Genomic DNA, 288,358 nt, shown 5'->3' with positions numbered 1-288,358 from the left:
ATCTATCTATCTATCTATCTATCTATCTATCTATCTATCTATCTATCTATCTATCTATCTATCTATCTATCTATCTATCTATCTATCTATCTAGTCGCCTTTGTCTTCGTGCTCTCATTGTCGTTTCGTTAACTTGGTATGTATGAAAATTGGCATAGTATGACGAGAGTGTTTGACGAACATAAATGATAGGTCATGACATGAATATCATGACATGCGTGTCACATAGGTCATGAAACAGCCGCCTACGTCTTGGGGCTCTGATGGTCGTTTCGTTAACGTGATATGTACCACAATTTGCATAGTATGACAAAAGCGTATGAAGAAAAATTATAGGTCATGATATGCGTGTCACGATGTCAGAAACAGCCGCCTATGTCTTGGTATGTACCGAAATTGGCATAATATGAGGACAGCGTGTGACGAACCTAAATGATAGGTCATGAGATGAATGTCATGACATGCGTGTCGTGTAGATCATGAAACAGCCGCCTACGTCTTGGTGCTCTCAGGGTCGCTTCCTTAAGTTGGTAGGCTCCCCGCACACTGCTTCGCATAACATCGGTTCCCACAGGTTGTGGGATCTGCCGGCTTTTTCTTCCTTTTTTCCTGTAACAGCTTCGCTAACGTGAACTCTGACACCCTATATATCAGCTTACTTCCACATGCGTTACAGCGGCGTGATTGTGACTAGAATTCGACGTTTCTAATATACGTGTCTCACAGAAATACTTAATGGCGCGTTTTCAAGTATTCACCCATAAGAGGTGCTGTCGCTGACCCCCACTGTTTGTTTTCGACGTCGGGCTACAGGTGCAGAAAAAATAAACGTACTGAGCAGAATGTTTCTGGCGTTTTATGACGAAGTAAGCGACAGGGCGGCTCAACATCAGCAGTGTACTTCTATTTTGAAAACTGAAAGGCTGGAACTTCAGAAATAAGAACAACACGCTGATCCAACGCGTTGTTTAACACACCCAAGTCGACTCAGTGGACGTCGAAAAGCAAAGCTCGGAGTTTGGGAGCAATCGACGTTGCTCTACCAGCTATAAACAGCATCCTGTGATAACAACCGGTACAGTTCGCAGCAGTGTCCAACGAATAAGCAGGAATGGACGTCCGTCGCATGCGCCCCAGGCGCACTATCTCCACTGATGGTCCTGGGAACAATGAGGCCACCTCGAGTTCTATTCCGGAGCGCATGCAGAAAAAGCAGAACGAGAAAACGACAAGAAGCGAGTAGCCGACTCGGGTTGGCGTACAGGTAAAGAAAAGGGTAAGGCGAAGAAAAAAGAAAGAAGGGCAGAGTTCCGAGGAAGGCGAAGAACAAGAGGAAAGTTCGTGCGTGCCTCGTCCCAGGAAACCGCAAAAGACTCGATCGCCGCCGCACCGCGATGTCTCACGCCATTTGGTCCGCGCGCGTATATTCAGGCACGAAGCAGAGCACTGCGCCGTCTTTGCGTAATTGCGGCAAGACGGCCGGCCTGCCAACCCACAGGTCGCCCAATGCGGCGGGGCCTCCTCTGCTGCTGGCTTGGCGTTCGCTATACGGCGACACATACAGCCACATGCAGCCGCCGATGAAACTTGGGGGCACGCTATGGGTCCCTGTTGCGGCGTTGACTGGCCAGCGCATGTACTGCATGTGCGGGGCCCAACCGTTTCGTGCGAGAACGCACGCGTGTGTGTACGCGTACGCGAACACATCCTCGTTCGCCCATTACGGCGTTCTTGGCGAGCTGATTACCTCTGCTCCCAGCGTAGGTCACAAGTTTCTCGGTAAAGGAAGACGTATTGGCCCCTGCGTGGGACGTCGGTTGCATTCACGTTATATTACCTATATTCTCGCCCTTTTGCTAGGCCAGCTAAAGCACGGCTGCTGGCAGGCAAGGATTAATGATTCTTAATCAACATGCAATCGTGATATCCTGATCTGATAGGTAATGGTATTCTACTTACAGGGCATGGTATCAGTGAAATTTGTTTTCTTTTTCATACTTGCAGCGTTAACAACGTGTAGTGGTCGCGAGTGTAGCGCACGCATGCTCTTCGTGACTTTTCTAGGAAATAGTGCTGATTTTGCGAATGGTAGCTTGACGTGAACAGAGATGGCGTGCGAAGTCAACAAACTCGAACCACTCTGACTAGCGTGCCCCAACCTTCGGTGCTTGGTGGCCGTCGGTAACAGAACGAGATTAGGTAAGTTGACCGATTTCGCTTGCCAGCGACAGTCCTAATGGCCATTATCTCGAAGGTTGTAATCGACTTATAATCATTTGTTTATCTGCAAAAGGAGCACGAAGCCATAGATGCGGAAGCTGGGTTAGCGGAAAGGCTGGTAATCCAGCGGCATGCATTAGGTCGAGATGGCTGCGGTCGCAAGCTGTGTTATGCACACTAAACTTGCAAAACTCTTGGAAATGCTCATAGTCTGTAAGCAGCACATTTACCGTGCTGCTCTGAGCTGCTTACTGATGCCACCTTGAGAGCGCGACAGGGTTATCTTAAAGAGCAAAAGAACGATGGCAGACATTTCAAAGGGAGACAACGTCCATACTCACCAAAGTGTGAAGTCGGATAAAATCGGCAACAGTGTACGTACAACGTTTTATAGATTAAAATATATATGCTCACGCACACGGAACCGCACACGTACACAGTCCGTTAATATGCAAGCACTTCATGTTTGCTTTACGCTTCCTCGCTCACGCAAGCTCATAGCCCCTTGCATTTTCACGCATACAGTCCACCGACGAAAGCACGCACATTAAACACGCTAACTGGCGCATATGTGTACATATTAGGTACACGTACCTGTGGAAACATCTGTGTTGGACATACACATTACTATACTGGAGCAAAGTGATAAAACTGGCGTACATACCATGTATAACCGAGGAGGAATACGTGCTGCAAGGAATGTGAATATGAACGCACAGAATAGGCCCGTAAACTTTTCACCATAGCGAATTTGTTCGCTGCAACGAACAGGAATTCGGTTCGGGTATCGCATAGTAGGAAAGGCGGAAACAAAACGTAGGGGAGAGGCGGGAGGAATGGGATAGTTATTACGTTCGAATTTATTGTTTAGTTGTTTTTTTTTTTTTGTCACATAGAATCATAGTTGAACTGCTTTAAGTTTACCGTAGACATTCGGCTACAATAACACGAACACTTTCTCTTCGTGGACGTTCTCGAAGCTTTGTAATGTAAATAATATGAAAACAGTGAAATGTGTCCCATTCTGCTGGGAAGAGTGAAACGTCACGTCGGAGGAATGGCACAGATGACATATGACACTAAAATTTGTCCATTCTATCTTATACGTGAGCAGGTCAACACTGAAAACAAACAAGCATTTTCGGTGTTAATTTTCCTTGCCACTCGTCACAGCTATATCTACGCCATCACTGTTCTTGGCCTTGCCCTTAAAAATTATTACTAAGTTTTTCTTGAAAAATTGTAGAAGTACAATCGCGCAATATAAAGACCAAAGCATGTAACTCTGTTAGGGAGCAGCGGGCCAGACGTCCCACTCCTCCCGCCATCTTGCCGCCCCATTCCTCCTTAATGCACAGGTCAGAGAGAACTCACTTGTTACGTGGAATAGCCGTTGATCAAGCTTAAGAGAACAATGGCAAGAATACTCCAGGGATCTACGTTTTGAAGATTTTTGTTCATTCGAAAATATGGCCTTGCTCTTTTTGCTTCAGTGCGGTAACAACAAAATTGCTATAGTTACTTCGCGTATAGTCGAAATGGCAAATTTTCCTTCACCCGCACTTCGCCACGACAAAGCCGCGACAAATTACTGCGGAAGCTACAGATGTATGTACGGTGGCGATATCTGTCATGGGCTTCCTCAACTGCGTAGGTCAAATGGTGCTAAAGATATTCGGACTGTCCCATTCCATCCGACCATCCCACTCCTTCATCCTCTCCCCTACATACAGAGAACTTGAATGCCTCTACCAGGTAAATTAGCGGCCACTACGCCACCGCCAAAGCGTGCACATTACGTACTTAGTTCAGGAAAGGAGACGCTTAGTGTAAATGGCACCGCAATGCATGTCTCATTGCTTTCCAATGCTTTAATATTTCTCAATGCTTTGCTCGATGAGCTTTCTTGTGTCAGTTTATTGCAACGGGAGACACAAATAGGTAGGTGGCTTTCTTTTCCCATATGACATCGCCCGTGCGCAAGTCAGTGGCTTAACCAGAAGTTTTTTTTTTTTTTTTCGGAAGGGGGTTGGAGGGGAGCACATTTTTGATGTGCCAAGACCTGGATAAGCCCTTGGTACGAGCGCACAAACTAAATAGCAGGCCAAATAATTAGTCTTGAGGAATCTGTAGTATATTTCCGCAGCATTAACGCAGTACACTCTAAGAAGAATTCCGGGGAAAACGGGAGTAACTGCGCAGTTAGTCCCAAAAAGGGCGCTTTCGTCCATCAAGGGAGTAACTGCATGGATGCGCGTGCCGTGTGCAAATTTTTGAGAGTAAGTGTTTAGTCCCTGGTCGGAAAGAGAGCAACGGGAGGACGAACGGCAACAGTTACTCCCCATGCGCTCCGCTGTTTTCGTCCGTGTCGTGCAGTGATGCGGCAAAAACTATTTTCTATAAATCGTGAATAGTTCGAAGTTCGTGCACTGTCTACTGAACTACATGCAAAGCAGCACTTTGCCTCTTTGTGAGAAAATTGCGTGAAATTTAAAGTTGGTATGTGAAGAGCCATGCCCTTCGTGCGCACCCCATAAGTGAACGATACACATTACACGCGCAAGTCATTGATAGACTGCCATATTTTGCTGGTCAATAGTACCTAAGTTCCTTCCGTTCCAAGAAGATTACGAACTCAACTGAAGCGATGTGTAGCTCAAACGGCACACACTAAGCGACAGAGCAATTGTCCGTCTCTGTCGTCTTCGGTGCCCCGTTTGAGCTCGCTACACGTTTACATCGTGTAGTGCCTCAGTTTAAAGCACCCTAAGAATACTCGGGCAGATTTCTTTTCGCACTGGCTTATGGTTGCAAGTACACTCAACGTTACACTCTCCCCGCACAGCATACGCAAAATGCCAAGTCGCTTTTACATTGCTGCACCTGCGTTCAAATGCTTAACATGTCTCAATTTCCTACACCGTCAACCAATCTGCCGTGGTACAGTGGTTAGAGTAGCTGACATGGGAGCGCGAGGACGTGAGTTCGAATGCTACTTTCGGGCACCCTTTTTTTTTCTTTTTTTTCAGCTCAGTGATCTTTTTTATTATCGTCTAAATGCCTAATTTCATTAATTCCACGTTTGCGGAGCATCGGAAATAATGACCGTTACTCCCTTGAGGAGCATCGGAAAAGAGCAACTGTTAGTCCTCGGAGGAGTAACGGCATGGGGAGTAACAGTTCATCCCCTTGCACTTACCCCCTAAAGGGAGGAATGGTTGTGGCAGATCAGTTGCTCCCCTAAAGGAGTAACTTCAATACCCCATTTCCTCCTTTTCTTCTTAGAGTGTAGCATTATTTTTTGTCCTCCCATTTTGATTTAGTCGCATTTACCCATGCTGTGCTACTATAATAATATTCAAGAGAAAATTATTTACGAGAGGGATTTGGTCTTACGGAGCAGTCATAATGCCATGAGAAATCAAGAACAGAAGGTGAGTAATGTTCACGTAGCAGCACTTCGATTGCCGTGTAACATTCAGCGCAGTCATGCAAGCCTCCGCAAATTAAAGCCAGACTTTGTCATGACCTGATGATGCCTGCAACTTATCAAAATGTTCAGGTGGCTCCAACAGCGATATACGCAAGGTAAGAGTGGGCCACATACCTCTTGTTGCCTCCAAATAGTGTACGAAACTACCGACACTGCATGCGATACGTAACCCAACTTTCAAAGGATCGTTGTGTAAAGACTTCTTGCTGTGCCCCTGGTCGGGCCTAAATCCATCCATGCTTTGGTTGCGTTGTTAATTAGCACATCGACATTCAGCTTTATATAGCTAGGCCCTGCGGGTATGGATTGGAGTATACGTACATGCCCTACTGCCTTCCTTGTTGTTCCATGGTTCATATGTATATGGGACATTGGCCTGATCATCTTTCCGTCCTTTTGCGTTGCGTAAATAACGAATTTGGAACTTGGGGATAGCCAGCTCTAACGTAGCCTACCTTTCCATGTTTCTACACTCAAATAAAAAAATTTGACAGTCGCTTTAGCATACGCTAAAGAGGATGAAGGCGAAAGCCAGTGGACTCACGAGACATTCATTAAATTACTTGACATTCTCATTCGAATGCGTTGTTACTTCCTATTATTTTCTCTAACCGAAGGTCGTGGGTTCGAGCGCCTTATTTAACTCTGCCTTAATTCGCTACGCTTTAATTAACACCGAAGGTCGGGGGTTCGACTCCCACCAACGGTCGTGGGTGACACAATCAATTTTGGTGCCATAGCGCTGGGCGGTTAATTTTTTGACAACGTCGGACATGGGACTTGAGAACGCCGGACATGGCTCATGGGATTTTTCTACCCATGAGCCACTTAAAGCTTTCGCCTTTAAAAAATAAAAAACCTCCCATAACCACTCTTTCTTCTCCCCACAGTAGTAAAGCGCAGTAAAGATGTCCTCACATTTACGCGGAGTAGCTCGCTAGGCGTGCTGCCAAACAGACCTCTATAGAGCGACTTCTCCAGTTTTCATTAAAGAGCCTCTCCTTTTGTTTTTCTTTTTCCCATGTTAATTTTCTATCTATCTCTCAGGCCAGGGGACAAGCACCGCAGCGAGCATAGCACCTGCTGTCACGTCTCACCTCAGTCCCGCGTTCAGCTGGCTTTTGATGAAAAGAGTACGGGCTGACCGGAGTAGATTCAGAAAGAAAGGAAAGCATCGTGGACTGAAGGTGTTTCAGAGCCGCTTACAGCGTGAGTGACCGGATGTGCCATGTGCGCCCACACCAATCAGTACCGTATGCGCTCCAACACCTTTAAAGCTGGCGGAACGCTCTACACGTGTAACCGGCGCCTGTATCAGCTTTTGGAGGGCAGGCAAATCTCTGCCGCCAGCAGCAGCAGCAGAGGAAGTGCCGGGGCCTTGCCACATGCCTCCGCCCCGCGTTTTCCCAGACGCGTACCGTTGGGAAGAACGAAAGCAAACGAGTTTTGTCATTACGGGCTCCGTCCCGGGCCCCTTTTCTTCGGACTGTCCGGCGCCGCTGATCCCGAAACACGCCGCCGCCATCACCGGTGCTGTTGAACCATACAACACGAGGGCAGTGACGGACCAACGGCCGCGTAAAGCGAACACGTAATTGTATATACGCCACAGGTATGCGTACACGCTCGGAAAAACAAAACGAAACAAAGAACACGCCTCCACGCCTTCGCTTTGCCGTCGTCGACCCCTTGTTCGAAAGCATTCAGCGCGGCTATTTCTTCTCGCCTATTCGGTGCCGATAGCGCCACGGTATGGGAGCAAGGAGACAAGTGCTCCGTTGCTCGCCTGTGGCGACCTCGGACGGTGGTGCCCGGCCGCCAAATCACAGGCCACAAAAGCGGTATCAATCATCGCCGTCCCCCCTGTGTCGTTGCAAGCGCCTTGTGCGCATCGCGGGAGTAGGAATGTCGACCGGCCGGGACTCGTTCGAAAGTGTCATTGTTGGATGGTTCACTGCGCCCGATTAGGTAATCAGCTGGAAATAACCACTTATTTCCACGACCCTTGCATCGTATCTTTTACTTGTATTTCAGCCGCTCTTCTTTCTTGGATTCCTTAGGAGGGGGGGGGGGGGGGGGGATTACGGTGTTTCGAACGCTTACGTCTCAGGCTTCCTGGGAACGCCTTTAGTCGATTTATCGCCTGTTCGGGTCATTGAAATCAGAGGCAGCTATAAGAGCAGTCGTCCAATAGCAAGTTAAATCACCGTCTACGCGCCTGTTTCTCACTGCTACATAAAATGTTGGCGAAGCTAGATGTGGGTAAGCCGCAGCAGCGTGATTGACGGCGCCGCGCATTTCAATGCCCGCTATATGGAGTACCTCACATAACGCAGAACTAGCTTTAAAAAAAGGTTATCCTGACCTGCGTATGAAACAGACTGTATGTCGTTAGCAACCTCCTGAAGAAGTCAAGACTCTGTAAGTTCTTATTATTTAATTAAGTGATTATTCAACTAATTTTGATTATTAGCTTACGCCCATAAATGTCAACACAGTGTTTGTAGAGCACATCTGAAAACATCACTCTTAACTGTTTGGGGCGTGCTACCTCTTCGGTAGCTCTTTTTTCCACATTGAAAAGAAAGCCTCAGTTATAGGACCAAGCGGCGGGCCGCGGACTTTTTAAAAGTATCGCGGGATTTAGCGCAGTCAAAAGAGATGCGCTAACTGTGAAACAGCTGCAAGTGGTGCCATGAAATGCGCGCTACATACCATGTATTGATATTGTGGCCATAAATGTTATAATTAAAAGGTTCGTTAATGATGACTGCTAATCACTCAATTATTTAGAACAGGATATATACTGGAGGCTTCTTCAGGAGGTTACTAACAACCTGCGGTTAGTTGCACGCACATCGAAGACATCGTTTCCTTCATCTTTATTTCTTTCTTTATTCTTTTTTTTTTTTGCGATAGCAATAAATATTGTTTAAGTGCCCGTACAATTATTCAAAAACTTGAGGCGCGTTGGCACCATTACTATCGTCGGGCTGATCAAGGAGGTTTAAGCCTCCTCGGTGCTGACCTGGTATCAAAGGCGCATGCATATGCTGCCCGAGCGTTGACTTGCAGAAGGTATCCAGAGGCACGCATAGCGTTTGACTGCAGAAGCGGCGAATAAGGCGCCTTTTAACGGCGAAGCCAAATGGACGCCCCAATCACGCTCCATTCAATCGGCTCTGTGGAAACCAGAGCAGCGCTCTGACTTTCACTGCTGCAGGATGAGCGTTGGACGCGTGCCCATTAAATAAGAGAGAATTTTGCGGCTTTAAACGCGAAAACCACGATCTGATTACGGAGCACACTCAGTGGGGGGATTCCAGATTAATGTCGACTATAGGGAGCCTACTCATTTTGACTGCCAGGGATTCTTTAGCATGCTCCTACAAATATAAGTACATGAACGTTTTTTTTTTCTTGCATTTCATCCCCATCGAAATGCAGCCGCGCCACAAGCGGGATTGAACCCGCGACCTCGAGCTCAGCATCGCAACAAAGCCCGACGCCTTTCCGTCAGTCCCATCTCGTGCAGCATCGAGGTGCGGCTCCTGTTAACGTCGCCGCCAGCGTTCATCATCGCTCCAGCGTTGTGACAAGACTGGCACATATATCTGTATGTGCCGTAAGCCAGTGTTCTTCCTGAGCAGCAGCAGTTGTCTATAGTGCTGCCTCACGCTATGTAATTGATAAAACACTGTGCGAGGAGCTATCGCTGTATGCGCTAAACCTTGCTATCGCTGTCAATGTTCCGCCTTCGGCCAGAACTGTCAGTTCCTTAAACCGAAGCTTTCATAGATACACTGCCAGGCTTACTAAGTGACCGTCAGGCGCACCTAGAGTACAGCACACAGGGCACACAACGCACGAAAACACATATGCAAAAAAAAAAAGGGGGGGGGGGGGGCAGCAGATTTGTGCGACCTTGCAGAATTACAAGCCAATATCCAGCGAAGCTGTTTCTTTCGAGCAGTGGCAATAAAAATTTCAGAAGCCTGTAATTAGACCGCATACACTTTAAAACGCCGTCCGCACATGTTTGGCTTGTTTGAAACACTGCCCGCATGTAACGCTTTCGAGCACTTACTGAGGAATTGCTTTACAAAAGCCGTTATTCGTCCACACACATTCGCCGGTGCATTTGCCGTAATCTTCCTCCAATTTCCGCTAAATTTTATCTCGAAGGAATGCATAGTTCGCCCGGGCTAGCAAACTAAAGACTTTACGTTGCTCGTAAAACACACTTATAACGCATTGGACCGTTTTCATACGTAATCTACTGCTGAGTCCTTATTTAGTCCACACACTTTGAACTTCGCCAGCAGATTACCCATAACTATAGCCCTTAATTTTTCACAATTATACACTAGGTACTTTGTCTGGTTCACTGAGGACACCGGGGAAACGTAATATGAAACTCGTATAACGCATAAAAATAGAAAAAGAACGAGAGTTCAGACATTATTTGTAACCAATGGCCAGTAACGTGAAATTTCTGCCACACATTACACTTAATATCTCCTGAATTCCTACCAAATGTACACTTGGTATAACGCGTAGAGTTCTGTCGAGACGAAACACGGCTGACAACGGGCGTATGAGAATTTGCTTAAGAATTTTCTTTTTTCAAATGATGTCTGAACCACACGCATTTACCTTCGCACGCAGATTTGCCGTATAGTGTTTCCACATTTTTGCCAAGTCTAATTTCGGTTGCATTTGTAGCTATCCAAATTCTTAACGATCCGGAGCGCTTGAATGCGTAATTTAATACAAAAACCTAAGTTAACTCAACCATTTTGAACTTTGCCTATACGTATACCCATAACGTGCCCTTTACTTTTTTTTACTTTTCCTTGGCATAACGTTGAGTTCCCTAGGTACACTGTGAAACATAGCGTAAAATGACCACATAACGCAACAGCCGCTGCGCTCGAGCAATGCCGTAAGCGAGCAAACAAACACCTAGTAGTTCCGACTGGTCTGAAAATGCCTTATACAGCTTGGCTTTCTTTGATGTATAAGTCGTGAGACTGGTATTTTCGTTGCTAGAAATTGAGACGCGAATCGTAACTGGTTCCTCTGGAACCTTACCTCACCGCCGACACTGCTGCCCCTCTTCGATCGACGGTGCCCAAGCCGGTCAATCGGATATGCTGCCACAAGGTGAAAGTCCATTTCCTGCACGTGACGCACCAAATCTTTATATTTAACGTTCGTCTGATGACTTCGCAGCATGTTCTCGCTTGTGGATGGTACAACATTTCAAGAAGACTATGACACGTCAATGGTCAAGTGCCGGAACGGTGACGGTGTGTCGACAACCGTTCCGCATTCGCTCCTTCCAGCGGGCATTGTCATTATAGGACAGAGTTAAGAAACGTTTATTTCAGGGGTCCTGCCCGCCGCTATTCCCTATGCGGGTGTATCGAAAATATAGCAAATATTGAGTCCCTATTCAGTACAGGCACAATGACTTGGTGGAAGTGCAGCGAAAACGGTGACAGGGCGCGTGACCTACGCGGCAATGATTCTACGCTCCATCGACAGGCTTCGGACCAATGACGAAAGACTTGGCGACGCCCATAATGGTCACGAAAGCGGTTCGCTTCTCAGGAATAATGTCGTCGCTTCGGAGCTGCTATAAATACGTCCCTAAAAAGAAAACCCTGTTCGTATACCAATTAGCCGAGCAGAGACAATTGCCCGAGGCTAGGAGAGAGTAGACACCCAGAAGCCCTCATTTCTTCTTTTACAGTTCTATCTTCGACAGTGTCTAAGAAATGATGTCATCGCCCTGGAGCGTTCGCCCTAACATCACAATAGAATGTTTGTAGAAGTCAGGCTGTTTGGGGCCAGACGCCGCGGGCTAACAGTGAGAATACACAAAAGTCCTATTTTGTTCTGTGTGTGTGTGTGTTTTTTTTTTTTTTTCAGTGCACTCCTCATACCAGTGCAAGAGTTTTCCCACACGTCTGTCGCGCCACTGCTGAAGCGTCAGATTGGTACAGTGGCGCCAGGCGAGGGCAGCGGCACGCCGTAGCATCCATCTACCGCGGTTGTCGGTGCTCAGCCGTCCATGGGAAACGAGCGAAGCGACCCGCGAACTACTCCTCTTCTTCGTGCCGAGCCTTGTCTGTCACTCCCACAGATCGCACGGAAAATAACGCTCAAGCGGGGTGGCTGAGAGGCGGGGGGGGGGGGGGGGGGGTGAGGTTTGAGGCCTGAACAGACAGGGGAGGGAGAGAGAGAGAGAGAGACGGCGCTGCAGTTGCGACAGTGTTCTCAGCCGGCCCTGCACAAGCAATCTGGTGACCAGAAAAATGTGCTCTTGCGGTACAGCGGATGAGAAAAGAAGAACAAACAATAGAGTAAACGTGAAAGAGAATGGCCTCTTTTTTTCCCCCGATTTAAAGGACGCGAGCAGCTGAAGAAATGGACAAAAGGCAGAAAAAGCAAACGATAATAAGGCATCAGTTTGCGTCGCTTCTGTACCGTATCTTTGGTGTGCCGTTCTGTTATTGCAGGAGTTCAAGTACTATTCTTTGTTTCTTTCTTTTGAAATATCAGACACTCTTTTTTTTCTTTCTAATATTTTTCCTTATGCTTGTTTACGGCTCGATTTTAGGCATTACTGCATGGTGTACTTTCCGATTACCTGGTTACTGAGCAAAGGAAGACAAGGTTTGTGCATTAGGCTGAGCGTCTTCCGCGGCGGTCACCATCTCCTTTACTATATATACGATTTTGTTCTGCCCCGTTCATTGAGATATTTATTGATCGACTCCTGTGGTTTCACGTCCGGAAGCAACATTGAAGCTACGAGGGACGCCCTATTAGTGCGCGGCTCCGAAATAAGTTCTAGCAACGGCGGTTTTAAACGCGCAAAAAAAACTAAGTACATACCAATTTTTGCATTTTGCCTTCACTGAAATGCGGTTGACGCGGCCGGTAATCAAACCCGCGACCTCGTGTTCCGCAGCATAACGTTATAGCCGCTCAGCCACCATAGTGCAGACATTGGTTGTTTAATTAAATCGTTTAATTTCAACAGTCACTGACTATCGGTCGCAGTGCAAAATCAGCCTCTGAGAGCCGGACGTCCTGACGATATTATTATTATTATTATTATTATTATTATTATTATTATTATTATTATTATTATTATTATGACGTCATCTGTTCGCAAATTTCCTTGGCAGGGCAGGCAGGGTCATGAAGGAGAGAAGAGCGTGTAAAAAAGAACCAAGTGATTTCACATTCATCTACGGTCTCCAGCAATGCTGCAGATAATCCCACGCAGTCGACAGTCTAGACATTTTCATATGACAGCAATATGCGGGTCCGGGCCCCTCGCTGTCGAAGCGCGTTGGCTGCCCGCGCTGCTAGGTGACTTAAGCAGAACGTCGCCTCTAGGAACGCGGCTTTGCGCTCGCTGCAGCTTCCCAATTTTGGTTTCGCGCACTCTGACAGCAGAAATTCGTCATGCCACAGTTTTGCGGGTAAAAGCATATGTCCAGATCCAAAAGTTGATATGGCTTGTACGGAGAGCTCGCTTCAATTTCCAAATTACGATGAGCCCGCTGAAACTAAGCTATACAAGACAGTTATTCCATTTTTGTTAATTAGCGACTAATTACTCTATCACTCGTGACTCTGTGGTCGCCACCACTGACCGCATATCTCCGAAGAAAACTTCCTTGAAAACGGCTATATTGAAATATTACTTGGTCTTCGTAGAAATACCCGGTACACAGAGCACTTTGACGCGGATGCCAGGCGTGCATATAACATTGCAAAGTGCGCCTGCGTGTGTTGGTTTTCCCCACTTAAGTGAAGGAGTTTTGTGATCGTTGGGATGGTTGTTGATGCGGTTGACTGGAAATTTTCCAGAAAAAGAAACGCACATCTAGAAAGCAATCGCTTGATGTCCAAGCAGGCTGCTCACCAAGCGTCAGCAGGGTAGCGCGCTCTCGATGTTCGCGCAGCAGATCGAGTTCAAGAAACTTAAACTCCGCGCACTGACAATCACCTGACGGTTCCGCACCAGTCAGGGTGGTAGCGCAATCTTCTTTTTGCAACAGGCGTAAAATAAATGACAAATTACCGTGCTATGTTTTGTTACAGAGACACGCAGAGACGGCGTCTGCAGAATAAGAAGCAAACTGTACAGCAGCTCCTAATAATCCCCGTTTAACTGGTCAAAATAAAAAAAAAAAACATTTATACAGGGGAGAGTGCATTGTAAGGTGTCTGCGTGGCTCTCAAAAGACAGTGTCCGAAAGCCGAGGGAGGGAAGGGAAAGGGGCTTATGCGTGTCACGTCGTGCGACCTTGAATTCGCCGCCGCAGTCACAAACGCGTTACTAATGGGCTGATCTGCTTTCCTTCTTTTGACAGCCGCGGTGATTTACGGCCACGACGACGACGCTTTCGTTACGCATCGTACGGACTCGGAGCTTCAGGGACACTTAGCAAAACTGGCTTAATATTTCTCCGTAAATGCAAGTCGCTCAAGTTCACAACACATTGTGCCCACACTGGGCAAAGCGCGCCGATAATACAAAGAGCTTGGGCGGACAGCAGCTGTGCGGGGGAGATCGCTCGAGTTGCGTCTCTTTTACTAATGACACAGGGAAGGTGCCATTACGGCTGCAAGATGGGAGCGAACCCTTTTAAGCGACCGGTAGGTGCAGTCTGCCACAAGTCCATATATATGGCGGTCCTTAATTGTGGAACAGCGTTGGAACGCGGTTCTCCCTTGACGCACGCTCGCCGTCAGTCAAGATTAAGCCGCCGCTGCCCGAGCCAAATGAAGGAAGCGGCCGCCCGTGTGCAACGAACGGCGCATTCACGCGCAGTTCCATCTACGCGTCTGCCACGAGGAGACGGACTGTGCTAACATACGGATGAGCTTCAGCTCGAGCCTTCCTTCACGTGTGTCAGAGTTGGTTGAGGCCATGGACATTAGCGCGATGGAAGGTATGGGACCGTACCCTGCCTCCACAATTTTCAGCAATGCAGTGCGAATGCTGCGACTGAGCCTGACAACAATGAGGATAAACTGCGACACAAACAAGGACTCTGCGTCCATTCGCTGTATATAAGAAGTTGAACTAATTTGTCAACTACCGTATGCACTCCTTTGATTCGGTTCCTTCGGTCCACCTGTAGCATTGAGTCAACTTTACTTAGCTTAGCCACTTGGTTGAGCGCCGTGTTTATACAGAAACAGCTACTGTTCTCTTAACGGCCTATGGATAGCGTCTCCTGCAATTTTTGGTGTTGCGACGAGAGCACCGAACACGTCGTCTATACTACTGTCCTTATTTTATTGAGCAAATATAGTCTCAGCGTGCCCTTTATATTGGACTTCGCACTCGACAGTCATCCGCACAGGAAGCCACTGTGAGGTCATCCTGTTGCACTTTCTAATTGCGACTAGGCTGTGAGACTGCCTTTGAAAGCACAGTATGTGCCCGCGCATCACCTATCACTTTTCTTTTTGTTTTGCTTTTCTGCAAGTATAATATAGCAAACCAGGCGCCACCTGGTTAACCACCATGCGTTAGTTTTCAGGCTTCTCTCGAACTTCACGTCTTGTGCGACTACAAAGTCATATCTCTGGTCAGATTCACGAAGCTTTTATATCAAAGAACTGTAACATGAAGGAGGGATCATGTCATTTTTTTTATCATGTCAGAGTCCCTTTCTATCGCCTGTCACGTGACTGAAACGTCACGCATTTTCGAACCGGTGCGTCGACGTAGACGGAATCGAATCAGTATAGTCGTAGATATTACTCCGCTGCCGCAAAACAAGCGAGCTATGACGTGGCGCCCTTGACAGGCGAAAGTTTGAGAACCACTCCACCAAAGCACCTAGAACCAGAGGTCTACGGGCCAACGTTGTAACCTTACAGGGTTAGTTGAATATATGTTCTGTCGATGCGGGCCGCGGTCCCACAGAGCGTGTAACCCCGTTCCCATGGCAGTGGCGAGGCGCCGGCAGGCGAATTTATGCCGCACGGGGCGTTGGCCACCGCGCTGTCCGGCCCATTCACGCTTCGTGAATTGACCGCCGGTCGGCCGGTAGGCGACGCGTTGTGTTGTGCATATGGTTATTGTGTCCGCTGCGAACGCACAAACAAACCCGACTGGGAGTGCTTTTCTGCCGCGCTCCACGCACTCCGGGAGAAGCTGCCGAGAAGGGGGCCGCGCGCGCCCGAACTCGCGCTGGCGCAGCGCGCTCATTGCTCGCGTAGCTCGGAAGCGGAAGCTCGCGATCTGCGCGAACGACGACACGCTCTAGTTGGAAGGTTGACGCCATCAGACATTGCGATACTATGCACACACACTGTTCCAGTGGTCCGTTTGGCCCGTACTGGTGTTCCTATTGGCGTGTCGCTCGACACCTCCGCGCGGCGCCTGGGTAACGTGGTCATTTACAGAGCGCGGCCGGCAGCGACATGCGCCACTGATAATGATTACCAGAGCTCGATTTTTTCTTCGCTTATTCCTATATTTTGTCGAGACTCCCCCCCCCCCCCCTTCCCTTCCGACGTATTTCGCGACAGCGCACTCTTATTGTCCGCTCGAACCACAATGAAGTATACACTACTATGTTTTCTGGGTTGCACGTCTCACTATGGCTTGAAATATAACTGTCGCAATACGTAGCCTAACTTAGGGGCCACCCTCAATCTTAATTCCCATAAAAAATGTGGTCATGATAATATAACAATTCTCTTCCAATGCCATTCCTTTCCGTGCGCGTCAGCAGTGGTCCGACCGGCCCATGTTATCATCGAGGTCGCCACATCGGCCCGCCATGAACGATGAGTGATATATCAAAGGAAATTGAGATACTAGCCCTAAACAATTTAGTTGGAGTCTCTACAGAACGTCATCAATACATAATACATGTCATAACAGAGTGGTGTGTGTATGTATATATATATATATATATATATATATACATATACATATATTGTAGCGATGAATTGTCTGTGCCTGACATCAATCGAGTACCAGGCCAACATTTGCCCACTCAAGCAAAGAAAAGCGTATGGAGAAACAATGCCTGCCGAAGTTCACTCTATATATAGGCAAAAGGATATGCGAAGTATGCACGTGCACTTATAACAACGGCGCCGACCATACAACATCACACGGGCAACAAGGTCCACACACACGCACTAACGCACAGGCGCTTATGCGGGAAATGAACTAAAGTCGTAAAACGGCGACTGCCGGGGCTATCATGTTTTAGCGGATCGCAGCCGCTCGTAAACGTGTGCATATATACGCGCCCGCCATGCCTTTACTTTTTGAGGGCCTCCTTTCGGCCGAGTTTGTCTTCACATTTGCTCTCGTTATGCGAACGCCCTTGTAAGTTCACCTGGACGATTATTGTTTTACGACTCTCGAAGGAGTGGAAAGGGACAGCGGAGGGAGTGCAGTGGAAAGGACGCTTGCGCATATTACAGAGGCGAGGCATGAGGAGCCCTATATAGAGAGCTTTGTGCCGTTCTGAAGGAGCCCTCAGACTCCTCGCGTACAGTTTTTATAGCGGTCATCGTAAACAAAGAATCAGAGGTACGTTCCAGGTCATGGTTGGTTTATACGTTTCGACCCTGTATATCAGGATACGTGGCATCGAGCGTGGAAAGCAACAACAACAACAACAAAAAAAAAAAAACAAGTGAAGGCCAGTAAGCTCATCTTTTGACGCTCCCATAGTGTGAAGACCTAAAATTTGATCGCTGAATTCCATGGGTCTATACGCGTACATTTCTTCTTTTCCTGAAGCGCTGCGTTCTTAAATACCTCGCGGCTGTTGAATATCATAAGGCTGTTGTAGCACTCCAAGTTTCAACGAGCGTAAAGAACGCACATAAAAATCGGCAGATTTGCGCGTCTCCGAGCGTATAGTTGTTGAGCTCATTTACTGAGACGGCAGTTTAAGCTAGCACAGCTGACACCACCATCTCCCATAGCTCAAGAACGACCGAATTCTTCTCCCCGACGAACACTACGCCGTTTTCGTCCTATACAAAATTATTTGTCGTTGTCTTCAAAAGACAAACGCAAACGCCGCCACAGTCAGGGCCTGCGTTGTGCACACAGCCCAGCACAAGTTTGCCCATCATTCACATTGCGCAGTACACAGAGGACCCCAGCTATTGTGCGATTTATCGCATTATAGCGTCGCGAACGGCACGCTATTCTCGTTTTCTATAGTGAGGGGTGCCGAATGTAAGAATTGCGAATGTTGACGCACGACCTGTGCGGATGAGTACTTTGCTGGATACTTGTCACGCTTCCTGGAAGTGCACGAAATGCGGTCATGTGCACCAGGCTGGATACCCTATAGAATGGAAGTATATCGCTCCTCCTGCCTAAATTTTACTCTCAGTCTAACAGGGTTGACGGTTATAGTACGGCACGTGAATTAAGCTTGCCTGTTACTGTGTATGAATGTATTCTGTATATAGTAGCACATGCACGGCAGGCAATAAAGAAAAATAGGCCGGTGGTTAGCTCGTCCAGCTCCCAATTGCACGTTGCCGCAGGAGGAAAAAGCTCGATCCCCAGTTGTGTTGGTCGGCAAAGTTATGGTGCACATGAGCTTGAAGTTGAGAATGAAGAACTGGCTTGACGACGACAACTTAGCAACAACGACGAGCGTGACGGAAAGGAGGGACGAAGACAGTAATCTATAGCTTCGAGCTCTTAACTGCTGTTCGTCGTAGTATGAAAAGAAAAAAAAGCAAGCGATATCGAGGGGTAAAAGCAGATCAAGAACCTTGCATCATTCAGGTAGACGGCAAATATATAGTGTGAAGCCTGAAGGCAGATGTTTCTTCACATTGACATAAGACGGCTTTAACATTGCGCTCTCGTAGAAGGCCAGAAGTTTATCATCAACTATCTTGCCATTTGCAAAAGCTCTGTGCGTCCTGGCCGTCGGCAGTTCGCCCTGTGCTGCAGAGTACAAACAAAAGCATCACCTCCGATTCATCTTCCCTCATGAGCATTGCTTCTCCTCTATTATGATTCTTACAGACATCAAAATGTGCAAATGACATAGAGTTATAGCATGGCGAATGTGAAAACATTTATTATGGGTAAAAGAAGGTCTTCACTAATCTACAAAGCTACAAAATAAGCCTTTTGGGGACTCTCCTGCCCACATATATTCGAACCCTGCATGCTCCCTCTGCACGTAGCAGGGACGACGACACACTCCGTACCAGCGTGTGTCATCGTCCTTTCTGTCATTGTCCGTGCTTTCTCCTGGGAACCTGTCGTGCTATGTGGAACCAACGAGTTCAAGCAAAGACTATTCCCTCATCACAGTTCCCTCAGAGCCCTGTTCCCTACGTCAGGTGCGGGATGGTTCGTTACCCTACATACCAAGCCTAACTGTGAATTTGCCGAACGCGTGAGATGTCTTGAACATCATCATGATACAGGGAAACGTTTTGTTCATAATGACCCTCAATCGCAGCCTTAATAAGACCGTACATTGTAGAACTATTTTATCACACGCATATACGTCGTCATAAAACTTCAATCGTCTCTACTAAGAAAAAAAAAAGGAGGGGAGGGGGGAAACACTTCCTTGCGTTGTCTTCAATGCTGTTGGCTTGCAACGAATTGACATTATAGTATACGTGCCGTTGGTCATGAACACTCGGCATTCAATAGAGTACTTCAATGATTCACGGTATTTTCTGTGTGTGATGTTTGTTGTCACACGCAATGTGTCACGTTTGTTGTGGCCTGTTCCTTTACCTAAAAGAGCGAATGGTGCACTTTTTTTATTTTCATCGTATTATCGCTCGAACGTCACTGTGTCGCAAGCATACCTTCCTATATTTATGTTCCTGGGGAGAAAACTAAAAAGGAAACATCGTCTGCCATACTCCAGCTTGTTAAACATTTCTTCCTGTTCTCTCTCTCTCTTCTAAAGACCTGCCTTTTGTTGCTTTGAATTCAGAACTGAGTGGCATTAGAGGCCAACCCTTTCTCACGACGATGCTGTGAGAAGTACAAAAAGAAAGTTAAAAGGAACGTAACATGTTGCCTGCATGTCAACTTATATGACAAAATAAATAAGCGCAAATCATATCGAAGCTCTCGGTACAAGGCTACCGCAGCTCGCGTACGAATATCGCTGTCAAGAACGAAGAAAGAAAGGCGAGGAAGATGCATCGCCGAACGCTGCCTTCCGCGACCGCGGGAGCCGCTCGACAACGCGGCGGTGGTCCGCAGCCGCCTCCTCAATTTGTCCCTCATCCGCAACACGGCCGCGTCGCTTCTCCACTTCAATGGATCGGCAGCGCCCTTTTCGCGGGCGTGACGCTCCAAAAAGGCCTGGGCGTCGGGAGGGCCGAACAATGAGACGCGTATAAGATTGGAAAAGAGCAGCTCGAAGCTGCTGCTGCCCGTCCGGAAAGCGACAAGCCAGAAGGAGAAGAAGGAACAGTAATAAGGCCTACAGAACAGGGGGTCCCTGCCTGCGTGGCAGCGAATGAAAACACCATTAGAGCGAGGTGATTCCCGGTCGCAATTGAAAGAGCTACAGGCGGATAGGAAGGACCCCACGGGCGATCCTCCGCCGGCCGCCCCACGGTGTCCCACGGTGCTCGAATAGCATATACAAAGCCCGCAAGTTGGTGATGGTGGCGGCGGCAGAACCGGCGGCAAGGGAGCTTCCGAAGACGCATAACTTCGGACGAGACGGACGGACGGGCCGTCCAGACGCCTCAGAGGAGAGAAGTGGCCCGCCACTGGCACGGACCTGTTCCGCAAAAGTATTTTCTCAGGTACATATACCTATAGGCGCGCGCGCGCGTAGACGCGTCTGGGGTATATGTTCGACGACGTAAGAATGCGCTCGAGTCGATCCTTGTAAGTATACACACGTACGTACACGTATAAGCATGTACACGTTCCCGTGGCTTGCCTTGGAAGAGGCGAGAGTAGGTATACATATATACGCAAGGATGCTCTCCACACGGCACATGCGTGGACGGAGGGTCATGAAAACGGCACGGTTCAGCGCGAAGATCCCAAGCTGGGTCCCACCGGGGTAGTTAGCGCTCCAGCAGCCGTGTGCGCTCAACTTCACACGGTTATAGGACTTGCCTTTCCTTCGTGATTCCGAAGGCGTAAGCTGCACAGGGAGAAGCTCGCCTTTCTATATGTAATGTATATCACAGGAATAGCTTTTGTTGTACTTACAGCGAGGACGCTATTTCTGTTTCTGACGGTTATATTTAAGGATTGTAAGAATTCATTTTTCTTCAGTTTCGCCGATTCGCGCTCTTTTAACCAACGCTGTAGATGTTGTTGGATGAAGCCGCTGTATATCCGTAGGAGGGAGAAAGAGGCATTTCTTAATGGGTGCCGGAGAAGTTTGCTTGACTCTGTAGGCCTAGCATGCTATATACTCCAGACGGTATTGTTCACGCATGAAAAATAACCCACTCACATAGAGTACATACGTACCACAACTTGCACAAGTATAACAAACACAAGCTTGATAAAAACGACGTACAGCGCGAAGGACAAAGACTGCGAAATACGACATACACTGCGCAGTGTGTCGTCTCCCGCAGTCGTTGTCCTTCGCGCTGTACGTCGTTTTTATCATGCCAACTAGCCCAAGCAACCACCCTATTAAAACACAAGCACGCGCGCTAACAATAAACTTCAGTGTCTGGTTCAGGCAAAAAGGGAGACTATAATGGCACCTTCACTGGTGCTGGTTCACGGGATGCTCCGGCCGTTCTGGTACTCTAGGTAATAAATGGACGTATTTGAAAAATAAGTAACATTCTGCGGTTGGCACTCGCACCTTCTATGAACAGACCATTGCGAAGCAGAAGTCAACTGCACAACAGCTGAACCTGTTCACCTTAACGGAAAGTCTTTCATAGAAAAGCAAGGGAGCGCACGGGTTCACGAATGCACGGGTTTACCTCAACACCTCATAGGTATTCGTCCGTACGCATTCAACCTACATATTGTTCCATTGTACCCTGTTCCACCCACTGCCAAACTCAAACCTATGATATGCAGAGATTAAGCAGGTTAAATCTAATTTGGATGTATCGTACTACGAACAATGCACTGACATTATCAAGCACTCCGATTTTGCAGACAAGTTATTAAAAAATTTTTCTTCGAGGAAGCCCGAGTCATAATAAAATGTTTCATATGGCTGACATTTCATCGGCGTCATTGCCTTTACGAAGGATATCAGTGAACTGCACGCTGACCGTGGGCTCACGAAGCTGAAAGTAGCTGCGGCTTTCAATGAGTTTTCACCGAAATCCGCCTCAGTTCCCGTCCATATTGCAACTTGTCCACTGTAACGGCAAGCTCATCGTGTATTTGGTTTCCTGTGCATGCGCGTTACTGCTGCCTAACCTTCGCGTTTTCCTTGCAGTATAATCAACTTGTAACGACGTGCACAAGGCTAAACCATCATATGCTTATAATTTCGCGTATTTGGACTGAACTCAAATCTGCAACGAAGGACGAACATTCCTGGGTCCGCATAAGTAGGACACTGCGTGTCCGCATTCATGGTATATGAGGCAGAGTCAAAGCAACTTGCCCATAAAGGCGACAGTCGTATAGCTTCAAATGAGTGAATGGGCGTACCTAAATAGTGTCGCGGGTATAAAACTATTTACAAACTGTATTTACAAGGCACATACAAACAGCAGCCGAGAATCCCAAGAGGCTGTTGCCGCTTCGTCGTCTTCACCATCGACGACATTGTCCTCTTTTCCACCGTAACACGACCTTCGGCAGGAAAAGCACCGTCCCGGTGCTTCTGACGGGGCCGTCGGTAAGGGCATAGTAAGACTTAATCCGAAAGACGTGTACGACGTCAGGCGATGTGCAACCGGGTGGCATGACGGAGGTCTCGGGGATTATCTCGTAAATGACATTGGTCACTTGACGTAGAATACGGTGAGGGCCTTTGTAGCACGGAAGGAGTTTCTCGGAGAGCCCCACTCGGCGGCAAGGGACAATAAAGTTTTTATGATGATGATGATGACCAAAGTAGCACGAGAGAGCCTGGTGAAAAATGTGTGTCACGATGGCGGCGATTGTAAGCGTGCCGTTGAGATTCCGGCGATGCCAACAGACGAGTACGGGCAATTAAGCTGGCGCGCATGGTCAGCGTGGGCGATGGCGTCGCTGGCATACTCGGCCCTCGAATCCTGTGTCAAGGAGAGTGAAGCGTCCAATGGTAATACAGGGTCACGACCGAAGAGCAAGTAAAAGGGGGAATACCCAGCAGTATCGTGGCGTGGTAAATTATAGCCGAACATGACGTAGGGCAGCGCCACATCCCAGTCCTTGCGGTCAGGTGAAACGTATTTCGATAGCATGCCAGTAATAGTCCGATTAAGTCCCTCAGTAAGGCTGTTGGCCTGGGGATGATAGGAGGTGGCCAGCTTGTGCTTGGTAGAACATGAGCGTAGGATATCGGCGATGACTTGGGAGAGCAAAGTGCGGCCGCGGTCAGTGAGGAGCTGTCGTGGGGCGCCATGTACTAAAATGATATCCCGGAAATGACGTCGGAAATCTGCGATCGCCCCGAATCTCGCTTCTGCGGAGACTGAAGAGCTGTGCAGCCTATTACTTTCCTACAAGGATATACTCGATCTGAACAACCGTCCCTTAGGCCAGACGTCACTTCTCAGAGGTCGTATACATGCAGGCGATAATCCACCCATCCATCGGAGACCCTACCGAGTTTCAGCTTCGGAGCGTCACGTCCTCAAAACGGAAGTATACTTCCGTAGACAAGATGCTAGCTAAAGACGTCATAGAGCCATCTTCAAGTCCCTGGGCATCCTCTGTAGTGCTGGTCAAAAAGAAGGACGGCTCATGGAGATTCTGCGTCGACTACCCCGCACCTCCACCAAAATGTCACGGGTATAAAACTTTACAAGATGTATTTACAAGGCATATATAAACAGCAGCCGAGAATCTCGAGAGGCTGTTGCCACTTCGTCGTCTTCACCATCGACGACCTTGCCCTCTTTGTCACCGTAACAATATTTCAGCGTTGAAGAAACCGTACCGTTGAAACTGAGGCAAGGCATAAGATATAAACGTTCACACAACAGCACCGCTATTGTGTGATATGAGCCAAACCCGGAAGCGCTTGGCTCTTAAGTGCGAGCTGAATGACAGCATATATAGTGTCTTCGCATCTAATCTTTTATCTCTCCCTTTCTCTCTTTTCTTTTTCTTTCTTTCTGAGGGGGGGGGGGGAGAGAACAAGACTGGAATTGTTCATCATAATGTGGAATGCATTAGGGCATTCAACGCAGATATTCCAGTCTATTTCGTCATCATTAGCTTATCGTAATTTCACTGCGGTATTTTCTCCGAGACCCAACTGAACATCAAAATAGTTGTTTCAAAACGAGCTTCATCGCCATACCCGATAAGCTGCGGTAGTCGACTCGTTAGGCGCTGCTCGTTTCTGCATGGAATTAATCCGCACGCTTCATGGGGGTGTACGACACCGCCACTGCGCAAAAGTTTATATTACTGAAGTAACTTATCGTTATCAGCGATAGTACCGTTTTATGCGGTACTGCTACAAGTGGATTGCACTTTGCAGCGTACACCTCGCACGCATGCCGTGTCCTGCGGTGGGTCCAAGGGAAGCTGCAATGACGACGGCGCGTGATATGACGCGTCAGGAATGAGAGCATCGCAGCAGTGGCGTCGTCGGAGCTCTATAAATTGACAGTGGCAGAAAAGTGGGAGCGAAAAAAAAAAAAGAAAAAACAAAGCGGGAAGCCTAAACCCCCACTCCTGCGGGTCTGGCCAGGCAGCTATTGTTGCGTTTGCGCGATCCATCACGAGTGCGCTTGACAACGCGCCTCAGTTCGTGGTTTGGCCGCAGACCCCGCGCGGACCTCGCCGCCACCGGTCTTGGATGGCCACCGTGGACGAGCGATGCAGGGCCCCATCATAGTCTACTTCTATACGTACACTCCGTTCAACTAATTGCGTGCAGAAGTGAGGGAGGCTGTGGCAGGTGCTATATAAAGACCGATTCGGAAATTGCAAAAGAAAGTAGAGAGAAGAAAGTTTTAGAAACAGGCAGTGCTTATGCGAGAGTTTGAATAGTTATAACGTTCTCTGGAAAGCAGCGCTTCATATTAGGGCGGAACTCCGGAGGGCAAAGTGGCACTAACAATCACACCACACACAGTGCAGACACGCGAATGCTGGTCGCAGAGGTGAAGACGAATGCGCACGAAACCCTCTCCGTGCAATTTGTCGCTTCGTCTGGTCGCCTGGGCCCCACGCTTTTCGAAGCTCATCTTGCGCTGAAGCTTCGCAAACTTCGTCAGCATGGCTTAACTCGAGGTACGGGACTGATTGCTTTCGCGCGAGCACAGGCGTGCCTCCCCGCGTGGCCTTTAGGTTTCACAACGCTGCACGTAACTGCGGTAAATGCATAGTATGTATAGTTGGCTGTGGCAGTTTATATGCATACGAACTTCGGCCTGCCCGTATCGTCTCGTCCTCCCGACTATCAGTGGAGGTATGATGTACACCGGGAAGTTTGGTTAAGTATAGAGACACGGTGCCTACAGCCAGAGGCGCATAGAAACGCTGGTTATTCGTTCCTATTCCTGGCATTGCCCCCACACCCAAGTTTCTTTTGAACGTCGAGTGCGTTGGATGAGCGTTAGAGGGCCCATCGAAAGCTGTACGTCTGGGCAATAATGCATGGGCGGTCATTTTTTTTCGGGAGCACCTGATATGCAGACCAGAGACTGCGTGTGATTAGCGAATCATCTTGTGCGTTACAGCGATAAGAGCAGTTAAGGGCTGTTTATAGTCCGACGTAACGCACGCGCGCGCGCGCGCTACGTCACGTCGGCGAAAACGACCCCTCCATAGTCGGGCGCACCGGCGCAGCCAACGTAACCGGCGGCTTCCGACGCGCCCCAACGGGCCCGGCGCCGATATGGCTCCGGAGCCATTCGCGCGTTGAAGTCGGCGGAACTCTGGCACCACAATGCATTGCGCGCGAAGAAAAAGGCGCCAACACAACTCCGCAGACGGCTTTTGCGGACGGCGCGCGACTTGGCGAACCTTCTGCGCATGCTCCGAAGATAGCAGCCTACGGCGCGCGCGTTGAAGTATAGAGGGGATGGCATCTCGGCTGGCGCAGCGCAACCGACGTAGCGTGACTGACCGCGAACGACGCTCGCCCGCGCGCCAATAACGTCGGACTATAAACGTGCCTTTACAGACCATGCAGCGCATACCGCGTGCAAGTGAAGAGCCACGCACCACGCTCGACAACTTGACACTCGCCCGTTACCGGAACACGCGTTGCGGAGGTCAGTATAGACATGAATGCATACAAGCTTATGGATGCCTTATTCATTTCTTGACGACCGCGGGCTCGCATGATAACATGACAGCCATACGTGCCGGGATTCCCTTTGATTCAGCGTGCGCATTGCGGTACGTCTTTCTTTATCTCTCAATTGTATCTATCGTTATTGTCTCCAGTCCCACATTTTCTAGACACTTCTTGCGCCATCAGAGCAGAAAACACACCTCATTATTCCTAAGCAGATCGGGAAAACATGGAGTGCCAGTAGTTTCCCTAAGTGTGTGCAATAATTCTAAATATCATTTTATTTTTCTTATGTGCGCTTTAAGCACTATAGAAGACGCCGAACTATGGACGTCTGATATCATCAACGAATGCGCCTATTGCCTCTTCAGTGGAGGAGGAGGAGGAACTTTATTACTGCAGAAACCATTGCGCGGTTTATTCCTGGGTGGTTCTCTCTGACAGGGCTCCACTGGCGATCGCGGCTCGCCGGGCCTGGTCGAGGGTCGCCAGTTGGCTTCCCAGGTTCATTTCGGAGAGTCTCGCCTCCCAAGACCACAGTGTGTGTGTTGTGACTCGTGGCGAAATTGCGTCGCCCGGACGGTCGGTACATTCGTGTGTTATGTGCGCGAGTGTCGCTGTGTGGTTGCTACACCAGGGACATGTCCGGGACGTATAACTGTCCGGGGAGATTGCGTGTAGACGAGACAAGTGTAGGTATGTGTTAGTTTGCAGGCGGCGCCAGTCCCTTGCCTGGAGTTTATTGAGAGCTTTGTGGAGGGGGGAGCGTATTGCGTTCTTCCGAGACATTGGTCCTGTATTATTTGTTGACCTGTCGTTAATAACTCGTAGGTCACTCGTCGGTCTGTCGGGGGCTGAAGAACGGTGTGGTCTGCCGCTCGGCTAGTGAGACCTCGAGCTGCGCAGTCCGCCTCTTCGTTTCCCCGCAGGCCTTCGTGCCCTGGGCACCAGACGATACCGTGGGTCCATTCCAGTGAGCGATCCAGGATTTGAATGGCTTGTATAGGGAGTGTTCCATTCATGTATAAACGACACGCCGCTTGTGAGTCCGTAAGGACGCGGGCGGACCTTCCCTTGCTCTCGGCGTCGCGAAGTGCGAGAGCGATCGCTGCTGCTTCTGCTGCTGCGCTGCATGTGGCGCGGATGGAGGCAGAGGCTACCAGGTTCCCCTGATTGACAACGGCGAGTGTGCATTTGGGCCCGCAACGTGGCGACGAGAGACCCAGATACATACTACACGGATGCTAGCCCGTATCCCTCTTCAGTGGACGGCCCCTAATTCCTCCTGGAAATTCGGGAACGGAGTGACTGTGTTGGTTGTTCTCGTGGCAGGGCGCAGGAGAAGTTGCAACCAAAGCATTCGGGAAACCATTTGAAGAGAAGCGCGATAAATGACAGAACTACTTCTACCGAACAGACAACAAAGCAGCAGCAAACGAAAAAGATTTCCATTCGGCGCCTAAGTGACGTCCGAGACAAGGATGTGGACGCAAGAACTCAAAGAAGTGAGAGGGCAAAGCCGAGAGGGCATAACGATGATTTCTTGACTGAAATTTAACTAATGACACCTCGTTATCAGTCTTAAGAGGAAGCTTTAGCTCGGGACCAACTCCGATGCGGCCTATTCAAATACATGTAAAAACGGAAAAACGTTTTTCTGAGGTAACCCCTGGACCGATTTTAATGAAATTTGTTGCATTTGAGAGCGCAAATTAAATTCTAGTGACTGTTGGTGGCGGAATTTCTATTTAGGTCCTGAATTTTGTTATGAAGATTTTCAAAAATTCGAAAGTTGTAAAAATATAGAAGCACGAAGTTTACAGATTCATAGCTCTGCATAAAAAACAGATATCTCGGCTCTGTAAATGGGATCCATTAGATCATTGAAAACGGCCAAATTCGATACGTCATTTTATATCTTATGTGAATTTGTTACGTTGGTTACAAGGGTTCTGCAAAAGCTATATTTCCATATTACAAAATTTTTTTAGATTCATGTGTAACATATCAATTTTGTCCGCTTTAGATGTACTATTAGGTGCAGTTCACGGAATCATATTATCAATGTTCGTTGCTGAGTTACGGAGTTGTAAACTTGATAGTTTCGGTTTTTGAAAATTTTCGATTTTCGCCAATTTTTAATAAAAAATCGACGACCTAAATCAAAAATCCGAAACCAACAGTCACTAGATTTTAAATTTTTCTTTTAAATGCAACAAACCTTGTCAAATTTGGTGCAGTGGTTGCCGAGAAAAACGAATTCTCTTTTTACATGTATTTAGATAGAAGCACCCGAGCTAAAGCTTCCTCTTAAAGGGACCCTGAAACGATTTTGACGATTTTCTACAAACGAACTGAGTCGTTAGAGTAGGCCCTTCTGATCAATAATTGACACATCTAAGTGCTCCGCGTAAAGCGTGTAATTTATTATAAGGTTTTAAAAATGCACATCGCTGCCGATCGGAGCACGCTGCTCGGCGGAATTTTAAGCCGCCCCTACCCATATGACGAAAATCACCCATATGACGTCAGTGGGACGAGCTATCCGATTGGCTGACCAGGGCGCGTGATCAATAATTTTTCCAACTTTACGGTAAGCAAATGATCTTCGTAATAGTTGGAATGTTAGTTCATTTGTTTTTATAAACAGAAAGTAACATAAAGAGAATGCACAAGAACGATTTTTCAATACAATTAAGCGCTTCCGCAACACATCAAGTGTCGTCTGCTTGTGCTACAACGTACTCCATTTTGACGAGAGCTCCGCGGTCAGAGTCGGTCTCAGTCTTTTCGCGAGCACTATGATTCGACTTTGTTGCTTTGTGGACTGCAAACATAGCGACTGGCAATATGTCAAGCTGCGACATCGTGTCCCTCTGCAGGGCAGCGTACGAGCGAACTGGCTGCTGCGCATCGGACTGCCGCTATCCGATCGGCGCCAGGGTTTGCGCGTTTGTGGCCGTCACTTTACACCGTAAGATTACTAACGCAATAGCGTTTCGGGAGTCCGGTATTAGGGCAAATGCAAGCGCAAGGGGACAGGGTCTGGCCGCTTGACTGTGCTGTAACGGGATGAGCCATGGGATGAGCAGAATCGCAAATGCGAATGGTCTGCACGGTGCAGCCACCTGGTGGCACAGAGCTCAACCATACACAGTAGCAGTAACGAAGTGTATTCTTCTTTGGCTGCTGGTGTGTATTTTTCGCAGGAGTGTAATCATCAACACTTTGTTTTTATAAATGTTTAAAATGTTTTACACTTGGTTAGAGCAATATTAGCGCTTTGTTTGGCTGGTTAAGCGCTGCGCCAACAAGTGGCTGGACCGTGCAGACCGATCAGGCCGCACGTACGTCTACGCTAATGTTCCTTCATCAGCTTGAGTTTATGCCTCCAGTCATTTGCCGAAATGACCAGCTTGCCTGTGGTTACCGGAATACCAGACACGTTCGGCGCTACGACAGAATGCTCGCAACGCACGCTGCTTCGATAGCTCTTGCTTGGGATCGACGGCCAAGCGGCTAGCGGAGAGGTTTCACGCGGGCGGGGGCGGGCTCCAAAACAACCGGAAGTGGACGATGTGACATCGCATCGTGACGCGAAACCAGTGAAGGCGGAGCTTAGCCCCGATCGCTCGGCGAACGAGTTGAGGAGGAAAAGCATGACTAGGGAGGAGGGTAACTTCTAATCGCTTGTAGTTCCATTAATACGTAACGCTTTACTTAAATTGTGGTGTGAATGTTCTACTTAAGCTGTACCCTACGCGTCTACAAAATTTGTCCGAACCGTTTCAGGGGCCCTTTAACGGTTCGTCTCTCTTAGCGCGAAGAATCAAGTTGCGGCAAATGTGAACATGTAAAAAAAGCCCCACTGTACATGTAAGCACAGGAGATCACGCCATTTGCTCAAGCAGGACTTGTTTGGCGGCAATGTGTCTGGCCGGATAAATGCACGTTGCCCGAAGACGCGAAGTGAAGTACCGACACAAGAAGTATAGAGAGTTTAATGACGTTTTATTGCTACTGTGGTCGGCGCATCCCTTCCCGTCGTAGGACAACATGGTCGGCTCAGGTGAGCAAACTGCGTGCAGGTGGAGGAGGAGAAAAAGGAAGGAAGAAAAGGTAGGTATCATAAGTCAACCAGACGCTCGTCCGGTTTGCTACCCTACACACGAGAAGTAATATAAGGTAAGAAAAGAAAGAAGCGGGAGGGAAGAAGGTATATCGGTGTGAATACGTACGGATGTCCATAACTTCACGCCCATAATTGGTCACAAGTATGTAAATTGCAAACCGTGTGAGCATATGCCATGTCTCTCATGTAACTTGTGCCAAAATTTAAAAAATATGCAAGCTTCGCGTAGCTGGACAAAACCAGGGTAATGTGGTTTGTGGTCCCTTGCAGCAAGCCAACCTTTGTTTTTGTATTGTGCTGCGTGCAATGCAAAAAGTGCCGCGCGGTCTTTTTTTTGTGTGTGTGTGTTTCGCCGGTTTTATTTTTTTTTTTTTGCTTCGAAAAAAAAAAAAAAAGCTTTTATGTAGCATGTATTGAGCAACAGAAAGCTGGATAGGCAATTTTTTCAGAATGGTCTACAATTTTCTCATTGGCACTTTTGCACTGAATATAATATTTGAGAAGTCAATTAGATAACAGTAACTAATTACGTAATTAGGCGAACTACAAAAACATATGCTCTGACTTGCTCCAAGCGACGGCAAACAACATTACCTTGGTTCTGTCCAGCTACGTGGCGCTTGCCTATATTTTCTTAATTTTGGCACACGTCCCATGGGGACACATCGTGCGTTTGAACCCGTGTTAGAGAAAACCACCGACAATCTCAAATGGTCTGCAGCTCATAGTATTGCAATGGAATAGTCGCCAACGTTCGTAGCCACGACCAATACCTCTTCATATTAATTGGTGCAAAGTCAGTCATTTTCCTTTTCTGTCTGGGTGACACTTCCTTACAAGCTAGACAGGGCCACGCAGGAAATATGCGCCGCAAAAAAATACTGTGCGCAACCTTAAACAAAAACAGTACATATTTACGCGGCAGCAGGTATTTCTACACCATTTTCGGAAATGAAGATCCTTGGACCATGGCCATACGCATGGATGGCACAGAAAACCACGAAAGCGCTATTGCAGTACTTCAAGTAGACAGGTCTTGGCGACCGCTCGTAGACTCGGTGCGCACCTCCAAATGTGCACGAAACTGTGCTCTCGCTCCTCTCTCTCTCCTTTCATCTCTATATTTCCTTCCCCAGTGCAGGGTAGCAAACCGGACTTACGTCTTGTTAACCTCCCTGCCTTCCTCCCTCCCTATCTCTTTGTCCCTCCTCTCTCTCTCTCTCTCTATTTACAGTATCGTTGTCATCTTTCACTGCAATACTATAAATGAACAGGACAAACTCGTAGTCTGCTAGACGAATCCTGCCTGACAGTGTAAATTGCCTACGCCAAAATATCGACCCCCTTTGCCCCTCTCTACGCCCCCCCCTTTTAGATAGATAGATAGATAGATAGATAGATAGATAGATAGATAGATAGATAGATAGATAGATAGATAGATAGATAGATAGATAGATAGATAGATAGATAGATAGATAGATAGATAGATAGATAGTACTTTTCCAATAGAAAAAGACTGACGAACCGACATGGTTCTGGCCCCAGAAAGGCCTGACCCATTAGCAGTATGACCTGTACACGTTTTACGAAACATTCTCCCAGTTATTCCTACCCACCATTCCAGTTCTTCATCATGCACTCTTCTTGTTCCTATTCTTCCCGACTCAGAAACGCCTGTCGTGTTTCCTCCTTTTTTCTTCTTTTTTTTTTCCCTCCTCTTCACATATTTTTTCCTTTTTTTTTCAGCATTTCCCGCTGCCGGACGTGGGACTGACTAGACGAATCGCCCAAGTAGTGTTTTTTTCCGCACGGGGGCGCCCTCTTAACACCAGCAACAGCACTAGGTGGCGCAAGGTTCTGCCCTCCTGCTGCTAATGCGGCCGAGTCCGCGACTAAAGACCTCGCACCCCGAAGCACCCCCCACCCCCCGCCCGCTCTCTTTCAGTTCGCGTTTGCTTTTCGCGTTCCTTTTTTCGTTTTCGCTTTCCAAACCCACGAACTCTCACGCCGTCTTATCCCGCTCGCCTCCTCGCGAGCCATCTTTCTCTCTTAGCACCGGTCTCTTTCAAATGCTACCTGCGGCCCGCCAGCGATCTATTTGACTTCGCGGCGCGGTCGAAGTTAAACTACTTGTACATGAGCCGCGTAGCCTCCAACGCGCGGCGCGACCCTGCGGTGGCGCCAAAACGAGACTTTCTGCGGCTTCAAGCTGCGCGAGGCATCTGCCTTCTGTCTTTCTTTTTTCTTGCTTACGAAGCTTTCGAGATAGTCGACTCATTGATAGGAGCGAGGCATAGCAGCAGGAAGCCGACCCTAATTTGTCTTATGTCTAAAGAGACGATTAAGACACTTCCATACAGGGTGGCTATTTCGCAATCTCGAGATATCTTCGCCTCCTCCAAGACTTGTCTACCGTTGGTCATTTACTTTTTTTTTTCTTTAAGGAAGCGCTGGCTGGCGGACGGGGGAGGTGGGAGAGGGACGGGGATTGTGTCATACTAATCTCTCGATGACACTGTCCAATAGCACACGCGTGCATAACCTGTCCGTAACACCAGAGGCACGTGCAGTCGGAAGTCGTATTAAATGCTAGGTATCAGGGAAACACGTACGAGCTCGAGCGAGTCATGGAATGAAGGAGTGAGCAAGCGAGTGCTCACTCGCTTGCTCGTGAGTGAGTGAGTGAGTGAGTGAGTGAGTGAGTGAGTGAGTGAGTGAGTGAGTGAGTGAGTGAGTGAGTGAGTGAGTGAGTGAGTGAGTGAGTGAGTGAGTGAGTGAGTGAGTGAGCGAGCGAGCGATTCTTTCTCGCTTTGTCTGACTGTATACTGTACCATGTACACTCACGCACTCTTACGTGGCAAAACAGACAAATCTGTTGCATCTGCTGCATGCCAACGCACCCTGCTCATTGTTTCCCAAATTACCTAGCTCGATCTGAATAAAGTAAATCGCGCGAGACTGTCTGCATGATTTCGTAAGCCTGAGTGTGCTTGTGTGAGTCCGGTTTTACTGAATCTCAGTCCGAGGAGTTCAGCGGGGTCCGATTTCTGGTGAGTGAGTCCGAGTTAGCATGCGTGAGTACGGCTTATTTTTCCAGCCTGCGAGCGTACGCTGTTAAAGAGTATTTATCTGTGCCAGAAGAGGGCCTGCCAAGCAAAGAAACTTGCGTAATAAAGTGTTTTTGACACAAAGAGCCTGTCATCATCCTCATCAACAGCAGCAGCAGCAGCAGCCTGGCTACGCCCACTGCAGGGCAAAGGCCTCTCCCATACTTCTCCAACTACCCCGGTCATCTGCTAATCGTGACCATGTTGTCCCTGCAAACTTCTTAATCTCATCCATCCACCTAACTTTCTGCCGCCCCTTGCTACGATTCCCTTCTCTTTGAATCCAGTCCGTAAACCTTAATGACCATCGGTTATCTTCCCTCCTCATTACATGCCCTGCCCATGGCCATTTCTTTTCCTTGATTTCAACTAAGATGTCATTAACTCGCGCTTGTTCCCTCACCCAATCTGCTCTATTCTTGTCCCTTAACGTTACACCCATCATTCTTTCCATAGCTCGTTGCGTCGTCCTCAACTTATGTAGAACCTTTCTCGTAAGCCTCCAGGTTTCTGCCGCGTAGGTGAGCACTGGTAAGACACACCTAAGGTAAGTACTGGTAAGCTGTGTCTTACCAGTGTCTTACCAGAACCTGTATGCGTCAACAAATAGCTGAATATATATTACAGAGTAGTCAGTCAAGGGATAAATAATACACGAATTATAAAGAGACGACAGAGGCAACGCAAGATTGCAACATTGTTTCGTATAGCAATGTGGCTGACCGTAACAGCTACTACACTGTTGAAGGCATGAAAAAACACAGCGACACAAACACACATATACTTTGACAGAAGCCCGACACGTTGCGGCGAGAGCGATGATTCATCGAACACGAGACAACGTGACCGTCCAAATCCGTGCAGTAAAGTAAAAAACAACCTCATTCGCGCCCGCAGTCTCTATATAGGACGAACTCCCGGGCCCGCGATCATGAGGAGCACGTTGCGCTGATTCACGTACACTCGCAATCAAGGAAGACAGTACAAAGGAAAGACGCACGAGCCGCACGTTTCAGCCACTGTGCGCAATCACACACTTATAGCGGCTATACAGTATACGTGCGGCGAATGCGTAAAGGCGCGTCATGCAACTTTTCGATGGCAATTTCAGTCGGCTCATATGGCGTGTTTATTAAGACGGCATGCCCGCGAAAAGCCGACGTTGCAATTTAGCAAAGAACGCAGAATACACACTGGCCACGAGCGAAAATCGGAATAAAATAGGTAGACGCTTTTCTGCCTGTTCTTTTCCACAGCCACAGCGAGGCATATGCATGCGAAGGAGCACGGCTGTGGCTGTGGCGTCGGCGGCGGCCGTTTTTTGGGAAGCGGCACGTGATAGGGCTGGCGTGACTGGCCGCAATTCCACGACGCGTGCGCGACTCGCTCATCCCGGGGTTTTAAAAGGGGGCGAAGTGAAAAGAAAATATATATATATATATTCACGGGACACGGCGGGGCAAGAACCAACACCGAGAGAAACTTTTAACAAATACGGAGAATGCACGAAACGTTCGGCAAGAAAAGTGTGCGCACGTCTGTAGCTAAAAGAAAAAGAAAAGAGAGGGTTGGGCTCGCGGCAGCGGACGGGAGGTCGACCGTGAGCCAAATTTCACAGCGTTGTTCCGCGAGATGAATAAATGGGTTATGGAAGGAGAGATCCACATAAACGGCGAAACGTTTTTTTCGCCCCTTGTTCGAGGCGGGGATTAGATGTCCCTCTCAATTTGTCATGTGCACCGCGGATGAGTTGGTGTACATAAGTACGGCCAAGACACGGTGGTAAAACAGGCTGTTTGAACAGGTTGCTGTGTAACAAAAGCAGGTATAACCTACAAAACAAGAAACTGAGGAATGTAAATTTCTTTTATACAAGGGTGCCGGAATGACGGCCTTATAATGAGCACGCATCAGCGGTCCCGATTAGTCGTTAGTTCGGTTTTCAAATATAAATTAATGGTGAAATGCACGTGTGCAGGGATGAAATGGCATCAATTATACCAAGAATATATTGAAAGAGCCTTCGCTCTATACACAGGAAGAAATAAAAGTTAAGAAAACCACTGTTTAAATTTTTCATGCTACGGTGCGAAAGCTTGAAAGAGTAAGATCTAAGTATATATCGGACCGGTCACGCGTCGGACTGTTTAATGTGTCCCTGCCCAGTCGATGCTAAGGTCCGAGTCGGTATACGGTCTACATAAACCTCTACTTGCCTGAACGAGGCACGCCCACAGAAAGTCAACACATATACAGCACTGCCCGTTCGGGACAGTTCCAGAACTTTAGCTTGGACCAGTGTACACAGAAACGCCCTTATTATACGTGAGTGCTTGCATTCCTCCTGTATCGCTTTCTCGTTGTCTGCGCTTGCTAGGATGTCACATAAAAGGGCGCGGTCGCAAACCGATAGTGCACGTCTGCGGCTCCGTTTACCACTTAGGCCTCGTTAATGTCTACTACTCGTGTGCCACGAGCATTTTAATCTTACCGTGAAACAAACAAACGTACACGTATAAATACACAGCCAGCGGTTGAGGGGCGTGCCTGTCGCATACTGCACGGTAGCGCATACAAGCATACCTAGGTGCGGAGGACCACTTACGAGCTTCTCGATAAAGGCAAAGAGCACATTCGTGCAGGACATAAATCAAACAAGTGCCGGCCACTTGTGTCGCTTGTCAAGAGAATGCAGGAAGAGGATTTCTCTTACGCCCATGTCGGGCGTTTTTCGCTGAAAAATGAAGTACGGCACAGGAGCGACGAGTGAGCCAAGTGGCCTTTGCCGAAGTGTGTCTGCACTCCGGCATCCACGGAAGCTCTTCAAAACTGATAATGCGCTCTCGATACGATTTCGTTTTCTTTCTTTCTTTCTTTCCTTCTTTCTTTCTTTCTTTCTTTCTTTCTTTTTTCTCTCTGTTCCTTTCGCTCTTTCTCTTTCTTTCTTTTCTTGCATGCGTCTACTATGGAGGGCACTCTCCGGTTGCTTTTTTTACACGGCCATCTCTGGTTCGATCAAAGGGCAACTCCGGTGTTCTTTTTTAAAACCATATTAGGATATCATTATTTTCAAATGGCACTGACAGTCCTGTCACCCGTAGGATTGTTCAGTTTGCTTAGGAATTCATCAATAACTTTAAATAACCAATAAACGAGATACCGAAACCGAAACGGGTAGCTGCTTCGTGCGACGTCACGATGAGTCGGTGACGTCAGATCCTACACAACCATAAGTTAAACACTCAGAACACGTGCTGAACACGCGATACACGTGGCGCTAACGCCAAAGAAACGAAGCTGATGATGTCTCCTGACAACACAGGTAGCTTTACAGATTTCCCGATGATTTCAGCGATTTCAGTGACAATTTCAACGACAGTGGCGGTGCAGTCTTAGACATCACAAACACAGGGTGGCCAGTAAAAAGTGATGAGTCGGGAAAACGCAACCAATCTTTAAAATTCATTTTTAGGAAAACTAAATGACTTACGGCCATATTGTCTGTCACAGATAATCAGAGTGCGAAAGAGAAAGTATGTTCAAAGTTTTATTAAGATCAGCGAACATCGAAAAATCGCCGGAGTTGCCCTTTAATGTATCGATACGTAGGAGCAGAATGTGACAGGACCGTTTTCTGTGTCTACGGATGCTTCCGATAAACAAAGAGGATAACGTTAACTGATGAGCGATTTGTTGACATTACTTCTCCCTATACATCCCCGCACCACCGCCCCCCCCCCCTTTTCTACATTTAGAATCGAGCTTAGAATCGTATCACAGTAAATAACAAATTTGGGGAAAAAAACTACGAAGAATCCTGCGATACGCACCACGGCTTCCTGCCTGCAAGACTACTATATTTGTTGATATACGTATAGGCCGTAATTTACACTCAGCCGCGGTGATGTTTGGGACCATTATTGGCAAACGTTCCTACACAACTGATAACAAGTATGCTCATCTTGTGCGTACTAACGATCCGTCTGAACCTCGATCGTCAGAATTCGCAACTGTCACCTACGTCAATGCACTTCTGTAAAGTGAGCCTTCTATAGATCGTATACACTTTATTGCGGCATAACAAATTCGCAGCAAGTCCTGCACCTACGCAATCTTACTTAAATATATATGCATGTGACGCCATACATGAATGCGCATGACTAGGTGCCGTGTGATTCGACACGAGCTACGTCCCTATGCAGGTTCAAAACTCTGTTCGTCGGAAAGCCTCCTCAACACATAGGGTCGATGGAAGAGCAAAATGAATGCTACCGCATGTCACAATAGGCGCTCTTGACATTCAAGAAGCAATACGTACAGTTCTGTACACATCTTTAGTGGCACGTACACTTCAACACATCGCTATCCAGTACACTTTGCCGCATTGTTACTCAGATTGCATGGAACACGACTCTGTAGGAACAACACACAAACACAGTCCGGCCAAATATCGTCAGGTGTTTGCCGCCTGATACACGAGCAAGCCACGGGACTGACAGTATAAGGAGTGAAAGCGCTCGAGGAAGGAAGATAGCGTTTGCCCCTCCAATGAAAGGGCTGTGAAAATGCTTCATATAGGGAGAGGCCGCAGTGATGACCCCGTGGGCGCGCAGGTCATCTTCTCAGACCTCCCGCAGACCTATTTAGCCTCGCTGCGAACGCTCTTTCGGCCCCTCTAAGGATGCTCAGGATCAGACAAGGGTTCCCGCAAAGGCACAAAGCGAAAGACGAAGACCGACGGAGGACCGAGAAGGGGGGGGGGGAGGGGGGGGAGCAGCAGTCGACCAAAAAGGATAACCTCCACACGCTCTTGGTCCGGTGTGTGTATGTATACGTATGTGGTATGTGTATACCACAGCAGAGAGCTGAGCGGCAGGGAACAACAGCGGTAGCAGCTACCGTTTGCCCGCAGAAGAGGCGGCGGCTGTATTCAACAGCGACACGCGCCCGCACTTTAGACGCTTCTCTCCCCGTGCCGCTAATGGGTTCTCACTTTCTTCTGCCTCGCATGCTGTTTCTTTCTTTGTTTTCTTTCTTCAGCCATCCTCCTTTCTTGGTCCCCTGTTTTCGCTCCTTTTTGTCAGTGTTAGTTCCCGCATAGGTGTGCACTGGGAGCTAGTGCATGTACACGTTCAGTCCGGTTAAGCCGGACCTGCGCGAGACGCTTAAAACACCCCATTTGTTCTCGGACGAGGAGTGAAACGGAACTTCTCCACCGGTGCTTCACGGTTCTCCTGCACGCAAGGGGCTCGCGTCGGATAACCCTGACCGCCCGGCGGTTCACTCTTATTCCATTCTTGCCGTTCTCTTTTCCAATCTCCGTGATTACTTTTGACACCACCGCTGAACCCCCCACGCCCCCCTTCCCCAATAACCCCAGTTTCTGCGTGTGTCTGTGTCTGTGCGTGATCGGTAATAAAACTGCGGTAACTCATCTGAAAACCAATCGTACACAACGCGAATGGCTCTTGTCTTTTCTGCTTAGCACTATTGTCTGCCCATTATTTTCTTTTCCTTCTGTACAATTTTTTCTTTCTTTCTCCGTTTTGTTCATTCGCTCCTTACTTTTTGCGTCCTCCTAACTGGATCGTACCTAAGGGCTACTATAGCACCTTCCCCTGCGGCCCACCTCCATGTTTCTTTTCACGAAGTCAAAGGTGCTTTAGAAAAGCCGTTTAACGCCAGTCTGGGGTGCTTATGAGAGAGGCAGCGCCGCAATGCCGCCTTTCTTCTTCTCATCGTTTTTACAACCTATTTTGTTGCAAATTTTTATTTGCACGCGAATACTGCACGAAAATGAAGGTCCGCTCTGTTAGCTACTTCCGCTTCTATCTGACCAAATGTTCTGGAATGCATTTTTCTCCATTTGTAGCCTCCGGCAATCGCCTTTTCACAGCTATCTCTCCTTCTTTACCGCGCATTGTTTATCAGCACTCTTTTTTTTTAGGCCAATGAACGCGATAGACTTACTCATTGGATTCGTATATCGCAGTTTGATGTCGTCAGTCTTCGAGATAAAACTGCTCGCTTCCGCCACTGTTTTTCAAGCAGACCTTGAAACAAATTCTTTCGGCGTTTTTTGGCAGCTTGATTGAAGTTTTCCAACTTGGCCACTTGGCTTTCATCCTCAAATTAACTTATTGCCGAGAAATGTTCGTGTCTCTTACGTTAATTATGTTACACTGTCGGCGTTGGCTTCGCCCAACTCAAGGCTGAAAGAGAAGAATGAACAAGCAATGAATGAATGAATGGTCTTAAAGTGGGGGAATGTACCTCAGATAAAAAGCTTAAAAGATAGGGGGAAAGAAAGAAGTCAAAAAGGAGAAGCAGCATCAGCACTGCTATCGCCATTTCCAACGTGTTCAGAACAAAACACATTGCAGTAGTTTTATAATGCGTTCTCCAAATGGGTATATACTGTGTACATCCGGTGCACGTAGAACAAAGCTTCATCAATAGCGCGCTCGACACTTTTTTTTTTTTTTTTTGGAAGTGCGAAGATTGTGACATTTTCCTGAAAACGTGCGCCGTCACATCAAAACAACCACCTTGCATTTCAAGTGTCATCGCCGCCGGACATCTTTGTGAAATGCAACCGGATGACAGCGTGCAGCCCGTGGAGATCTTTAAGCGTTCAGTTTTCATAACTTCTTCATCGCGTTCGCCATTCCTGTCCGAAGCTCACGCACATATGCGCCCCGGCTGCAATCTTTTACGCACGCAGAGCTAGCTGAGGCAATACCTTCGTATCTCGGAATTGTATGCATCTTGTATCTCCGGTTATTAACAGTCGCGCTGCGACATGCTGATGCAATTTTCCTTGAAAAGGATCGTATACGTCTTGTGTCCGCTGCCTATACAAACCGTGACGTGTATTAGTGACGGTGTATTATCAATGACGTGTATTAATGGTCTTTACTAAGCCATCCGGTGTGCAAAACAGGTTGTACGCTATTTCCGCATTTCTCCGAAACGCAGAAGAAGTCGACACTGAAATGCGGGACAACAGCGCCTTGTTTCGAATATATTGCTCGCGCTTCCTTCAAGCCTATTGCCTTTTCTAGCACGAAAAAAAAAGTGACAATAAAAGAAAGAATAAGACCTCTGGCGTATTGCATTCACTGCCGTACGCCTCTCCCACATTTTATGATTAATGTATGTGCATCGTGGTCCTGACTAAGCAGCAATGATTAGTGTCGTTCATACGCTCGGCATACGTGGAAGTTCTTGCGCTTCTTGTAACTATACCATATAACACAACAACAGTTTCAAGAAAACGACGCAAAAATTTTTTTCTTTGTATGAAACTCTTCATCTTGTATTTCCAACCTAACTTCCACAGTCAGAATGATGACTTGTGGGAAATGAATTTCTCCAAATGGAAGGAGTCAGCCATGCGCAGCCATGCACAGTGTAACGTGGTGCATGCATGACACCAAATTTTCGCAGGACCAATCATGCGTGTTTATATATACTGCAGATGGGTCGCTGATGATGTATGGATTTTATTGGCGCAAGGGCCCCATATGGGCAAAGAGCTCCAAGCCAAAGATAATAAATAAAGTGCCGATGGCAGAACATGACAAATGTAAGGGTTGTGAATCAGTATGTGAATGGTATATATAACTCGGCCGTAGAGAGGCCAAAAATTAGGCGCTGTAAAGTGCGTCAAATATACAGGTATTAAAGTAATGACAATGACTAGTGGTGTACGCTATGAACATAAAAGTTCTATTACCATGGGAATATATACTGAACGAGTGAGTAACATTAGCACTCGTACCTCACCAATGAACCCTTGAACGCAAGGGGTGGGAGGCATGTGCTTACGAAAATTCTATCGCAGCAGCAGCCTCTATAGTGAGAGGATGCGCTACGTATACATTGGTCCGATAACATGCAATGTGCCAACAACTCGTAAAAACAGTAAGACTAACTTCTTGTCAAATAGTGGTTCAATGGAGAAAAAACATGGTGGGGTGGAGGGGCATGTGTTGTCATGTATGGCGAGGAAAAGTACTTATTTCGTTGAGCTTCTATGTCTCGACACTCTAACAAGACGTGAACAACCATTGGCGTCTTACCACATTTGTCGCAGACAGGAGGATCCTCACCGGTTAATAGGTAGGTGTGAATTCCATATGTATGCCCTATCCTAAGGCAACAAAAAATTCCCAGACTGTCGTATCTTTATTATTGATGGCCAGTTCCCTGTGTGTGGCTTGATAGCGTGAAGTTTATTAAGCATTTCAGTGCCCACGTACGTTGCCAATGGCCCCTCAATTTCTTGCGTATTAAGGGCCTTAAATCTACAACAGGTACAGCTAATGAAGAATTACTTAGTCTTGTAGTCACTGTTCTGACTATGTGGTCGGCAAGCATATTAACCTAGATGCCTCGATGTCCAAATACCCAGAAAAATGCGATATGTTGTTGAGATGCGTACAAAGCTCAGATGATTGAATAAAGTTCAGTGAAGAGAGGATTTTTATTCTTACATAGAGAAATCAAGGCTTTGGCGACGTTCAATGAATCTGCAAATATTATTCCTTTCTCTAGTTTTGTTTCCTTGATGTGTCGTACAGCCGACAATAGTGCGTAGGCCTCCACCAAGATGCTCGTTTCCGGGTGCAAACAGTCTGATTCTGAGAAGGATGGACCGACTGCGGCATAAGGAACGCCAGTATGCGACTTTGAAGCATCTGTGTAGAATTCTGGGCACCAGTACTTTTACTGACGTTCTAGGAAGTGCGTCTTTATGCGTATTTCTGGGGCATCCTTTGTAACTTCCAGAAAAGACGTGCTGCAATCTATAAGCTGCCACAGCCACGGTAGTAATAGCTTGGGTGGAGCCATTAGCGGGCTTTAAAAAAGTGGGACAGCCATTGCTTCACTGAGGCTCCTCCCACGCTGCGTGAAAGGTTCTCTCACCGTTCGACGATTGTGGAAAAGTGTGGAACAAGTCGTATTGTTTACGGTTTTGTTACATGGATGTTCAGAGTGAGAGTATGCTTTCAGGAAATACATGAAACTGGACAACGATCTTTGCAGGTGGAGTGACCACTTACTGGACTCTACATATACAGACTTTGTACCGGACTAGTTCTGAAGGCTTTTGTGGCCAGGCGTATTCCAAAATGATCAAGAGGATCAAGCATTTTTAGGACACTCGGTGTAGCAGACTGATACACCACAGTCTCGACGCGATCGTACAATACTCTTGTACAATACTCTTGTACAATAAGCATCTTCTGTCAGCGCCCCAGTTGGTGTGGGAGAGAATTTTCAGTATCTCGGTTGTTTTCAGGCACTTGGCCTTGAGGTATCTGATGGGGGGGAGGAAATTTAGTTTTGAATCAAGCATCACACCTAGGAATTTATGTTCTTTGTTCACAGGAATGTGCTGTCCTTGCAGTTCGATAATGGGGTCAGGGTGCATCCCTCTCTTTCTTGAAAAAACTGCACCGGATCTTTCACGTGGATTGAGCTTAAACCCATTTTCTTGTGCCCATTTCGATACTTTCGTTAGCCCAAGCTGGACTTGCCTCTCGGAGACTGCAAGGCTACCAGATTTAAAACCTATCTGTACATAGTCTACGTAAACAGAATTTTAAAAAATGGATATAGGTAGTGAATAACGGTGCGTGTTCTCCTTCACAATGAAAAGCGTACAAGTGAGGACGCCTCCCGGGTACTCCAGTTCTCGGTGCAAATGAACGAGAAAGTGTGTTGCCAATTTTTACGCAGAAAGTACGTTTCGAGCGGTAACTCTCAATAACGTTCAGCATGTTTCCCTGATGCCCATTCGTGACAGGTCTCGGATGATTCCATAGCGCCACGTGGTGCATTAGGCCTCTTCCATGTCAAGAACAATGGATAAGAAGAACCGCTTATGGACAAGAGCATCACTCCATAGGTCCCAACACACACACGAGGTGGTCAGTTGTTGATCGGCCTTTTCTAAATCCGCACTGATACGGATAAAGCATCTTGTTTGGTTCAAGGTGATGTAGAAGGCGAGGATTTATCATTTTTTCAAACAACTTGCACAGGCAACTTGTTAGCGATATCGGAACATAGGTCGTTACTGAGGCGGGATTTCTGTCCTGTTTTAACACAGGGTTGACAATAGCTTCGTTCCACGAGGATGGAAGATGCCCAGGTGGCCAGGGAGTATGGAAGAATGCGAGTAGTGTTATTTGTTTGTCTTTGCGAAGGTGTTTAATCATCTCGTACATAACTCTGTCGGAACCGGAGAAGAATTCTGACGTGCGTTTAAGGAAGCTTTCAGCTCATCAAGGCAGAAAGGCTGGTTGAAATGTTCGTTTGGGCTATATTTACGGTTGAGTGGCTTCCGTTCCTCCATTTCTTTGTATTTCAGGAAAGTGAAGGAATAGTGCACAGAGCTAGAAACGCACTCAAAGTGCTCGCCAAGAGCGTCGGCTTGGTCCTTCAGACTGTTTCCTTGTTCGTTTACCAAGGGCTACGGATGATGGATTTGCTGCCCCTTCAGCCTTCTCAGTCCGTCCTATACTTTCACCTCCTGTGTTTACGAATTAATACCGGAATGAAACCTCTCCCAGCTTGCCCTTCTTGCTTGAATTCCCTGTGATTTGATATGTTTGAATGCAATAACGTTTTCCGCATTCGGATATCGACAAAGGATACCCCATGCTTTGTTTTGTTTCTTTCGCGCCTGCCTACAGCCATCGTTCAATCAGGGGGCTCGTCTTTTGCATGGATTCCTATTTGTCTGCGGGATGCATTTTTCTGCTGTGTCTTCTATAAAACTGGTAAAACACGCTGCGTCGTCCATGCTAAATTCACTGATAAAATCTTGTTATATATAAATTGATTCTTTAAAATGACCCCGTCGGCAGATGATAGTATGAAGGGCATTCGTATTGTTGTATCAGGTTTAGAGCTACAGGGAAGTGGTCACTTCCAAAGGGATGTTTTATTACACTCCATTCTAAATACAGAAAGATGGCCGCAGAGCCAATTGCTAAATATATTGAAGAGTACGAATTATGTTGGACACTGTAATATGTGGGCTCTCTTTCATGAAAGAGGCATGCACCAGAGGATACAAAATGTTTTCTATTAGCCTGCCTCTCGTGTCGCAACAGGAGTCTCCCCAAGGATTGTGATGAGCACTATAATCTCCGGTGATAATGTATGGCTCCGGGAGCTGTTGGATGAGGCTGTAGAATTCTGTTTCGCAAAGCTGGTAACAAGGCGGTATGTAAATGCAACAGATTGTTATTAAGTTGTCAAAGATAATCGCTCGCACAGACGCCGCTTCGATGGGTGTCTGGAGAGAAAGATTTCGGCATGCAACATACTTATCTACTCGTACAACTATTGATACACCTCCGGGTGAGGCAACTGCGTCGCGACGGTCTTTCCAGAAGATAGTATACTGTCTTAGAATATTTGTTTGTGTAGGTTTTAAATGTGTTTTCTCAACACGAAGCACTTTTTGGTTATACTTATGGAGTAGTTCTGAGATTGTGGAGAAGTCCTCTAACATTCCACTGCAGCATCTGTGTATTCATTCTGATAGTTTGTGTGATGCAGTGTGTTCAAGAACAGAAAATTAGGTCATGGAGCCCTTTCCGGGAGCCATGACGCGGGGTTTGTCTTTTTTGGAGCGGTCGATGGATTCGTGCCGCTCCTTGGGCGCTGGTGGCGCCGTTTGACAGGGAGTCGTGTCCATCGTCTCTTGCGGGGCGCTGGACACCCGCTCTTGTGAGCGGCTTCGATTACAAGAGGGCCCCTTCTCAAGAGACGAGGTCCCTGAGGCCACCAGCCCGGAAGTCGACGGCCCCTTCTTCTGGGACGGCGGAGCAATGCTGGCTGCAGCCACCAAGGGGACGGATGGCGTCGCCGCCGGCTCACTGTGTGTGGACCGGACAGCCGCCGCAAGCCGTTGTAGCGCTGCCCCATGGCGCGCCACATCGGCAAAGCTGCTCTTAGGGAGGCATGATACCAGCCTACGTGCCTCCTGGAAAGATATATTTTCTTTGACTTTGATTGTGACAATTCCTTTTTCTTTTTTCCAAGAAGGGCAGGACCGCGGGTATGCGGCATGCTCCTCCTCACAGTTGACACAATGTGGAGTGTTCTGGCACATTTCAGAGGAATTTTCATTGTCACTACACTTGGCACAAGTCAGCCGGCCTCGACAGCTCTGTGAACTGTGGCCGAGCCTTTGGCACTTGAAGCATCTGAGAGGATTGGGCACGTACGGCCTAACACGAAGTTTGATATACCCAGCCTCGATGGACTCGGGCAGGACACTTGTGCCAAAGATGAGTATCAAGTTCTTGGTCTGAATTTCTTTGCCATTCCACCTCATCTTAATTCCTTTAACATTTATGACATTCTGTTCACTGAAGCCCTCCAAGAGTTCAGCCTCAGTCAGCTCCAGCAAATCATCGTCCGAGACAAGGACGCGTGTGGTGTTCATAGTACGGTGCGGGTTACTGTTACTTGGGCCTCCCCAAATGACACTAGTTTCGGCAGTTTCTCACATTGCTTCTGATCGCGGTGCTCCAAGAGATCACCGCTTACCATCCTCAATGCCATATAACCTGAACCAAAAGCTTCAGTCAAAGACTTCGAAACAAGTAATGGTGAAACTGTTCGCGCTGGTTTGTCTGCCTTTTCAGACTGAATAATGTGTAATCGAGAGAAGTTCTGGATTAGGCGTCCGAAAAACTGGAAGACGTCTTCGGTGCGCCCTCGTTTCTGAGCGGGATCAGGGAGTTTAGGGAAAACGTCCCCTATAAGCACAAATGGGGTTTTCGGCAACGATGCCAACTACCCACCATGGAGCCCAACAGAGGGACGTGACAGAAGTTCCTACAAGGAAATACCTGCCGACGCCAGCCGTACGTCGCTGCTATAACCAAATACAGCATAACCAAGACTGGCTAGCCACACAAGGTTAACCTTTGCCGCCGGGAAACTCGGAAGTGAGAAGGAAACAGAAGACAGGAAAAATTAAAACTGAGAAACAAAGACGAAGATTGAAGAGGGCGACAGGAAAAGGCAACGGCCAATTTCCTCTAGGCGGGTTAATCTGGAGGTGCCGTCTATGCAAAGCAGAGACTGAATGCGTGTGTTGCCTCCACCGGAGGGCCTTAGAGTTCCAAACACCCAGCATCGGCTCAACTCCCAGGATCCCCCTTTCCTCAAACACGGCTAAGCCGCGCACGGTTACACGCGGGAGGGTGCAACCCTCGTGTACTCGGGTACGGGGTGGCGCAACACACCAGACGCCTGCTGACGCAGACGCCCCTGCGGGGGCAGATGGGTCACGAAGATCGTAGATTAATACATTCGGCAAGTTGGTCAAATTTAGGTCTGCGCATATCGCTTAATTAAACTTGGTCTGTTCATAACAATAACATCACGAAATCTGTCAATCGTGTCCTTGGACTTTCACGGCGTAAGGTATTTTTTTTATCACCCCAATTACCTAAAACTTCTCGCCTATAAACAACATCCCGGTGCGACTTAACCGTGAATATGCATTTTCTCTCTTCGATCCTCCCTAAACCAACTTAAACAACGTTGTCGAATCAATCCAGACCAGGAAATTGCGAAATTTAAGTCGACCAGCAGCGTATATAGTCATGTCTGCTTAGCAGAAATCCTAAGACTATAGTGTCCCTTTCTAGATATCGGTCCCTAAAATCTGCTGAAAAAATGCGCTGGCGTTAAGGTTAAGATCATAATAAACAGCTTGACTTATACATAACGCGGTTTTTGAATTAAGACTCTTGGCTGGAAGGCGTATGCGTTTCGTAACGCAGTTTAAGGTAGAATATCTCGAATGTAGTGCTATAGTTTTACAAGTTCAAACTTGACAAGTGAGCGGTTGCAAATTCACATTTGCAACTATAGCAGAATTGCAACTTGCGCAACTATTAATAAGCTCATACAAATATAAGTTGAAAATAAAAGAAAAGTTCACATAAAAAGGCGGCGCAACGCTGTCACAGGGAATTTTTTAAAGATAATGTTTGTTCACGCTATCTTAAAATAAAAAGGAATCTGGTAGTATAACCAGGAATAACATGCATAATTGATTTTATGCTCAATTTAATATCTTACGTGGAGCGGTCACACGAGTGCCTGCAGAAAGCAAGTACTGCCTGCTTCTTGATGGGGCAATACATACATGACCGTAGCAAGTCTGCGCTGGTACGTTCACGGTGTCTGCTTAAAATTAAATTATGAGGTTTTACGTGCCAAAACCACTTTCTGATTATGAGGCACGCCGTAGTGGGGGACTCCGGAAATTTGGACCACCTGGGGTTCTTTAACTTGCATCTAAATCTAAGTACACGGGTGTCTTCACCCCCATCGAAATGCGGCCGCCGTGGCCGGGATTCGATCCCGCGACCTCGTGCTCAGCAGCCCAATATCCACTGAGCAACCACGGCGGGTCACGGTGTCTGGTGCTGGAGTCCCTGTATAACTCTTCTATGCGAAGCTCTCGCACCATATATTGCTCACAGTATTCGGTAACCTACAGTACGATTCAATATGTCCACTGAAAGCTTAAAGGGCAAAGAAAGTGAAGGTCAAAGTTCCGGATTTTATTTATTTTTTTATTTTTTTTCGCGGGAACGTTAACACCTATATGTCATTATGACGTCCAGTATTCGAAGGTTTTCATCGCTTTTTTTGTTTTATTTGGGTCGTGACTACTCGGTAAAAACTTCTGAAATTCGATTAGTTTAGTACTCGGGCTCCTTTAGCATAGAATGTGGTCCACCTTCTTCGGAAAACTCAGTCGGTGGTGTACGGCATGGCACCTGGAAAATAACGTAGCAAAAACAAAGCTAATCACATTTGCTAAGCTGACTAATACTCCTCTAAACGCTTACACAACAAACAGCACAGTTATGGAGCAAGTGCAGCGTTTCAAATACATCCGCGTCTATTTACAGATCTAACTTCGCATACATACACAGAATACCTAACAAATAATACATTCAAGAAATTAGGACTACTTAAACGCTTCTTGCATCCTGCGAACTCAGAAATGGAGCTTCACGCTTACACCTCATCAGGTCTTTGTTAGAAGATGCATCAATAATATTGCATCGAAGTACTCTTGCATTACACAACCGCATAAAGTCAGTACAGAATAAAGCAGTAAGGTTTATACTTTCTTCATATTCGCCCTGTCTGATCGTCAAAAGGCAGCAACAACATTTCTGACCTTATCACTCGATGGCAATATTCGCGTTTAACATTCTTTCATTATTTATATTACGGCGAGATATTCGCATCTATATAGGGGTGTGCTTATAGTGATTTTTGATACCGGATCGAATATGAATCAAACAGTGCCAGAAGCGAATCGAATCAAACATTGAATAGTTTTAGAGTAATGAACAGCCGTTACTACAATTAAAATAAATCGATGTTTACATCGTAGTATTCTTAAGGTTAGCATGTTTCTGTCATTACATAGTACGTTACGAAGCGCTATTTATTAAAGGGAAAGAGAGAAGTCATAAGGGAAAGGCAGGGAGGTTAACCAGGCTGAGCCCGGTAGGCTACTCCTGCACTGGGGAAGAGGGAAAGGGGACTGAAAGAGGAGAAGAGAGAAAGAAGTTCACAGTTCCCACTGTTACACACGTAAACGTTCATCACTGAGCCAGTCACAGGGGGCCATACAGGCTTGTGCATTTCAAGAAGCGTACCAGCGCCGTTGTGGCCTTGCATATAGCAGACGTACGAGGCCTTGGGCTGAAGATCTCCTCTGTGAAGGGCTTGTAGTCTAAATGTCCCAAAGCTGTACGACGGACACTCCTCTCCTCTTCGTAGGTGAGGCGGTCACACAGGAGAAGTTTGGTCGTTTCTTCGACACCACATGTGTTGCAACTGGGACTGGTCGCCATTCCGATTAGGAATGAGAAGGCATTTGTGAAAGAAACTACTCGCAAACGACAGAGTAACGTTTCTTCCCTTCGGTTAAAACCAGGTAAAAGTTGTAATCTCATATGGGGGTCCACGGAATGTAGGTGCCGGTTGGTGAACTCCGGTGTGTTCCATTTCCTTAGAGTAAAAATATGGGCAAGACTGACGAGGTGCCGCGCTGTATCCGTTCTCGACAATGGTATCGAGGCACTTCCACATTCACTATGTGCCTCACGAGCTGCTTTGTCGGCACTTTCATTGCCAGTAATGTTGCAGTGCCCAGGTAGCTACTAAAATACAATGTCGTGTCCTCTGTCCACCGCTTGATGGTAGCGTAATCGTATCTATGCTACCAATTGTTCATGTGGGCTGCGGCGCAGAGCATAGTGATTGCAGAGCTGCCTTTGAGTCACAGAATATAGCCCAGTGAATTGGCGACTGTTGCTGCACATATATAGCACTGCGCTACTAAAATCACAAATGGAGCATTAGGAGCGAACAATTAGGTCCTTCGCTTGCGCAGGATTCTTCAGAGAGTGCGAATGGTCGCTGTATAGCCTATAAAGTTTGGCTACCTAAGCAATGTAGCCTTCTCCACTAGGCAAGTTCTCTTGTTTTATGTCTGCGCTGTGCCCGCGGATGTGAAAACTTACCATACTTTGCTCAAACTTTAGGTATAATTGGGCACAGTTGACGTTTTGAAATAATCCAAAAGTATCTGAAAAATATTCGCATTTACGAATAGTTACTATTCGATTCGGTCTTCGAATCGAATAGGCTAGCTATTCCGTTCGTTATACGAAAGTTTCGAATATTCGCATATCCATATTCGCAACCAATCGCATTAAGTCAATGCATCAGATTTCGTCCAGGCGCGATCCTGAACATAAAGTGGAAGCCATATTTGCTCGACATTAAAATATAGGGGTGTTCGAATAGTGATTTCTTCGATCGAACCGAATATGAATCGAATAGTGCCAGGAGCGAATCGAATCGAACCGAATAGTTTTCGAATAATGAACAGCCGTTGCCACAATTACAAAAAATCGATGTTCACATTCTAGTATTCTTGTGGTTAGCAAGTTGCTGTCATCACATAGTACGTAACGCAGCGTTGTTTATTAAAAGCACCAATGTAGCATTAGGAGCAAACAAGTAGTTTCTTCGCATGCGCAAAACGTCTTCAGAAAGTGCGAATTATCGCTGTGTGTATATATATATAGCCTGCAATGTATGGCTACATAAGCGACATAGCCTGGAGGGGGGGGGGGGGGGTGTAGTTAGCCTGCAAGTTTCCACTTAGTGGACATATTTATGTCGTCTGCTGCTGTTCTGACTGCATGGGCTTGAGTACGCGTCACGCCAATCAGCATTTCAGCAGCAAACGAAATGGACATGTCCACACACTTACAGGATACCCCTCCTACTGTACTATACGCAAGTCCTCATGCTTTAAGTTTGTTTATTTCGGACAATCATGTACAGATTTTCTGTGGACGCTGGCGCAAAGACAAATAAATGCCTGACAAAGCGCCAGCTACCCATCAGCACCAACACTCAGCGACAATAATACAAAAAAAAAGAACAGTCAAAAAACAGCAATTCATAGTTTAAGAAACTTAACGAAGCAAGGATACGCAATATGGATACGCAATACCATGCCCGCGAGGGTGAAAATTTACCGTACACTTGCTCCAGTTTTATGTGTAATTCGATTCGAAGACCGAAACGAATATAGACACAATTCGATTCGTTATTCGAATGTTCCGAATATTCGCAGAACCCTATAAATATCCATGCTAATCCTTATTACAGTCCATAAACGAATGGAACGCATTACCAGAAAATATCGTCACTTACATGGAAACGGCTATTTTTCAAAGCAAACTGTTGTAACATATCTTCTCCATTGATAACAGCTTTGTTCTCATTTTTTATGCTTTTCTTGGGGTGGTATAACCTTTATTTTATTTGCTGCTGTTTTACTTGTGCACATTTGATTGTGTCGCTTGACTTTCATATTGTAGTACTGTACATAACATTTCCAAGATTCGTAACAGTGTTTTCTTATTATATGTTCTTGTTATTTATGCGCCTTTAGAATAGCATCATATGTTCTGTCGTTGCACCTATACACCTATATATATTCTGAATATATCGTTATATTTCTTCATACAAGTGTATTCGTCTTACGGAATTAAAATCTTTTCTTTCTTTTGTTCAGTTGTTTCCATGAATGAAATTAATTTTGTATTGAGCCCCCGTTCCCCCCTTTGTAATGCCCTCTAAGGACTTTAGGGTGCCTAGAAATAAATAAATCAATAAATAAATAAGCAGACCTGAGAAGACGTCGACAAAATCTGTGACGTCACGATATGGTCTACGGGGTCTAATGGTCTGGTGTGTGAACTTCAACGTGGCGATGCAAGACGACTTTCTGTTTGGCGTGTTTTTGGTTTTACCAATATTTCCCTCAAGGTAACTGGTTTTCTTGGCATTCTACAAAGTAATTTCCTAATAGAGCCTATAAAAAATATTTTTCTTTAACGTTCCCTTAACTTTCGCAGCCAACACCATCGCTTAATCTTGTCATCATATGTTATTATTACATTAAAAAAAAAACATTTACAAACTTGAAAGACAAAGAAATTAAGGAGAAGCCGGCAACCCGCATTATCTATACTCTCTCACTGTAACTCATTCGAGGAGCGTGTCAGGCTGACAAAGTTTGCAGCGTTTGAGCTGAATTTACCTCTGACCGCATGTAATTCAGCCGAGCAATATTTTTTCTAAATCTATTTCCTTTATGCCATACAATTAGATCATTGAGATCCAAAGAACATGTTGGAATATATTTCAAACAGAGCTTTGGTGGAGCGATTAATTAAATGTTATGCTAATAAAAAATGCGATTCGGTGAGATTCGTTTTTATCACACAACGTGTAACCTCCAACAATATTTGTTTATGCACCGCACAGGCCACCGTTTTAATCCCATTCAATCACTATATTTCGTTTTGATGATAAGCTTTTAATAATAAATTCATTATTTTATGGGATTAGTTTACGTTTCGATCACCAGTGCCAGTGGTGCACTGTCGTCGCTTTGTTGGTGGCGACACTCCGTGGCTAAGACGCGAAACATGTCGTCGCCTTGATATGGTCCAAATTCCTGACCGAATTCGAGTTAATTACCAGAGCCTGTACACACAAAGCAGATGTTTGCGTGATCGATTCGTACGTAAGACAGCGAACTATACAGGAAATGAAAGCTGAAAGTTCGCGTATAAAACGAACAACGAATGTTATTTGTAGCACGAGTACACACCATGGAGACATGTTTCAGCAGACAAGTTTTGTGTAGCGAACACACGTTCAAAATATGCATGGCAGTCTATGGGACCCTATTATATCTAGGATGCATAAAATGTGCGCATAAAGTTCGTCGCAGCTCTGCAATTTGGGTGCATATCACTCTCCCACGTTAAAACACGAGTGGCGACTGGTGAAAGTTGTTGCGCAGACTAAATATGCTTCCCGCATGCTATATTGAAGAACCCCCGCTGTTCCTCAAGTATTTGTGAAGGTCTCTGACAAAATTTTTCTTCATAAACACTGCAGAAATGCAATGATAGGCATCCATATACAAATCCGTTTCCTCACCATGCATGTGTGTTAATTTACTTTTTGGTAACACTGCAAAGAAGCAACAACTATACAGCATTACTTTTATTGTTCGGCAACGAGGGGACAGAATGTTCAGCTCATTGCTGTAAATAAAACTACGGCGACGCCACGAATAAAGTAAGAAGCTATTCATGTAAAACTCACAGTCCGTATTGTCGATCTGACTGCCTGAAAACTCGTGCACTAACGCAAGGTGTAACGAATCGTTGTACAAACGTCTGAAAAACCCAGAACATAGCAAGGTGCATCGGTTTATTAGTTTGCTGGTCTCCCAGTACTCATAAAAGCAATATTTTCGGGCTCTGGAAAGCACTAAAAGTGCTATATAATATTAAGCAACAATGTACTGATAATATTGGAGCAAGAAATTTCTACAGACATGTTGACATTTGCCACACGGGTTAACGTCTACACTCGCTACGCAAGCACTACTTCATTTAGACATGGGGGCCCTTCGAAGTGCTGTTGAAGTACAGGGCCAGTATTATTACACTAGAATACTATTACGCTAGGCCATTTATTAAATACACTAGAACTATTCGTAAGGGCGGACGGCAGCTAATCGCGATGTTAAATGTATCATTAGCCAAGCCAGTGGGAAGCAGGAGTTACGAACAAAAAGCTTTGTTAATTCTGATCCAGATCACCATTACATCAATGTAACGGGGAGCTTCTCGTGGCATGTTATATCATTTCTTTATCTGCAATCGTCATGATGGATTTAAAAGCTCAGACATTGGTTTCAAGGTATTCTTAGTGGATGATATTCAATGCAAGGTTGCTCGGTTACTAACTGCTGCTAACGGGAAGAAACAGTAAAAGAAGTTGCGGCATTACTTATCGAGTCCGAGTGCGCTCTAGCGCAGGCACAGCGGCTGGGAGCCGACGACCGAGAAACCGCGGACCGCAGGGCGGCGGTGGGTTTTGTTTGCGTTTCTCTCTCATAGATGGCGCCACTCGCCAGCGAGTCCTCCCCGCGCTGATTGGCCCGCGCCGGCGCGCCTCCTTCCTCTAGGGGCGCCAGACGAGGCGGGGCCTGTGGAAGCGCTCCCCCTCGGAAGCGAGGCCGGTCGCCATCAATCAGAGTCGGCGCCCCTGCGTTGCGTGCGAAAAGGGGCGAAAAGACGCAAAGAAGCAACCACCCACCGTCATGACAGGCGGCCGCCGCCCGTGGGTCCTGTCGCGTACGCCAGCCAACGCCGCCATGCCGCCGTTCATCAGCTAGCGACGCCAAAGGAAGCTGTGTCCCGCCGGTCGCGCGTTTGCCGAGCCGTCCGTATTCTGCACCGCGAAGAAACCGCGTCCGCCTGTGTTCGTCGATCTGCCGTCGGTCGGGCTGCGGTGGGCCGCCGCGGACGACATGGGACCGCCACCGTGCTGACCCACCGGAGGAGAGGCGCCGGTTCGATCATCGCCACCGTCTGCCGCCAAAGATCGAGGGTTCGACGACGTTCGTCCCGAGGCAGCGGCAAGAGCTGTGAACCACCGTTTTCTTGTTCGTTTGGTTTGGTTTGTTTTCCGTTTTTGCGTGCCTCTTCTGTGACGATACGCGCGCGCGACGCGCGCTCGGACGGAGGACATCATGAGCCACCTCAGTGCGATGTACGCTACCAAACGGCGCCGCCGGAATTCCAAGAGGTAAGCCGTTATTCGCCGTTTTTCTCAACATGAAGGCACACGCCTCCTGTGCATGTCACGTGACAATCCATAGACACGTGATTTCGGGTCCGTGATGCGGACACGTGGTTTCGGGGGCACCTGCGGAACACTTGTATTTGTTGGGCACAGCTGGCAAACATATCGCAAAGTAATGTGTAAGAGAAACAGCCACAGCAGGGAAGCCATCGTTGATATTATGTAGCATATGTGCCAGAGCTATACACCGCATGCAAGCGCTCGCTTTACATACGAATCGAATACGCAGTGTTCTTTGAACGGGTTCCTCGAAGTGACACACTCGGTTGTGTAACTGCATGTGCAGAACTCACTCGCAAAACTCTTTCCACTTGCTACGTCAAAGTGACGTCGTTCTGCCACTGATTGTCGCACGACATGCATCGCGTGCGGAACGAAAAAGAAAAGAAAAAGTGCGAAGACGAGAAAGTGTGACGTGACCGACGCATGCTTGCGTGCATGGATCGCAGAGACCCGATCATTGAGCCCCACGTCACACCCTTGGCAGGGAGCGTGCAAGGCGGCGTATGCGCGGCGTGCCCTGCGCCCGTCGCGTGAACCACGGAAGCGGGTGAACCCATACATGAATTGCAATGTGTAGAGTTTGCAAGAACTGAACGGTATACGCGGGGGGTAAGAAATTACGTTCATTCACGTAAAGGACGAGGTGTTGGAAACGCGAGTATAGCGGGTGTGTGTGTGGGTCGAGGTGGAAGGGTAGGGGGAAGGGAGTGCATACCTTTCCAGTCGCGCGGAATCACGCGACCCCTGGCTCCCGTGCGCGAGCTTTACGTGACGAGACATCGCGTGTGCGGAGGCAGCTACAAAATCGGCGTGCGTGCCACGACGCGCTTACACGATGTCGAGAGAGAGTGAAAAAAAGAAAGAAACAAATTGCCAGAATATAGACGTATGCTACAAATATTATACGTGAAGTCGCGTGTTTATAGAAATGCGAGCACTTCGGGGCTTCCGCGGCCCTTTCGGATCATTTAAATGGATCTTCCGTTAACTTCTTGCATGTGTCTTTCTCACTTCTCAACGGTTTTCTTTAATATAGATTTCATTTTTGTACACACTTATGCACATAATATGATCACGCACGTGAGTTATAAATGTTTGATGATGAGACCATGACTTATCGGATGTTTACCGAGTGCCTAATTACACTTTTTCTTTTATATATCACTGTTCTGCCCGCAAGCGAATTCTCTCCGTTGGAATAGAACTTGAGAGAACTACGGATTTATTTAGAACTACTATTCGATATAGGACACTGCCAACACCATGCATGGCCAGACATGGTCATTTAACCTTTCACCCGAACATGTGGAACGTAGGGTGCATATATGTATATGTACCAAGTCAGCAGATCGAGTCCTTAAAGACGAATAACAAACAGAAAAACAAGATTGGTTGCCTCATCAATCAGTACAACACGTAATGACGAACAGCACTTAGAACTGGTACTATATTACACTATCTATAATTTGAAATGAATTGCGCACCTCCTACTTTCTTTCTACAATTCGTTTGCCGCAATAATCAAATCATAAATTTCACTCTTGTTGCGTACAGTCGCCTTTATATTTTTTTTCTTAGGCACATACGCACCTTTAAACAAATAATGTGTTAACATCGTGATTGTCTGCAGCGTCTCTCACCATGACATACGCTGTAATGCCTTATAGGACCCGTGCAGTAAACGGAATAACTGCTCATGGAACATAATACTGGGAGGCATATATACATGGATAAAGTGTACAAGCATGTACACAAAGCGGATGGAGATGACTGAGTATGATACAGCACAACAAAACAGAATCCCACAATTCATTACACCTATAGTTTCAACCTATATTTTCCAGCCACTGTAATTTGTCTTCTGAAGCATCACGGTTACGGTGCTTCACTATAGAATTGTCCTGGATAAAGCAGCCCAACTTGAGCTCTCAAACATCTATATACTTAACATTTCCTGTCGAATGTGTACATATAATCTACAGTATACCATGACAAGGATAGAAAAAGATCTCGTGAGAGATTGATTTGGATGTAATCGGTGATGCTGGTAACTATCGTGCCGCCCAATTCTCCCCCAACAAACAATAAGTTCTTCAATCAATAAAGGATGATGATACACGAGGTGATATGAAAAAAACGTTCAGGCAATAAGGCACTATGTTCAAAAGTGCTTGACGTCGATATAAATATAAAATTAAACAACGGCATAAAAACGGCATGCTCTACAGTTTCTGCGACTAAACACATGTAAATCATTCCAGTCAACCAAATAGTACGAAGTAAATCTTAAAGAACACATGCACAATGACATGCTAGGTGTTAATACATAGATACAATGTCAGTTTTTTTTTATTTTATTAAAGGAAATTATGAAAGCTCTTAGAGCATGTTGCCGCGTTGCTCCGTGGCCCGAGCAAATTTTCCACACTGAAAGCATCATGGTCAAAGCAGTTCGCTGCTGACTTCAACGCAAATCTTTCCTGCACAAATTGATAGAACAGCTTATGAGAACGTGTTCTAAGTTCTCCCATGAACATATCAGTGAACGACGTGTATGCGATAATGTAAGCTACCTGTGCACGCCACTTCCAATTATACCGATCGGAGTCTATATATACGGGCCGAATTCACAAAGCTTTCCGTTCGTAAGCTCTATTTGCAATTGGCTGGTGGCCTTAGCTATATATAATATGCCCGGCGTCAGTATTGGCTAGAATGTGCCCCTACGAAAGTTTCCGTCGTAAGAGCTGTTTGTTGCTACAAATATGTGCAAGTTCACAAAAATACGCGGTACGTTCTTTTCTGCGAGCACCGTCCCCGTGCACCGATCATCGGTTCAGACGGAAGTGAAGGCACTTTTGTGCTTTCTGAGAACGTCTGGTTTGCACGAGTGGCTTTGACTCTGTGCACGTCTCTATACACACACACACTCTCTCTCTCCCTTCTCTCTCGTCCGCTTCTCCCTTCCCCTGCGTAGGGTAGCCAATCAGACTCTATATAGACTGGTTAACATCCCTGTCTTCCTCTCTCTCTCTCTCTCTCTGCGAGCACCTTTCACGTCGAGTCTAGTGAGAGGGTGCACTTCCATCTTATAGGTTCACGTAAACGAGATACTTGAGCCCAAGCTAATACCGAATTCTATACCACCTTCCTATATATAAATCGTACATAAATGTACAATTCCTTCAATAAGACACAGATGAACTAAACCGCTAGAACCGCGCATGGTGCGATGGTATAGCTTTTCTTAGATCTGCTCGCGAAAGCGGATATTTGATCACATTTGCACTCAGACATGTGTGCCTAATACTGGAATCCAAGCTGATTGTTTGATAAGAGCTTTTCGGTGACGCGACTAATGCTGTCGAACGTTGAGTGAGGCTCTCAAACATCGGCGCTGAAAGTTAATTGTTTCTTGCGAAGTAGGTTTCACGCATGATAGTCATCGGCGAAAGCTGTCTTCAGCGAAAAATTTCAGCCGGAAGCATGTAATGGCGCAACTGCATTTGAATACGCAATGTGTCTTCAACTGACTACAAAACGGGTATATCACTATACCATAGCGTTAACTATTAAACAATTAAAGTATAGTGTGTCTCTAAGTGACAAGTGTGCGCGATAAATTAGCGCATTCGTGTTTGTGTGCATTCATTAAATTAACAGATAATAAATATTGCTTTATGCCTTAGTGTGGCCAATTTAGCTGCGCGGACTCATCACATTTGCCTGTTCAGCTGCACAACACAAGGGCCGTGGTTAGTGATGCCTTCCGCTGGATTTTATGTCACTCTCCATCTTATATATCATTCACCGTTCAAGGTAGGTTGATTCCAAGATAACGCAGGTGGAGCTTCGCCCTGACCTGGCTGACGAAGCGCGAAAAGGAATATAGCATTCAAAAAGAGAGCGCTACAATATTGCGTTCATGTTTTGTAAACATATGGTAACATCTCAACGTGCTTGTTTATTGATGTTCCCACACAATGTTCCCTATTAAGGAGTGTTATGAGCATGGTAGCTGAATAGACGTATAACGTAGGGTGCAAACACGAAAAAAAAAATTTTTTTAAAGTGCCCTATAAGCATTCTTATAACAGCGTAAAATGCTTAATGCGATACCCAAGGGGAAAGTTACACGAGCCACGCGGCGACGTCGTGTGTATGTATAGTTTATCCATGCAAGCTATTTTTTTACATATATAGATAGTGGCGCATGCACTGATCATCTCTGAAAATAACCGCTCACGTTGTGACAGTGGTATAATGACGTCGTGCTGCTGAGATCGCGGACGCGGGTTCGACTTCCTTTTACTGTGAGAGCAGAATGCAAGAACGCTCGTTTCAAGGGTGCCCGTTAATGAACCACGAGGGTAACAAGTGAACTTGAGCACTCCACAACGGCCAGTATCATCGTCGAGACGTTGCTTTCATATGTCAATTCGCCAATCGCTTACATGCATGAACCAGGTAAAGAGGAGGTCAAGTCTGTGGCGGGCTGAACTTTGCCTGTAGGATTCGTATATGTTTACTGCTAACCGGTCGAGTTGAACGAGCGCCACGTCGGACTTCATCAGCCCGCCCGCACAGGGTTGCTTGACTCAGACCAACTCGCTTGGCAAGCAGGGGGACCGCGGAAGTGACCGCGGAAGTGTATGCTCGACGGTTCACAGTCACCTCTGTTTCCTCGCACCGACGCAGGCTGCCGGTATGGAATCGCGGCCTGCTTGAAGCTATACAGCTCATGCAAAGTCTGTCGCGTCGAACTGTCTTAGCCCAAGCATCTCAGACTCGGAACGCACATGTTGGAAACGTGTAAACTGCCATACAAATACGCACGAATCTTTCTTCAGTCAGTTTTTGTCTTTGCATACGGGCCACTGTGGGAACGAGAATCTGCCCGTATAATGGGAGTGAGATATATGGACAAACTGCACATACGCACTTACGCTATAAATGCTGCGTCTTGCATGCGCATGTACTATCTCTACGCATGTACCACTTGTTCTAACGTCCCTTCAGGGAAATTTTTTCTTCAACGCACGATTATAACGTCACCGCGGCGTAAGTAAGCCCATATATTTGCGTTTCACTTCAATGAGACTTGAGTGAACAAGCCCTTCGAGGTATATCTACAGGTGACGTTTGACTGTGTGCTGCTTTGAACCATATTATTCGGCAGAAAAATTACAAAGGCTGCATTTTTTCTTCATCGAAGATAACGTTTACCGTTATTGCGTTAATTCCGCTCGCAAGACAGAGAAACAAAAAAAGGAAGGAAGGACAGGGAGGTTAGCCAGTATGAGTACCGGCTAGCAACCCTGTGCTGGGGCAAGGGGTACAGAGAATAAAATGTGATAGAAGAAATAAATAAAAATAAAGTGAGATAAATTCTCGCAATAACGCGATCCTACGCGCTACGACTTTCAATGCCTGTCGCACAATTCACAAGCCCTTCAGAACTTGAGCAGATCACTTAAGGCATTGAGTGCCGAAAACCGCCTGAACCAGTTTCCTGGAACTTCTTCCTCTGTCAAGGGGCGACCGTCCGGCTTGAATGCGAAATACTTCTATGCCCCATTACTCGAAAATTCGGCGTCGTAGTCGGCGGCGTGACCGAACAATGGTACCAAAAATGGCCGACAGCAAAGACTAAAACCACATAAAGAAATACTCGAATTGACGTCAAATTTATCATGGGAGGTTCCCGTAAAGAAAGTAAATTAACAAAGAAAGTAAATAAAGTAATGTTAAGTAATAGGTAATAATTGAGAAAGTAAATAAAGTAATGTAAAGAAAATTAGGGAAATCTTGGTCTGGGTGGGAAGAGAAGCCGGGCCTCCGGGGTGTGAGACGAGCACGCTTCCCAGGCGCCACGTTGGCTCCACGGTTCTGGTTGACTAAATGTGTGCCTATTGTGCGTCATTGAGCACGTCACGTCGCAGCCATCTGGCTGGTGTGGCCTAGTGCGTGCGCCGTTGGGCACGCGACGGTCCAGCGAATGGGTAGGTGGTGGCGCCACGTCATGGTTGTATAGAACGGGTGTATAAAATTTGATGTCCAATTCAATGACGTGGAGCGGTCCTTCGAGTATTTTAACTCGTCGCGGGCAAGCGAGCGCGTTGAGACGCTTGGCGCGTTTTCATAACGCAGGCGAGAGCTTGCGCGGACATGGAACGCGAAGTCAAAAAAAAAAAAAAAGTCTGACTAAGCGACTATAATGATTTCGCATTCCCTCACATAAGCAGTCTTGAGTGTCTGTGCAGAATTTTTTTCGAGCACGGTCACGAGCACTTTTATTGCCACAACCTTACTCGCACAACTCAATGCGGAAAACAAACACGTTATCATGCAGTTGTGCGTGCTTTTTATGTTAATGCGTTTCGCTAAAAAAAAATACAACAACAAAAAACGTGTAGTTGTGAGTCAGCGATAGCGTGTGTGTCTTTCTTCGTCATTCGTTTCCGCAATAGGTCGTCCAATATGAATTTCGACCGCAAGCTATATAGACCAAGTTTCCGTGCTATATCCGCATACGTCCACTCACAGTTGTGAAGGCATTGCTCTAGGCAGCCTGGCATTGTAGAAAACTGACGCTGGCGCGGATAGGGAGAACCACGAGCCTTGTGTCGTCGCTATATAGGTCGTCTAGGGCTCCATGTTAGCTGACGACGGAGTGGGCACGAAGCGGTCTGTGACTGCCACAGCTCTTCGAACAGTAAACACCGCACAGAGGCGTTCGTTAACTTAATTCATGTGTAAGTTCGTGCTCTCTACGTTCGTTGATGTTTCCTCGTTGCATATACTTGTAAAATTAAATCGTCATTTCAATTCATGAGGATGCGTTTGGTAGAACCCTGAAACTTTGCTGATTCTAACCAGTATTTTAATGAATAGGGAGACGCTACCGCTTAGTGTCACGTACGAAAAGAAAGATGTCACATTAACAGCATTACACGTGGTAACATTTATATCTTAGTTTGAGTGTATTACGATGCATGTAATGTGTTCACGGTCGAAACACTTGTTAAGCATATTTTTCTCATAAATCCGATGTAATATTTGTTGTCACATAATTTCCACCTAAACTGTGTGCATTACAGCGAGAAGAGGCACACAAATATGTATAGCCGACAAAAAGAAACTATGTACACGGCAGACAGAAAGAAATTAAGAAGCAAAAGTTCATAGACGGACATGCAGTATATAGCACCATTACGCAAGTAGCGATAACCACAACGAGCGATGGCACACATATACGTACACATATATGTGCTGAGGTTTAGTCGACACATTAACGATGTAAATGAAAGACGGGAGAAAGCGATTTCTTTTTCGCTTGCGATGGCCCATGTCACGCGCGAAAAAGCACTCAGATGGCTTTTTTTTTTCTGTTTATTTTTTCTTTAACTGCATAAGCTGAGAGGACAGCGGAGCAGTGGACAGCTATTGGATGTTGCGACTGACTACCTCATGATGATCGGTCACCTGGAGGAAATGCATAGTACAATTGTAAAATGATTAAATAATTGGTGCGTTCCGCTGGCAATTTATTATCATCAATAATATATGCGCAGCGTACGTTTGTTGAAGCGCCCTCTGTATTGTAACTTGCAGATCAAGCATAATTGCCTGCATTGCTTTCAGCACTCCTCCCGTACAAGTACGTGCAGCAGACGCAAGCTGTTTTTACCGGTACGTGTAACGCAAGTGTGTGAAAGCCAGTCTTCCAAGAACTAACCACCATTACTCACAGTATGCCACGATTGGCAACGTACACGTCATCGGGTTGATTTCGTAAGGAAACATCAGAATGTTTTAACAGACGTTATACGTTCACCTCCCTTACAGTACTCCTCTGGTCGTTTTGATATCTGCTGATATCCGTCGCAGGAATCCCAAAGTGCTTTGCGAATTTACAAAGAAAGGAAGCAAGAAATCGGAGTGCACTAAGTGCAAGATTGGATTACAAAAATACAAAGAATCGAATCACATATTGTGTCCTGCGGTTTGTAACATATCCCAGGCCATTCCTGAGAGACATTGTTCGACAAAAACCGGGAACTTCGCTAACTGTATACAGGAGTGACATGCTTGGAGATTAGCATAATGTATGATTAATGAGCTGACACGCATGCGCAAGCAATAAGGCTTTTCGCACTTCAATGACATTTGCTTTTTGGCTGATTACTCAAGCGTGTGACGAATCATGGTGATACACTTTAGCTAAACACACAAGCGGAAAGTACACGTCGAACTGGGTCAAACTCAACTGGTTTGTTGCATTTTGTATCCGTATAGAAATGCCCCAGTTTCCCAATATCGTTAGGCATGTTACATTTATACACAACAAGAATACAAACAAAACGAAAGCAGGCTGAAAGGCTGCTCTCATGTATACGGTCACAACGCGTGTTCATTTGAAGCGAAGAGAGGACAGAGAAAAAGAAGCGCCTATACTCCGAAGAGGAAACCTGTTGTTCCACAGCTCGTCTCTTCGCGAACCAGGGAGAGACATTGAGGACGACTGTCGAGGCCGATGTCTGCCAGATAGTCTCAAATTGCTCGGTGGGCGTCATCCCGCGCGACGCGAGACTCCGCAACGTGTCATTTAACGCGGCGCTCGCGGCTATATAGTGTCCACCGAAACTACTCTGTCAGCACGTTACAGGAGCCCCCTCCTTGATGGGCATTGTGACAAGTGTACAGCCTCCCTTCGTTGTGCACGTGCCACGTGTCTGTAGAGCAGAAGCACTTGTATTCCTGTCGCATTCTGCCGTGTAAAGCATGCATGTGTTCGGCTAATGATGGTCGTTGTCTCCGTGTTATCCGTTCATAAGTTTGCGTCTTTTAGTGCGAATCATTAGTACAGCATTGCTCACCGGTTTCTTTTTTCTTTCTTTTTTTTTTTTGCGAGGCCGGCGTCTGGCCTGGAAGCCTTAATTGCAGAATAATAAGAAACATAATTACGCGTTCGATGGTGGGATTGGAACCAGGATAACCCTTTAGAGCAGCAGCAGCCCGATGCATTACCTATTATAGCCACAGACGCAGGCATAGCATGAGGGAACAAGAACCTTATACACGTCCTTCTCCCGTATAGGCAGAAGGCTACGCTTCGAAACGCTTGGCGTGCGTATCGCGTCGCATAGCAACAATTTAGAAGTGAGAGCCTTCCACCCCAGGCAGGTAACGCTTAGAGGTACTACATAACATTTCACCACCTTCAGCATCAGCACAGGTTGGTGGAAGAAATGACGCGCCCGGCATTGCGTGTTGTGTGCCACAATATACTGTAGGCGTACGACAGAAGCGAGGCACACAGCAATGCGCCAAAGTTTGCTCACAATTCCACGCGTCTTGTTTCTCACGCGTACGCTAAACTGTCAGGTGCAGGTGCGTAAAGATGCACTAAACGGCAAAGCTTCGAAGCTCGGTGTCAACAATAATCGGAGCAGCCCGAGGCCGAGTTGAGACGAATGCGTGAAATTTGGCGACAAAGGATATCGACACTAACAAATGAGCAACGGGCTCTTGTGTCGCCATTAGACAATGCTTCGATTAACGTTGATTACACCACGTGGTGTGAGACCTCCGTAAAATCACCCCCCCCCCCAATTCCCTTCTTTCTTTCTTTTTTGCGTGATTAGTGATATGACACACAAATAGCTTCATACAAGACGACCCGAACCAGTCCCCCCAAAATTATGGGGTTTTACGTGCCGAAACCACTATCTGATTATGAGGTACGCCGTAGTGGCGGACTCCAGAAATTTGGACCACCTGGGGTTCTTTAACGTGCACCTAAATCTAAGTACATGGGTGTTTTCGCATTTCGCCCCCATCTAAATGCGGTCGCCGTGGCCAGGATTCAATCCCGCCACCTCGTGCTTAGCAGCCCAACACCATAGCCACTAAGCAACCACGGCGGGTGCGAACCAGCCCAAACACGAAGTGTATGTTGCAAGGAAAACACAAGATAAGCGCTTATTATTATTATTATTATTATTATTATTATTATTATTATTATTATTATTATTATTATTATTATTATTCAAACTTGATTTGAAAACATATATACACTCGACAGGAAAGAGAAAGCGAGGAGCGAACTGGCAACTGCCACTGGAAGAGGCACAACGCCTGCGTATGCTCTTCAAAAAAGAGGAGACAGAAACATAAAAATAGAAGGCAGGAAGAAGGGGAGGGAAGGGGAAAGAAAGAGCAAGACGACAAATTTCAAAGAATTAAACACAGCACACACAGTATAGGGCCGGTCCCCCCACTGCAAGTCACGCCACTAAAGAATGTCGAAATAGAAGAAATAGTGTTTGAGGTGCCGTCACTCGACAACAGAAATAGGCTGCAAACGTGAACCTAAGCAAAGCGCATGCCTCGAATGCACGTATAACACACATGTATCCTTAGCTCTTGTCGCTCGATCCCGTGTTCTTATGTAGAGTTCTAGAGCTGAATAATTCTGTGTATCCGCAGTTTAGGAATCCAGATCACGGAAGACATTGCGCACTTTCTTATCCCTGGCAGCGTTGGCACAGGTTTTCATGACATTTGCTTATTACGAATCAAAAGAAATGTTTCGCAGCATCGGTGATTTTGAAACCAAGTCACGAAACGAAGCCGCACATTTCATCGTTAGTATCGAGGAGCACCGCCCAGCAAACCAGACGTGATCGGCTGACAAGCTATTCTGGAAAATTTCGCTCAGTATACGTACGCTAAAACGAGGAACGCCAGGCGAATAATCACGCATTACCTGTTCTACTCATATTACATTTAATGAATTTCCAATGCTAATCGACTTTTTTTTTAATTTAATTTTATCTACAAGGACAATTGCGCGAACATGTTACCGCCATCGTAACAGGCGGGTGCCTTTAAAAAAAAATAAAGAGATAATCTGAGCTAGTATATATTAGGGCGTGTGCACTGTTGGCGTACAAGAAAGTTTAGTTCGCAAGACACGTATTCGTAAGCGTAGAATATGATCGGCCTCCCTTTCACGCAGATGCCTTTGTACCACCGATTGCCATATTTAATCCTGCCAGCATCGCTTCTACCATCGGCGCCCGTCTTTCAGGACTCGTTAAGCCGGCGAGCCGCTCCTTATCTATAAAGAACGGGCATGCCTGTCAGTACAACTCGGCCTTCCTCAGTCGGAGAACTTGCCGAGATGGTCATATGCTCGCGGTAACGCGCATCGTAATGGAAAAGCGTCTTTTCCGTGGCCGACACAGGAGAGTACGTATAGTTAGTGCGGGAAAAAAAAATAGAGAGTAAGAAGTAGAAAAACATGAAAGGTTTTGCTCGCAAGACACGTATTTATAAGCAGAATGTACGATCGTTCCATCCTTTCGCGTTCCCGTCCAGATACCCGTGCAGTACACCGATTGCCATACTTAATCCCGCAGCATCGTTTCCACATGTGGGGGGCTCATCTTTCTACTCTCGTTAAGAAGAGGGCGATCCCCCTTGTCCCCTCCCCCCCTCTCGACTCCCCCCGCCCTTTCCACCCTATATCTCCAGCATGAGGCTGTCAAGATGACGCGAAGTCTCCACCGATTGGTGGAGACTATGGTGCGTATAGCGTACACAGAAGCGTACATCACACATGTATGTGGCCGCGCGCGCGCGTGTCGTAATGGAAGAGCGAACCAAGAGCGGCGGCGGGAACCGCGAACGTCGCCGTCCCTAGGCATGGGGGCGTCGTCGTCGATATCTCGCTAATCCAGCGGCGTCGGCGTCGACGGCTTGGTCGATGCCTTCTCAATAAAAGCGAGGGTGAGGGCGAGTGGTGAGACAAGGAGAAAGGTTGAGGGGGCCAACGGGAAGAGAGGCTAGCTATACACTGTGTGCAGCTACAGGAGGAGGCGACCGCGTGGTCGTCGTGCCTTCTTCGCGCGGAGGTGCGCGTCGAAGGATGCGCGATGCGGGGAACAGCGGCGCATGGCGGTGGCTTCACCGGGAGTGGAAGTGAGAGAATTCAAGGTGCAGTTCGGGAACGTAAAAAGAAAAGCTGAGCAATTGACTGAGCTATGGCCCCAGCAAAGTTGCGTGAGGCGCTTTCTTTTTTTTCGTAGTTGTATGCTGTTGATAATACTCTTTTTTTGACAGCCTAAGCTTTCACGTCGAACTTCAGTTATTGTCGCCTAGAAAAAAATTGCCGCGTGGAAGCCGCACTGCTCTTCATGCGACTCGTATATTTAGAAGAGAATCAACTTGTACTTCGGCCCGGGCGATTCAAGATCAGGCTTTCTGCGCGTTGCTTCTCAGATCAGCTTCTTCATGTTGGACTGTGCGCGATTAACGAAGTGGGCGACTTGAACACTCGATCTGGTCCTGCCAACGCTCCTGTTTTGGAAAGGAGGGGCACCGTCATGTACAGACTGAATTTCTTCACTCGCGCCCGAACCGCTTAGTTTTCCCGGAGGGATATCGGATGGCGAACGAAGAGGTGTCGCGCATTTTGCTTACATTTCTGCAAGAGCTCACCTCGTCTGAGTTGATGTGTACACTTTCGGGGACACATCTTTTTAAAACGGAAATAGACGCTCAGGCGGAGCAATTTCCGGCGCAATCTGCGAGGCGCAACCCCGCCTGACCGCTAACATCTTATTTCACAACAAAGGCGGCTTGAAGTTTGGCATTCTTGCTTCAAATTGTGGAACTCCCTTGGTCGAAATACATACGTGCCGATGTGTAATCGAAGTGCCTCCCGTCAGTGCACGAATAACCTCCTTGAAACGGCATCCTGCGCTTATGAGCCAAAGCAGCAAACCTCGCCGGAGAAGAAGGATCGAAGTGCGCACAGGAAAAGCGAAACGAAATAACGAAAAAAAAAAAAGATTGGCGGGGAGCGCCACAGATTAGCTCTGCGGCCGTCGTAGGAAACGAAAGAGAACAAAGAAAGAAAGAAAGAAAGAAAGAAAGAAAGTCATAGAGAGAGAAGTGCGAGCGCCGAGACCGAGATGAAAGAGGGGCTTTGAATGCGCGGCGCCTGTACTTTCGGGGGATACCCAGTTGTGTGATAAACGCGTCGAACGCACCGGTGTGCGACGTATTCGCGGCTTACGTTTGTACATAGCCTGGCGCTCGGCATTTCTCGGATTAAGAGCCATTTGTTAGGAGGCGTCGCTCGCTCCTTCCTACGTAATGTTCGGCCTATCTCCCTTCTCCCGCCTTGCTCCTCTATAGCGACGTGTGTATATATATAACCATAGTTTTCGGACTGCCGTGTGAGCACTTGTGTACAGACAGCGCGTACACGCATTCCGTCTGTGGACATAAATACGCGAGAAAGCAGGCGCCTTTCTTGTCTGGCACTCCAAACACAGTATTATTTTTTTAAGGACATTTATATTCGCGGCATCATTCTGGCGCCATCATGGCGCGCCAGCGCCCGAGTGCACTATATAGAAGCGGGAGCCTGCGCACACGCGCTTTGTGTAGAGCGTGAGTTTGGGTGCCTCCGCATCAGCGTCAACTCGCACCCCTTAGCAAAAGCCTGTAGTATACTGATCTCGGGGCGTGATTAGTACACGCACTCGAGCGTAGACTGATGACGCTCCGGCACTTGAAATGCTGCCGTAATCAGTTTCGGTTTCGTTCTATTCTTTCCATTAGTGTGTGTCATTTGCAGACTTCCAAAACGCAGGTGAAGTTACAGCATTCCTGTCTATACAGACAGCTCTTCGTCAGCAGACTCTCACTGTATCTCTTTCTTTTTTTTTTTCATTTAGTGCGATAGAGCTGCCTAGTGCGTACGCTGGTAAGAACTTAATACCGAATATGGGGTAAGCATGTACAATATCGTATACACGTCTCACAACAACCAGCATGAGCGAATGGGTGACAATCGCACGAATGAACAAAAAAGAAACAGAAAAAAAAATATCGAGAACAAAAACGAAGGCTCAGAAAGAAAAGAGAAGTATTGATATGGACGTGGGACCATATTCACTATAATTTCTTACGCCAGACTTGTTCGTAAGAAAACAGCTCTTCCCAATCCTGAAGCTCGGCGTATTATGAGCGAAGGATACCGGCCAATGACAAAGAACGGTTATGAACGAAAAGCTTTGCGAGTTCCAGCGGTGGTGCAGAGAGAATAGGAGACAAGCGTTCAGCTTTACATAGACATCTCGTAGCGTCTTACTGGCCATTAGATGACGCCAGCACGACAGGCGCTCCAGCGCTCGATGCATTTGTGATGTTAATCGGGCACTCCGGAGAAAGCCAGTCATCGACTCCCAGTATATTTTGACTAAACAGTAAACTTGTTACTACAAATTGTCGCTGTCTCGGTGCAGAGTCCCGATTCACAAGCTTCATCCGCCATCACGCACTGTATACGTGATTTTATCAAATAGTAAGCATAATCGAAAAGGCAAACTGTCATATTATGTATAACTATAAAGTGGTTGTGATACAACGAATTAAAAGGGCAATAATAAAAACGTAACTAAGCCGAAATGACCAAAAGTCTGAGGACACGAACGTTGGCATGAAGGAACATAGAGAAATGAAAGTTGATCATGTCCGAATTCTACTGCCGTATATGTTGAACAGCGAGGAGAGCTGCATGTGGCTTTCTCAAGCACGTGATCACTTTCTTTCCTTAGCTTACCCGTTCAGCTCTCTGTCGCCCTTGTCATTCTCGCCCGCTTAGGGAACTGGATGCCACTAGCTTAATTCACTCTGCTTCTATACGCATTAATCTCTCTCTTCCAATTAACCACATGGTGTCAAAGAATGGTGCCCGTACGCGAGATGCCAGCGTGGTGTGTACGAGTCCAAAGGGATCAATAAACATAGAAAGAAAATCACCGGATGCGGCACGGGCTATACATATTACTATACGACGATGCTCGGGCGCAAAAATTATCATATTAAATAGCACCGGCCGACTTGCCCGAACTTCGTGTCGTCATGGGGGAAACCGGACCAGCGGAGCATGCCTCACAAATCAAGGTTACCACTAACAACCTGTTCCTCGGTTGCTTAAACGGGGCACTCAATCTTTCACAACTATCACTGTAGCGAAAACAACAAGAAATGAAGTTGGGACGGCATCTGGAAGGCCGTGCATACGATACTCGAGGCAACACACGCCCATTTCACTCGCCAAGGCGCGAAAGGTGAGATGTGGGTCGACGGTGGGGGAAAGGGAGGAGCAGTGAGGGAGGGACAACACGCGCTAATGACGACATCACATCGCGTAATTAAGAGGTGTAATTGCACAGCGCTCGCGCATGTGCCTGTGCGAATGCATGTGTGTGCGTCTATGCGTGCATTGCAGCGAAGCGTGCACGGGTGGGTGTGTGCACGATGCAAAACGACCACGCGCGCCTGCTTGTGCGATAATGAGCCGGGCTTTTAGGGAGCGCACCTGCTTAGATAGGGGTCGCTGTGCGCGCGGTTCGGGAGAGGGTGAACATGTACGCGCTGAAAGTTGTGACTGCTTCAGTTAATTTACTGTTGTAGCCATTCACTCAATTCTCTTCCGTGGTGTAATACACTGACGAATTTCGACTTTCTGTCCTTGTAACGTTCTTTCTGTTGTTGGGCTGCCCTCTGTCTGTTCTTTGATCATTCCCACCTCCGGAAGTGTGTGGTGGCACTTGTCCCCTTTGTATGAGCATAGGAAATGTTTGCAGCTTTTTTACAGCCGGTATTCTGCGGATATATGTCAGATCGGGAGGCGCTGAGAGTTATTTATATTTTCCTAATATCATAAATTAGTGGCGGGAAACTAAAGAAGAAGGGCGTGATTCGGTGCCGCCCTTGAAATTTCATTTCGTGTCTCCTGGTCTTCAGCGTATTATATAATGCGCGCTATACCAATTCTACAATCAAGCCAGAACTTTTCTCGCGGAACTAATTTCGGAATGGTAAAGGTAATTTATATACACTGTAAGTTTTCGTCAGTTCACCTCATGCATTATGCATTACGAGGGAGGGCAAAACACAAATCAAGGTGGCCGGGACATACGCTGCACGTACATAGCATTGAGTTAAGGTCTTTGATGACATCTTTGCAGCGTGCTAAATTATAATATGGGGGGCAAAAAGACAGAGAGAGAATTATATTGCTCGCGCTCACTTGCAACCACATCCTACAGTATAAAAATAAATAGTACAAAGATTGTTTTTCGTAGAATCAAAGATGCATACGCAGACAACTTCCATTTTAAATACAGCAGTAGGTAAAGTGATCGCCTCGCCGACGTGCGGGACCAATTTTAGAGCCGCGAAACGTTCGTGTAGACGCAGTCGGTGTAACACAAACGTGCTGACGTCACGTTACAGGAACCAGTAATGAGAAAGCGCTGTGACACTAACATCCGAGCACTCTTAATATTGTCGCACTCACAGCACCAACCGAAACTAATGTGGTTACGATTAGCATAACAGAGTGCAAAATATTCTTGTCTGAATACGTTTGGCTGCCTACCTAAGTTGATATGACTTCTTTTTTTCTTTATTACCAAAACTAAGAACACCAGAGCGGTTGGTTCTCTTGGCGAGTGGCGAGTGAATTTAAAGACGCGCATCTCCTGGGCAGGATGTACAGGGAAATCGACCGAATTCAAACTTCAGTTTTAAACCTAATTTAGAAACTCCGGCATTCGTTGGCCAGCACAGGATCTGGTTTTGTGATGAGACCATCAAACGCTGAAAGAACCAGTCAACGCAGAAAACTGATCCGAAATGAATAGAATAACTAATTTACACCAGGCCGGACAAAAAAACAAAACAAATTGCAACTCCTCGTCTATTCGTCTATACGTGCCTTTTCGTGCATATGCGCTGCAAAATAATTTGCAGGGAAAACCTTGGATTCAGTCGGCATTTCGTGTTGACGAGGGTACACAGGGTGTACTATCTTGTCGCCAAGAATTAACGCGTATGCACAAGGATTAAAGTCAATGAAACATATCTCCGCATGCATGCGCTACCTTTTTCAGCCGACCACCTAATTTCCGCCTATGTTTGGAGTCAGAGGTGCCATCTCGTCGTGATCAGATATTTCTAATACTCGATGCGTAGCTATAGTTATCGCTCTATATGTTAAGCGACCATGAATCGTTACTCCTCGCTTTTGAAGGACATTGGTATATGCGTAAGAAAGAACGTCCAAATTCGTTGCTCCGTCGACACTCCAAGAAAATTACGCAAAAGAACAAGGTATGCTATTGTAGGTAAACCGTTTCTTAATCGTTCGTTGATGCAGACAGCAGCGACTCTGACTATAATTGCCCACGGAATTTGGCGAGTAACCAATTACAGAAGCGCAACCGCGCATATGCCAGTCCGCGTTGGCGTGTTGCTTTAAAACAGATGGAGGGCCCTAATCGCTCGCAAACACTATAGAATATATATAACAACCGCAGAGCGACATTTAACTCACCAAGCTCACGCGCTCATCTAGGGTTACACTGAACCAGGACTGCACGGCGAGGACACAATTTCGCAGCCCGCTGCTCACGAGGATCAAAGACTGGCGACAATGGACGCGCGACGCTGAGTGACGAGCAGTCGCACGAGGACGGTGCACGCGCGCCGCGGTCCCTTCAATTTTCAATGTGCATCCTTAGGACGGGACACAATGCTATCGGGGCGCCTGCGTGGTTAGCATTAGATTAGGCCATTACGTGTAGTCAGCGAGTGCCTGGATTCGAACCCGAAAGCCAGAGGTCACGCTCAAGGTTTCGTCGGCCACGACGTACGTCGCAATCTAAGTCTGCGGTCGCGCGAGTATGGGAAGGCGCAGACTGCATGTGCGGCGTTAAAATAGTTATCTGTGTGCGTTTCGTTCCGATTCCCGGGGTCGCGCGCGATGTGCCTGAGGCAGTAGTCGTGCATCGCTTTTCGTGAACGCTTGGTATATACACGCGTTGGCGACGTTCTGTCGCCCGTTTTGATTACCGTTATTAAAATTAAAGTTATTCCGTGGAATACTGTTGCTCCCATATAGGCGCCTCTTGAAATCAAACAAGAAACTCGCCTGTGATTAACGTCCCTGCCTTTGCTCTCTCTCTCTCTCTCTCTCTCTTTTTTTTTTTTTTCATGACACTTTTTTGTCACTGTTCATGTGCTTATTCTTGGCGACGTGACACAAGGGGTATACAATCCTCAAATGTACTTGGGTATTTGTCGTACTTTTAGGTGCATGCATGCACCCGGCCCTCCTGACCATTTTTCTCTCGACAAACATCCTGAATTCGCACTCGTCACATCGCTGCCTCGACATCTCACAGTGCGCATCGCTCTGAATTGCTGTTTGCATCGCCTCTGTAGCTTGCGAATAGTGTAGTGCATGAACATAGACATTGCATGACAATAAAGTTACGACCTGCGCTATGCATAATCATTGCATGAGGTATAATATGTTGCATGGGATGACATTGAAGAGAACTGCCGACATGACATTTAGTTGTACAGGGTGTCCCAGCTAACGTTAGCCAAGCTGCTGAACAAAAAAAAAAAAAAAAGAATTAATAAACACGGTGCGAGATAATATGCCAAGACCAACGTTGTACACAGTAGATTTTATAACTGTATTTTGCACCGTCTTTCTTAAATCTTTCTTTTTTTCGTTCAACAGCTTGGCTAACGTTAGCTGGGACACACGGTATATGATTACATTAACGGCTTCTTTCCGGCTTCTTGAAAGTTTCGCTTAACGTTTATTCGAACATGTGCGTTTGGTCTGCGTTTTTTATTTTATTTTTATTATTATTTTTTCGTTTCATTTTTTTCCATACGTTTCGTCCGCTTGAGTACTTTTCCATTGTTTATAGCAATACGCGTTCGCGGTTCTATAGTTGAAATCTGTTGCGAAACCCGACGTGGAGAGAGAAAAAAAGAACGTCGCCAAAGCGCGAGCATCGCGAAATCCGAGAAAAAGCATCACATACGCGCACAAGCGCGGCCGTCGCGACCTCACATACATCATCTGTCTCCTTCTTTTTCCTCGTCATTTTCTGTCATTACTTGGTAACCCTTGCGCGCTCGCTTTTCTTTCTTCCTCGTCCTAACTCTTGCCAGAACCTTCGCCAACTTTCACCGCACTCTAATCGCCGCCACCGTCCACGTATAACTATATACACATACGGCGTGGTACTCACTCTCTCTCTCTCACACACACACACACACTGCTGCACTCTCCAACAACAAGAAGAAAGATCGGACTCGTGCACTCTCGTACACGGCTGCCCAGGAGCGTTTACGCTTGGCACGGTCTCCAAGAACGGATGCGCGTATAGGCCATATACGCAAGGCGAACACTCGGCTGCGCGTATAATGACACGGTCGCCGAGACGTCTCTCCACGCATCGGAAAGCACGGGCGTTATTAATGGGAATTAATAGCTGACCACCGACGCCAGAGGGGGGCGTTGCGGTGGGCGCGCCAGCATGGCCGCTCGCCCGTACGTCCCCCAAATCCTGAGCGCGGCACCACTAAGATTGCCCTTTGTTCGCTGAGTGGCCACGCTGTGTCGGTACTCTCTCCGGTATACAGGCACTCGCCGCGCTGTCGCGCATATGGCTGCGTAGTGCGTAATGCGTATGAACGAAACCGCAAGGAACAATCTCACGCTTCGCGTATAGGGATGCGCTCCGTGGCTTCTTTATTTTCTTTGTATGGCTTTAATTACACCTGACCGCGTACGCATTGTTTGTTTCCCGGCGGTGTTGAAAAGTGTATACGTGTAGGACTCTGCGAGGTTCTCGGGGCGGTTCGCGCATGCGCGCATGCGTCGTGCGATACCTGCTCGTGAGATGCGCGTGTTTACCGCCGGCTTCTTTGTGTCCCTTGGCCTAGCTATGCAGCCGGTACATAATTGAATATACGCAATTACAACGACGGCAAAGAGGCCGTTTCGTTGAGCGAGTGTGGCATTAGAAGAAATGACTCAGAGCAAATAGACCCGCGTTGAATCAAAGAAGAAAAGAAAAATATGATAGGGGACGTTTAGACAGAACAGACCAAGTATACTATACACAATATGCTAGGCCCTGAAACAATCTGTGCCCCGCAGGACAAGAGTTTCTTTCCTGCGACGAAGCTTCGCGTGATGACGAGTCTCGTGCGCTTCGCGTAGTTGGAATCTCCTCCCTATAAAACAATTACTGTGGACGGTAAAGCGCGCAGCACATCGTCGAAATGACGGCTTATTAGAGATGGCGAGGGGCGGGTCTGTGCGGACAAGTGGAGAGGGGGAAGGATGGTGAGAGGAACGAGTATAATGAGGCTGCGGTACCTCCGAAACGTGTATACGGTCAGCTCGCGCGCGAGGAGGGAAAAAAATTAATGCGTCCCCGTGTAGCCACATCGTTAGAGGCAGGCCGCCAGTCGCGCCATTTAATATCGCGTCACGAACGCGACCCGTCTCTGTCGCAGCCTCGCATGTGTACGCACCGCTGCGCTCTTCACGGAGGCGTAATTCAATGAGTGACCGCTACCGGCATTATATGCTGCAATGTAGGAGAGCGCCCTCTTTTCAGAACAACCAATTTCGCGTCGAATTCCAGGATCATCGCCTGAGAACGATCGCTCGCTCGTTTTGAGAGTATACAGCGACGGTATAGAACGAAATGTTAAAACGAACAAGAAACAACAATGAGATACGTCAGCCTATATATGAGCACTCGGCATGAACTGAACGACAAAAGTCTTCATTACCTGTGTGTGTGGGTGCATACTGTGAATGTCTCTCCTTCTCCCTTTCATTACCCTTGGCCACTTCCCCGCTGCAGGGTAGCAAACCGGACGCAGCCTCGTTCACCTCCCTGCCTTTCCCTCATCACTTCGCTCTGTCTATCTCTCTCAAAAATATGCAGTAAATACACATCGCACCGGTCAGCAAAGGAATAAACGGCATGGTTCCGAATCGCGTCCTCAAACTCAGGTTGCCAGTAGTATTCAAAGTTGGGTGAGTTCGGCGAATGTGCATCCTTACGTGTGAAACTTGGAGCTTCAATTCATGAAATAAGGAAAAAAGGACAGAAGAGCGCTCTCCTACATTCAATTCACAACTTCCGTTTAGGCATGGCGTGCAGTTCTCTTTTTTTTTTTTTTTTTTTTTGGGGGGGGGGGAGGGATATTGTCTCTGTCGAGCCGAAATGAAAATGAAAGCGTATACTGGACCGTACAGCGTGCCCTTTCCAGCACGCCCGAACTTTTTTCACTGCAACGCGCCACGATTCGTTATATATCGGCGAAGTGTCCAGCTCGAAAGAGAAAATCTGGCGCTCCATCGCACCAACGAGGAATGAATGAATGAATGAATGAATGAATGAATGAATGAATGAATGAATGAATGAATGAATGAACTATAATTTTATATGCATGCTGCGCACATATACCGTGTTACTGATTTCTAGCAGAACGCTAATATGGACTGTATTGTTGGCTGAGCGGGTAAGCGGAAAATTAACAGCGCCTTAGAACAAAATATACACGTATACTACAAACGATGAAAGCAGAGTGCTGCATGATTATATACAGCAATCGTAATGCTTATGCGTGGCGAAAATCGACATATACGGAAGCATCGCCAAGTACAAATCGCACTTAGCCCACCGTGGTGGCGTAGGGGCTTTGGCGTTGGCCTGCTATGCCCGAGGTCGCGGGGATCAAATCCCGGTCATGGCGGCCACATTTCGATGGGGGCGAAATCCAAAAACGACCGTGTAACATGAATAGGGTGAAGGTTTAGTAATCCCAGGCGGTCGAAATTAATCCGGAGTTGCCCACTACGGTATACCCATATCTCGGTTTGGGAACGTGAAACCCCAGCATAAATAGAAATCGTGCTCAACTTTATTTTAGAGCAACGATAAGTAACGTTCACTGACACCGGAATCACCACAATGGTTGATAGCAAAGGTTCCAAAACTTTGCGCGTTCGCTTTTTCCGGTTATATGTGTTCTTTTGGGCATACCCGTTCGTATACACAACATCACGTTGTGTATTCCGCGCACCGGAATTCCCAGCACAATAACTTTATCAAGCTACTCACCCTCGCTTTATGAATTCACGTTGTAAGGCATAGAGAGTGGTATAAGTCCACGCGCAGCGTTTCTCTTGTACAGCTGCAATGAAAATGAAGTCACCTTCGCTTGCGGATTCTCCGTCCGCTTTGACATCCAAACCGGAAGCCCACATTCGCACAGAAAGGCTCGTGAAAAGTTGAGTGAATGCAGGCTCAAGCGCTCGCGTGCACAGCTACAAACGGGCGGCTCACGCGACATCTTGGCAAAAAGTACGCGAGCTTCGCGGTAGTATCATAGGACGCCGTTTCAACTAAGCGCACCACGATGTGTGCGGGAAGGAGAGGCAGTGTTACACTCCAACTCTCCATTAATCTCGGTCTCATTTTTTGTACAGATAGACTAGCAGTGGCCAACAAAGGAGGACCTCTTCAATAGGCATCGTAGAGGCAAGTGTGGATAGAACCTCCGTTGAAAAAGGAAATGAATTGAACGAAATTAGTAGTCGGTAGGCAGAGAGAGAGAGAGAGAGAGAGGAAAGAAAAGCAAGAAAGGAGATGACGATTCCTACGCATGCGCTCGCGTCTTCGTCATCCACTTGTGCATTTGGATGTTGCTTAAGGCAAGAAAAAAGAAAGCAAAGGGAAAACGAGGATAGATAGAGAGCGAGGGAAGAGATTATAAAAGATAGACAAGCTAATGTTCGTGGTGCCCTCATACGCTGCGTCTTAGTGCAGTCCGTGCTCTGGCGTACGCTGCTGAGCTGAACCTTACAGTGAGCCCAGACCAAGCGATTAGAGATGCATAGGCAATCATCTGGCGGGTTCCATGTGCGCCGCGCGGCAAGGAGAAGGGGAGAGAGAAAGAGAGAGAGAGAGAGAGAGAGTGGTAGTGATGGTGTCCATGTGCGTGCGTTCGGTACGACTGTGGTGCAATTACGTCGTGCCGCAAGTAGTAATTGTGTGACGATGACCAAAACTTCGAGCTCGTCGTGGGGGCAAGACTGTCCTCTACGAGCTGCTGCTGACATCTGCTTGTTTGTTTGTCTGTTTGTATCTGTGGGTGCACGTGCACGGTGGTGTCGCAGCAAAGGAAAGCTGGCACGGGACGTAACTCCCTGCATTTTTTCTTTTTTCTTTTGGGGGAGCTCTTCGCTCTGGCTGTACCGTCCACTCGAGCTGACCGGTGACTCGATATTAAGAGCGCGCCACAGGGCTCTCAGCAACAGAAAAAGAAGGGGGGGGGGGGGGGGGGGGAGTGATGTTGAAAATGAAGGCGAAAAATCAAGACGAAACAAAAGTTAGAGTAGAAAAACGCTGCGTTGCGGTTCCTATGTCGCCTTCGAGTTAACTAGGAAGCCGTTAGCAGGGCTAATTAAAGCGTGTGTGCCACATAGGAAAAAGCAATTACAACAAATAAGCGCCATTCCGGGGTTATCTTCTAGTTGGAGATAGTAATAATAGGTTAGGGTGTTTTCTTCTAATAAAATGCGAAGTGCTGCTGGCGGTAAAAGAAGATTCCAGTAGTGGAAGCATTCCGGTGATGTTTGGACCACACGCGGAGTTACAGGCTGACAGCACGTAAATTGCGGATTATTAGCGCCCAGATGTTCTGGCATTCGGCAGCGATCGAAATGTGGCATGCGGAGTGGAAGTCAGGGTTCTACGCGCGCTCGCGGGATAACGTTTTAGACACATGCCTATAATTAAATACGCAAAAAAAAAAGTCTGTCCTTGGTACGCGGATTGATTTTTTGCAGCACTGCGTTTCTAAGTGTATATAATGGGTACCTTACTGGATTTGACTACTCGTAACTCGTTAAAAGATTGTTGACCCGAATGCTCAAATACTCAGACACGTCCTACGCGAGTTTGAAATAAGTTGAACTTTGCCTTTTAGCCGTTATAGGGTAAACGAAACTTGTCTATACAGAGACTGGCGCTCCAGAAACTATGCCCAAGTAAAGAAAGCATGTGTCTAGTGTTATTCGCAGTCATGTTGGTGTACAATCCGTAATTAAGTGCGCCAATGATAGCCGTTTACTGCACCCGTTCTTCGTGCATTTTTCATACACGGTCGACAGTGATAAATCGCACGCAGGATATAGATTTGTCACAACGTCATCGCTCTGAAAATAATTTCTCTGCAAACATTTGCAAATTACTTTCTCTCCTTATAGGCTCGTTCATTTGTCTATGATAAAGCTTATTATTCCGCATATAAACATAACTGGTTCGAAATCAAGTATAACTATTGTTTATGGTATTTTGTCGACTTTCTCTACATGGGCTGCTTCTGTTCAGTTGCCTTCGAATTTTTTTCGGGAGGCGACTCAGCATATACTGTAATGGAATGCGAAGATATCTACACAGGCGGGCTCATATAGGGAAAGCCATCTTCCTAGAAAACTGGCGTTCAAAGCTTATGGGTACGTTCACTTGACTGCGGTAGAGATAAGCAAGATGCCATTTGAGCTTTGGTGGAATGAAAGCAGGCAACATAAGAAGACATATATATATATATATATATATATATATATATATATATATATATATATATATATATATATATATATATATATAGTGCTCATGCGTGGCAAGATGTGTACATGATTTAAAATCGTCCCTGCTATTAAACAGTTGAAAATAGCGCTAGTGTTCGTCTCTTCTTCCTGAATGAGCCTTTTTTTTTTCCTCTCTCTTTTTTTCGCTAGTTCCCGTCAACTACACTGAATGTCTGGATATACGGGGTCATCCCTTTTACGTTTTTACGGAAGTTCTAAAAGATTGCCGGTGGCAGATTATCGGAAGAGGCGGACATTACTAGCACCAGAAATTGAAAGAGACATTAACGAAAATTCAGTAATTAACTTCGTAAGTAATTACTTTACGGCAAATATTGCAATTTAAGAATTGTGGCCGGCGAGTTTTCAAGCCGTACCCTGCTGAATTTAATTTCCAGGATGACACCAGTTTCGAAACATTTTTTTGCCAAAGTGTGGGACACAATAAATGTACATTCCGGTTAGTTTAAAAAGTAAGTGGAACAACAGTGCATTTTTTACGGCGAGTTTGATGGCGTGTATCTCCAAGCTGGTGTCCTTCTGGAAATTCGTTCTAAATGAATACGCCTTGCGAACTCGCCCGCTACAATTCGCAAATTGTCATGCGTGCGATAAAGTAATTAATTAAGAAGCGAATTAGTGATTTTTTTTTTAGTTGGTTGAATGCGCGCTTTGATTTCCCGTGCAAGTAATGTCCACGTCTCTGAACAACCCACCTCAAGGACTAGAATTACGTTATAAGCAGCAGGCGATCTTTTAAAAACTCCCTAGAACTTAAAAATGATCATCCCGTATAGCTTCTTCTATAGGCTGTCGCTCGAGCCCTGTCGTGAGTCGCAGTATACTGCAGGCTCCTACGCAGCTTCCGAAACGCCAGAAAACGCATGAAACGGCACACGCTCACACACGATGCCCCTTTCCTTTTCGAGTGTTTATTATATACGCAGTTGTCGTCGCCTGGGGGGGTGGGGGGGGGGGGTGGACGCGATTCGGCGACGCAATTGCGCGACGTATTTGCGGCTTGCGCGAGGACCATTCGGAGAAATTGGTGGCACGTAATGAGCCGAAAGCGGTCGAAGCGAAGCTGCGGGAAAGCCGAGCGCGCGAGCTATTACGAGACCGCGGCGATGGCTTGAGTGTCGCTCGGTGTAGTACATGCGAAGACACCCGGCCTGCGCGGGCATTGACTGCGCTGTTGCGCCATGTGCGCGACAGCAAGAGTGTGGAAAACCACTGGTGTATGATGCAAGGCACGTTCAGATGTGGCTGAGCGTGTTGCTATGGAGCTAGAGAGAGAAAGAGAGAGAAAGAGCAGCGATGAGAGAGAGAAAGAGACAGAGAGAGATACGTTGTGAGGTCAACCGGAAAATCTTCCGGTTCACTACCCTATACAAAACGCTACAAGAAGGAGATAAATAGAAAGATGTAAGACATGAAATGGTCCTTGATACATATGACCTCCGGTATATATGGTGGCATGCGTCGTCCAATCTCGGAGGTCATGCTTTAAACACATGCGCGCACTGCGAGGAGCTGTGGAGCTATTTGTGTTGAATATTACGTAGTCCGGGTATGATGTGAAGCGCGCTGGTGCGTAATAGCTGTTTCTCAGCTGTATGTAGTATTTACTATTCACATATTGTGCCCTCGTTCTCTTAACACGTTTTATCGCTGTCTCAGTGACATCGTACGACGCTATAACTGCGACGGAAGTTGCGAGTAAATTAGTCTCCTTTCGTGGCCGGCATCTGAAGCTAGTAGATGAGACTCGACTGATGACTCCAGCGGTATCATTTGGAGCCACTAGAGACCTGTTGTTTTGTTACGCTGCATCCGTATTTTGCTTTCTGTGCTATCCCTGATGGAGCATGTATGGTATACAGGAGCAATTAGTGTATCGGGAAAGCGTCATAACAAAAGCCGCGCGCGTGCGTACTTTTGCAAGTTGTGAGGCTATAGGCGTTGCAGAGCCTCATGCTCTTCCTGGAACAATTCCATGTGCGCTCGCCGGCATTGTCACTGTGACAATACGTGCGCGAGTGCGTGTATCTGCAGGCAGCATGCACAGGCGCTGACTCAGCATGGTGGAAGTCAGCGGAGAGGCTCGTTTCCAGTCGGCAACGCCATTCAAGCCCGAAATGCCTAGCCAATTTGGGACGGTTAGCGATCATTAGGCGGGCAACCAAATTCAAACCTCGAACATGACCTCCAGGCCTGGGCACGCCGTCACCGCGTGCCGCGAAGAGCTCTCAGGGACGGATCGCTCGCGGGCTCTGTGTGTAACAGCGCCGGTTCCCATGTATACGTGGTGCGCACAGCTCGAAGCACTTTGGCGACCCCCGCGAGCCGGCCTGGGCTCACAAGTCCTTCCGCCGGCGCGGCATGCATCAATCATTGACGGTGCTCGCGCGGTATGGTCGTGAAGACACCATTACGGACTATCCTCCGCCGAATCGCAGGCGGCTGGTATATATATCTACACGGCTTACAGGTGGCGAACACGCCTAATGATTCGCGGCCGGTCCAGAATTCTCGGCGACCGCCGGCCACTTTGGCCGCATGCGACGTGCGTTAAAGGTCATTCGCTGCCCCACCCGCGCGGAAACTTTGGCGGCGCGGATGATCGAGGAGCGGACACACCAAAGACGAGAAGTGCAAGACAACAGCTTCGGGAAATGAGAAGAAGGTTAAGCGGTCGGCTGCAGCCCGTCACCGCGCCCTATAAGAACGCGCTCCACATTGACGTATACATACAAAGGCCCCCCCAAAAAAAGAAAGAGTTCGGAGAAGACAAGGGAGCATATCCCTTTGCTGGAATGTTTCGTAATAGGGCTCTGCGGGCTGTACAGGTGGTGATGGGCAAGCAAAATTCGCAGCTATTTCGCGGAAAGTCGAAACCACGTATTCCAGGTTCACGGACGTGTAAGGGTATCGACGAGGAGAATGGACCGTAAATAATGAAAGATAGGGCATACGGTCACATTAGGGATGCTAACCAGGCCTAACTCAGTTTTGCTGCTGCATATATGCGCTAAGGAGGGAAGAATATCAATGATGAACTGATGAGCGGACAGCTAGTCATGTTTAGTTAGTTCAGGCACACGTGATCACACACTGTGACTCAGACCCGTTGGCCTCAACTGTCAATAGAGCGCAGTCTCCTGCTTCTATGTGATTACGTGATATAAGATCAATCCCGATGAAACATGAAGGTTCTCAAATGGACGCCGCTTGAGTAATTTATGCAAGGACACGATAGAAGGTCAGGCTGACAAGCACTTTCAGTAGAAGATGCTAACGAGTGTAAAACGTCGTTATTTATTCAAAAACGACGCATAAGTTGGTGATTGCTGAACGGATTCATTTAAATGACTGACTACAGCTATGTTAAAAGAGATGCCGTTCAATCGACTTCATATAGAGCGAGGTGTGCGACCGGGCTAGTCGGTGATCCATGACAATGTGCACGGTGCCACAGCGACAAAGGACGGAAAGGCATGACGAAGACAAGGGCTGTAACATTGCTCGTCTATGGGAATACCCCATCTATTCCAGAACTTTTAACCAAACCTGTCGTTTATATATTCTCATTACAGAACAGCAGCCACTATACATAGCGGAAATCAAAAGAGCAATATACACACCAGTGCCGAGCCACAATTTCTTGAAGCACGCGTTCCTGCACCAATGCTTCTAACGAACCAAAAAGCGCTTTCCTTTGAGAAGCTTTAACAGCTCTTTGGGCACTAGCCGTGCACGTGAACAACAAAATCTTGTGCTTTGACAATAATCTGAAAGTCCTTTCGTGTAGTTTCTTTGACCAATATGGCGCTCCTTGACGATGTACTCATTGAAGAAGTTCGGTGCAATTACTGGTAGGTGATCAAGCTTTGAAGTCCTGACAAACGTATATCACAGTTACAGCCATCCACATGCATGGTGGGACTTGAACGCAATAGACACTGCGTATGCAAATTAGACCGAAAAGCAGGAGCCGCATCTTACAGATCACCCACTTTCGATTATATCGGCTTCGGTGCACGCTCACTGGCTGATCTATAGCGGAAGTGGATGTGACGAAAGGAACGGTACACCTCCAACTAGCCTTATTTGCACGTCACATAGTTTTCGAGTATATACATTGACCGGATGTCCGTCCATGCAGCGCGGCGTCGTGGTTGACGTTGCACGTCACACAAAGGTGAAGGTATCGCCGGAAGTGACCGAGAGACAATATACGGCTTCTGTATTGTCCCTTTCCCGGGAGCTCATATTGCACATCGCTCACTCTCCCATGGCAGCGCAAGCACATGCGTCCTTTATTTCGTTCCATGCCGTCATCCCGCCGTTCGCTCCCAAGCTGGCTCGTGTGTGCTCAAACGCGAGTGCATGCGCGCACCACGCATGATGTCTTTCGGGACTGTATATATTGCAGCAGGGTCCTTCCACTCGCTCACACGCTCGTATACGGGAGAAACGCAGACAGAAAGACGAGACAAGGAGAGAGAGAGAACCAGTGCTTTCACTCGCGAAGCCTCCTTTCCACCCCATCATCTCCGCCATGATCGAGGAAGCGTGTAATGTATTCGATATCGCCTTTGTTCCCAGCAGAGCGCTCAGCTATACAGCCCTGCTCCGTATAGCCAGCGCCTGGCGGGTCACCCACGGAGTGAGCTAGCCCTGCCTGGTTTCGCGCTCCATACCTACAGCTATAGTCGCACTCAGGCTTTCTGCCGGGAACCGGCAGAAAGAGAAAGACCGGCCAATCGCGCTGCAGCAGTCCCTCGGAATCATCACTGCCGCGGGAATAACATAACGAGAGAGCTGGACAGGGCCGGCTGAGGCGCTCCCTTCGCGTCTGTCCGTCCGTATATGCTCATAGGCCTGACTGTCCGTCTGTCTCTCTCCCTTACACATCCGATTGCAGCGCTCCCCCCCCTCCCCCCTCCCCGGTCCTTCTATGCCTATCTGCATCCTTCTGGCTTAAAGCACGGCCGAAAGGCGACGCCGTGGCTGCAGCGGTACATACCCACGCACCTCCGCGCGGGGCCGAGGCTTCAGCCAAAGTAAGCAGGTAGAAAACAATGCAATCCATCAATCGCCGTCACGACTCCGCGTAGAGAGCGAGGGAAAGACTGCTGCGGGCGCCCTCACAGGCCTGCGTATATGTAGGCTGGAAAAGGAACCAAGAGAGAAGAGCCAAGAATCAGGGTGCGCGTAAGAATCGCCGAGATAACTGCGGCGGCCAGTTATGGCAGGGAAAGGAAAGAATCGGTCCACGTGTAGGTTTGGGGTTCTGTACCTTTTTCTTGTTTTCTTGCAGTTCGGCGGCGTCCGCTTTGCCTGTTTGTGTACGCGTGTGAGTCCGCATCTCAAGCCAGCGAGAGAAGACGATGAGGTCAGGCAAAAAGAAGGGCATTCCTAATTGCCCCGCCACCCGCTGCCATCTCTCGGTTCGTCTGCGGCCCTTTTTCTCTCTCTTCCGTCTGCACAGAGCCGCGCCGGTCGCCATCGATTATTCGTCTCGCCTCAGTTTTCTTCTCCTTCATGCCGGTGCCGCTCCGTCGTGTCTATCTCACTCGGTCTGGCGTGGGCTTCGCGATATCGCGCCGACTGCAAGCCGCCTGGATGAACGCGAAGCAGCGCAACCTATTATCCTCCCTGTTTCACTTTGTTTCCTCCACGTGTAATACACATGCGCGCGCAAAGTGTGACGTTCGGTTCTCGCACATTCTTCAAGAAAAAGCAAAAAAAAAAAGAGAGAGACAGCAGGCACATCAGCGATTTATTCGCCTCTGAACTTATGAGCTGCATGTGACAGCAGCAGGCTGTCACGGCGGATTATGTCGTGCTACGGAGAGCAACTGTACTTCTCGTGCGAGGCGCACGTCATCGTCTTCGGCCACTGTACAGCGCAGCCTGCAGCGCTATCCGAAATGCATGCACAGACGCGCCACTACTCGCAGATTCGGCATGATGCACAGAAACATCACGCAATAATTGCAAAGTGCCGGTGCTGCGCAATAACTCAGTGGCGAGCACACCCGTTTGCCAACCGCACAATGCCGCAAGGGTCAGGAGCTCTAAACCCCATGTGGTGAGAGCGAGAGTGAGGATATATATACTAGCTGGACGATGGAGACGGCACCGGCATGATTACGACATAATGAAAAGTACGAGCTAATACAAAAAAAAAAAAACAGAGCTTTGAGCTTTCATGTGCTGTTACAGCATAATGAGAAATTAGAGGAGCTGCAGCAGGTGCAACCAGGGCGGTAAATGACAGTGCGACGCGCGTGCTGTTACCGCCTGCAAAAACGTCTATAGTATATACAGTAAACGTCCATGGCCTGACGACTTCGCGGCTGGCCATAATGATGATGCACAGCTACCACTCTCGTTCTCTTTTTATCCCCCTTAACCCTTCCCCCCGTGCAAGGTAGCCAACCGGAACTACCTCTGGTTAACCTCCCTGCCTTTCTCTGCATTCTTTTCTCTCTATATAGAGTTGCGCCATAAATCTGACAGCCTGTCACTTGTATAAGCCTCTGCGGAAGAGTGTGAGCAGGACGAGAGTGCGATGATGTCCGTGACGTCATGCCCATATACCTAGCTAAAAATACAAGGATATAATTACGGATCGTTTACTTTAGCTCTCGTATTAGAACTGCCGCTATCTCTCTATACGAGAACAAGATCCCGTAAACGGTGTACTTTAGCTTCGACACCGTATATATATATATATATATATATATATATATATATATATATATATATATATATATATATATATATATATATATATATATAATGATATGCGCACGCACACACACCATAGTGCCATGAACGCTCCGATACTGCACTGGAACCACACGTATTCCTGTCTTTTGTAATTCTAGTACCGCGCTCGACCTTCTCTCGGTGAAAAGCGACTTGGCAATCGGACGCGCGCTCGGAGCTCCGCGTCTGTTTTAAGCTGCGCGATGAATCCAGCCACACAGCCAACCGTGCTTCGTTCAATATTGAAAAGAAAACAGAGTCCGGCTTGTTGCCGATGGCTTATAACACATCTTCCGTATAGTATACCGCTTATATACAGCTTACATAATATATATACAGAGTGCGTCGCGTAGAGTGGAGTTGCAGTCGATAAGAGTATATATACGAGCATACAATCCTGGCTACGAGTGCTGAAATCGCGGTTATGCTTGTATCGCTTTTTTCCTCGCATATTCAGCAGCGACCATGTGTAACCAATTTTCGACATATTTCCCGCATCCGGGCACACGCGTCCGTTGGCGCGTCCCCTACAGGCTGCGCGATGACTACGCTGTAATCACGACTGACATCGTGCATGCGTTCCGTGGGGTTGCTCGGTAAATATACGGCACAGCGTTAAATGCATCGCAGTTGTCGGATGGCGCACGGAATGAATCCGCCTACACATGCGCATGTGAAGTGACGGCAAAGGATACGTCGGAAAGACGATCCCACGAGGCTGCCACTTCACTGAGCGCTGCGTGGAAAAATGAGGAACCGCTCACTTTGTCGCCACATGCGCGCGCGACTCGAGTACGTCGCCTTGTTTGAGTCCCCTGCTTTCAGGATGACTGTATGCTAGGCAGCAAGAGCGTTGGTGTGGGGAAATTAATTTAAACCGCGCCTCAGTAATGCGTCTTCCTTCTATTTCACGCCGGCCGAAAATGAGAAAAAAAAAAAATGAAGGTCGCATTTAGAAGTCACGACTGACGTTGTGTAGGCATCATGATCATGCTTATATGTTGACCATGCGCGGTGCATCTGCCGTGCATCCCCAGCTAACGTTAGCCAAGTTGTCAAAAGTTAAAAAAGAAGGGAAAGGAAAATGCATGGTTCAAGATGCAATTATAAAAAAGATATGGTATTGGTTTGTCACAACTCTGGCGACCGAACAACGTAGGTCTCATAACCGTATCTTACAACATATCTTTCTTTTTTTCGTTTCTTAATTTAACAGCTGCGCTAACGTTAATTGTGACGCTATATACATATATACATATACATATATATATACATATATACATATACATATATATATATACATATACATATATATATATACATATATACATATATATATATACATATATACATATACATATATATATATACGGTGAGCGCCATCACAAGAAACCCAGCAGTGCGCGCGAGCAAAAAAAATCAAGACCACAGCAGTAGCAGCAGCACCCGGAAAGTCGGGATAAGAGGCAAATAATTCTTCGCTTTAAAATCGGGAGAAGAGTGTATACAGCTTAGGGAAAAAAGGTTTGCTCGTATACAGGCAGACACGGATCTGTACGCCTTAAACGTATACAGCGCGGCGTGGCGAAAGACGGGAATGGCGGGCGCACAAGCTCATTTTTGTCCTCGTGGAATCACGCGCAGTTAGTTCAGTCAAACCTTATAGTAAACCCCTAATGTGTCTCTGATTCTCCTTCGCCCCATTTCGGCACGGTTCACTGTAGCAACCCCTCCAGGCTGATGAGCAAGTCGCGCCGAAAGAACAACGCCGAGAAAAAAAACGAGGAAGGAGCTCTTAGTGATACAAATGCGAAGGGACAGGCAGCGTCGCGGTTGCAATAGCACGCGCTTGCACCGTATTCACCCGTGTAAGAGCTGCACATTTTTTTCTGGTTTATTGACAGTGTGCGGCTCGAGCGCGAGTCAGCAATATATTACTGCCCGCTAGAACAGCAGGCAGTCATATATTTGTGTGTGATAACCCAATGCAATGCAATGAAATGCAATGGTCGCAACGATGCAATGATGCACGGAATAACATGCAAACACTGTCTGCAAACAACAGACACTTATTTCATGATTCAGAACCACTGATCGAGTTCTGTTTCCTGCTTCGTCGCCTCTGTTCTCTATTTCGCTGCCGCTTTCACCGGAGCCAACTACCTCATCGGCCCGCTGCCAAAGATGGCCGTCCTCAGAGTCGTCTATGCTGTTAGATATTCCAGCAACTTTAACAAAACTTTGAGCAACAGTATCAACTGATACTGAAGGCCACGCGTTCAAATTCGAATCCTTGGAGAAACTTCTTTCTGTTCTTTTTCTTCCCAAAGTCTTAATTTCAAGGGGAAAGGGGGTTGGTGAGGTCGTCGGATCTCGGCCGAGTGCGGGTCTTACGTGAGTAAACGCGGTACGAAGCGCGGGGCAGCCAGCTCACACAGCGCGATCGCGGGGAGTCGTTGTTCGGAGCCAATCCGCGCGGCGTCTCTTCGCCGTCACCTCGGGGGAAGCGGCATTCTCAGCAGCGCGCGCTGTTGTGGTGCCAGTCCTACATAGCCGGGACGTGTAATTAAAGGCATCGCTTCGGCCTGCCTAAGAGCACGACGACTGCCAGCGCCGACGAGAAGAATCACCGCCGCTGCCGCTGGAATCGAGCGCCGCTGTGTGCAGCTCCGCGATCTCCGCGCGGAAACCGAGCCAGCGCAAACACGAAGTGCCCGAGGACAGCGAGCGCCGTTTTTTTTTTCTTCTTTTTTTCTTTTTTATTTATTTATTTCCGTTATTTGATGTCCGCGTCTATATGGAGACGTCCTGTGTGAACGCGAGTGGAGAAGTGTGCCGGCGACGTGGCAGGAAAACGTGGGTTCACCGGGAGCCGAGAGCGCTTCCGAGACGACTTGGCAAGACTGTGGTATAGAAGGCACAAAGAGGGATGCAGCTTGAAAAAAAAAAAAAAAAAGAAAGAACGTCAATGTGGGCTGTCCGAGCTGGTGCAAGTGCTGCGAATGTACTCGTTTCACGCCAAGCGCACAAACTGACTGCCGAGTTTATAGATCCGAGTATATATATATATATATATATATTAGTCCGAGCTAACGTTAGCCCAGCAGTTCAAAGAATGAATTAAAAAAATTGCAAGATGCAATTTTAAGTCCTATGGTATCTGGTCATCAGACGTCTGGTGACCGAACACCGTAAGTCTTATAATTGCATCTTGCACTGTTTATTTTCTTATATTATTTTTTTTATTTGTTTTTCTTTTTCGAGAGCAAATTTGGGAGATGGTGCGGTCCGGTAGGAATCGCGAGCGAAGACGCGAGAAGCGGCGACAAGATCTGAGAAAGTGACAACAGCGTGACAAAGCGAGCGCGCTTAATCTCTTAGTTTTATTCACATATGCGTAGTCGCGTTAAGTTGCGAGTTCTGCATGAAGTGCACCGGGAGCGGTAGTGGACTGAACCGGGAGCTGGGTTCCTGTATTCAGTGAAGTGGTTAAACATACAGCACTGACGACCTCAGATGACGTTGCGGTTTTCCCCGCACGTATATTAAGCACAAACAGCCTGAAAAGTGCGTACCATTTCCCACTATACAGGTACCGCCATATTGTCCTAGAGCGGCAGCAAAACACAAGAGCATCAGTCCTTAGTGCGATTAACCGCCTTTGACATCGCGTTCAGCTCTCTATGAGAAACGCTGCATGGTATACATTTGTTTTGCGAACCAGGTGTCAGATTCACGAACCTTTCTTGTTAAGTACTCCTTGCCATTGACTGGCCGGCATTGCAAATATCATGTCCGACATCACGACTGGCTGTAGCATACGCGCTAACGAACAACTTTAACGGAATAAATTTTCTTGCGAATGCGAAACCCGAAATGCGCAAGGTCACAAAAGGTAGTGCATTTTCGGCGCCGAAAACCTAGCACTATATTGCGCACATTTAGATAAAGGAGCCAGTTAAATTTGGAGATAGAAGCAGCTATACTCGCAGGCCTGAAGTACAAACCCTAAAGGGTCGCCTTTAAGCATATCCCGTAGACTTGAGTTTAATCTCACACGTTCCACATTCCCCATACATGCACTATAGGGCACAAAATGCATGCACTGTCATGTGCAGCGCATCTCCTTAGATATTTCTTATTTCTCTTTTGAAAGTCGCTGCCTTAGCCCGCACCATGAAGAAGTATCGTCTTAAAAGCTGAAAGCAGCTGTCATGGTTTCCCAAATGGGAACGTTATATGCGCGGCCACAAACAAAGTGCGGGCTTCAAGAAGTCGGGCGAGACCGCGATCGGCTCCAGTGCCGCTCACAGCGATTCCACTACGGAGAAAGGGAAATGGCAAATAGGTAAAATCCGCGGCTTCTTTTTTTTTTTTTTTTTTTCGTTCTCTCCGGCGCGATTATGAAGAAGGAGGGAGGAACCCTGAAGGACAATGCGGAGATCGATAGACGGCCTTCCGGGAATCTCAATCTTCCCTGCGCCGCAAGAGCGCTTTTCTCGGGCGGACTCGGGCGCCTCGGGCCCGCGGTTTTGTTTCTCAATCAGATTGGTTCGAAAGCGCGCGAGTCGGCGGGAAGGCCTATATACCTCGATTCGAGGACGAGCAACAATGTGTGTCAGAGTGAAAAGAAAAAAAAAAAAAGGAGAAAGACCTCATTCTTCCTTTAAGCGTAATTACTGGTGTTTCGTTACCGCGCTTCCGGGTCGCGCACTGAGCCAATTTCGTGTCTTCCTCGTGTTCAAAAAGGCATAGCGTTTTGTTGCACCAGAACGCCATTGGAAACTTGGCGAATAGCTTTAGTGTGTGCCGGTATATATAGGTGCGCGTCCGTTGTTGCATGTTCTGTTTGCGCGATCACTGTGCGTATCATATTTCTCACCTGCCACCCGGAGTATATACGCCATCAAACATCTACACGTCTTCTGAATAAAGTCAGCATATCACTATCTATCTCTCTGAAATTGCACTGCCACCACTCTCATTTGTTTACTAAACCTATATCTGCAGTGACGTCCGATTTACTGGCGCCACTTGACGCTCCCCTCGCCAAATAAGAGACGAAATGTGTCGAAATCAAGCGTAAAGTAAACCGGAGTAAGCCGCGTGCGACCACCGGTATGCGAGGACACCAGCGCATCACTGGTGCCAGTAAAGAATGCACCAAAACATGTGGAAGATGAGCTCAGACAAATCCCAGATCGTAGTACACCCGTTACCGAAGAACATATCTGTTTCTATGAGTTAACTGGTACTCATTTTTAGGCGTATCGAAGCTGCGCGTCCGGGTTGGAGTATATGTTGAAGATGGTTTATTGTTCCAAAACTCTTGGTTGGTATCTTTCTTACTTTTTTTATTATAAACAACGCGATTACGAAACAACGCGCTGGCGACGAGCTGAGCGCGTGGTCCACAGACGTGCTGCAGCAAGTGTTTTTTTTTCTTTTTCTTGCAAAGTGCATTCCGACCAAACGTGCAGCGCGAAACACCGACAGGATGGAACACCAAACCTCGTTGTGCAGCGAGGCTCCGACGCAAGGAAACAAGCCCTTTGGAAACTTGCCGCACGACCGGGACCTCCCCGTTAAAAGGAAACCACCCTCGACTCAGCAATGAAAACTCGATTCAGGCCACATTAAGGGTGAATAAACACAAACAAACAAGGAAGAAGCAAAGGACCAGGAGGAAATCAAGGGAGGAGTTCCCTAATAAGCAAACTATACCACGCTTGCAGCGATCACGCCGCAACCCGAGACAGACAGCTAGGCGTGCACTCCGCGTGCATGCATATGCCGTGCTGACCAAATTGCAGTGCGCACGTACAAATGTGCACGGGCGTGCGCGCGCATAGTTCCTAGATAAGTGCGTTGCCTTACTACGTGCCTAGTCGACACCGTGCGCCACCAGGCGGCCGCCAGGCACCTGGCACCGGGCAAAACCGCGCGTGGCGCCTCTAGCGGATTCGCCGGCCACTTCACCTCAGCGCTCGTTCTCTTGCATTTCCGCGGCGAGCCTTGGAGGCGGTCGGGGCGCCGCGGCTAATTAGGACCGCGCCGCAGGAGCAGCGAGCAGGCGCACGCTTTCACGTACGCACAGACACACGCACAAAGAGAGAAACACTTGCTTTCGGGCGAAGCGGAGACGACCGAGCACGCCGCAACTCGGACTGTGCGGGCGTCCAGAAATGGCAAGCCTTTTCCACCACCCACCCGGCTTTCTTTCTTTTTCTTCTTCTCCGCTGCTAATGAAGATGAATGCGTCCGCGATGACTCTGGGACTGGTCTTCACCGTCGCCGCCGCTGTGGCCGCCATGCGCAGGTCTTGTTTGAGTTGAAGTCCGCTTGCCACCCTCCTTTCCAGTTCACCCTTTCCTTTCTTGCACGCCTGTCCCTCTTCCATCTATCCGTCGGCCGCAAGAATGCTGCAGCTTGGCTGCGTTTCCAAGCGCCCCTAGCGACAAACACACACGCACACACACACACACACACACACAAAATGAAAAATAATGAGGGCTGCGCAGCGTCGCTGTAAACAAAGGACGAGGAAGCCGAATCGCAATAATCGTCGCGCAGAGCTCGCGGCTGAATGCAACGTAGGCGGAAGTAAGCAGTTTTATAGGAGTGCGAGTCAAATGTGCCACAATGACGGCGAAGGAGAGAAGAGTTGACGCCGCACTGTTTTATTGTGTTATACAGTTTGCGTGTTTGTGGCTCAAACAACGGGTGTTCGAACGAAGCGGTTCGAACTATGCGTCAGTCGCTTCGAGCGCGGCCTTTGAGTGTGGTCGTGGTTCCTGATAGACCTCGTTTCGCGATCGGTCTCGTGTGACTGCGAGTAGTGGCTGCTCACCTCGACACATGGTGCGTATAGGAACGGGAGTAGCGCCGATCAGTCAAGTAAAGTGACGTATACATCGATCTCTCACCATCCCGGTTATTTCTCGAACAAGCGAAAATTTCAGATTGAACAAAGTCTGTCATAAGAAAGATAGAGTGAGAGAGAAAGGATGCAAGAGTGATAGGGAGATTAACACAGGCAGTTCTGGTTGGCTACTCTGCATATGAGGGAGAAGAGAATATAAAGAGAACGAGAGAGGAGCCCACACGAAGTAGGCAGCGTGCGTGCAATCCAGCGGTATGTGCTCGCGGACCACTTCTATGGCAGTGAAGAGGAAGCTACAGGGGCGGAGCTTCCGCACACTTGTTACTGTGCCAAGTAGCGCGGCAGAGCTCGACAGCCATGAAGGAATGAAATAAACCGCGGTCAACCAAACTTTCCCTTCCTACGTGTTGACAGTGCTTCCAGTTTCTTGGAGCCGGCACCGAATCAGCGCAACTTGTACTTGCGACAGTTTCGTATTTTGCCAAAGGCATAAGAGAATAAAGTGAAAGGTCAAACTTAACACTGCGTGCAGTACATTATGATTATATATTTTATTGCAAGTGCCGTACAGTGAACAGGATCTTTATGTAAGCTATTCTCCAGCTTAAACTACAGCGAAGGAGTAATAACGGCGTGGAACAGACGCGTACCGAGAAACCGACGGGACAGGCGTGTTTCACGGATCGCGTCTGTTGCATATTTTATGTATGTATGTATGTATGTATGTATGTATGTATGTATGTATGTATGTATGTATGTATGTATGTATGTATGTATGTATGTATGTATGTATGTATGTATGTATGTATGTATGTATGTATGTATGTATGTATGTATGTATGTATGTATGTATGTATGTATGTATGTATGTATCTTTAGTTTTACAAAGGGTTAAGATTTCTCATACAGGGAAAATCATTACATTGTTAGATATCCAAGAAAACAGGGGAATCACGATTAAATTTCATCCATGTAAGACCAGTCCGCATGCACATATATTCGATAAATACTGTGCGCCTCTACTCACGCAGAGCATTCAAGAGAAGCAAGAAAACAGTAAATTATTGCAAACTTGCGAGCAGCGAAATTCTATACGACTAGGCAATTACACTGCAGGAACAAGGATATAACCGAGTTGCGTTCTTCAAATTTACTTTGTTACTTCCGCAAATAATATATATAGGGACGACATGTGGCGGGGGCAAACAGAATGAATTCTAGGCCTTCCAAGCCCGCCGGCACGCTGCTACAGGGGCTCGCTCCCGCGCACGAATTGCCCCCGCTCGTGAACGCCAATTCAATCTTGTTCGCGTTATAATTAAAGAGCTCGTCCGGACAATATTTTCTCTCCGGCTCTGCTTTCTTTTCTCCTGTTGCTTTTTTTGTGTATCTGTGTGTGCTTCGTTCATTCCCGGCAAGGCAAATGAAGGCACAGAAGATATATCGTTCTCACCAAGCTATCTCATATATCACATTAAGTTTATTTTGCGTTTCGTGTCCGCGTGTGTTCTTTTTTTTTTCTTATACTTACCAATGTTAGCCTCGATTTGGAATACCTAATGGTCGCTCCACGCTTCACCAACTACGTTTATTTCTTCATTTCTGTGTGTTCGCACGGCTTTTCCTGTTGTACACCGCGTACCGGTGCAGCCGAGATTTGACAGATTCATTCGTCTCGAGATTGTTGTCGAAAATCTGCGCGAAAAGCTTTTGTTCTCCCTCTTTTGTTTTATTTTATTTTGTGGTTATTGCTCGGTTTCTAGTTCGTCGCTTCTCCTTCGCTGTGCTTTTTCTGTCGCTCGTTTTTTGCCCCCTCTACGCCACCCTTTCCCTATCCACCACCCTCCCTCACCGTTTTCTTACTTTCCTTCTTTTCTTGAGCGGTTTTTCGAGACCAATGAGAGCTCAGTTATTGAAGTTGGAGCGGATTCCGCAGAAATTGTCCTTCTATTCGTCGCTGGAAGCATAACGTTGTTCCTGTGATAAATGAACCCACGCGGTATAATTAGTTTCGCTGCAATGATTTTATGAAATTAAGTGCGAGAGCTTGAAATCACGTGCAGCCGCGGGTAATGGTTGTGTACTATATAAGCAATTCACGGAGATTCGTTCCTGCGACAGCAAGCAGCGCTTCTATGTATTGGGCGAACCGTACCAGAGAAACCAGAGAGCCGCTTCTCCGGCCCAAACTCTCAATTTTTCCTCTCATTAAATATTCTTCTATACATGAGCACTCCTCTCCAATAGGGACGGCGGTTGGGAAATGCAGTTATTTCAGTGACGAATATCCTCAAGTATGTTATAATCCTCACTGCTGCTTACAAGAACACGACCGATGCCCATTACTACGCGAGAAATAGCTCGCGCTTCGAGTACGGTTGCATTTACGTGAAGCTTGTGTTCGGTGGGACAATTTTTTTTTAGTTTCTCTTTACAAAATTATTGCTTTTACGGTCCTACCAATTCGTTTAATTTTAATTTAGTTTGGATTTAAGTGCGTTTTCTTAATGTGGTCATAAGACAAAAAAAAAGCAATCCTTAGCATGGCTGCTTGAGTTTTTCTAGTAGGGTATAGAATTAGCGCTTATCTGAATATCAAGGTGCTTCGGCCTTATTATTGGAGATGAAGAGAGGTTAGGTTTGTCAGAAATGCTGGCTCTTAACCCCTTAACTACCCCTAACGAGTTGACTCGTCGTGAACTTACCGCAGTTTCTCGCACCTATGTATATGTTCAGTTTCTTGTATATTTGAGGAGTGAATAAAACGCAATAACTATTCCTATTTTTCTTCAACAAGGCCAGCAAAAATGCATTAGGTATTCCTTATATCATATACTTCAGGAAAAAAAACGGGTCTCAAAATATATGCAGGTCTGGAAAGAATTCCGCACATTTAAGCTTTCTTTTTTTCCTCGACATTTGTCGCGGCGCTCGAAACTGGAAGCGTTGGCAATAAGATACGTCGCCGGCCCTTCAACAACAACGAATTGCTGAATACTTGCCGAATAATTGCTGAACGGCGGGAGGTGAAACGAATGCATCCCAGCAATGTAAGATCGTTTGCATAACGACTACTCTCCGGCGTCACACTTAAGATCAGCGACCGGCGCTATAAGCGGTTGGCGTATGTATAGAGCCGGCGTTCCGAACAGCAAGGCAGTGCGCGTGACTCCACCATGCAGAACTCGCAAGGCGCCACCCGCGGACAGCGCGTAGTACTACGCTTCTTGTCAAGTGAACGGCCGGTGCGTGCGCATCGCGCGTAATGCCAGTGATCGCGCGGCTTCGGAGCAAAGAAAGAAAAAAAAAGTAGAGACGGGCCCGGCTAAGCGGAATTTCGTGACAGAGCCACGGACCTTCCTGTCCGCCAGGCACGCCTTCACGCGCGCATTGACGCCGCCACCGCCGCCGCACAAGCCTCCTCCTGGACAACGAGGCGACGCGTTCGCAAACGCTCCCGGGACGCCACTGGGTTGCCACTGGGCTGGACCGCATTTGTCCGCTATACAAGAGTTGTCATTACGCGGGCACACTTCGTATACGCATGTATCTGCGGAGCCGCAAAGTGTCGAACGCCCGACGTGCGACCGCCCCGTTTGGGCACGTGAGCTCGCGCCCTACATGTAAGCTCACTGCCGCCTGCTACGACGCGCTCTTCCGGCGCGCTTTGCCGCGTGCTCGGTGCCGCTGTGGTGAACGCCACGTAGCCGCGGTCATGCTTAGCCCCGAATGCTCCTGAAGTGCAACTTCTTGTCGCTTGCAGATGGATGGACATACAGCTTCGCTGTGACAGCGCCTTGGAAGTGCATAGCTTGCTTGGTCTATGTTCTGTATAGAGACATCGACGCTTCGCTTACTTTCCGATGCCTGCATCTATACTATAGAGCGAGGAATGGGGACAGTTGGTGCATGTTCACGTTTGTGCGTTAAATATATCGGCACTACCTTGGGCGATGTCAGTGTGGAGCCAACGTAAATAATAATAATAATAATAATAATAATAATAATAATAATAATAATAATAATAATAATAATGAAGAAGAAGAAGAAGAAGAAACCGGCTTTGGTTGCTCAGTGACTATGGTGTTGGGCTGCTGAGCACGAGGTCGCGGGATCGAATCCCGACCACGGCCGCCGCATTTCGATGGGGGCGAAATGCGAAAACACCCGTGTACTTGGATTTAGGTGCACGTTAAAGAACCACAGGTGGTCGAAATTTCCGGAGTCCTCCACTACGGTGTGCCTCATAATCAGAAAGTGGTTTTGGCACGTAAAACCCCATAATTTAATTTAATAGGAATAAGAAGAAAGACTCGGACGTACACAAGTGATTTTTCGAATCGCTGGCTTTCCTTGGTAGCCCACTGTTGATAGGGCTTCAAATCTCCATTTTCCTGTGACTCCTTTTAATTATTATTATTATTTTAGTTCGCCCGTTCTCTAGTGTAACATACGTAATGTGCAAAACTGAATCAACTAAACGCTTCTTTTGCTTTTTGATTAGGTCTGAAGTAGGCTCCCTTTTTGAGGGTCAACTAACTCTCAAGCGTGAAGGGAGGTTTTCCTTATTGCACGCATTCCAGACAATACAAAAAGAAATCGCCTATTTCGGCTCGGACACAGAAAGGCGCGCGTGAATCGTAGTCACGAAGTGTCACATTGTGTACCCCACGTACAGACGTGTGAATGGTTAATAGGCGTATCCTCCAAACGCTGTGAAAGATGTGAAAGAGAGGCAGTGGTGTCGCTCGCACATTACCTCGAGCAAAGAGAGAGAGAGAGAGAGAGGAAAGGGGAAAGGCAGGGAGGTTAACCAGAGGTAAAGCTCCGGTTTGCTACCCTACGCTGAGGAAAGAGTGGAGGGAAAGGTAAAGTGATAAAGTAGAGATAAAGAAAGAAATGAGCACAGACATACTATCACAGTGGGTCACTGTCGCCGCACAGCACAGTAGCACTTGCAGCACTATGAACATCTGTTCATGCTACAGCCGCTTGTCCAATTCTGTAGCCCTTAAATACTGCAACACTGCTCTCGTCGCCCTCTGCTGCGATTTTCTGCAACTTCGAGCAAGGTTGCAGAAAAAGGTTACGGCAGACTTCGCACCACTAAAAGACTCGATTGTTATCTTCGCTCATCAGAAGTCAATCGCATGTCTCAAGTTTGCATGTGAACGTGCGTGAAATAATGTAGTCTCACGCGAAGTTTAAAAGTATGGACAGTTCGAAAGCATTGCGCCGATCTTTAACCCTATACATACATGTTTCAGCTTCGGAGCCATGCGTGATGACCGAAACCGCGTTGCAAAACAGAGCCGTCGAGAAAGTTTCGTATAACATTTATTCAAACTTAATGGCCATGCTTTCAACAGAGCTTTTTTCATCGTATACTTCGCCGTGGTGTGTTTGTTCGTCGTTACGCTAAAGTTTGAGTTGTTATAGCAATTAGCGAGAAATGCTGCCATTTACACGCCACAAAGTTTGATAGCGAAACATCACGCACCGGATTTTTGTATAAAAGTTGCAAAACATGTTCGATTTTTTTTTTTTCGTGCGCAGTGAATCCGCATGGAAAGGTCACGCTGCCTCACTACTAATTGCCCTCGAGAATTAACTTCGCAAATAAAAGCAATAGTACAGAAAGCCAGGCGTAAGTACGTCGGAGTACATAAACAACCAGAAACGTAAATGTTAATTCTAAAGCATAAGTTTCATCATATTCAAACGAGGATCCGTTAACGTTACACAACACGCAAGTAAGAACCAACTTAGCATAGGCCCAAAGTCTGCGCCGCTACTAACAGAAGCGAAAAAAAGAGAAAAAAAAAAGAAATAAAAGAAAGTTTGAAAGAAACACCGACAGACGTTCAAGCCATGACCTTTCATGGAGCTTAGCGTGTCGAAATCAAATCTCCTCGCTCCTATAAAACAGGTATGCACCTTAATTGCCCTCTCTCAAAATCTTGCCCTAATTATTCTCGAATTATTATCGTATACGCCCCGCCCCATTAGAGCACATACATCGCCACGCCAGGCACAAGGCAGCGATCACATCGCGCGTGTGCGCTTCCATCTACATCTTGCCTTCGTAATTCGGTGCAGTGTAGTCGTGTACAATCGTAAGCGGTCTCAGTCAGCCCTGTATACGAAAAAAGAAGGCACACATCATTTGCGTATCAGAGAGTGTACAGAACCTATCGTATTTAAAAAAAAGATCTCTGATGTTTTAATTGTGGTTACAATGTCTGTTTAACATAATGAGAAAAAAAAAGAAAAACAACAGACACGTAAAATGTGAGAAATAAAGATGGTTCAGAGAGAATGGGTAAAGAAAAAGAACTGCATGCGTTTAAAATGCAGTGATGAGAAACCCGGCTAAAATTTCAGAAAACGCAGTTTCACAAGTCTGTCATTTGTTTAATACTAAACAGAATATCATTGGCCAAGTATTGTACCAATTTATTTCACAAATTTGGCTTCTTTCACCATTACCACAAGCGCGCCATTGTCTGCCGCATTTTATAATTTCATATTCCTTTTTTTTAATATCGACCATGGGCCAAGCGCGACGGAAAGAAAACAGTAGAACCGGCAGCAAGGTGTTGTCACAAAATACGAACATCCAGATCTCCGTCCTCCCCCTTCTTTCTATAATTATTACGATTGCCGTCACACGCAGAATAATTTATATATATTTTATTGCACGAAAAAAAAAAAAAACAGTACCGAAAGCTTCTGATATCCTCGAAGTTCCCTCCCTACTGCACGGAACTAGCGATTCCCACTGCACGTCCACGCCTCGCGTGTGTACACAGACACTCGGAACGAAACGTCGTGACATTAACAATTAGGAGCGATAACAGCACAGTATATAGACGCCCGCCCTCCTTCGGCACGCACGTCTCGATCACGGCAGCAACGTCGCTCTGCACGCTTTTCTCGCTGCACAGCCCAGGCGTATACAAGAAGACATCGCGGAAACGGCGTTCGGGAAAAAAGGCGAGCGAACGAGCCAACGGAGCGGCGAATTAATATTCCCAATGGCGGCCGATTCGAAGCAGCATGCAGCGCGTACATAACTTATTATACACCGTCGCTCGCTATAATGATTGCGCGCAGTTCGCCGCTCTTCGTAATGATTTGCGAGCAGGGTTAATTGATAAGCGTTCCCACAAGCGTCTCGTGCCGAACTTGATTAAGCCGTTCCGAGGAGACCCGAGAGAGGAGGAAAAGGAAAAGAGGTATACTATACCGTTCGGAAATGATATAGATGTAGATCTGTAAACATGGCGACAGGGGAGCGCCACCGGCGATCGTGCGACATATGTGCATGCATAACGAGGTCTCCGCGGCTAAGGGGTATAGAGAAACACTACAGTCGGACGCAGAAGCTGTGGTGTGAGATAAGGAGCCCCGAAGCGAGGTGACCGTGGTCGATGTAAACGAATCCGTTGCGGCAGAAGCCATGAAACCATTAGCTCGAAGTGCGGGCGATGTATGTATATATATATATATATATATATATATATATATATATATATATATATATATATATATATATATATATATATATATATATATATATATATATAACTGTCGATGCGCGAGCTTGCCTTCGAGCGTGTTCGCGTTCGCGAATCCGGCCGGATCATTTTTGAACCTCGTGTAACGTTCAAACAACCTGTTCTGTTGCGATGTCATCTGTTCAAGGTGCTGTACGTATATACATACAGGCGAGAAGAGCATCGATCACTGAGGTGGCGGGTGCGCGAGGAGCTTTTGTTTCGGCACCCGTGTTGTTCCAGCGCGGCTTCTTAGCGCGGCGTTAAGCGCTGTACAAACACAGGAATGCTGCGGAAAGCGTGGAGGAGAAAATGGATGCAGACAGATGTACTGCTCACGCGCACGACGTGTGTCGATATGCACCCGCCGATACATTCCGTTGGAAGCGGCGTATTTGTTTCTCTGACGTCTGCGAACCATGGGCGCGGGAAAGGGTGACAGAACTGCCAGGAATGAACGAGCGACGGACCGAGCGAGCTAGTCAGCGTGCGAACGTAATGTGTATTCTAAAAGAATGGCTGAGTGATGGGCCTAAATCTAGGAGCTGCAACTTCGCCTGTACGAGAGATGCTGTATACTAGTCGTCCATATTTCCTTATAATAATCCATTTTTTCTCTGTATAATTTTTATGGAATCTATATGGATTCCTTGTAAATTCACTGTAATGTTCATAATAATCATATGAGAAACATTATATTATTGGGCAGCATACGGAAAGCTTCAATAATGTCTGCCTCCTCATACCTTCCCCTTAGACCTTTCTCTCTCCTCTCTTTGAAAGATTGCTACCATAGTCAGGAACTCAACACGTAAGCTGAGTAGCAGAATTACACGGCCCTTCGTAACTATTCCCCAGCCGTTCAGCCAAAGAGATGCAATCGGCTGACGTCATGACTCCGTCATTTGAGCAAGATAAACAAAGGATATATAAAATGAGAACTTCGGAACCATATTCTGCGTCATTCGAAATAAATACATGATGGTGTAACTGGGATCCCAGAAATCGGAATGACGAAAAGAAAAGCAAAAAAAAAAAAACGGAGATATAACGATGGAGAACATGCATGTTGATCAAACCCTGAGCTGCAATGCCAGCTTTTGTCACACTTATATCTTTACGGTGGATTAATACGCAGAACGCCTCAATTCGTAAAACGAGATTGCCCATCTCGTTGGTACACACACTAACAGTGCGAAATGATCAAAGATACATAAACGCATACGCCAACATGGTCAACGCCGACCTTTTTGTGCATGTATCTGCGATGTTTCTGCTTCGTTTCGTGTTATTTTAGTACATCACCCATCGAAACAGCATCAAAAGCTGCTCGCTACAGTACCGCGATATGGTTGTATAGCTTCTCGCTGCTTCATGCGAGCTCACATTCAAGACACTCGAACCGCGGGATGCTGGCGGCAGACTCTCACGCTCTGGCGAGTAAAAAGAGCGCGCAATAACAACCCGTAATGGCCAAAGGGGGTCGACGCGAAATATGCACATGAACGACCAAAAATAGCTTGTCATCGGCCTTTCCCCCCAATTTGGTGGTTGGCCGCACACATTTTTTCTGCGTTCATGAGTTCTTCGTTTCCCCGCTCAATCTCCATTTAATTACCACCCTGCGATGCTGCAAGACAAGCGCGGGAAAACACGACCGGCTTGCGCGCTGTCGAACCTTCATAAGGAACACGTTGGCTCGTGAAAATCGTGCAGTGGCGTGACAGCTGTACAGAGCTCGTGCATGTCAGCCAATCGGAAAAGCGAGCTCGTATGCCAGTGTGATTGAATTCTCAGTGTCTTGCATCCGTGCGGCGCAACGTCATCAGCTCGCAAGAAGGGCAAGGCACCCCCACCCCTCACCACACACACACCAGCCTACTTCCCCCCCCCCCCCCCCATTACGCCGTAGTAAAGTCAGCACTTCGACAAACGCTTTAATAGAGGGCTATATTACTTTGGCAGCATGCAGAGAATATGCCCTCACAGTGCAGATTGAAGCCCGACACTGCATGAACTCCGTGGTGCCCGACACTCTTGAAGAAAAGCTGTTAATTCTGCTTCTTATAATGTAAATGCGACTCACGACCTAATTCTCTTATTGTCCACCTATAGTTCTCTTATTGTTTGAGAGCTTGAACCAAACATTAGGAACGGGGAAATGGTCGCAGGTGAAATGGTTGGCAACAATGGCTTTTCGCTACGGTTAAAGTTCACCGAAGTAATTTATTAATTAATTGAACGAGTATACGTGACAGAGTATTCTGATGACGTTCAACGCTCAGTCCGTTATTGTTTTGTTATTTTAGTGAATGAAAAGAGTGCATTTTGTCTCCCATATAGTTGTTCCGCGCACGTACCGCGGAGCAGCGCTCATGCCGATCTAGTAAGCCTTCCTTAAAAATTCGTCGCACCACCGTTTCACGAGACCGAAAGATATAGTGTGAAAGCACGGTCAATATTTTTGCGACGGACAGCGCGCCTATGTGGTTTAGGTGTCACAGCGCTGCACCCAATTAGCGAGATAGAGAGAGAGAAAGAAAGGGAAGGGTGGCGAAGGGACAGATAAAAACCTGCAGCGCTCGCGGCCTCGGTTGCGAAACGCGGAAAGACGTTGTAATTGTGCCTCTCGAGCTCCTCGACGGTCGCCCGAAGGCGTCTACAACAATTTGCATTGAGAGGGATACGTCGCAGCGGCAGTGACATCTGTCTACTGTAAAAAGAACGCGAACAAGAAATCAACAAGGACGAGCCCACATTATATATATATATATATATATATATATATTACGATAGAATTATACGTAAGAGCATGCAGAGCATGTATCTCGACAAATGCGCTGTAACAGTTCCATTGTATACATGTATATGTATACTTTCGACGAAGGAAGGACTGTTTCCTTATCCGCGGCACAATTTATGTCTCGGAACGTCAAACTTGCAGCGACATACAAAAGAAAACAAAATATATTGTAAGCTTAGCTACTTCCTTATTTCAAAAACCAATGTACATATAACCCGCGAGCTCCTACCAATAGTCTCATATGATCAGCTGGGATCCCGTACAAAAACCCACAAGCAAGGCCACAAAGGCGCTGCTGCGTTTCTGGAAATGCACCAGCCTGTGTGACCGCCTGTGTGTAACAGTGCAAAGTGCGAACTTCTCTCTTCCTTCTCTTTCAGTCATCTTACCCCATCCTCCATTGCGGGGTAGCCTACCGAGCTCAGCCTGGTTAACCTCCCTGCCTTTCCCTTATGACTCTCTCTCTCTCTCTCTCTCTCTCTCTCTCTCTCTCTCTCTCTCTCTCTCTCTCTCTCTCTCTCTCTCTCTCTCTCTCTCTCTCTCTCTCTCTCACACACACACACACACACACACACACACACACACACACACACACACACACACACACACACACACACACACACAAGCGTTATTCGACGTAGTCATAAGGTATGGTGGGAAGCGGAGGTTACATGATGTATAGGTCCCTTTATTCTCTTTGAGGGTTTGCCCCATAAACAGCGCTTGCTTTGACATGTATGCGGACGCAACGCGCCCTGTAAATAAAATACGCGCAATTCCGCGTATACGTTCACGACTCGCACGTACATATGTGCAGAGTGCAGCGTACTATATACACACAGCGATAACTCTCGCTCAGAACTCGTTCTTGTCACTCTATGACTCGACAGAGGCTGTCGGACAAAACAGGGCGTGTCTCTGCCTCTTGAATAGAGCGAGGATTAGCGAAAGCGCGCATTGAAACGACTGAGGAGCAGGACGAGGTGGGGGGAGCAGCCCGGAGTGCATGGCGTCGCCGGACAAAAGAGATGCGCATACTGCGAGCTGGAGGAACGATGATTGCGTTGCTTCTATCTCTCTGTCTTTCTTTTTTTGTTCTTGTTTATTTGGCCTCTCAATGTGTGTATATACGTATAGATTCGCGGCATGGGAGCATCGCTTGCTAATCCGTCCGCCTCGAGCAGATTATCCCGATCCGCGCGGACCGTTCGCGGCGTCCCCCTTCGCTATCGATACCGCGGCGCGCGTGTAATCTGTCCGGACAGGCAATCGAAGTCCATCAGAGCGAAGGCGAAAACGCGAAGTTGCGTGATCGCGCGAGAAAGCACATGCGCGCGCTCCCGGTCGGCGTGTGTGGTCTTCCCGCGGTCGGTGGCATGAGTGCATCGTGTCGCATAGAGAAAAAAAAAAAGGTTTGGTATGGAGGAATTAGGGAAGGGGGGGGGGCAGGAACGGGTGGGGGGGTCACGCAGATGAACGCGCCCCCCTCAGTGACAAGAAGGCCCAGCGCCTAACACATGGCACGCCACGTGACAGCTTGGCGACGAGGCACCACGCGATGATTGGCTCGTTGCGACTGCGCGCCCAGCGCCTCCATGTGAACGCACGTCACTCTTGCGTGATGAAGTGATGAGACTCAGGACGACGCGCGGTGAAAGCTTGCCTAAGTCGGTATACGTCGGTTAACAAGATTCTCGGTTCGAGTCTTTCTTTCTTTCTTTTTTTCTTTCTTTCTTTCTTTCTTTCTCTCTCTCTCTCCTGCTCCTGTGACATCGCTTATAGTACGCGAAACAAAATGGAATGCGCTTCGGAAATAAAACGCGCGAAATACGCGCTCTTCCTTTCCGCTGACATGGGTTCACACAGCGTTCACCAGGTTGGGGAAGCTGATTATGCATACAGTTTAGCTTGACGGGATAAAAAGTGTAGAAAGGAAGGAAGAAAGCACAAGTGTATGCACAAGGATGAAGAGACAGACCGAAACGGTTTCTTTGTTCAGCGCTATAATGCTTCTAGTTCCTGTGCGCACTAAACTTATGTGGTCTGTGTGCGCGAACGCATATTGTTGCGTTCTGAGATTTTCATACTGTATTTGCCCCTTTAACGTCATAATCCAGTATTGTAGTACGCACGCTCACTTGTAGCTAGCGTCTGCAGGCCACGTACTATATATAGCGTGCGGTAACAGCTATACGTCTTTATCCCTCCGGGTTTTTACTGGTCAACGTCTTTTTTTACGCCTTACCATGGGGAGCTTTAGGTACTGTGCACCCAAACGATTTTCGGTACCCAGAGGGACTTTTGAGCACGCAAAGCGCCATGCTCTGCTTGCATTCTCTTCCAAACCCGTCAGTTCGCGTCCCCAAACTTTAGGTTCGCAATATCGAAAATCCTTCGTTACTTCAGCTGGTGAATAGTTGAGAAGTCTAAGGGGGCTCCGTGCAATATTCGCGTGCCACTTAACATCTTGCATCAATCCTGCGCTGATATACTATACGGGGTGATAATTTTAAGCTTAACGGGATATTTAAAATTCGTCCGTTGCAGATAGCATATATATACGAAAGCGAATCAAAGTCTTTGTCCCTATTTTATTTTATAGCAAAATTACGGCTGTAAGTTCGAAGTCAACATATCCATTCCCAACGGTGAACCTTTCTTGGACCGGTCCGGCCTTATCTGCCGGTAGCTCCGCGGCAAGGCGCTTGTGTCAGTTGTTGAAGTTGATGTTTGTGCTTCACACGTCCACGGCGTACGAGCAACGAAGTGTGATTCGTTTTCTATAGAGCAAAGGGCGAACGCCCATTGAAATCCACAGGGAAATACAGCCCACGTATGGGGAAAGGTGTCTCGCTTTGAGAAGTGTGAGGTGATGGTGTTGTGAGTTCGCAAAAGACCGTGAAGGCTTGCATGACAATGAGCGTTCGGGGAGGCCGCGTGCATCGCTGAATGACGACAGGGACATCTCAAATTTAGTGCTGCGATGGGACAAATATCTGAAGCGGTGTGGGTACTATGTGGAAAAATAGTGTGGTTCGTACGCATACTTGTAAATACCAGTATGTACCATATTGTGGCTAATGAAAATGTAGGGGAAAAGACTTTCTGATTCGCCCTCGTGTAATTCTTGTCCCTGAGCTGGATTATTCGAACAGGCGGACTTTAATAGCACGAGAAATCAAAATAAATATTCAAGTAATTAAAATCAAATTCAATAATTAACTTACCAATGAATTACTTTACGGCACATATTGCAATTTACGAATGGTAGCCAGTTAGCTTGCAATGCTTATCCACTTGAAATGAATTTCCAGAATGACGGCAGTTTGAATATATGCGCCATAAAACTCACCGTAAAAATGCACTGTTCTGCCATTTACATTTTTGACGAGACGCTCTTTTAAGCATTGAAACCCAAAAGTAACTGGAACGCCCATGTATTTCGTCCCACACTTTCAGAATTAATATCTCGAAACTGGTGTCATTCTACAAATTCATATCAAGTGGAAAGGTCTTGAAAGCTCACCGGCCACAATTTGTAAAGTGCGACTTGCGCTAATGTAAATAATTAGGAAGTTACTAAATGTCTGTTAATCAGGATAATGTGTGTTTCGATTTCACCTGCTAGTAAAGTCCGCCGCTTCGAATAGCCCATCTCAAGAATGAGCGGTATCTAGCACAGGCGATTTTTAAAACCTTCAGCAAACTTAGAAATGATCACCCCATATGTGTTATAGTGGCGACGAAAACTTGGCATATATGTTCACAAAGAAAGTCTTTACTTTATAAAACTGTTCGTAAGCCGATGTCATTCGATCACGGTGTTCGACATATAAACTAAGGCAGCTGCACGGCTAAGATACTAACGAAAGTTAAGTCTAGTGAATTGGGCCCCATATCTGGTGCGCTAACGATACACGAGCAAGAAAGACAAACATTTAGGAAGACCACTACACTGCACATAACGACCGTCATTCGCTGGATCGACTTGCGCAAATGTATGAAACGCGAAACAAGCATTCTGCCCGTACCGACGTGACGAAAAACGCCATGTTAATTAATGTGCGCCGGAACTTAAGTTCGTGAGAAACATTGTCCCTGAAATGGACAAAACGATATCGATCTGTGAATGATGATGTGGATGAACTGCACGCATGTGCCGTGCACCTCAGTCATGGTTCAGAGATTCTATATGCATGCACTCTGATACTGCAATTCGGTGGCTGCAGATGTGGTTCACCACACCTTGTTTTGTGTTTACTGATAAAAATAATGTTTTCCGGCAGTTGTTAATGGAGAATCCACAATGGCACACAGACACCTTTCGTCATCTTTATATACAGCACGTGTAAAACTCATACTGCACATTTTGCAGAGAAGCTATAGCGTGATTATATATATATATATATATATATATATATATATATATATATATATATATATGTATGTGTGTGTGTGTGTGTGTGTGTGTGTGTGTGTGTGTGTGTGTGTGTGTGTGTGTGTGTGTGTGCGTGCGCGCCTTTGTATCAACAATAAAAGTGTGAGAATCGCACTTAAGTGTGCCATATATCCCACGTTGTATAGGTATATTACCCGTGTATGTATCGGAAGTGCCTAATGGCTCTTGATCAGATAACTTCGCATATTTAATTATGCCATCCGCAGTTGGCCATAGACGCGGCGATCGTCTCCTCACATACCAATCAATACCACGAGTGGCGGACGCAAGAACGCCACCGACTAACATAAAGTTGTTGCGTAAGGAGTTTTCGGAATACGAGTATACTCGGCCCGTACTTGCAAAGCTTCCAGAGCCGAATTTTCGTTTTCGTTCTAAGTGCTCTTTGGCCAGCTGCTTCGCTAATAATATTTCCAGCATCAAGGTTGGCTTGAATTTTCATACGAACAGTTATTGCGTAAGAGCGTAAGAATTGTTATTGCGTAAGAAGGCAAGTGCCTCCCACTATTGATTGATTTCATTCACGATAAACCGGGCTTGCTTGCTTGCTTTTTTTTTTTTTTTTGCGAAGAATGACGACCGCCGAGGGGATTGTGTGGTTATGCTAATCGCTATGATGAGCATTGAGCGCCTAAACGTCTGCCATCGAGGCACTGTCCTCACGCGTAAGAGAAATTTTGTGACTATGGACCCTGTTTTACTGTGTATACTTGAAAGAATAAATATATTTAGATTAGGGGGACGGAAGCAGGTTGCGTACCCAAGGACCCAATGACTGCTTGTGTTTCGCTGAGACCCAAGCTGGCTTGCGGGTGTATACGCAAGTGGATCTCAAGCATCTGGCATGCCCTAATCTAGAGCTCTCGTAAGAGAGGGCGAGAAGCGGCCACAGTAGTTTCGCACCACTGTTCCGATCGTTTCTCATAATTTGCGAGCACTGACGACCTCATTAGGCCTCGCTTCACTCCGCCTTCGTCTGCTTTCTCTCTCTCCCGAGGCATGCTCAACGGAAGCCAGCATAGAAATACACCGGGCCGTCCCTTATACACGCCATCGCAGCGCATGCGGCCCACCCTCGGCGCTGCGCCTCGCGTTTTGTTGGCGCTAGGGTGCCTCGATGTCAGCGCCTCCTAGTTGACGCAACGTGTCACCGCGGGTTGGGCGCGACGCACAATTGGGTCGGGGTCGTCCGGCCTCGGGCTGCTTCATCAACGACGACAAGGGTTTCACGCGGGGTGGGGAGAACGTGCATTCGTGGGAGGGGCGGATGCAAGCGGGCTGGGTTGGGGATATGTACGGCGCATGCGCGAAATGACGCGCGCGCGTGTCCGAATTGATTGCGTCGCTGGGAGGCGGTTATGCAACGGCGTATATTCTTTCGCAACGCCCGCAGTCTCGGCGCGTGTTAGGCTTAGCGATTTATTAACGCTTCGCTACGTGGCGTACGTTGGCCAATGTGAGCTCGTGAATGAACGACCGCTGCTAGTTGCGACAACAGCGCGGTCGTTCAAGCGACAACCCGCTTGAGAGAGAAACATTAGATTAGAACACAGCGAGACCAACCAGGATAAGTGTCCAGTTGCACACAGTGTATACTGGAGGAAGGAGTAATAGTAAAAGAGAGAGAGAGAGAGAGAGTGAGAGAGAGACCAAAGAAGAGAGACGGATGTGTGAAAAAGCGATAGTTCACGCACACTCGCTGAAGCGCCTGGCAACGCTCACAGACTGTCACGCAGTTCCACACAGCAGTGCTTTTAAACCCGCTCGGGCTGACGTCGGCTGGGACTGGGTCCACGTTCTGTAGCACGTTGGGCGAAGTTTACAAACGCATCACTGTGCGCCTTCAAAAAGAAAACGTGAAGTTTCAGGGAAGCCAGCTTTTCGAATTTGGTATTCTCATAAGAAAGTGAGCTAAGGTCCTATAACCGACATCCTTATATATATGTATACGGTCATGTCGCCATCAAATTGGCAAAATTTAAATTTAACGGAAATTTCCACGGTCCTCTCGAGCGCCATGAGGCAGGTGTTTAGGTGCATGTATATACATGTGCCGTCATGCTATTTCACAAATTGTCAAGTCATGGCATCGTTCAAGTCAAATCAAGTCAAGTCAGATGACATCGTTCTATCAACTTATACTTTATTCTGCCATCCTCCTCATGTTTTTGATCTTCCGTCCACGCCAGCCACTGTACATATACGGAGCATTACAACACAGTATACTGCTGGTTAACTTCTGAGGTGTCAGCTTTGGCGAATTCGTTTGCATAAGTAGACTTCGTCGAATGCTTTGATGTTATACGTGCAGTAAATTTGAGCGTGTTCGAGCGTATTTGTGCCCAAAATGTGACCAACATGCGACCCTGCGATCTACCAACGAGGGTTATAGCAGGGAACAGTGGACGGAAGAAACAACATGGTTCGGCAATCACGGTCTGGGGAACCCGCAGATATTCGAAGAAGAAAGAAAGAACAGGAATATATAATTAAGAAATCTCTTCGTACACGACGATGGCGCCCCGAAGCTCCTAGACATGGGCAACCGCTACGCCTTGCCACGCATATACACAGCTACATAGACAAAAAGGAACGCCAGCGCCGGTTTCGGGAATCATTAGCCAAACAGAAACGACCGTCGTCAAAGCCGAGCGCGGGACATAGATATTTAATGAGCCTGCTCTCCAGTGCCTCTCTCTCTTTCTCTCCCGAGTCTTTTTTTTTTTTTTTTCTTATACTTCACTCTTCGCAACGGCTGCGCGGTAACGAACGCCGCGATGATAGCTAGCCCGCATGGCCACCGCCAGAGGGCGCCCAGTTCAGATTTTTCCTTGCTCGTTTTCGGTTTTGATGACCACGGTGAAAAGAGCACGCCCTTTTGCTGATAAAACGAGGGTAATGAGCGTCGTCGCCCGATCCCTCGCTAGAGATAAGCGCGACCCCTGGCAAGAAGGAAAAGCTTAGAGCGGGCGATAAACCGCGAGCCAGAACCGTGGGCTCTTCTTGCTTGGCTCAGGCCGCGATAGCAGAGCGCAGGGTGACGCAAGGCGGCTGGCGCGTCGCGCCTCGGAAAACGCGTGTGCTCGCCACCTGGCGTTCGTGCACCGCGCGTGCGTGTGTGCTGCGCGCGTATGCTCACTGATGTATACGTAATATACGCGTATAAACCGTCGCGGCAGAGCTGCCGTGCGGCGGAGGTTATCGGAGATCGCGTGGCGGGTCTTGTACGCACTCGTTGACAAATGATGCTCGGGGCTCCGAGTGCGCGCTTGAGGGACGCTGGCGCGCCCGCGCGGGACACGGTGGAAATCGCGGGAATCTTCATCTGTCGCGTTATTGTGTCCGTCTTCGCCGTTGTCGGCACCGGTGTGCCCGATATGTAATTACAGTAGAGAGGCCGCGTTGGCCGCTCGCCAGGGTGTGCGCTGCACTACGTTGACAGATAATACAGCTTGGGAGAGCATCTGAGTGAAGTGCGCAAACGCATAACCAACAAAACAAACTAAAAGGTAACGTGTAATTGTTTCGCCGGAATAGCCGCAGACCTGACGGATGGGGCAACTGTTAGTCTCTCTGCACCGTGTACTACATACACGAGTGTCCGAGAGGTGAATTTCATTTGTGTTGAAATCGTTCATTCTTACGAGTCTCCTGTTGATGAGAACCAGGACGCAAGCTCGATTCCCAGCCATGCATCGCGGCCGCTTCTGATGACGGCATAATACAAAACACACTCGTGTACGAAGATAAATGTGGGCGTTAAGGAACGCCAGGTGGTTAATATTAGTCCGGAGCACCTGTTATGGCGTCTCTTGTGGCCGACTGTGTTACTTTAGGACGTAAAACCGCATATATTATTCCTGTTTCTGACCACTCGCCATTCAAAATACATGTAACTTCCTTAGCTACGACTACACATTTGCACTCGACGACCACTATGGCTTCGTGCTTGTTCTAGATGTACTATGCACACGTCTCTATAAAATAATGCAAGAACACTGTGTACGGATTGAAGGCAGACAAAAAGAGAAGAAAGCATGTCGTTTTACCGTCTCTAATTTGACAGTGTAACAAAGCTTCAAACGGCGGCCCTGACACGTGGCGAACGTAGTTCGTTTCGAAGCGCGCAAAAGAATGTTTGTCCCGTGTGATTCCGTAGACGCGTCAAAGCGCACACGAATCCTATCGCGTCATCTCCCGTAGCGCCCGCTTTTGTGAAATCCCGGCCAAAGTGCCAGGAGTTGGCAAGACGGCACGTCGTGGAGGGCAGCGAAGACCGGATTCTGTGCGAATGGGACAAAGAAAACTAGAGGTAAAAAAAGAAGGGGAGGGTAGTGGTGATGCCTTTGCCAGCGGGACGGACGGACAGGCCCCTGAAAGATGGCCCTCGTAATGACACGGTTGACGCTAATCACTCTGCTATGCAAAAAGGTGCGCAGAAGCCGACAGCAATCGCTGTTCTCCTCTCATGGTACTATAACGCGGGAAGGTCAGACGCCCGATACGCACTCGTTCGAACAGCAGTCGTTTCCACGCTCGGAGCTATACTAAGCACATACCAGGAACTCGGTTTGGAGCGTTTTTCTACGACGTCTCTGCGCGCTCCAGGCAACGAAAAAGGAAAGAAAGAACAGACGTGCTTGTTTTTTCTCCGCTTCTTGAGTGAGGACAGAAATGAAATGTATAAATGTTACTTTCATTTGGTACACCAACCTGGCCCTTGCGCCATAAAACACCACACATCATCATCATCATCATTTGGTACACTCTAAAAATGTTTGCGCCCTTTGAGGCTTATCTTGCCGCACAACAATAATTGTAATACATCTTGCGCGCCTTTCCTTTCTTTAACGCTGCGCGCCCGGCATTTCCTAGTCACGAACGCCGTGAGCGTTATCAGCGTAACATATCATATTCTTGACAGGAAAGAAGCAAGCGCAGAGTTTTTAAGAAAGGAAACGCAAGCAAGACAGATGACGATTATTGTTGTGAGACAAAGATACAACCCAAAAGGTGCTAACTTCTTGTAGTGTACTTCAGTGCCACGTGATACTGTTTCTCCTTTTCTTGGAGTAATACGTTCAGTTACACCGATCTGTATTAGAGTCACCGCTTTGCATGCGTCCTCTTGCCAACCAGGAGCGACTCGATTTCCCCCCACTCTCCCTCTCTCTGCAGTCGTGAGGCCGTCACATCGCCGCGATTAGGCGAGTTGAATGTTTGATACTGGGATGGCTGGAAGGACAATATTTACGCATGTTCACAGATAGGGCGATGACCCCTATTATTCGTTTGTGCTTTGTGTAGGCTGGGGCTGTTGGTCATTCATAGGACACGACATGGTATTTGGAGGCACAGTTTACCATGCTTGAGGCACTGGCTTTTTGACATATACAAGAACAGATTTCTAGAGCCTAATTTGGTGTCACTTATCATGCGAGACAAAACAACTTACTATCTTCTTCTCCAGCGTTTCTTCGGAAACATTCGACCCGTCAGTCCGCTTCAACTATGTAGTTTTACCACGTTGGCTGGAAAATTTTTCCCACATCCGCTTCTAAGGGCTTCCGTATCATGTCCCATGCGACAGGTATCCTCTCTAATGTGTTCATTCCTCTTGTACAACATCGACACATGCTGCTGACACCATCGATACGGGCACGGACACAAGACGCCCGACTAAACGTTCGTCGATTGCTTAAAATGTTGCGGAAAACGATGTGGTGAAATACATCGGTGTGATATAGAGTACCGCAACCGTTCTATAGTTTGCTTTGCAAGGGCACACGGCACACCAGTGTGACACGTTTCTTATAAAATGTCGAGTGAAAAAGGCTTACGCCAGTGTTAGCTGACCATGGTATAAATATTTGCAGCTGAATCATAAAAATAAAAAAAAAAACAGATGTAGCCGGAAGCAACGAGAACAGACATTAAAAAAAACAGAAACCAGCGTTAAAGGACTACTCACGCCTTTCTGCATATATCCTTGACGTGCTCATGCTGCTTTAAAAAATATAATAGAAATAAAACCAGCGAATTACGGAAGTCTGGGCGGCCTCAAAGCGTACGTCTAAACAGCTTCTCCAAACCATTGATGTTCCGCACAAAAGATACGTAAAGAAGCTGAAACGTAAGAACCGTGAGAAGGAAAGAGCAAGACAGAGAAGGCGTGAATTGAGAGGCGGAGTACGTCGGTGGCCACGGGGTGTGCTTCCTCCTAAGAGCCGGCTGGCGTGCGCTTTCTCGCGGCGAAGCTGCCTCTCGCGAGACGAAAGCGAAGAGGCGGCTCTCGAGCAGGCAGCGTGGCCTGCAAGCGCGCACTTTAGCGCGGTCCTCTTACCGCGGGAAGGCCGGAACGCGCGCGAAAAGCGAGACGCTGCTCTTTCTTCCTCTGGCGCGCGGTTCTGTGCGCGTATTATAAATGCTATCCCGGGCCAAACTAAGTGCGAAGGAAGAAGACCCCTTATACGCGGCGGTACGTGAAGGTGGTTCGCGCGCCAGGCGGCTGTGCACGGCGGTTATCTCCCACCTCGTGTGCGCCGAGCTGCTGCTGCAGCTTACCACGACACACAGGTTCGAGTGAGAAAAATAGCAAGAAAAGGAAAGGAAATAAATGTAGGAAACGACGAAGAAAGGCGGAACGGAACCTCGGCACCCAGTCAACCGAATTAGCGCCGCGGGGCCGGGTAATGTTCGCAGCGCGCCCAGCGGTCAACGCGCAAACGAGATGTTCGCCAGGCACGCCATCTTGATTGAATGCGCCGGCCGCGCGCGCGGGTAGGGGCGGCACGTCGTAAGCGTAATGGCATAGCAAGCGGGAGGAGGGATGGAGCGCGAGTACGGAATGAGGAAAGGGTTCGGCCGCTGAAGGGGAAGCCAGGCGGCAATGCAAGGGCTGCAGCGGCGAAGTTGTTGAAGAAGAGGAGGATCGTTTTCCACACGCTGGCTGGCGGAACCGCGTAATGAGTTGGCGGCACTACCGCAACGCCATGCCGCTCCGTAACGCGACGCCGTACGGCGGTTGCTTGGTGCCGCGAACGGACTTCGTTTCGTCTTCGCCACTAGCGGTCTTTCTTCTCCCGTTTTTGCCACCGCTACTTCATCATCCTCATCCTCCCCATTCCCCCAAGGAACTTCGCGATTCCGATCGTTATGCTCGTTAGTTTTGCTTTTGAGGTCAGATGTCTGCCCCTCTCTCCTTTTCTCGGTTTTCTTGTTCTTTCATCATTCTCTGGCTGAGCTGAGTGTTCATTTGCATAGACAGCTGCTCCTTCATCTGCCGTTCATTTTAGCCGAGCTTTCGAGGTGACCTAGGGACATGCTCTCAACGCCGGCTTTGATTGCGGTTCGTTGTTCGTGTTATGCGGGTTTTTGTTTTCGTTCCTCCACCTGAGATCGGACTTGGCTCGCTCACCGCTTGAAACGCTGCAGTAAAGAGGCGTACGTAGCCAACGAACATGGATATCAAGTTTTATGGCGGATTGTAAACGTGGCGGTGCGGTGCACGCACGTTCGTGTCGATTCACTCGAGGGGGCGTTCGTACGTATAACGGCTGAGTGCATCGTCGCCGCGGTGTATGAGTCCGCGTTAAATTTCCGCTAGGGAACGCACTTTTTCCTTATTTGAAGAACGCTTAGCACGAGGTAACGAGCAGAGGTGTTTCAGAAGCCTCTCATTGCATCGTATAGCGTGATTTGAAGGTGAACCAAGTGACGAAACAAGAGAAGAGAATTTGCCGAATCACCGCGGTGCTCGTTAAAATTATGCGTTCCGCGGGTTTACGTGTCAAACCCACGAACTGGTTATGAGGCACGCCGTAGTGACTACGACCACCTGGGGGTTCCTCAACGTGCAGGCCTAGTCTAAGTACATGAGTCCTTTTGCATTTCGCCCCCATCGAAATGCGACCTCCGAGGCCGGGATCGAACCCGCGACCCTCGAACTAAGCAGCGCAACGCCAAACACTGTGGTATGGCACCAAGCTATACCACTGTGGGTGGAGTTCTCGTATATGCTTTCAGTTTCGCAACGCTAACCATAGGAGCCCTAAGCCGTACGCAACTGATACCTGCGTTTTCATTATATGAAACACTACGAAGACACCTTGCTGAGTATGGCAACTGTAAAATCGGACACAATATGGGCTGGTGTATACAGTAAATGGGAATAATAAATAAACAAATTTCTGTCAGTTCTGAAGCCCATGCACCAACACGAGCAAAATATAGTGATTGTAGCACTTTCATTAGGTGCCGCAAGTTCAATCAAGCGCGATTGTCAAAGACTTCTTTTTATCGGTGTGTTCCATTCGGTGGCCATTCATTTGTTTTATTTCTGCCGCAGGAAGAAATATTTTTTTTTTTCTCTTTGCATTCTACACAAACCTGTAATCATTGTATCGTCATTCGTTCAGCAAGAGACGTCTTAGATGCTTTATAACGGGCATTGCTTTTGTTACGGAGAAACGGAATGTCGCCTTGTTCTGTAAGCCGACGATCACATTGTCCTTTAGCTCACATGTCCGCATGCTCAAATAATGGAACACCTGAACGAACTCTCGCGCAAGGCAAGCGCTACTGCAAGGCAACGCTAGTTCGACTGCTTTCCACGTAAGGCAAGGCCCGTGTTTCTGCTATTGCGCAAATGTGTGCTCATCGACATGCAGTATCGCACGCTGAACAAACCATGATACCGGCTGTGTATTCCAGACATCACATGCCTGTATGGCCGCCTGTGGCTGACTCAGTGATGAACGCTTGTAGTGCAAACTGTGAACTTCTTTCAACCTCTTCCTATTTCATCCGCCTTTTCCCTTCCCCAGTCCAAGGTAGCCTAGCGAGTTCAGCCTGGTTAACATCCCTGCCTTTCCCTTATGACTTCTCTCTCTCGGTCTTTACGCCGAACGCCCCCACTCTTTCCCCTCTTCTCCCTCACGCATTCACTTGTTCTGGTCAGCGTCCTGTCCAGCCGTAAAGCCAACCGTTACGATTTCTTGCAAAATGGAAGAAAAAAAGAAGGAAGGAAGGAAGGAAAGAAGGAAGGAAGGAAGGAAGGAAGGAAGGAAGGAAGGAAGGAAGTGGAAAATCTGAATATGTTCTTTGAATGCGGGACATTTCTTGAAATAGTACAATAGTTACAATAGTACATTTCTCTGATTGCCAGCATAGAAACGCTAAGCTGCCGTGTCGTTAACATGACTGTCATCATCACTGCACTGCCAGCCACTGAACAAAAACGAAATAAGCGAGGGGGCAGGGGCGGATAAGAATAAGGCCCTTTCAAGTAATACGTATACATGTCATGTTTTGAGGCCTGTAAGGATTGAGAGGTCAATCCCACCGTTCGTAACCAGTTGTCAAGATTGGAGTCGGCCATGAATTAGATGGTAGCTGGCCCATCATCATCATCATCATCATCATCATCATCATCATCATCATCATCATCATCATCATCAGCCTGGTTATGCCCACTGCAGGGCAAAGGCCTCTCCCATACTTCTCCAACTACCCCGGTCGTCCCATGCTGTCGTCCAACTTATCCACGCTGAGGACGTTGTTAAAAGGAAGGACTGCTTCTCATCGAGAACGAGGAATATGGGTTTATTTAGAGTATCTACATAAGGACGTTGCAGTTCATCAGTCTAGCATGACTGCGAGAGAGAGTACACTGAGCAGCCGCACAACAGCGGTTTATAAACACTCGGTCCTCCCTCGATCCCTAGGTGAGGGAAACGTTCGACCAGCCATCGTAAACGAGCCGCCTCTCTGCGGGAGGGACACACACACACACTTCCGCACAGGTTCACGGTCCCCACCGACGTCAGACGGTCTTCACAGAACTCGGGGCTTACGTCAGGAAAGGCGCATCTTATTCCCCGAGCTGACCCGCGCAGCGCGGCCGCCGGTTCTCCATTGTCTTGCGTCTTGAAAGGCGCGTGGGACTTTGCCGCCAAATACGTTCCCTCGGCAACTCCCCCGCTCGCGGCAGACCAGGTCGGCGCGGTGGCGTGTTCAGTCATAAAGCCTGGTTCGTCGAACTCATCTCGGCAATCCCGCGACGCAGAGTGGCGGACGTGGCGCATTGTCCTTGGTACACAGTAGATTTAGTGACGCCGTTTGGCTAGAGGATGACGGTGACTCTCCAAGAAAAGTTGACGCCGCTGTCGCAACTGGCTGGCAAAACTTGCCCCTCAGTGGGCCGTTCTTAACAGGCCACAATGGTTAGTATGCGCTTGGCATTCACGTTCGTCACCAGCGCTTTGACGGCCTTTGTACATCATGCGCTGATGTCTTCGCTTCCCCTGTTGGCCTCCCACCGCGCCCGACGGCGAAAGCGCATCGAGCGGAATTGTGGCGTCTCTTACCAAACCTGCTCAAAAAGCACTCGCCGTTGCTGAATCATTGACGATATATTTGCAATGGCCCGCGTTACCTTCAGTTTATACGTATGCGTCCATATGCACTGACAGGCATATGTACTACATACGCGAATTCGTGCAGTTGGCGCTATCGATTGCGAAAGAAACTTAGCCTCCATTAAGTTTCTTTAAGGGCGTTCGCGTATACAGCCGAGCTCACGGGAACCTCAATTAAGGAGCACTTCGCCGCTCCCCTGCACATCGCTTCTCAGCAGTGAGATCGCGGCGTCGATATATCGACGACTTGTGCCGTCATTGGAAAAGAGAGCGCTTTCGTTGAGTGCAAATCGACATTTTTACTTTGCGGTCGCGGGAACAGTCGTGACTCACTCGGTGGCCGGTCCTATACGCACTCGCACGACCTTATGAAGTGTGTAAGCTTCTATACTGGCAAGTCGTACCGTACATACAATACATGGTAAGAGCGTAGCAATTACAGGATATACCCTAGTTAAAAAAGAAATTACGGGTTTTAATGCAATACAACAACTCAAGGAGATATGAGAGGCGCCCTATGTGATGGTCTCCGGATTTATTTCGATCGCCTGGGGTTCTTTAACGTGCCCTCGAAGCTCAACACACGAGGGTTCTTGGATTCAGTCCCAATCAGAATGCGGCCGCCATGGTCGGGAATCGAGCCGGCATCCTCGTGGTCAACACACTGCAGCTACTCAGCTGTCGCGGCGGGTGCATACCTTACATCTCAGTTCAGTTTCCACTTTCTCTGCTCGCACAACGTGTCTTCGTATATATATATATATATATATATATATATATATATATATATATATATATATGTGTGTGTGTGTGTGTGTGTGTGTGTGTGTGTGTGTGTGTGTGTGTGTGTGTGTGAGAGAGAGAGAGCGTGCGTGCTGCTCCATCGTCAATGGCAGAGACCAACTTGTTACAAATAAATGGGCACACGTATGTAGTTGCTACGGCCACAGCTAACAAATGTAGCGAGCATTCGAAATGTCTCCGATAAGTCCCTCTGCAACTTGCGCGCAGGATCTGAAATGCACGGCGACGTTTTTCATTTTGTCAGGGACGAATTTAACGCCCGCAGTTCCGTCGAACATTCGTATATAACGGAACGCGTGGGTACGGGAAAGACCTGCGTTGAAGAGCTGTCTGCGTACGTTATAAGCGCCGTCCCTTTTTAGCCCTCTCGGCAAAGCGTATATATATAGCGACAGCATTGAACGGTAATTACGCAAATCCTCTTGTAGCACATTCTTTCGGTTGTATACTGCACAAGAGAATACACGTGTAGGACACCATATACAAGCAATATTTCTTACATTGTTACAAATTTAGCACATTAAGCTTGCTATCCTTTTTTTATTATTGACAAGATAGATTCATGTTTCGGAAACTAACAGCGCAGAACAGACAAGGACGAAGGAAACGAAGACCACGACACTGACATAGACTCACAACTGAAGTTTATTTTGAGGAAAGACACATTTATATACACAGGCCAACATGTCAACAACTAAGCGATTGTGAATGCGCATCAGAAGCCATCCTGGTGACTTGTCATCAGGATGGCGCCTAGCGATTGTGCATGCGATTGCGCATAGCGATTGTGCATGAGCATTGGGAGCCATCTTGATGACTTGTCACCAGGATGGCTCCTAATACGCATGCACAATCGCTCAGTTGTTCACATGTTGGCCTGTGCATATAAATGCGACTTTCCTCAAAATAAGCTTCAGTTGTGAGTCAGCGCCAGTGTCGTGTTCTTCGTTTCCTTCGTCCTTGTCGGTTTTGAGCTGTTAATTTACGGAACAATGAATCACCACCAACTCGCCCAAGTTTCTCTTCTATGACAAGATAGGGCCCAAGGTTTGCGAAGTTGCAAAGCCAGATGCAGATATCGTTGCCTTTTCCTTATTTTGTGCGCAAGGAGGCACATTATTAAGTAATACTTGTATCCTACGGAAGTGTTTAGTTAACGCGCCTCTGTTAAATCGTGGTGTTTCAAAACCAAATCTTATTTTTGTTCATTCAATATTTTTTGCACAATTCACTGCATAAGCGCAATTTCCAGTAGTGCAGGTGTACGAATGTTCATAACCTAACTGAAATAATAGCCGACCGGTACCGGTATGCGAAGAGACAGAGAGAGAGAGAGAGAGAGAGAGAGAGAGAGAGAGGAAAGGGGAAAGGCAGGGAGGTTAACCAGAAAAAAGATCCGGTTTGCTACCCTACGCTGGGGAGAGAGGGGAGGGGGAGGTTGCTACATTGCTTAGGCATCTGACTCAACTAAGGTTTATTGAAAAACCAATGTAAATGATCTTTATCCGCTAGTCAAATTCATCACTACAATGACATAACATACACTATATATGCTGTGAAACGTAATTACTCCATTACAGATGCACCCATCGAAACTTGCAACTCTGTATTGACGTAAAAGTGGCCTTTAAAACAGTTACAGCACGTCCAGCAAGCGCGGCATGTGGTCAATGTCACATATAAAGACCTCTCGTATACGTCTTTGGCTATTATTCCGTAGCTCTCTCTCCGTTCTCCTCACAAATCCTAACTGACATTCAGACTGATTGTCAAGCTTGGTTTCGACATTATTACGACTACACATTGGAAGGAGTGTACGGATGTCATCCGAAGCCCACTCAGAATAAATTTTCCGCTAGATGAAACGATAGCACTGGAAGAGAGGTAGTATATGTTTATTACGTCAAGCGAAAAGTGTCAAAGCTTGAATCATCATACAGTATTTGACCCTTCTCGATATGTATTGCTTTTCTTGAATAATGCGCAGTGTCTTTTCACGTGTCATACGCAGCATCTTAGTTGATCTTGTATGCACGATTTGTTAAAAAAAAGAAATTATGGGGTTTTACATGCCATAACCGCGATCTCATTATGAGGAACTTCGAAGAGGAGGACTCCGCAATAATTTCGACCAGCTGGGGTTCTTTAGCGTGCACCTAAATGTAAGTTCACGGGTGTCTTCGCATTTCGTCCTCATTGAAGTGCGGCCGCCGTGCCCGGGATTTGATACCGCGACCTTGTCCTTAGCATCCCAACACCATAACTCACGCTTTGGTGTTCATTTCCATAGCCAGTATATTCATTGCGATGACACGGCCGTTGGCTATATGCTTCAAGTGATTTTTTCCCCTTGAATTAAACTGAGCAGTTAGGCGCTCATTATGCGTTCATTGTCCTTGCCTGTTATGCGACGTTGGACTCCTTATTCACGAGCCCTGTCCGTTTTTTTTTTTCTTTTCTTTCTTCCATGTCATCCCCGAACAGCGTACGAGTGGCACCGAAGGAAGGCCCCAACGGTCAGCCGGTCAAGTCCAACCCTAGCAAGCGGCACCGGGAGCGTCTGAACGCCGAGCTGGACACGCTGGCCAGCCTGCTGCCTTTCGACCAGAACGTGCTCTCCAAGCTGGACAAGCTCTCCATACTCAGGCTCAGCGTCTCCTATTTGCGCACCAAGAGCTACTTCCAAGGTACGCCGGGACTTAGACATGTCGTTTACGTGAGCCAATCAAACACGAACGGAGCCGGCTTATCAAACAAAAATGTGAACGCTCCGTGGTCCGCTTGAGCAGGCGCCGAATGGAGCTTGCTTTTAGCCTACATGTGCGCGAAATCGGTGGGCGCAGTCCTATCCATGGTAGGCAACATAATGTAAACATAAGCTTGTGCTATAGACTTTGCGTAGCGTATTCTGCTGTAAAGAATATGCTTCTGTAACGCTTTAGTGCAATACATAAAACAGTGGTAGCGGTGCCAGCCTGCGTTGTTTATACGTACATATATTAAGAGGCATATTACGCAGCTCGAACTAACTAGTATAAAGGCAGACATTGTTATAGACAAAACAGGCATCTGCGCTCGCCACTCCCTTTATGCTAGCATCAGTTTCATTCACGGCCGTGCGTCAGATTACATACATAAACACAGAGCGCTCAAATGTTGTGCCCAAAATGGCCAATTCTTTTCAGCCTGCACTTTATCTCACTTTGTCAACAGTCGCACTTTTTTCGTTTTTACCTCCCCCAGTTAACCCTCCCTTTTAGTTTTTCCTTTGCCGACTACACTTCCGCTTTGTGCTTGCATTACGGCACGGCATGCTCTAACATAAGTTGTTCTTTGACGTTGCGGACAGAAAAGCTTAGGATTAAAAATAAAACAAAAACATGTAGTTAAGCCCCCCCTCCCCTCCCCTCATCCCATTGACGAGCCCAAGAAATCTCGCACTTTTTACTACTCCAACTTCCGAAAGCACCCATAGTCCATTCGTGAGTCAGTCAGCACCAGAAGAACATCTCCTCCTTCAAGACACTCTTGCATTTACTTCGGTGCCAAAGTCAGAAAAAGCGCAAACAAACAAAACAAACAGCCGAGACCGTGTGCATACGGCTCCGTATTGCCGGTGGCGCCATCTGTTGCGGTTCGGGCGCGGCCTTTTTGCTCCCTATCGTTCAGCTGCTGCTCCCTTCGCGAGTCACGCGATTTTCGGTTGCTCCCGAGCCCTTCTTCCCTACCGCGCGCCTCGCCTCCCGTCAGTGTGTCTCTCTCCAACCACGCAGAGCGCGAAACCGTGGGCCGGAGATATGCTTGCTCGCCGCCACTGGGTGGCGTGCGCGCTGCGCTTCCCAGCGCTCACGGCATCGCCCGCTCGGTGGCTGCGAAACGTTGGCTCGCCGGGCATCCTCGTTGATGAATTAGATCTCGCACGAGAAATCTTTCCCGCATTCCTCTAACACGCGGCAGCCCCGAGCAAGTGTTGGGAGACGGACGCTTTGTTTTTTCTCTCCGCGGAGAGAAAGTGTTCCGCCTGGAAACTTGGCGCCGGAATGATGACCACCGAGAGTGTGCGGTGGGTGTTTGTAATCTTCTCTCTGGGCGAGGCGCCCACTGCAGCGAATTTGTGTAAACCTTTCAGCGAGAGTGAGCTGATATATGGAGCGTGGGCCTGCGCGAGATTTGATGAAACGCGGGGCGAGTGTTTTCACTCGGAAGCTCGGAGGTCGGCTTGGTGAAGTTGGGGGTGGGAACTTCGCACGGACGCTGTCCTGCGCGCGTGGAGAATTTTTGTTTGAGCGTCGAACCTTTTTTCGTTTGTTTGTTTGCTCATGGAAACGCCTTGCATGCATCAATTCTCTTTGCGAAGACGCCGCGGAGTGCTTTGAGAGGAAGAACTTGCGTAGTGGCCGTTTGTCTCTATACGTCACAAATGGTGTTTTTACATTTCAGTACGAGCATAACGGACATTTACCAATGTCACGCAAGTGACAACGCCTTTGCAATGGTCAAGCGTTAAGTTTCGTACTTCTCAGGACGTCCATAGTTATACTTGCAATTCTACCAACCGCGTTTCAACATTGAGTGTGACAGAAAACGCCTACAATATTTACGTTCACCGACTTCCTGCAGTGCGTGGGATCTGTGCAATTCTCACGCGCAAGATATGATCCCATACAATATGACGCCTAGTTTACATTAAAACCAGTTATTTTCGTTTCTTTTTATACTTCCTTTCACTCTCTTTCTCTCCTTTAGCTATAGGCTAGTGCTACGGTGGCTTATACAACACGAGAGACATTGGCAAGTGTCAGGAAGCTCAGAATTCTTCAGTGACGCTTGAGCATCGCGCGACAGTGCGCCTTCTTTCATACTGGAGCAGCCTGCACATCGTGCACTCGCTGAAGTGTATCTCTTTCACTAATTACTCGTGATTGCAGCAACTTCGTTAACGTACGGCACACCGCGATGCGTGCACGCACATTGCGGCGCGCGACGATCATGCAGGCTCCTCGTCTATGCGGCCGCAATTCTGTTCACAGAGGAGTTCGAACACTGCAGGAATGCGCCGGCTGTGCCGCCGCGCGTCTTCCTTTGCAATCTTTTAACGTATTTTCCGCTCGCGGCTGGGACAGCCGTGGCGAGTGGGGACGCGCCTTTCTTTACGACCGCCTCGGTCGCCGTCCTCCGCACAATCGCCAGACCCCAGCGCGTGCACTGCGCCGCGGACCTGACACGACGTCGTAAACACGACTGGACGCCTCCTCCCCCCCCCCCCCCCCCATCCGCGGCCCACGCTTCACGCAGAAGCGAGCTGCACACCGAAGGTACGACGCATGCACCTCGGCGTGTGATGTGCGAGCATTGGGGTTAGCAGGTCGCGAAGTCCTATAGACGACGTATATGTATGTACAAGATGTATATACACTCTCGCACGATGCCTCGTTAAAGAGGAGGCATACCCGCTATACGCCGCGGTCTTCTTGGTGGCGCGCTTGGATTTTACGCGTGCGAGGCCACTGCTCACACTCAAGCACCGCTACGTACCCGATACTGTCGTGCTGGCAGCAGCCGGCCTTAGACATCGCATAGAGTAACGTGCGATCATTTATTCGACTGGTGGTCGCGTAACAGGTCTTCCAACTCGCACGAACTTCCGCGCGCGGGTCTTGCGTATAGGGCCTTCCGCAGAACGATGCTATCCGGAAGTGCTCGGCGACGTAGCAATGGTTGAGCCGGGTCGGTGTATATGCATATACGATCATACGGCCACGGGTGTGGACGATCTCGGACACATGTCGGCGGAGGCCTCGCATTGATTGCTTTAATTAGCCAGGGCTGCGCAGCTAACTTGACGTTCTCGTCATATTACGCAGAGTTTGTGTGCCGAAAAATGTGTGGCCGCGACAAGGAAATGAGCTTTACGTTCTGCGGTTTATCTGGAGTCACGGACACTGGCCCGGAAGTCTGCGAGGTGCATAGACCAAGAAACCGGCATAATCTAAAATCGGGGCAGGATACGCAACCTCAGTGACACCACACAATGCCTCATGTCAACTCTGTTTCCGCCGCAATGGGCTACGTACGCACCGCACTTAATGCAAAGTGAACTTCAGATATGGTCTTAGAGAGATGGGAGTCTAACTTTGTAATGAAAGACGGACAGTCTCGTCAACTCGGAGTCATCTAGCATGTGATACGGAGATGGCAACAAAACATGTGAAATGACGCACTTCGTAAGCTTTAGGTGCCCCAAAATTGAACAACGGTGAAAAATAGGATAGTATTTGCAGAACCACTGTGCATTGTGGTTCGGTGCCAGAACTACTCTATATAGGCGACGCGATGTATGTAGACGTGCTGTAGCCGTGTGCGCAGAACAAAGGCTCCGTCAACACGGCTACAGCACGTCTACATCAAGTCGTAGCGCCCGATGACGGACACCCTATAGTACGTTTAATGCTGCCAGCTTACCTTGCGCAATCGCACGACTCAGAGTGCTTGCGCAGCGGGCGATCGTTTATGCAACGACGGGCGATATTTTCTTTTCCCTTTTCTTTTATACGACATTCTTTAGTATACGCGGCGCCGGCGAATTCCAGCAAACAAGGCTTTGAACATTTGTTCGACGGCAGACACGCAGCGTTCCTTCTTTAAGCGAAAAAAAAAGAAAAAAACGAGAGAAAAAGCATATAATGAAATGCAAATATTCAGGTCATTTATTCACTGCTCTCCTTGTATGACCTCGGCACAATAAAAAAGAACACTGAAATCGCTTGGCGTTTCATTTTTTCTTTCTTCACCCCCCCCCCCCCTTTTCTTCTTGGGGGGGGGGGGGGATGAGTGAGCTGCAGTTAGACAATGTAGGGCTCGACACAGTGAACGCTTGCGTACAGAATCAAAAAATAAACTCGCAGTAAAAGACAGAAAACCAGACTTGATCGCCGGGCATTTTCCTTCATATATGTATTTTTTATCTACTTTTATATATACCATGAACTATATAACCTATGAAAAAACACAAAGCACGAGTCCAACTCTTGCCGGCCTTCTTAGCACCGTTCCAGAGAGGAATAATGTGTAATATGTTCAATAATGGTGAAAAAACACAAAGAACAGAATATATCGCTGTTCGAATTCAATTATATATAGAGTAGACTTAGGGAACGGAATGGCAAAAGTAACTAAATTTTCTTTTGTACTTAGACTCTCGCCTCAGCCAGGGCTGCGGAAAGTATAATTCTGGCAGAAGCGGTGAACCGATGTTACAAGCATAGTAAATGTTATAAAATTCAGTGACAGTACACACGCTTGGGCTCGTTGGCGCTCGATTGGCTTTGTGTAGCACGCATGCTGAACAAAGGACAGGGGATCAATGAAGTCAACTGGAAGTTAGCGCTTGTAAGCGTTTAGCACGTCCCGTGTTATTTGTTAAATTAGTGCGCTACACAAAGTAAGTGACAACTTTCTTATTTCTTTCCTTCTATTTATTTATTTATTTATTTATTTATTTATTTATTCATTTCACTTTCCGGTTTTCCACTCAAGCGGAATAGAAAAAAAAAAGATGTGTTTGAAAAGTACTGTTATGAACAGTAGTCTAAAGCTAGCACTTCCCGAAAAGCAGCTGCTCTGCCCTATTTCGCAGATACATTTTCTTTTTCCTTTTTCCTTTACTGAAGTCCTGCAGTCAATTGTCACAGCCTTCGACACTCAACGACAGAAGGTGCATATACTACGCCAATGGCATTACCACGGCCGCTGAATAAGTCTTTTTTTTTTCTTTTGATCCACTGGCCGTGCCACCACATACGCACAGCTAGAGCAGAGAAGCCGGCCGTCACAGCCGAACGTTCTCCGTGCCACAGGCGAGCGCGCGTTGCGCACGGCACGCAAGAACGCTCCGCTGAACACGTGACGTGCACACAAGGAGAGTGACACGTCGGCGCGCGAGACACCGCCAGGGCGTTTCCGGACGCCGACGAGGACAATGTTATACGTACTACAGTGCAAAGTAGACAGACGGCATAGAAATGGCGGTGCGAAGGCATTGCGCGTAGCCAGACGCCTGCAGCGCAAACCGATAGCGAGAGAAGGATATAAATTAACGCCGCACCTTCTCGCACGCAAATACCAGACGAGGCTTAGGCCACTTTAGCGTTTTAGGGCGCGAGCAAGCCTGCCCCTCTAACGTTTCACCGCATGCGGAGGAGAGGGCGTAGGGATTTGAAGGGAAAGGGAGATCGGAAGCGGTGGAGAGGATTCGAGCGGGACGAGGTGCTAACAAGAATGCAGAGACCCGTGACAGAACAGGACGCGGAAACAAAACAAAAAAAAGAAGCACGGCACGAGAAAATTAGAGGTCACGCTCCCGTAGACACACATGTATGCGAGTGTGATGTGCGAACGCCACATACGTATGCAAGCTCTTCGTTAGCGCGTTGCCACTCCGTGCGCAAAATCTGTGTATAGAGGAGATCGGGGTGCTAAAGAGGGTACATACATCGAGGAAGAAAATAAGCGTATAGAAAATTTACAAGCAACGAAAACTATTACGCGCTGTATGATGAGTAAGTAAGGCCACGGCACGCGTACGGGTTTGACAGTGCCGTAATTTTCGGTTTGCAATCCGCAGATGGAGAATATCGGCAGGAAATATAAAACCTTTTACTCGGACACTTCACTCATCACAGATGCGGTGGTAAATTTAGGCCTATAATTTTTCTGCGTGCGAGAAACTAATTTCATTGTGCTATGACTTCCTTGTGATTTGCCATTGTGAGAAGTCGCGAGTGCGTTCGGCAAACTTATCCAAAAATAAATTAGCGGTACTCTATTTCTCTTTGTCTTTCTCCGTTCTTTTTTTTACTGTGCCACGTAGCAATTGTTCGGTTGTCATAAAACATGCTGAAAATGAAACTAGCGCGTTACTGTGCGGCTTCTTAATTGCAAGTTCTATTCCTATAATAAGCCATATGCCACGAATGCGTCATACATATTCACCACTCTATATTGATTTTCTGTGGAGCCACGTAGAAACCACGCTATCGGAAAAAAGAATCCTACACCACCGAAGGGACCTAACGTCACAGAAGAAGGCCATGCAAGCGCTATTGCGCTTTCTGCTATCTACCGGCCTTCGCGAACGTCTTTAACTGGAACGCCTTTTGTGTGTGTATGTGTCTCCATGTGTGCGTTTTTTTTGCGTTTTCCTCTCTATCATCTTTCTAACCCCTATCTCCCATCCCCAGTGTAGGGTAGCAAACCGGAGACTAATATCTGGTTAGCCTCCCTGCCTTTCCTCTTCATCTCTCTCTTTCTCTCTCTCTCTCTTGAATTTCTGTGAGGAACCATGTATGTTCCCGTGTGAAACCCCATGGTCATGCTGAACTACTATTATGGTACATATTTGTTTCTTTAATAGGAATGCAACGCGCGTTTACGGCCCTGACTTAACCGCGCAAGCGCGCACTGACGCTTCGTGGGAACGATTCTTCGTGAAGTGTTGGCCATCCGCAAAAATCCATATAAATGGATTTCCAATACACAAGCACTCCTAGATAGTCCCCATCACGTGTATAGTCCGCGAACTGAAGGCCGGAAAATACAGTACTCGCCACGCGAATAGATATAAACAAGCGAACGAGAGGCCGAGATGCGCATGCATGGACGAGCACGAGGTACGGGCAGCGTCGTCGCTGCTTAAACGCGCGTCATTCTTTGAGCGCGCGTCCCGCGCCACCTCGCACATCAGGACTCTCGGAACAAATGCACACGCGCGCGCGCACGTCGAAGTGTGCAGCGAGCACAGGGTGAGGCGAACGACAACGTGTTCTCTCTCTGGAAACATTGTGAAACAACGCTATTGTCGCCTAATGAGACAGCTGCAACGAGAGGTGGAACGACCAGCTGACGGATCTCTCACCTCGCGGTTGGCTGCGCGGTTGTCCTTTCGCTCACCCATCCGTCATCCGGTGACGAGCAGAACCCAAAAGCGTCCTTCATCGTTTTTTTGTTTTTTCTTCTTATTTCCGACATCAAGGAGGTACATTTTTGCAGACCTAAAAAAAAACAATAAAAGAGAGGAACCCATGACTTCAGCGGTTCCTTGGGCAGCGAACTCGTTTAATGTGGCAGCAACATTCTCTCGCAGGTAACGTAGCGCAAAGTGGCTGCCTCCCTCCCCCCAACACACACACACAAAAGGGGGCGAGGAAGGATGCTATACCATCAGCTGTTTGTTAAGAGAATGCCACCGACTTTGCACTAAATTACCATATCGTCAGAATGTAAGACCAACTATAAGCTCAACAGTCCTTCTCTCGCAGATTACACCACGCCCTTGTTTGTTTGCTTGCTTGTTCCTCAAATAATTGCGCTTACACTCTGTACAGGGGAATGATCAAGTAGTAGCGGTGATAAGGTGGCGCAGAAGATGCGCGTGTAAAATAATGCTTGAAATTAAGAATACGAAAAGATAAAGGAACCCAGGCCAGAACGATGTCCTATCGCATCACAGCAACGGGTAAAGAGAAACATTGAAATTTGATCGGTGCCTGTTGTCACCTCTATTTTTTCTGCACGTACTTTCTTTATTTTTCGCATACTTTGCTGGAATTTTTCTCTTCCTGTTGGCCTGCGCACTGCATGCAGCGAGAGGGGCACTATAGTTCTAGAGTTAACGAACAAGAAGCTGTTTGGATGGGCAGGTACAATTATTACTGTCTGACGTAGTAGTTCGCGGTAACTCCGGGACTCGAACCCGGGACCACCGCCTTTCCGGGGCAGCCGCTCTACCATCTGAGCTAACCAGGCGGCTGGCAGATGGCAGGGCGAAGTTTTTTTGGTAAAGGAATACTGTCAAGGCCCAGTACTGCTTTGGGACGTTAAACCACATGAATCGATCAGCCGACCCACGTATATTTCCCCTCGTGAGAGTTCGTCTCTAATCAAAACGAATACTGCGCGAGTCACCGCGAAACCAAAACCGACTTGGGCGTAAATAGTGCCTGCGCATTCGCTTAAAAGCGACGGACGTTGGGAATCTTGATTTTCTTTTCTTTTCTAATGTATAACATCACGATTGCGTGCGTTCAGCATATTAGCAACCGTTTCACTATCTTTCACTCATTCTTTTCTCTTTTTGGTCCACTTGCGCTGAGAAGAGAGTTTGTTCGGAAACGTTACCGAGCCACGTTTATTGAGCAGGCGGTCGCGAGCAAAAGTAAGCTGGAAAGAGCGACAGAAGAATCAACGCGGCTGATGTGTGTCACCGGAGTACTGCTTTGCGCTGGCGAACGTGCTGCGCGCACCAAAGGCTTGAATCGCGCTGTGCGTCCGCCAGTCTGCGTGTGTTGACAGAAACGAAACGCATGTTCGCTCTCGTGTGAGCGCGTGCCTCGCAGACGTACTCTCGCGCGACTTCAGAGTGGGCGGATCGTGGTTTGACGCATAATTCCAGAAAGAAGGGTAGCCGTAACTTTCTCCTTATCGGTCTCTACTTAACCCTTTCCCCACCATTTTTCCTGCCGCTCTAGCTACGCTCCGTCTCTCAATAGAAAGGGGCAGCGTCGGAGAAAGCAAAAGTGACGTCAGCCAACCGTGATGCAGCGAACAGACGGACCTTACAAGTGAGCTTCGCTAGACGTAACCGCTTCCAGGAAGGGCGTCGGTATCAGGCTGCAGTTCTTAGTAGACTGACTGGCAGAAACGCTTGGAAGCATATTGTACATGTGTTTAGCTTTATGTGTTCGATTATTTTTTTTGTTCTCGTTGCTTCTAATGTAACCACTTGTGTAGATGTAGAGCCCAGAGTTCGTGAGTATTTTGTTGGACGTATCCTCGTTTGCCTCGTCCTATGGTGCTGTCCTTCTCATTTTTCTTTTCTGTTCATTCTTTTTTCCTCGGCGGCTGGGCAGTTGAGATGTCCAACCGACAGATGCGACAGTCACGAAGCTCGCGACCCCTATTCTCTTCCATCCCGTCTCATTAAACAACAAAATTAAAAAAAAAACAGTCACCACCCCTTCCAGTCCGTGAAGATGTTCGAACAGCGAAGCTGTTTAGTATCACCGAGTGTTACACCATGCATGCAAATCAAACTTCGCAAGCAGTCTATATCGTAAATCTTTTGTTTCACCGTTCTTTCACCTCATTTTCGCTTTTGCGTGCTTCGCGTGGTGAGCATACTTTATGAGTACTTTTTTTTGCGGTTCTCCCAGTGTTTGCTTTTGGCGCGCAGCTCGGGGTCGGTCCTACGACGACGAGCCCGTTCACGAGCCAACTCTTGCTGACGCTCGCGGTAGGCAGCTTCTTCCTCAGTAGTACGCTCTACTCGTGGTCTTCCCATAGTTGTAATTGGGATCGAATGTGCGGAACCACTAATCCAAAGTTCCGTATATTGCGCGCAAGGCCCACCACTGGAGATGCGGGCGCTGGAATCGTTTGGCGATTGGTTGGATTGGTTTGGCGAGTGACGTCTTTGTGTTTCTTAATGACCTTACACACACGTTCGGCTGCGACGGAGAGAACGACGTCAGTCACGGCATGCCCGCAGTCCGCCGTTGTCGCTTGCGTTCGACGTCTCGAGTTTGCTCGGTGGCGTGGTTAGCAGTATCCGCCCGGCATTGCCGCTTGCGATTCTTCAAAATTAGATTGCTTCAAAATTAAATCTGTCCCTCACGTAGGACAATGAATGGCTCATACCCCCATAAGCAATGACTCATATTCCCGTAAACACGGCCTCCCCATTACGACGACAGAAGTGAAATTCAACGCTGGAGTGACGAGCGGTAACGAAGTCAGCTGTGGAAGACGGCAACGCTCGAGCCATTGCTGCTGATGATGGTTTAGTGAATTCCGACAACGACGACACAGGGTCCGCATAAACAAGCTTCGCTGTAAAACAAGAACGAAAACGTGAAGCCGAGTTGCGAGTATCTTGGGAGAGGGTAGTCGTCGGTAGTCCAATTGTCCGAATCCCAATATGCAGATCGCTAAACTACGGCGTAAACAGCAGCAGTACACAGAAGCGAAACAAAACATGTGCGTTATAACTCGCTATATGTGGTGTCTGTTGTATCTGTCTCTTCGTCACGACCAAGCTCCGTAGCATGACGTGTGACGTACCGACAAGCCGAATGAGCAACCAAATGTCCATAGTCGGTTGAGTAATACAGATACAACTGTAGCTTTCTTTCTTTCTTTCTTTCTTTCTTTCTTTCTTTCTTTCTTTCTTTCTTTCTTTCTTTCTTTCAACTTTCAAGAGGAGCATTAGCCGAAATGACAACCGCTGACAGCGCGGGCGAACGAATGTTCCTAGGGCATGTCGACATCGACTCACTCGAACGTCGGCAGAGCTCGTAAGCACAAATGTTCGACCAGACGCGCATTTTGAGCGTACACATAACGCGGTGGGAAAAGAAAAAGGAAAAGAGAGAGAAAAAAGAACGATCTGATTTTATCGAATCGCAAGGACTCCGGAGTGCTTGTGTATGCGCGTGCCAGCTCTGCCTCGGATTTGCGACTGGCGACTGTTCGGTGTACGAACCACTACTCTTTTTTACACAAACGTCCGTACACGCATGTATAGGTATACATACGCTCCTGGAATAGCGGTTCTTCAAAGCAACTTCTTTTCGTTTCACTCTGAATCGCTTTTGTTCTCACTACTGACCACGATTTGCGGGCGCGCTGCCTCCATTTGTTCTCGACGGTCCCTCTGGTTTCTCTTTAGTTTTGGCGGCAGATCCGGTCTAGCAGTGGTCGCCAGGGAGACGGGCCCGCAAAACAGGAAGTGGTCCCATACACAGCGGCAACTCGCTTCCGGTGCCCTCGACGGTTCGCTTAATGATGGCCGGGTCCTTGATGTATCAGCTGACCAGTGTTTCGAGTGGGACCCGTGGTGAAAACTGGACAACCTCGCTCGCAGCTGCGCTTTCTCTCTCTCTCTCTCCTTAATTTTTTTTCATTTCGTGAGGATTCAACTGAACGTCCACGGTAGCTGTAACGATGCAGCTTTAGAAATGTACGCAGCTAGCGTGGTTTGCGCGTGCTTCACTGCCTACGCAGGTTTTTTTCCCCTACACGTTTATGGTTTCAAAACAGAGTGGAAAGGACCAGTGTTCGACTTACACTGTTTGCTATTATGTAGAACATGCGATGATATTTTTTCCTTTTTAGCTCTCTCTCTCTCTCTCTCTCTCTCTCTCTCTCTCTCTCTCTATATATATATATATATATATATATATATATATATATATATATATATATATATATATATATATATATATATATATATATATATATAAAGGCTACGTTTTTTTATTATTATTCATATTTACCCGCCGCAATGGCGCAGTGCATACGGCACTACCATTGAGCACGTAGTCATGGGTTCGTCTCCCGATCATATTCCGATGGAGACAATAATTCATTCATTCATTCATTCATTCATTCATTCAAGATTTCAATGACAACATCACGGAATATTTTGTCGGTAGTCACGTCTACAAAACCACGTGACAGCTAAACACATGTCGGAGGATTGGTTACTCAGCCACACTTCATAAAATGTGACAAAATCTTGCTCATTCAACAAAATGAACAAACTTGGAATACAGTAAACGAAGGACACCATTTCGTTAGAGTGGTCACCACTCGGAGAAGCCCTAAATGTATATAACATGTAAGGGGATAAATTAGTCTCAACACTCGCTTTCCTTGTGGAGGGTACCCACTGAGAATTTTCGCTGGATGACGTCGCCCCTTCCGATCTGCGCTCTCTGTAACGCTCTCTCAGTTGGTGGGAGCAAATCAGGCTACCCACGAATAAAGAGATATCGAATCAAGTCACTGTCGCAAACGTACGTGCTCGAGTCGGTTGTGTTGTCAGCAAAAGGTTATCTTCCTCGAATTCATTCGCCTTGCGCGAGTTGCTCCCTCTTCCGCACCGTGCTTCTCGAGCTGCTTAATGTTTTCGCACATGGTACAGCGTTTTTTCGTTTCTGGCAAGAACACAGACACGCTATCGCGTACATTCCGTGAGAGCAAGCAGGTACACAAACTGGTGTTGTGGCTAAAGTCGCCAGACTTTCGGCATTGATAAAAGTAATTAGAGTAACAACTCATGGACTTCAGTACAGCAAATGCTGCCTACAAGCCCGTTCATTCGGGCAGTTGACATGGTTTGTGACTTCATATAAACGTGAAGTTTGTGATGCAAACAAGGCGTCAGTCACGATACCTGACCTGCAAGCCGTCTGAAGACGAAGCATACTTGCATACAAGTGCGTCGTCACGCAAATAATAAAAAAGAAGAAATTCTGGGGTGTTAAGTGCCAAAAGCAGGATATTATTTTGAAGCACGCAGCAGTGGAAGGCTTTCGATCGATTTTGACTGCTTGGGGTTTTTTAACTTACTGCAAATCAACCAAAGAAGGAAAAACAACTACTTAACAAGCTCACCATAAGCGATACTTTGTTCTGCCTACCAATGATGTCTCCTGCTGAAAAAAAAATTCATTCTGAACCATCTGTTGGAATTAATAGCGAAAAACTTTTGGCAATGTTGGCACAACAACCTCCAACTCGGTTCTCAGGTAGTTATGTTCCAGTAATCCGATACAGTACATTCATTGGCACATACATAGCTCCTACGATCATGTAAATACGCTGCATTGTGCTACAAGGTGTACAGCGATTTTATTGAGTGAAGCTAGGCGAAATGACCGAGTAAACCGCCCTAGTTGTAAATAAATCACGTTTACCCCTCAAAGCTGACTTGGAGCTCTTTTCAACGCCCCAAGTCGGCTTTTCTGCAAGTCCGTCATCAATTGCCGAATGAAATGAATTCATTTGTAAATCACCTTCAAAGCTGGTTTCTGGCCTGCACTTGCCAGACAATGCGGCTTTGTACCGCGGTACAGTTGTTTACACGCAGGGTTCTCCGTGCATTGAAGCGTCTTGTATGTTGCGGTGAAGCATGTCGACAGCGGCAGGGGTGAATCTGACACGCCGAGTCCATGCCATGGACGAAATGGTTTCTTTGGCGAAGCCGTTTCTTTGGTTAGGTTAGCCAATAACACTGCGTTAATAGAGCGATTTTTATAAGTGTAACAAATCGAGTAGGTTGTGCTTTCTTATACGTGATGCCGCAACTTGCGGAGGGACCGTAGGCGGAGGAAGGAGCTGGATAAAGTAGCAGGTGCAGCTTGCGACTGCTGCACAATGAAGATCCAGTTGTGATAACTTGTCTTCATTGGCTACTAGCCTGCCACTTTATGTCGTGAAAGGCATGTTGGCGCCTGAAGTGGGACATCGAAAAGAGAGTTGCTAACCGTGTATTATATATATATATATATATATATATATATATACTTTGCAGCAAAAGGCGATTACATTTTCCCGGCTTCTGATATAACCTGAAAATGTTCTCACAAGTTTTGTTTCTTCGCAATTGTTCAATTTGTAGGACATTGTGAGAAACATTGTGCTTAAAAACTGGTGCCCGTATTCCCAAATTTTATTAAATCAGGGAATTTTCACTGCAATAGCTTTGGAAAACCTGGGAAAGCAAGGGAATACTGAAAAAAGGCACTTGCCAGACACACTGTAAACTCCACCTGACACGGCGTCCACCTGAACCAGCAGCTTCTTCAGGTCCATTCAAGGTTATTCCAACCGGTCTTTTAATGCACTCAAGATCTCGAATACGCGAGCGCCTTTGGACTTATGGCTACGCTCGCCAGACATTTCCAGACAAATAGCTCTAATGAAAGTGACGTCACATCTTACAGAAGTTTTTAGTCATTGGGGAGGTCGGAAAGCAAAAAAAAAGTCTACCAAAAAGTGTGTTGAAACCGGGTTCCGCTATTTATGAAGGTGCCCCCCCCCAGAAAACGTTGATGTATATGTTAGCGCCTTGAGTGTAAATTGCACATTATCAATCTAGAAGAAAGCCAAGAATCGGATAGGCTAGTGTAATATGATGTATCATATAAAGCGCAAGAAAAATTAACCACATGTTGAGAATAGGTGTGTGAGATACAATAGAACCAGAACTTGGCTCATATATATGAATGAAAATGAAGGAATAAACTGTAACAAATAACTACCAACACGGACAGCTAGTCGTCGCACGACTGTCTTCATTCTCCACTGTTTTGTTGCTGTTCTTTTTCCTTAGCGATATCGCGCCGCCCACTCTGGGTGATCGGTCATGAATCAAGGCGGTAAATTGAAGTTAAATTAGTAACTTGAAATTGTGATATAAAAGCTTTCGAATTAAAAGCTTGAAATAAAAGATTTACGAGTAAAAAAGGTGTCCGACGATTACGATACTCCCTAATGCGAAATTTGAGCGCAGCTCGATACGTGTTTGCATTTCGCGATATGTTGAGGCAAGGAACTTGACGCCGAAATCACCGCACCGACTGGCAGTGGGCCAGTGCAGTCAGCGCCTTCGCAAAGGGAGGGGCAGTATGGGAAGCGCTGGCATGATGAGCGGTATCGGAGCCGGAAGACGACGAGCACGCTCGCGTGGTTACGTCTATGTCAAACGCGAGCACTTGAGGTCACAGTCACTAGACCACGCTGCCAAATTCCATTTCTAAATTTTTATCTGCACAGAGCTGGTCTGGATCCCTCACCGAACTGTCCCTTATGCGGGGAACATGAAATTATATATAATTTTCTCGTTGATCGTCAATGATATACTGAATTGAGAAAAAGAACATAAGAAACGCCGTTCCGTCTTCTAAGACTAGACTTAAATATTCACAATTTACAACCTTTGGGGGCCTCGACCTTTGGAAGCAGCCACAGGAGGGTTTTCGATGCCATCCAGGATTTTAGTGCAGGGTCAGAAAAATTTGAACCATAAAACCTAAACTTCAGATTTCGTTACATTTCTACAAAATCAATTAGATTAGCTGTATTACTTGTTTTCATTTATTGTTTCGTTCTATTAAACTCATAAGTCGGAATCTATCTATTATTTCCCATATACCTATTCACAAATTCTGTTTACATTTTTTTGTAATACTTCTTTCTTATTGTTGCATTGAACTACCCGGTTCTTGGCCAATTCCCCAGAGTGGATATGTGTGCCGACAACATTCATAGGCTCGATATCTACATCTATGCCGAGGGACGCCGACGCCCAACCCAGGAACGGACGTCTAAGAACTGCGCTCTAAAACAAAAAAACCATAACTTTTAACGTTTTCTTCGTCCAATTAATTCGGTTACCTAATCTTGATTGAATTTTAAAGCACTCGCAGCGGTTCATCGAGACCTATCGCATTTGATGCTCAGGACGGGATCGATTCAGGACGCGTTTTCAGGACGCTCAGGACGTTTTCAGGACGCGATTAAAGACGCTCAGGACGCGTTTTGGGATCGATTCGCGGTCACGGTGAGAACATCCCGGCGGGGATCGACGGAACGTGAGAAAGTCCACGTACCGTGGCTTGGCTGCGCGGTAGAGAATCTCAGGTGGTCGAAATTTTACTGGCTGGCCAATGGAAGCAGCGTGTAACTTTCGGAAATAAAACTCAAGCCATTTGTATTTCTTCTTTAAAGCGAAGCTTCCTTTGCGAACCATCCCGAAGTTTCCTACAGCGCGGCCAGCTGGGTGCTGCTACCTTGCAGAACAACTCACATACTTAAATATTAGAATACCATGCCCGGTGGTGGGATCGAACCTTGCTTCCTCCAGCATAGCAGTGCTATGATGCATAGCCGTTCGGCCACAACCGCACGTATATACTAATTCTGTTGTGCCAACGTCAACCGGCCCCTTGAGACGATCACCACTTGCGTCACATTGCGCAAAACGAACGCGCATGCGCGCGCGCGCGCGCCACGCCAGTTTCACTGACGTCAAAGACGCAGCAATGAAACGGGAAAATTTACTGCGCTTGATTGACCGCTCCACGAAAACTTCGCTTCACATATAGATTCCAAGATGTGCGTTGGTATCTGCATATTTTCTTTCTCTTTTCTCCACTACATTAGAGTTCTGCTTACAGACGAAGCCAAACGCGGTGGAGCGCTACACACTGCTCTACGGAAAGCCGATAATTCGACGCTGAAAGGAAGCAGAACAAATCGTATTGCGGAGAAGCCCCTCTCACGGCTCGCGCGCAGCGCGGTTCGTCTTGGTAGCATTCCGCCGTCACGGGCGTGCCAGCGCACGGCGGTGAGGGAGGCGTTATTCGAAGAGAGAGACAGGAGGGGCAGAGGGGAGAAGGGTGAAAAGGAGAGGAAGGAAGGGATATGGGGGAGCAGAGTTAATGCCCGCCATATCGCTCCATCGATTCCCTCGCTCCGGTAACCACAATCGATACGGGGAAGTTCTCGGGTTTACGCCGCTATAGCGCCTTTTCTGTTGTGCCCCTCCGCTTGCCGGTCCGTTGTCCGTCTCCGACGATTCGCCCGTCTTTCTCTTTTTTCGTTTTATGTATCTTTACTGGCGCCGTTGCCGGGGTTTTCAGCCATTCCACACTTCAATTTGGCTGATGCAAGAGAAGGGCAATTGCAGATCGCTGGAAGTGATCTTCGTCTCTGCAGGGAACAAAAAAGAAATAAAGAGAGAGAGAGAGAGAGACTGATAATGACGTTGAGGTGATGAACTGGTGGTACTCTGATTCTCTGCTCTCGTATTTCGTTTCCCTTCCGCCTTGGTCTATTTGTTTCTCGATGCGGTCAGGCACTGCGTAAGCAGTTCTGGTTGCGCTTCCGTAAAGGCTGGGCTCGATACCCTGCATCTCCACCTAAAAAGATGTTACGGGGATAACGTGTACTTCCAAATTCTAAGTATATCATCATCATCAGCAGCAGCATCAGCAGCCTGGCTACGCCCACTGCAGGGCAAAGGCCTCTCCCATACTTCTCCAACTACCCCGGTCATGTGCTAATCGTGGCCATGTTGATCCTGCAAACTTCCTAATCTCATCCGCCCCCCTAACTTTCTGCTGCCCCCTACTACGCTTCCCTTCTCTTGGAATCCAGCCCGTAACCCTTAATGATCATCGGTTATCTTCCCTCCTCATTACATGCCCTGCCCATATGTCCATTTTTTTTTCGTGATTTCAACTAAGATGTCATTAACTCGCGTTTGTTCCCTCACCCAATCTGCTCTTTTCTTACCCCTTAACGTTACACCCATCATTCTTCTTTCCATAGCTCATTGCGTCGTTCTCAATTTCGGTGGAACCCTTTTCGTAAGCCTCCAGGTTTCTGCCCCGTACGTGAGTACTGGTGAGACATAGGTGTTATATATTTTTCTCTTGCGGGGTAATGGCAACCTGCTGTCATGATCTAAGAATGCCTGCCAAACGCACCCCAGCCCATTTTTATTCTTCTGATTATTTCAGTCTCATGATCCGGATCCGCGGTAACTACCTGTCCTAAGTAGATGTATTCCCTTACCATTTCCAATGCCTCGCTACCTATCTTAAACTGCTGTTCTCTTCCGAGACTGTTGAGCACTACTTTAGTTTTCTGCAGATTAATTTTTAGACCCACCCTTCTACTTTGCGTGTACAGCTCAGTGAGCATGCACTGCAATTGGTCCCCTGAGTTACTAAGTAAGGCAATAGCATCAGCGAATCGCAAGTTACTTAGGTATTCTCCATTAACTCTTATCTCCGATTCTTCCCAATCCAGGTCTCTGAATACCTCCTGGTAATACGCTGTGAATGGCATTGAAGAGATCGTATCTCCCTGCCTGACGCCCTTCTCTATTGGGATTTTGTTGCTTTCTTTATGGAGGGTTACGGTGGCTGTGGAGCCGCTACAGATATCTTTCGGTATTTTTACATACGACTCATCTACACCCTGATTCCGTAATGCCTGCATGGCTGCTGAGGTTTCGAGTAAATCAAATGCTTTCTCGTAATCAATGAAAGCTATATATAAGGTTTAGTTATATTCCGCAAATTTCTCTATCACCTGATTGATAGTGTGAATATGGTCTATTGTTGTGTAGCCTTTACAAAATCCTACTTGGTCCTTTGGTTGATAGAAGCCTAAGGTGTTCCTGATTCTATTTGCGATTACCTGAGTAAATGCTTTGCAGGCAACGGACAGTAAGCTGGTCGGTCTATAATTTTCCAAGTCTTTGGCGTCTCCATTCTTATGGATTAAGATTATGTTTGCGTTCTTCCAAGATTACGTTACGCTCGAGGTCATGAGGCATTGCGTATACCGGGTGGCCAGTACTTCTAGAACAATCTTCCCACCATCCTTCAGCAAATTTGCTGTTACCTGATGCTCCCTAGCTGCCTTCCCCCTTTGCATAGCTCCCAAGGCTTCCTTTACTTCTTCCGGTGTTACTTGTGGGACTTCAAATTCCTCTAGACTATTCCCTCTTCCATTATCGTCGTGGGTGCCACTGGTACTGCATAAATCTCTATAGAACTCCTCAGCCACTTGAACTATCTTATCCATATTAGTGATGGTATTGCCGGCTTTGTATCTTTGCGCATACATCTGATTCTTGCCTATTTCTAGTTGCTTCTTCACTGCTTCTAGGCTTTTTCCATTCCTGAGAGTATATACAGTATACTCGTAACTATATACACAAGGTTACAATAGCCACAAGCAGCGGCGGCTGATGCAAGGCTGTCGCGCGTGCCTCGGGCCACTTCGTCACCGTCGTCTTCGTCCGGCCGACAGTAACAGCCCGTTCACTGTCTCGTAGCAATATACCGCAAGTGGTCAGTCAACTGTTAGTTTAATTAGATTAGTGTATCTCCATACGCTGTGCGATCATTGGAGAAGAGATTCGGTTGAAAACGCCCCATGTGTTGGTTATATTGCATAACTTTCAAACATCTCATACACCTGAGTTGTCGTTCATCCCTGAGTGCCTGCCCTCGCCTATTTAATATGAATGAATGAATTAATTAATTAATTAATTAATTAATTAATTAATTAATTAATTTTACGATGAACATCAGGAAAATGCGAAGCAATGGAAGAATAACAACCTGCACATTGGAGCTATAACTTTAGCAGGCGTGCTCAGTTTGTTTTTTTTTCACCTGTTCTCGCTCGTTCTTGTTGTTTTTTTTTTTGCACATTAGTTTTATTCTGTTTACTTGCACTAAAACTATCTGAGGCTCGGCTTATAAGTAAACGCGAAGCGTCTTGACTTTGCCGCGCTGACTAAGAGTCTCAGGACTATATGGGTTTATTACGAATGTACACAAGAAAGTGAATGACAGCATCACACGCTTTATGTGGAGGTTGTGGGTTCGGCTTTCACAGGTAGTGAGTGGCCTTTCCTTTCTCCCACTTTTAATTTTATCTGCTGTACATTTCAATTAAGAAACAACTTTAATTTCCTCTTTGCTTTCCTTGGCTCCGTGGATGGTGTCCAAACCCACTTCTAGCGTCGGCTCTCTCCCAGTAACAGAAACCAATCTCGAAGGTTATGCTTCTGCGGACTGCACCCGCCGGAAGCGATTGCAGGAGCTGGAAACATATCATGGCCGCCACGTTTTAAGCAGCACCTAGTGTCTGTTACTTTATATAGTTGTTACAATAACGAAAACACATCCAGCCCCTAATTCTTCTCGCTCACACAAGCAATATATATAAACCATATAATATTGAGACAGAGAACATGTCAGCTCACATGTGCTATATAGACACTCATCGAGTGATCTCCCGTTCCTCTACTTGATCGTCATATCAGAAAAAAAAAGAAAAAAACAAAAATCTTGTCATCTCGTACTAACATCTGCCTCGTACTACACATTACTGCGCGTCCATCTTATTATCTTAAAAGCTATCGTTCATCCACTCTAGTCTCCGTTCCCTTTTTTCTTTTACGACACCTTTACAACACCCAATGGCGTCGGCTTCACGTTTGTCGATTTCTTCTCCGCACGCGTAGCGCAAAACAGCGCGTACACGCACACACACGGACACCATCGGCGCTGCTGAGGGCGTATACACACATCGATATACGAAACCGTATAATGAGCACAAAGAAGCAGCATAACCCGAGAAAAAGAAACAGAAAGAAGGAAAAGGAGAAGCGAGGGAAGTAAAAATTCTCGAAGAAAGAAAGAAATAACGTGAGAGGGAGGGTGCCGCAATCAGACCGCCATAGGATTTTTACTTTTTTTTTTTTTTATTTCCTCTCGATGGTGTATGCGTTCGTCGTCCCACGTCGTTGGGTACACTTTGCAGTTGTTAATAACGAGCCTGGCTAGAAGGCGGGTCCTCGGGCGTCGAGATGGATGGGAAATGCCGTCGAACATAGCGGGCGCGGTGCTTGCAGTCATGCGATCGACGATGGAACAACAACCATAATGGAATGAAAGAAAGGGCCGGCATAAATAGAATGGAGATGGGGAAAAACAGAGGGGGGTTGGGCGAGAGTCGCGTACATATGTAGTACGTGCGCGGACGCGCGGACATCGTCAAAGTGTTCGTCGCTGAGGAAAGTGGCGCCACCAGGCGTCTATTATTGTAAATAGAGAGGGTGAAAGAGAACAAATGGCTGCAGGAAGGCACCACCTCGTTATTGCACATGCTTATCCGTTGTTTCACGCGTTCTGAGTACCCCGGAGACGAAAGCAGCGCGCGAAGGCGCGTGGGTCGCCATAAACAATGCGTGGTCGGCTTCGATTAGCGAGTTTACTCAAGTATTAGCAACAAAACACAGGGAAAGTTCGTAGTTTAAATGTACCGCGCTTTAACCGTGGCGTCTCACGGTGTTGAAACGGCAAGTGAAAAGACGACATTCTATGGCATGCTTGATCTTGCTTATAATGCTCTAAGGCTTGGCGGCATGCAAAATTCCCAAAACTGATAATTCACTTCAAGGGGTCCATGTATACTGAAGGCTCGTGTCATACAGGGCAGGCCACTGCGAACTTCACGCAACGGCCTCTCCTTATTCGCGCTTCACAGGTATAGCTGGAGTTTTACCAGAGCCACACTGGAGAGCTAGGAAGCGGCATTCTTCCAGCTGTTCCATCTCAATTAACAGAACATTCTGAACAACACAACCGCGTGGTGGCCGAAATATCACTGTTTTAAAATATCTTATTTGTTGCGGCGTATTTGTCTTCTGTCTGCCAAAGCCTATTTTATCAGAAGACTGCACCGTCGACATCAATGTTCCTGTTGAGCAGTGGTGTCCCAGAACGAAAACAGTAAAACGCGACAAAGTGCCGTGGCGGCATTTCGCTTTTGAAAGGCCGCGTGTGAGCGTCCGGTGCAGTCCGCAGAATCTTAGAAGCTGCATCGCTGGCTATACCATTCCAAGATCTGCCAACTCAGCGCTGCAGCGGCCAGCACTGCAGCCGATAGCTGCGGCGCTATAGAAACCGGCGCCGTCAGCACGCGGGGAAGTCCAGCTGGAACCACACACGGACTCAGCCAAGCATCAACCCTCCTGCTTTGTCCCGATGGCCTCTCAATAGGATAAAATACTGCTGATGCTATAGTACTGAAAGGTTCTCCTCGAACACTTCCTATGTTTCGACTTTGTTCCCCACTTTTTCGTCGTCGTTCCTCTTGCGTCAAAATGTCTCTTATGTCGTCACTGCAGGCGAAGACTGCCCCTGGGCAGTTTCTCTTTTATTATTTACTACTTTTCTTTTTGTATGGGAGGGTATAGGGTATATTCAAAGGACGGGCATCGGCTAAAAGTGCAACGTGGTTACGCTTGAGCGGCTGGTTATGGCGGCAGTCTAGACGTTTCAAGATGAGAAACTGTTTCAAATACAAAGCAGCAGCCGCTTCAGCAAATAACGTCTTAGCGCTGCTTTAGAAGAGGAGGCAGGGTTGACTGTTGTCTGCGAGAAATAGTAGAACGCAAGTTGCGTGACCGCTGGTCGAAGCTCACGGAAATGAAGTGCCATGCAATGAAGCTTGATCGGTGCTCTTCTTGAAGTATGGCGAAAGAAAAAAAGAAAATGAAGAGTGCGCTGCGATCAGAAGCTTCTTATGAAGTTCACTGATGTTCATGGTGTTAGGCCGAAAGACACCATATTAAGAGCAATATCTAAATATAAGGCGAAAAATAAAAGAAAGGTAAAAAAATTTATTGTTAGTCATTTAAGCGCAACAAACAGTACGATGATCAAGCACGAGCACCGCACAGATTCTCCACCACAAACACTGTGCGTTACGCCGCTGAGAATGTCCTAAGAGAGAAAACGGCGGAAAGGGGCAGGGCACAGGCGTTCAACAAGACAGAGCTCGTTTCTTGCCCTTCTCTTCTTCTCTGCTTAAATGTAGTATATATTCGTGCTTCTATATACACCGAAGGGCGGGGAGCCGCGGAGACGCAAAAGGTCATTTGGACAGCATCGTTTTCTCCTCCCCTTTATGTATAGGCGATCGTCGTCGTCGTCGTTCAGGTTGGGTCCTTTCCTGGGCCCAGATGTGGTCATCAGAGTCACCATTTCTCAACTCCATAGCGGGTGACACCCACTTCTACATGGCCAAGTCGTGTGCCTGCCCCGTGCCCCGGATCCACTGTTCGAGCTGCTGCCTTTTGTGCTCGCCATGTAGGCCCGCCGCATTCAGGAATCTTCGCGATCTTCGACCATTTGAAGCCACGTGGCCAATGCAGCTTGCTGCTTAGGAGCTTTCTTTCCTCTTCACTCAATCTTCCCGGGCGGTTCTCGGCGCCTTAGAGCTTCACAGAATTACTAGAGGGAACTATGGCGCTATAGTGTCTGCGGGAGCTTCAAGCAGGGCATTCTCAGCCTACATGGGAATGATGGTTAGTGCATGGATTTGCCTAAACTCTATCCTTCTGGCTTTAAATGGCCTCGAGACCTTGCAAGGTGATCATCTTTAAGAAAGTACTGCGTTATAAATAACAAAATAAACATTATTGAAATTGTCTGACGGCATGATCGAACACAGGACCTCTGGTACACAAGCCCGATCGAACTGTTAATGCAGCATGCTGCATTAAAAAAAAAAGTATAAATTGCTTTGAAATTTAGGCCAATTTAGGCCCAGATAAAGCCTAATAAACGAAGCCGCAAGAACGCCTGAAGCCCCAGGCACGAAGATCAGACAAATCCAAGCACTACCCAACATTCCCATGGTGGCAGAACGATCGTAGCGCCAGGGTTCCCTCTTGTAATTGTAGGAAACACTTTGCTCGGCGCTGTGCAACTTGCTGTGTCACGTAGCCGATTCTATCATTTGTGTTTCTTGCTTCAGCGTATGTCTGAGCCCCCCCCCCCCCCTCAGACACACACACATGCGCGCGCGCGCAGAGAGAGAGTTTATTGGAAAGGCAGAGAGGTAGGCCTGAGCTAGCATGCTCTGCATGGCCTGCTACTCTGCACAGGGGAAAAAGGAAAGGGTACAGAAGAGAGTGATGAAAAATGATGATGAGGACAGGAAGAAGGGATGCGTATATACACTAACACAGTAGTTATAGAAACGCGAATAGTTCACGAGTCGCCGCCCACCGGCGTTTAACAGCAAATCTGAAGACACAAAATGTGAACGAATCGCGCTGGCCTGTCTATGTGTTCTCTTGAAATTTTCAGGATGGTTACAAACCTGTTCGCGAACTAGGCTCTAGAACAACGGAAGCTCGAGCCAGACTAATCCAGTACGATAATTTATTGGTGCCAGTTAGTCTTAGTTAATATTCTGCTCGAGCGAATGCACTGTGGGTGCAATTCCTAATTGACGCTTTACAATGTACGGACCGAGGCCCGAAATCACATTACGTTTCGTTCGCCCTGTTTGTCATTGGGCCGGCCGCTTACGCTAACATGTCTAACGCGATTGGCTCGCATCTGCTCTTACAAGCAGTTGTATTGTAAGCACTCTTTTGTGAATGAGCGATCCGCGAAGCTTTTTGTTCAAAGGAACAGTTTATGATTGCCTGTATAGCCTCGGCATTCACATAGATCGCTATTATATGATTGGACTAATCCACTCCTGAGCCATGTTAGTTGTATGACGCAAGCACTGTGACTACACGCACATATTCATCTCGCTGCATCATTTTCATGTGCTTGTCTCAATTGTCGTGCCTAGCCAGGCTGTAGCTCGCGGAGCGTGGTAATCATATTGAACACAATATAGCAGTGAAATAAATGGACACAAATGGGAGCAGAAGGGACGACAAGCGCATTTCAACTGGAGGGTTTATTAAGCACGTTATAGATACATACAAAGCAGAACGTACCAAAAAGAGAAAGGAAGGAAAGCCAACACATTTTACCATGTCACATCCAACACACCAGTACAAGCAACACCTTTCTGCAATAGCACTACACGAAGCGGCGTGTGATTAATTATGACTTTGCAATGCACATTTAACGTTGCTTCGAAGGACGCTCTGTTTCAAGATATGCATCCGTTTTTTGCAGGGCTTTATACATTATAACCGCAATTAAAACTCGTGCAGCTTTCTATCCTGCAGTGAAGGATATTGGACACCATGTGAAAAATTTGCCGGTTTTCTCTGTCTATATGCTTAAGCTAATCCGCACAACCAGAACTGCTTATTCGAGAAATGATGAGTCGTCTGGCTTCCACCAACTAAATGGTGGATGCCAGACGTTCCTTTCAGCACTTCCTCGACGCTACACGGGCAGAAAGCCCATTCTCACAGCGTGTTAGCGGTACACGAAACACGTGGTCGCCAACGTCATGGAGACAAGCTGACACGTTGGCGAAGCAAAGCCTGTCAGTGTGACTATACATATATAGCAAAACGCTCACAATTTCGACCTGCACAGGAGACAACGAAAAGACAGTCGAAGAGATGCGGCGGTGGTGTGCATACGGCTTCTTGCCATACCTTAGAACAAAGGGCCACGGCCGCAAACTGATAAGAGAAGAAGGAAACAAGAATTGCCAGGAAAGCTGCAAAACGCCAGTTACCCTCCTCTGGACCACACCTTCCTAAGCACCGAGCCGGGCATGCATACGGAAAATAGATCGACGGGCACCAAACCCAATACGGCATATACGAACGGCAAAGCGCAGAGCCCCAGCAGCTCGGAGCGCAGTTGTACAGCAAAGACAATTGCAACATACCGCGCGCGCCCTTTTCTGCTGGTGATGATGGTATAGTAGTGATGATTGCGGGAGGCGAGCGCACACACCACCGGGGCCGTGCGCTTCGTTGTACGCGGAAAAGGGACAGGGAGGAGTCCGGGGCCGTCGGAAAAGTATAAGGTGTTCCTCGCGCCGGACACTCATTTGGGGAGGGCCGAGCGGCCAAATGATATCCCCCCGTTACCGGCGAGCGCGGTCTCTCTTTCGAACTGGCGCAATTCGAGTCTCGCTTATTCTTCTTCTTGCAGACCAGCCCACGGGTCCTAATATGGCAGGGAAAGCATATACCTTCGGCACTTCTCGATCAGTCCCGCGTCGGGGTGTTAGACAGAGACGGATTGGGCTCCAGGTATGTCTGGCAGCGAAAGAGATACACCAAGGGATATGCTCGCGTTCTGCCTTATATATTGCTCTACTAGTATACCAATTCGTAATGTTAAAGTCATGAGGCTCCTTCTAGCGGGTGGGTCGCGAGGTTGAGTATCGGACGCAGGAATGTGCCGAGGGGAGGTGAGAACGTTGATTGGTGGCTCGGAAGCCGCGGCGAAAGAAACGAAAGCGAAGAATGTGTAATATTGTACACCAAACGGCGGCGGCGCGTGCCCAGATCTATGCATCTATACGGTGCATGTAGTAGCGGCGCTGTAAGCGTTGAACTCGTGTGATGAGAATATGCGTGCAAGGCTAGTTACGGCTGATGAAGAGCGTTATGAAAGACTGAATAAAATTAAGGAAAATGTCGGCACCGCGACACTATAGGCTGGCGGCATTAACGTCGACTACGAAACCAACTGGATAGACGATAATATGTATGAGATAGTTCAAATGGCTGAGGAGTTCTATTGAGATTTATACAGTACCAGGGACACCCACGACGATAAGGGAAGAGAGAATAGTCTAGAGGAATTTGAAATCCCACAAGTAACGCCAGAAGAAGTAAAGAAAGCCTTGGGAGCTATGCAAAGGGGGAAGGCAGCTACGGAGGATCAGGTAACAGCAGATTTGTTGAAGGTTCGTGGGCAGATTGTTCTAGAAAAACTGGTCACCCTGTATACGCAATGCCTCATGACCTCGAGCGTACCGGAATCTTGGAAGAACGCTAACATAATCCTAATCCATAAGAAAGGGGACGCCAAAGACTTGAAAAATTATAGACTGATTAGCTTGCTGTCCGTTGCCTACAAAGTATTTACTAAGGTAATCGCAAATAGACTCAGGAACACCTTAGACTTCTGTCAACCAAAGGACCAGGCAGGATTCCGTAAAGGCTACTCAACAATAAACCATATTCACACTATCAATCAGGTGATAGAGAAATGGGCGGAATATAACCAACCCTTATATATAGCTTCCATTGATTACGAGCAAGCGTTTGATTCAGTCGAAACCTCAGCAGTCATGGAGGCATTACGGAATCAGGGTGTAGACGAGCCGTATGTAAAAATACTGAAAGATATCTATAGCGGTTCCACAGCCACCGTAGTCCTCGATAAAGAAAGCAACAAAATACCAATAAAGAAGGGCGTCAGGCAGGGAGATACGATCTCTCCAATGCTATTCACAGCGCGTTTACAGGAGGTATTCAGACACCTGGATTGGGAAGAATTGGGGATAACAGTTGATGGAGAGTACCTTAGCAACTTGCGATTCGCTGATGATATTGCCTTGCTTAGTAACTCAGGGGACCAATTGCAATGCATGCTCACTGACCTGGAGAGGCAAAGCAGAAGGGTGGGTCCAAAAATTAATCTGCAGAAAACTAAAGTAATGTTTAACGGTCTCGGAAGAGAACAGCAGGTTACGATAGGTATAGCGAGGCACTGGAAGTGGTAAGGCAATACATCTACTTAGGGAAGGCAGTAACCGCGCATCCGGATTATGAGACTGAAATAATCAGAAGAATAGAAATGGGTGCTGGGGTGCGTTTGGCAGGCATTCTCAGATCATGAACAGCAGGTTGCCATTATCCCTCAAGAGAAAAGTGTATAATAGCTGCGTCTTACCAGTACTCACCTACGGGGCAGAAACCTGGAGGCTTACGAAAAGGGTTCTACTTAAATTGAAGACGACGCAACGAGCTATGGAAAGAAGAATGATGGGTGTAACGTTAAGGGATAAGAAAAGAGCAAATTGGGTGAGGGAACAAACGCGAGTTAATGACATCTTAGTTGAAATCAAGAAAAAGAAATGGGCATGGGCAGGACATGTAATGAGGAGGGAAGATATTCGATGGTCATTAAGGGTTACGGACTGGATTCCAAGAGAAGGGAAGCGTAGCGGGGGACGGCAGGAAGTTAGGTGGGCGGATGAGATTAAGAAGTTTGCAGGGACAACATGGCCACAATTAGTACATGACCGAGGTAGTTGGAGAAGTATGGGAGAGGCCTTTGTCCTGCAGTGGGCGTAACCAGGATGATGATGATGATGATGATGATATGACGACGACGACAACGACGAAACCAACACAGCGTTTCTTCGCTCTGGTCTGCGACGTTACTCCCACCTTTGATGTGACTCAATTTTTGTATACGTTTACGTACTAGGTAATGGCGTCCACCGTCAAGTGAAATTGTCAAGCTGGCAGCCAATTGCTTTAATTTTTCCCATCCGCCACACAACTAACGGCAAAGACACTCTTAATTTCATTTCATATAAGTTCCACTTGCTAAGCAGGGCATTTTTGCAAATGTATGTTCCACTTATACTTAACCTTCATGGAACGAGATTAAATGTCTGTACAGCTGTCCGAATTCCCGTGCGGCAAATAATATCGTCATTAACACAATATGCGGCGTTTTCTTCTTTCTGGAAATAATCCGCTTGAACTCTTCGAAGGATGTTCCAAATTAAAACGCTCTCGTTTTCTTTTTTTTTTTTTTTCAATGTCGCCGATTCCGAGCAAGAACAATCTAACTTCAGACACCGATCCGGTTAAAAAATGAAAAAGCACAATTTGTGAAGGATCACTTCGCTTATAGCTTACTAAGTCGATATCGAAAAAAAACTAACGTTTATGCTGATACCTTATTGACTTCCGCTCTAGATGAAAGTAAGCAAGCAATCAGTATTTTTTCTTCACTTCCTTTCAGCCAGGGTCAAAATTATCGGGACTATATATACACGAGTTGCAGTCCTTCAATTCGTCGGGTGCTTCGGCGTGACAAGGACATACGCTGCGAAATAAGCAGTTTTAATCGCCGTATAGCTGCCGTTATATATACGTGAGTTATGGACGAACCATTTGTCTGCGTTTTGAGTTGCAGCGTCGCGTCCTTCGAGCATAACTCGTCGCTAGAAGGGCAGCCCTTATCCAACGCATCGTGGTTGAAGACTCAAAGTGAAGGGTCCCATTAACCGTTTCTGCGGGCGTTAATGCACTTCTCAGTGAAGTTGAATGTTACTACTCTTCCGAACTAGACTCGTTAGCCATGTAAGTTCGTGCTCAGACAGAACGCAAACTCAGTATTTTCTTTGTATTTGCGCGTCCTTGCGTTGCACTTCAGTCTGTGTAGTGCTTCCGAATAATGCACACATACTGCGATATGTAATGCCGTAATAATCCGAGAAAGCTAAATTAAAAATAAAAATAAAAAAAAGGTATTTTTTTTCATTTGGGGCCATTTTGTTTCTCAACGATAATCGTCGTCCGCGTTGCGTGTAATTTTTTTTCCCTTAGCGCTATGCTCGGTACTTTCTGGTCACGAACGGAATGCGCCTACCTGCGTTCCTGCCTGCCGACATGGCGTTCCTGCCTGGAAAGTAGCGAACTAAGTTAAATAAAGAAAGTATACGCAAGGTTGACGGCAATGGTAGTTTAGGGACAAGATATATTATATATATATATATATATATATATATATATATATATATATATATTGGTTATTGAAGCAGGAAGTAGCCAAAATAAGAGCGAAGTCTCAAGTGTCACTGATATATGTGGCCTCAGTATCTCACAAACTAAACTGTTTGGGAGGAAAGGCGTATAAAATAAGCGGACTGTTAGAGTCCGGCAACACTTCACAAATAACACAAGGCGGGCGAGCTTTGAACCACTACATTACTTGTGTCAAAACATTCGTTTAAAAAATAAAGGAAGTATGAGAAGTACGAGTCATAAAATAAAGAAACAAGCGGGCACTGCGCTACGAGTCGACGACGTCCATCATTGAACGGTGTCGGTTGTCTTCCGGCGTGAAATCACCAGCCAATGCGTACAGTCTTTTCTTATTCTAGCACGTGCTGGTCTATATACGCGCTCAAATGTGCTTGACTCTATAAACTATGCAGTGTACTGAAGGCACTGGGCAGTGGGCATGGTGCTGGTGTGCTGGTGCAAGAGAAGACGACGAGAAGGGCTTGCTTCCCCGTTACGATATAGCGCCGACCTGTTCACGCCTAGCGCTACAACCTATATCTAGTTACCCTTCTGCTAGGCGAACACCCCCATTGCATTTGGTGGAGCTGCTGGGTTTCTCTTCGACATCCTGGAACTCCGCAGCCGAACGCTACCACCAGCTGTTGCAATGGATGAACCGGGACCGTCCCAGGCTGCTGCTCCCGTGCCCCCCGCCATCGTCTGTTCTGGCGTCATCCGGCAGCGCGATCCGGCTATATTTAGCGGCACAGACGACCACGACGTGGAAGACTGGCTCGCCGAATATGACCGTGTAAGCGCCTATAATAAGTGGGACGACCGCGCCAAGCTCACAAATGTCATCTTTTACTTGACTGACGTGGCAAACCTATGGTTCCGCAATCATGAAGCCGATTTTACCACCTGGTCGGCTTTCACGGCAACTTTGGCAGAGGTCTTCGGCCGTCCCGCCGTTCGCCGGCTTCGCGCTGAGCAGCGCTTGCGTGGTCGAGTTCAACGCCAGGAGGAGACCTTCACTAGTTATATTGAAGACGTGCTCTCGCTATGCAAGCGCGTCAACTCATCTATGGACGAAGCTGACAAGATTAAGCACGTCATGAAAGGCATCGATGACCAAGCCTTCCAGATGCTCGTCGCGAAGAGTCCGCGGACGATTGCCGCGGTCGTACAGCTCTGTCAGCACTACGACGAGCTGCGCAAGCAGCGTGCATCAACGCGCGCTGCTCAGCAGGACACCACGGATCTATCTCCGTTGGATTTCGGCCGCGACGCTGCCGATATCTCTGCCTTAATGCCGGAGATAAAGCAGTTCATCCGTCAGGAAGTGGCACGCCAACTCTCTCTGGCGAACAGCACACCCGAGCCGTCGACAACCTTGGCTCCCTCGCTTCGCCACGTCATTCAGACCCAAGTTGCCGCGGCGCTGCCATCTGCCCCTCCTCCGCAGCCTGCAGCTGGACCGCTCACTTACGCTGACGTTGTTGCCCGGCCTTACGCTCCTCCGGCTCCTGATGCCTATCGGACCACTGGCACCTTCCATGTGCCGCCGCCACCTTCACGCCCGATGGTCGTCCCTTACTCGGCCGCTGGGGCCCCTGTCGTCAACCCGTGGCGTACATCTGACAACCGGCCAATATGCTATTTCTGCCATTTTCCGGGCCACGTAGCACGATTCTGCCGCCGTCGCAGCCCCCGTTTACCTGCCAGTGGGGGCGCCTCAAGCTACAGGCCTGCTCGACTTCCGCGTCAGGACCCATCTAGCCTTCCTCCGGACTCATCTTACAGTCGCCTCCCTTTCGATGCACGCCGGTCACCTTCTCCACGTCGCCGATCCATTTCCCCGATGGTTCGCCGACCCAGCCCAGCCCGTGAGGAAAACTAACAGTCGCAGTTCCAGAGGCAAGAACTGCGTTTACGTCGAACATTTCAAGGCCTCATTCTAACCCGGTGAACGAAATTGAACTGTCCGTAGACGGCGTCACCGTACACGCACTTATCGACACCGGAGCCGCCGTTTCTATTATTAGTGAGAAGCTTTGCCGCAATTTGAACAAAGTGACCATTCCCCTTACCTCTCTTTCTCTGCGTACGGCAACCTCGCATCGCATTCAGCCTTCAGCGTCGTGCACAGCCCGGGTTGTCATTCAAAGCGTTATGTATGTTATAGAATTTGTCGTCCTACCTCGTTCCTCACACGACGTTATTCTTGGATGGAATTTCTTATCTGTCAATCAAGCTCTTATCGACTGCGCTCGTGCCGAACTTACGTTATCCGTGCCGTGCTGCGACCATGACGACCATTCTTCTCCTAAAGTTGTTGCCGCCTCTGACATCTACATCGCACCTTTCTCCGCCGCTCTGGTTCCTGTGTCATGTAACTCTGCTGCGAAGTCATCTGTTCTGTTTACACCGTCGGCCACTTGTGCGCGCCGCCGGAACTTTCTACTTCCGTTTGCTGTCGTCACTTTTTGCGACGGTTCTGCTGCCCTTTACGTGTGCAATCCGTCCGCCTGCCCATCATCCCTACTCCGCGGCGAGTGCCTGGGTACCGCTGAAGCTTTCGATAGCGTTCTCCCGGCCACCATGTTTGGCGACACGGCATCACTTCCGATTTGTTCCGTCACTAATCCTGCCGCGACTGATGCCCCTGTAGACGTCTTCGCTCGCGCCGTCGACGCAGAACTCACACCTGCGCAGCAAACAGAAACCATCAAACTCCTCCAACGTTTTCGTTCCTCATTTGACATTGATCAACCATCCTTGGGTAAAGCGTCCGCAGTCGTTCACCGTATCGACACCGGTCAGCAAACACCATTGCGCCAGCGTCCCTATCGTGTGTCGGCTGCTGACCGCCGTATCATCGACCAGCACGTTGACGACATGCTGGAGCGTGGCATCATCCAGCCCTCTAACAGTCCCTGGGCATCTCCGGTTGTCCTCGTTAAAAAAAAAGATGGCTCCATTCGGTTCTGCGTCGACTATCGCCGCCTTAACCGAATAACGCGCAAAGATGTCTATCCTCTGCCGCGCATCGACGATGCCTTGGACTGTCTGCAGGGAGCGGAATTCTTTTCGTCGCTCGATTTGCGCTCCGGGTACTGGCAAGTGCCAATGGCAGAGGCCGATCGTCAAAAGACAGCCTTCGTAACGCCTGATGGGCTATATGAATTCACTGTCATGCCGTTCGGCCTCTGCAACGCGCCTGCCACTTTCGAGCGAATGATGGACACCATTCTTCGCGGGCTGAAGTGGAAAACGTGCCTCTGTTATTTAGATGATATTGTGGTTTTTTCCACCGACTTTGCGTCGCACCTCAACCGCCTCGAGCAGGTACTTGCGTGCCTCTCCACTGCAGGACTGCAACTAAATTTGAAGAAATGCCACTTCGGCGCTCGTACACTTACTATTCTCGGCCATGTAGTTTCAAAAGACGGTATCCTTCCGGACCCCACAAAACTTAGCGCCGTATCCGAGTTCCCTAAACCAACCACCATGAAAGAGCTTCGCAGCTTCATCGGCCTGTGCTCCTATTTCCGACGCTTTGTCCGTAACTTTGCCTCTGTCATTGCCCCCTTGACGCAGCTTCTCACCGGCCGTTCTGACCTATCAGCCTGGTCCTCGGCGTGCGACGACGCATTCCAAGAACTACGACGCGTTCTCACCTCGCCTCCAGTACTGCGACACTTCGATCCCTCTGCTCCAACTGAGATCCATACGGACGCTAGTGGTGTCGGGCTCGGCGCTGTTCTTGCACAACGCAAGGATGGCTTCGAAGAGTACGTCGTCGCATATGCCAGCCGCACCCTTACCAAAGCCGAGGCGAACTACTCAGTTACTGAGAAGGAATGTCTGGCCATCATTTGGGCTATCGGCAAATTTCGTCCTTATGTGTACGGGCGTCCATTTGACATCGTGACCGACCATCATGCCCTATGCTGGTTATCTTCACTAACAGATCCAACTGGTCGGCTTGCCCGTTGGGCATTGCGCCTACAAGAGTACGACATCCGCGTTGTTTATCGCTCAGGCCGAAAGCATTCAGACGCAGACGCTCTATCCCGGTCACCACTGCCCTCTGGCCCTGTCCACTCGTCTATTTCTACCTGCGGTGCCTTCGCCCTCAACATTTCCGACATGCCATCAGAGCAGCGCAAAGACCCATGGATCTCTTCGCTTATTGACTTCCTGTCCAGCCAGTCGCCAGCACCGATCTCTCGGACGCTTCGTCGCCAAGCCACGCACTTCATCATTCGGGATAACCTGCTGTACCGCCGCAACTACAATTCCAGCGGCCGTAAGTGGTTGCTTGTTATACCCCGACACCTCCGCTCCGACATCTGCGCCACGTTCCACGACGACCCACAATGCGGCCACGCTGGTGTATTAAAGACATACTCTCGCCTGCAGCTTCGGTACTACTGGCGCGGTATGTACCGTTTCGTTCGCCAGTATGTCCGGTCATGCCACATATGCCAACGACGCAAGACGCCACCTCAACATGCCGCCGGCCCCTTGCAACCTTTACCATGCCCCGCGCGCGCGTTCGACCGCGTCGGCATTGACCTATACGGTCCGCTTCCCAACACTTCAAGCGGCAACCGCTGGGTTATTGTTGCTATCGACCACCTCACGCGGTACGTTGAAACTTCAGCCCTAGCATCTGCCACAGCAAAAGACGTCGACAGTTTTATCCTTCAAAATCTGATTTTACGCCATGGAGCACCTCGAGAATTACTGAGCGACCGCGGTCGCGTTTTCCTCTCTGACGTCCTTTCAGCATTGCTAAAGGAGTGTCGCATCATTCACCGCACTACCACAGCATATCATCCTCAAACTAATGGGATGACCGAACGTTTCAACCGCACCCTTGGTGACATGATGGCCATGTATGCTTCATCTGACCACTCGAATTGGGATCGCATTCTACCTTTCGTCACCTACGCTTACAATACCGCCACGCAAAGCACCACTGGGTTCTCCCCTTTCTTTCTCCTTTACGGACACGAACCTTCATGCACTATGGACACGATTCTACCTTACCGGCCAGATGCTTCGGAGTGTACGACTGTTTCTAGAGCGGCTGCTTACGCCGAAGAATGTCGCCAGCTCGCTCGTTCGTTCACATCCCAGGACCAGTGGCGCCAAAAGCTTCGCCACGATTCATCCACTACGGCTCCGTGCTTTGCGCCTGGCTCGCTGGTCTGGTTGTGGGTGCCCTCTACTCCTCCAGGCCTTTCCTCCAAGCTGCTCTCCAAGTACCACGGTCCTTATCGGGTACTGAAACAAACATCCGCGGTCAACTACCTCATCGAGCCACTCGAAACGCCTTCCGACCAGCGTCGTCGGGGCCAGGAAATTGTCCACGTCTCCCGGCTCAAGCAGTGCCATGACCCCCCTGTGTTCTCCTGTCCTTAAGTCGCCAGGATGGCTACTCTTTCGGTGGTGAGTGATTGTACTGAAGGCACTGGGCAGTGGGCATGGTGCTGGTGTGCTGGTGCAAGAGAAGACGACGAGAAGGGCTTGCTTCCCCGTTACGATATAGCGCCGACCTGTTCACGCCTAGCGCTACAACCTATATCTAGTTACCCTTCTGCTAGGCGAACACCCCCATTGCAGCAGCAATGGACAAAGAGAAGAATCGCTAGACCGGCAAATCAGCTTATAAGTTATTTAGGGAGAGTTCCATCTTATTATTCCACTTTATTCTTTCAATTTGCCTTCGCCGGCGCAAGGTAGCCAGACGGGCAATGCCTAGCAAGCCTCGCTGCCTTTTCCTTACCACCTCTATCTCTCTCTCTCTCTCATTCTATTCCGGTCAACCACCTTGCCCTCAACCGTGAATAGGCAGCCGTAACACAGGACAACAGCTAAAGCGTCCATAGTCCTTTGTTCGTGCTCCATATTGGTGCTGCTGCCCCACATGCACGTGCGTGCCGTTTGTTCATGATGTCATCAACTACAGCTTAACGTAGGAATCCCTGCTAATGTAAAAGCCGCACGCGCGCCTATGCAGCCAGGTTTTTTTTTCAAGAAACACCAGTGGTGGTGTGTTTATTACCTCAGCTGCAGGCGTCGCCTGGGTGGTGGCGGCGCGATTCGTAATGTGCGTGTGTGTGTGCGTGTGTACGCAGTGTACGCAGTTCTGCCGCAGCACCGTCGAGGGCCGCCGCTCGACTGTGGCCGAGTGGGCGTCAGCGCGCGAGCGGCAATCGGGAAGCAATCCATCACGTTCCCCGCGGGCCGGCCAACACCGGACCCGACCGACGGAAGGACGCTCGATGGATCGTCGCCGAAGAGCCTAGAAAGAGAAAGCAGTCTCGAAAAGGAAGGGAACAAAGGAAACAGAAAGCGACCGCGACAACAGCCGTGCGCGCAAAGAATTACGCGCCTGGAGAGCGCTTCACCGAAACAGCGACGCGCTCTCGCGCGTTCGCGATGCTGCGCCAGTGGGCGGGGCGAAGCGGCGGCCCTGACTACAAGAGAGCGCTTCGGAGGCGCCATACCGCGTCCTCCTATGCTAATTACACGAGCGCGTTTTCGCGCTAGCGCGCACTCCGCTCGTCTCCGCTCGTATATACGGCTCGTTGGCTGTCCTTTCAATATGAAGAGTTGCATTTGTGAGGGCATGCGATGTACATACTGGGGGCCCGTATCCGAGTAGGCGGCCTCGTTCCTTGATGCGCTGTAAAACGTACGAACCGGTGTTATCGCATTTCGACCTCGGTCGGAATCACTTTTCGCGCCTTCTCGGGGTGGCGCACTTGAAAAGAAAGTCGTCTTACGATCACCTGCGCCAACCTCGCAGCCGCGTATTTCTTATAGTCTCACAACTTTTTTTTTTTTTTCAATGCTAACGCATTGAATAAAAGCGTTAGCACTCTGCGCTTTCCGGAGTCTGAGTAGCTGTGCGGTATCAGAATCACTAAAATCATTGGGCGTATACAAACTTATGAATCTTGTTATAATGTATCGTAACGCCGAAACGCATTATACGTTCACACAGAGTCATCTTAGAGACGAATTCTGCAACATTTTTTTTTCTGACACCTTCGGGGACGTCTCTTCTTCCCTACTAATCACTGTGTCGTTTGGGTTTATTAAACTGCTTCTCTCCAATTTTTCTTAAATAATTTTCTTTCTCTCTCTCCTCTCTCTCCATTATGACTTTAGCCATTATCGTGAACATCGATCGGAACTATTTTCATGCAATGATGTACGCGCACACAGAAAAGTAGCATGAATTTTATGCATGAAGTTCTCCTGGACTGTTCTTCCTGTTCCAGCGGTGACGCGGAGAGCGTTCCTCGGAATACGCGTATATTGTACTTCGACGCATGCGCATGAACTTTTTTTTTCTTCGCAGTTAAGTGTAGCTTATATTAAGTTTAATTAAATTATGGGGTTTTACGTGCCAAAACCACTTTCTGATTATGAGGCACGCGGTAGTGGAGGACTCCCGAAATTTTGACCACCTAGGGTTCTTTAACGTGCACCTAAATCTAAGTATATGGGTGTTTTCGCATTTCGCCCCCATCGAGATGCGGCCGCTGTGGCCGGGATTCAATCCCACGACCTCGTGCTCAGCAGCCCAACACCATAGCCACTGGGCAACCACGGCGGGCAGTGTAGCCTATATGTTTCTTATAGGAGGGCAGACAGCATGAGCCCACAAGCCCTTTGATATCTACAATAACTTTGATATTTGCGCATTTTAATGACATTAAGTGACACAAGCGAATTCCCCAGTGCATTGCCGCGAGTCATTCGGGTTTTACTTCGTATTTAATTGCACGCTCGGTGAGCGCAACCCCGTTTCTTTTTCCGGCGCACAAGAAACGCGCAGTCAGACACAATGCATGTAGCGTCACGCATTTATCCGTTTCAGAATGCAGACCACACGCTCTAAAGCAGTCCACAGAGAGAGAAGCATGAAAGAAAGGGGATAAGCCAGGGATGTTAACCAAAACAGAGCCTGGTTGGCTACCCTACCCTGTGGGCTTGGAAAGGAGGAATAGGAGAGAGAGAGAGCACGATGATGCGTGAACGCGCGCGCTTACAGCACCACGCTCTGAAAGCAGCTTGCACGGGGCTATCGTTCTCAAAAAGCATGAGCGCCTTCGATGCCTTCTTCGCCGATGATCGGAGCTCCAGTAGCGCCTGGAGAGATAGTGGGCGATCGCCTATAACTGAAGGAATGCCTGAGACATTGATTGTCTTTGTACCTCGAATCGAGGTCAATGACATAATAAGTGGTCGATGATCTCTTCGCGGCCGCATGACATCACATGCAGCACTGTCAGCCGTTCCAATTGGTGCCGAATAAGCTCTCGTTAAAGCCGCTCTTAATTACGAACGATACCGAATATAGAGGTGCCTCGAGGAGAGAAACGGGAACCCCGCACATAGAGCCAGCGCATTGTCGAAGCGCACCCGCTTTCTGTGCGCCCGAGCCGACCTTTTCGTTGCAGCAGAGCATATGCCCTCTTACCTGGCTAGCGCACCCGCCACCTGTCTGAATGGCTGCGTCGATACACATCGCCTGCGTCGCTTCCCCTCAGATTTCCCGTGTCCTACGCTCTCCCGCTATAGCTTCCCACTCCCCTCACCTCCCGCTTTTTTTCTTTTTTTCCCCCCCGGAGGCCATTAGGGCTCATTAGTACCGCCATCAGCTCATGTCGCCCCCTCAGAAACCCTCCCGGCTTCAAACGCCGACGGGTTCCCAATTCAACCTCCTCTCCCCCCTCGTGCTAGTTACTGCAGAGCTTCGGTGACCGGTGACAGCTGTCCGTCACCACCGATGCGTTGCAGGCGCCCACTCCTTCCTCCTCCTCCTCTCTCGTTCTCCTACTACTGAACTGCCCATTTATTTGAGTTGTCTTCCTTTCTTTCTTTCTTTCTTTCTTTCTTTCTTTCTTTCTTTCTTTCTTTCTTTCTTTCTTTTACTCACTGCCAAGCACCCCGTTCACTTTCTCCAGCGTTGGATTGGAGATGCAGATAGGCGGCGCACATTACGCTTGCTCACCGACCAGCCGTCCGAAATTTGATGTTTTGTTTACTTCATTCTTTTGCTCTCGCTCGCTGTTCTCTTGTTTTCATTTCGAGCAGCCGCGTGCTGCTGTAGGGGGGAGGTGGGGAGGAGGAGGAGGGGGGAACCAGCGACGCGTGTAGCGATAGGTGAGGCCGATAGCGGCTGCATGCGCACACAGCCTCGCGCCCACGGTGTGCGCGACGCGAACGCATGGTGGAGATTCCGCGCCCGATTTGTAGGCCTGTAGCAATTCTTTATGAAGCTTTCGGCGTCCCCGTGTGAAATGGTGAGGGGGAAAGCCGGAGGCGGATATTGAAAAAGAAAGAAAACAAAAAACGAAAGAGTGAGAAAATGTCCGTGCCTGGTTGTGATGACTAAAAATTGACGTGCTATGATTGAGCATTTGGCAGGGCAGTGGACAAAATTGAATTCGTCGTATCTTCGTTGTCGAATGCCCATTTGCATATTGAATGCTAGATATTGTGCCTTCTTTCGTTTTTTTTTTTCTTCTTTCTTCCATCATTTCCTTCCTCCCTTATTTCCTTCGTTAGTTCGTTTGTTTGCTTGCTGTCTTTTTTTTTATGAGCCCCTCTTCGCCGTTTGCCACTGTAATCTCATAGCGCCACAATATCGACGCCTTGGTGTAAAACATAAGCGGACCTGCGAGTGGTGCTCATCGCCTGTCATCTGTTTTGGGAAGCTGCATGTGGAAAAAAAAATGACCGGCTAGAGAAACCCGAAAGAGGAGCTGCACTTCGCAAGCTCTTGCGCGATCGACCCGCATTCGGCTGAAATAAAGGGGCATCTGAAATTGGCGAGCTGAAATTGGCGCGCACCTAATTACTCGGTGCTGCCGTTATCGTTACTACACAAATGAATATGTCGACGCCCGCCTAGTAAAGGTATCCTCGCCCTTTACTCTTCTTCTTACTTATGGATTTTGGTTTGATCATTGGCAGTTTTTTTTTCCTTTTTTTTTTAGTTGTTAAGCAAAGCAGCAATCAACACGTTCACATGACAACATCCATACATTTGGAGAGGCAGGCTAACAGGAAATAGAGCTCCGTGGTGGAACAGGCACGTCGAGATGACTCAAGGGGCGATACTTTAAAAGGTGGTGTGGAAGAATTGCAGTCAGAGCAGTCATGAACATCTTTGCGGTTTTTAATGTTTTTCATATGGTATCAGTTACGCTTGAGCTGTCTATAAAGCTCAGTATCACTAAAAAACTTATTTAACTGTACTGTTATTTTTGTTTTTGATTTTTTACACACGTGCCTGTTTTGTCAAAACTATTAGGCACAAAGTGTTCAAATTTTGCGAAAGGGAGGGCAGTGGTATATGCCACACAACGGGAACTAGAACTGTGTAGGTACATAAAAGAATGAGGTCAAAATAACTTCTTTTACACAGTGCGACAGCCACTACGAAATGCTTTTTCTATATTTACCTTTAGCGTGCAGGCAATGACTCTAGTTCCACTTTTGTACAAGTTACTAACTCAAGTTCTCACAAAATTTTAGTTCACGTTCACACAGTAGAATTTTAGACAAAGGTACAAGACTGACTGAAAATCGCGTTCGGAGACAAATGCAAATAAAGTGGTGTCAAATGTAACAATATATCAAAACATCTTAATATTACAATCTTTTTCGTGGTGGACATTACTGCAGCCTTCCTCTCTGTTTATGCGGCCCTTTCTTTGCTGTTTTGCTTCTGATTTTAGGTTTGAAGTAGCTTTTTCTTGTTTACCCGCCGTGAATCCATCGATATCTCGCACACAGAAGCACACAAATGTGCAGGAGTGACCTCTGTAGGGAACCTTAGCATGCTTGAATTGTAGCGGTTGCCATAAAAGTTGAGTTTTCGTGACACTCCTTGCGTTCTCCCCATCAGCAACCCCGAAAAACGGGCCAAATTTGTCTTTTATGGACCCGACGTACTCTCTGATTAGCGCATACCACCGCAAATAAACAAAGGAGGAGCGCACGAGAGCTATGACTTCCCTTATGGCTGCACTTAAGAAGCACTGCATAGAAAAACAAGTCGCAATACCAAAACCGAGGCTAGTGTCAAATACAAGGTTTATATATATATATATATATATATATATATATATATATATATATATATATATATATATATATATATATATATATATATATGATTAAAGCTCCGTACGAAATCGAGACTCCACGACGAGGCATGCCCACTTTCCTGTCGAGGCGACAATGAAAATGACATGAGTATGTCAGAAGTCACGTATAGTGAAATATCATACCCATCATTTAACACTCCTAGACAATATGAACTTAAGCATATAATCCATCAAGACGAGTGTCAACGCCTTGGATTCAGTGCACAGCGTTCAGAAAACTGCAAACAAGGACGCACGCAGGCTTCGCGCAGTCGGCAGCTCGAGATCTCGTACAGGATGTCATGCTCAGTTGAACGCAACCTGATTTCGCCGATTTTTGTCAGTGCCCCTAGCACCGCGTTATCGCATGCCGAATAAAGTGAATTGAATCGATTTGAATTGAAGTGAATCGTCGTCACAATCCAATTCTCTTGCGTCACCTCGCAGCGTCCTTACACCGCAACATGGAGAGGCACGACGCGCACCAGCACAAGAGCAGGGAGCTGCTGTACATCGAGTCACTCGTCGAAGGAGATCTCATCCTGCAGGTGCGTATGTATATGCATACATATGAATTTCTACTTACAATGTGACGTCCGTGGAAAAAAAAAAAAGAAATCTTAGGACGCATTCAAAGGTATACAAGCAGTCACGACTTGCGAAATCACGGCAGCGTAACTGGCACAAAGACGTCAACAGGAAATCGAGAAATGCGCGAGTGTTCGAAGGCAGGCTTTCACGCAAGGCGTAAATGCCTTTCCGATTCGGCTGCGTGTTGTATTGCGAGGAAGCTATAAAATATGTGCAGAATTTTGCCGCCGTAATTTGAAGGCACACTTGCGCCCTTCGTCCAATGAGCTCACACGTGGTGCCTTACGGCTTGAGTTAGCTTATATGGTACGGTCGAACACTATAAATTAAATTTAATTCCGGTGTTTCACGTGCAAGAACCATGATCTCATTTTGGGGCGTGCCCTAATGTGGGGCTCTGGATTAAATTTGACCACCTCGGTTTCCTTAACGTCCACCCAATGCACAATACAAGAGCGACATTTTTTTTTTTTCATTCCATGCTCATCGGAATGCGGCCGCCGCGGTCGGGATCGAACCCCATCACCATGAGCTCAGCAGCGCAATGCCATATAGCCAGTGGTAAACTAGGGCGGATGACGGTCAAATAGTGATAATTGCAGAAGAGACAGACATAGAACTGACTACGAAGGTCAGATCTAATTCCGGATCCTTTTCTTTATTTATATATAGTAGAGACATGAAAACTGAAGTATTGCCGGGTGCGAGTGGAACTAGAGAGAAAACATCGGTTCTTGGTTGCGTGCCATTGCACTGACAGCAATGATAGAGAGGACCGGATGCGACTGAATGCGGGGAATAGGCGTCGCTTGTTGCGTCATAATGCAATACGCAATGTTATCGCATGTATTAGTAAAGACAGATGGTAGAGATGCAAATGTGGCGAGCCAGCACAAGCTCGGACAAGACTTCCACTTCACATACTTATAGTTCTGCGGTCAGCTTAGAAACAACAGGGTCACAACATGCAGGTTATCCGCAGTTAGCGAGCGAAATAGGAGGAACCTAAAGGCTAGGTTTCCTTCTTCCTCTCTTTTTGTTAGGCTATAAAAGTCAAATATATAAAAAAAACAGACAACGAATATAAAAAAAGCATAGAAAATATTGTTTATTTGAAATCTTGAAATATACAGAGAGAAGAAAGGGGAAAGGCAGGGAGATTAACGAGAAGGTAAAATCCTTTTTGTTACCCTACACTGGGAAAGGGGGTAAAGAGATAGAAAGTAGAGAGAGAAAAAAAAATGGAGCACGGACGTACAATCACAGACGGTCAGCCGCATACCATCACCGTACAGTACACTTGTAGCACTACGCACACCGATTCAGGCTACAGCCGCTTGTACAGGTCTGTTGACGTTAAAAACTGCAATGGTGCCGTCGTCGCCGTCAGCTACGATGGTAAAGGTAAATGAAATTGGACGAAAGTCTTGGTGCCATGAAGCAGCATTCGAGGGTTTATTGGCCATTTGCCTGCTCCTAAGGTCACGCACTACGTGACGCCTGCGGTTATAAGAACATTCTATATTTTCCGCCTGGGTTGCGAGTGGCGCTGCCTAACAGTCTCAAGGCCAATCATAAACACATACACAAATACCCGAGAAAAGCGAACGGGAGGATGACGCAGTGGTTCAAGAAAGCTATAATTATTTAATATACTCAATAAGGAACCATTTCCTCTGGACAATAACAGTGGTATGCAGTAACAAAAACAAAAACCGACTTCTCATTCTCAGCAAAAATCGCACGATTACGTATTTATGACTGAGATTAGTAACAGCGGCCAACAACGTGCACCCGCTTTTACCTATGATACGCACTGTATACTTGCAATGTCATAAAGCGCTCGCATATTCTGGAGTACAAAACACAAAGTTCTTAACACTAATTATAATAGATTAGGAAAATAAAAATACGTGTTTGAAGTAGCAAATGTAGTCGTATATTTACGAGTGTCTTTAACGGACGCAATTTCTTGAAAGCAGGTTCCGAAGCAGGCATCCTTTTTGTTCGCGCTATAATCTCTCTCGGTGCCAAAAATGACAGATGCAGAGTTGACAATGGTTGCAACCCAGTCCGTTAATTTTGCCTTCCGAAATTCAAGCAATTAAATACAGTCAACAGCGATATATATACTTAGTAGCGCTGTCTTGTTTCCTAGCAGAGCATGCTTGCATTGCGTGTGGCTTCAAGAAAAAGAATTGCTCAGCCACTAAAAAAGAAGCACGCGTCTTCGTCTTCACTGTCCTCTTGACAAGTGCGCACCACGTTTGCGCTGCTGGTCACACATAATGTTTAGCAGCGTTTTTGTTATGGCATAACACACTGCATGCTGCGTCCACAGTTGTTGCTTGTATACTGCTCTGTGATAATACCAGCGACTTGCTAATTGCTTGAGCTGTTGAGCACAACGGAAATCATGTGATAACTGATTGATTGATTGATTGATTGATTGATTGATCGATCGAGCGTTTCATTCATTCATTCATTCATTCATTCATTCATTCATTCATTCATTCATTCATTCTAACGCCCCAACAAAAGCCTATGTAAGTGAGGCGCCGGACGAGAGGATACGCATAATTTTTACCGCCTGTGTTCATTCAGTATGCAACACTAACGTTTTTGGATTACGCCCCAATTGTAATGCGCCCGCCGCGACTGGTAGCCGAACCCGCCACCTTAACAGCGGAATGTCATACCCACCGAACCACCGCGAAAAATAACTTGGCTGTTTCGCTCTCCAGCTCCCTCTCTTTCTGCGTTCAGTTCGATATGCCGGGTCTCGCAGAAAGAAAGCGGCTCATCTCAGCAGATCGAACCTGCGACAGCGCCACCTTACGAGAAAGGGCAAAAATAACGAGAGAGAGGCAAGAAAATGGCAGCGGCAGTCTAGCTAACCTACATAAGGTGCCGCTCGCACGTTATATATATATGGTGCTTTATTTATGGCACGTGTCACCGTCTCCGCAGCTCCCGGCTTGCGGACGACTGCGGGGAATTTTATGGCAGCGGACAAGAACCAAACCGCTCGATCTGCCGAAAGGAGCGACCGAAGCAGAAAAGAACAGAAAAACGAAGAGACTAAGGAGAGACACGAGCAGGGAATAAAGAAAAAGAAAGAAACCAGGAGGCTCGCGTCGATGTCGCCTCTCTTAAAAGCCCGCCACGGATGGAGCTGCGGTGCCCAGGCGAGCGTTGCATCGAGGAAAGTTATAATGCCCTGAAATTAATCGCGGCTAGAGGTGCAGGCGCATTTATGTACAGATAAGAGACGGTCGAGATGCGCAAGGTGCCTCCTAGTTTTGCTTTCTTTTTTGTCGCTGTTATTGAGTGCTTCGGTTGGTGTGACAGAGAAAGAGAGCTATAGGGGAGGAAAGAGAGGGGCGGTGGGGTCTTCCCAGCTACGCTTAAGTCGAGAGGCGAGCACAGCTCACTTTACTATCTGGCTTCTTGACCGGCCGAAGAAAGCTATCGTTGCTTACAAAAACCATGTTGGCAAAGAAGAAAAATACATATATATATATATTTTTTTTTTCGAATGTGACGGAATGACTGCTCTACATACCACGCTTCTCCGTCGGTCTGTGTCTGTCCGTCTACCTGGGTGTGTTATTGTGTGCGTTTGTGTAGGCGTGCGTGCGTGTTTCTCATTTTATTACCGTTGTTAATTATGCCGTACCAGCAAAGCGACTCCTTGAGGTTTCTGCTTCGTTGCGTTCACCAAGTCGCCTTTCCTGTTTGTCGCGTAATAGAGAAGGAAACTTCTGGCAATTCGTTGCAAATTGAACTGGCGTGTTGCATCCTGCTATCCAGCTCTGCACTGCTTATTCTTTGACCAGCTGACCGCTGAAATAGCGTAGTTTCATGCTACAGTTGTGCGTCTGAACGCGCTCAATCGAGACGATGAGCAAAACGAGAACAAGGTGAAAGCGGGAGCCAACGTTTCGACAAGTGTACTTTTCTTCTAGGAAGTCTTGTCTTCTTGTAGAAGAAGTGAAGTCCACCTGTCGTAACGTTGGCTCCCGCTTTCACATTGTTCTCGTTTTGCTCATTTGCTTGGGCACTTGCAGTTTATTGGATTTGATTGTATCACATAAACAGCGGTACAAAAATATATAGAAGAAAACAGGTTGGAGCAATGAACCACAAATTCTACGACCGCCATAAAGCAAGTAAGTACACAATCTAGCCCAATAAAAAAAAAGCTTCGGCAAACCGCTGCCTGTACGAGCAGCGAAATGACATTGACGTGAAAAAAAGGGCACCCGATCAAACATGTACGGTACTTAACTGGTGCAGGCCAAAAGCCTAGCCGAAGCCGGTAACATCGCCGGCAGTAAAGTCAACTTGGAAGCTTAATGCTGCAGACACACACAAGATGTGTATAGGTAATTCGGCTGCTACGACCAGAAAAGCCTCTAAGCCTCCGCAGTCTGTTCAGGCTCCAGTGCAAACAGCGTAATCGTGTTCGAAGGTAAACACGTACAACGCTCCGCACAGACCGAAAGGGCGCACTGCTTGACTCACTGAGAGAGAATCGAGACACGTGAAAGGCAGAGAAAGGACACAATGTACCAACACCAGGAACAAGCAGCGACCGAAGACAAGTGTGGCCAGTGACTGAAGAAATAACAGACAACAACTGCCTACACAATCCGACGGCAACCGCCCAGAAGTTGCGATGTATAGGACGAGAAGAGAGAAAAGAAAGCTACCGGGTCCGGGGCGTATGCGACAGACCGCGAAGGCTGTATACGTAAACGTCTCAATCACGGCCGTTCCATCTCCGAATGTCCTCCCGAACCCGCCCCCTGCAGTCTCGCTCGATCGCTGGTATAAGGACAGGGGAGACAGACACGCCCGCTCGCATACCGTAGCGAGGCCGCCGCACAACAGTCGAGAAGGGTACAAACGCGCGATGCCCGTCCGTTACGTCGCCCGGTTGCCCCACATTTTCTTGATATCTTTCGTTATGTGTGCAGTCGTAAAAGGAACGGGCAGTGGCAGTCGCGTATACATGGGGAACCGTCGCAGAGAGCTCTTGTCCAGCGATTGAGGATCCCCCGGCGGGCCGCGCTGCATGAGTATAGACGTACATACACACACACACACAAGAAAACAAGGTAGATGCAAGGGGTTCAAAGAGATGCGGGAAGGTGGGCGGGGCGGCCAGACATCGGGAGAAATGTCCACCAGATAGTCCACCGAGGGGGCTGCCGTATTATAGCAGCGGGCGAGCGACGCACGCACACATACACGCGCAACAAAGATGTCAGTGTCTGCGCGAGCAAGCCAAATACGACAAGAAAAAGACAAAAAGGTAAAGCGATGACGAAAGGAAGAAGGCGATCGCGAAAGGTAAGGCTAGCGGGGAAATAAGCTGAAACCGATAAACGCACGACAGACATATAAAGGCGATCGAGAAAACTGCCACACTATATATAGGCGCTCGGTGAGCGGCCGCGCGTCTCTATCTTAGGACTGTCTGCAAGCTCTTGAGTCCTATTCGCTATGTGTTTTTCTTTGAAATCTGTGCTCCCTATTTCATGAAGGAGCGCTTGGCATTTATTTGTGTGTTCTTGTCTGGCCACTTCTTTTCCACGCTAAGCTTCAAAACTATGGCTCAACGAATGCGTAAACGAAGGCGCGGATGTATCAAAATGGGAGGAAGAGAGGACCCACTGTCGTCGCTTTCAGCAGCCATCTTTTAAACGTGTGTTTCTTTTACTTCGCCGCTCCCCATCCAGGTCTGTCCTTTCAACCATTCTTGCCAAAACAGACGGGACACGCTCACCGACACCCACGCACTCGAAGATACATAACGCGCGCGTGCCCCGCTGAGTGGGAAAAACGCTACGCGAAAAGACAGAGTGGGGGGAAGGGGGGTTTGTACGGGAGCATAAACTCGCGTCGAGATGTTGAACGCTCCCGGGTCGTCGCTCCAAGCGGGTGAGGTGGGGGGGGGGGGGGCGGTTATGGAAGGCGAGGGGTAACAGCAGCAGCAGCACCAAGGCATCGCGGCGCGTCGCAGGGCCTGCAGCGGTTCCGATCGATCCGTATAGGCCGAATCCAACGTCGGGTGCGCGCCGTGGGCGGGGTCGTCCGTGCGGCTTCCTTTGTCTCCTTCTGCCTCCTCCCTTTCTCTGTCCTCCCTATTCCCCTTTACGTCATATTTTTTTCTTCCACACTGGTGCTCTATTTTTCCCCTCTCATCGCCTGGAACGTTATAGACGCTTTCGCTCTCTTCACAGAGTGAGAGAGAGAGAGCGTCTATAACGTTCCTTTGCAATACTCTCGATACGTAGCCTTCTCTTTCTCCCGTTTCTCCCCATTCCCCGATCTTTCTTTCTGTATAGGCAGCTCCTTTCTTTCTGATTCTCCCTACGCTCTTCCTTCGCTCTTTTCCTCCCCTGCCGTTCGACGTAGGCACTTTATCCAGTCGGCGCGCCTTGTCCCGGTTCTTCCCTCGCTTTTCCTTCTCGTTCTCCCATTTCCCTCTCCCAACGCGCGCGCGCGACTCGATTCCGTCCAATGGGGAATCAATGGAACGCGCAGCGGGTTTTCCCCGCGGTGGCTGTCGTCGACCGTCGCAAGGCCGGCTTCACCGAGCGTGGCTGTGCCGCGGAGAGCGGCGAGTATGGAGCACGCGCGGTCGGGCGCTTTAGATTGGAGATTCCCAACGAAGCTACCCTCGCGGGTGCCTCGTTTCGGTACAGTCTTCGTTTAAAGCACGCCGGCCACTTAAAGGGCCGTTGCCAGACTGTGTGACCTGCGACTGAAATGATAGTATACTGACTGGTGCACGGCGGTCCTAAAGGACGCTGTAGACATTCCTGTACACGCATCGTTCGGGCTCTGGAGCCCCGAGGTGGCAAGAATGTCATGGGGACCATTTGATAGTGTTTCCAAATTTTGTTGCCTACTTTTTCTGTTTTTGTGGTTTTTCATGGATAAAAGCTTTGGTTAATAGGCTCTTTGTGCGGCCAAAGTTATCCTTCACTGCTGCGTAAAAAGACGGCTTCTCCTACGAGAAGGGACGGACTGTGTGCGTTTGATACTAAATGTACAAGCAGGCACGTATCTGCTGATTCAGAGTTATAAGTAAGCCGATTACTGGATTCGACTGTTTGATTCTCGACTGAAATCGATTCGAGCACAACCCTTCGTCGACTTAGCGCCAGCACATCCCTCCACGGCATAGCCAACGGCTTGCATAGGAATGTTCTGGACGATTCCATGCACTTTAACACAGAATGGAGAATTAGATTAAACTGACGCACGATCAGGTGGCCGATTCAGAACGAGAGAGAGAGAAACAACTTTATTCGGTCCACTATAGACGTAAGCAAGCTCCACGTCACCTGGCTAGGCCCACTCGGGGACCATCAGGTGAAACCTGACGGCCCTCTCGCGAGCCCTCTGGACTGCCAGGATTTGAGAGGTCTGATCCTGGGCCTTAATTAGCTTCATCATTTCCTCTTGAGTGAAAGGGGGACCGGCAGAGGCGCAGCCCCGCAGGACATGTTCGAAGTCCGCATAATCATCACACAGAGGGCAGTCCGGGCTTGGAAACCGTTCGGGGTACATTGTGTGCAACGCCGCGGGGCTCGGGTAAGTGCTTGTTTGCAGAAGCCTTAGAGTGACTGCCTGGGCCCTGCACAGCGAGGAGTGCGGCGAAGGTAGGAGTCTTCTTGACAGATAATTATATTTGCAGATTTCGTTGTACGAGCAGAGAGGCTCGGGTCGCCCATGAGAGGACGCGTTGCCCAGCGCACGGTCAGTCAAACCTCGTGCAGCCGAGTGCGCCTCCTCGTTGGGGTTGATCGAGGCACCCTCAATGGTTCCAAGGTGGGCAGGGAACTAGGCCAAAGAGTGATGTTTCATGTCTTTGGCACTTTGGATGATACGTAGGGCCTGGGGAGCCACCATTCCCATCTGAAAGGCCCTGGCAGCGGCCTTGGAATCAGAATAAATCGTGTCATGTACACTGTCCGTTAATGCAAGAGCAATAGCAACCTGCTCTGCAACGCTGGAATTAGAAGTGCGGACGGTAGCGCAGCTAAGGATTTTAGAATCACCGTCGATGACCACTGAGGAGAAGGCCTCTTCTTGAACATACGAAGCAGCGTCTACGAAGCATGTTCGGTCCTTGTTCAAGCGGGCACTGGCGAGCAGAGCTTTACCCCTGGCTCGTCTTCGTCCTTCGTTGTAGGTGGGATGCATATTTCGTGGCAACCGGTGTATGTAAATCTTGGACCTTACGTCGCTAGGCACCTTCACAGCGTCGAGACTGACGACCGTGGGGTTACGTCCCAGCTTGCCAAGTATGGCTCGGCCCGCTGGGGTACCGGAAAGTCTGACAAACTGGGAAAATTCTTGGGCTTCAACGATTTCTTCGAACGTGTTGTGAATTCCCAAATTGAGGAGGTCTTTTGTGTGCGTTCGGATGGGAAGGCCGAGGGCAAGCTTGAAGACTCTTCTGATTAGGGCATTGATCTTGTTGCGCTCCGATACGAGACTGTTGTGCATAGCCCCTGAATAAGCGAGGTGGCATAACACGAAGGCGTGGATAATCCGGATCAGATTGTCTTCCTTGATTCCGCGGTACCTGTTGGCGATTCTTCGGATCAGGCCGAGGGCGCTTTCGGTCTTGGAACAAATGCGTTTGAGGGCTGCTCCATTGGCCCCGTTCGACTCGATGAACATTCCTAGGACCCTGATAGTGTCCACCCGCGGTACTGGGGAGCCCTTACCGGTGAGTAACGTAATGCGGCTCTCTTTTGCTGGCTTCCAGGACCAGAACGATTCAGAACGAGAATATTTTTTTCTCGTTCTCGTTCTCGTTCCGAGTCGCTCTCGTTGATTCCCATCCCAATCAAATATTTCAAATAAACCTGCGCGTGCTTTGCAAGGTAGAACGCTGTGCTGCGATTCAAAACTCCGCCGCAGTGGGTATATATACGTTGCCAATAACTTCTAGTGGTATTCCGTTGGCGTGGTTACTATAAGGCCGATTTTATCGCCTGCCCCTGGATATATGGACCTTGTGGTGCGCGCAAACAAATACACGCAGGCGGAGATACGATTCTGGTTGAGCGAGTTACGTGAAAGAGATAGACGACACATTTGTGGGCTTGTAAAGCGAACAGAATTCATTGCGCAGCTTACTCCAATCTCTTCCTAAAGTTTAACTGAGAAGCCAGTGGACGGAAGCTAAAGGCCTCTTTCTATTCGCAGCAGCACTTGCTCAGCGGGGCTCTACTTCCGCGGTTTTCTGGCGTTGATTACAGTGGTTACCCTTTCGCAACAAAACTGCGCATCTTTACGACGTCGTAAGCTACTGTTCAAGGAGACCGAGACGTACGAACAGGCGCTCTTAGACGGGCTGAACGTACGTCTCACATTTACGACGCGCTTAAAAGATAATCGTGTAACACACGGTTGAATGCAACATTCGATCCAATTTTTCTTCCTACGCCTTTAATTTTAAATCGTTTATCGTACAGTGTGGCTTTACATCTTCCGTGGGCGTTACTGGTCGTAAAAGCAATCATTGCTGTCTTATCTTTACCTCCTGAGTAAGCGAACAGGGGAGGACGAAGCGGAGTATTCGTTTAATATGGGGCTGGGGGGGTATCTCTCTAGAAACGTTATGTGCACGCAAAAAAGAAAAAAATATGCAGAAGTGTTGTTTCTGTTTTATGGGTGTTCTATAGGTGGCAGTAGGTTAATTCGAAGACCTCTATAAAACGAGATCATCGGCGTTTAGAAACGCCGCGCATCACAGGCAAAGTACAAGCTTCCCCGGCAGTCTCTTTGTCTGTAATATTTGTATAGCCCATCAGCACTGTGTCCTTGCATCAGTTTTTCCGCGAACTGATCAGCACTTCAGTCTTTTTGTAATTAGATTAGACCCACGCCCTTCCTTAATGCGTGCTGAACACGTTATTTACTGCAAAGGGCTTATATTATATATATATATATATATATATATATATATATATATATATATATATATATATATATATATATATATATATATATATATATAATGCCATTAACAACAACACAGAGAGTTCCTTATTCAAAAGCCCAGCGGTTTGCCGGCGTATAGGTATTAACCTTCACATTAGTCTGCAAGAGAAGGGGAGGGGGCGGAGGAAAGCCCTAAAGGAAGGAGGGCGGAAGAAAGCCGAAGAAAAAAAGATACAACTTGTTGTCTTGGTTTCACTATGGAGTCAGACTTGTTCGAATGTATGCGCCGTCTTAACTTCACTGCTGCCTTTTTACATGATGTGCGTTGTCCGAATAACAGCTAGTGTTCCGAGAGAAAAACCAATTGATTCAAGGTAATTAAAAAAGAACTCATGTGCTCGACGTTGCATTGATGGAGGGCACCAGGGACCTAATATGCGCCTTAGTGTAAAAAAACATGGGCAGGTTGTTGCCATATTTGTCTTGCATATTGCCCTTTCATCACTGTATCCGCTCTACAGTGTAGTAGGTCATGTTCGATCATTTCCAGAGAACCACAGTTATCCCAACAGGGGGCTTTTGGTTTGACCAAGACAGTAAAGGAGACTGTCTGTTTGCGCCACGCGCCACTTTAAGTCGTAGCCGACGGTAGACTGTCTCTAAATCCCGAGGTAGTCGCCTTGGGTTGGGAGCATTGATTGAAGTTCAGAGTCAATATAGTACAACAAAATGATAATGCCCGAAGGGAGAAATTAAGAGTTTATTCCGCTCCTTACAAACATACCGCTTTGCTAATGCCGATGTCTCAATTTTTTTTTTCAAAAAGTGTATTTCATGAATTTTGGTGGTAGTGGCCGTAACAAGCCACCTCATCCACTTTTTCATTGCCTGATATGTCAATGTGCGATGGAATCCACTGAAATGTTATGAGACGAGCAGATCTACAAGTTGAGCAGCGCAAGCATGTAATATCCCTAAAGCATACTACAGTTCACTACATTAACAGTTTCTGAAGTCTATGAAATTACCCGTGTCACCGGGCAAACAGCAACCCTCTTGAGAACTTTAATCCATGTTCCCACTGCTGAAGACAGCAGTACAAGCGCTCCGTGCTTCTCGACTGACTTTTTCCAGCAGCACAAAAACACTGGAATCAATAATTCGCCCTACAGTCGATGTCGCAAAAAGACGAAAAAAAAGAGGGGGGTGGGGCGTGACTCGATCACGGTACGCCAAGGTTACACCAGCACCTTCATTAGAAAGCAGTTGCGTAAGCTTGCCTTCACGGAATAGTAAAGTACGGCGGGCGCTGCCCCCGTTGCTCGTTTCGTTGTACACAACGGTAGCTTTAGGTCAGGGAAATATTCAAATGAGCGTATGACCAGAGCTGAACCACATGTACCCCACCGCTTCGGCGACAGTGTCCAAATAAACTTAATTAAAAAGAAACAACGGTAGAGAGGTTTGGCTTCACTGCATAGACACACTTCATGCAGTGAAGTAACCTTGCCGTCGTGTGGAACTCGAGAACGATATGGAGTGAGTTGAGCGCAGAATCGTCGCTCTTTCAAAGTGCGACTGGCTTTCTATAGTCGCACACACAACACTGCGCAGTATTCTGTGCACTTCTTGCTGCAACTTTACTATTTTATTCTGAAGAAAACGCTGCGTTGACCTATTCCAATTCCGACGAGACCGGTATGCGTGGTCTATCAGTAGGACTACGAAGTCAAGTAGCGTTAGCAAAGTACGCTCCTGCAATGGCAAAACGAACGTTACTAGAGTCACAGAGACATGATAAGTCATAAAAGATTAAAAAAATTAAAGATCGGTGGCGGACGCCGTTCTCTATTTCCCGCATCGGCTTGCCACACACAGTGGCATGATTGTTGAGAACGTCTACTCGGGTCCAATCATTAATCGGTGAAGTACCCCACAACATGTAACTTTAAAAGAATTACAGGGACGATCCAGAAAGTTACGAGATCTAAAATACGAGATCCAACTTTTCGTTCTTTAAAATTTATAGCGACTAGTATTGAAATTGCGGCTCCTCTTCTTACAAGCCTAACGACTGTTACATTGATAAATCGTGTTATTTCTTTTTATTTCTGATCGAATTTTATGCTCAGTCACACTGCTCACTCATATGGTAAAACGAGAAATAGCCATGGCAGTTTCAGACTCCGGAATGTCTGCGTAACACCGTAGCAGCATCTGCAATCACGAAGCAATAAATTGAAAGTGGAAATGACAGCGGCCTTCAATAATTTTCTTTCAACGCCTTTACACTAAACGAGTCCCGTCTTAATTCTAACCTTGATATAACATCGCATACTGTATACGATGCTGCGATTATGAAACGTGGCCTAATTGCGGCGTTTGCAGGCGCTCAACGGCTTCCTGCTCATACTCACCTGCGACGGAGAAGTTTTCTACGCATCTCATACGGTAGAAACGTACCTGGGCTTTCATCAGGTGAGTTCCTTATAAATATTTCGTGCTTGGTTCACTGATATCGGCAACTGTCGTTTAGCTTGTAAGCACGTTAGAACAACTACTACCTTAAAATAGCACGCAAAGTTTGCTCCCGCCAAGTGCGTTCCTGATTAAACTTTTGTCTCGTTTCTACTTTTCTTTATTTTCTTACGACGGAAATCCGTTTTTTTCTTCTCGTTCTGAGCGTTCCGACGCGGCTAATTTGTTCACCGAAACGCGGACCGTTGGTCCGCAACTGCTCTGTAATGTGTCCCCGGGCTACTTTACAGAACAGCAAAATAAAGAAATTTGTAGTCTCACGTTAGACATCTACTGTACTGTAGATACTAGATGCGTACTAGATGCGTACGCGCACCTTGAGTCTGCGAGCGCTGACGTCGCCCGAAGAGAAAGACCGTCGCGCAGGTATTAAAAGAACCGCGGGAAGGGATAGAGCAGCAGAGAGAGAAAGATGTGGAGTGACGAAATAAATCGATCTGAAGGGATGACAGAACAAAGAGACTTTAAACGATAGAAGAAAAAAAGAGAGAGAGACGGACAAAAGGCGAGGTAACGCGCTCACGGCCACCTGGCGATGGCGGTCATTTGGCGGCCCCTGCCTACAGCACAACGGCAACGACGCTCGCCATAGGAACAGCAGCAGCAGTTGCACTGGCGACGGCGTTGTCGCGACGCTTCCGCCGTTGCCGCTCGTTGAATGGACGGCGGCGGTGGCGTTCGCGCTGCCAACGCGCGGGGACCGCGCACCGTTCGTTCGTTGGTCGTTCAGCGAGTGCGTGAGAGAGGGAGAGGGACAACAAAGAGAATTGGAGGGCGTGCGTCGACGGCGGCGGTGTTGGGTGCTCGCTGAACCGTGGGCCGTTCATCACTGGGTGACATCAATTAGGTCCTGTCCGCGGACGCAATTAACGCGACCCCCCCTTCTACAGGCCTCCCCACGTCGTCGCAACGCTCCCCATCTTTCACTTTTTGCTCGCCCACTGTCCACTAAACGCGTCGTGCATCGGCAAGAGTGTACAACGGTCAAGCGGCGACGGCGGTCTCGTCGCCTACGCGCGTTTCTTGTGACGGATTTATTGGGAGGTGATGTCGGGCTCACTTATGTATTCTGCTCGCTTACGAGATCGTGTGACGCAGTGCCCTTCGCGAGACGGCCAGGGAGTGCGCACGGCGAAGTTATTAAACATCGTGACACCTTATGCGCAAACGGTTTATTGTTTACCGCACTCGTTGAACTATTTCACTTATCTATAGGTTTTGTAAGCTGCGTTTCAGCGATGACGTAAGTTTTGTTACAATCACATATTGACAGGGGGTTGGCGGGCGACGACGATAATAAACGCTTCTATACGTTAAACTAAATACGTGAGCTGAAGTTGAAATTATGACGTCACTGCCCCTTAAGAGGAGGCGATGAGAAACAATCAGCCTACGTTGACAAGTCATCACTTTCGGACCACTCTACGTACTTCTTTAAGGGCAACAAATCCTTGCAGCAGAGAAAATGAATACGAACTTTTATTTTTGAAGTTCGCAACCGCATAAGAGGTGCTGATGACGTCCGAGTGGGACGCAACGGATTTGCGACATTTTCACGTGTATGGGCCCATCTACAGGCAGTGATCAGGTCCTGTCATTTTCGTTTGTTTTAGAATTCAATATAATTCTTCTCATCAGTAAACCTTTTATTAGGATCTTCCATACGTTTATAGGATTTATGATGCCAAGAGAAACGAGAAACTTCTGCATAAATTTCAACGTCTCAGCACACGTTCTTTGCTTCTGAGACTTTTATTTTTTTATTTTTGCTTGCGACGTCAACACTCCCAGAAGTAATCTACGCAGTAATCCCTAAGCGTGACTCACCAACCTTTGCCACACTCGAATTAGAGCAGCAGAGCGAGCCACATATTACTTGCATTCTTGTGCCTCACGGGTATTGCCTCGTAGTCATGCATGCTATAGATTCATCTAACAAGCGAATGTGTTATTCACGACCTCTGTCCGCACTGTCACCCTTAAAAGATATCTCCCCTTCCCTTTCCGCCGGTGTTAAGTAACACGATAGAGGAGTATACAGTCAAATTCGGCTATAAAGAAATCATCTTTAATAGTTCATAAAAGTTCATTATAGCCGGGTTTGAATTAACCGAATTATTTATATATCGCAGTAATTTCATCCTGTTTACCTTTATCGCCGCAAGTGAGCGCGACGTGGCAAATGCGACGTCGCGTTCAGCTGCAGAGTGTGCTATACCCGTGATCCACTTAACTATAGACAGCTATGCTCAAGTTGCAATGCACTTGCCACATCTGATGCGTCACCGCATGATCGTGTTACGTGTTCACACCTGTTCCGACAGTCAGACATCTGCCACCAGAGCGTCTACGAGCTGGTGCACTCGGAGGACCGCGAGGAACTGCAAAGGTTTCTGCTGTGGAACTCGCAGCTGCCTTCCGACCGCAGCGCCATCTCGCTTCAGGAAGCTCTCTTACCAGGTGAGGGTTGCCTTAGGCCAGAGTGTTTGAAATCACGCAGATCAACGAACTCCGTCTCACGCAAGTATAGACTTGTTTTGTTATTGACCTAGTTGGTACAGGATCGCAGAAATGGCACGAATAAGTCGGCAAATAGTAGCAGAAGACTAACAGTAGTGTAGATGACACTGACAACTTCATTTTCTGAAGTTGACGCAAGTCTTATATATCAGATCCCTCCCTGCCCCATTCCTTCGTCGGTTAGCCGTTAACTCATACGACCACTCTTTGGAAGGTAGTCCTTACCTTGCGCGCGTGTGTCTGTGCGCACGTGAGTATGCATGTGAATCCGCGCGCATGTAAATGTGCTCGTGGCAGCGTTCGAATTTTTTTTTTTTTCAATGTTAGAGAATAATGCGCATAAAAACACGAGATGACGACATCAGTAAAGCTCTAGAAAGCAATTCCCGCTTGACGAGAAAGAAGAAAAAAACGAAGTCCCGAAAGAGGATAAACACCGCAGAACAAAAGCTCGCGTGGCCACGTCAGTGCGTGCCCGCCGCAGACTGGCAAGCACACCTGGATGGCTTTCCCTGCTCCGAATGCGCCGGGAGAGATTTCTCCCCTACCGAAAGCCCAGCGAAAGGCCGCTCCCCACCGCCGCAACCATGAAGCGTGCGGTCGGGATCACGAGGGCCACGAAACCAAAACAGCGCTCAGCCAACCACGAAAACACAGAAAGAGATATAGCTTGCAGAGATCGGGCAAAGGTATGGAAACAGCGCTCTTGTTATCATTGCTTTGTTCTCTGCGTTAGAGAGAAAATGGGATTGGGATATCCCGAAGCTGAGCCGGTAAAAAGGAGGCAGGGCAGACGATGAGTAGACAGCCCAGTCGTCTTTGGGGCCGCAGGCAGCTGCCTTTCACATTGCCAGCGCTTGGACTAACTCGGCCCTCAACTCCTACACACCGTACTGAGGCATCTATGCACTCCCCTGCGTCCCTTATGTCAATTCTTGCTTTCTCTCTCTCTCTCTTGTGTTCATCATCCGTATTCGATTATTCGACGTATACCTTCTCATATCGTCCCCACTGGTCACGCCATTCGCGGAGTAAATGTAAACCACGAACGCTGACAGAAGAAGCGGAGAAAGACAGGCGTACGCCCGAAGCTTCGGGTCTCCCAGTGTCCCGTCCGAAAGTGGCACCAGTATATCAAGCGGTGAGTGCTCTAAGCGCACTGCTGTTTCGCTTGAGCGTCGTTACCGCCGTGCACTAGATATATGCATGTACCCTTCCAAAAACATCGCTCTCTCTTCCATTTTAACGTCCCCTTTATACGGGCCAATCCCCTCCGCAACGCCCTAACCGCGGCGCCAGTCCGTTTTCCTTTAAACGTGGTCACGACCGCGCGACCGACCGCTGCTCGTGGCAGTGAGACGCATATAACGGGGTGTCCCCCCCCCCTTCCCTCCCCCGCTACGCGGTCGGTGAAACTCGCTCCGAGTAACAACCTCATTAACATCATAAATCAAACGGAGCTTCCTCTCGTGTATACCTATCTGCTCGCTCTCAGGAACTCCCTCCAGCCTTCCAGAATATCAGTATTTCGGCCTCGTACGCTCCCAAACCCACCCGCACCTAATCCCAAGTTTTCCCTGACGCGCGCATTCATGTGCGATGCTGCAGCCCATCTTTACTGTAGTTAGTACCCACTCAACCGGCTCCATGCATGCACGTGACCTATGCGTACGATAAAGAACACGACAGGCGTTAGAATTAAAGCAATCATTCCTTCATTTTCATTGCTATGTGCTCCTTAAGTTCTGGTTCTTTTGTTTGTAACCTCCATATAGTCTCGATCAGTGGTTAATTGCGCGTTCATGCGGGCCGGTTGTTACATCTTGTTAAGCAATAGCCTTAAACAGTGCGATACAGGACAAAGCAAAAGAACTACAGGACAGAGTGCTGCCTAACAACTGGTGATTCTATTGCTGTGTCCGTTGTCGCGCTGTTTAAAGTTGTTGTTTAACAAGTGGTTAACTTATATGTATCTTACAGAGTATTCTATTCTTTTGGGGCAACCCGATTCTTGACCAGCCCCTCAGAATTGGTTGATGATGGAAACGTAAAGGTCTACATCTACAAGTTGAATTGAATTGAATTGAATTTAGTCTCCTTGAACAAATACACAAGAAAGGAGTAGCCACAAAAGGCTACTGAGATTAGTAGCTTGACGAGGTGGCTGCCCCTTTACACAGCAGCAGCAGTTATTAAACAATTTTCATACAAATGACTGCTTTCATACATATGCACGGACATTGATTGCACAAGGGAACATAAGCATCTTGCAAAATGCGAAGGAAAGCTTCACTATAACGAGCAAATACAAGAAAATAGATAAATAAATGCATCATAGTTCACAGGAACTGATTTCGTATTGTTTTTTTGGACAACTGTGACACATCTACAGATTTGTTAGCAAGATTAGTGAGCAGAGCTGGAAGAGTAAAAGCGATTGATTGTTTCGCATAGTTGTTTTGAGGAGTAGGTATGTGCCAAATATTTTGCTGACGCGTAGTGTATACGGCAAAATTTTCTCTTAATTCTGAAATCTCGCTGTAAAAAGATTCGTTCTTTTTTGTGGCCGAACAGTATCTCTGGAGTAAACGATAGTTATAAAAATTATGGACATTTATAACATTAAATTGTTTAAAGAGTTGCTGCGTGTGAAAATCATATGGGACGTTTGCAATTATTCTCATAAATTTCTTTTGAATTAGGAACAGTCGGTTGAGATTCGTTTTTGTTGTTGTGCCCCATACTAGGTGGGCGTAGGATAACTGAGAAAGGGCTAACGAGTTATATAGTAGTAGTTTTATACGTTGAGGAATTATATGTCTACATTTGCTTAGCATACCCGCAGTTTTGCACAATTTTTTATGAGTTTCGTGGATATGGTCATGCCAAGTTAAAGTACTTGAAAAATATATGCCCAGCACTTTCATGCATTCTACTATTTCAATCACATTGTGACCAAGTGTAATCAACGGCAAGTTTACAACCTTATTTTTTGGTCTGAAGAGTATTGCTTTTGTTTTTTGCGGTATTAATAAGTAAGGAATCGCACTTTGTCCATTCCAGTAACAGCGGCATTGGTTCATCAGATATCTTTTGTATATCGTCAGTTGTTTTACCGGTGATTAATAATGTAGTGTCATCAGCATAGCAAATTGATGTTACATGTGGATTTAAGGTAAAGCAGTGTAGGTCGTTAACGTAAACACAAAATAAAAGTGGCCCCAATATGCTGCCCTGAGGTACTCCCATCTTTATGCATTTAATATCTGAAGATGTTCCTACTGTTACGTATTGCTTACGATGCCTTAAGTAAGAAGCTATGAGGTCATACGCAATGCCGTGTACACCGTATGACTGCAATTTATCAAGTAATATTTCATGCTGTAATGAATCAAAGGCTTTCGATAAATCTACGTGTACTGCCAGTGTTAAATTACGGTCTGAAAAGTTTTTTCAGATCATTTCCTTTTGCTTTAGCAGCGCGGCTTCCGTCGAACAATGCTGACGAAATCCATGCTGAAAATTATGTAGTAATGATTGCTTAGAAAAATAGACAATCTTATATACAAGAACTTTTCTATCGTTTTGTAAAAAACGGGTATAATCGATATGGGTCTATAGTTCTTCAATACATTGCTGTCACCGCCTTTAAAACTTAGTTACTTTTGCAATCTGCATTTTTTTTTTTGGAAATGCACCAGTGGAAAGGATAAGATTAAAAATGTACGTTAATGGACGCGCTATCTCATGCACTACATACTTTAGTGGTCCTAATTGCAGGTTGTCTACGTCACAAACGCTACTGTTTTTAAGGTTTATTATTGCGCAAGCCACCTCTTGAGCGTCTGTTGGGTAAAAAAACATGGTGTTTGGGCTTGTGCAAGGTCTTTGTATACTTTTGTGTTGTGTTGCGTTACTTGTGAATTGGTTAATGAAAAAATTGTTGAACAGGTCGGCTAAACCAGAACCAGAAACATAATCGTTACCGTAACATATTGACAAGTTGCTTGTATGGTTACTCGTTTGTTCTCCCTCTATACTCAATGAATGCGGGTGTTTCCGTTTGAAAGACCTGCCTGTATACAGTGTATCGCAAAAGGGTTACTGCCGCCGCTCACTGTCTGTATCTTTACCGGTAGGGGTGTGCGAATATTTGAAACTTTCGAATAACAAATCGAATAGTGTCCTATACGATCCGGTCTTTGAATCGAATAGTCACTATTCGTAAATGCGAATATTTTTCGAATACTTTTAGAATACTTTTAGAATATTTCAAAGCACCAACTATGCCCAATTAAACATAAAATTCGCGCCAAATAACGGTAAATTTTCACCCCCGCGGGCATAATATACATAAAACATGAGAACTGGCGCAATGGATCAGGCTACGTGTCTAGGTACCCATACTTTACAGATTATACAGCGATCATTCTCACTGTCTCAAGAGTCATGTGCATGTGAAGAAACTGCTTGTTTGTTCCTAATTCTCAATTTGTGTTTGTAATAAAAAACGCTTCATAACGTACTACGCAATCAGGCAAACTTGCTAACCTTAAGAATACTAGGTTGTGGACATCGTTTTATATTGATTGCGATAAAGGCTGTTCATTATTCAAAAACTATTCCATATTATATTCGATTCGATTCGGTATCAAAAATCGATATTCGCACATTCCTACAAGTTAGCGGCACGCAGAACGCACTACGGCGGCTTTTGTCATCCAGTCAGACATAGAAAACACGCTTGTATGTCTCTGTATACTCTCTCGCTGCCTATTGAATAGAACCATTCACTCGCATCCTCGTCACTGCCCGGCGACGAAATCTGAAGCGCGCGGTTCTGGGCGCACGAGCTATCTGCCGCCCCATGTCATGAAGTCAGGCGTCGGTGTACATTGTAAACGACTTTCCCATTCCTTGTGAAACTTTCTGTGGCAAATGTGGATATTTTTCTGAAGCAAACAGAAAGAGTTGTATTGCGAGGGGACTTATGCGAAAATTGGCCTCAATTATCACATTGTAGTACAACTACTAAACATTCCATAAGCGTGAGGTTGTACGTCGAGAACCCGAAACATGGGCTAAGAGTACCAGCATTCGGTGATACTCATGACGTTGGCTGCATGTAGGACAACTGTGCACACGGCATTTATTACTTTATATGAATCCCCCCCCCCATGTAGTGTACGGCTCCATGACACTCGAGATATACTCGAGGTGGGGTGCAATGCGCACTAATTATTTGTTTAGTTTCATTTTCTTCTCTTAAGCAATACTTTCTGCGATAAAATAAAATGCATTGAACAATGAGTAAAGTCACATTCTAATTCTAGTTGAATGAAAAAAAGGACCATAGCTCTATAGAAGGTTGAAAGGTCTGCATAAAAGCTAAACGAGGTTACGCCCATGCGAGATGACCGGTAAACACCTAGCAGTAGCGCATTGCCTTTGTGCATGACAAACTTGCGAAGCGGTGCAGCATCCACGACTTCCTCTCTAAGCGCGTGCAGGCATGCGTTCGTGCGGGGGTTCGGAACACACGAGTGGTGCTGCGTGAATTCAGTGCAACGTTTAAAACAATTATCAATTCGTCGTTCAGTGTCTTATGCCGAATTATTAAGGCATTTCATGTCACGTTGCGTTACCGCGTTGTTCTGCAATGCTGCACCACAATACCCCCATACCCCCAGGGATTCGAAGGAGTAGCGATGAAAAGTGCTTTGCTCTTTTTAGCTGCGGCAAAGACCAAAAAAATAAAAAGAAACGAAAGAAAACAAACAAACGAGACGCTAGCGGAGGAGCTCAGCCTCAACTACGGCACCTCCTTCCCTGCTTGGTTTTCACCTTTACTTTTCTGGTTCGGAGCATGAGCGATGCGGAATCCCGGCCAGCAGCACGAGATCAATTTCGAAGCGGGTTGCACAAAGAATAGGGCTAACAAGAGCCACGTGTGCAGGCCAGGGAACGACAAAAGAGGCGGGCCACCATTTGATTCTTGCCTCGAACCCCTTTTACCATTTCCCTGCTCATCGGACTTCGTGGCTTATGGTTTCTACAGTTTAAAATGGCACACCTTCCTGTTCTTGATTTCTTTTTCTTTCTTTCTTCTCTTTTTGTCTTGCACATCATTATTTCATCTCTTGTTTATCTTAAACGCTGCTCATTTGTTTTACTTGCTAGGGATCGTTATTCTACTAAAGGCTTGGGTCTCGTTCGTTCGTACATTCATTAGTTCCTTTTTTTTTTTGTTCATTCGGCACATTGGAAGCCAGACCTGGTCTCTAGAAGATTGTACTGACACTCAGATTATTGAGCAAGCGAGCAGAAAGGGAATACAGGAATCACCTGCAGAAGAGTATTGGATTGGGCTGGTCGATACATTTCGGAACGCTAAGGGTAACAGCGTTAAAAACAAGACGAAGACGAAAATAAACACGACGCCGTAAGGTCGGTTGTCAGTCAACGCCGTGCTTGTCTGCTTTCGCCTTTCCCTGTTTTTTAGCGCTACCACCTCCAAGTTCTGAATGTAGGAAATATAGACGCAAAACAATGCTTGCGACGAACGCGCTAGCATGCCCGCTTTCGCTCATGACTCGCAGTGTGTCCGAAATGAGTCAGGACGTAAACAAATAAAATGAAAAGCGCCATAATCAACGCACGCGAAGTAGCCGAACGCATGCCGATGCGGACAAACTGGTCAAAAGAAAGAAAACAATCACGCGTTTCGATTGGAAAATACTTACTTCCCTTCATCGAAGCGACCGGGAGCTGCACCTCACATTGACGATTGCGGAGGTCATCATTGTCGATGGAAAAATCAGAGAAAACAGCAACGACAACCAAAACAACCGGGCGAAGCGCACCTGGGTTTGCTGTCACCTCAGGTCGCAAAAAAGAAGCTGACAAATAAAGAACAGCGGGCGAGAAGCTGACAATTTTCAAGAGAGAGCTGTTCGACCGACTGGCCGGCTGGCGCCTCATTTCGCCCGTCTGCACGACGACACACCTCGGAAGCGCCGCGTGGCGGATTTTGCAACTTTTGATTTGCACCTTTCCACTGCAAAGGTGGTCGTTGCCGGAAAAGTGGTGATCGCCTCTGTACCGATCGGGTCCCGCGCTGACACTGCCCCGCGCTCCTGTCAAGCACGGTTTTTTGCGGGTGGAAAGGTGCGCAGTAAACATGACGCCGCCGTCAACGCGCGCGCTCGTCTCCCTTATGTCGCGACAGCGCGCACACCCGGTGGTGGACGCCGACGAAGAAATGAAAAAAATATATATATGTAATAAATGAAAACAAAATCAGGAAGGGGCGCGCTTTCACCTGCTTGAACGCTCGAGCGGTTTCTTTGTTTCCCAGCGAAGCGCGGGGAAGGTTGGAATCGGGGCTGGTGGTTGCGGGGTGCCGTACGGGGCAGGCTTGCCGAAGCAGTGTGTTGAGCGGCTAGTTGTTGTATGGGAGGGAGCCAGGAATGAGAGAGAGTGCGGCGCACACGTATACGGTGGTGCGTACGGTCCCGCTGACACATTGAATAATGCAGGCGGGACGACCGGCCGGCCGACCGACAGACAGAGCGGAGGGGAGCCAGAAATAACAGGGGAAAACGTTAATGGGCGCCCCTTGCCAGCCCCACGCCGCCGCTGCCGCCGCTTACCTGGCGGCTTGCTAAGCAGACAGGGAACCGCGCAGCAGAGGCAGAAGGCGCCGGGTGTTGCGGCGCAGCCGACGAAGCAGGGGGAGGACTACGAAGGGGAATCCGCGGCCGTGCTGGAGCCGAGCGCGAGCTGGGCGATAGGAAGTGGCGAAGGAACACTATACCACGATGAACTGTGGCAGCGAGGATTTTGAGGGCGGAAACGTGCCTACGAGAAAGCGGAGGAAAGGGGAAAAGCAAAAAGTGGGAAAGGAAGAGGTGGTTTAAAGAGGCGACGTGCTCCGGCAATAGCGGTAGTTTCACCCCCCGAAAAAACACCCTTGCCACTGAATTCGGGCGTTGATTGTGGTCTTGCAGGGATTTCGAGTTGTGCCGTCCCGGTCGTGTGCGCGTGTCTGCACACCCGTTGGGATGGCCCGGTCCAGTCCCGCTATATTAACGCGACAGCGTTAAGGGCCCCCTGTCGCAAGATATCCTGTGTCGGCGTCAAACGTCGTTTCGCAAAAAAAAAAAAAAAAAAAAGGAAGGATCATTCCGAATCACAACCACGCAGGACCCTCCGCGGTGCGCAGATGCGTTACTGAACTAATTGAATTCCTCAAAGTAAAATGTGTCAGAAAAATCGTAATGTACGACCTAAACACGACCTACAGACACGATAGCGTCGGATTGTGATTTGAACGTACCAGAAAACAATTTTCTTACGCGGCAACACAAACACAAACCCCTTTTACAGCGTTTCTTCCATTCATAGAACCACGCGGCCCGTTCGATTTTTTGCAACAACATGTAGATGGCGCTCGCCTCCGCGCATCCGCAAGAAAGCTGCGGTTGCCGGGAAGCGTGACAAGCAGTCAGGGATCTTTGAATGCTATTGCGTTCCATTCTTAAAGGCAAAGCTTAAGCGTCTTCCATTTTTTTTCGCTACGGCCGTGAAGGCGCGAGGAAGAACCGGCTTTCTCGTTCCGTAGAGGATCACTGCGTTTTATGCCACGTGACTATTGCGCTTCTTGTCAGGAACGGCGCCGACGATTTTACTATCATAGCTCGTGAATGAACGTGATTCGGTATTCTCCAGAAACATATTTTGTCTCGCGCCTAACGATGTCTATATGGTTCGTATGCCGGGTTCGTGAACCAGATTTGCATCTGGTTCGCGCCATCGATGCACCTTGTGCCTAACGATGCAACAAGGCTAGCACGTCAAGTTTCATGAGCCTTTGGCTTGGAACTTTTTGTTTCGCTCATACATGTACCGTAACAGGCTCGTAGTAGCCTGCCTTATTTGCAGATTATTGCGTAATTGTTGCTTATTATCTGAGATTAACATGGAACATACTGCGCCACTGTGATATAAATGTATGTATATAGGTGCCAATAATAATAATTGAATTTGTACGATGCGCCGAGAAGCATTTTTCGTTCGCCTGGACGTAGAGATTGCAGCTTTATGCGCAGAAACTGCTACGAATAAAGATGCGTCATGGTGACAGGCAAGGCAACCAGCCTCACACGCTTCATTTTCAGTGACTTTTATTTGCGGTTATGTACCAGTATTTTAGCTGTTAGCGTTCTCTATTGCTTTAGCGTGATGTGGTTCAGTATCGGTGCCATTGCCCGTATTTACAACGCTTCTTTTTCGGGGGGGGGGGGGGGGAGGGGGGGAGAGGAGGGTTCTATAGGCCAGGAATAGGGCGGCAGGAGAAAATATAGAACGAAATTTTATAAGGAGCAATACAATTGCAAAAAGATATGCTAAAAAGCGAGAATAATGACGGGTTTGTTATCGCCGTCTATTTTCATGCTCTCTTTCTTTTTTCTATTGAACAACTTGGCAAAGCATTTCATTGTTGGTTTGCGACTTCGCTTGCCCTTTTCCAGAGAACGCGCAGTACCTGGATAGGAATTTCACCGTGCGTTTTCGTTGCCTGCTGGACAACACCTCCGGCTTCTTGGTGAGTAACTTACAACCTTTGCACCCGCAGCGAACAAGTTTCCTTGTTTCCGTGTCAACACCATAAGCGCCCGTATCGCGTTCTTCCTTTCATTAGCCGCTCTCACATGAACGCAAAAGTACAACGCGTATCCCATGCATGTCTTAGCGCATCAAGGTAATATTACGCGAAAAAGTTATCTGTATTGCTTCTTCCTTCTTCCTAAGTAAACCGGCTCCTGTTCCCAGCGAGTGCGTTTCGTGAATGAGCGGAGGAGAGCGAGAGAGCGTGATTGTGAAGAGGAACAGGCGCTATTTTCTGCAGCCCTTTAGGGAGCACGACTCAGCGCCTTGGGGAAGGGGAGGGGGACATGGCACGCCGGCCGCAGTCTCGATTTCCCTCTCTTCCTCGAAGCGATACACCAGCGTTTGCATGCACCGCGTGAGACGACTTACAAAGTGTCGAATTACCGTCTCCTGGTCCATCAATGCGATTCACCTTCCAAGGGCACCATCGCCGTTTACATGGATGCGATGCGCTAGAAATGAGATTCGTCGTGCCACTTGTCGCATTCTTGTGAAACGCTGCTATTATACTTCGTTGTGCTATAGAGACAGAACGGAGTAAGGAAAGTTCACGGTGGGTTGAAGTGCTTGTCTACAGTTTTATTAACCTGAAGCACTGTTTAACAACTTCGTTCACTGTGAGAGTTACTTCTGAAGAAGTAAAGCGAACTCGGAAAACAAAAAACAATGAAGCAAGCCCCTCCACTCCACTGTCCTTTCTTTTTCTTAGTCACACGAAACGAAGCACACAGAGGTGTTCAGATGCACTCAATCTTCGGCGCATTAGAACGCTGCTGTAATGCGCTAGTTTCTGCGCAAAAATGCGAATTCTAAGAGGCTTCCTTGATGGGAACAGCCTCCCCTGTTCCCAAGTCCAGTCGTTGTGACCTCATGAGTGTCGGCAGTTTAAAGGAAGACAAAACGAAAGTAAATGGCTTAAGTAAAAAAGACCAAAATGCACCCTATGCTTGAACATAGAATAAAGAAGAGCAGCCCCCCAAAAAAGACTAGCCTTTCGAAAGGCAATAGTGCGATCATCATCGAAGGCAGCGCCCCGCAGCAACTGCAGCGATAGAAAAACGAATAACAAATGGGGCGCTCTCAGGGGGTTGCCCCCGTTTAACGGAACGTGCTAGTCCGTGGCAATGCATCGAAAAAGAGCGAGGAAACAACAGCATTCGAGGTAGAAACAAAAGGAAAGCGAATAAGAAAGCCATTGAGAGACCTCATAAGCGTGCATGCGCACCTTCCTACCTAGGCCACAACCTCGGGGGTACGCGTAGAAAACCTCGCTAAATGGCACTCTACCGATCGCCATCGCCATCAGCGCAGACTTTCGCTTTCGCCGCTGGGTCGGTCCCCATTGTTGCTATTATTTTCTTGTTTGCGTTGTTTCCTCCGGCTACTATGCCTCGCAAGGGCTGTTATAACGCTTGGAAGCGCCCGTTTGCAAGCGTTATATCTGTTCAAGCGGACAGGCGTTATTCTTATACTGCGCATGCCATCCTCCGCTGTTAGGAACGTGTGTGGCTGTGGTGTTTAAGCAGTGGCCCGCTCCTAGTTGTTCTTTTGCTTGCTTTCGAGGCTAAAAATGACAAGCTACGTGACTGCTTTTCCCGTCTCTAAGGAACAAATTCTGAATAGTAATCTACTAGACAGGATTACCTTCTCCGTAAACTTATTGCAGTGTACGGTACAACGAAATACGGGAAGACCATAGGCGGGACCACAGTAGCAGCACTGTTAGCGACATTTAGTGGCAGTTTGTTTAGCCACAAAGCGTTAGAAACGCTTCTTGTTTGTTTGTTTCATGCTGTAATCATCAAAGAAAACTATAAAAATAACATGGATCTGAAGTTTTCCCTCTATAGTGCTGAAACCCGAGTGCCCGATCGATCGATCTATCCATACATCTATCCATCCATCTACCCATCCATCTACCCATCCATCTACCCATCCATCTATCCATCTATCTTGATTATGATACCTACCACCAAGGGGACGTTCGTTATGTATTCTTAGTTCCTCGTCACTGTCTTTGTTGTTGCCGCTATCTTCGTCTCGCAGTTATCGTCATTGCCTTGCCGTTGCTGTCTGGAGCACGCCACTTTGCCCGTTGTATACATCGCCACTTTTCTTTAGGTGCACCGTACGCTTATTTCTCGCGCTATTTCACACATATTTCTTCACTTACATTTATTTTATTATAGGCTTTATTCGTCTCCCATTTCTTCACCGAACTCGCAAAGCTTGACACTGCCTAGCAACCATCAGCGATAAAGTAGCATGGATCGTCGTCTTCATCAAGATAGCCAGGCCCAGACCAGTGCAGGCACGGGCAGGCGTCCCGGACGTTCACGTCTCCTGTGAATGTGCGCCTTGTGTGGGAAGTCCGGGAGGGACGAAGACAAAAGTAAGAGATGAATACGGGGGAAACGGAGAGAGAGAGAGAGAGAGAGAGTTTCAGCGTCCAGGTGCATCGGTTAATGATTTATCGATAAATCTGTCCTGTCTATGTGCGTACCGAGCAGAGAGTCCTTCTGACCGCTGTGTATGCGCGTTATATGCGCTCTTATACATCCATTACCAACGTTTCTGTTTTTTTTTTCGTTTTCGCTTTGTGATCTCAATAAGCAAGGAAGAAAGAGTATCCCGCTTTGGGCGACTTTTCCTTATGTTGCCTCGCGCTTTGCGTTCTGATGTCCCCCGTCTTTCTTGTGTTCGCTCGTCGTCGGTTTCGCCACCGTTCTGTCCCGTTATACATGCATTCCTGTGCACTCGTCCTGCTACTGTATCCATTAGATCTTCCTTTCATTTACTCTTCCTCCTGAAAAGACACATGAAAAAATAAGTAAGCGGTGTCTACAGCAGCAAGACTCGTAATCATAGTTCACGTTTCGTCGAATTCTGGTCGTGTCTTGAAGTGAATGAGTTTCGCAGCAAGATCCGTTGGCCTTCGAGTTGCTCCGATGACGATGATAATAATGACAACGATGGTGACGAAGAAAAAAAGAGAGAGAGTGTGGCAGTGGATAAGAGGAGTTTTTATCTAGAGTTGACTAGAGAGACAAGGATAAATCAAAGGCGAGGAGGTGAACGAGGGCTGAACCCAGAAGGATGACGGGAAGGTGGGCGGTTTCAAGGTCGCTACTCGCCTAGCTATCTCCGACACAAAGAAACTTGCCTGAAACGGCTCGAGGCATGCGTCACTTCCGGCACTTAGCCCTGATTACCGCGGCCGCATTTCGGAACACTTACGCTTAAGAAGCCGCAGGAAACAAATTTTGCTGGTTTCACGCGTGCGAGCTGTCCTTCGCTCGTAAGACAGATCGTATACTGCCATTCTAACAGAAATTTCGAGATTCGGCGACTTCGCGCAAAAAAAAAAAAAGAAAAGCCAGCTAAACATGTAGTGTCAGCGTTAAGTGTATCGGTGGTTGTATAGGCTCGTGTAGGGGACGCACTATGACGAGGCGCGGCCCTTACACGGGACCGAACCTTTCGGTCAGAATGGTGCCGGCGCAGCCGGTGACTGCTGCACACCCCGGATGTACCATTGCGCCAGAGGTCAACGCGCAGCTCTCGCCATCTAGTAGCGGCACGCGGAAGTACGCACTGCGCGAGAATTTAGGGGTGCGGCCCTTGCACGGGTGCGGCCCTTGCACGAGTCTATACCAAGTCGTCTTTTTTGGGGTGTCTCTATGGTGTGTCTCGGACCCTATAACATCAATCTTCTTTCATCGTCGAACTGCAGCGGCTGGACATCCAGGGCAAGATCCGCGTCCTCCAGGGCCAGAACCACAAGACCGAGGAGCCGCCCCTGGCGCTGTTCGCCGTGTGCACGCCGTTCGGGCCTCCGTCCTTGCTCGAGATGCCGCAGAAGGAGTCCATGTTCAAGAGCAAGCACAAGCTCGATCTGGCGCTAGTCTCCATGGACCAAAGGTATACATACTATACTGCCATTGCACACTGCCATTCGGTATCCACAGAATTCGTTCCAGTGTGCAGTCAAATGGCGCCAAGTCTTTTTTTATCACAATTTCACGAAAATTACGCGGAATCACCCTTTTCAACTCCGTAAGATCAGTGCACTAAAACCGCCTGACATTACTGGTCTGTCCAGAGAAGCGTTTTAGTATCAGTGCATGACACTATAAGCAAAATTGTACATGTGTGAAAACGTGAAGAAAAGTTGGATGAACAAAAGAGCAGGAAAACCCCCCGCGGCCGCGTAAGGTTGCCTTGGCGTTGCACTGCTAAGCCAGAGGTCGCGGGGACTAATTTCGACTGCGGCAGCCGCATTTTGATGGAAGATGAAATGCAAAAACGCCCATGTACCGTGCGTGCATTGGCCGCACGTTAAAGGACAGCACATGGTCAAAATTAATCCGCAGTCCCTACTACAGCGTGCCTCATAATGATAGCGTGGTTTTGGCACGTAAAATCCCCAGAATTTAATATCTAAAAGCAGGGAAACTTGGAATACTTGGTTAATTTTGTCATTTCTCTCTCTCTCTCCCTTTTTCTCTCTCTGGTGAATGTTCATATTTGACAAAACACCACTAAACCAGACGAGTAATGGGCGTTCACGTGTGTACCTTAATTAGACCTCGTCTGATTTGGAAATATTTTGGAAAATATGGAGTGTAAAGCTTGTTTTGTTTTGTTATCGCAAGGATTGGTTTTGACCAGTTCTCTGTCACTCCAATCAGCTGTCACCATCGGCCTGCATTTGTTATGACGAACTGTTCGTTATCCTTCTTTTTTTTCGTGCAAGTGACTTAGTGGATTTTGGCATCTACTTAATAATGTAGTAACAAGGAGTTAAGGTAAACGCCTGGGCTCAACTTGGTCATAAGAATTAGAAGGGAATGACATTTCGCATTGCGATCATTTATCGCACGACCGCCTGAACTGCCGCGCTTGCGATTTTCGCAGAACGTCTCACGCGTAACCATTCTCGCAGGGGCAAGCAGCTGCTCGGCTACGCGGACTCGGACTTCATGAGCCAAGGCGGATACGACCTGGTTCACTTCGACGATCTCGCTTACGTGGCCAGCGCGCATCAAGAACGTGAGTATACCGTGCGCGTTTCCTCATCTTCAGTCTTTTCTTTTTTTTTTTCTTTACCCTCGACGTTTTGTTTATGCCACGGTGTAAGAGTATATATCTTACACCATGGTTTGTGCCCACGGCCTGAGCGAAAGGAGGGGAAGAGGCCACTTCTAGAGTGCTTACTCTTTACGCCTTCATTACTTCCGCAAAAGAAAACCTGCGGACCTGTGGGAGACGTTTATGCACTCTTGCCTTGACATTTCGAGTTTGCGTGCTCTGTTGACATCGCGGACGTTACAGTGTTTCGGCAGTGTGGGCGTATGTGTCTGTTATAATGCTATTATTTATTTAGGTTATACGACCACTAGCCTAGAGTGGCGTCATGGTGTGGATGTATGCATACATCCACATCATACGTATACATACAAAGCACACACGCCTTGACGCCGCGTGTACTGGAATGCTGAAGAGCGTATACGGGGATCAGTAGCGTTAGTGACGGCACCTCTTCATGCTAAAATAAACTATAATATGTTAAAAGGACAGCAAACAGCAACAATATACTCCGTCTCACCAATCCCTTGCCGTATTGTGAAGGTTATGGGGCTCGTATCAGCCAATCAATAACGAGAGCTAGCTGCGTTTTCTGAAAAGGAGGGCTCGTCCGTCTTACACGTGAAGCTTACCGTGAAGCTTTCATCTTGGGCCGGCGCGCGGTGGACGTTCAGAGGAAGACAACCGGGGAGCCTTCCTTTCGGTTCTCTTTAGCTGACTGGCTGACGCGACCAATAGTTTGCGCTTTATGCACGACACGAATATATGGTGAAACGGCGCATAAGTCACTTTACAGACTATCAGCGTGTCCTCCAAAAGCTCTGCATTAATTAGTGTGGCGGGAAATGGTTGACTGCTGGTGCTGAAAATGAAGTTCGAAACAAACGTTCCTTTTTTAAGTTTCACGTCAGAACTTCACCCTTAAATACGTCAATATTGTATTTATTCATTTTCCTTTCGTCCAGTTCAGATGTGTCTGGGTTTATATAATGTGGATTTCATGGTATTCTTGTTATTTGATTTCTTAATGATTACGTCCACTGCACATGTCCCTTGCTATATATAAATTTGTTGTAATCATTGTAATTGTTTTACTCATGTACCCCACTCCAGTTAAATAAATAAATAAATAAATAAATAAATGAAACGTGACGTCACGAATTTAAATTCATTTTCTCGTGTCCCGGTCATAACGGTGCAGGAAAATATTATTCAATAAAGGAAACTGAGAAACGCAAGTAGGCTTCATTCTTTCTGCTTGAGCAAGCGGGAGGCTTTTCCACGAAGAGGATTGTCAAACCGTGCAGTCACGTGGGAAATTCTGAGGCCCACAGGTGCAGCGAAAAAAAAAGTATATATATATATATTCGCAGCATAGGCATGAAGGGTGAAACGAAGTGGTAAAGCCTACACATGCCCGTTAACGTGTGTAATGCATTAAGAGAAGTTAATGTTGCACGACCACGCTAGAAGATTTTTTTTTCCCCTAGGTGCCGCGGTCATTAGGCTTTTGTTGTGTAATGTGCGTCAGTTGAAAATGTGAAGGGCGATTCAAGAAACGCGGCACGGTGCGCTTGTTGCCCCAAAACGTGGCACGCTAGATCCTGCGCCCTCATTTCCATTTCTGAAACTGCGTCGGTAAAAGATTTCTATTGTGCTCGTCGTTGGCTATAGTAACGTGCCAGCACATTTTTATGCTGCATTCTTATTTAATGTTGAGCCTAAACGAGCGCGAACAACAGTGCCAACGTCAAAGCTTTCCACTACAAGCTGGGACATCTCAAAGGTGTCAATTTAAAAGCTAAGGTCACCTGCCGTAAATGTAGTATTACAAAACAGAAGATAATCAAAGAGGGTAATGCAAACCTGTGTATTCCTCTATAAAGCTGGCGAACTTTGCTCTCTTCCTAAGCATAGTGTCGAGGCCCATACGCGGCGTAAAGCCTCTGTTTCTCCATCAGCTATTGCAGTTTTCTCTAAATTATTTATTTTGCGAGCAGCGATCCCAGTATACCGTCGCCTCACTACCTGGGCGGCTTCTCCGAAGCTCACAAACGCGCGGTTTCAACCGAAACGACGTCGTCATCACCAACGATCCTCCGTATACGTTTCAAAGCGTGACATCGCGTGCATCCGAAATCGGCCAAAGACCTCCGCGGTATTGTAACCAGCACGAATTGCGAGTGTTTTTATTTCTGCCTTTCTCAAATTGCAGCTTCCTTTTCGAAGAGAAACGCGAGCTCCCCGCAAATGAAAGAATGCTTCCGCGCGCTCGCAAACGCGGCTTTGCATAATCACACGTACAAATCGGCAGCGGCCTCCTCATTCAGGCCAGAAACGAAGCTTTCTTTGTTTCGTTTTCCCTTCGATAAACCGCATCACCGAGCTTCGATTGCACGTTGGCTGGCGGCGGTAGCAGCACAACACAGCTTTTCATTCGAATCCTGGCGAATCGATTCTTAAAGCACTCCTCACGCGCGCTTCGCTTTTCACCTCTCGCTTTTCTCATTGTTCGGCGTCATAAGAGTCGCTCGCTCGCGAGCGCGTTTTCTTTTTTCTTTTTGCTTCTTTTCTTTTCCCCATTCGCATTTCGCGGTTTCAGCGTATACATAGAAGTGCACAGAATATCGCTTTTGCGCTGATACGTACGTTGTCGCGGGCGTTTCGTTTTTCCCAATCCGCCAACGAATGCGCCTCCGCCGTTTTTCTTTCCTTTTCCCTTCTCCCCTTTACAGGGCCCACTATTTGCTACGCGCACCCACACAACTCGCCGTCCGTCTCACTCTTTGCGAGCGAAGAAATAACAAAAGCGGAAAGCGAATATACGCTTCCGCCGCTGTGTTGTCGTCGTACACAGCGCTGATTTCTAAGAGAAAGCGCGCAAAGCCGAGTTTGCCGCGCTTATGCCACCCACAACTCTCTCCTTCCGTCATCAAACCCTCCCCCCCCCCTCCCTTACTCCCCACGAGCCGGTGTTTCTCCGTTTGATTTCACGAGTGCTTGCGGCACAACAGCGGCGTATATAGTGCCGCCGGATTCGTCGAGAGGAAATCGAGCCCGCTGCGTCATTTCTCTCTATCGAGCGATAGGCCGCGCGTTCGGCGCTTTGGTGACGAGTCTGGGACGGCCGTTTCCCCTTTATTTCAGAGTTTGGGAGAACGCGCGTGCGCAACAAATTGAGACGTTCTTTATAAACCGCGCGCTATTGATGAGCAGTCAGACCGGCCTGATGAACGCATGCGTTTGGATTTAAACACAAATGCCGAATGCGGGGGGGAAAACGATGACATGCCGTCAGTTGGCGATGATGACAGCATAGAGACGGGTTTGTTTGGAAGAAAGGAGAGGGAAAAGAAAAGAAAGACAGAAGACAATGGAAGGGTAGATTGGGCTTTCTTAAAATAGGGGAACTCGGTAAAACGCCGAAGGATAAATGGGAACCTATTCGACGACGAGATTCCTCCTTTCTTTTTTTTTTTCGCTCTCGGTGGGGAACAGCGAAACCGCCGTTGCAACGTTGTGTACTTGCACCGAGACGCAATTGAACGTATGAATCCGGATAACTTTTCATTTGCAATATTGTCCAAATGCGCGCCGAGACACGGATCCGTTGTTTACGAACTCTTTGGAGGCGGACCTTTGCTTGGGGACTCATTTGTGGCTGCCCTGCTTATTTCTCAAGTGCTTCTTTTGCGCGTCTGGAAAGCGTCGCCAGGATTCACTGGTGTTTGCCTGCAGCAATGAGAAATTACGCAACTGGATCACAACAGGGTGTTTCAGCTAACTTTAGCCAGAGTTTAAAAATATGCCGACGCACCCTAAGACGACTCGACCGAATGCATGCTGCTCACTGTTGCATGTAGTGTGTTACGCTATTTTTTGTATTTTGCTTAATTAGATAATTGGTCAAGATTAGTTAATAAACTTCTGAAGCAACGAATCTAGGAAAAAAATTCCAATTAGGAAGTTGCAGAGCGGTTTGCAAAACGTCCGAATAAACCGTTTCTGTCTTTCTATCTATTAAATATTAGTGTTCTTCAGCTTGCTGCGGTTGTCCGCGAAATAAAAAAAAAAGGCACCACGTGACATGCCCTTGCGCGTCGTGATTGCACTGGTCCCAAGCGTTCCGCGCACAACGTGCTGCCGCTGCGTCGCTTGTCGCTTTCATGAACCGCCGCGAGGGAAGCGCATCGCTGGCGTAAGTCGCACAGCCAACGCCTTCATCGCTGCCCTGTCTCTTTTAAAGCGGCGGCACGCCCTGCTAGATGCCACGTTCGTTTGTACGCGGACAGTTTGGGAGCGCTGCAATCACGGCTGAAAAACACTAATACTTAACAGATAGAAAGTTATAAACTGCTTAATCGGACGTTTTGCAAAGCGCTTTACAACTTTCTAAATGGAATTTTTTTGCATAACTTCGTTGCTGCAGGAGTTGATTACTCAATCTTGACTAATTATCTAAATAAGCAAAATACATGAAGTAGCGTGACGCACACTACATACAAAAGTGAGCAACATGCATTTGCCCGCGTTGTCTTAGAGTGCATAAACATATTTTTAAACTCTAGCTAAAATTAGCTGAAACACCCTATATATATATATATATATATATATATATATATATATATATATATATATATATACTGGAAAAAGGCCTGACGAGAACAGTTGCACTCTCGAAACTGTTGGCATAAATAAACGAAGTTTTTGTTTACGACAACGCCTCCATTGTGCCATCATTTCTTCAACTAACAAGTGGCCCGTTGATCTCATATACCCTTACGTATATCGTGACGCTCTCGCGAGCAATTACCTACCTACCTCGTGGCTGGGGTCATCGCCTGCGCGTTCTGAGTTTCGAAAGTTCATTTGGCGCCTCTAAGGGCGACTCGACGCAACAGGATTCTGCACAAGCCCGCGAGGTTGAAAATGGAAAAGAGGGAGAGAGAAAGCTCTTTAATGAAATGCAGATAATTCTGCCGGTGTGTGGTGCGTGTTTGAGTCCACTGCACGCATGTACGATGCGTGAGTTGGCTCATCTTACTCATTTTACCAAGAGTAGAAAACTCGATTACAACGGCAGCGGGGTACTCACGAATCCAGGAGGAATTCGAGGTCACGCCTGTAGGAGAGATGTCTCATACGTAAGGCATCTCTACGTTGTGTAAAGAGCAACGTTCTTAAACACTTAAATAGCACGTTTTTGACTATTATTACGGAAGGCTATTTTCAAAACCGTATAGGCTTTTCTATGTGGCATTGCACCGGCGAAACGTGTACCATGGGCAGGTCATCGGTCTACATGACGTAAAGCTAACTCGCTTGTAAAAGAAAACATGCTTACTCGCTTATTTTGTAGCCTTTTACTGACACGTTTTATGTTGTAGATATGCCTGTGTATCCTCACATGCACGCCGGCTCAAACGTGGCGTAACGTTTCATCGTTGCAGTGCTGAAGACGGGTGCATCGGGGCTGATCGCTTACCGGCTCGCCACAAAGGACGGCAAGTGGCAATGGCTGCAGACCAGCGCGAGGCTGGTCTACAAAAACTCCAAGCCGGACTTCATTTTGTGCACGCATAGGCCACTCATGTGAGCGCTCTTCACTTTTCGTGATTATATGTCTCGTAGCGAGGATCTTTCAGATATGCAATTAGGTGCGTTGGTTTGCCAGACTATACGTAAGGGCGACGCTTACCAAAATACTGCACAATCCTTCACGTCTAATCACAGCGTCCCGCTTTTCCTCTCCAGGGAAGAAGAAGGTCGGGATTTGCTTGGCAAACGGACGATGGACTTCAAGGTCACCTACCTGGACGCCGGCCTGACGACGTCCAGTAGCTGTTCTTCGACGAGCAGCGAACGGAACAGCGCAGGGGGCAGCAGCGTCGGAGGCGGTGGCGCAAGCAGCGGGACCAACTGCAATGCCAGCGCCGCCGGTGAAGTCGGCGGAGCGCCTATGTCAGAGAACGACTTCATTCTGCGCTGCCAGAGGAATCGACGCTACAAGTCGCAGATACGCGACCTCCTCAGCCGCGGGAAGCGGAGCAAGGGATCCTCAGCTAGCAAAGGCCCCACGCCGCCACCGCCGCCGACGGCATACAGCATCGAGGACTACGGCAATATGTACGCGACCGCGGCGGCAGCACCGTACGCTGCCGCGGCAGCTGCGGCGGCCGCGGCGGGCGACAGCGGGCTTCCGCCGGGCTACGGCGTGGCCCAGAACCTATTCCTGGACAACTCGAGGTTCCTGGCGCCCGAGAACTTCCTCCACTACCGGCACCTGAGCGGATACTACGCGCCCGAGTACCCGCAGTACGGCAACGGCTTCCTCGACCCCGCCACCAGGCAAGTATTCACCTCCGATTCTGCTGACGTCGAAGAGAAAGTTTAATTTGCTTGAGCAGTTGGCTATTATCAATGCACGCTGGACCGTTGTGAGCACGCCCTCGAAAGCACAAGAGTTGCGGCGAGAGCTTGGATCTTTTTTTGAATGCAATCATAAGCTCAGCACTAGTATTTTGTTCGCAAATTGACCGCAGTGCAATGCGTTATACAACAAAATTATTTGCTAGCCCTCGCTAGGCCAACGTTACTTAGGCAACGCGGCGTACATTTATGGCGCTCTGCAGTGGGCGAACTAGGGCATTAGGAGAGAGAGAAACGAAGAGAGAAAGGGTGCTTAACCAACACAGACGTGCCCGGTTGGCTACCCTACACTTGGGGAGGGAGGAAGTGGAATAGGTAAGGAGAGAAAAGAAAAATAATAGAGTCAGCCATTCACGGAGCCAGTCGCAGAGGAATCTCCGCTGCCGCAAGCGTTCGTACAATTCAGTATCTTCACGAAGTGCAGAAGGGCTCTTGTGGCCTTTTGCCTACAAGAATGCATAGGCCATGCTGCAAAGAGCTTTTCTTCCTAGAGCGCCTTGTTATCTAACAGGTTGAGAGTAGAGTACGTCGTTCAGTGTCAAAGGATGGGCAGTGACACAGAAGGTGCTCTGTAGTCTCATCACACCCGCACAATTTACACGCTGCACTGTTGGCCATCTCTATTAGGAATGAATAGGCATCGGTATAAAGGCTACGCCCAACCACATTAGACGCAGTAAAGTTGCTTCGCGACGGGAGAGGCCAGGCGGCAGGTGAAGTCGCAAGTTATGAGTTGCTGCATATAGGTATACTGTCTGCCGAGCTCGCGTCTATCTGTGCTGCAGCATCAAAACGTCGGCACGATTTCTCCCAAGGGTGCTTTCAAAGCAGTGCAGCTCTTATTGCTTACCGAAATCCGCCGTTAACGAAAGAAGAAGAGCAGTCTAACCGTCTATATACGTCATTGTCCAGGTATACCCCCTACCAGGAGCAGAAGGATGACAAGCTGTACGCCTGTCAGCTAGACAAGTACAACGGCGTCCAAGCGCCCAAGGCCTCGTGCTGCGATCCCTACGGCGCCGTACTCCCCGACAGCAGGCAGCTCGGCTTCGGCAGCCTCTCGGACTGTCTGCTCAGGCCAGCCAAGGCGGCTGCCGTGCCAGCGCCCAAGGAAGACATGACGCGGCAGAGCGTGCTCATGTGGGGCGCGCCCCCGCCTCCCCCTCCTCCCCCGCCTCCGCCCCATCCGACCCCGCACCCGTCTGGCGCGTCGGCGGCGGACCCCGGCTGCAAATGGGGCGGCCTGGCGTCGGCGCCCAAGACCAGCTCGCCGCACAACAGCTCGAGTCCCGTCGGCGCTCGGGTGGCCCCAACGCCGTATGCCGCGGCGCCAACCTATACACACGAGATGGTTCCCGAGGTGAGACGCTTTGCTGCAGCAAGGGTAACGTTGACGTGACATGCATGGGCTTATTCGTAGACTGTAACAAAGTGGGAGGCAACGTGCGATAGCACATGGACGTGCGAACCAACGCACTGCTCCTCTGTGACCTCTGCTCCAACAAGTGCTTGCTTACAGAGCGCATACGCTCATAATTGCCGACAGTGCTTTATATGTACTTGGGGGATATATCCATCTCGTACACAGGAAGCGCTGCCTGTGTGAGTCCAAGTGGAGCGGTATTCTTATCAATTCTAAATGCATTAAGTTTTTTAGAAGACATACCACACGAAAGAAATGAAGCTCTAAGAAATCTATAACGTTCCAATATTAGTAGCAGCCTTAACACGAATAAAGCACTACGCAGCCATTTAAAAGGTGATAACGCAACGACAAACGCGGCACACGTAGAATTTCTTGCGTACGTTGCGACCAACTACACCGTTGTGCTTTTTAGCGCTGCCTCTTCGGCGCCTCCTCTCTGTGTCTGTGCAAGCCGGAAGGGAACATTATCTTTGAGCAGAGGGGTAGCGTGGAGGGATGAAGAGCAGACACAGCACGCTTTCGTGGAAGGAGCTGGCCGGAACTGTTAGCTATGATAATAGAGCTACCGCGTAATTTGGTCGGGTCCTAGTTTGTTCCGAGGGACACTGCAAACTGGAATCTCGTGCCTGTGTGGGCCGCTTTCCATTTATACCCTAATAAGCTATAGGCGATGTTGCGCAATTTAGAGCGCCAACTTTAGAGCAACCCTCTCTGCATCATAATGTGCTGTCTAATGTCGCTGCACAATGTGACGCTGATTTAGGAAAACTGTTGCTACTGTCCGTTCAAGCTGTTTCATTCTAATCCACAAAGGAGAAAAATATCATGAGCCATTCCACTCTGTGAAAGTGGTTGACCAGCGAAGCTGTTTAGCACACGACACAAAGATGACACAGAATTTTGAACAAAGGTACGATCGAACACATTTATTGTCTTGATCGGGGGTCATCGTGACGAAAGGTTCGCACACACATTTAGTTATATACATTTGCGTGGAAGGTATATATATATATATATATATATATATATATATATATATATATATATATATATATATATATATATATATATATATATATATATATGTGCGAAGGTTGTGGGTTCGGTTCCCACCTGCGGCAAGTTGTTTTTCCATCCACTTTAATTACCATTAATTTATCGTTTCTTTATTTTCATTTATTAAGCACAAGTAATTTCCCCTATGCTGTCCTTAGTGTCAATGTTTGTTGGCTTCTTATGATATTCCTAATAAAAATCGGGCCCCTCGGTTAACCCCCTTTCTTCTCGTTTATATATATATATATATATATATATATATATAGGGATGAGACATTGCATATTTTGCTTGCTTAGTTTGCTTAGGGAGGTATGAGTCATTGCTGATGATGATAGTGTTTGTTCAAGCAGAATAAAGAAAGATGCACGGAAGCCTATAATCTAAACAGCCTTCGTTGTAAAAAATTCGTAGTTTCACCCGAAAGGCGGAGCACTAATAGCGTGAGGGGCTGGGTCCCCACAATCGATAGCAATGCATTAGACAACTGCATGCAGTAAGGTTCGTAGTTTTATCGGCCGTATAACTTGTAGTAAGCATTCGCTTACCAATTAAATTAGCAAGTACGGTGTCACGCGCACACAAGCAAAATGAACAGATTTCACTCGATGACCACGAACACTCGCTGTCACAACGTTGGCTTGATGAAGAGTGCAAACAGATGGGAGCGAACGTTTCTGCTGCCTCTACCTTCAACGCGTTTACGAAACTTGACATTACGCGACTTCCAGCACCAGGCACGCGGAGAGACCGCACAATTTGCCATCTCGGCACGCTGATGTTTGCACTCGGTAGAGTTTACTTTGAAGATAGGATGTGGGCTATGCACGGCCAGGCTAGAGGAGAAGACGCGCACCCACCTGCCTCCCCCCCCCCTCAACCCTAGCGTGTTATGATTACGGCGTAGCGCGCGCGCACCCCCCCCCCCCCCCTTTGCAAGTGCTTTATCACGTGACCTCCAATTTTGGCCGCGCATCAAGCCACCATCCTTCTCGGCTTACCATCGCACGCTTTCCCTAGCACCCGCAGCATACGGCGCGATACGATCTTACCGTACTTGGACTTTACACGAAACCCCACGGCGACACCGACGACGACGACGAAAATTCGCCTGGAGTGTCCATATAATCCATATCGCAGTAATAACGCAGCGCTTCAATTGACGCTGGGTTCGGAAATGCTACAGAAATGTTGATGGCGCAACAACTGACGCAACGACTCTTTCTCGGTACAAGTGATGTTCTGCCATTGGCCAGAACGCCGGCATAGGAATACGGTATAAGAAGCTGCACGGGGGTGTGCTAGGCTGGTCGTAAGCAATGAAACCCCGAGGCATCTGATCAGAAGGCTAGCTGAGAGCGCTATTGCGAAACATGAGTGTCCACAGTGCAGTGGCGGATAAAAGCCATTCGCTCAAAAGGAACGAGACTGGCGGGGACAAAAGGAGGGCGGTTGGGAGTAGGTCCTTTTTATATCGATACGTATCCCCGCCTTGGTTCAAAATTTCCGTGCAGCGCGGTGAAGGCTATGTTCTGATCGAGGCGTAAGTCGAGAACGACACAAGAACTTTCGAACAGTATCGCATCACAGCCTGAAGCCTGATTTTGTGTTTGGTTGTCTTAAGTTGTCACCCAGCTGAGTTAGCACGGAGAATATAGCCACGCATGCAACGTTATTCGAACGTTGCGGCACTTGTCGTGATTTATTATAGAGGCGCCTTTCCACGCGCAATGCTTGCGCATTACTGCACTCAATTAAACAGAGCGACCTCTAGCAATCCTCGTAGCTATTTGATTAGCATCGGGAGGGGAGGAGCGGCGAATTGCATGCACCACTGCCGCCTGTTTGGTTTTCGCGCGTGGTGTAATATATTCCGCTGGTGACACACGACATATTAAACACGGTTCTGCGAGGTTTCTCGTTGGTTACCCGCGTGAGAACCGCGCATCTAATTGGTTCTTATGGGCGTGACAGGTGGTGCGACTTACTGGCCTCTTCTGAACACGCACCGCGAAAGTTGTGGCTATGTGACGGGCTCAGTGTAACTTTCAAGAGCTGAGGTTCCAAGTTCGACAAGTGGCATCGCGTGTGCACTCAATTGGCTAAGGCGTGTTTATGCCATGTCATCTTCCTGTTAACAGCTCTGCACACCTTTGGGAAATCGCCAAACTGCCGCTTTGTGCTGCAGTTAGAGTCATTCGAGTGCAAACATTGTTCCCAACTTGCGATTGTGGTTGGCAGATTGGCCGTTTGATATTGTAACCTGTATTGGGGACTTTTCCTCCGGAAACGAAACGAAAATAAAAAGAAAGAAAGAAAGGAAGGAAGCAGTAGGGACCTTAATGTACTTGGCCGCTATAATGAGCTAAGGTATCTGCTTTTGTTTTAAAAATACCAATTAATATATATCTAAGGACGTTGAGGTCCAGTGAAACAGACTGCGTGTAAGTGCAAGCACAACACTCGGAGGCATTCGCCCGTGACGCAACCATTTTTAAGCGGTGGCGGAATTACACCGTATTACGTCTTAAGCCTTGAGCGTTTGTCTCAGTCACCTTCGTGCAAATGACAGCGGACAATGGGGTTTTCGGAATACAATAGCAGCTTTACAGAGTGACCAAAGTATAAACATCTAAAATCGCTGACAACTAAAGCATGCAGTGCCAAGTATATCGCTGTTCAACTCGCGATGCGCCATGGTTACGTTCGTTTACATGACGTCATGATGGGATAAACTTTTTTTTTTAAATATCGGCGTCTCTCGGGAGCTTTCTTTTTCGTTTTTTTTTTCTTTCTGTAGCGTGGAGGCCGAGGGCTAGAGACAGATGCAGTGCGGTTTTGTGAGTGGAGCTTGTACTGAATCCTTATGTTGTCAATGGGTTCATATGCTAATCGCGGCTGAACGCTACGAGATTTAAAAGACGCTAAAGAGGAATATTAATGAAGCTAAGTCGTAGGAGTAAGCTACGCATCTGCGATAATAAAACAGCCCCTTGTACCATGAGAAGAGGCCTGACAAACCAGAATTGATGCTAAGCTGAAAGAGAAGCGGTGACCGAAAGACAGGTGCCGTCCTAAAGCTCCCGCACTAGTTCACCGTGACGTCAGAGATTTTTACAGCGTCTACACTGGTGTTGTTCTGTGTTTATCAGTCACGAAAGACTGCACTGTAATCTTAAATAGCATAACACTGGGTCTACATAGCTTTAGTGAACTTCTACTACGTCAAAGAGATCCAAGTACGAGAAAATACATCGAAATCCGTGACGTGGTCACTAGCGGATCGGCGCCGAGGTTTCGACGTAAAATTAAAAAAAAAAGAAGAAAGAAGTATGACCAATTTTCTCCTTTATTTAGCAACATTTTCTTGCCAAGGTGATGTTTTAAAAAATAATTTGCCTGATCGACTAAGCTGATTTGGTCTTGTTCTTAGTGCCCTTTTAAGATATGACCTATTAACTGATGTCATACCTTTATATTTTCAGGGATGGCAGATGGAAGCTATGGCGCCTTGGAGACCACATTTGCGTAAGTTTTTACGCCAAACCATTCGCTCCTTTATCTCGCTACCTCACTTGAGGAGGAAGACGTCGTATACAGGTGCACCTTTTATCTTGGAACGACATTAATTGGCAACGGTGAACACGTAAACCGGACTGCTCACATGTAAGATACCGAGTACACAGGCAGGACCAGTGGCGCATCAAGGAATCATTTTCGAGGAGCCGGGGCACGTGCCCAGTGTGCTAACCCGGCCACGTACCGAGATCTATTCATGTCGCGTACGGGAGGCTTTGTCAAGGTCAGTGGAGGTTTTGTTCTAGCTGGAGCTCTCGACTGCCTGGTACGCGAAGGACTGACTGTTGGGCCTCGCATTCGTACTATATCTGGTAACTTAGCGCAGGGTGGACAGACACAAACACGTTCGTCTTCGTCTCTGTTTTGTTTATCCACCACTTCGCGCCGAGTTACCGTATAGTTTAGCCCGGTACGCGACCCGTAGTTTTCACATGTATACTGGTAAGAAAGTGGTGGGAACAAGTACAGACACTACAGCAAGCTTACCGTATCGTAGGCGGTGCTGTATATCGAGTAAGACTTGCTTGTGTAGCCGCCGTTTTCGCGCTTGCACTTGCACGGAAAGCTGGCGAGCAGCTGAAGGGAACGTGCAGTCCGCAAGTTCGAGTGCTTCGAAACTGCTATACCGAGCTGAAGGTTGCCGGTGGTGTCCGCCTTGCCCGCGAAAAATGCGCGGTGCAAATCGAGACCCGCGCCGCCGCCGCCACCCGGAAGGAAATGTGCCGAGTCATCGACACGTGGCCTTTGAGGCTGCACCGTATCGAGCAGTGCTGCATCGATGACGAAGCGAATTTCGTTCCAAGCGCAAACCCAGAGCGTAATTTAGCTCCAGAGCTCATGTCTAAACACATGGAAACGAAGAAATCGTTTTTCTCGTCAATCCGTTGATTTTGACGAGGTTTATGGCATTTGAAAGAAAACGGTAAAATCTGGTAACTGTAGCAAGTGGACTTTCATACATGGCAAATACCTGGGAACTGCGAAATCGATTTTGCTCGGCAAGCACTGCATCGGTTTTGATGAGGTTTATTGCATTTGAAAGAAAACGCTAATATCTAGTGATTGCAGAAGTGGATTTTCAATTTATGTCATAAGTGCTTTAATAAAAGTTATTGAATATTTCAAGAAAACTCAAGTATAAAGTTTACAAATCTAACTCGGCAATAAAGGAATGTCACAATTCTGTAAATAGCACCTAATAACAAATCTAAAGTGGACAAAACTGACGTATTATGCGCTGCTCTGAATTATACCACTAATCTGTGCATGGAACATTCGCAAAACCGACGTAAATGTAACAATTTCATGTAAGCTGTAAATTCGGGTATCACATTTTTCAACTTGAGGTGCTCTGTAAAGAGATGCAGTTTATAAAACTGCATTATCTGTGTTTGGTGCAACGTTACAGACTTGTAAATCTCATTCTTTTTTCATTTTAGCTTACCGGTTTCAGTTATCTTTGTAGAAAATTCAATGTCCTGAACCAAAATTATGCTTGTTAGAGTTACTAGACCTTAACTTCCCCTTCAAACACAATAAATTTCATTCGGATCGATCAAGCAATTGTTTCATAAAAGCATGTTTCTTATATATATATGAATAGGGAAATTGAAGTTGGCTGTGAGCTAAAGCTTCTTCTTAACAACGCAAATGGACGAAGTACAATATACCTTAATAAAACTTCTTCTTGGGCAAGTTGGTGCAATTTGGAATACATTGCCCTTAATTGACACTTTAAGACGAAGTACAATACAGGAAGGCTACACACACTTGTCTTGTACTTTGTCTGTTAGAGCTATTAAGGGTTCCCTGTGATCCAGAACCAACCAACAACCAACAAACCCAACCAACAAACTATAACCAAAGCATGACTTGAGCTGCGATGCATTGAGTGAAGTCTACAGCCTCGGATTCACACCCCAACTTGATGCGTGACTTTGCCAACTTTCCCTGAACCTTGCCTTATTAAAGGCACCACTCCTCAGCTGTAGTAGTCACTGTGCTTCCATAACGACAGTACTTGGCACTTCCTGCAATGCAGAGTTGCTTGAAAAACATCCTTTCGCTTCAGCGCAGTTGACTAAACACTGAAAGTACGCAACGTTTAAATTATAGCTCACAAAGCGCCAAGCAGTGTTACAATATCGCAGTGATTGGTCCAATAGAGAGGTGTCGCTGCCCTCGACTTATCCAGTAAAAATGTTTAAATATTTATACGTACCATATATACAATAATATTAACAGCATGTGTTGTCATCCTATTTCAAAGGGGATGCTTACATTAATCATCATATCAGAGTCAAGGCTGGGACTGCGGGACACTTGTGAATCAACTTCCTGACTCAAAGATGTTGCGGAACATCGAGCTGATATATTCATTTCCATGTTTCCTTCAGCTGCACTTGGTTAGGGAACCAAGATGGACTTCATCAGAAGTGAACAAGGACAGTGTGTGCTCCCGTACAGGCTGCGACGTCATCCAAGAAAACTTGATGGAGCCTCCAAGAGCTGCCGCCTTCATTGCAAAAGCCTTGCCAAGGAAGAAAACAGCACACTGAACTTTTAACACTGAACTCAATGACTGAATGTGCGCGAGTGTGCATATAGCTGGACAGACCTCCAAAGAAAGGAACCAGAAAGACTCATGACCGGTGTTTCAACCATTGCAAACAGAACTGCATCATCATCATGTGTGCTTGTGCTCGTGAGTGTGACTTTTCGTGAATGTGGCTTTTCATTGTTGTCCTAGTTTCGTGTGCTTTGCTTTCAATAACTTTGTGAACAAGTTGTGGACCGAGAGGTTGAGCTAAACATGCTGATAACTTGTCACAATCTGCAAATTGAAGTGGTGCCCCATACCCTTTACCCCGTCAATTCTTCAGCTGCCCGCTGTTATCTATCTTCATAAAACTTAGACTCCAACTAGTACTGCATACTAGCTACAATGCCAAACCTCATATTAAAAGTTACACTGTTAGTCTGTTTTTCAGTAGGGCAGGGAAAAAAAGAAAATCAGTGACTGTTTTAGCAATCAAATGACACTGGAAAAGAAAATACAGCTTGAATTATGAAGGGCACAATTGCACAAAAAGTAGCACAGTGAATTACCCTTGTGATCTTGAAAAAATATGATTTGTGACAGAATAATTCGCTCATACGAGAAGTCGATTTTATTTGGCCATTAGCTTCGTTAGCATACAGTGACAAAAAAAATCAACATGATACCCAGAAGATGTAGAAAAATTTGCCCTGTTCTTGACTGCGACACTGTGTTTAGGCAAGCTGTCACATCAAACCAGCAGTAGCTTTTGTTTTGTTTCTTGAAGCGTATCAGAAGAATCAGCCAAAGTGTTGCTACAGTTATGTACATTTTGCAATTCCTCAAAATGTGCAAATGCTTTTCAAACAAGTTCATGAGTTGATTAGGATTGGTACCTCACAGCTCATCGTAATTGCAAGACTGATAAGCGATAAGGCACCCATAATGTTAAGACGTCATATAAATGCTCAAATTGCTCATAGCATTAGACAGTTCTAACATAGTGGAGGAATTATGGAGTAGATGTGCAATGAAATACCAGATGAAAGAAGCAATGGCAGTGCTTTTGACTGTACCCAGGACTTTTAATTGCAATGACTTAGAAGTGTATTTCACTTATATGCTGGCACAAATGCATCAGCAATAACATAATCACTACAAATCTATTTTTGCACTTTTTCTTTCTCAAGAACAGTTGCGCAAGGTAACAATTTTAGCATTTTATGCCTGATAACAGTGCGGCAAGATGTTGCCGATGTGCTCTGGTATTTTTGGATATGTTTAGGCTCATACGTCTCCACCACGCTAAACTTATTTAACTAGTTAGAACATACAATGAAGCCTGTAACAGTGCTATTTCACTCCACAATTTCTTTTTTCAGTTTTATAGAGCTGCATGGTAAATGCAACAAAGAAAAGGCCACCGACGGCAGCCTAGGTAATTTCACACCCTAACTAGTCGTTCCGAAAAGTAAAATACAAAGAAAATATCTGGCTTATCACTCCACAAAAATGCACATGTGTGAATATGAATGTGCTTTCGCTGTTAAAGGTAAAAAAAAAGGTGCATTATTTACACTGCACATTTTGTCTCCATGAGAAGTCAGGCATTTCCAATGTCACTGTTTGCCAATGAGTTTATGAGGATCGTTTCTTCTTCCTGCATCTAGCATGGGCACTTTGCAGCTAGCAATGCTTTCAGAAGTGCAACAGTTTGCCTTTGCTGTAATGGGGCACCAGCTCTGAGGTGACTAAAACAAGCCATTAGTGCCATAATGTTCTGAACAATCTACTACAAGTCCCAGGTATGATACAAACTTGAAGCGTCACTTTTCATTCTGTGCTATCAATCTTATTTTGCATGTGAGAACAAAAGCTTTCAGACTCTGCATGCTTTTGCGCTCATAAATGGCTGGCATTATTCTGCTGTGTGCAAGAAAAAAAAAGAGGAAGCAAACAAAAAGCACTAGAAGCTAATACGCAATACTGTAGCATTCAGTTATAAGAACTGCTGTGTTGCTGATAAAAAAAAATGACTCCACCACTGATTTCATTCATGGGAAACACAAAGAAAAGTAGATATCATGTTGAGTGTGATGCACGGTCAAGATTTAGCAGTACAGGACCAGTCAATCTCATACTATTGACGCCAGATTTGCTATATGCATCTTTTCACAGTCGTCAACTAGCAAGCAATATTTCACAGCAGCTATATGAATAATGCTAGGCCAGAGAGAACTGATTTCGATATGCAACGCTCCACATATTGAAACACACACACACACACCAGAAAATTATTGTGTATGTGTGAGGGATGCTAGCAGGGTATGTCTACCCATATGTAAAGAACCATCGCCTGTGTTTGTACATGCCGCAGTGTGTATTTATTTCAATATGTACATATTATACAGGTTCACTTCATTCCTTGGAGGCATGAACATGCTTGCATTCCTGCAAAGAAGAGAGGGAGAGAAATAAAGGCAATGAGATTTCATTGATAGCCTGTGAATGTAGAAAGAAGAAAAGAAAGCTGAAAGAAACACCTTCAAAACTGCATTCTGTTGTTTCCTTGTGTGTCAAAAAAAAAAGTATATGTACATATAGTATATTAGGACAGAATAAGCAGTTTTTCTTAAAAATGAGAATAAAGTTGATTCTCTCCTGGCATAAAAGAAGATATGTTCTTTTTGTGTGTTGTTTGTGCAAGACGTTTTCTGTTGTAACAGGTCCTTCTTGCAATTTGTCACAACTGGACAAATATATACCGTATTTGCTCGCATAATGATCGCACTCGCGTAATGATCGCACCCCTGAATTTTGTCGTCAAAATTCGATTTATTTTATTTCCCGTGTAATGATCGCACCCCGAACTTGCCGCAGCGATATGTCGTGTGCCAAGTCTAGCTAATAATGATCGCGCTTACCATCTGTCGAAAGCTACGCGAACGACTCGTCTGCACGCACCAAACATTCTTAAGTAGATGCCTCATTTCATTACTTTCATCACTTTCCGCACTTCCATGACAAAAAGAGGTACAACCAAACTTTCCTTTATTATGGGTAGGCTTTATAATGGTTGTGGTCAACAAAAACAAAAAAGGCGCCTTTCGATTCTTTTCACCTGCACTCGTGAGCACGCAAGAAATTGCGCGCGGCAATGATAGTAGCCACGTTTACACTGATACATTAAAACTGTACCCTATTCATACGTCGACACTTGTAACACAGCTAAGATATTCGCCCAGCCTTAGTGGAAACGTGCCGTGTTAGGATAGTAGTGAAGACAGATGCCGCAGTTTCCGCAACACGCCGGCCATGCGTTTCTGTCACTGGCAGCTAAGCGCGCCCATCTGTTTCTGTCCCCTCAAAGTGGACATGGCTATGTTATTGCCGCAAACTTGCCGATATTAACGATATTATGCATCACTGATACGGAAGAAACTGTTTCAATGCACGTAATGTACTCACGAGAAGAAAAAAAAAAAATCGCGTTCGGCGCGTTCTGCTTGCTCCGCCGGCCGCCATTTTTGTTTTGGTGTCCCGCACCCGCATCCCGCAGCAAAAGCGGGACGAAAAAAATTTTTTTTTTTTGCGGGAAATTTAACCCGCGTAATGATCACACCCCTGAATTTGCGTCAATTTTTCTGGCAAAAAAGTGCTATCATTATGCGAGTAAATACGGTACATAGATTGGAGTGATATTGCATTCTGAAAAATAGTGGAAGTGATGCTGACAGTACATGACAGGCCTTAATTAGCTCCAAACAACCGAAGTGCAAAGTGTTTTCTTGGAATGTAAACTGGTAAAACTTGGGCAGGGAGCTGTGTGGTTGTTATACAACCAGTTGTTGGCTCCACGTGGACGTGAGCACCAGCTGAGGCTCTGTCACAGTCAGATCTTGTCTTTGGCACTGGCACCCCTAAATGGGAACATTGCAAGGATAACGGTGCAGTGGTTTCATCACTCTGCCGTCAAGAATTCAAATCAAGATTGATGGGCCAAGAGGTAAGTGCTTGTACAACCAAGCTAACAGTCAAGCGGTCAGTGCATAAAGTGAAGTGTACTCATTTGGTGTGATGTTTACGTGCTGCATTTAGATTTATTAAGGAGACATGCCTGGGAATGTGTTAAACATGTGATTATGCATATAAAACACTACAGCAGTGGCTCTCAAACTTTCATCAATCACAGATGCCCTAACAAACTCAGATTAAATACAGTGAAACCTTGTTATAATGAGGTAGTAGTTGCAGTGAAAAATTTCATTAAATCGTGAATTTTGTTAATTAAAGGTTTGAAAGTTTCAGCAGTAAAAACAACTTCACAATTTCCCAGAGCATTTCTGGTGGATGGTATTTTGCTAGTAAGTGCTTACGAACTAATCACAAGAAGGTTGGGCCATAATCAGTTATAAGCACCAGTGTGTGCAGTTGACTGCGCTTAGTGCCAGCAACGGGCGCCCACAAATTAAAAACCAGTGTACAAAAATATTCGTCCTGAGCAAAAACGTAAAATGTCGTAGTTTCACCAGAAAGGCGACAAGTAAGGTTCATAGTTTCATCGGTCACGCGTGCTCAGGTAAACATTAACACATCTCACTCAATGACCACGAACACACTGCCACAATGTGAGCAAATGTTCTGAAGCGAATGTTTCGCACCATGTCTTGGAAACTTGAGATTACACAACCGCCAACACTAGATGTGCAGGAACCCGATGCACATCAAGGCACCAACCATCTCAGCTCTACCTTTGCACTTGCCGCGGAGAGATTATCTCCAAGATGCCGCAGGTGAGGAGGAGATGGGTGTGCTAGGAGGAGAGGGCAGATAGCCATGTGTTCCTGCACATCTACTACCTAAATTAAGTATTCAGGTAGCACGTTATTTGCACCAACCTTTCAGCTTGTGATGTAGAAATTCTAATTTGAGTAAATTTCGTCTCAAGGGAGAAAAACATTTGTGAAGAATACAACCAATTTTATGGCAGGCACTACTGAACTGTTGAATTAATGGAAGTCTACTGTATTAGAAAGCAATGAATATTCAATAAGTTCGTATAGTGAACTTTCAAATTGAGCACAAATTGAATAGCAGGGACCTATTCGATTCGAATAGGTCCTATTCATATCTGAAATTTTGAATATTCACACGTCTCTAGTTACAAGGCAATAGACAAAGCATGTCAGCAGGACAGCTAGTCTAAGTGAGGGTAGAGCTTGTGGACAGTGCAACTATCAATTCAGGCCTGATGTCCAGCCAAGACATCCAATTGCCAGCATATGTCATCGATAGTATGGGCTCTCAGCATCGACCATTGCCACTACCACTCTCAGCAATAAGCCTTATCTCAGTGACGGACAATAGAACATGCACAAAACACTGGAGGAAGGCTTTTGGTTTCCCTACATTGGCATTTGGCTAACCTACACAAGGTGCCTGATCGCCCTCTCAAAGCCCCATTGAGTTGAGGCTAGGCTAGCCAAAAGCGAGTGAGTACTAAGGAAGAGGAAGTGGCAGGGATAGTGGCACCACCTTGCATACTTGTGCTTTATATCCACTGTTAGACGATGTCCCCGATATTGTATAGGTCAAACTACAGGCGACTTCCGTTAATTCGGCCCTGACGGGACCAACGAAACAGATCGAACTACCCGGCGGATCGAATTACAAGATGCAGGGAAAACACCAAATTACAACACTGATTCATTTGGCTGTATTTACCCGATTCTAACATGCCCCAGAATCAAACGCACGCCCACTCACTTTATATGTGTTCAATGTAGTTAACTAAAAGAGAAATGACATTAAAGCTCAAAGTAGAAATCTAACGCGCACTAAATTCTTTAGAACAAGAAATTATTGCACAATGGCAGCCGGTTTCGGCACAGCTTCGGCACACGGTTTATGTAAAGTTGGCTTCGCTGCAATACATCCGCGTTATGTGGCAAAGCATACAGGTGTTGCAAAGGCGAAACCGCCTTTCGCATTTGCATGCGCCAAGCAGGCAATTTTCGGCCCACTTTTCTTTTTTACGGCGAAGCTGTTAGCCTCTCGGTGGTCAGAATTTCTCGTGTCCGTCCGTGAACAAAAATGATCATCATCAGGAAGGTCTCATAGCCACCTAAGCAGAAATGCAAATGGCTCATCCCCCTCGTAATGCAGAGGCTACAAGTGCTCAGCAAAGTGAAGCGAACAGTGCATACATTCATTGGAATCACGCATACAACGTGCAGAACAGCGTCCGTTTCAATAAAGAACAACTTCAAAGCAAGCATCTATCATCATCAGCAATGGCCCATACCCCTATAAACAAGCAGAAATGCAATGGCTCATGCACCCGTAATCAATGGCTAATACTCCTGTAAGGCAGAGGCTACAAGCGCTCAGCAAAGGGAAGGGAAGAGTGCATATGTTCATTGAAATTACCCATATAACATGCAAAATGGCATACGTTTCCATAAAGAACAAGCTCAAAACAAGCATCCAAACCATCAGTAAAGCACTGCATACCCCCCTAAGCAGTTGTAGTGGTGGTTTTGCAACAGCTTCGCTGGACATACACTTTTGCAGGGCCGAGATGGCGAGTCAATTCGAAAAAAAAAAAATATAAAGGCATGTGTTAGAATCGGGTAAATACTGTAATCAAACGGTTGTGAGCTACGGTATTGCTTGAAAATCATCCTAAGATGGGCCGAAAATAGGCGTTTTGAACAAGAGATGACGTGTGCTCAACGCATATGCTGTCCAATAAGCTTCGCCGTGACAGACCCCGACACTAAAGGGGTCACTATCGGGGCCACCAAAGCGGTCAGGTGCATGCGTGCTGACTGGTCAAGTTCAAGTTACTTGGCGTAGGCTAATTTTAGGATCGAAATAATGTAAATTCAAACCCTTAAATATGCACAGGCACCAGCCTGTGCATAACTGAAATTATGTACTCGTTTCTGAGAGCTTAGAAAGCCCGCTCCCGTGTCATATTTGTAGAATTAATGCCACATTACCTGTCAGTACCATTGTTCATTTTTTCTTCCTTCGTCGCTGCGGCTGCTGCTTGTGCTTTGCTGCAGCTTTCTGTCGCTCCAAGAGCTTATCGACAACATTCTCCTTCTTCTTGAGGGTCAGAGCATCTGTGTCTATGGGTTCAATGACTTGCCCTATCTTGGCAACAACCTTCGGTGCAGTCAGTTCTCTGAAGGATGTCTCGGGGTTCCACAAGCTGCCCACAGGGTGGCTGATGACTGACTCAAACTGGCTAACGTTGTTGAACGGGAATGGCAGCGCGTCAACCTGCAAAATGCAAAACAAGAATATTACACAGCCATTATTGACACTGTGTTAAGTCATCTGGCACCAGCAAGAAAAGAAAGATGTCAGACAAGAAGGATGCACAACAATCTCCCATAGGAAACAAACTTTTGTTGAAGTCTAGTGCTCTTGAGCTGCTAACCAATTTTTCAGACAAGAAAGGTAGTTACAAAAATGTCCACTTAATTGCAGCCAACGAACAATTTTTGGAAGCATGATTTTTCGGATTCCAATGCCACCTATCCCATAGGGTCAATGCAAAAGGATGTCTGAAATTCCGGACGCTGCAATCCTTCGCCTTCCGACATTTTCAGATATTTTGCCGTGACCGAAGGTCCGAAACGGATTAATTGAAGCTAACAGCACCACCATTTTGATTATCTCACAGCGTTGAACCAGCGCTCTCGCGCACCGATCCGATGGCAGCCGTAGTCAGCCGTAGTCGTCGTTTTGTGCTGTCGTTAGGCCTGGCTGCTTCGACATTGGCTGTAAAGCTTCTTGCTGTTCGGTGCCATGTTTTTCCTTTAAAGGATGCGCCGCTGTCGGTAATGGCGCCGACTCGGCCTTCGTTACCTTCGCCGACGGCGTCAAAGCACGGAAAGCAGTTTCCTAAAGTACGCTTCGCCGTAGTACAGCGACGTTACGCGGTCAAGCATACGCCGTGCATTACGGTGAAGCATACCGAGAGTGCGAAAGGGACATTTTCAAGGGACATGAAACGAGTTACTTGTATACGCCGGCACCCGCTGTCTCCTGTCACAATACGAACACCGAGACACCTACAAATTGTACTGGCGGGGCTTTAAAGTTATTTCGGACGTGGATGTGGCGATATGAGTCCTTGAAGGCAGTTAAAGGCATACATTCATTTTTTCAGACTGCCCGATTTTTGGAGGTTATCGGAGTACCTAAGGAGTTCGAAAAGTTGAACATTGACCGTAGATAGCTCAAAGAAAAAAGGAGAGAAAGAAAAAACCATGAAAGAAGAAAGAAAAGGAAAGGAGATGACATTAAAAGACGTCATTCAATTTTCATTTACAATATCACCAGCACAAAAGCTCCTTAGACCATGCATCATCACAAATGTTATCTGAACACTGCCAAGTTGTAAAGGGTCAACCCAGGGAGCATATAGCACAAGAATAGAGCAGAGTTAGAGTAAATGAGGGTATAATTTGTGAACAGTATACCCTTATGTTTGTTTGTCAGGCCTAAAATGGATTCAGTAATAGCCAAGAAGCAGCAACTAGAAAAGTGCGACTTGATGGCATGAGGAAGCAAGCTACCCTCCCTGCAACATAAGTTTCCTCAGATTTTGACCCAGCATCTAGAAGTGATATTGACATGGGACAGTTATGATAGTTCAATAATGGCAACAGAGGCAGAGAGCTTGATACCAAGGTCAAGCAGTGTCAAGAGTGGTCATGAGTGTGAATTCGCCATAATAGATGTCGTCGCAGGTTGCTGTATACTGTTCTTTTTTTTATTCGAACCAAATAAAGAAAAATAACTCGGAGCACATAGCACAATTCTGCCTGTTGAGGTGATGAGAGAGAAGTGGGGCAATATTTCTGAACTTTCTACAATGACAAAACATGGCATTAATATGATGTAATTAATGCATACCATATCCGAGTAAGGTACACACCCCTACTCTGAAGCACAAAATTTTTGAAGTAGTCACTAAGCCTCATTTTCCTTAAGGCAGGTCAAGCGCACAAAGACACGGACGGCAAAAAGAAGACAAACAAGGCGCTACACTTTCAACTAATCTTATCTGTAAAAACCCCCGTATATATATATATATATATATATATATATATATATATATATATATATATATATACACATTCACCATTCAAGTCCCGGTGCATGCGTCACAAACAATGATAAGTATATCGCCAACTGCGTGAGATGATGCCTCACAGCGCACGCTCATACCTACACGTGTCTGCAAAACGTTGTGACTACACTATGAAAACTTGAACCGATAAAAGGTGTTGACCAAAAGTACGTCAAAGGATAAACTGACGAGTACAAAAAGCTAAGAAGTGCTATAATGGGGGTGTCAACAAAATACAATGGGACACTGAAACAGCTGTAAACCCAAGGCACCAAACGTTAGTCAGTCGGTAAAGAGGAAAGGAAGAAAGGGGGGGGGGGGTGCAAGGAAGAGTGATCAGAGAATGTGGTTCCCCCCAACTCTTAGAGCGCATTCACACTTGCGAGTCACAGAGGTCGTGCGACCTTCGGTCGTCTGCGACCAAGCAGCGGCTCGACAACACCAACGTTCCCACTTGCAAGGGCCACCTCAGTGGCCTGCGGGTCGCCTTCTCATTAGAAATGAGCTGTCTCGGGAAGGACGCTGTTCGCGCGCTTGCAGGCGTTTCGTATTATAAGTATGACAAGTAGTGCAATGTACAGCAGTGCAGAAGCACTGCATGCATTTGACACTTATTTCGTACTTGCTGTGCATTTTTGTGTGTGTACATTAAAGCAGCAAATGCAGAACGTTACTGCGTAATAAATCATTCACATGCCCTATGCCTGGGGTTTGCCAGGCTATACTGTTGCTACATAGTAACCTAGCAATGATCATAACCGAGTGGTAAGAGGGCTATCTAGACACATGGGTGGCACATACCAATCAGCATCACAATCAATGGTGGGGAAAGTCCTGACAAGAATCGACTACCAACTTTACCTTGAATGTGCCAGACATAACAGGCATTATTATGTTTAAGAACATTTTGTCTGCAACCAAATAAATAAGATATCTGATAGCAGCAGATGTTATTGCTAAACATAAAAAATTTTTTAGATAGGATAAGCTTCCCTTGCAAAAAAACATTTAATTTCTGAATTTTTCTTGTCCCCAGTGACCCTTAGTTCTTTCAAGAGTAAAACACCAGTGAAACCAAGCCCTCTAGTTGCCAATACCGGCACATAATATCAGAAAAAGAAGCAGCAGTGCATTATTTTGCCATTATAGGTGGTCATATGCACAAGCTTTTTATTTCTGGAAAATACACCCGGTACTGGTCCTAATCATAACTGAAACAATAACTTATGCAAAAACGTGACACCTCCAGCTATCATGCTTAACACTGTTGAACATGCATTCACCTGGTGTGCCTCAAGTTTTTCATCCTGGGCTTCGCTGATGATCACATTTCCAAGTGTTTGGTCTTTCCTCGGTGGTGCTGGGGGAGGCTTCACAAAGAACCTGCAGGCAAGTTAGTGAAAAGGAATCCTGAATTGTACTCACAATGAGACTCATTTCACATCAACTAAGACATGTCTGTATGCAATGCCTCGAACCTCACATTTGGACTCACCAGTGTGAGTCTTGCACATTGTGTATTTCATATTAGTACAGAAAGTGTGATACAAAAACCTTATCTTAGGCAATGCAACTTGAAGTAAATGTTATTTATTTTTACCATAGAGCACTGTATAAAATGATGCAACATTCAGAAAAAGTCACGTGCAAGTAAACATCAATCTTAGTCTACATGATCGAACCTGATTAGAACGAAGTCGCAGCTCAAATGAAAACAATGCCTTGGTTATGTCCAATATACTATTTGTCGTTAGCATAAAACAATAGGCAAAAAAAAGAGAGAGAAAATGCGTTCATATCTATGCAATACAAATCTGAGTGACTCCTTCAACAGGCCAACAAAGGGTCACTTATTGGTTTCCATGGCCTGTCAGCACATTGTCGTGCCAATTTGTGGCATGAGAACAGCGCTAAATTACAAACACATGCCTTGTACCTGCGTTGATAAGCAACTGTGCAACGAATGTGATCACACGGGATGTGCACGTCTGCTTGCCAGCTGGTTGGCCAGAATGCAGGTGCGTATCCATATTGCGCCATCTCAAGTTGCTCTTGCTGAGTATTTGACATTTTCACAACAAGAATACTAATGATAAACTGCTGGACAAACAGATATTTGCTTCACATTTGCATAAATGTTGCGATAGATCTTGCATTTCTGGTTTTCTTATGGCAGTCAAATACTAAGTGAAATAAGGCATGGCCAACCACAAGTTACATTGTATCTGACAAGCTGTTATACCCACATTCATTATACTGAGCTTTGACTGTACTTAATTTTTGCAGAGTAGTGCTACCATCCCTGCTGCCCTCTGTTCCTTGCACCATCAAAGCTTTCAAAGTCGGAATGCATCTCTCAGCTTCAACAGTGCTCTTAGCATAAGCTTAGCCATCTTGGTTAGCACAAGTTAGACGAGTGGGAAAGCTGCTTACAGAATTTCATACATTGTCTATTAAGCTAAAAATATGTTGGCCCTAGTAAACAAAGTTAAAATAGCCACCTTGCTGCTAAGGTAGCTACTATTTCAGCAACCATGACAGAAACACTTGAGGAACATTCATTGACTGTATAAGCCCTTTCTGTACCACACAAAATGACAAAGTGTACTGAATTTCCAAGAGTTTTTCCAGAAAGCCTCATGTAATTCTGTTCATCATTGGTGATATTGGCATACCTGCCAACCTGACAAGTTCAAAAATTGGGTAACTTTCTATTCGCGCCAAAGGGGGGTGGGGGTGGATCATTGTTTCAACTTTTGGTGGGGCGGGGTGGGGGGGGGAGGGGGGAGTGTTTCGCTCAAACTTTCAGGCAGTGTTCAATGACTCCTTTTGCAAGACCTCGCAGTAGTAGACTTTGCTCACTTCAAAAATTTGTCAGAGTAGCTTTGCTCAAAACATGGTCCAGATTGAGCCCTTCATTAGCAGGTGTTGGAGGGTTGTGTTGCATGTCGATGAGCGGAATTCAGTCCTAGTTTTTCGCGCCGTGCTAAACATACCCTCACGCTGTGTAGCTATGCGGTATAACGAGTAAATCCAGCATAACCTTAGCAACTCGGTGAAACATGTTTTCCATCAGCGTTTTTCATTTTTCCAACCATAGACCACTGCACATCCCACCTTTCTTTATTCAGAATGTCCTCTAAAAGACTGTATGCCTGCAGAGTGGCAAACTCAGCTTCGAGAGCATCTAAAGTGTCTTTAGGAGATTCGTTGGAATCTAGGGGCAGCAGCTGAGGGAAACTCTGAATAAAGAAACGAAGACTCGAAAGCGATGCCTGTGAAATAAACTTCAAGTTGGCCACCTCCGCATTCTCTGGAGTTGCGTCCACATCCATAACGCTTCGCCTCGTCGCATTTCGGAAACAGTTTCCGAAGAAAAGGCCCAACATGGTTGCTGACATTAAGGGGTAGGTTGTGTTCGGCGAGGAATCCCGTAAACAGGCATTCTACACGTATGACACTGTCGTCGCAGTTGTTCCGGAGAAAGTTCACTATGTTGTCTTGCTGCTCAGCGATGCGAACGTAGCTTTGATGCTTCGCCGTAGAAACGTGCAGATTAAAGTCGCCTTTGCCATCGTGAGGCACGCTGACGTCGCATCCACATATTGTACAAAATGCGACATTTTCTTTTCTTGATGTCAAAAAGCACGGAAATTCAGAAGTGCAAGGTCGCAAGAACTTCTGCAAATACCTTTTCTTGGGTTTTGATAGCGCCATGGCATCAAGCACACAAGGCTTCTAACTTTACACGGCGCACTGCACACAGATGGCCTAGCCAATATTAATCATCGCACAAGCAGCAGCAACAAGATGCACCATGGAGGAAGGCATGCATGAATGAAATGCAAGAACTGCATTGGCTCTGGCTTTGGTCGGCTTACTAGGCACTGTAGTCAGCTGCTTAGTCGATGATACCGATGGTGCTAGTGCTGCCGTTGTTGGTGATGCTGACGATTACGATGTGGCTGTAGATTCCGCGATGCCGGTTTCACAAAAACCATTATTGCGCAAACAGAGACCACTTTTCGGGAGATATAAGATAGTGATCGTACAATCAAAAAGTTCAGTAAAAAATCGGGAGGGTTGGCAGGTATGTATTGGTACCAATTCCGGTGACAACTAGGCCCATCAGCGATAGGGAAAAGATTAACGATTCGTTACAAAAATCTGCTCATGAAACTTACGGGAAAGAGAACATATTATAAAAAAAAAACAAGGGCAGGGAGGCAGGCCTGAGTTAGTATGCTCTGGCCTACTACTTTACACGTGGTGAGAAAGAAAGGCAACAAACAAATAATGAAAGATGATGATGAGAACAGGAAGGAGGGATGCATATACAGGCAATCCAGGATATATCGAACTTGAAGGGGATAGCAAAATAGTTTGATGTATTGATCATTCAAAATATAATATATCAATGTCTGAAGCTTATCTAAAAACTTTGTCCATTTTGGACAGCCTCCTAAAATTGTGAAAAGTGGTAATTTACAGATTTCTTTCTCCAAGGCCATGTCGAATGCCCAAAAGTTTACTTACTTTGCAGACGAATGTTGCAAGCAACTTGGCTGCAGTATGTTTGATAGATTGATTACAATGCCAACCCTAAAAGCCTGTGTCACCCACCCCTGAATAAAGTTCATTGCCTGCATGCCTACCTGCCCATCCACGATAATGTGGTGCACCTCACAGGCGTAGATATGCTTGAGCGTTTTATTCAGGATAAGGTAGAAGTGAACGCAGTGCAGGAGGAAAGCAGCCTATCAGTGCACTAGTACTGTGAATCGCTTATGAATGTGCCCAGATACATGTCTGTTACAATATGGCACATGAACAGCCAGTTGTCACATGTTTGCAACAAGTCAAACCGACAGACACTGTTAGATTCAAAAGTGGCTTGAAGCTTGCAGAACACACGAGTCCATTCCCACTGACATGCCCCTGCGAGTACGAATGAAATGCATTCAATGCCGATTATGGGCTCACAAATCGCACAGAGAGGCTTGTGTACCGCTCAGTGATAGTAAGGGCCGCATGTGGTGTGAGGTGATATTGCTAAATCCAGACTGTAATATAAAAATCTATCGAAGTAGGGATTGAGATCAGACTCGCTTTGACTGTTCGAGAAGCTCGAAAATGCCGTTCACTGAGACTATACAAGACAAACCCAGCAGTGCAGACATCGGCATCCCATGCTTGTGGCCACACAGTGAAAAGATAAGAGGGCCATTCATGCTTTTTTTCTGACAACGCACGTACAGGACTGGGAGGATTTCTGCATTCCTGAAGAAGCATGGCGATACTGTTTCCGATAATGAACGGTCGCAGGTAGTGTGCTTCACTGCACGGCGATTTTCCCGCTGTCAGTAGGCTTCACCGCATAACACTACTGTCTTGCAGTGAAGCTTACCAAACCCAATCTGCAATTGCAGAGCGCAAATACGAGCCATCCACATTTTAAGGGACACTCCTTGCTCATTTTTACTGCTGCCCTTCAGATTAAATGTCTTGCTTGAGAGCATCTGTCAGAACAGAGTGGTTCCGCATGAATGAGAAGCACATTTGCAGGTATGCAGCGTTCGATATATCGAATGCGGCAGTAAACAGGAGTTCGATATACGCATAGTGCAGTACAGGTATGTACCCAAGGGGGGGGGGGGGCACCCCCCCTAATTATGTGGCATACCTGCTCACCCCCCCGCCCCCGCCTGCTCATTCCACCACTTTTTACACACATTCCTAAAGCACCGCCAAATCAATCTTGAGACTTGAAAGCTATTCGGAGGTCAAAATTTGGAGCCTCTTTCACTCCTTTTGGATGGCAGTAGTTATCGGCATCTCCTGGGATGTGAAGGCCAGTTTTCTTACCAATTCGGTGCCTGCGCGATTAACTTGAGATGCTTTCAGTTGTCACCATCTATTGCAACAGTCACGCGCATCGCTGTTCCTTCGTTAGTTCAACCTTTCTTTAGACTCAACCAGGAACCAGGAAAGGGATTCAGTTCGTAGTAAGCTGGTCTGTATGCTTTTGGAACGAGTTGTGGCCGGATAAAATGCCAGCTGCATTTAGCTTTTCCTTTTGCCTCAGTACTTCCTCGAGTGACGGCTCGCCGGGACGCTGGCAGATCCTAGGAACCATATACCCGTGATATAGGTTAGATAAGGTGGAAAATAAAATCATGCGAAACAGCGTCCATGATCAAATCCTGCAATAACTGTTAAACCCGTAAGCAATATGAATGTCTCCCGTTACCTCGTCTGCTTTTTCCAAAATTGTACAGCACTTTTCATGCAAAATTGGCAACTGGAAACAAGAGTTGCAAGGAGTTGAGAAATTAAGCCATCTACTAAGGGAGAGAGCCGAGCCTACAGCCAAACAGGAAAGAAAAATGAAAATCAACAAATTTAATCGTTGTTTGTGAAAATATTTATGGATCAACACATTATGAATCAACCCCTGAAAAAAAAAAAAAAAAAATACCTGTGTACGTGCCTGGTGCAGTACATATGATTTCTGGTGGAATGTTACAACAGTTCGTTAGAGACAATAATTCGATATATCCGAGTCTGATATATCTGTTATCGACTGCATATAATAACTATGCGATGCAGTGGTTCTCCTTATTCTCATACTTTTGAACAAGCTTTGACCCGAAGCTCCTCCACAGCTCCACCAAGTGGAGCATAGCAGCGGCCCTAGACTGAAGACACTATGCTCACAAAGGGCTCTTCGGTGACTTCTATGACGATTTGCCTGAAACACAACTTCAGTCCAGTGCATTTCTGTAATCGCTGTGAATGCCTAACCAGAAAATTTCTGATCAAGAACGCCGTGGAGTGTCAGTGAAGTGCAGTGAACTTCAGTCTAGGAGTGGCGTTGTGATGCACTTTCTTGAGTCAAGACGGAGTATTAAGTGGAAGGATGTTCCAGTATGCGGGGGTATAAAGTCTCTAGAGCTGACAAATTGGCTAGTCGCTAATGGTTTATTACGAGCATGGTAGCACAAGAGAAAACGAGAATGAGGAAGGAAACAGGACAGGTGTTGTTTCTTTCATCGCGCCTGTCCTGCTTTCTTTCTTATCCTCGCCTTGTGTTGCACTACCATACCCATAATTAATATCACTAGTCCAGTCCAATGCTCTGCAAGAGAGTCCGAAATAGCACTTACAGCTATTTTTGCTTTTGTGTGGTCAGTGCGGTCACAGAATGCCCCTAAAATGGTCCCTTGCAATAATGCTTGCCTTCAAATGGCTGCCTGCATGTTTTGTGACGATATGCTGAAGAGTCTCAGGTAAGCAGCAACATATATGGGAAGTTTGGGCAGTTTCCTCCCATCCGATGAGGTATGCGTAGCATTAAGTCAAAGTGACATCAAGGCAAATTTGATGAAGCGTGCTCATTAACAGAACACCTGTGGAAACCCTATGGAAAATTGCTACTCACTTGCGTCTCTTTTTTTTATCTACCTTGATGCCGCCGCCACCCCAGGATCCCCATCCAGGCAAGAAAAGGTCAACACCTTGTGGTGTATCCTGCTTCACCTGCGCTTTCTTCTCTTCCCTGCAAGAAATGAGGGTTTGCTGCTAGAGGGAAGCCATCAGCAGTGTGTCACACGTAAATGAGCAATCTCGGCACATGCCAAGTGATTTGTTTACCAGTGTCATCATAGGCTTACTTTTACCACTGTGATACGAAAATACACTCACAACGAAACACAATTTTGTTTCTAACTAGAGACCGTCCTTATTTCATGCACTTTCAGTTTAGCTATGAAGACTCGTCCACACCACTGAGATTCGTTTCATGTTGTTTTATGCAAGCAAGCACTGCTGCTATGAGACCTAACCCAAATGTGTGAATGCAGGTCTGTCATAGCAGCCTGTACCAGCCACAGTGGCTTATTGACATGGCATTATTCTGCTGAATACGACGAGGTAATGGGTTTGAGTCACAGCCTTAGCGCCTTGCATTTCAGTGGAGGTGAAATGCAACAACGCTGGTATAAGGTTTAGGTGTACTTTAAAGGACCCAGGGTGGTCTAAAATAATCCAGAAACTTCCACTACACTATCCTTCACAACTCATTAGGCAGTTTTCTGACGTTAAACTCCACAACTTAATCTAACCCTAACAGCAGCCTGTACTGCAAGCCATTGGCCACTGTCCAAGATGAAAAACATTGCAGGACTAAGGTGATTGCTGGGACTCGGAGGCTAACACCCTGGAGCACTTGCATCTCTGCAAACTGTGCATTCAAGCCAAGTCTGACAGCAGTAGTACATGATACGAGTAAACAGATGCAGCAAACAGTTGTCTGTTACCACGTTCATGATAGTCGTCCTCAAGTTCAAGCACAAATGTGCAATACAGAACGATATGCTACAGCGCAGAGGCAAAGAAAATGAAGTCAGGGTGATAAGATTGCAACACTAACGACTCTCCCTAATTCAACATTGCAGAGTTACACAGTGTTCTTCACAACTACTGCATTGCAGAATGGACCTTGTTAAATGTGCAGCTTGAAGTGCATGTAAGGATTATGCATACTTCAAATCCGTGTATTTGATAGCGCTATATGGGTACAATAAGCAAACTATCTAATTAAGCTATTTGCCTGTCATTATATTGTCATGAAATATGATGTTCTTTTTAAATTTCAGCACTGTTCAAGGCCAAGACAACACAGCTTGCTCCAGAGTACTTAGTGCTGGGCTCAAAAGCATTGAGACAGAAGCACTCTTCATTTGAAAGACACAAAATACTAGAATTGTAGCACATTACCAATCAACGACAATAAAAAGTGTAGAAAATATGAGGCATTTGGCTGACATGCTATCAATACGCAGTTGACTACCCATTTCTTGTAATTAAGGGAAGCCCTAAACACCCTCACAGGGTGCATCATGAATGAAAAGGTGGCATGCAATAGCGCATTTAGAATAAAGCAATTCTTACAGCCACTCACCTGAAAGCACTGATGACATCGTCATCTGCAAATGCTTCAGCAATAGTGACGGCCTGTTCATTCTCAATGTCCTCATCATCCAAAGCATCCTCAGCAGTTCCACCCAAGTCTGGAGCCCTGGACTTTAGTATTTGCTGTTTCACCTGAAGGAACTTCGTTGGGTCAACTTCTACTTTATCCGGCTTAGCTTCTGGCTGGGTTGGCTGGGGGACCAAGGAGCGCTTCTGTGATGCCTTTGGTGTTTTATCTTTGCTGAAACTTTCCAGGTCTTTCAGAGTCCGCTTCCTTTCCAATATCTCATCCAGCTGTGCCTCACATTCAGCATTTTCAAGGCCTTCCATTGTTGTGCTGTCAGCGTTGTTGTCATTTTTCTCTTCTTCGTTGACCTCTTTTCTCTCCTTGAAAGTCACCGACTTATTGCTCTTCTGGTTCCTCCTTTTCTGACCCGGCTTCATTTTTTTCCTCTTTTTCATGGCATGTTCATTCAGAGAATCAAACATCTGGTCGATGTTAGCGTCTTCTCTTTCTTCCGAGGACGGCTCCACTGGCTTGGAGACCTGTGCACTGATCTTGCCTCCATTCTTCGTAACTGAAGCGAGTTTCCTTTTTGGACCTTTCTTGATCAAACCAAACTTTGCTTGACCACCATATTTCGGATTTGAAAGTGCTGCCTTCTTTTCTTTTTCATTGTCGATCATGCAGCTTTCTGTTTCAGCCTCGACTGCTGTTTTCTCTTCAGTACCCTTCGTAATGGTTAAGCACTCCTGCTCACTTTCCATGCTGTTCACTGCTCCAAGAGCACCCTTATCACAGTTTTTATTACCAGCCTCCTCCCCATCATCACTGGGTAAAGCTTCAGCATCCTTTCCCCTTCCAACATCTTCAGGAAGTGTTTCTGGAGATGCGGCATCAGCATTGACATCATCAACGCTATCTACTCCTGTGCTGGGCCATGATACACTTGGGTTCTTGAGCCATGGGTTAGCAGAGTTGAAGAAGCTTGCCTCTAGCTCTCCAGTATGCGCGGCTGCAACTTCTTTAGCAGCAGCAGAGTCCATTGCATCCTCATCATCAGATGATTCCACGAGAGGCTTCTGTGTGAGTTGCCGACTTAGCTCCAGCTGCTTCAACAGTGCTTCTCGACTCTTAGTACAAAAGAAAGAGGGAGGGTAAAATTCACTACGTTCGTAACAAACTCAGTAGACGGAAAATGAATGCTTAATTTTGCTGGTACAAACAACACTTTCAATGCTCATATTTTCGTTATGTGGGATGTTTGTTTCCTTTACGATAGTCATTGTTGAACACCATCAACAAGTTGAGCAGGCTTGGCAACCATGGTGGTGTGACAATCTTTTTTTTAGCATCAACACTCTGTGGCTAATGGGTGCCTCACAGCGACACCATGGCAGATTGGAGTAGGGCATTCGGAGCTGAGAAAATTTGAGCTGTGGGTAACTCTAATTTTTTTTGTATTTTGAAGTTTCTGTGGCCGATAACTTAGGTTTGTGTACGTTAGTTATCAGAATTCCTTTTGTTTTTAGTCCTTTGAAATGCTAAGAAAAGGTCTTAGCATTCAGGGCTGTAAAAAAGTGTTGCAGAGCCCCTTTAACCCATACTCAGCTCATATCTGAGTGGAAATTGACACCATGCTACATACACAACATTCATGGATATCTTTAAAGGGGCCCTGAATCACCCCTTGAGCTTGGTGAAATTACATACTGTCCGCAAGGTAGCATACACTGCTGTGAACATCTCAGCTAAGTATTGCTGTCATACGCACTGCGTGAAGCTCGCAGGCAGATTGGGAAGTCGCCTTTCTCTCAACACTCTCTATTAAACAAAAGGCTCTCTAGACGCACTATTTTGTCATCCCCTTTTCCGGCTTCTATTAGTCGATAGCTGACATCAAGCTGCGGTCGGCTACATGGTGTAGATAAAGCGACCACCGCGGGATGCCGCCACGAGTCCACTGGCTAAGCACACTGTGGCTCGCTGAGGACAACCGTGTTTGGCTTATGTTTAGTGCATCATAGGCATCAAAGGCAGAAGTCGTGGTGTCTACACTAACATCCAAAATTAAATTTTAACTGCGTGCCACGGTGACATCTAGAAGGCAGAGCGTTGTGGACACGCCCCACTGCATCGTAGCCTTCTCAGTGCAAGGCACTGAAGAAGGAACGGGGGCACAGTGGAGGCCATGTTTGATTGCCAATAACTCCACTTCTGCTGAATGCATCGAAGTACTTTTTGCAGTTAAGTATTTTTGAAATAGCCTATTTTTACTTCAGATGCCTTTCTCCACTTCAATAAAAAGTGGTTCAGGGCCCCTTTAAAACTGCATTTCTCTTGGCAGCTGATAAAAACAATTACACATATGAGCTGCTTCAAATTATATAACAGTTAGAAGCTGACTCTTAGGCATGGTGCCTCCCTTTAGTTCAGAGTAGACAAATGGCTAGGTATTGATGACACGAATGACATGTTTCAAGATTAAGCAGAAATAACAGAACATAAAGTTATCAGCATATAAATGTGTAAGTCAGCGGAAGAACTTGAATGTCAACCTCAAAGATGCTGGTGCACTATTCTGGCACCAAGAATAAGGATTTAGACATTGTGCATTGATATTATCAGCTGCTCAGCCCTTTCCGTACCACAGGAAATGACAAAGAGTGTAGCAAATTTTCAGACAATTTAAATAAACACAGTTTCAGGACTACACTCATCAGCAGTAAAGGGTTAGAGCTATGAGTATTGATATGCCGATTATAAGTTGAACAAACTGCAATGTCAAACTTGTGCATCTAATCCGTCACAGAGGCTTGTTGCTCTAAAACAATGCAACAATGTGTCAGTGTAGTATCACTTAAAGGACTGGCATGTGAATAGGCAAACAATGTTTTTAAACAGACACTGTTATTAGCTTTTGACAGCATCATTATTTCACAACCTTCCTGACTAACTTATTACACTATAAATGACCAGCAGTTGAATACTAAAATCACAAATTGAGCTACAGAGGCCAATGTAGCAAAGGATTTCAGCTTAATCTCATCTTCGGGCTATATGCCTTTTCTACTAAGCTATAGAAGACATACAGACAACAGAATCTTGTACGAGGCAAGCAATGATAGCAACAGCTGCCGATCAAGTGACATGTCGTTTGGGCTGTTCAAGATGCAAAGATTAAATAGCAGGGTTATCACAAGCAAACAAAGGCAAATGAAGCCAGCCAAAAAAGGCACTTTAATGCAGTTAAAAAACAGAAAAGAAGTTTGATAGTTGGCTGTACCAGTAAAAGGCACTTTCATGCAGTTAAAAAACAAAAATAAGTTTGATAGCTATTGGATATACAAAGTGAAGTAAAAGAAAGGCTGGAAGCACACTGGAGACTGCCCAAAGCAGATTGATTGGAAGTGAGCCAAATGATAACACAGGCCCACAAGAGAATGTCAAAAGCAGTGAAAAGTTGGATATTGCTTGCCCATCCAAACAAACATTAGCGCAAGAAAACTTCAAACATTTTGGAAATAATGCCAACAGGCAGTTGTTCATAGAAAAACTAGGCGAAATGTTTCATCATCTACTAGCTCAACTGCACCTACGAGGAAGAAAACAGAGGCTAGGATTAAAGGGGCCCTGAAACACTTTTCTAACTAATCAAAGAAGGGCTTCACTGTTAAAGGAAGTCAACTCACAAATCTCATGCCGCAAAAAAAGTTTAGAATCTTTCAACTAGTATAAGTTTTCATCTCTGCTAGCGTGCTAGAAGATACACAGCGCAGAAGCCAATAGAGCAAAGCCCCAGTCAAAAGTTCTATGCCGCAGCGGCGAAAGCGCTCATCATGGCACCCCGTGGTGGCCGCAGTAGACTACGCTACGTAGCACACCAATGCCATCTTGGAGGCCACGCGCAAAGATGAAATCATTTTTTGTCTTTTTGGGATAGCAGACATACTGTAAAAACTCGCATATAATACGAGGTTTTTTCCCTATTATTAGCGTCCCAAATTTTCGCTTCGTACTATATGCGGATCCGAACGAAAATTTCAGTCAGAAATTTCGGCTAGAAGCTTTGGTTTCGTTATTGTTGCGTAGCTATGGCTTGACTTCATTATTGCTGCATGGCTATGGCTTCGCTTCCTTACTGCTGCGTGGCTACGGCTTGGTTTCGTTATTGCTGCGTGACTACAGCATCGTTTCTTTACTGTTGAGTGCGCACTTTGGCAGCACAAGTGCAAACCATGCTTTGCGAAGTGCGCCTTTTTTATTCCGCATTGAAGGACCAAGATGTCCGGACCACGAGAACAGTACTCGGCTGCTTTCAAGAGAAAGGTTATTTTAGCTGCACAGGACATCGGCAACAGTGCGGCCGGGAGGCAATTTGGCCGTTTGGCGTCAACGAGGGAAGCATTCGCGGGTGGTGTCGACAGAAGGAAGCCCTTTTCGCGTGCAGCGGAACACGAAGAAGCTTTCGCGGCCCTAAGAGTGGGACATTCCCGGCAATCGAACTCGCCCTGACAGAGTTTGTACGCCAACAGTGAGCTGCGCATCTAGCTTTAAGCATGGAGCTTATGCAGGCAAAAGCTAAAGAGCTTGCAAGAGAAAAAGGGCTACCGAGCTCCACCTTCAAAGCGAGGAAGCACTGGATTTATTGCTACATGTGCCATGCTGGATTTTCCTTATGCCGCTGAACTTCGATTTTGCAAAAGCTGCCCGAATCGTTCGAAGAGCTGCTTGTGGCTTTGGCTTTCCAGCGCCATGCTATTTTGCTGCGCAAGTCCAAGAACTTCCAGCTAGGGCAAATCAGCAATGCTGACCAAACGGCTGTTTATCTGGACATGCCATCACCCCTCACCGTGCATGAAAAGGACTCTAAAAAAAGTTTATATCCGGTCCACTGGCAATGAGAAAACGTGAGTTACCATCATGTTGTCGTGCACGGCAAGCTCCCACCCTATGTCGTATTCAAGTGCAAGACAGTGCTTAAAGGTGAGGAGCTGCCAAAAAATGTGGTTGTGAGATGCCATAAGAAAGGCTGGATGAATGAGACTTGACTGGATAAAGTCTGTCTGGTGTAGGTGGCCCAGTGCACGGTTATCGTTCCCGTCCATCCTCGTGCTGGATGCATTTCGTTGCCATTTGGTCGACTCAGTGAAAAAGCTGTTGCACTCGTCGTTATCCCGGGTGGGATGGCGTCTCAGCTGCAGCCTTTAGATGTTTGTGTGAACAAGGACGCGATCAAGCGGTGTTACGCAGATTGGATGCGTTCAGGTGAGCCTGCAGTGACGCCAACCGGGCGGCTGAAGCGGGCTTCGCCAGCCACGCTATGCAAGCGGATTGTGGACGCATGGGCCAGCATACCAGAGGACTGTGTGCGTCGCGCATTCAAGAAGTGCGGCATCTCGGAACGCGCTCGATGGCACAGAGGATGAGTACCTCTGGGAAGATATGTCCGACAAGGAACTATCCGAAGAGAGCGCATCTGAGGAAGACATCGATTGAAGGGCGGAGTCCAATTTAAATAAACGTTTTCCTCGAGTTTTCCTAACTCGTATTATACGCAGATAACTTTTATTTTTCATTTCGCGTCCCAAAAATTTCACCTCGTACTACTATATGCGGGTTTGTATTATACGCGGGTTTTTATGGTATATGTGCTTTACATGTTTATTTAACTAAATATTAGCAATTATGTATTACTGAGAATGCTCTCGCGATAACGAAATCAGCCAGTAGCGTTAATGGGCCAGCTACTTTTGATGCAACGGCAGCGTAAGCAAGAGCAAGCAATTTGTCACTGTTTGACACGACTTGTAAATTACTGCGGCATGCAGTGCCGTAATATTTGGCTTACATGTTCACAGCAGGTTCTACGAAAGATCAGCAGTTTTTTTACTATGTTCAAAATGTGTTTCAGGGCCCCTTTAAAGGGTCGCTGTAATAATTTTCAAACACAGTAAAAAAAAAGGTTTGCAATGCTGCCATGAATGTGGGAACCAAATATTGTTCAGGTGCAGGCAACAAAGAGCGCACAATCTTTCATAAAAGATTGCTCGCTCTCTTCTGCAGCTTTCGAGGCACCCCCTTTTCTGGCACCATCCATAACATCATGGCCAACGCAACAGCCCATTGGCCCCAGCCAGCGGGCAAGTGATCATGAATAAGCAAAAGCTTGCAACCTCACACACGCACCCACACCCCTCCAATCTTCCAGCAAAAGGCGGAGCAGTGGTTATTAATGCGTCTCGCCTGTCCTGTCATTGCTCCTCTGTCGCTCTCGGGCACCTATGTCATTTTTAAAAACTTTTTGTGCGCAAATTTTGGAATATATATTGATTCAAAGGCATTGCAGTTATCCCAGTGTGTTTGTCACATTTGAAGAAAATAAGGCACAGGGCTCTAAGAATGCAGTGTCAAGCAAAAGAAATGTGACAGAAATGCAGGAAGCTGCCCACAAAACCAGCTTTCAGGAAAGGGCATAAACTTACCTCCTGGTTGTACTTGGTTCTCAGCATTTGGTGCTTGGCCCATTTTCCTGTGCCTTTATGCCTTAACGACACTCTTTCCTGCAAGAAAGAGCCGAAGTTTCAATCATTTGCCAGCCATAAAAGAGACACTAAAGAGAAAAAGATTATGAGCTGCATTAGTAAATTACCCCGTTACAACACACACCAAGAATGCCACTCTTACCCTGAGAAAAGGCTTGGTAAGCCAGAAGATAATGCTAAAACGAAAGATGGGTGGCGACGTGGCCTCGAAGTTCCCACATCAGATAGCTGTGACATCACGAATTTTGACCACATCTGCCCAGGACTAGTCAATGTTTATTGATAAAAATTGACTGCATTCTATTCTAAAAGACCCAAAGACAGAACTTGGCAAGTTTCAACATCTTTTACTGAGCCACAATGATCCAAATATCAAGATACGGTCACCAACAAATTTTTCAGACTCCAAAAATTCGGACTTGATGGATATTCAGGACTTGATAAATGCCCTGTTAGGGTTCCCACAGAGCTAATGCATTTTCAGGACTGATTTTTCGGATGAATTTAGGCCGTAAAGTTTGATTTTCCGGACTAAATTGCTCGTTCCGAGCCACGCCATGCGACCATGGGGGCCGCCACGATGGGTTTTCCACTGGCTTGGCCAGGCTTGGCTTCCAGTGGTCCACTCTATAGCCTCCAAGATTGGAAAGTGCACGCTTTCAACAGAGAGCGTGTAACATCCTCCGCTATCGGAGGCCATGCCCACTTTTCCTTGGCTGACAAGGCACTTTTTTTGGTAAGCACTATCGTCATAGTCACTTAATGCGGGATCCTTTTATTATTATTATTATTATTATTATTATTATTATTATTATTAGTTTCGGTTGCTTTCCCCACAGAGTGTGTCTACAAAGCAGGTGTGTCGCGGAGATGTCACATCTTTGTGTATGTTTGTACAGCTTCGCATTTGTATGATCGCCACCACCTCATGTGCCTTCGCAAGAGCCAAGTGGTGCAAAGAAACGTCGCTCGTTTCTTCGTTATCCATGGTGATCTCCAGCAGCGGAGATCGACAACGCAGTGGCGCTCTTGTCATATGGAGACAACGTCACTCTTGCGCAAATCTAAACAAGTCTGATTGCTTTCAAGCGTAGTATGAGGCACGGCATTATTAGAGATCTTTTTTGAGCCGCTCTAACCATAATAAATTTTATTTTTTTAGTGAACGAGTTTTTCGGACTGCTCAATTTTTCTGACAATTTTTCAGTCTACATGAGGTCCGGAAAATTGGTCGCTGACTGTACCTTGAAATCCATGATGCCACACAAACACATGTGCTGAGGTTTTGACAGGGGGAAAAAAAGAAAGTGGAACTTTGACCTTCATTTTGTTTTCTAACAGTCACCCTACTACAGACGACTTCCGTTAATTCAACTCCAGTTAACTCGATCCCAACCAAAGGTCCCAGCCAGCACAGCACCCATGTATTCATACAGGCCCAAGATATCATTATTTCAATCCTGATATTGTTTTTTGCCGGACACAATGAACTTGACCAGACAGCACATAAGCGCCTGACCTCTATGGTGACACCAATAGCAACCCTTCTAGTGGCCACTGAAAACTCTTATTTTCGACCTGGCCAAGGAAGATTTTCTAGCGATAACCGCAGCTCACATTGCCTGATCACGGTATTATGGATGACGGTAGAGGCGCTTGATCTTAGCGTGCGCCTCTCAAAATCTATTTCAGGAAAGTCGTGCCAAAAATTGCCTGCGCAGTGCAAAAGGATATGAAACCAAAATGGCCTTCCCGGCCATATTTATGCTTTACTGCACATCACAGGTGACTTTAGAAAACCGTCCATCATTGTGCAATGCACATTATACCCTTGCCCATTTTTCTTGCTAAAAAATTGGTTGTGCATTAGATTTCTACTTTGTTTGGGGGCTTGGATGTAATTTTTACATTAATTTTCTACTACTTTCGTAACATAGAAAGGGGCGCACATTTGATTCGGGGTCATGTTAGAACCGGACAAATACTGACAAATACTGACATTGTTTCTGTTTTTCTGCATTTCGCTTATTCGACTCGCCAGATAATTCAACCAATTTTGTCGGTCCCATCAGGGTCGAATTAACAGAAGTCAACTGCACCACAAGATGAACAGAGCTCTGAAAAATTACTTTATCAGTCCAAACTTCTCTTGGTTTCTCTTTAGTGGGCCCTCTGACCTGAACACTACCGGCAGCTGCTAAAACCCAGACCAATTTTGCAGTACGTAAATGAGCATGGTGCAGGTTGTCCCACTGGCTGTCACACAACTGGTCACACATGCAGCATGCAGGAGTGGCCAAACATTACATGACATGAAGACTTGATGCAAAATGCCAAGAGACTAGTATAGCTAGAAATGCACATATGTGTTGATGAATGCCTATGTACACTCACCAAGACTCGCTGCTTTTCAAGTTCTCGCAGCTTCTCAATGGCAAGCTCAGGGTCCTTCTCCTTGAGTTCTTCGAACTCTTTCATTTCTTTTTTCAGGCGCTCCTTCTTCAGAATACGGTGATATCTGGGGAATTGACAGGCCACAACTAAAAGCTATGGTCACAATTATAAAGCAAAATATAAAATAAAAATAAAAGGTGTTTTCTCTACCAGTGGCTCGGTCTGGCGCGACTTCGCAACGGCAGCCAGAATATACATATGCTGATATAGCACAGTGAGAAGAATAAGGGAAAAGGTTATTCCCCACCTGATTCAACAATTATGAGTGGCCGACACTCGCAAGAATAGTTCTAGTACACATACACAAATAGTCCCCAAGAAAGTGGACAAGAGAATGGCCAGTGACCACTGTAGCTCAATGGTAAAGCACTGCATGCGTAATCCAGAAGATGTAGGTACCACTCTCACCTGCAGCAGGTTGTCCTTAAGTATACATTTATTTCCCCTTTTCTTTATTCTTTCAATATTACAATGAAATTGAACAGTTAATTTCGCTTATCTTTTCCCTGGTTTCATTGTCCATTGGCTTCATGTAGCTGAATAAAGGGAAAATCAGACATCCACCTGTTCGTAGCAATTGCTACAAAGGAAACCCATACGGGTTCCAAAGGTTTCCTTTGTAGCAATTGCTACGAACGGGTGAATGTCTGATTTTCCCTTTATTCATTACTTCTCTCCACCTTGCGGGTTTCCGCAGAACTACTACGTCAAGCTTCATGTAGCTGTGAGAAGAAATCGAGGCCCAAGGTTTCCCTATTCTTCCAGTTTATTGTCACAAGTTCTCATAACTCGTCTAATGCTAGATGCAGTCAATGTGTTGAGACAACACTTACTACATATATTTTCCGCCATAGGTCTGACCTGAACCTGAACTGTGGCTTTCACTCAACCATTACATACCCACACATAAGGAAGTAGACCACTACATACTCACACATAAGGAAGTAAATGAAGGAGATGCTGAATTCACACTTCAAGGAATAAAATTATCTCTTGCACTCACTTCTTGCTTTTGATCTTGCCCTGCCTTCGAGCCTTCATCTCCTGATAGGACAGCAGAGCCCTCATCTTTTTCAGCTCAGCCAGTCTTTCCTTGGCCTAAGAAGGGGAGCAACACAAGAGTGAAGGAACAGCCTTGAACAGGAACAAGGACAAGTTAAAATAAAAAGCGAGTGCATGTGTTTCAGCTAGGTGCGCAAATAGTTGCAATACAGAATAAAGAAAAAAAAAACATGTTTCACCACTCCTCGTGGGGGGGTCAAAATACATTCATATCATGAAGAATAAACTGAAATGCATTATCACAAAGGTTGTAAGTACACATAGAACGCCCCCTCCCTTTCCCTCAAAGGCTGTCTATAGTAACAGCTAGGGGTGTGCGAATATTCGAAAAGTTAGCATATTATCGAATATTACATTTTTAATTTTCATATTCCACTCGAAAAATAGATATTCGGAAATGTCCGAATATTCGTTTATTCGAATCAAATCGAACTTATTATTGGCCGTGCGGAAGCAAACACGATCCTTAGCATTTGTTTCTATTTAATCTAAGAATATTTGGGCGATTTTGAGCTGAATTTAGTGAAGATTTCGTGCTGGTAGCGAAAATTTTCCTGCAAAGCCCACTAGGCCATTATACGTCTAAACTTTGCAGGAAAGCCAACCTCTCGTAGCAAGGGGCACGGGTTTGTGGAAAGCGTCTTCTTATTTATTTATTTATTGCAGCACCACCCACATTTGTGAGGGTATTGCTTGGCAGCAAGTGCGATGAGTGACGACTAGCACAGGGTCAAATGGTCCCGAGTTTACGGGCATATGATGCGGTATAATAAGCGTAGGCTAGCGAGGACAGCTAGTGGAAAATTACTAAGTTTTCCAAGTTAACATGAGCCAAACACACAATGTTTTAGTATAACGGCTTTCTAGTCTAGTTCTTTAACATTGACAATGCAATTGCAATGTTCCAACATAACAAATTAACCCAACTTGCTAATAAATGCATGTGCATATCATTATTAGATATTCGAAGCTAAGTATTCATATTCCAAAATTTTGAGATTCACACAGACCTAGTAATGTACCCAAAAAAAAAATAAACGGAATGCATTGTACGCTCCACTGCAAGAAAGTTCCGCTTTGTCTATAATTGGTTATAAATGAATATGCAGTACATAGCGTATTTTCGCACGCATAACCCGCACGAAAATTTAAACAAAGTTAACAGTAAGGTCGGAGTGCGGGTTATATGCGAGCTTCGCCTTGAAGTATGGCTTCGCGGCAGTGCGGCGTTCAATGCCGTGAAGCCACATTTCAAGGCAGGTTCCTCCGCCATTCTAAGTTTAGTTATCTCCTACGGGACGCCACCCTCTCCCCACCCCTGCATGCTGAAGATCCCTTCTCCCCTACCGCATGGTTGACCATTCTGCTCGTCTTTAGGGGTTGCCATTGTGCGTTTAGCAGTTGGCGAATAGTGCATGCGGCGACGGCAAACTCCAACCCCGTGGCGCTCCCTCTGTGCGCGCGAAGCGCTTTGCGATACGGTGGTGGGGCCAAATTTCCGAACCGGTCGCGTTTGCTCCATCGCCATTGCTTATGCGAGGGCGGTTCCGTCCGTACTGTCATCCGCTGTCGTGTGAATGATAGCTGCAAAGTGATCCTATTCACGTCACATGTCGCGTGGCTGATTTGTCCGCGACACCGTCAGTCGTGTGAATCCAGCTTTATCAGCTTCGCCGAAGAAAGGGGAGGAGGGGTGGGATACAGAGCCGTGGACGAGTCGTGCATCCGCAAATGGAAGGTGTTTTTGCAAAGGTATGAGTGTTGTTGCATGCAGTTATTTCCACGAGTTGTGCATAGAAAAATACTGCACACTATAATAATCAAAGCAATCTTTGCAAAGCTGTGGGACCAGTAATCGTCATATTTTTTAAAAAGCCTTTCAACAGCATGTCAGCTGACTATGCGAGCACTCGGTGGATAGCAGGTACAATGCATATCCCTGAACATTGCTTCCACGATTTTTAGTGCACAATAGCACTGCTACTCGATTTCGGAAGTCATGCCCACATTCTGTGCTGGTTTTCAATGTTCCAGCTTCTGCATCATTTCTGAGAAGCAGTAATGGTGGCCTTTTTTTGGGAGGGGTTCAGTATCAAAAACATGCTTTTGTGAGCTTTTCATGACACATCCACTAGCGTAGATGACAAAATTTTGCATGGAGGCTGCTTTATATTCACATTACTTGAATACTACAGACTTCTTAAGTGGTTCAAAGTTTCGTTGCAGGTTGCCTTTAAAGCACACTTCAGGGAACAACAATAACATATCATTTTTCCAACCTTCTTTGTGTCAATGGCCGGCTATGGCTTCTTGGAGTAAAAGAAAAGGTTGGAGTTCACAGAAGTCAAAGGTTAGTGAGGCCTTGAGGTTATCTACTACACTGACACTCAAAAATTTCATGGTTTTTCCTTACTGTTTTTATGAAATTCCTTGACAATCTATAACACTGGAGGTTCCACACAAAAAAGGAAAGGATGATTTACAGCTTGCAAAGTCACTATGCCGGCCTACAATTTTCAGCAACTACAGCCAGTAAGCTGCAAGTAAGATGGGACGCACTATTGGATGTGGCTCTATCATGTGTTTCATGACATTCCAACCAACCGGCCATGTTCACACTCAGAAAACCAGCAAAACACATCGTTATTTGCAGATTGTGTAGGTTAAGATGAAAATCTCGTTTCCTTCTGGCATACTATTAGTTTCACCATAACTACTGCATGCCCCAGATTCCCAGTTTCCCCTAATCCCAGGTTCCCAATTCCCAGTTTTACCCCTAATCTTCCAGAACTGGCAAAAAGCCCTGAAAATTCCAGGTTCTCCCTCATGATAGGCAACCTGCTATTTATTGCATGAGGGTGAAAAATGACTATGGCAGCTATGCAGCAAGTAGTGTCATGAATACTTCAGGCATCTTTTTTGATACTGGGTACAAGAATGGCTTTAGACAGCTCTCACCTCTTCCAAGCTCATGGCCTTCAGGGCTTTCTCTTCAGCTGGAGTCAGTTCAGCTCCTGGTGGCGTGACATTTTCGCTGACCTTCAAGATCTTGTTTATTTCTTTTTCAAGATCCGTCTTCGGCTGATGTGCAGTATGTTAGGATGCAAGAAATAATAAAAGCAGGGATACAAGGTTTCCTTTTTTTTAAGAAGCAAGCATTCTCAAAATGCAACACATAACCCTACAAATTTTATACTAGCACACTACAAGAAAACAAACAATGTAACTGAATTTTCTTGTGCTGCAGTTCTAAGGCTGCATGCATACCTACGACAAAAAAAAATATAATCTGTTAATTCACTCTTTCTGGCTCTGCTGGAAGCAGCCACTAATGCAATAATGCACAGACCCACTTGAGAAACTTCATCAAACTGATGATGACAAATGTAATTAGTGGGAGAAAAGCTTGTAATACTGTACTGTGCACAACTCAAAAGTATTAAAAATACCATATTTACTTGCGTAATGAACGTACCTTCTTTCCCCTAAAAATGTGCACAGTTGGGGGTGCATCCATTATGCAAAGCAAAATGTTGAGCGACTTTTTTTTTCCATGGCCACCTCTAAAAAGTAGGAGACACACGGTATGATACGGCGCCGACGCGCCAGAAAAGCAGCCATATCAGAGGTGCATTGCCATGCTCTAGTGCCAGATTGGACGCTTGGTGTGCAAAGGCGTCTAATCCGGCATGGACGCAGAATCGTACCATTTGTCTCCTGCTTTTGTCGCACGGCGGGTGTCCAATCCAGCACTACAGCATGGCAAATCACCTGGGATCCGACTGTTGTTCTGGTGCATCGAACACGGCATTGTACATTGGATAACATTGCATCTCCTACTTTTGTCGCACGCCAGGTATCCTATCTGGCGCTACAGCATTGCAATTGTGTCCACTTCACGGCAGCAAGCTCGAGGTGCAATCATTATGCAAGGTCGTCGTGCAAACACGGCGATGCGTCGTCTCCATCGGGCGGCCCGGCAGAACAAGCCTCAGAGATCGGAACAACGGCCTCCAAGCGCCCTGTGCGTTTGCGCGTGAAGCCACATCAACATCAACATCATTTCGGCGCCGTGCCAGAGAGCGTTATGGCGTCGTGCAAGTGAGGACTCGCGTCATGCTGAAGCTCGAATAAAAAAGACGCCGGGTGCTCAGCATAGAAGAAAAATTAGACATCATTCTTGCTGTTGAATGTGACATGAAGAAGTCGGCACTGGCACGTGACAGGGATCTGCTGTTGACTACGGTGTGTGGCATTTGGAATGCGAAGAAGTTGCTCGGTAGCGCTGCTGTGACCGCTAAGAGATGTCGGCTACAAGGTTCGACTTTTTGCCATCGATGCCTCTGTCACCGAAGTGCCGACTAGCGACAGTGATGAGGACGACACGGAAAGTGACAGCACGGGCGATTCAGGCCCGACACTGGCAGAAGCTACGCGTTACGTCAGCCTCATGAGTGCAATCGTCGCGACGAGAACAGCACCCGGCAATGAAAAAGGCGTCAACGAGGAATCTGGCATGCGAGTGTTTGCCAAGAAGAGGGGGCTGGCTAAAAAGCTGGCACGCAGCTTCAGTAAGTTTGAGGCCGCTGTCGTTGTGCAAGGCCACCGCGGCAGATCCGAAAATAACACTTTTGTGGCGCAAAGGGAATAAATACTGCATGTTTTTTCCCCCTTTCATCGCACTCTCTCCGTGTTCCGTTTTCGACAGGTAAGTGGGCGATCTCACGCTATTTCGGTTAAACAGTACTACCGTTTAGTACATACCTTTTCCGAGCTCCGGCCAACTACGGTTTAACGAGGATTCACTGTATTAAAGGCCTTTTGCACCTTTCTCTTGTCTAATAATTCTTCACGCTCACTTAATATCTAACAATAGATATACAGTGCAGCATTGAAGTTTGTATACTTTTTGAGGGTATACAATATCAATATCCACATTCAATATCCACATTTTCCTGCAGGATTTTCATTGCAAAATTGCGGTGCAATAATAATCAGACACACTGTAAAATGAGACCCTGTCACGTTTTGTCATGCACGTGTTCTATTCTGTAGTGTTGTTATTGTATAATTATCGTATGAGTGCTACTGAAGTTTCACTTCCCAATAAGGCCAAACCCTTCAAAATATGTCACAAATATTGAGTGCCATGTCTCACAGCAGGCAAAGATGTCTTGAAAACCCACCTTGAGGCGCTCAGCAAATTTACCAACAGACGCCATCCTCATGTCTGGTTGCTTGAGGGGAAAGCGTAGTTGCTCAGCCTGGGACAAATCAAATAACAGATATGTCACTCTCCCTTTTCCGTCAAACTTCTGCTTACAACAGGCAACCCACTCTCCTGTGCTTATTATGTGTACTAGAGCTTTAAAACATATCAGATGCAATTGCCTCTAGATGCCAAACAGTTTTAACAATTCTGAATCTGAACTGACTGCAAAATTGCCTGATTCCACAAGGTAACTATGCAGTCAGACACCCACAAAATACATCTTTTAAAAGCCAGAAATGTGTATTGGAATAAGTATCATTTGCAGTAATTTGTTTTAGATGGGTCCATGAGAAAAAATACCGTAGAACCCTGTGGACACGTCTTTTAAGGGACTCTGTGAAAATAAATGTAACAGCCGGGAAAATGTAACAGTGAGGAAGGTCCCCAATCACCACAGAAATGTAAGAAAGAGCTCTGCACACGTGTATACTAATTAAGGGATATGTACCATATTCCGCGACAATGGCCCCTTTTCACTCTCAGTAGGCTTCACCGCATAGCACAAAAGTATTGTGCTAAGCTGATTTTAGGGGGATGGCAAAAACTACCGAACCGCGCTGCAACACAGTTATCGTGACTGACAATCGCATATTTCTGGCATTCTGTAGTTGGAAATCTGCCTCTGTACCGCTAAATTTATGTGACCACTGCATCCGTATGCAATGTAAGATGCAGGAACATTGCAGAATGGCAAATGGGAGCCAATGGGCTTAAGGTCACGAATAAAAAAACAATGTAAGAGCTGGAAAAATGCAACAGCAACGAACGTATCAATGGGGCTCCACTGTATAGCAGCCGGGAAGATTTACAACATGAACATACTGAATGTGCTGTTATCCACTTGCAGGGCCAAGCACCACTGACGTTACAAAAGGAAAAACGTACTCGTGAGAGACATATCAGTAAGGTTTTTCTGCATAACAGGATGCAAGTGACGGCAGTAATTTTCAGGTTGGGTATTGAAACCGGACATAGGTTGCTGTAGTCAGAAACCTATGTGCAAAATGATTAACACAGAATAGGTGTTGCAGCATTTGGAGTTTTTAAATGCAAAACATAGTAAGGCAGCTAGAAAGAAGAGTGAAAAAAAAAAAATAAGACAGAAAAACTTCTATCCCAACCATTGTACTACGTACACATGATTAGGCAACTGTCCTTACCACACGGTTCTGTTTGACCACAGGCTCCCACACGGAGACTTCCTCGCCAACCTTTTCATATGCGACCTGACGCTGTGCCTGCAACAAAGAATTTCACAATTCTCACACATACAAAATGGTACCAGAGTAACAGGACCCAAACATGGTTGAAAAATGCTCAAGAATGCGGCAGTGAATGTCTTAAATATGGCTTGCACAGAGATCAGCAAAATAATGCTTAAAAACTTGTAAGCTCAAAATAGTGCCAATTCAGGTCAGTTGGGAAGGTCAAGCGTGTGTGTATGTGGTATGTACATACTATAGTAGAACGTCATTCATATGTTTTGAAAAAAAAAAAGAAGTGAAAAATCACGTACTACTAACCAAAGAAGCGTACGATCCAAAGCGACTAAGAAATTTTACAGACTCAACTGTAGTTGAGATCTGCATAATGCGAAGCATTACGTGAATCGTTGCGTACGAGGCATGAGATGCGCTTCGAACTGGGGCGTAGGTGACCCAAGGCACGTTTTGTTGTTTTTCTATTGTGTAGTGTTTTAAGACGGTGACGGGAAACCGAAACGAAATCAGGCTGCTGAGCGACACCAGATGCCGTCGAAGTGAAATGTGATGCTCACATCACGCCACCTGCAGCAGGGAATGGTGGCACGTTTGGATTATCGCCTACTAAAAGTGTGCAGTACCCTACCAATAACACAATGCCCCACGTGCTATAAAACATATAGGCGACGATGATTATCGCAATAGGGTTAGCGGCAATAGCTGAGAATACAGTGTCGTACTTGTACCGGAATAAGAAACTGGTGTGCGCCAGCGTTTTCGCAAGAGACAAGCGGGCGAGTATTGTGGTGAAGCTGCCACGAAAGGCAGCCATACACCGTTCTTGATTGTGTGCGCCGCACACATTTTCTTGTTTACATGGGATCTAGCAGCCCGAAATCGTATCATACAATCGCAGTTTGGTGATGCACTGAACGTTAGTGCCGAAATATTGTTTTTCGGGAATGTATCCACTGGTAAAAAATAAGCATAACTCCATTGGGTCATTTTTTTGTATTCTCGATCACGAACGTTGGTGCCAGGAAACCATAAGTAATGGGATCATATCAACGGGGTTCTACTGTATACTCATGGAATGAAATGTGACAGGGATACGGTGTTTACTCGCGTAATGAACGCATCTCGAGATTAGTCGTGAAAAATCAGAATTTTTTTTTTCCTTTGTAACAAACGCACCCCCAACTTTGCTACTGCGCCGTCCCACGACCGAATGGCCATGCTACAGTTTTTCGGAGAGGCTACTATCTTTGACTCTCACGCTTTCACTTCAAGCAAGCGCACTAAATGCATCCCACCAGTGCCGGTGCAAAGGCACATTGCAGCTTTGTGAGAGAGGAAAACGCAACTGGCTCTCTGCAACATACAGAGTTTTCATACGTTATGCTGACGTAATAGGAGAGCTTGGACATGGGATGTGCCGCTGGGTGCGGCGCACGGCAGAGCCGAAGTGAAGAAGGGGCAGCCGGCACTTGATCGGCATAGTGGTCAGTCTGGCGTAGTGTCGAATTCGCTTGTCTGTGGCTCGCTTTTCTGCCTGCCTTGGGTTTTGATGTGTGTGATGGGCCTTAAGTCGAGCTATACGCATGCTGCGGGACATAGAGTTTATCTGCTCACAAAACAGAAACACTGATCTGACACCGATAAACTTTGACATGCTGATGAACAGGAAGGTCGAGGAAAGAGACGCACACAGCACGCTTGTCAAATCAGGTGCACACTTCAATATGATGCTTGCGATAATGGCAGACATCCGGAAGCGGCTGCAAGGACGAGCTGGGGCGCGATTGGAGATTGCTGTTCGGAGCGCGTGTTCAGTTTGGCCGCCCATGTCTGACCTAGGCTGTGCCGACTTTACACGGCTGATGTGTTGGTTCTTTATTCTATAGTGGAACCACGATGTGGATGAAGTGGCCAGCGACCTGAATGGCAGGCCTGGTGGTTTCGATGCAGAGTGCACTTACAGTTTGCAAATGGTATACACGTATTTTTACTACCAAGATAAGTTATCTTATGCATGTTACAAATCATTACCGTCTTACTTTTCATTTTTTGCAGTTTAGAAAATGCCTCCATGAAATTTACCCTGCATAATGAATGCACTCCCCAACTTTGGTTAGGTATACTGGGAAAAAAAGCGTGTTCATTATGTGGGTATGTACAGTACTTTATTAAAGTAGAACACACCATATGGGCAACAACTCGAGAGTGCCATGTCATGTCGCTATGAAAATAAAGTGTATGAGCCAAAGTTACGCCGATGTCACATGAACTGGAAACAATGGAAGCTAAAGTAAGCACATCAGTTAGTCTGAAGTTGACAAATTTCATTCTGTAGCTCAGCCTTGTGAACTGATGGAAAGATTTAGTACAGGAAGGAAAGGCGAGGAGGGAGTAGGATAGATGTAATGCTGATGTGCCGAGTGGCTGGAAGTGCCAAGCCCCCTCTAGTTCTACCAGTGTATGTGTTCTGGAAATTTGCAGCAAAACTTGAGCCTTGCATGCATGTAATAACTTCTGTAGTAAGGCCAGGTGATGCACAGCCTACTAAAAGTGTGCCAACGACACAATGCCCCACATGCTATAAAACATATAGGCAATGATGCTTATCGCAATAGGGTTAGCGGCAAAGGCTGAGAATGCAGTGCATTTCGTGTTTCATCTTCCTTAGCGCTACAACCATATTTAGCCAAACTTAGGCTAACAAACAGCGCTTTAAAAGAGGACAAGAGGAGACTTAAACAAGCATTAGTCAATGCTCTGTGTGTCACTTCCTCCTGTCCTGCTCTAATATGCTATTTCTGTGCCTTGCACAAGAAGCAGCTGACTAAAAACTACCCAACTAAAATCACATAACATCTACCAAATAGCAAGGCCATCTCGTGTGGCTTTCACTACCTTGGAATGAGTGCTATCTGTTCTTATCTGGAGTCCTGGGAGCAAAGAAGTACCTTTCATGAATAGACGTGTTCACATACTATAGAGCCAAAGGTTCATCTTGGACGATGTTTGCTTGACTTTAGATAATGCGTAAGTTGTGACCATTCAAATAAAAGCTCAAGGTGCTGGGGACTGTCAGCCAATGCAAAATGATTGTAATGATCAAGGCCACTGGGCTACACTTACCCTCTGGAGTTGAGGTCGGGGTAAGGGTTCGGCCAGCACCTTGGCATTGCGCACAATGGAGCGCACTTTCTTCTTGATCTGCCGGTGCGCATCGGTCTTCTTGAGGCCCATGAGCAGCTGGTGCACCGCCACCTTCTCCACTGAAGCTGCACACACCACACGAGATGTAACACATGGAACATTCCGAGATCTTTCGTCAGAGAACTCACAACGATTTACTAAGCACAAACAGTGTTCTGGAGTAACTACAGAGCAACACTACGTCAGTTTAAACATGCAAAGTATTGTTTAAGAACTATATTTCCACTCATTCGGAGAAAAAAATTATGGTTATTACTGGTGAAGAAGGTCAAGGTTCCCTGTTTCAAATTGCACGTTGAAACCTCAGCACAGGTATGTCATTATGGCCAACACTGATTTCAACGTATCTCCTCATATAATCTGGGCTGTTTTAGCACTCTGAAACACTGCTCAGTTGAGCCTTTGATTCCTCCAGAATTTAATGTAGCCTTTCTTTACAGATGATCCTTTGACTAGTCTGAAATGGCTGCTTTCAATATTTACAACATCATGGGGAGCCGCTGCAGGAACTTCAGAATGCAAACTCCATTCTACTTTCATTTCTGTGTATTTTCTGGCTTACAAAGCCTCCACTCATTAAAAAAGTGTGCGTGTTACCATTGCAGAAATGTAATTTACTGATACAGCTTAACTAAATATTCCTTTTCATTGTCCTTCTAATTACACATGAGCTACCATATAAACCTAACAGAGCATCACATACAAGACAACTGTGAAAGCAGAATGCACTAATGCGCGCATATAAAATGATTAAACTTTGAAACTGCTCCGTGAATTAATTTTAAGACAAAACGACCTCCACAATAAGTACCTGTGGTGAAACAGGGCTTCAGCTCGAAATGGAAGCAAAAGGCTATTTAAAAGAAAATTATTTTTTACCTTTTGACAGGTCATATTCAGAGACTGTCAAGCTTGGCTCAGTTCGTGGTGTCACTTTTCTGGAAGCACACATTGAATAAGAAATAGCATCATGACATGGTCAACGCTTTCTTGAACTCACTTCAAAATACATGGTGCATAAAATGAAATAAATACATACAGCTAGAATTACTGAGCCCCATTCAGTCCGAAATACACGAATGTATTGCTTCAGGCATTACAACTTTGTTTTATAGACAGCCACCCAGCACTGCAAAAACACCCAAACTGACCATGCTCACATGGTAAGTCTATGAGGTAAAATGCAAGCAAGCGGCCACTGCCTGAAGATACCTGTGCTGTGCTACAAGACGGATGCAGCTAGTGCATTAGTGTGATTAAACCGGTTAATAAAGCTACATGCAAAAAATGTGCATTGAATTAAAATATTTTGCTCAACTCCTCCAAGTGGAGGCCAAGAATATACTATGACTGAAGGGCAAATTCTGTTCAGTAATGTGCCTTGGCAATTGCGGCATAACAAGGCGCTTGAGAACAGTGAGCTTCACATGGTTAGCACAGGATGAACAACACAAGACTGACACACAATGAAATAAGGCACCAAAAGCGCCTTGTGTTGTCATTTGTTCTTATATTGTTGCTCGCCCTGCGTTACTAAATATGAAGATTGTGCACCAACAAGCCTAAATCTCAACTATGTTGAAGGAACTGTGAGACAGTTACGAGGGCAACATAGACAGAACACATAGTAAATCAAAATCATATCAAACATTTAGGTTTAATGTTCAAAGCAATGCATTGAGCCGTGAGAGATGCCTTAGTGTGGATTTTCAGAGGTATTTAAACTACCCGAGGGTTCATTAATGTGCATTTAAATCTAAGCACACAAGCATTTTTGAGTTCCATCTCCATCAGAATGTCCTGCCAGAGCTGGAAACCAAACCTGCGACCTTGTGCTCAGCAGCAAAATGCCACAGCCATTGAGCTACTGAGGTGAAAACACACAGTAAGAACCAAAACAACAAACACTGCCATTACAGCTTGCATTTACTTGCCGAATGGTTACAGGGAACAGCACACTATAAAAACAAGTTTTACCAAGTGTGCATGAAATTCGCCCACTGAATGAGATAATCTATGCCTCTGACAGGATTTAGATTCAGATGAGTGGCAAGCTCTGTTTAGATGGACGACACACTGGGTGTCGCTGACCATTGACAAGCGGCACATGGTGCTGCTCACTAACAAGCCTTCAGCCCTACCAGACTATGCAGGAAGGCCTGTTGGTGACGCGAAGGGATTGTGCACACATCTGCCTTATACTTGAAGCAGCCAGTTCTGTACTAAATTTTAATCTCAACTACTTCACCACAGCTGCTACAGAATAAGTTTTCACCACGCAGGGAAAGTGCCTTGCAATGAGCTGATAAAGCGACTGTTAAAGCACGTTTTATAGAGAAGTCAGAGCTAACTCACTTTTTGCCGCCCAAGGAACCAATGGCATCCAGCAACTTCTTGTGACGAAATGAGTCGACGTGACCCTTGCGGCGTAACTGGACCAATCACACAAAATGGTCAGGAAGAAAGACAGACCGGGCACACAAATATGCTTGTACCAAATGCAACCTCAACAGGCACTCTGGAATTCTAACTCGGCACTGGGGCACTAGCGTGCTTCTAATGGTGAAGAGCTGGTCACTTGAGGAGACTGCTTAATGCAATGCAACCTGCAGTAACCAATGTGACTGCATGTTTGTGTTGTTCCGCCAGTTGTATTATTACAACAGCGCTGTGCCCGTACATAAGTTTCTCCGAAAGCCTGCCACAATAGCTGAGATAAACGATAATAACAGTAGCAATCCTGGCACCATATGGCGCTTGTGGCTGTGTCCAGGGCTGCGACAAGACTCGTGCAAGTCGCGATAATGGTTATGGAAGTGCGATCATAGTAATGAAGTTCAATGGTTCACAAAAAGGCAATAGGAAAAGATATACGCAAACGCTGCATGGTCTCCACTCCTCCTCCCACTCTCTCTCTCTCTCTCTCTCTCTCTATATATATATATATATATATATATATATATATATATATATATATATATTCTATTTTGCACACGCACACTTGACGCAAAAGCAGTCCATGAGGGCGATTAATGCAGTCTGACAGTTAAGCCGCCTGGTGAAATGCAAGGTACCAATGATGCGTCATCGTTGAGTTTGCTGAGGTTTGTACGCGTCGTTGGAGCCGCGTCGAAATATTAATTGTAACTGAGCTGCTCTTCAGCCAAGTAAGCCACTATGTTTTTGGCACTTGTGGCTTGTTTACCTTCACTGCAGAGCTTGGTAAAGTGAACGGTGATTGTCAACGCGGTGACAGCTTCCGATCACCACTGAAAGGTGCACCTGTGATGCCGGCACTACTACTACGCGAAACTAGAGCAACAACAAATTTTCAAGTATTGTCCGATAAAAATATGTAAATGCGGCTTGATACAAGATAGCTGCCTACACGGCCACCACAACTGCTGAATTCAGATTTGCGAACACAGCGAAAGAAACACAGATCGAGAAAAATGTTTCGGAAACTGCAATATGACAGACCTGGCGGCGTTCCCCATCGCTGCCAAACTCTTCTTGCAGCACATCAGGCTTCTTGCTGAAAAGTTAATTTTCTTTGAAATGTGCACTGTCACCAACGGCTCGTAAGAGCGAAGCGACGTGAAACAGTTACGTACCATAGATCGTCCAACAACGTGGAATTTGTGGAGGCCGCCATGTTTCGACTGGCGTCAAACTTCGCCAGTTAGTCACTAGGAGGCTAGTTGGTGATTTGCTTTATTAAATAAACATGTAAAACTAAAACAGTACACGTAATGTTAGTATTGCTGTTATTATACAATACTACAATTACTTTACTAACTTATTATTTATGCTAGGAAAAGTAGTACCAACTACGGCGCTGCGGTTTGCCGCAACAGCTGTGCGATGACTCAATGGAGGTGTGAAGACCGCCGTGTGAGTGAAGCAAGTTTGTGAAATCGCTGTCGGTTGTTATGCCCTGTTCGCATGGTGAACTGACGGAAACATAGCAAAAATGAGTCTGTTCGGGAAAAAGATGTCGCCTGCAGGTGAGCTGGTAGCGATCGCTGCACTGTCATCGATCTGTTCACCGGATATTTGAAACTGCAGCGCGTCGGCTGTGTTCCCTCGATCATAGAAATGTAAAGCGCCAAATATTTCGCTCTCTTTTTCTGTTCAGAGCAAATGCGGCAGCAAAATAGGGAGCTTCGAAAGACGGAGAGAGACATCGAGAGGGACAGGCGCCAGTTGGAAAGGCAGGAGAAGCAGCTGGTGAGAAACGCGAGCCTTCGCTACACCATACGCACTGAAACACTACTCTGTCTTTCAGGAACTCGAAATTAAGAAGGCTGCTAGTCAAGGAAATAAGCAGGTACGTGATACAGATATTCTTACCTGTGGTCGTTATGCATTCATGTTTTTCTCCCGAATACTTCGCTTTGAGGATAATGTTCGGCCCCTGTCATTGAACTTGCTTCCCACTATAACGTTCTTCATGCTTGCCGTCCTCCCACAGGTATGCACGGTTTTAGCGAAGCAGCTTGTGCAATTGCGAAAGCAGAAGGCAAGGACATACGCTGCGTCGTCCAAAGTCCAAGCCATCGGCTCACAGTCTAAGGTGGGCACTATTGTTGACGCATGCCATAACGAACGTTGTTCTCATACTTTCCATGAAGTGTAACCAGGACAAGGGTACGAAGCAGGGTACACCATGTACAGACTGACTTGCACCTCATGTTACCACAAATCGAGTTTCTCGGTTTCTCTATCCTGATGTCAAATATCAAGTCCTTACTCTAAGCCGTTTTTGTGTGATGTATACATGCGAACAAATGGGACATTTGAACGGAAAACATTTTTGGAAAAATTTAGGCATCCCCATTGCGTAGAACAACATGCTTCGGTATTTAAAAAAAATTTAGAGTGTACTTAGTGTTTTGATTTCATTTACATGGACAGTATGCAATGGTACTTCACACTTTTGTTTTTCGGTACCTTACTGTAGCGACTTAATTTTTCAGCTGATGAATGCGAACGTGAAACTTGCGAATGCAATGGCCACCACTGCGAAGGTAAGGGAGCTTGCCCCACATTTTACACTGTTAGTTCTGCCACTGATGTATTTTTATATTTGCCACAAACTTCTTCCTCAGACCATGGGTGAAGTGAACAAGCAGATCAAGCCTCAGGACATTGCTAAGACAATGCAGGACTTTGAGAAGGAGAGTACAAAAATGGGAATGACCGAGGAACTAGGCAAGTGCTGTAATTCACTATCATGCCACGCGCTACAAAAAATATTGTGCTCCCTTTCGTGCGTTACCATTTGTGTATCCAGAAAACATTCCTTTTAAATCTGCGACATCACACTGACGTATTGGAGCTGAGGTTCCGGCATGAAATAAAAAAAAGAGATGAAGTCTAGTTTTAATTTTCTTCATTAGTAGTCAGCCTTGTTTTGCCAAATGAATGAAAACTAGAGTTTATGAAAGAACAGTTTACCACTCCAAACTGATTTAGTGTTGCCCCTTTATATCCTTTTAACAAAAAGTTAAGTCTGTTCTATTGCAGTGAAATTTTGAACGTGAGCTGCTGCCAGTAAGTTGTATGCACTTGTCAGCTTCTGGTAACTTACACCTGCTTTCTTTTTCTGCACGCAGTTGAAGACACACTCAATTCTATCCTGGATGAATCCGGTGACGAGGAAGAGCAGGACGCCATTGTTAACAAGGTTCTTGATGAAATTGGCATCGAGATGTCTGGCAAGGTGAGCTTGCTCCAAAAGTTTGAACACTGCTTCAGTACCTTATGCCCTACTAGATCACAGTCCACAAATTCATGCTACAGAAGCACACGTTTTGCTTCCCCATTTAGTACAGATCTGCGCACGCATACTTTATTGTGGATGCTGCTTTTAATTAGATTACAGTGTTTGTCTTGTATGAACCCTGCATCATTATTTCAAAGCACTTAAACTTACTGATTCTGCCATGCTTATAAAATGCATGAGCAAATGTTATTTGCTATATAAATTACTCATTTTTTCCGACTTATCTGTATACAGCCACATTAATGATTTGGCTAATTTGCCCACCACAAAATTCAATCTCAATAATAAAACAAAAGTTATTTTTTTTAATTACAAGCATTAGTTTTCTAGGAATTCTTGTGTGGTTAGGTTCCTTTACTAAGGTTCACTAAAGCCTGATGGCTGCAAAGTTTTGATGCCTTGAAAAAAAAAAATTATAATTCCCACATTGGGATATCAATGGGATATATATTGCCACAATTGGCATTTACGTAGGACTGCCTGTGTATGCATGCGTGCCCACTGCTGTTACAGATTGTGCTGTGCTAAAATGTTACAAGAGGAGCACGATACAATACGCGGAGGGGTCACGTGCATAGTTCTGGCGCAGCTGCGTTTGTAGACAGAGGCTGGGCCAGTGCATGTTGCTGTGCTTGACCATGCAGTTAGACCCCTTGGATATGCTTTCTGTTTCTAGATCCCTTTGCCCCATTCTTCGTGCTGTGGTATAGAGAACTGCTTCACCACAGTGGAAAAACTGCTAAAGTTGGTGTTGCTGACTTGCCTCTTGCCACTGAAATCTTCGCTTTCCCGCAAAGCTTTGTAGCTTGATGGCTGATCTCATTGCATTTTGAAGCATGCAATTGGGAGGGGTGCATTGGGACGGAATCCTTGATCATAGTTGGGAGTGAACTCCAGCTCATGTCAAGATCTCTTCCTTCTTTGTCCTAATTTCATGGTTTTCTTGGTAAACAGCCTTCCAAAAGCTGAAACTTGTTTGTCGTACTCTACATGCGGGAGAAATCACATCATAATGCAAGTTTTTTGCATAGAGCAAGTGTCCATAAATGAACTCCACTTATGCTTCAGGTGGAACTGGCTACATGCAGGTGGCCATCATTGTAACATTTTCAGAGGTCATTCAAAAATTAGCAGTCTCATCGTGTTTATGGTGCTGTGCACATTATCACTTTTCCTCCCTGTTCCGTTTCTGCAGCTTGCTACTGCTCCATCTGCAAGGTCTGACCCTCTTGGTGAGAGTTCGAAGGCACGCCTGCCAACTGATGATGAAATAGAACGCCAACTTGCCAAGTTAAAGACATGAACAGCACTTGTTTCTGCTTTCCTGCTAAGCCGTGTGTAAAGAAGCTTCTGTAATACTATACAGTGCAACTGGTTGTGATATTGCCATTAAATTGCATGGCAAGAACTGTTACTCACTTGGAGCCTGTTTAACTTTTGTATTTTTGCAACCATGTGCAAATTTTGCATAAACCACTTTTCCATGCACAATACACATGTGGCGCCAAAGAACATTTTGTCCTTGTTTTACCAACTGCCTGCTTTTGACATTTGCATTTTTTGAAATTTTGAATAAGAAGCTTTTTCAACTCGTGCTTGTTTGGAGAGCTCAGCTCTTCACACTGAGTCACGAAGTAGTCTTGTTGTGATGTGGTGTTTAATCCATTGTGCAACAAAATCAGACAAAATAAATGAGTTTTGTCCTTGTTTTACCAACTGCCTGCTTTTGACATTTGCATTTTTTGAAATTTTGAATAAGAAGCTTTTTCAACTCGTGCTTGTTTGGAGAGCTCAGCTCTTCACACTGAGTCACGAAGTAGTCTTGTTGTGATGTGGTGTTTAATCCATTGTGCAACAAAATCAGACAAAATAAATGAGTGAACAGCAGGACTTGGTAGCCAATCTTGCAGCATCGTGCCTCTCACAAACTTTTACCCCTGAAGGCACTCCTTCAACACTTTGCTATTAGTATGAATACTTGTCAATAGAAGGAATCTGCACCACCAAATAAAATGCATGAAGTGCTTACATCTCCCTCAAGGTTCCAATTGTCCATTGTAGTTGCATTTATTTAGAACATTTCTTGCACCTTGAGCATTAGTATGAACATGCTTTTAGTTAAATTTGTTGTGTTTGCAATTGTAAACTCCACGCCTCATTCTAAATACAATTTGAGGTATGGGATCAAATCAACCACTTCAAGTGCTGTATTTGTTTACATAATTTCATTTCAGAGAACAGCCTGTCAGAATGCCTTGCCAGGAAAAAACAATGTTAGAGAGAACCTGCTACATTGGCACATATTGGTGGCATCAGCTACCACCCATATCCTAGTGCTTTTTTGAATGCACGTAATTATATTTTTGCAGCATGGGTTTAAATAGAAGGGAAGACAGTTGAACATTGTTATAGTGAGGTCGCATTCTACACTAAATCACATTAATTATATCTAATATTTGTTATAAGCCTATAATTGTAATACCAATATCAGTAAACATATTAAAGTTGCCTTGTCACACTATATCACACTATCAGTGACGCCAGGTCTAGCAATTTGAGACATACATCAGTGCCTATTCTACCTCTTGAAGAAGCAGGTAGTGTACACATAGGGGTTAATTTACACCAAAAGTGCACATTGAGCAACACTGCTGCACGTGGAAGATTTTAGCTTTTTTTTTTTTTTTTAATTGGCTTGGTATGCTCCACACATGTGACCAAGGCAGCCTAATGCCTAAGCAGCTTTAGATTTAATTTTGCTCAAAACATTGTCACAGCAGGACCTAACCAGATAGTACTAAAGTGGATGTGATGGATTCTTGGAAACTTTTGCAGCAAATTTTGACCACCCTGTTAGATTCTGTGAGCACCCTATCTGCAGCCCCCTCCTTTACAAAAAGTTTAGTCTTGTACCTCAAACACTGTTCACTGCAAGGAAAATGTCAACAGGCTTTACGCAATGTAAATCAGCATAATAAGCCAGTTAATGAAAACAGCAACACAACAAATTGATATACAAGTGGCAGCACATGTTTCTGGTAACCCAACCCAAAACTATTTGGCTCAGTATGTGTACATGTGGTACAGTACATGAATTGGGGTATTCACTGGTTTTCTGTATGTTAGTCATTTGTTCAAGGTGATCATACAGCTTATGCAAGCATGCAGAAAGCTAGGTCAGGCCTTGCCCGACCGCCGCATCGTGGGCATAGAGTTTCTCACTACATTACCTCGAGAAAAATCTGGCGCTGCTGCGCTGTGGTATGCATGGGAATGCCGGTATATTGTGGATTCGCATTGGCATCGTTCTTGTAGAGACAGGACACCTTGAAGACGCGCTTGGCAAGTACCATTCCGTCTGTCATAATGATTCATTTTCCACTAGAACAGCACATGAAGAGCTGTTTTAGCTTTATTACGCGAAAACATGTTTTGTTTAACTATGAGAACTTGTTATTGTGTGTACGACTACATGTTACGTAAAAAGTATCAGCGGGCTGCTAAAGTTGGAGGACAGACGACAAGGTTCGCGCTCGCTTTGAAACAGTTGGTCGTCTGTTCTTGCTTTTCTTCGCTTGGTCATGCATCGTGGGTGAGTAAAGATGTAATATGCGTGAATGGAAACATTTTATGAAGATTTTACTTTGAGAAAGCGTTATTTGCGTAGCCATATCCACGTTTTAGATGAAGCCTCTTACAACACCAGCCAACGCGAGCCTCGCAGACACATATACCGTCATTCCCATGACGGCACGGTGCCCCCTTAAGAAACTCCCATAGATGGTGGCGCCAGATTACCCTCTAGGTGTTATAGTGAGAAACTCTATACACACAGGTGAATAAAACTCAGAGTTAGCGCTGCACTACCGATTCATTTCTACTGCGTACGTCGACAAACTGCCTTTCCCACTGCAGTTTTCACAATCTAAAATCAAAACTTTTGTGTATATTTTTCTATTGTTACAAAAGAAGCCACCTGATGTATTGAAAGCCGAAGCAGCGCTGGTCAAGGTAGGTGGGTGCTGGCAACAGTTGGGTGGGTTTAGTCCTTTACAGAGCAGGCATTGGACTCCTACGCCGCAAAACCTAACAAGAAATAATTCAACATAGAACAAAATTCTGTTTGATTTAAGAATAGTAGTACCATATGCAGCAGCTGAGAGCAATCCTTGCAATGAGCTACGTCTCAAGCAGCCATAATATCGATGTCCTCTGTGAAACGAATACAGCTCTTAAAGGAGCACTTGCCTATAATAATTCTGATAAAATAGCATGTTTTAAGCCCCTTACAAACAAGGTTAGGCGAAAACCTCGTATTTGTGCATGAAACAACTACTGATAGTTCAGCATGCGTGAAGCCACGAATGAAATAGATTCGAATACATGAACTGCGTGACAGCTGGTGCGACGATTTAATAGGCTGCATAAAACCAACAAAATCCGGCCTTGAAGGCCTCAGCAGCTTTATCATACAACGCGATGCACTCGTGCAGTCGGGCACCCTAGCTAGGGCAACACGGTAATGAAGCAGCAAGCTGTATTCAGAACGTAACTGAAATGCCTTTAACCCGCATGCTGCACTGCATACAAACCGAACAAATTAAACATGCCATGATTAACTTCGTCACTTACTCATGCAAACATGATCGAGTGCAAAAAAAGAATAATAAAGAAAAGAAACGTAGACGAGAAAGAAAGCATCAGGTCAAGGAATTTCATGCGTCCTTGCGGGGAATTATTAAAACCGTGTCGCAGTTTTTGCCCCGTGATACTATTCTTCGGCTATTCTACGTGAATCAAACAGGGAAGCGTGCGCAACGATGCGGGAAACTATGGTGGACGGCTGCCTCCTTTCCCGAATGCACTTAGCAAGGCGGCCACCAGTGGTGAGTCCGTCGGCGCACACTACGCTAAAATTAGTTTTCCAGGTAGCTAACAAAATCTGCGGTGCTTAAGCTTGTCGGAGCACATCTTAAGCATCTGCCCTTAATGCAGCTGCCAATACAGTGATATAAATGAAGAACAAGATTGGTAACTAACAACAGATGCTGGGTGATATTCATGCAAGTATTGCCTGAGAGTGGCTTGCTTATTTTATTGAATCAAGCCAGAGCTGAGGCAGCTAAGCCTTGGTTGAAGCAGGTAAACCTGCTGTGCTTGACCTTGTCAGAGCATGTCTACAGCAACTGCCCGTAATGGAGCTGGACACCGTGATAAGTAAAATTTGTAACCAATAATGGACGCTGGCTGGTAAACCAGTGATAGAACGCCGCGCGTGTAATTTACCGAATCACGCCAAATGTGAGGTTGCTAGAAAGAAAGAAAAAAAAAAGGACACGACGACGACGACGATCGTAAGAAGCCCGCAATCGCGTCACGAGGGCATGCAGTCGAGCATGGAGACACTGAGGTCTGGCACCGAGCAGGCGGCGGCTCGGACCAGGTATGTCATGGTGCCGTAGCACCCACTGGGCGCCGAGTCGTAGAAGTGCTGGCAGATGCCGACGGCCTGCTGGCAAGGCGCGATGGAACGGTTGGTGTCGGTTGCGCAGCAGAGCGTCGCGTCGCCCTTGCAGGAGAGCTGGTCCTCGAGGAAGAAGCCGTGGGCGCGCTGAACCACGGACTCGACGTCGATGGGCGCCTGGAATTCGCTCACCACGTCGTGCTCCACGGCCAGGCTGATCACCATTAGCGCCTCGACCAGCAGCTGCCGGTACTCGGGTTCCGGAACCTGCGCGAGTATACATGGCACAGTGGCTGGCTTCTTTCTTTTTGGTTTTGTTTTACAGTGAAGCTGTGTACCTCTACCGTACAAGGAAATTTTCCTGTCGTCGTTGGCGTGGTAAGCAAAAAACTCTCCATACGTGAGTCGATCCCGAAGATAGTGCAATGTCGGGCCGACCCGCGTCGGAGGTGAAGCAGGCGTTAAGCACTCCCTGTACGTGGGCCGATCCCGAAGATTGTGCAATGCCGGGCTGACCCGCGGCGGAGGTGCAGTTCGCCATTAAGGGGCCCATGCACATACACAGCTTCGCTGGCCATCCTTCTTCACAGAGTGGAAGGGCACGTAGTTTTTTTTGATGAGTTAATATGAAGAGCCGCTGGTTACCCCCCCCCCCCCTCTTTTTTTGTGCGTTGTGCTCGCTTTTAGTGGTTCGTTTGCCAAGTGGAATTTTCTTCTTGCTCCAAAGCGCCAAAACTTGCCGTCGAAGTGGAAACGAAAAAAAAAAAAAAACGAGGTGCTGGCGCAACCTCTCATACAAAAGTAGCCGCTCATTCGCCATTTAAAGGGACCCTAACTAGGCCCCATAGCAAACTTTAGTTACACGCTGAAGTTGTTAGCCAAGTTGTGAAGCCAAGAATCCCTGGCTCCGGACAGGCCGCCATTGGTATATGAACCTGGCAACGTTTAACGCTAGAACGTTATCTAGTGAGGCGAGTCTAGCAGTGCTATTGGAGGAATTAGAGGGCAGTAAATGGGATATAATAGGGCTCAGTGAAGTTAGGAGGCCAAAAGAAGCATATACAGTGCTAAAATGCGGGCACGTCCTGTGCTACCGGGGCTTAGCGGAGAGACGAGAACTAGGAGTCGGATTCCCGATTAATAAGAATATAGCTGGTAACATACAGGAATTCTATAGCATTAACGAGAGGGTGGCAGGTCTTGTTGTGAAACTTAATAAGAGGTACAAAATGAAGGTTGTACAGGTCGACTCCGCTACATCCAGTCATGATGACCAGGAAGTCGAAAGCTTCTATGAAGACGTGGAATCGGCGATGGGTAGAGTGAAAACAAAATACACTATACTAATGGGCGACTTTAATGCCAAGGTAGGCAAGAAGCAGGCTGGAGACAAGGCAGTGGAGGATTATGGCATAGCCACTAGGAATAGCAGAGGAGAGTTATTAGTAGAGTTTGCGGAACAGAATAATATGCGGATAATGAATACCTTCTTCCGCAAGCGGGATAGCCGAAAGTGGACGTGGAGGAGCCCGAACGGCGAGACTAGAAATGAAGTAGACTTCATACTCTGCGCTAACCCTGGCATCATACAAGATGAGGACGTGCTCGGCAAGGTGCGCTGCAGTGACCACAGGATGGTAAGAACTCGAATTAGCATAGACCTGAGGAGGGACCGGAAGAAACTGGTACGTAAGAAGCCGATCAATGAGTTAGCGGTAAGAGGGAAAATAGAGGAATTCCAGATCAAGCTACAGAACAGGTATTCGGCTTTAACTCAGGAAGAGGACCTAAGTGTTGAAGCAATGAACGACAATCTTGTGGGCATCATTAAGGAGTGTGCAATGGAAGTCGGTGGTAACTCCGTTAGGCAGGATACCAGTAAACTATCGCAGGAGACGAAAGATCTGATCAAGAAACGCCAATGTATGAAAGCCTCTAACCCTACAGCTAGAATAGAACTGGCAGAACTTTCGAAGTTAATCAACAAGCGTAAGACAGCTGACATAAGGAAGTATAATATGGATAGAATTGAACATGCTCTCAGGAAGGGAGGAAGCCTAAAAGCAGTGAAGAAAAAACTAGGAATTGGCAAGAATCAGATGCATGCGTTAAGAGACAAAGCCGGCAATATCATTACTAATATGGATGAGATAGTTCAAGTGGCTGAGGAGTTCTATAGAGATTTATACAGTACCAGTGGCACCCACGATGATAATGGAAGAGAGAATAGTCAGAGGAATTCGAAATCCCACAGGTAAAGCCGGAAGAAGTAAAGAAAGCCTTGAGAGATATGCAAAGGGGGAAGGCAGCTGGGGAGGATCAGGTAACAGCAGATTTGTTGAAGGATGGTGGGCAGATTGTTCTAGAGAATCTGGCCACCCTGTATACGCAATGCCTCATGACCTCGAGCGTACCAGAATCTTGGAAGAACGCTAACATAATCCTAATCCATAAGAAAGGGGACGCCAAAGACTTGAAAAATTATAGACCGATCAGTTTACTGTCAGTTCCCTACAAAGTATTTACCAAGGTAATTGCAAATAGAATCAGGAACACCTTAGACTTCTGTCAAGCAAAGGACCAGGCAGGATTCCGTAAAGGGTACTCAACAATAGACCATATTCACACTATCAATCATGTGATAGCGAAATGTGCGGAATATAACCAACCCTTATATATAGCTTTCATTGATTACGAGAAAGCGTTTGATTCTGTCGAAACCTCAGCAGTCATGGAGGCATTACGGAATCAGGGTGTAGACGAGCCGTATGTAAAAATACTGAAAGATAACTATAACGGCTCCACAGCCACCGTAGTCCTCCATAAAGAAAGCAACAAAATCCCAATAAAGAAAGGTGTCAGGCAGGGAGATACGATCTCTCCAATGCTATTCACAGCGTGTTTACAGGAGGTATTCAGAGACCTGGATTGGGAAGAATTGGGGATAAAAGTTAATGGAGAATACCTTAGTAACTTGCGATTCGCTGATGATATTGCCTTGCTTAGTAACTCAGGGGACCAATTGCAATGCATGCTCACTGACCTGGAGAGGCAAAGCAGAAGAGTGGGTATAAAAATTAATCTGCAGAAAACTAAAGTAATGTTTAACAGTCTCGGAAGAGAACAGCAATTTACAATAGGTAGCGAGGCACTGGAAGTGTTAAGGGAATACATCTACTTAGGGCACGTAGTGACGGCAGATCCGGATCATGAGACGGAAATAATCAGAAGAATAAGAATGGGCTGGGGTGCGTTTGGCATGCATTCTCAGATCATGAACATCAGGTTGCCATTATCCCTCAAGAGAAAAGTGAATAATAGCTGTGTCTTACCAGTACTCACCTACGGGGCAGAAACCTGGAGGCTTACGAAAAGGGTTCTACTCAAATTGAGGACGACGCAACGAGCTATGGAAAGAAGAATGATGGGTGTAACGTTAAGGGATAAGAAAAGAGCACATTGGGTGAGGGAACAAACGCGAGTTAATGACATCTTAGTTGAAATCAAGAAAAAGAAATGGGCATGGGCAGGACATGTAATGAGGAGGGAAGATAACCGATGGTCATTAAGGGTTACGGACTGGATTCCAAGGGAAGGGAAGCGTAGCAGGGGGCGGCAGAAAGTTAGGTGGGCGGATGGGATTAAGAAGTTTGCAGGGACGACATGGCCACAATTAGTACATGACCGGGGTTGTTGGAGAAGTATGGGAGAGGCCTTTGCCCTGCAGTGGGAGTAACCAGGCTGATGATGATGATGATGAAGTTGTTACGTGGCTTCTAGGGAGCGATCTGCCGCCAAGATGATTCAAATCGGCTCATTAATGGCCATGATTTAAGGAGGGGAGCTTCACCGCAAACACATGCGCGCTCTCTACTTGCCCCGTTTAGCCTCCCTAAAGTTAAATTCCTCGAGGATTGCGTGACGCGTACGTCACGGGCCCCTCTCCGCTTGATCTCGCGGCCAATACTCTACCGCAGCTAGGTTCGTTAACCTTTCCTTCATTGCCCCTAAAGCCCCAAGGTCACGGGCAGGGTTACTACGTCCTTATTGATCTTCGAATGGATACCGCGACACGCTAACAATACAGAGCTTTAGAACCATCTAATGTATGCCCCCTATGGCTTCTGTGCTACGACATATCGCAGCGCCCTCTGTAAACTGAGGCTTACCTTGTTCAGCATCTCTTCGACACGTAACGCGAACTTGATCTCGCCCGCCGTCATCTCCTTTGTGAGGCTCACGTGCAGGCAGTACCCGCGCACCCACACACCTGGGCAGCGCTCCAGGATACCCCAGACGCGCGCGTAGAAGTCCACGGGTACTCGGTTCAGCGTGCCGTCCAGCCGACGGCGACGCATCCACAGGCCCTGTTTCACCTAAACGGTGGACCGCCATCTTGAAATGGCATGCGTGTTCCAAGGGTCACGGGCAGCAATCGCAAATAATGATATTACGATGTATCTTCGGCGTGTACATTTAAATCGAATAGCTTTCTTTGTCTCTTTCGCCCGCTTTCGTGGTTGGTCGGATTCGGCAAGGAAAAACGTCCTTTCGTTCGGGCGATTCTCTTACATTGGCAATATTCGTTCGACGGTGCCTGCACATTTTTTTTTTATTTCGCGCTACACGATGACGGTGCCGTTTCTTTCTTTTTTCAGTCGAAATGTTTTAGATTGTGGCTAATTAAAGCGAATGTATGAGTACATGCGATACGATTCTACCGTGTTCACGTAAACGCGGCTAGTGGAGCAGTTGCAATCATCATCGTTATGAGATTAATACACCGTGCCAGGTGACCCAAGCTGACCGAAAATGCGACATATGTGTTCCTTGTGGTTGCCAGGGCCGCCGCACTTACCCCCCCCCCCCTCGTCCTTCCTTTAGGTCCCACACCCTTCCTACTGTCCTTGATGTATGGGGCCGAACCCACAGTGATATCTATCGTAATATAATCAGTACTACTGACTCCGCTCTTCTTCAAAGAGATCTAAACACTGTGCTCGAGTGGTGCCGTATCTGGGACATGGAATTAAATATCAGTAAACGCAAGGCCATGCGAATTTCTCGTACTAACATGGCGCATCCTGGCTATCTCATAAATAACCAACAATTAAAATCAATATCATCATACAAGTACCTAAGTGTCCATATAAGCAACAACTTATCTTGGGATAAACACACTGAACATGTCAAATCTAAAGCCAACCGCGCTCAAGGTTAACTCCGTAGAAACTTCCTTACACTACCATCTACCGCTAAACTACTTTTATACACTACATACGTTTGGCCACAGCTTCAGCGTCGGCGCTGTGGGACACCCACCATGTTACATTAACCCAAAGCAACGAGGCAATACAAAACCGCGCCGCCCGTTTTATCTTATCGAATTACCACAGAACATCCAGTGTAACCTCCATGAAAGCATCATTATAACTTCCTTCACTTGCCGCTCGCAGGAAATATTCTCGCCTATGTCTTTTTCATAAGATTTACTATCATAACCCATATCTGTTTTCATTGTTGATACATGCCGCACCTTTCATATCAGCGTGCCTAGACCACCATCAGAGGTTCACGTTCCCAAAAGTAACACAGTTACCCATTCATTGTCCTTTTTGGCTAAGACTGCAAGAGGCTGGAACCAGCTCCCTGGGTCTATAACAAGCATCCGCGACCCCATACGTGTTAAAAACGCCTTAGCAATTGATTAGCCGGTCTATAACCATTGTCTAACTGTATTCTCTTTATTGTATTTCTCCGCGTTGTATTAAATATTTATTGTATATATTGTAATTCTGGTGCTTATGTGCTTACGTATTGCTGCTGCATTGTTTATTCCACGTTATTTTCTCGATTATTCTTTGCCTATAGTAAGACATATATTCATGTACGATTGCCCCTCCCCTCTGTAAGGTACCCTGAGGGTAAAATAAATAAATAAATAAATAAACAAACCGCTATACGTGGGAATGCCCCAGGCCACTCCTACCCCTTTGGAGTCTGCTCAAAACTGGAGGAACAGCAACGGCTGGTCCGGCGGGCTCGCGGCATCGTGCAAATTACCGTGAAGACAGGAATATAGGTCGAACTTTTTTTTCGAAAAACCGCGGCAGAAAGTAGACCCCATGTCTTATACACGTACCGGCCATTTTTTTACCGCTTTATACCGGATTGTCTCTCATATTTTTAGAATTAAAGTTTAGAGGGTTGACCGGAATTCCGGTCCGACCTATATTCCGGTATTTGCGGTAGTGGATTGGGCAGAGAGCCCCAGCCATCTAGAAAGAAATGCCTAATAGTTTGAAAATAAAACTTTATTCTCTCTCAGAGGAAGCCTACTTAACCTGGGGTGCTCATCTAGAGTCAGACTTATATGTAACTAATTACACGTAATTACTTGTAATCAGTTACATTCTTCGGTAGTTTTTGTAAATTATCGATTAATTTGTTTACTCGGTAACGCTCGCTGTATTCGGCTAGATTTTTTTTTTCGGTAACCAATTACGTCCAACCAGTTACCTTATAGACGGGACAAGCTGTGACAGGTGACGCAGCTTTGAACACTTGAGCTGGGTTGGGAACTATACAGTAGAAGGCCCCGCTGTCCTGCCACGCAACAGCTTCGCGGATGCATGTGTTCAGAGAGGCGCACATACCCGGCGCGCTCGGTATGTTTCCTTCTAAGGTCTGCATATACTGTTGTCCCTGCATTGTGAATCTCGCGATGGTTTCTGTTTCGATGCGGTACGAGCGCCACCGCGTCAGAATGGTTATGATCAGCGAGTTTAGTCGTTTTTTCTTTCCATTGTCATTGGACAGTTAATGACCTGAGTTTGCCTACATCTCACGTCGGGTGTTCGTACGTTACATACAACACAGCCCTTCCCTTCGCCTCAAGCGAATCGTTCCCGTCGCTTTTGGTGTCTTCACATCAAAGCCGAGGAAACACAAAGGACGAAAAAATTTTGAAAATCTATTTTTAGAGAAGATGATAAACGTGTGAAGGGGGCAGAGGACACCTGAAAAAATTTTTTTACTGTATTTGTGCAATGTGCAATAAATGTTGAAAGGAAAGTAACGTAGATTACTTTTAGGTAATTGCTCAGTTGCATTCGTATGACAGTAATTGGTCACTGTAATAAATTACACTTTTGAACAAAGTATCTGTAATTGTAATCGGTTACCTTTCTTTTTGTAACGTGTACAAGTATCATTTAAATACATTGGGAATGTGGAAATTGTTTTGCTCGGCATGCAAGGCACTAATTTTTGAAGACATATGTCTGATTTAAAACAAAATGCTCCAATCTGCGTATTACAGGCAGCACCTTTTTCATTAAGGCAATCTTCTTTCACAAAGTTGCTAAATGTCAGGCGAATGGGGGGGGGGGGGGGAGGGAAAATGAAGCGACAAATCTACAAGTCTAAAGCTCGGCTATAACATACAACAGTTATGCAAACTGCATACATTTAAACACCTAAAGCATACGAAATAAACGTTATATATTGCTGTGGCGAATATTGGTAATTTGTGAAGAGAACATTTGTAAACGCTGTGGACAGTTGTAGCGATTTCATGAAATCTGAACGCTAATATTTGTCCGCTTCAGACGCTCTAACAGATGCGATTTAAGAAAACTGTGGTGTTTTCAGTGCAAAGCTGCTGAGTTAAGAACCGTGCTTCAGTTTTTTTTTTCTGTTTTTCTTGCCGATTACTGACAATACGCTGTCTAATTACAGCATACTATAGCGGCGTTGAAACAAATAGGTGGTTCTGGAAGCTGTAGAGCTTGACGGTGGCTAGAAGGCCAACATAGGTGCTGCTGCGGCCGGAGAGACGCTTTTTTTTTTTGCATTTACGACGTGCATGTGAGTAGGCAGTTAAGTGCTTCGCTGTATACCTGCTCCCCGACAGACGAGTCCGCCTCTTCGATTTCCAAGTGCAGGAAGGCCTCGGCCTCGCTGCGCTTGGAGGCGAAACCGCCAGGGGTGGAGCCAGGGACCGTCGAAAGTACGCGAGACGCGTTGTCTGGCTCCGTGCCGCTGATGATGTTCAACAGCAACGACTGCATGCTGAACGGGCTCAGGTTCAGCAGCGCGTCGGCCGCGTCCGTAGTTTTCCGCTGGGAAGTGCGAGCCATCTCCCATGCCATCACCTGCGCATGTTGCGGCGTACAGGGTTGCGGCGTACGGCCTTGATGCGGAAAGGGCCGCCCGCCGCGACATGTCGAATGTCGCGCGCACGCTTTAAACCCTTAAGTCGCGAATTACGGTGAAGTGCCGATTTCGTGTGCCTCAAAGCACGCAACAGTTACACAGCAGCTACGGACGCGGCCTTGGCGCTGCATGCTGCACTGAAGTAAAGCACATTTGACATCGATTTCGTGTGCAATCATTGATGTCGCTTTATATATATATATATATAATATATAGCACGTACCCAGGATTTTTTTTCGGGGGGGGGGGGCACCACCTCCATCATCATAATCATAATCATCATCCGCCTGTTTTATGTCCACTGCAGGACGAAGGCCTCTCCCTGCGATCTCCAATTACCCCTGTCCTGCGCCAACTGATTCCAACTATAACGCCCGCGAATTTCCTAATTTCACCGCTCCGCCTAGTGTTTTATCGTCCTCGATTGCGTTTTCTTTCTCTTTGTACCCATTCTGTAACCCTAATGGTCCAACGGTTATCTAACCGGCGCATTACTTGACCTGCCCAGCTACATTTTTTCCTCTTGATGTCAATTAGAATATCGTCTATACCCGTTCGCTCTCTGATCCAAACCGCTCTCTTTCTCTCTCTTAACGTTATGCCCAGCATTCTTCGTTCCATCGCTCTTTGCGAGGTCCTTAACTTGCTCTCAAGTCTCTGCCCCATATGTCAGCACTGGCAAAATGCACTGATTGCACACCTTACTTTTCAATAATGATGGTAAGCTTCCAGTCAGGAGCTGGCAATGTCTGCCGTATGCGATCCAACCTATTTTTATTCTTCTGTGAATTTCCTTCTCATGATCAGGGTTCCCTGTGATTAATTGACCTAGGTAAACGTACTCCTTCACAGTCTCTAGTGGCCGAATGGCGATCCTGATCTCTTGTTCCTTTGCCCGGCTATTTATCATTATCTTCATCTTCTGCACATTAATATTCAACCCCACTCTTACACTCTCTCTGTTAAGGTCTCCAACCATTTGTTGTAACTCGCCTGCATTGTTGTTGAATAGAACAATGTCATCGGCAAACCGAAGGTTGCTGAGATATTTGCCGTCGATCTTTACTCCTAAGCCTTCCCAGTTTAATAGCTTGAATTCTTCTAAGCACGCAGTGAATAGCTTTGGAGAAATTGTGTCTCCCTGTCTGACCCCTTTCTCTATAGGTATCTCCCTGCTTTTCTTGTGTAGAATTAACGTAGCTGTAGAACCTCTGTAGATATTCTTACGCGAAGGACGAGTCAGTAAGATGAGAAACTATTCACAGATTATATTTACAACAACGGTTGCAGCGCTGACCGGTTAGATTCACAGCGCGAGCTCAGTTCGTTCTTCCTCCTCTTTTCTGGAGTGATGGCGCCCACGCGCCTCGTTCAAACAAACAAATACCACACGCATGTAGCAATATTTTCAAAGCTTTTTACGTAAGCGTTCTGTACTCCTTGATTACGTAGTGCCTCTATGACTGCTGGTATCTCTACTCAATCAAATGCATTTTCGTAATCTATATAAGCCACACAGAGGCTCATTATACTCTGCAGATTTCGCGATAACCTGATTGATGACATGGATGTGATCCATTGTAAGGTATCTTTTCCTGAAGCCAGCCTGCTTCCTTGGTTGACAAAATCCAGTGTTGCCCTTATTCTATTGGAGATTTTTCTAAATATTTTATATAATACTGGGACCAAGCTAATGGTCCTATAATTTTTCAATTCTTTAACGTCTCCTTTTTTGTGGATTAGTATAATGTCTGCATTCTTCCACTTTTCTGGGACCCTTGCAGTCGATAGACACTTCGTATAAAGAGCCGCCAGATTTCCAAGCATTATGTCTCCTCCGTCTTTGATTAAATCGACTGTTATTCCACCTTCTCCTCCCGCTCTTCATCGTTTCATGTCTTGCAATTAAGGCCCTTCTGACCTCATCGCTAGTCATAGGAGTGTTTCTGTATCCTGTTCATTACTGTTTCTAAGTGAGGTATCGTGACTCCTCTGGGTACTGTATACAGGTCAGCTTAGAATTTTCCCGCTGCTTTTACTATATCTTCGAGATTGCTGATGATATTATCCTCCTTATCTTTTAGTGCATACATCACGGTTTGTCCTATGCCAGGTTTCTTTCTTACTGATTTCAGGCAATCAAGTGAGGTATCGTGACTCCTCTGGGTACTGTATACAGGTCAGCTTAGAATTTTTCCGCTGCTTTTACTATATCTTCGAGATTGCTGATGATATTGTCCTCCTTATCTTTTAGTGCATACATCACGGTTTGTCCTATGCCAGGTTTCTTTCTTACTGATTTCAGGCTGCGTTCATTTTTTTACGGCTTCTTCAGTGTTTCTCATGTTATAGTTTCGAATATCAGTTATTTTCGCCTAGTTGATCAGTTTTGACAGTTCCGCGAATTGCGTAATGCTGTGCGGCCGCCAGTCCCATACAACCGCGTAGAGCGCAAGACTTTGCGATTCTAGCCGTACTGCGCCCACCGCGAAAGCTTAGAAAAACACCCACATAAGCACAGCAGAGAAGTGGCTACGTGAGGTGGTTCGACCGATAACTGTAGAAGCGTCATTCAATACAAGTAATTGTTCTCCACTTCCGGCGGCGTTTTCTCTGCTTCCTTTTTAAATAAAAAGATGTTGATCCATAAATAGTCTCATAAACAACGGCTAACTTTTTTATTATTCGCTTTTGCTTGCAGTTTGGTTGTTGCCTTGGATCTCTCCCTTAGTAGATCGCTTAATTTCTCAACTCCTTGCGACTTTTGTTTCCAGTTGCCAATTTTGCACGAAAAGTGCTATACAATTAGGGAAAAACAGACGAGGTAACGGGCGACAGTCATCTTGCTTATGGGTTTAAGGGTTATTGCAGGGTTTCATGATGGACGCTCTTTCACATTATTTTATTTCCCAACTTATCTAACCCCTATCACGTGTATATGGTTCCGGGCATCTGCCAGCGTCGCGGCGAGCCGTAACTCAGGGAAATAATGAAGCAAAGGGAAAAGTTAAACGCAATTGGCGTTTTCTCCGGCCGCAACTCGTTCCATGAGAGTACAGACCAGCTGAGTAACAGCCGCATCCTTCTCCTGGTGCCAGGATCAGCCTAAACAAAGAAGGTTGAACTAACAAAAGCAACAGCTATGCGCGTGACGGTTGACAAGATGGTGACAACTGAACGCATCTCGAGTTAATCGCGCGGGTGCGGAATCTATGAGAAAACTGTCCTTCACATTACAAGAGATGCCGATAACTACCGCCATTTAAAAGGAGCGAAAAAGGCAGCATAATGCTGACCGATGAACAGCTGCCAAGTCTCAACATTGATCTGGCGTAGGAATGTGTGAGGAGTAGTGGCGTGGGTGGGGAGGGGGGGGGGGGGGTATGCCACTTGATTTCGGGGGGGGGGGGCCGGGCCCCCCACGGCCTCCCCCCTGGGTACGTGCCTGATTATATATATATATATATATATATATACACTATTAGCATATATATAGCATATATATATACACTATTTAGCATATTTTTACTCGGACCACCTGAATGCTAAATTTACGACTAAACATCGGCTAAAACTACATTTTTTGCAACTTTGTCGCCACCTGTACAGGCCATATCACGTTATATTCGTCCCAAATTATTTTTCACTTACAGTACAACTTGCTGGCAATTAGTGACTAAGAAATATAACCTTTCGGTAAAAGTTATCTTTCTGCAAAACAATTCCCAATATGCACCAAATTTTGCATATTTAGTGCCGTATAAAAATCTCACGGAAACGTAAAGGTCGTTAACACCTTTTTTTAAGTGAAAAGCCTATCTTACTTCTCAATGAAAAATTGTGTGCTTGCCTAATTTAAGAGAAAATTTTTTGACAATGCATTCTACGACTCATACTTTCGAGCTTTCTAAAACACTTCACATGTTCCTAGCAGTGCTGATATTTTCTTTTCCGCAAGAATGCTTCACAGAAAGACTTGCTGCTTGAAATAGATAGTCCTCAATTTTTTTCAAAGAAAACGCTGATGGTCGAGCCCCAAGTTTGGAACAGTTGGCGTGGAATGACCCCCCCCCCCACACACACACGCACACGCACACGCACACACACACATACACACACACACACACACACACACACACACACACGCACGCACGCACGCACGCACGCACGCACGCACGCACGCACACACACACACACACAGATACTCAGCGCGCTGAACTAAAACGGAGCCACATTAGAGAGCTTTCCAAATTCTACGTGGTTTTTGCTGCGACCCAAGTGACTTGCGTACTCGTGCGCAACGCAAGCATCTTGCGTCCGCTAACCTAAATCTATCCTACTGAGTATGGATACCACCAGCGTAGTGTCGGAGATGTTACCTTACCACTACTGGTCATAACTGGCTTAAACAGGTCACGTATGTACACCGTACGCGAATGAAGGAGTTATTTCAACGTGCATCGTACCCGGACGCATGTATATATTTTTACTTGTGGCATTTAAGTACATCATGTACAATGTGAATTCGTAAAAAACACAGGAAATCCGCCGTGGTAGCCTTGTCGCGGTCATTAACTGCAGCCAATGAGCTCGTGATGGTTTTGCACTACTATGCAGATAACCACAGATTTTCTAGTTCACAGCTCATGAATATCAAAAGCTCGCCCGCGACAAGGAAAGCAGAGCGTCTTTAAACGTTTTCACACGGCCTCAACCAGGGCCAAGATAGAATATATCAGAGGCATTAATTCATTCTGGGAATTTACGGTCCAAAACCACGATCAGATTATGAGGCCCGCTGTAGGGGGGGGGGGGGGGGGGGGGGACTCCGCATTAATTTTGACACCTGGGGCTCTTTAACATGCCCTCAATGTACGGTACACGGCCATTTTAACAGCAGAGCTGCTCCAAGTCGAGCCTTCGCCGTCCTGCGTCCGGTGTCACGCAGGGGGAACTCACCGCCGGAGGGCGCGCCGAAGATAGGAACGCTAAAAGGAACGCGGGGCCCCGCCGGGATGGGAGCGGACCAATCAGAGGGCGCGCCGGGGAGGAGAGGAATAGGGTGCCTCGATGTCCTCCTCGCCCGCCGCTCCGTTCAGGGTGGAGACATTCTTTGACGGCGCCGGTGCCGCCAGAACCGGTTCGTTCTAGCCACCGCCGCCATGTTCATGCCCGCCGCGCGCGCTGCACGGTGCAGGTGCTATAGGACGTTGCTGCGACGAGTTCGCTGGGTGTTGTCGGCACAAAATGTCCGGCTGCTGCGTGCCGTTGTGCAGTAATCACTCAAGGTGTTTGTGTCAGCCAATTCTTCCACACACCGTCAACGACTAGCTACGATGTCGATGGCGCACAGTACCTGATCGACCTGCTGTCGGCAGGTATGCAAGAAGAAGCGGCAGCCGATATTGAAGCTATCGACGACGCGGAGATCCCGTTTGTCGAAGAGCTAACATCAGCTGAGTGCGAGATTTTGTTTCATATCGGTGGGTTTCTTATCAAAGGGATCCTCAAACCTATTGACCACTGCGAGAAGTGCAAACCTGCATTGTTAGGCTCAAGCAGCAGTGAGCATGCGTACTTGACGTCCCTCAAGGAATACGTCTCTGAAGGCAGCAACTTTCATTACCCAAGCGATGCAGTCATGCTAGTTCTCAAATCTTGCGAGAAACATTTTGATGGTATCACCACCTGGACGGAAAGCGTTTTCACCATGAAATCTCCTTTGAAGGCTGTAACCGCATACTTGACAAATATGTTGCGGTGCGGCGTAACGGGCGCCTGTCAGGAACACAAAGAAACAGTGGAAAAGCTCTTTGTGTCAAACTACGCGAGACTGGGGCTGCGTGTGCACCTGCGTCAAGCCGCGGCAACGGGACTTGACGGGCATGCAAGCAAGACGTGTGCAGGAGTGAGCCTACAGTGAACACTGAAATTAAATTTTAATGCATATCGCCAGAATTAAAAAAAACTTTCGTTTCATTTGTGTTACTCTTTTAATATAGTTTTCATTCATGTGTTCATTCTTACTTTGCTGTGCGTGCTGATTTTTCACCTTGTGTCTGTACAAGTTTTCCGCTTTTTTTTTTTCAACTTATCGAGCTGAGCAGCAAGCTGACATTCTAATTTATTTTGTTCAACTTAATTCAAGGCTTCTTTGTAGTTTCTGGTCGTTGGTCTGAGATCTACGAAAGACCTGTGACAATTGACACCTCCTTACAGATGACATAATAAAAACCTGCACAGCGACACAAACGTCGTGACTGAAATCACGTATCTACTCGTCACTTATTGACCTCTTTTCTTTACCACCGGCATCTTCTTATGCAATAGGAATTTCCAGAGCTGCATACCAACATGCTCACAAGTAACACAGGTTCACGGCGTAACTGTTCGCGAAGAACAGAAATGCTGGCAGCATACCAATTTTTGCATTCCTCTATGAACGCTTGTGTTAAACGCATCATTTCTCACTGTGAAACAAAGTTATTGCCGCGCAACTTAATTTCTGTATTTACAGTTCGTAAAAAAAACACGCCAGGCCGCTGCTCACTGGTTGCAACGCGTTTTACGAGGGTACTTCCAAACAACTGCTTTAAAACGACATTAAATAGAAACACGAAGTTGAGCTGGCATAAAAGAGGGGCCTTAGGGAATGCGCACATATTTTTTTGGTGCAATAATATTTCTTAATAGTAGAGAAACTCGTCATCGAAGTAATAAAAAAAAGCGCATTGCTTCCGTCAAACCGCTCATCCACAAGCGCGCCAAGAATGCGCCGCTCGCAGCGGGCAAGAACATGGCGGACGCCGTAGCAGACGACGCACTTGTCTCCACCCTGAACGGAGCGCCGGGCGAGGAGGACATCGAGGCACCCTAGAGAGGAAGGGGTATAGGAGCTAAAGTCCCTTAAACTTTGTAAGTAGCGCCACTCTCCTCCTCCGCCTTCACTCCTCCTCGTTTCTCCTCTCTTTCACGGCTCCCTCCTCGACCGTGGCGCCGCCTACACTGCTCGAGCGTAGCAAGGGCGCCAACATGCACTCTTCGCCACTCAGTAGACGCATGTAGACGCTTCTCGAGCAAAAGTTGTGCTGATGCATGGCGCGAGGGCCTACGTGACGCTATTAGGCCAATAGCGACGCGGCGTCGCCCTCGGCCAGAGCGTGCGAGGAGGAGGCGGCACTCTTCAAAGCGTGTCGCTACTTTACGAAGTTTAAGGGGTTTTAATAGGAGCAGGTGTTTTGCCGGCGCGCGGCCTTTCGACCCATGGATTCCGCTCGGCGCGAGCGGCGTCGGGAGCTCGCACGAGAGCGGCAGCGCCAACGTCGCTCAAATCCCAAGCTTTGAGAGCGAGAAGCGCAAGCAAAGCGCCAGCGGCAAGAAGCCGCTACCGCTGAGGATCGAGAACGGGAAGCGCAAGCGAACCCCCAATTTCAAGAGAACGCAACCCAAGCCAAGCGCGAGCAGAGGCAACCTAACCCCCATCTTCGAGAGTAGGAGGCTGAGCAAAGACGTCGACGCAGAGAGATTCCTCTCACGGAGGCTGCCAATGCATGGGCCACGAGAGAAGTCCTTGACCGTTAGTGCGGCCACAGCTGCAAGATGTGTGAGAGACTGTGGTTTGATCACAGCCTCACGCTACTGAAGAGCGCGTGCAATCAGGAACCGAAGCTGGAATCTAGCAAAACGACGACAACGAGACAAAATACTTTCATGAAAATCGCGCTAAGCACGAGTTCAAACTTGAGAAAACGACCACCAGGTTTGCTGTTGTGACAGCTTTCACTGGGTAGAATTGGCGGTACTTTTTTTTTTTTATTTCGCCCCCATCGAAATGCGGCCGCTGCCGGCGGGATCCGATGCCGCGACCTCGTGCTAGCAGCGTAACACCGTAGCCGTTAAGCCACCGCGGCGGGTCATCAGAGGCATTATTCCAGGGAATGAGAGTAAGCCCTCTATATACTGCACAGTGCCTCACGGATTTCACTTGCTATACACATCGCTTGCTGCTAACTCCGAATGTAGCAGGCTTACTGGATCGGTTTCTAGCCGGGAGGTCGCACGACACCACTAACCTGGATGATGAGTCCTACGCGGAGGCGTTGCATCTCGCGGAATGGGGCCGGGTTGCTGCGTATGAACAGGGCCAGGTACGCGAGAATCTCCTGGGTCAGCATGGCTGTGCTCTGGTCGTCCTTGTGAACCCGCATGATGATTGTCCGCAGTTCGTTGGTGGAAAGGGGCCGAGTGATCACCTCTTCGTTGTTGGGCGGCATACCCACGGTCACCTGCTTCTGACGCACCAGCAGGTCCGTGACGGTCTTCGCTAGGTCCTCGACGCGCTTGCCGAGATAACTGGCGAAGTGTCGCACGAGACCCCACTGGTGTTCCTCGCAGGCGCGCTCGTAAATATCCTGGAACAGGTCCCGCACAGTGATCACCGAGTGCGGCTTGCCGAGGCCGGTGTCCCAGGCGAGGCCCTTACGCATGGCCAGGTAGTGGAGGATGTCCCCCTGTTCTTCAAGAGATTCGGTATCGCGCAGCGTGTTCACCAGCTCCTCCTCAGTCACCTTGTCCAACTCGAGTTCGGTAGTGGCGTCGACAAACGGCACCGGCTCTCCTTCGAGAGAGACGCGGCGGGACATGGCGGGCGAAGGCATCATCGATCCTTGGTTCGGCGAGAATAGTGCGGGCGGGCTCATGCTGTCGGCTATCACGTTGTCGTGAACCGTTATGGAACGACTGCGCTTGATAATACCGGCAACAGCGAGCTTCCGGCGCGCCCCGACGCTCGACGTTCCCGAGAGAACGTGGCTCCGCACTGCCCCCTTGCGGAGAAGGTCGGCGTTGCTGATCGTCTTGTCCAGGTAATCCTGGACGGAGATGGGCAAGTTTTCGGCATCGCCGTCTTCGTAGTTGCAGAGAAAATCCAGGCTGGCGATGCACGAGGTGCTCATGAAGTCGGCCAGGCTGCCCAGGCAAACGCGCGTCCCGTTGATGTAGCCGGACGCCAGTTTCTTGATCGTCTGACGCAGCGAGGGCGGTGCCTTGTTGTGCACCAAGTGTCGCTGTCTCAGTATGACAACCATGGTGGGCCGCCCCTGGATGTGCCACTGGGAACGCAGCACAACTAGGTCCGAGCGCAGTGTGCTGACGAACAGGTCAACATCGTTGACGAGGTGGAACACCTCACTGTCCAGGTTCTGCGGCGTGAAGACAAACAGGTGGTCCTGGAGGCTGTAGATCTTGCTGGTGGCTAGAAGGCCAACGTCCGTGCCGCTGCGGCCAGAGAGACCCATTTTTCGGTTTTGGCCGAGATGAGAATACAGCTGCCCTAGCACCCCCCCTGGTTGTACTTCGATTGGTTGCACTTCACTCAATTTTTGTATGCTGGGGCATAAGTCGGCAAACGTATCGCGCAGAGTTGAGTTTTCGGCCAGCAGAACCACCTGTGGATGTAAAACAAGTTTCATTTTTGTACGGGCTATACATGCTACAACGAAGTTATTATACTACGTCTACGTCTATGGTACTATGTCGTTACCGTTCAACAGAGCACCAGACGTCAATCAAATGATCTGGGACGTCGCATCTTACCGCTCACTGTAGAGGATGCGGATGCTATTCTGTGTTAAATGAAACGGAGCTTGTGGTCAGAAGCAACAATCAGCTAACTCGAGAAATAGCAAAAGCCTATACCACATGAGAAAAAAAGGAGATGTCAGCCACCCTCCTGCCATGCTCCACGAAAATAATTTGTCTTTCTTGATAGCCCACATATGTCTTCAGTATGTTTCAGGAATTGCTTTTCTTTATTCCCTCTGTTCTTGCTGTGTATGCGCGATCACACCCTCCCCCTCCTACTCTCGCATTTTTTTGTTTGTGCTCATATATTTGTGCTCAATTCAACAAATATTTCTATTGTGAGTAAGGGCCTTGTCCTGTTTATATCGTGTACTGTCTATCGTGTACAGTTCCTAAGAAGTTTTCAAGGGTGCAAATGAACCAACTAGGCCGATGGACCATTTTTGCTATTGTACTACGGCCGGCAACATTGACAGCGTAGTTGGGAGCCATGTAACAGGAAATGAATAGTACGACGCCGCCTTCCACGTGGCGCGACGGATTCCGCGGGTAGCTATTATGAGGGCCTTGGAGAGAGTGGCGTAGGGCGACAGGCTCTACCGCAAAGCGCGAACTCATTGTCGAAACAGAGGGTGTCTGCTGAATTAGTTAGTCTGAGCGTTTATGTTATATGAAAAGCAGTACCAATGAAGCTTTCTTAGAAATTGCAACGAACAAAACAAGCAGACAGTTGCCACGAGAAACTCGACATTGCAAATAAGTAGACAAGGTGGCCTTCGTCCGTAGCTGTTTCCTGTGTACATTCCTGCCACTTTCGTCAATGACAACGAGTGGTTCATTGAAGAAAGAGGTTTGGGGGTGAAATAGGATTGCTTTTTCGTTCAAATACAAGCGGAAGAAAAAGCACACGAAATGGGTCGCACTCTAGTTTTACGCACCTGCACAACCACGTCTGGCCGCTTGAGCATGCACAGCCGGCGGTTCAGCGGATCCATCTCTCCTGGCGTGATAAGTTCGTCGTGCATGAGGCGACCCACGATGTACAATGACTGCGCCCACACGAACGGAATTTGGCCGATGGGCATGCGTGGTTGGGTGTGCGGCATCTCGCACTCCTTGTTGACCTTGTCGGCTTGCACGGCGTACATCTCTGGCACGAGTCGTATCCCGTCCTCGGTCTTTATGGTCACTCTCTCCAACATGTCGGAGTACTCGTCCATGGTAATGCGGTCTCCGCGGAAGCAGGCGTCAATGACCAAGTAGCAGAAAAACAGCGGCCACTCGCACTCGATGTTCTGGAATCCCTGCAGTTCCCAGCCCTCGTAGTATAGCCTGCCTTTGTCTTCCCGGGCGGTCTTGTAACCGTCGCGCAAAAACCGTTTGCAGCCGTACTGGCCTTGCAGCTTGTCGACAATAGTGCGACGGGTGAGATCGATCAGTTCCTGGTTGGTCACGGCGAAAGCAGGGAAACCGATGACCGTGACGAGGGCTGCGTCCACTTCCTTAGAGCTGGACTCTCGCGGAAGCATGGAGGTCAGCACGGCGTCGCACTCTTGGGCCTCGTCCGAGAGGACGTGGATCACGGACGACGGGCCGCCATAGCTCCCGAACAAGTTGAGCTCGCTCATGGCCTCCAGGGCGGCCTTAGCGATGCCGACGGAACTCGAGTTGAGCTCGCGTATGCCGCGGTTGGTCTTGTCGCCGCGCTCCCACATTCCATAGTCGGGTATGCAGTAGGCGCCCTCGAGGTAAAACACGAGGTTCTGCACGAAGGCGACTTCGTCGAGGCTGAACACGATCTGCAAGCCGGCGGCGGTCATCTGTGCCAGGGTGAGGAGATAGAGGGACGTCGCGTCCAGCTGCAGATGGCCCCACTCCTCGTCACCCGCGCACGTTTCCCTGCTGGTTGAGTTGTACTTCGCGTGCAGACAGTCGGTGGGGCTGTGAGTCTCCTTGAACCGTTCGAGTTTCTCTTTCTGCTCCATCATGGCCGAGAGCAGACTTCGCATCAGCTTGACGCAGCACTGTTCCAGTTCGTAGGTACGCGCCCGGTCCTCGTCGAGTTCGGTGTTCTTGCGGTAGGCGAGTGAGAGAGCCCAGATTGAGAGAACAGCGTACACGTTGTCACGCACCCAGGCGTGGTGCTCGTATTTCTGCGACGGTATCAGGCCAGTCGCGGGGTCTTGGAAGACCAGCACCGTGCGGTTGAGCAGCCGGTAGTAGTAGCTCAGCCGAGGACTACTCCGCGTTGCCATGGCAGCTGAACAAAGCGAAACCCCGCTTACATTTCGCCGTGGGCATCAGTGAAGGCAGCCCGGCAAAGTTCAAGATCACTGCGGCCGCCTAATTCTGCGTGCGCTACATAACAGTTAAGGTAACATCGTGTTTTTGATAAAAGGTAGTTTGATTAGATCAGTTAAGCGTAAGAACAGAGCATAGCCTGCATTGCAGAAATAAAAGCGAGCAACCATGCTCAAGTTAGGCTGCACCGCTTGAAATCATAAGCGGACCAGTAACGAGCTTCTGTATTTCCAGCTTTCGTCTTTTCCGTTTATATAGGGAATCCCATGCTAGACGTAGTATGCGAGTTTGCACCAGCATAAAAATGTATCTCAGGCACAAGGGTGGACGGGATGAGGGGTGCACTCTCTTGGGTCAGGCTGAGAGGAGGCGACAGAAAGAGAAAGTAATGTATCATCACCGTACAGCAGTGGGAGTTCCTACTCCCGGAATTTAATTACTAAGCGTGTTTTAATACAATATACGTTTAAATTTAGGTGTGACATTAAGCGCTGAATACGTTCTTACGTATATCGAGAACATCTTTTTGAATATGTAATTATAACACGTGGAGAAAAACCGACTGCAGACCACTCCTGAAATTTAATGAATAAGCTTGTTTTAATACAATATACGTTTCAATTTAGGTATCATATTAAGCGCTGAATACGTTCTTATGCATATTGAGACCATCCTTCTGAATATCTAAATATGCCATGTGGTGACAAACCGACGAGAGACAGCATTTTTGTAGTCAAGCATACCTCCTAATAAATTCTAGCTTTTTTTTCATTATTATTTGCCTCACCGCGCGTTCAACATGACAGCTTTACCTGGAGCGATAGTATGCATCAAAGTATTTGTATTCTATACTACTGTCGATTATGGTAACAGAAAACGTTTGCTTTTAACACAGGCCTCTACGACGTCCGCGTTCTTGAAGATAACGGTTAATGCATCAACAAGCACCACATATAGTAGACAGAAAAATGCTGTTATTCGTCGCACACCATATTGCTACTTGAAGGGAAGGAGAGAGTAGCGACCTATCCCCTGTCCTTTTAATCGTCCTCCCTTTAAATGCGTTCCTGCCGCTCCTGCTCACATAGAAAAAATCAGGGTATCTCGGCTTACTGCCCTCGCGAACAAAGCTGACGCCACGCTATTTCTGAGGAACATTAGGCTCGTGGTCACTATAGCGTTTTCAATGTCAAGACATTATACCGTGTTATTCATAAGTTTTGTTTTCAATAAATCGCATGAAATATATACCGCAATTCGGACTGTGCAGGTGAATCACCTGAAGAGGCGGGCGTTACTTGCACAAGAAATCGTAACGCAATGTCCAGATTAATTCATTCATAAAACATCACTAATTATTGTTTTCAATCATTCACTTCTGGACGCACATTCCAAGAGTGAAATTGAAGTCAAGCAATAGTGAGGCCGTGCCTGCTTAGCAGAAATCATAAGATTAGTGTCGCTTTATATTTACTTTAGACATCCGCCTCCGAAATTTACGAGAAGACGCATTCGCGCTACAGTTAACAGCATCCCGAAGTGCTTGAAGAGTCTGGAGATCTCAGGCCACCAATTTCCCACTAGGTGGGTGCCCTTCCGAGGTTCTGGAACTCCCGTAGTTGTCATGCACTGGGCCGGGACACCACTACCTAGATAGCACCAGGCCTGTTTACGCTGATCCATGACGTCACCATACCTGGCCCGAAATTTCCATTGACAAGGCTGACGTGATGAAAGTGGTGACGTCAAAATCACTGTTGCCTACTCGTGAACATTCCCATTAGATTCTATATCAGTCGGGCCAGGTAACATGACGTCATGGACCGGAGTAAAAAGGCCTTGTGCTATCTAGGTGGCGTTGGCCGGGAGCGCACTTGTACATATTTTACCGGTATGTACCCGGATTCAGCACTCGTCTGCCTCCCACAGCAGTGGCGGATGCTCTACTATTTCACCGAAGCTGCGGTGGGACAAGGGGCGCCCAGAGACCTTCGCAAATCTCTGTGAGGCCCCCTTGCGAGATGCGAAGCCATGTTAACGACCGAGCACAGGGTCGTGGTAGATCTCTACCCATTAGAAAAAACCGGTTGTTTTCCGGCAGCACCGATATTCAAACCCGGGACCTCCCCGGCGTACGAGGCGGGCACTATACCATTTCACCGCTGCTGCGGCAACCTTTCGGGAAACTTAGCTGGAACATGTATTCGTTTTTTTTTTCCACACTCTAGGCAGGATATATCAAAAGTGATGCTAGATTCACGATTTGTGCTCAACGAACATGACTTCACAACTGTACTCAATTTCAGATTTAGAACATGCGCTCTAAGTAAGTGATTAGGAAGCTAATAATAATAATATTTGGGGTTTTACGTGCCAAAACCACTTTCTGATTATGAGGCACGCCGTAGTGGAGGACTCCGGAAATTTTGACCACCTGGGGTTCTTTAACGTGCACCTAAATCTAAGCACACGGGTGTTTTCGCATTTCGCCCCCATCGAAATGCGGCCGCCGTGGCCGGGATTCGATCCCGCGACCTCGTGCTCAGCAGCCCAACACCATAGCCACTGAGCAACCACGGCGGGTGATTAGGAAGCTAATTAGCGAATGTATTTAATTAGCTACCTGCACATTAGGCTTTGTCGTGCAATCAACTTAGAAAAGGCGGGGAAAGGCGGGAAAAGGCGGGAAAACGCCCTGAAAACGCACTGAAACCGCACCTGCAAAGGCGGGAAAACGCTGTCTGTTAGACAATATATAAAAATCTTCTGGAACCAAAAGAAATAAGTTCCCTAACGATAACTGTAAAACGTGGTGCGCAGAAGCGGCGAGATAGTCTGCTTTATTAGTTGCTTGGCTGGTCCGAGACTCAAAGCAATACCTGGACTACGATGCCCACCGTAATCTGCGCATAAACGTTAATGATCCCGTTCCCATCAAATTAAATTGACAAGGTCAAAAATCGAACTCGCAAATGTGGTGCTTGGCAGCGAAACTTCGAAGCTATCGAGACGCTGCACGCGAGCGGTGCGCGCGATTACAGCTGACCAAAGTGCATGCGTCGCTCGTTCGCCGAAACGTATTTCACATACGCCAAACCTCACACTGCCAGTGCTGGCAAGCCAGAGATTAAAGATTCGTAATTGATGTGCGGGTTACCTTCAATTCTAACAATTTGCTCAAATCGCAGCTTTTATTTGTTTGTTTGGGGGTTATTCTGTAAGAGTCCACCTATAGTGTGCTGTCCATTACTGCTGCTGCTAAAGAAGTGCTGATTGGCTGTGCTGGACGCCCCCAGCCAGTCTCCTCATCACTAGTGGACTGCCCGAAATGGACAGTCCACTAGGTGGACTCTTACAATATTTATACCCCCTCCCCCCCGCCCCCATTCTTGCTCGTGCTAAGCCTTCACATTTGCACTTCTCTGGTATAGGATAGCGTGCAGCTCTTCATCTAAAGACAAAGCCTAGTGAAGCCGGTCTTACCTCGAGGGGTCAAAGTAAGGAATGAAGCGCCGAAGGCGAACCAACCAGCCGACGATACGAGGTGCAACCGAAGCCGTGCGCATGGAGCAGAGCCGGTGAAGCAACCGAACTGCAGAACGACAGCTCGCGAAGGCACGCGAGCTCAAGGCGCGCGGGCCGGTGCTAAAAGCGCGAGCCGATCTTCTGCTTCATTACTTTGTCCTCAAAGGATCGGTAACACATAACGTGGCAAGAGCTTCGAAAAAAAAAAAAAGAAGAATAAAGTAAATAAGGGTAACTAAAGTAAGATTCCGAATAAATGTAGCAGGCTAAATATTAGTTCGTGACGTACTCGTGTTTTATTCACGCGGGAAAAAAAAGGGGGAGGGGGAGGGGGCTGCTTACAAACGGAGGAAGTGAACGCCAAAAAAAGTCGCTCTTTGATTTCGCACCCGAAGTGTGGCTACGATGACGTCACTCTGATATTACGAATTTTACGGTATTAGCGTATCTGGGTGCCTATTGTGCAGAAGATCGGGGTGTGCAAATATTGCCACGTTAAATAGGTGCTTATTTTCGAATACACCATAAGCACATTTCACCTTTTAAAAAAAATTAAGCAACGAGGAACCTTCGTTACCAAAATCTGTGTGACGCCATAGAAAGGTTGCGTGGGACTTTCGATGCGGCGTCGTCGCCCGTTTCTTTTCTTCTTTTTTTTGCGTCCTTGTATTTACACTCGGGATAGCAAGTTTGTACTTACTGTTTGCACTGATTCGTGTCATCTTGTCTGAAGCCTCTTGTATGTCATATGTCTAATTGCACAGAAAACAAAATGAGTTGGAGAGGGAAAACACGCAAGGGCCATTAATCCATATCTCAGAGGCAACAACCATCATTCGCCGAGTGCACGCTGGATTCGCCGAGTGCCGTCAAGCACAGAACCTTCACCAAGGCGCGCTGATTGTATGTGCGCCTTGCTATACGGCAAGTTCATATACGGACAAGAAAGAGCGCATGCGCGAACGGCACCAAGTGCAAGAGAACTTGCCATCGTGATTATTTAAAGTCGCAGTTTTAAGCATTTTTTTTTACTTACCAATTCTCTGCTCACGGTAAGTTGGTTGGTTAGTGAATCATAGGTATTATCGCTCAACCCACCACGCTGGTCGGGTTAGGCCATGAATTGGGTGGTAGTATAGAAAAATAATAATAAAAAGCAATTTTGTCAATTGAAAGTTTGTTATGGTAAATTAGTTTTATATAGAAATGAATAACCATAGTAAGAGAGTGTATACCTCTGAACTGTTATTACGAATTTTAGAGAGAGGGAGATAGAAATGATGGTGGGAAAGGTGGGGAGTGTAACAGGAAGATCTTCTGGTTTGCTACCGTGTACTGCGGGAAGGGTAAGGAGAAATGGAAGATAGAAAGAATAGCGGGGAGATAAAGGAAATGCACGAAAGAAAACAAATAGAGAATGTGGGGAATGCCCGCGAGAACTATTTCCTCTATCTCTGTTAGGTCACTCGAACGCAAGAACTTCCAGAGTGCGCCAGGACCGACTTGTGGTGTGACGGCTGTTTAGGCCGGAGTCCTAGGAATCTCCACCGAAGTGAAATTATTTGTAAAGAATATATTGAAGACATTGTAGGGCGGAATAGCCTGCAATGACAGAGATGCATACCACCACTATAACTTAGATTAATGTTTCCCTTTAGAGTCCTTCAAAATTTTTTTCGAACGAACAGTGTAACCTCGAAAATGTATTAGGGTGTACATATTCAGAGCCAGACGGTTAAGAGAGTTTTTCTTATTTTTCTGCTTGTTCTTTTTTCACATATGCCCCGTTTTCTTTCTTCCCCTTTGCCCTTTCAGCTACCACAACCTTCCTCAACTTCTTCGCGTTAGCACCTTGCTAGATTTGGTCGTGGCAAATTTTCTAAGGGTGGCGTCACTTCCCCTCGTTAAAATAATTAGTTTGATTGCTTTATATAGTCGACGTTGGTCTCACCACTTAAACCTAGACACCACTATCCGTGGCTTTGACCATCGTTTGGAATGCACCTACTACAAGCTCTATATTTTCTTCCGTCAACACTTAAAAAAAATATTCGATTAATTAGTCGTTTCCTCGCTTTTATCACGAGAGCCTAAACGTGGTATATTTACATGTGTAATCACCTTGGAAAAATGACTGCGTCTTAAAGGGGGGAGAAATGGTTAATGCTGCGAAACCCAATATTTTTTATGTAGTTGCTGCATCGTCTACGAAAGGATGACATAATATCATCTTAAAGTCAGAATACAAAAGTAGAATATAGATAAGACGTGCATAATGGCTGTTTACCACTTCGGCCGAGATAATTCGCAGCAGCAAACCGAAACACGATATTCCATTTCTCAGGAGTGTCGATGAGAAGGCGTCAGACGTCCAGGACCTGGGACCTCTGTGTTATGGTGAAGTTTAGTACACCTTCTTTCCCTCCGACCGACGTTCAACAAAGGCCACGATGCCCCGGAAGATGTAAGGCTAGCCCACGCTAATGCATGCTGAAATCTGTCATTTCAGTGCCAGGTTCGTTGGCTTACAGCTTACCGAACTGTCCTCTGTTTTGCTGTTTGCTTGTTTCAACCTCAAATGCTAATTGCGTCGCTAAGGTTATCATAAAGATATTGCTTCAAGATAACAATTTGACTCTTGCTTGAACTACGTGGGCCACGTTTGGCTATAGCCAGTAGACGTCTGCACCACGCCCCCTGCGATAAATTTTAGTCTGGGAGAGCGCAATTCGAGAGGTGCGCCTCATGAGAGACGTCAAAGTTGCACGACTACGTAAAATGTGACCAACCACCGCAGTCGGCTTGTGTCGCGTAGAAGAATTACGCACTGACCACCGTACTGTAGTGACAAGCCTCACATGCGTAGTAAACCACACTTGAATTGATGCGCTGTTACGATCCGTGCATGGACTGAGGAATGGAGAAACGCCGTAATGGAAGCCTCCGCGGTTAACTCTGCCAACCCCTGGGTTCTTTCCAACCCACTGTAAGTTCAGTGATATTTACGCATTCGGCTTCCAGCGCCTGGGGAACCAAACCTTGACCTCGTGCTCTGCAGCACAGCTTCATAGCCGCAGTCACAGCGGCTAGTACATCGTGTATAAATGTAAATAATTAAGGTACTGACGCTAACCAATTGAACCTTTTCGCAGAGCAGTTTGCTCTAGAGTGACGAGATGGCGCTTTCGGCGGCGAGTCGTACGTTGCCTCAGCGAAAGCGCGCGAATACGAAGCCATTACTGCTTCTGCTTTGCTGCTGTGCAATCAGTTATCGGAAATGCAACTGGGTGTTCGCTAACGCACTGTGCTGTGCTGCATTCATGCTGAAAAATGTGCAGCGGTAGAGGGAAGGCGTGGGAAGCTAGTGGTTGGCTGCAAACGCAGTGACAGGCATATTAAGCAACTGAATTAATCTTTGGGACCAAGTCCACGGAGCACTGCTACATAAGGACTTTCTGCATTGGTGACCCTTCGCGATGCACGGTTTTCTCGAGGATAAAAAAAAAAAAAAAACTCTTCCGCCAGCGTTGTATCGTTAACCTCTAAGGAAAGGACTTCAACCCCGGAACGTTGCAAATAGTGAGTACCGCTCGTTACACAGTGACAAAGAGCTAGTTGAAGCTAGTTGAAGCTGTGGTGGACGGAAGCACAGTGTCCAGTGGTAGCGTCGGTTCACGGCCATACAAGAGGTAAAAAGGCGAAAAGCCAGCAGTTTCGAGACGGGAAGAGTTATACGCAAATGTAATGTAAAGTAGAGCCTGGTCCCAGTCACGGTGGTCGTCTGAAACGTATTTGGATAGCATGTCTGTAAGGGTGCGGTTCAAACGCTCAGTGAGGCCGTTCGTTTGAGGGTGGTAGGAGGTGGTAAATTTATGCTGTATTGAGCAGGCACGCATGATGTCGTCAATGACTTTGGCTAAGAACGTACGGCCACGGTCTGTTAGCAAATGACGCGGGGCACCATGAATCAAAATGATATCATGCAGGAGGAAGTCCGCAACATCAGTTGCGCAACTGGTCGGAAGAGCGCGAGTTACGGCATAGCGGGTCGCGTAGTCCACCGCGACTGCAACCCACTTGTTTCCTGATGTAGATTCCGGAAATGGGCCGAGAAGGTCTAAGCCGACACGATGGAAGGGCTCGGCGGGGATGTCGAGCGGCTGCAGGTAACCAGCGGGGAGCTGGGAAGGCTTCTTGCGTCGTTGGCAAAGTTCACGAGCGGCGACGTAACGTCGTACGGAACGGGCAAGGCCCGGCCAGAAAAAAACGGCGACGTACACGGTCATAGGTTCGAGATACGCCGAGGTGTCCTGCTGTTGGTGCGTCGTGAAGTTCTTGTAGAACGGTTGAGCGGAGGTGCTTAGGTATGACAAGTAGGAACTCAAAGCCGTCCGGATGAAGGTTACGACGGTACAGAGTACCGTCGCGGAGGACGAAGAGGCGTAGAGTGGCGTCGGCCGGAGAGTGTTCAAAACGGTCGATGAGTGCTCTGATGTAGGCGTCACGACGTTGCTCGTCGGCGAAATGAAGCAGCTGCGACACAGAGAATACACAAGCAGCACTGGCAATATTGGAGGAGTCAGGGTCGTCAACAGGGTAACGCGACAAGCTGTCAGCGTCTTCTTGTGTCATGTCAGACTTGTAGACCACGGAATATGAAAATTCTTGTAGCCTCAAAGCCCATCGACCAAGCCGGCCTGTAGGATCTTTTAGCGATGAGAGCCAGCAGAGAGCATGATGGTCAGTGACTACGGAAAAAGGGCGACCGTAAAGGTAAGGACGCAACTTCGCAACCGCCCAGACTACAGCAAGGCATTCTCGTTCCGTAATGGAATAGTTGCGCTCCGATGGTGTGAGGAGGCGGCTTACATAAGCAATAACACGATCCTGGCCACACTGACGCTGGGCTAAGACGGCACCTACGCCATGACCGCTGGCATCTGTACGCAATTCTGTAGGGGCATCAGGGTCGAAGTGGGCGAGAATGGGTGGTGAGGAGAGAAGAGTGACGAGACGAGAGAAGGCGGCGGCTTCTTCAGTGCCCCACAAGAATTGTACGTCTTTCTTCAATAGATTAGTCAGGGGTCTAGCAATTGCCGCAAAATCTTGAATAAAACGACGAAAGTACGAGCACAGCCCGACAAAACTTCGAACGTCTGCGGCTGTCTTCGGAACCGGAAAGTCTCGCACAGCGCGAGTTTTGTCGGGATCAGGCTGTACTCCGGAAGCGTCAACGAGGTGGCCCAGAACAGTAATTTGGCGGCGGCCGAAACGACATTTGGACGAGTTAAGTTGCAGGTTCGCCTTTCGAAATACGTCAAGTATAGATGTTAGACGCTCAAGGTGAGTGGCGAACGTGGGCGAGAAGACGATGACGTCGTCGAGGTAGCATAGACAAGTGGACCATTTGAAACCACGGAGCAAGGAGTCCATCATACGCTCAAAGGTGGCAGGGGCGTTGCATAATCCAAACGGCATTACTTTAAATTGGTATAGGCCATCAGGTGTGATGAACGCGGTTTTTTCTCTGTCCATATCGTCAACAGCAATCTGCCAGTATCCAGAACGAAGATCAATGGAAGAGAAATAGCTGGAACCGTGGAGGCAGTCAAGGGCGTCGTCTATACGTGGGAGCGGGTAGACGTCCTTCTTAGTAATGTTGTTCAGATGGCGGTAGTCTACACAGAAGCGCCACGTGCCATCCTTCTTCTTAACCAACACTACAGGTGACGCCCAGGGACTGGAAGACGGCTCAATGATGTTTTTGTCTAGCATCTTGTTGACTTCACTTTGAATTACTCGGCGTTCAGACGCAGAAACTCGATATGGTCGTCGGTGAATAGGAGTAGCATCGCCAGTAAGAATCCGATGCTTGACCGCGAGCGTCTGGCCTAAAGGGCGATCGTCGAAGTCGAAAATATCTCTGTAGGACGATAACACTTGGTAAAGGTCTTCAGCCTGCGCAGAAGACAGGTCCGTCGCAATCATTTTCTGTATCTTGGGGTCGGCGGCCGAGGCTGGCATGATGGGCCCCCTAAGCTCGCAAGAAGCATCGATCGATAATGTTGCCACGTGATGCCACGTGATGCCAATCCAAAGTTACAGATAGGTAGGAAAGTGCGGTTCACCGTAATAGTAAGGATACTGTGAGGCACGGTAACGTCATACTGTAGCGGAATGTCGGGCAGAGGAGTGACGAGGTACTCGCCATCAGGGACTGGTGGGAAAGACAAGAGTTCAATATAGGCTATTGATTTTGGCGGCAGGCGAATAAAGCCGGTGGGGCGTAGGCGGCACTGGGGTGCGTCAGAAGGTTCTGTGAGAATCGGCAACTCAAGGCGAAGGGTACTGGCAGAGCAGTCAATAAGAGCAGAATGCGCGGAGAGAAAATCGAGGCTGAGAATAAGGTCGTGGGGGCAATGAGCAATCACGGTGAAGAGGACAGGAGTGTGGCGGCCGGCGATGCTGACACGTGCCGTACACATGCCGATGATAGGCACAGTACCGCCATCCGCAACGCGGACGACGCGTGCCGACGCTGGGATGAGGAGCTTGTTCAGTCGTCGTCGGAAGGCAGCACTCATAATAGAAAGATGTGCACCTGTATCGATGAGTGCCGTGACAGGATAGCCATCAACGTCAACGTCAAGAAGGTTTTGGTTCGTGTGTAACGTCAGCAGAGGATTTGAAGGCAGAGTGGACAAGGCAGCTTCACCTCCAGAAGCTGCAGTGCCTAGTTTTCCGGCTGGATCCGGGAGGCGATAGGCGACGAAGAGAAGCGACGGGGTTGGGGCGAACGAGACTGATGGCGTCGAGGTGAAGGGGAGCGGCTGTAGCGAAGGTTCGGGGCAGGAGCATCAGCGGCAATGGGGTCATGGCGGGTGGCATAGGGAACAGAAGGTCCAAAGGGGCGGGAATGAGCGGCGGTGTATGTCCGAGGAGGTGGTGGCCATCGGTTGCGGCAGTGACGAGCGACGTGGCCGATGCGACAGCAGTGAAAGCAGATCGGCCTGTCATCAGGGGTACGCCATTCGGACGGGTTGCGGCGCGGTGTGGGAGAGAAAGGCTGCCGGGGACGAGGAGGGCTGCTAGAGAATTGGGGAACCGTTGGTGTAGACGATGGACACACGGAGTTGAGACCCATGTTCTCAATTTCCTTTCTGACGACGGCCTGAATCAGCGCAATCGTGGTTGCTGGTGGATCGGGAGGCGCCGCGGAGAAAGCTGGCAAACAGGCGGCCTCGAGCTCGCGGCGAACAATACGAGTTACATCGTCACAGGGGGTGGGTTGACGCGGTCGACCCTCACATGTCGACGTAGCGGCAGTGTTGGGGAGCCGCGTGATGTGATGTGTGATACGGCGGCTCTTAGCTTGTTCAAGGCGACGGCATTCTTTGATGATGGCGTAGATAGTCGAGACGTGGCCGAAAACAAGCAAATTGAAAGCATCGTCGGTGATGCCTTTTAGCACATGCGACACTTTATCTGCCTCAGACATAGTATCGTCAGCTTAGCGGCAGAGAGCCAAGACGTCGAGGATGTATGAAACGTACGGCTCTGTAGATGTCTGAACACGAGACGCAAGAGCCTTTCTCGCGGCAGCCTTGCACCCAATGGGGTCGCCGAACAGTTCCCTGAGCTTTTCTTTGAAACTGTCCCAGCTGTTTATCTCGTCGTCATGCGTTTGGTGCCACACGCGTGGGGTGCCGCCGAGATAAAAGATGACATTGGCGAGCATGATCGTTGGGTCCCACCTGTTATTAGCACTGGCGTGTTCATAGAGCTTGATCCATTCGTCAACGTCCTCTCCCTCCAGGCCAGAGAACACACCAGGGTCGCGATGTTGGGCAACCGTGATAATTGGAGCAGGCGGACAAGCCGAAGCCGTTGCAGAGGCTGTCTCGTCACCGGGAGGCATGGTGACAAGCTCGATGTACCGACCACTCCGGAGTTCCGTGGTGAGGACTGGGATCGCCGACCTCCACCAGAATGTTACGTGTGGAAAGACACAGAATAAAGAAGCTATATACAGGTTATTTACACTGGAGCCAGATCGCCAGGCCGACACTCGCTCGCGGCCAAAAGGCACAGAC

The 288,358-nt window shown here is 46.9% G+C and overlaps 4 protein-coding genes across 5 annotated transcripts; 2 read left to right on the top strand and 2 right to left on the bottom strand.

Annotated features, from left to right (window-relative positions):
* Nucleotides 1-53,952: 53,952 nt before the first annotated feature.
* On the top strand, nucleotides 53,953-209,458 carry ss (aryl hydrocarbon receptor spineless). Its single transcript, XM_055066672.2, has 13 exons — nucleotides 53,953-54,654; nucleotides 121,482-121,684; nucleotides 162,543-162,643; nucleotides 175,050-175,139; nucleotides 177,524-177,659; nucleotides 187,253-187,326; nucleotides 191,125-191,312; nucleotides 192,337-192,443; nucleotides 197,930-198,071; nucleotides 198,234-198,827; nucleotides 199,821-200,268; nucleotides 204,874-204,916; nucleotides 207,364-209,458. The coding sequence occupies exons 1-13, from the start codon at nucleotides 54,599-54,601 to the stop codon at nucleotides 207,375-207,377; spliced, it is 2,196 nt and encodes a 731-aa protein (XP_054922647.1). The 5' UTR covers nucleotides 53,953-54,598; the 3' UTR covers nucleotides 207,378-209,458.
* A 409-nt stretch (nucleotides 209,459-209,867) lies between these two features.
* Nucleotides 209,868-249,079, bottom strand: LOC126522760 (U3 small nucleolar RNA-associated protein 14 homolog A). 2 transcript variants are annotated; one of them, XR_008610596.2, is made up of 17 exons: nucleotides 249,003-249,079; nucleotides 248,869-248,923; nucleotides 247,744-247,820; nucleotides 246,268-246,326; nucleotides 245,308-245,453; nucleotides 242,125-242,202; nucleotides 240,879-240,956; nucleotides 238,651-238,773; nucleotides 235,634-235,728; nucleotides 234,571-234,694; nucleotides 232,117-232,194; nucleotides 225,620-226,764; nucleotides 224,099-224,215; nucleotides 217,941-218,040; nucleotides 214,511-214,796; nucleotides 214,020-214,070; nucleotides 209,868-209,957 (listed from the first exon to the last, which is right to left on the bottom strand). XR_008610596.2 is itself a non-coding variant. In XM_050171555.3 (16 exons), the coding sequence occupies exons 1-15, from the start codon at nucleotides 249,041-249,043 to the stop codon at nucleotides 214,527-214,529; spliced, it is 2,586 nt and encodes an 861-aa protein (XP_050027512.1). In that variant the 5' UTR covers nucleotides 249,044-249,078; the 3' UTR covers nucleotides 209,868-209,957; nucleotides 214,511-214,526. The 2 variants fall into 2 exon arrangements, 1 of the variants encoding a protein (XP_050027512.1); XM_050171555.3 differs by lacking the exon at nucleotides 214,020-214,070 and having other exon boundaries at nucleotides 249,003-249,078.
* A 151-nt stretch (nucleotides 249,080-249,230) lies between these two features.
* Nucleotides 249,231-252,590, top strand: CHMP2B (Charged multivesicular body protein 2b). The gene is made up of 8 exons (XM_050171581.3): nucleotides 249,231-249,395; nucleotides 249,527-249,618; nucleotides 249,677-249,718; nucleotides 249,863-249,964; nucleotides 250,368-250,418; nucleotides 250,500-250,602; nucleotides 251,007-251,113; nucleotides 252,372-252,590. Exons 1-8 carry the CDS (start codon nucleotides 249,362-249,364, stop codon nucleotides 252,477-252,479), a joined length of 639 nt encoding a protein of 212 aa, XP_050027538.1. The 5' UTR covers nucleotides 249,231-249,361; the 3' UTR covers nucleotides 252,480-252,590.
* A 2,614-nt stretch (nucleotides 252,591-255,204) lies between these two features.
* Nucleotides 255,205-280,559, bottom strand: LOC126522758 (probable phosphorylase b kinase regulatory subunit alpha). The gene is made up of 6 exons (XM_050171551.3): nucleotides 280,224-280,559; nucleotides 275,378-276,699; nucleotides 272,930-274,303; nucleotides 264,542-264,796; nucleotides 260,810-261,016; nucleotides 255,205-256,907 (listed from the first exon to the last, which is right to left on the bottom strand). The coding sequence occupies exons 2-6, from the start codon at nucleotides 276,692-276,694 to the stop codon at nucleotides 256,551-256,553; spliced, it is 3,510 nt and encodes a 1,169-aa protein (XP_050027508.1). The 5' UTR covers nucleotides 276,695-276,699; nucleotides 280,224-280,559; the 3' UTR covers nucleotides 255,205-256,550.
* Between the last annotated feature and the right edge of the window lie 7,799 nt (nucleotides 280,560-288,358).

Source organism: Dermacentor andersoni, chromosome 6 (assembly GCF_023375885.2).
Source record: "Dermacentor andersoni chromosome 6, qqDerAnde1_hic_scaffold, whole genome shotgun sequence".
NCBI classification, from domain to species: domain Eukaryota; kingdom Metazoa; phylum Arthropoda; class Arachnida; order Ixodida; family Ixodidae; genus Dermacentor; species Dermacentor andersoni.
This window is presented reverse-complemented; position numbering and strand designations above follow the sequence as displayed.

Excerpts from the sequence above, each read along its gene's own strand:
- ss (XM_055066672.2), top strand. The coding sequence starts at position 54,599 with ATGAGCCACCTCAGTGCGATGTACGCTACCAAACGGCGCCGCCGGAAT. Across the intron at positions 121,685-162,542 it reads CACCAAGAGCTACTTCCAAG|CGTCCTTACACCGCAACATG; the intron begins GTACGCCGGGAC and ends GTCACCTCGCAG. Across the intron at positions 187,327-191,124 it reads ACAACACCTCCGGCTTCTTG|CGGCTGGACATCCAGGGCAA; the intron begins GTGAGTAACTTA and ends GTCGAACTGCAG.
- LOC126522760 (XM_050171555.3), bottom strand. The coding sequence starts at position 249,043 with ATGGCGGCCTCCACAAATTCCACGTTGTTGGACGATCTATG. Across the intron at positions 245,454-246,267 it reads TGAATATGACCTGTCAAAAG|CTTCAGTGGAGAAGGTGGCG; the intron begins GTAAAAAATAAT and ends TGGTGTGTGCAG. Across the intron at positions 234,695-235,633 it reads GGCAAGATCAAAAGCAAGAA|ATATCACCGTATTCTGAAGA; the intron begins GTGAGTGCAAGA and ends TCAATTCCCCAG.
- CHMP2B (XM_050171581.3), top strand. The coding sequence starts at position 249,362 with ATGAGTCTGTTCGGGAAAAAGATGTCGCCTGCAG. Across the intron at positions 249,396-249,526 it reads GAAAAAGATGTCGCCTGCAG|AGCAAATGCGGCAGCAAAAT; the intron begins GTGAGCTGGTAG and ends TTTTCTGTTCAG. Across the intron at positions 250,419-250,499 it reads CAATGGCCACCACTGCGAAG|ACCATGGGTGAAGTGAACAA; the intron begins GTAAGGGAGCTT and ends CTTCTTCCTCAG.
- LOC126522758 (XM_050171551.3), bottom strand. The coding sequence starts at position 276,694 with ATGGCAACGCGGAGTAGTCCTCGGCTGAGCTACTACTACCGGCTGCTC. Across the intron at positions 274,304-275,377 it reads GGCCAGACGTGGTTGTGCAG|GTGGTTCTGCTGGCCGAAAA; the intron begins GTGCGTAAAACT and ends TTACATCCACAG. Across the intron at positions 264,797-272,929 it reads GCGTAGGACTCATCATCCAG|GTGATGGCATGGGAGATGGC; the intron begins GTTAGTGGTGTC and ends CAACATGCGCAG.